Source organism: Aegilops tauschii, chromosome 6, assembly GCF_002575655.3.
Source record: "Aegilops tauschii subsp. strangulata cultivar AL8/78 chromosome 6, Aet v6.0, whole genome shotgun sequence".
In the NCBI taxonomy this organism is placed as follows: domain Eukaryota; kingdom Viridiplantae; phylum Streptophyta; class Magnoliopsida; order Poales; family Poaceae; genus Aegilops; species Aegilops tauschii.
The window spans coordinates 407026261-407306478 of NC_053040.3; the positions used below are offsets into that span (position 1 = coordinate 407026261).

A 280218-nucleotide genomic window follows, 5' to 3' on the forward strand; every position below is an offset into this window, starting at 1 on the left:
GTAGTAGTCCATTTGAAATGTGTAAAAAGACTTATATCGAGTGCAGTGCTTTGATGTGTCGTGTCAACTCGTACAAGACGGAGAAGTTTGATTACTACAATGCCCCCTCCCTCGCGCATGAGCGTGGTGGCTGGCAGGACTAGTAGGAGCTTTCGCTACACGCTTCTTGACGACGGCGAACTTGCGGATGGAGTTGACCATCATGGCGTCCATGCGAGAGGCGAAGCCGGCATTGGCGAGGGCTATGACGCCGGCGGTCGCCAGCATCGTCTGGAAACGCTGCGTGGTGCAGGGCCGCAGGCCGGCGCCTTGGATGATTTGGCACAGCCGACTGCCGCTCGGGACCATCGCCTCCATAGGTGCTTCTGGCTTCTGGTCACTTGGTCTTGGATTGGAGTGAGCAGTGTGGCGCAGTGATTGAGAAAGAACATTTATTGTCAATCTAACCCTGCCATCCATACACCTCTTTGGTTTAGAGTTAGTTCAGGGTTAGAATCTAACTCTAACCTCTAACCGAGTTAGTAGAGTTCTACTCGTCTCGGTTCATCGCCATCATACTTTCCCCATTTCTGTGTTTTCAGTATCCTACGAATCAAAGAGGCCCTTAGACTGGTTTAGGTCCGGTAGTTTTTTATAAACGTGTTATGTCCAAAATTTAATGAACGTGCTTCGGTTTCTACGAAAATAATATGGTTTCATGTAGTAATTTATTTATTTATTTATTCTTCTGCGGGGGGTTTGCATGTAATTCGTGAGGTCTGAAATGTAAAGTACCCCGGCATATGCTCCGAGTCGTGCATGCACTACGACCCAGATGCTCTATGTCCCACATGTCGGCGAAAGGGTGCACGTGGAAATAGCCTAGGAGTACATATAGGAGGATAAATGCGTGAAAAAATATGTACGGTGCAGCGTAGCTGCGGTTCGAAAAGGAGACCTAAAGTGATGACAGGTATAGGTCGCACGCACCCAACTAGTGGTAGTACTAGACATACGACTGCTTTTTCCCTAAAAAAAGAGGTACGAGTGCTCAGTATTCCTATTCTATCAACGCGAGTCCCATCTGACAACAGCGTCTGTGCTACAGCTAGCTCTTCTCCCTCGTTTCTCTCTTCTAATTCTAAACTCAGCCGACGCCCGGTGGGCGGGGTGGGGATTTGCCGATGGTCGGTTTGCTCAACTGCGGCCCCACCTCACAGTGAAAACGTTACTACTGGAATAAAAATGCCATATACTCCTATACTAATAAAACATTAAGGCCACGAGGCGATGCAGTGCTGGTTACAGGAGGCAAGAAGAAGAGATGCATCCATCGACGATGTCCACCTCCTCGACTCAGGGCGCCGGCCCACCAAACGGCGGCTAAGTAGTAGCGGCTTTCGTGGCCAGGTCGACGTGCTTCTGAACAATGGCGTCCAAAGATTCCAGCCGCTGGAAGAAGGCCAACGTCTTTCTGTCCTCGCTGGCCTTGTAGTGGCCTATGTAGACGATTTCCTCGTAAACGGGGATGTGCATGTCGACGGTTTCTTGCATGGCGAGGCGTTGCGCGACGAGCGCGGCCTCGAGGTGCACATTCTTCATCACGACCTCCGGCAACTGCAGGGCCACCAGGGCTTGAAAGAGTTCGTCACCATGGAGGCCGATGAGGGTGGCAGGCAATGAGGAGCCTGGGCGCGCAGGCTGGAGCAGTACGGCAAGGTCGTCCGCGCGCTTCTTGACGGCGGCGAACTTGCGGATGGAGTTGACCATCATGTCGTCCATGCGAGAGGCGAAGCCGGCATCAGCAAGGGCTACGACGCCGGCGGTCGCTACCACCGTCTGGAAATGCTGCGCGGTGCGGGGCCGCAGGCCAGCGCCTTGGATGATTTGGCACAGCCGACTGCCGCTCGCGTCCATCGCCTCCATGGGTGCTTCTGGCTTCTAGTCACTTGGTCTTTGATTGGAGTGAGAAGTGTTGCGCATATACTAAGGAGTAGATGGATTGGAGTGGTGGGGCGCCTTTATATGAGAATCCCAACTCTGTTGCATTCACATCGTGCTGGCTCTATTCTGCTTCTCCAATTAATTCCCTCTGCATGCAGAGTAATTTGAGGATGCATCATTGACCATTCAACGTCTCGAGAACCGCTACCCTCTCCCTCATTGGCATTCAAGCACCTATGGAGGCGACTGCCGCTTGCGTCTATCGCGTGTCAGGAGACGTTCCCGTCGATGACGAGGTGCCTATGGTGACTTCATAAATTTCAAGATGATAGTACTAGTATACTCAATATTGTGCACCGCGACCAAGGCCGAGAGGAAAACGAGAGAACTACGTATTTATTTACGGTGTAGATTCACTCATTTTTCTCCATATGTACTCCGTCTCGGTGTAGTCTAGTCACTTGTTGAAATCTCTAGAAAGGCAAATACTCCTTTCTGGTTTACAGGCTATACTAGCAAGTACTTACTACAATAGTGGGCTCACATAGCAATTTTGTCTCATGCAAGAGCCTGGCTATATGCGTGCTCCAAGGTTCGCAACTGCCACATTCGGGTTGCACTTGGCTCTTCGCCTCTTCAAGAAGACGAACAATGATGTTACTACTACTGCTTCTACAGTATCGAATCCACTGTTGCATGTCCGTCCACCGCGAGCAGGAGGGATAGCTTGTTGTAGCACTATATAAGCAAAAGCCTATCCTCGTCTGCGAGCCACCGCGCGCATGGGCGAGGGAGAAGGCGTGTAGTAGTAAAATCAAGCTTCTCCTTGTTGTACGAGTTGACGCGACACATCATAGCACTGGCCCCACATGGTTGCCTCTAAACTTGGCTGAAAGACCCGCAGTGTACAATACTCCATTTGCTGCAACCTCTAACATTTACCCCACCACAAATTAAAATATATATTCCTGTCTTGACCAGATGAGCGTGCAAACTAGAATCACCAGGATGACAGGTAGGGCCAGAAGATAACTTTAATAAAATAATATAGCATGGAGCCGACCCCAGCGATTTTAAGCTTACAGGCACAGTACACGCTATCCTAGACTACTCTACACATGAAACTGTCACACGAGCGTCCGGGCTGCGCTTGGCTCTTCGCCTCTTCGGGAAGTCGAACAAAATGATGGAGTACTACTGCAGTGGAGGAGTACTACAGTATGCTTCTGGCCATCTGACACCGATTGAACTGCTGCATGTCCACCGCGTACGGGAGGGAGAGCGTGTAGCGAACGAAAGTTTCTCCTAGTCCTGCAAGCCACCACGCTCATGGGCGAGGAAGGGACGCAACTTCATTGACTTACTGCTCCTGCCTTTGCGTCCATGACAGGTGGGCCCAACAGGTCGGTGGCCCACCTGTCATGCAGCTAAAGGCAGGTGCGGTTAAGGCGAGAGGGCGTTGTAGTAATCAAACTTCTCGGTCTTGTACGAGTTGACGCGGCACATCAAAGCACTGCACTCGATATATTTCAATAATTTGCGTTTACCGATGATTTAATTACAATGCATGCATGCATGCCGTGACTCTCCTTTTGATACTTGCATGTGTTGATTTAATGCACCTTGAAGTAGTATGAATATGTGACGGTAAAGCTCTATAATGCCCCGGCCCTAATAAAGCGAGAGATGGTTGTGCACGAGGAGGGCGAGATCACGCAGACGGAACAGGACCCGACGATGGAGCTCTCTATGGTCTCGATGGACCTCACCTTGCTCCACTGCCCCTTGTGCCTCCGCCCCTTGAAGCCTCCAGTGTATGAGGTTCGAATACACCTCGTCCGTTCGGCTGATCGAGCAAGGTGCAGGTTTCTTGATTGATGTGTTGTTCGATTGATTTGTGCACTGCAAGGGAGGGCACCTGGCTTGTGCGGACTGCCGCGTCGAGCGCCCCGGGAACCAGCGGCAGTGCCAGAAGTGCGAGCGCGGCGGTGGCTTCGACGTGCGGAACACGGCGGTGGACGCCGTCCTCTCCTCGGTGAGGGTGGAGTGCCCGCACGAAGGCTGTGGGCTCTACGTCACTTACCACAAGCTCGCCGATCACCAGAGCGTGTGTCCGCTCGCGCCCTGCAAATGCCCCGTGCCCATCTGTGGCTATGAAGGCCCGCCGCCATGGCTCTCCCACCACATCAGCACCATGCATCCCATGCCCGTGCACAGGATCCAGTACGGCAAGGCGCTCCAGCTGCAAGTGCCACTGTCGGAGCCACGGCTCTTGCTGTTCGTGGAGGAGGACGGCCGCGCGTTTTTCTTGGTCGGCGGCGTGCTCGACATCGGCGCGCCTATCGCCGTGTCGGTCGTCTGCATCAGAGCGGGGGCGTCCCCACTGCCGCACTATGTGGCCAAGCTGTGGGCAAACGGACGCCGGGGGAGCCCAAAGGCAGGACCGACGCCGTCAAGGTGGAAATGGAGGTGACAAGCAGCAGGGATCCCGGCGACGTCGCCATGCAGGAGCTGACCTTCTTCATAGTTCCACCCAAGCTGCTGGCCGGGGCTAAGCTGGTGTCCCTCCACATTCAGATTGACAAGCTCACGTCCTAAATGATTCTACAGTGCCTTCTGTTTATCTTAGTAATATGCTAATATAGGGGTTAGCTCGGTCTACTTTAGCTTAAGAGATGGTGGGTTTTGGTGGCGATGCAGCAATTACCTCGACATCAGATCAGAAGTGAAAGTAATTTCGAACAGTCGAATGGATATTTTGTGTCTGTTGGATATAAAGATCCTTTGGGTAAGAAGTAACAGCTTATATGCTTTTTTCGAAACGGAACAGCGATACTAGTATAATTTTTGTTGACATGCACTAATATTTTTGAAACGGCGGTCGGGTAGCTAGAAGGGCGGTTGGGATGCAGCATTGGCCCATACCGCGGTGACCCACGATTGGGACGCACCGATTGTGGATTTTCTCCTTCGCCGATGTCGACCGCGTCTACGCAGAACATTGTTCCCTACCCCCAGCTGCGGGATCAGGCCGGATATGTGACCAGCAGTGTGGCTACCGTCATTCTATGCTTGTGAAGAGAGCAACCCAAGCAAGCAGGCTTGTAGCTTAGGCTCCTGCTAGTGTATATATAGTGGTTTTCTTTTTCTCTCCATATCAACCATTTTATATTGCGTACGTGTCATTGAAGAGTGCAATGATGGTTGCTTCTTCCGACTAACTTACTGTGTGATTTGACTGCTCCTTTAGTGGCCCCTACACGTACTCCCCCTACGTGTATGCAACAGTCACACGTACACATGGACGCAAAAACGCGCGCGACGCCCTAATGCATGCATGTCCGAGCACACGACGGAACACACACTGTCACACTCAAGTGCTCAACCTACACGTGCATGCACACACATACTCAGCCAGGGTGAGCTAGTGACCGTATAAACACCGGAAAATGTATATATTGAGCGCAATGAGCGTATTATGAAGTCCACTGACCGTATTTTTACAAATATACAGTGACAGACAGTGTATTTATCTCGTTTGAAATTAAGCCATATTAACCGGAGAGGAGGCAGTATGGACTAGCATTACTTTGCTGTGTCCCGTCAACTTGCCGAACGAGGAGAAGCTTGCAGGACAGGAGAAGCTTGCACGCGGTGGCTCGCAGGACAAGGAGAAACTTTTGACTAATGCAAGTTGTCCTTCGCTCAGGCGGTGGACGTGCAATAGTTAATTCGGTGTCAGATTGCCAGAAGCATACACTATACTAGTACTATTATTGTGGCACTTCCCAAAGAGGCGAACAGCCAAGCGCAAAGTTTACTAGTACTACTACTATAGTCTATAGAGGTACTATACTAGTACTAGGAACCGGATGGAGGAGCGTCTGCACTCTTATTATATTTTAAAATGTGATAAAGCAATCTTCAACATAGTTGGTTCTCTTCGAGGGTTCTCGCATGTGATAATGGAAGTTGATTGCATGGAACACTTGCCACAATTCCCGCTTAATTCTGGCTCATATCCTGTTACAAATAGGAGCGCTCGGTAATATTTCCTCTTTTTTTTGTTATTCAGCATGTAAACATGTTAGCAAACCTTGCGGCGCATCTTTGTGTGAACCGTGCTTGCTGCACTTTGAATGTTAGTGATATGCCAAGAGGAGGTGCGTTGACCGACTGGCCATACGCGTACTTGGTTTTGCACCTTCATACTACTCCTCCCTCCGTCATAGTTTACAGGGCGCGCTTCATTATGATACATTTCTCTCAATCCATTTCCACCACCAGAGAGACTTTAGACGTGTTTGGTTTAATGCTCAATTAATTAGGGCGTGGTAACTGCAATTTTCTCTCGATGTAGTACTACGGAGTGGAGTAAGTGCATGCATGTGTCTACCCGGGGTGGAAGCACTACATGCATGTGTGTACGCATTATTTCCTCTAGTAATAGACGTCGTGCTATAACTACCAATGCTATTTTTCAGGCCGATCGCTAGTCGCCTTGGTCCCAGAGATTTTCTTTTTTTCTGAAGCGCGCTCTATAAATAGTGACGGATGGAGTAGTATGAGCGGATTCAAAGAAGAGCGTATTGATGGTTGCTTCTTCCGAGCAACTTACAGTGGGAAAGGTGGGGCTTATGATTTGACTGCTGATTACTCACTATTAATGCGGCGCAACGACCGGTCTGAGTCTCCCATGCGGCTGTGCACTACCCCCTCGGTTCTTAAATATACTCCGGAGTATTTGTCTTTCTAGAGATTTCAACGAGTGACTACTCAAATATTTGTCTTTTTAGAGATTCAAATGGACTACTACATACGAATGTATATAGACATATTTTAGAGTGTAGATTCACTCATTTTGCTCCGTATGTAGTCACTTGTTGAAATCTCTAGAAAGACAAATATTTAGGAACGGAGGGAGTACACATACGAAGCAAAATGAGTGAATCTACACTCTAAAATATGCCCATTTGAAATTTGTAAAAAGATAAATATTGTTGATGACAGTTGCGACGACAAAAAAGAAGCATATTCCTTGTCCTAAGGGAAGATAACAACACGGTTGTGTTTGTCTAAAACGGTGTGAGGACAAGATTGCAATATGGAAAGTACGCCGGACGAGCTACGTTTTGTGCAAAGAACTATGGAAGATCCACATGCAGCGACGTGGGAAGACGGGCAGTGGAGCAAGGCCGGAGGGGATACCTGGAGGTCGTCGGGATGTAACTAGGTGAGCGGCGGCGGGCGGAATTTGCCCATACTGCGGCAGCGAGCGGGTGACGTAGGCCCTACGTGCCGGAGCTTGGTCAGAGAGAACGGCGTGTACCGCAGATCGGGACGTGCTGCCTCGGCGCCGTCGAACGGGGAAACGATGCACGTCCTCCCTTTCTGCCGGCGGACGGGATGTGGCCGGATCAGTGACCAACGGTGAGAGAGAGAGAGAGAGGCCACCGCAACCTTGTGTGAGATACTCTGAAGAGAGACAAACCAGGCAGGGAGGCTCCATTGTATATAGTGGAGCGGACTACCTTTTTCTCCATAACAATCGGTTTATATTCTGTGTACGTGCCATTGAGCGATATAACTTTATTTAAAAATAACGCGCCAACGCCTCAAGTCGAACTTTGTTTCGTGCACGCGTGGTACACGACCTCCGTAGGTAACCAACCGCTACACGCGTTCAAATAAGCACGTGGGATGCCATTTCGTACAGAAATGAGCTCCACCGTGTACCCGCGCGGGTCTGGCTGGGCACGAAGCGTGAGTACGTGCACGGTGCACCTATTCTCTTCTTGTATACGTACACCACCTACGTGGGGTTGTGTGAGAGAGATACAAACGTAGATATATATAGTGTGTGGGTTCATGAGAGTTTTTTAGGGGGGGGTCAATCAAAAAATGTAACATATGCAATGTGTGTGAAATGGAGTCCTGGATATATCATATATATAGAGGGGGCCATCCACGAGAAGAGAGTGGAGGTATCATCGACTTGAGGTGTCCATAGAATCGAAGAGAGGGATGATGTGTGTGTGTGTGCGCACGCGCGGTCGATAAAGAGTGCCATCGAATTTGTGTGTGCCCACGTCAAAGATATAGAGTGGCTGGCCTACTAGAACGAGAGAGGGGACAGGTACGGTTTGTCTCTGTGGCATGGATACCTACCTACATCGCTCGACTATCGGTGTGTGGTGGGGGGAGGAAGGCCTAATTAACTATAGAGGTACAATGGCTGGTATATGTGTGGAGGAGGAGAGAGGCCTACCTCATGTATTAAGGGAGATCAATCTACCTCATGTATTAAGGGAGATCGATCGGCAACCATGCATATGTGTAGGAGAGGAATAAGGTTGGGAGAGAGACAGAGCTAGAGTGTTGGAGGGGGCGGTAGTGGAGTTGCTTCTAACAAATGGTGGGATAGGCTTGCTAGACAACCGGAGGGCACGCCTGCAATATCAATAAGAGAGGGGATGGCTGCCTGTCTGTGCACGTGCGTGTGAGAGACGGGTCAGGAGGCATGCACGAATGATGAGGGGGGCGATATGGCTGTGGTAAGCAGACATAACTACATAGGAAGATCAATCGTCCTTTGTCAGAGAAAGGAGAGACATAACTTGTGAGGTACGTCGATCGATGGGGGGGGAATAGTTAAAATCGACCTAGGTATATGTTGGGAGATCGATTGGTATACATGCATGTGTGTGTTAGAAGCAAATGAGGTACGGGGAGAAGGATAGAGAGAGAGGGATGCATCTAGGAGGTGGTGCGAGAGTCATACTATATCGAGGGGGAAGGAGTGTGCGAGTACGAGATCGATGAAAAGAGTGGTGGGAGTGAGGCATGGACGGTGATAAGAGAAGAGGGGAAGCTTGTGTTTGTGCTAGGCACACCTGGCTAGAGAGGCATATCGATCAATGTGTGCTGTAAAGAAGGAGCTGGGGGGCCTACACACACCGTGGGTGAACGACCTAAAGTGAAAACATGAATTTGCGCGATGGAGCTAGAGAATGCTGAGGGAGGGTTAGAGGGATGTGGGCGTCTGCATGCACGAGAGAAAGTTAGCGCTAGCTAGCTACAAAGATAAGAGGATTGTGTGGGCGTAAAAGACGAATAGAGATCATACTTGATTATAAAAAGTGAATTCGGATATTTGAAGAATTTATCATAGTGTTTTAAACCGACGCATGTGTGAATATATATAACAGTGATACACATGGTGTGGTTATGAACATGTTATACTACATATAATATATTTTATCTCTATTCTTATAAAAAACGAAGTTGTTGATGATGGTGCCATCCTGCAATATAGGCCGTCCGATTTATATCTGACGGATAGGAAGGAAACTATGGCAATTTTGAAAAAAGATACCCACACCCCTCTCCATATTTGCAAATTAGGCCTCCCTTGATCATGTTGATGTTCTGTGGAACGCATGGGCATCTTGCTAGTACTACGTATAACATATAGAACATTGATCATAACTTGGGCTAATGTGTGGCTTTTGCAGCTCAGGTCTAAATACTTGTCATAATGTAGGGGGCGGGGCACTATACTATGTGTGATAAACACGGTGTACACGTATGGAACATGGTTTAGATTATGAATATATAGTTAGTACATCAAATGTACTATTATTTGGAATCAACATCAAGTGTATTCAAAAAATAGAATTCGAGTTCATGTAGTACACATACTTCATATCTATCTCTATAGTAATCATGTGGTGTGTTATTAAGGTAATACACGAATGATGGTTGAAGTTGGCAACAATCATGATTGTAGATTTGTTATTGAAATAGAGAAACCAATTCAAATTCAGTTCGAATTGCAGCGGTAGTATAGACATTTGGAATGCACTAAAATGTTGGTATGAGTAGGTTACATGCATTATACAGCAAGCGAAAAAATTTAATTGGACATAACATGGATTCATACTACTGAATAGCATTTAATTGCACTAAATTGTTGGTATGAGTAGATTTAAATAGCATTTTTATAGTAAAACGGGGCAAGACTCTCTCTTTGTGTGGTGTGAATAGTTTTATTTTTTCGTTTTCCTTTTGGTTGAGGGAAGTGCGAATTGATTTGGTATGTACAAGTACAATATTACACGTTAGGCTTGCCCCTAAAATTCAACCCGCGCCTTGTTATATCCCGAAAATTCAGATATCGTGCTCCCAAAACTGGCGCCTTCACAACCCGCGCCTTGTTATCCCGAAATTACAACACGCACGAAAACTCCCTCAAGCTGCCAAATCCCGACACGGGAAATCCCCGTTCTAACCCTGAGCCAAAAGGGCCGCTAGTTCAAATCGGTGTGGGGTACTTTTGTAACACACCCTACATTTTGGACAAGCACGTCCCTAAGTCATGGTTCACCCCCTCCCATCGCCTCCTTTTTGCCATTCGAAATCCCAGGCCGCCATAACCTCTCCGCTCCAGCCGCGAAACCCCACCCTCCTCCGTCCGCCACCTCACCGCTGCCCAGCCGGAGCCTCTTCCCCGACGACGTCGTCCACCGCAACAGCTCGACGTCCCTTGTCCACCTCCCCGGATGAGGATATGTCGTCCATCTCGTCGTCCCGCCGGTTCAGCCGCCCGGTCCTCCACCTCCAAGGAGCTGCTCCGACGATCGCCTCGTCTATCGCGGCTGCTCCATCCCCACAGCGCCGCCTGAACCTGCTCCACCGGAACCGCAGCATCCTCACCGACTCCTCGGACGAAGCCGAGGCCTACTTAGCGCCACCAAAGAGGTTGTACACTCATCGCATCGCACCTTCTCCTTAACTCGACCTCCCGGCACCGATGGTGCTCCATCCCGCACCCCCATGGAGCGGCTACCTTGAAGTCGGCGCCGCGGGCGACATCTCCACGGCGGCTCTCCCCCAGTGTGAGGCCCCTTCGACGGCGGCGGCCATACCAGCTGGATCTGCTGCTGCTGCTCCGGCTCTCGCTCGCTCGCGCTGCTGCTGCTCCGGCTCTTGCTCGATCGCTCGCTCGCCCAGCTGCTGCTGCTCTGGCTCTCGCTCGCACGCTCGCGCTGCTGCTGCTCCAGCTCTCGCTCGATTGCTCGCGCTGCGGCTGCTGCTCTCCCCCTCGCTCATGCTACTACTCTGCTCCGATTTAGCTACACTTCAGTCGACTGAATCGACTTTTGGGTCAGTCGATTTTTAGGGGGTGGGGGGCTCGCCGGAGTTAAGGAAGAACCATCCGCAGCGGGGACGGGGGCTCGCCGGAGAGGTACCCCACTATCTATCTTAGGGTTCAGGGTGGGGGCGGGGGGCCTATAGGGCTGGCCGGGGCGGCGGCCGACCGGCGTTGGGGAGTTGTTTTGGGGCGGTGAGGCGGCGCTGGGGCCGGCGGTGAGGCCGGTGGTGGCTAGCGGCTCAGGGAGTGCAGGTTGAAGATGAACTGCAGGCCCTCCCTAAACTACATGTCAAGTGCCTCTCTGCTACCATTGCGTTCAGTTTCGATAGTAACATTCAGATTCCACAGTAAATTTCAGTTTCGACAGTTAAGTTCAGAGTCAACAGTTTTTACCTCATCTGTTGTAGTCAGGTGGTTTTTGGTGATGTAAATTTTACATCTATTTTACATCACCTATTGGAGATGCTATTAGAATCCCACTTGAGATTGACGATGTCTGTCTTGTGCTGCTTCAGCCTTGACGTCTTACGGCTCACCGGGGCTGCTCCAACGACAGAACGATCCATCACAAGAGAGCAGTGCCCTAGACGCCGTCTACAGATTCCTCAGATCTTCCTCCACACCTCCGACAGCCACCTCTGCCTCAACTGCTTCAGCGACCAACCCAATGATGTTGAGGTCGACACGGCTACGGCAAAGAGGTTGTACACTTGTTGCATCACTTATTACTATACATTCATGTCGATCCATTAGGGCTATTTTGGTTCGACCGAAAAACATAGCAATAGGGAATTTTCCAATGGCACTCTACTATTCAATTATTCATGCATTTTGTTGAAAGGAATGAAGCAAAACATCCACCTGTACCTACTTTTCAAAATCCTATGCATGAAAACAAGACCAAGTGCATTAGTGGCAGAATAACATTCTAACTGTACACGCTTTCATATGGTTTCACTTTATTTTGGCCATGTTTCTTTGCATTCCTCTGCTCTTCCAATTCCTGTAAACCAAACACCCAAGTGGACAGAAATCCTGTGTTTACAAATGCTCTATTTACCATGTGCATTCCTAGCCTATTCCGGTATTTTTCCTATCCCTGCGTTTTTAGAATCATGCAAGCCAAATGAGCCCTTATAGAATTACTTCGGTTACAGGTAGGTGTCGAAGGGAACTTTGTATGGTTTCTCCTGCTCCTGCCGCGACGTCGTCCACCTCACCTGAGGTGCTCCATCGACAGAAACATCCACCAAACCAGACATCACGACTCCTGACCGTCTTTCGCTGCCTCAGATCTCCTTCCCTGCCGCCGGCACCCACCGCAACGACATCACCATCATCGACTCAGCAGATGAACCTGAGGAGTACACGGGTGCACAAGAGAGGTCGCACTCTTTTGATTCTGCTTATGTTATGCATTGCTTAAAATTACCTGCTACTTTATCGTCCTGTTCACCTCTTGGACTCCAAGTCAGGTCCAAATTAATGTTCAAACTTGAGTTCTAAATTAGTTATGGGGCACATATCGAGGAAGCAATGAATAGTATCTCTGTCTAATATCTGGTTCACCTAGGGTATGCCTATGTTGTTCATCTTGGGTGGGAAACAAATAGTAAAGCAATCATCATCTGTCTTTTTATTAAATTAAAGCAATCATCAGCCTGGGATCATTATTTTTGGATCCATCCACTGGTTGTTACCATCACTCTAAATTTCTACATGCTCTCCTTACATAATCTCACCATATATTTTTCGTATGCATGTCAGATATTGTACACAGTCATGCTGAACATGTAGAGAAAAAGAGAAGAGTTTTGCGCGGCAATACAATGTCATGCAGACATCGCTCCATGGTGGGTTCAATGGCAAACCCTCCCCACCCCTCTCCAGATTGTAATCCAGAGGAAGATATCTATTCTGAGGCGGATTCAGACGCCGCTGACCACTCCTATTTACCCCCCAAGGTGTTTGCTCTACCTTGGCATGATGATGTTAGTCATATCATGCATATGTTGCCTTGCAGCGCCTACTTTTGAAATCATATATTTCATCTGCTTAGTTTAGACATGTTCTGTAATGCCACCTGTTTAGTTTCTATACCATATATGGGAATTGTGCAGTCTCATGTCTTTTAGCCAGCCATAATATACGTGAAATGTGCAATGCCATCCTGTTTAACCAGGCATCATATATTTGAATGATATCTTGCCCATCCTTTTCTTCATTACATTTCCATTTGTCGACAATGTTTGTACATTAAACTACTCTTCCTGTGAATCAGCCATTTGGGTGGGAGATTGAAAAATCTGGAGTGAAAACAAGGCCTTCTGAGCAGACAGTGCTACCTGTCGAAGCAGATCTCTTGTTGGGTCCCGATAGCTCCTCAGAGATGGATTCAGAGACAGATGACCAGTCCTATTCCCCCCACCGAGGTGTATGCTCTAACTTGGCACGGTTATACTGCTCATATCATGCATATGGTGTCTGCATTGCATAGATTAGACATCATATACACAATATTCAACACCATATTCTTAGTTCAGACATCATATCTAATGCCCTCTGTTTAGCATATAAATCACATATGTGAATTAAATGATGCGATCCTGATTACTTAGATAACATGTAGGTGAATTATGTCATGCGATCTTGTTTAGTTATTCATCATATCTTTGAATTATGTTATGCTATGCTATCCAGTTTAGATAGACATCATATATGTGAAATTATGTCATGCTATCCGTTTTAGTTAAACAATATACATGTCAACTATTTCATGCCCTCTTTTTTCCACACTATCTATTGCATCTGTCTCTCATACAATGTCTGTACATTCAACTATGTTTCCTGTTTATCAGCCATTTGAATTGGAGCGGGTGATGCCAGCATCTAGCGGACTAAAAACACGGTCTTCAAATAAAACAGTGCTACCTCTTGGTGGAGATAGCACCCCGGTTGTACATGCACGAGAACCAGCCCTACCACACATAACCCAAACTCTCGCAGATTGTACCCCTACTGCGATGGACAGAGAACCACCTTCACCCAATCTAACCCCAACCCCAGCAGATAGTAACCCAGTTCCTATTGACACAACACCATCTCCACCATAGAGCTCCCAAACAAGAGCAGTTAGTAAGGCAGCTCCAGTGCCCAAAGGGCCAGTGCTACCACGGCGAACCCCAACTCCACCAGTTAGTACGCCTATTCCTGTGGAGGAAGCACAACCAGCTAGTCGTAGTTTAGCATCTATCGCATTCAATGTTGTTAAATCATATGTGTGTATCTTCCCATCTTAAAAATATTATACTGAAGATGAAGGAAAATGTCAGTTGCAGGTGTTTGTCCAGGAGTTATGTGTAAGTAATGTTATTCATGGCAATTACTTTGCTTTGTCCCATACATCCTACCTCGATGATGGTTATAATACAGCAAAATTTCCCATTTTTCTCTATAAAGAAGGACCGATTTGGAAACTCAGGATGAGGTAACCTTTGCTAATACCTCTGCTATCTTCAAGAATGCTTGGTGGCAGTATCGGAATTACCTGAAGAAAACGTACTTCACCGGCAAAGAAACTCATCAAATTCCCTTACGTTCTCCTGAGACACATTTACTGGACGATGACTGGGAACGCCTTGTTCTGTACTGGTCCCGAACCAAGAATGTGGTAAGGTCTATGAGCTCATTTTCTATTTTTAAGTATTATATTCTTGCGTCTTACTGTACTCTGTTCATGTAGAACAAGTGCCTAAACCTGAAGAACAACTGTTCTAATTTAAGATTCCATTGCTATCATAGTTCAAAAAAGCGCTAGGCGTTAATTGTGCGTTTTGCCACCGCCTTGCGCTTTACTGACCAAAGCGCATGCTTATGCGCAGTTATGCACAGATTAAGCGTAGTTATGCGCAATGTGTTTCGCCAACGCCTAGAGCCTAGGCGCGCTTACGCGCTCGCTTAGGCGCGCCTTTTTTAACTATGATTGCTATCGTGCATACTTCTTAGCTCTTGTATCACTGTATTTACTCATACAAACTTATTTTTAAATTGAAGGATCCCTTCGAAACTGCAATGGCAGAACAGGTATGTTCACGCATGTTTCTTTAACAGGCTTGCTCTTATCAATAGCTCTGTTGATTTCAATTTCAATTGTGTATACAGTTGACTTCTCATATCATGCACATTACTAGCATCACAACAGAGCCAATAGTGTTGTTGTACATGTAGACCCGTGGTACCCATCTGAAATCTTGTTGTGCCATGTAGTTTCCCACGCTTTGTATTCTTTCACTGCTGCTTTGTCTTGAACTGATATGATTTGAACCGTGTCCCTATTTTGATTTGGCAAGACAATGTAGTGACCATAGGACATAGATATATGTTTGTTTGATGCTTTTATTATGTACTAGTACTTGGCAATAGAAGACTTGGTTGTTTAATCCTGTCCACCTTACTAATGAACTGGTTCACCGAAATGAGTTTCATATACTAGTACATGCTAAACTGTTATGTGTCTGCTTGTTTCTTCTTTTAGAATGATGACCGAATATTGGGGAAGAGTGCCTTATTAAGCAATGGTAAAGGAAGTAATGCAGATAAGGTTCAGGAAAGTGACACATCCTTGTTGGTCTCCAACAAAGCTGATAAAACAGCTAAGGAAGACTATCTCGAAGATAGTGAGACAACCCCAAAGTCCTGTCTTGGTTTAGTGTTGGAGTTACTGGCCACTACCACTTGCACAAGCTATTCAAACTCACTGTCTGAATCAGTTTGGCTTCTTGAGTCTCAACTACAAGCTGAAAGACATCGATCAGTTGTGCTGCGACAAGAAGCGGAAGGACTGCGGAAGTCCCTGGAGCATTCAGATGCATACTTTCTGGTGCAACAGCAAGCGTTGGAGGATTTTAGCGCCAAACAGGACAAAGTGGTCACTGCAGTGTTAATTGCTTGCTAATTTATTTCCTTATTGTCTTGTTTAGTTGTTTGCTTGTAGTCACTGCAGTTCTTTTCTGTGTTTTTCTAGTGGCCACAGTAACCTATTTTTGGAAACTAGGCCAAAATAATCATGGCAACACACGGACTGTTGTAACCATGGGCCTCCTGCGGGCCATATGATCCATGGGCCTTCTACGGGCCGTAGGATCCATTGGCCTTCTATACGGGCAGTAGGGTCCATGGGCCTTCTACGGGCCATACGATCCATGGGCCTTTTACGGGCCGTAGGATCCATGGGCCTTCTACGGGGCGTATCATCATTTCGCCAATCATGGGTCGTACTATTCGTGGAGAATAACGGGCCGTTTATTGGCCGTATTTGATAACTCTATGAAAACAACCCAACGGGTTTTTTTCGACATGAAAACGGCCCAACGTATTAACGGGTCGCAAACGGGCCGACTGTAACCACGGGCTGAATTTGGCCCACAAGCAGAAAATGATAGTAACGGGCCATAAGTAACCGAATGCTGGAAATGAGCCCAAGAATAAATGGGCCCTGAGAAGGCCGAAAGATATCATGGGCTGGAAACGGCCCAACGGAATAATGGGCCATTAATGGGTATAAAGTGATACACTGTTCATTACGGGCCATATTTACCACGGGCCTTTAAGGGGCCGAGGGTTACTAAGGGCCTCATATGGGCCGAAAGACGTCATGGGCCATACATGGGCCGGAAGTTAAAACGGGCTGGAATTATATTGGACGGCCCAGATGACGCTACTGGGCCTAATTCGGATAGGCCGTAAACGGGCCCTGGGATAGCGGGCTGTAGATGGGCTATATGCGAACAGGCCGTTAACAGGCTTGTCGTGGGCCGGCCCGCCACCTTTTGACCAAGTCAAACGGGCCGGCCTTTTCACAGGAATGGGCCTCTGTTGGGCCATGCCATGTGTCGGCATATCATAGGCACTTTGGGTCCAATGAGTGGATGACATCTGTCCCAACGATGAGCCGACACGTGTTTCCTCCAGCCAATAATGATTTTACACGTGGAAAATCCCCATTGGTCGGGGCTGTTAACGGATTATCGGATCAAAAGCGGACCCGGTAGCTTAACGGCGTTCCATTGTGGTGGTGCCACATGTCGGTCACCCTTGACAAAAGCACTTCTGTGATGCGCGATTTATCGTCATGGAAGTGGACACTTCCGTGATGATAATTTTGGTAATGTCATGGAACACTTCTACGACAGCACAGGTATGACTATCTTGATTCTATCATAAATTTGTCATGGATGTACATGCATGACAGAAAACGTGACCTACTATGACAAACACGTATCATCACGGAAGTGTATTTTTTTGTAGTGCACTCACTTTCTTGTAAATACAGGCTTCACCGTAAGTTTGTATAAAACCATATGCTTTGATCACCTCATCAAAGCGTATATTCCAACTCCGAGATGCTTGCACCAGTCCATAGATGGGTCACTAGAGCTTGTACACTTTGTTAACACCTTTAGGATCGACAAAACCTTCTGGTTGCATCATATACAACTCTTCTGTCGGGTGGTTGGTGCGACATATGCCAAGGGATGGCTTATCATTGTGGGAGCCAATAAAACGTCGTCGGTGCCTGGAAACGGGATGAGGCGAAGACATGCACGCCGGCGAATCTTACCCAGGTTCGGGGCTCTCCGTGGAGATAACACCCCTAGTCCTGCTCTGCGGGGTCTCCGCATGATCACTAGATCGGTAAAAGGTAGCTACAATCGCTCCTAGAGCTGTTGAGATCAAGGGAGAAGAAGAACAAGGCTAGCTCTTGCTTCTCTCTATCTATGGTGGGTGTGCTATGCTTAGAAGGCAGCTCTATGCTCAGAGGCCAACTATGCTTGGGTGCCAACCCTTTGCATGGGTGCTCCGGGGGGTTTATATAAGCCTACCCCCCGGGGGTACAATGGTAATCCGGCTGGGCTCTGGCCCCAGCCGTCAGTGCCTACGCTCGCCGGCTTCTTCGCCGGCTGCTGGGTCCCGCTGGCTGGTGGGTCCCGCCGGCTGCCGGCTACTCGGTCGACAGGCCGGCCCCACTGCATAGGGTCTTGTCGGCGGCTGCTTACTGTAGCCTCGCTTGTGATGACGAGGGCTTTGTCGAGGCAAGCGTGGCTACAGTGGGCCGCCTCGGGGGCTATCACTATAGCCTTACCTCGTCTTGTCTCCTTAATGGGACTCCTGCTTCGAGGAAGGGAGTAGCCGGCTTCTGGAGGCCGGCTACGCTCTTGGCCGACTGGGAAAGGCCGGGCCGCCTTCACGCCTCTCTCTGGCCGAAGGGGCCCGCCGCCCACGGGCCGTATGGGAGTCGGTCGTGGGTGACGTCGAGGCCAACATGGCTACAGTGCCGAGCCGCATGGGAGACGTCCGTCCCGTACGGCCTCCTGTAGCCATGCCCGCCTCGGGCTTCGGGGGTAGTAGGCCGCACTGTGGCCACACCCCGTCACGTCGCCATTATGTGGGAGTGGTTTGGAGTGGTTGTGGTCTTGGCCGGCTGCTAGGAGTCGGCGTCCTTCTTGGCCGGCTTCTTGGAGTCGGCCACCCCATAGTCGTCCTGGGGAGGAGTTGGTGAGGCTGGGTCGCCTTCCAGGAGTCGGCTTTAGTGGTAGCCGGCCAGGGAAGGCGACCCATTGCTCGGAGTGCTTGGAGGCCCGAAGGCCTGATAATTTTTTCATAAGAACCAGGGGCAGTCGGTTAGGCTACCCGTGGCCATTTACTCCGACAGTAGTCCCCGAAGCTGATTGGGCTTCGAGGTGGAGTGGGATTTGAGAAGCTCGATCAGCTTCCTATCGTGACAAGCCGGCAGCTGGGAGCCGGCCTTGGTCGGGCGCGCCGCCTGAGTCGAAGTCTTCTGGAGTCGGAGGGCGGGAACTCGCTGGCACGTGCACCGGGCCGCGGGCCGGCCACGGGCCGTTGGCGAGCCACGTGGCCGGAAAGCCTGCCAGCCCACGCGCGTGACGGGACGTCGCCGCAGGGAGGGGGCTCGCCACGTCCGCGCCTCAGCCCAGGCGCGGATCCTTTGTATCCCGAAACCGCCCGCACGTTCCGTGCGGCAGTTTCGGCTCGCATTTACGCGCAATAATCGCGAGATGTGGGGGGAGTGGGCGCGGTTAATCCCACGTCCCCCCCCCACGTCCGGCCTCTTCGGCCTCGTGAGGCTATAAGTAGGGGGAGGTGGAGGGCGGCAGGCCCTCGCACGCTCCTCCTACTTCCACCGTCTTCTTCCCTCGCTCGTTCCCGCGACAGCGCCTTGCCGCCGCGCTCTTCCACCGCACGCTCCTCCGCCGCCGTGCTAGCTCTCGCCATGCCTCCCCACGTAGAGCAGCTTGGCGGGGATTGGGACGGCTCCATCGTCCATGACGACCACGTCGACTTCCTCCGCGACACGCGGCGGCTGCCCGGCGCGGACAAAGTGGCGGTCCGTCTTGCGCCGGCGAAGGAAATCAGGCCGGAGCCGCGGGATGGCGAGCGGGTGGTCTTCCGCTCGCACTTCCTTCGCGGCTTCGGCTTGCCAGTGAGCGCCTTCTTCCGCTCCTGGCTGGAATTCTATCAGCTCCAGCCGCACCATCTCACCCCCAACGCGGTGGTGCTGCTGTCTGCCTTCGTCACCCTGTGTGAGGGCTATCTCGGCGTCCTCCCCACCCTTGAGCTCTGGGGGGAGCTCTTGCAGACGAAGCTGGGCACGCGCAGCAAGGGCGTGCCGGCTCATACTGGCGCCTTCATCGCGTCACGGAGATCGGACGCCGACAACCCCTTCCCCGTCATCACGCTAATCCAATCGGTGAAGAAGTGGCAGAAGTCATACTTCTACGTGCGGAACATCGCGCCGCGGGGCGACTACATCAACCTGCCGGCTTACGTAGCCGGCCCGCCGGCGGGCAGGCTGCCCCAGTGGTCCTTCCGGGCCGTGACGCTGTCGCAGGCAGGAAACGCCGCCATCGCCCGACTGCGGGTGATGGTCCAGTCGGAGGGCCTAACGGGACCCGACCTTCTGGCTGCGTTCGTCACGCGCCGGGTTCTTCCGCTCCAGAGCCGGCCTCATCTGATCTGTCAGATGAGCGGCCAGCTCGATCCGAGCCGCATGTGCACCCAGGAGATGCCGCACCACCAGGTCGCCTACATGGTGAACTATCTCGCAAACTGCCAACTCTCTGAAGAGTGGCAATTCTGCAAGGAGCCGTATAGCCGCGCCAATCCTCCGCCTACGGTACGCTCCCCTTGTCTCTTTTTCTCTCTCTCTCTCAGCCTCTCAGCCTTGTTGCCGAGTATCTCTTGGCCAACTCTGACTTAGTCGGCTTTTTTCTTCGACAGAGCCCTCTGCTTCGGCCGGCCGGCGGGTCAGTCGTGGAGCGTCGCTTTGTTCCCGACCGGACCGAACACGACCTGGAGGACCCCGACCTGGGGGCAGCCCACATGGACGACGCCGTCGAGCCGGCCGGTGGCCAAGCCGGCGACGAAGCGGGCGGCTCCGGGTTCACTGCTACCTTCGACGACTGGCCGGACGAGGATGAAGCCGAAGCCGTCCCGCGCCGCCAGCCGGCATCCGGATGCGGCGCGGGCTCCTCCGGCGCGCAGCCTGCTCGGGGTGAGGCCAGAAGCGCCGTGCCGCCCAGGGCTTGTTCGGCAGCCGAACGAAGAAGTCCAGGGGCGGGGCGGCAGCCACCAGGCGGGAAGAGGCGGCCGCGAAGGTGGCTCGCTTCCGCAAAGTGGTGAAGCAGCCGCAGACCATGTCGGCGTAAGTTCTCTTTTCTCTGTCTACTCTCTCTCTTTTCTTGGGTGGTTCTTGAACTCTCGTCTTCTTCTTCGACGATCAGAGCTCCGTTGTCACTTGAGCGGGCGGCTGCCGGCTCCGTCGTCGAGTCGCCAAGGGGCTCTGGGAGCACCACCCGCCGCGTAGATCCCCGCGCCGCCCTCCAGGAGGCGACGGAAAGGAATGCGCGGGAGGTGCGGGAGGAGCAGGAGGCATGGGAAGCGGAGGCACGGAAGGCAGCCGCCGCCCAGGCGGCTCGGGAGGAAGAAGCGGCGAAGGCGCTCGCCGAGGCCGCAGCCAAGGCCCGGGCAGAGGCTGAGGCCGCGGCGGCGGCAGGGGAGGTTCTGATGGTCACCCTCCTGCGCACCATGGCGCCTGGGGACACGGAGCCCTCGCCAGGGGGAGCCAGCAGCGGCCAGCCAGGGCTGGGGGGAAGCGGCGACGACGTCATCATCTTAGAAAAGGCACCGGAGCCGACCCCTCCGACTAGGGCGGCCCAGGGCGGCCAGCCTGAGCCTGCGCCCGCACAGTCGGCGGAGGGCTAGCCGGCCGCGGGGGCTGAGGTGGCGGTCCGGGTTCCGCCAAGCTGGCGTGCAGGGAAGGCCGCGTCGAAGCCACAGCCGGCCGTGGGCTCCAGCTCGTCGGCCTGAGACGCGGAGGCGGCCAGTGCTACCTCGGGGTGGACGCCAGGCGGAGGGACAACCGTGGTGAACGTCGCTGCACAAGACGTCCGGACCCGGCTCCAAAGCCAAGCCGCGGCGCTGAGGCAGTTCACCGACGAATTCCTCGCAACGCGGGCGGCCATCCGGGTTAGTATTCCCATCTGGTTCTTCCTTGATCTTGGTTTCTCTCGTGGGGGCGCGTCAGCGCACCCACTGGGTGTAGTCCCCGAGTTCCGAGTCGGCTGCTGAGCAGGCGGCTTGGAACTTCTTGGAGATTTTGTCTTTGCTGTTTTTGTTCTCACTTCGGTCTTCTGTCCGTTCTTGCAGGACTACCACAACCTCCGGGCGGCCGCCTTCAACTCCCAGGCTCGGGAGCTGACTCAGAAGACCGCCGACCTTACTGAGAGCCGAGGTATGTGACTTGATCTTTATCTCATGTGGGGGCGCGTCAGCGCACCCACTGGGTGTAGTCCCCGAGATTCGGGCCGACTGCTGAGCAGTCGGCTCGGATCTTCTTTGACGATTTCTTATTGTTCTTCTTCTTCTTCCATCTCTGCAGCGGCCAATGCCAGTCTGAGGGCACAGCTGGGGGAGTCCCAGACTGCTCTTCATGCCAAGGACGCGGAGCTCGCCGCCTTGGTGCAGGAGCGCGACCGCCTGGTCAAGAAGCTAGCCGGCCGGGAGGAAAGCCACAAGGTGGTACTGAAGGCGGCGCAGGACCGCGAGGCCACTCTCCAAGCTGAGTTCGAGACGGAGGCTGCCGGCTGGGCAGAGGCCAGGCAGACTCTGGTCTTCGGCTATGGCCAGATCGAGGATCTGGTTGACGGTAAGCCGTCTATCTCTTCGTCCTTTCTTGCTATCTGCCACTTTGGCTTGTTTTCTGATTTTGGTGTTCTTCTCTTCCTTTCTTCTTCACGCAGAGTACTTCCCTGGCTATTCAACTGCCGCCAACCAGGCCATCGAAGCCCGTCGCCAGGCGAAGAGGCAAGCCGGCTTCGAGATCTCGCCAACCGCCGGCCGCTCGCTGGAGGAACAGCTCCTGGCTATCCAGGCTCGCATCCAGCCGGCTCACAGGCTGCTCCGCCGGCTTCAGCGTGCGGGGTCGCAGGTCTTGGCCGCCCTCTGGCCCGGCCAAGTGGTCCCTCGCACCCCCACTCGGACCGCCGACTGGCTGGAGGTGGCAGTCGGCCGCTTCGAGGCTTGGAAGGCGTCAGCGGCTCGCTCCGGTGCCAGGCGGGCGCTGGAGTTCGTCAAGGCCTGGTATCCCGGCCTGAACCTGGATCAGCTGGCTACCTGGCGGCAGCAAGCCGACACGGAGCTGGAGCCGGCGCGGCCGGCCATCATTCGGCGGGCTTCAGCGATCGCCGACTACACTGACACCAACGCCTTCGCCCCCGAGGTGGACGACAATGGAATCGCCCAGCCGGAAGATTGGTTCGGGCTGGACCCGGTGTACGGCGAGGACTCGGCGGAGGAGATCGACTCCAGCGACGAGGGCGAAGAGGAGGAGGAGGAGGGTGAAGACGCCGAGCCGGCTGGTGGAGTGGCCGGCCAGCCTGACCACGCCTCCAGTACTACGTCGCGCGTGAGTGCGTCTCCTGCCGCAGGAGGTGGTCAAGCCGGGACCAGCTAGGCGGCCACTCCTTCAGCCAGCGAGGTCGCCTTCACCGACCAGCTCGGCCTTCATGTCGCGCCCTAGTCTTCTTTCTTTTGTTTTCCTGCCTTGTTACTTTTGAACAATGTTTGGTTAAGTCTGCACAATTCCACCCACTGGGTGTATTCAAACTTAAGTCTGTTGCCGGCCTGTTGGCGGTTTTTATGTATATATAGTTTATGCAATTTGGCCTTTCCTTGTACTTTTTGCTTTTTGTCCTTCTGCTTTTTCCTTTGCCGCCCTCCCTTGGTTGCCGCCTCCCCAATCAAACAGTTGCTCTGCAATCTGTAGCCGGGGAGTGCCTGGCCGATTGGGGAGGGGGAAGTACTTTAGCTCTGCTGACTAAAGCTAAGTTTTTTAGGAAGCCGGCCAGCCGGCTGCTTTGACAGCCGGCATGCATATTTAGGGGCCGTCTCTTGGCTATATAGGTTAGTTGTTCCTTAGCCGTTTTTCGTGTGGGCGTCCTTTCTGTCTTGCCTCTTGCTAGTCGGGCAGTCAGTTCTTTGAGCTGCGACTTGCAACAAGAGGGGACTCGAGAGCCGGCGCACTACTTTGCTGACTTTTAGGAAGAACTTTCGATATAGCTCAAGGCGGCCAGTCCCCGGGCCGACTTAGTCGAACCCGGTGCCGGACAAAAATTCGAAATGTAATAATACATTCAAGGATATGACACTCGTCATTCATAGGTAAATAAAAGGCAGTCCCCGAGTACTGTTCGGGGGGCCTGTTGGTTTGTACTTAATACAAAAAAGGGTAGCGTGATACATACTGCTTTTCAGCTGTAAAATCGTCTTAGGAGGTTTGCGTTCCATGGTCGCTCCGACTCCTTGCCGGAGTCGTCTCTCTTGCGTGCTCTTGGTTTTTGCGCGTCGATCAAGTAGTAGGAGTCGTTGCCGAGTGCCTTGCTGACGATGAAAGGGCCTTCCCAAGGGGCCGAGAGCTTGTGTTGGCCGGCTGTTCGCTGGATCAGCCGGAGCACAAGGTCGCCCTCTTGGAAGGATCTTGGCTTGACCTTGCGGTTGTAGTAGCGGCGCAGCCCTTGCTGGTAGATGGCGGACCGGCTGAGGGCTAACAGCCGGCCTTCTTCCAGTAGGTCGACGCCGTCTTCTCTTGCTTCTTTGGCTTCCTCCTCCGTGTACATGGTGATCCGAGGCGAGTCGAACTCGATGTCTGTGGGGATGACAGCCTCGGCACCGTACACGAGGAAGAATGGAGTGAAGCCGGTTGACTTGTTGGGTGTGGTGCGCAAACTCCAGAGGACAGCCGGCAGCTCTTCGAGCCAGCAGCCGGCCGATCGCTCTAGTGGTACAACCAGTCGGGGCTTGATGCTGGAGAGGATGAGTCCATTTGCTCGCTCGACCTGGCCGTTTGACTGCGGGTGGGCAACGGACGCTAAGTCCAGTCGGATGCCCTGCGTCGCGCAGAAACGTGCCAGTGCTCCTTTGGCGAAGTTCGTGCCGTTGTCGGTGATGATGCTGTGCGGCACGCCGTACCGAGTAGTGATGTCGGTGATGAATGTGACGGCAGTCGGCCCATTCAGCTTCTTAATCGGCTTGACTTCGATCCACTTTGTGAACTTGTCCACAGCAACGAGTAGATGTGTCAGGCCGCCGCGGGCTGTCTTGAAAGGGCCCACCATGTCCATTCCCCAGACGGCAAAAGGCCAGGTGAGGGGAATGGTCTTGAGTGCAGAAGCCGGCAGGTGTTGCTTGGAGCTAAAAACTTGGCATCCTCTGCAGCTCTTGACTATTTCTTTAGCATCCTCCAAGGCAGTCGGCCAGAAGAAACCGTGGCGGAAAGCTTTGGGCACGAGGGATCTTGAGGCTGCGTGATGGCCGCATTCGCCTTGGTGGATGTCTTTGAGGATTGCCACTCCTTTTTCTGGCTCGACGCAACGCTGGAAGACTCCAGTGACGCTGCGCTTCACAAGCTCCCTGTTGATTATTGTGTATGCTGCGGCTCGTCGTTGCACTAGTCTTGCTGAGATCTCATCAGCCGGCAGCTCTCTGCTGACTAGGAACTTGAGGATGGGCTGGGCCCATGAGGGAGCTGTGACTTCTTCTTCTGTTAATGTGGCCACCATGACTCGGGCGGGTGGGTTGGGTGTTGCATTGGAGTCGGCCACCGCTTCTTGTGTCGTTGCAGTCCCCGGGCTGACTGCTGCAGTCCCCGGGCCGGGTTCTGAAGTCCCTGGGCCGGGTGCGACTACGTCAGTCCCCGGGCCAGTCGTCGAAGTCCCCGTGCCGCCTGCGGGGTTTCTCAAGCCGGATCCGGCTGTTTCTGGCGTAGGCGGTACGAAGATGGAATCCGACTCTGGAGACGGCTTGATGGACGGCTTGAGGAGGCGCTGGAGGGAGACGCCAGTCGGTATGGCTTGTCGGGTAGAGCCGATCCGTGCTAGGGCATCTGCTTGGTCCTTGTCGGCCCTTGGCACGTGAAGGAACTCGCACCCTTCGAAGTATCCGCTCATCTGCTGGATGAGGAAACGGTAGCTCGCCATGTTCGCGTCCTTGGCGTCCCAGTCGCCAGATGATTGCTGGACCACAAAGTCTGAGTCGCCGTAGCACAGGATCCGGCGTATGCCGAGTTCTTTGGCTAGCCGGAGCCCATGTACGAGCGCCTCGTACTCGGCCACGTTGTTGGAGGCGGCGAAGTGGATCTGCAGCGTGTACTTGAGCTTGTCGCCTTTGGGAGAGGTGAGGACGATGCCGGCTCCCAAGCCGGTGCGCATCTTGGACCCGTCAAAGTGCATCCGCCAATGGGTAGAGTCGGGAGCCGGCGGTAAGTACTGGGTCTCGGCCCAGTCGACGAGGAAGTCGACCAATGCTTGCGCCTTGATGGCGGTGCGGGGTTGATAAAAAATCGTGTAGGGCGCCAAGGCAATGGCCCATTTGGCCACCCGACCGGATGCATCCCAGCTGCCTATGATCTCGGCGAGCGGGGCAGTGCACACGACCGTGATGGGGTGCTCTTGGAAGTAGGGCTTCAATTTCTTGGCAGTGAAGTACACTCCATAGCACATCTTCTGGTAGTGCGGGTAGTTTTGCTTTGAGCTGGACAGTACTTCGCTGAGATAGTAGACCGGCCTCTGGACTAGCTGGGCTCGGCCTTCCTCCGGGCGCTGGTCCACAACAACAGTGCTGACGACTCGGCTTGTCGCGGCGATGTAGAGGAGCATGGGCTCCTTCTCAGTCGGCGCGGCCAGGACAGGCGGAGTGGTCAACATTTTCTTCAACTCATGGAAGGCTTGGTCGGCTTGATCATTCCACTCAAAGTGAGTGGACTTCTTCATGAGTCGGTACAGAGGGAGAGCCTTCTCTCCTAGTCGGCTGATAAAACGGTTCAGGGAGGCTAAGCAGCCAGTGAACTTCTGCACATCTCGCAGCTTGGTGGGAATCTCCATCCTCTCGATGGCCTTGATCTTCACGGGGTTGCACTCAATGCCGCGTTCGGAGACCAGGAAGCCTAGCAGCTGGCCGGCTGGCACTCCGAACACGCACTTCTCGGGGTTGAGCTTGATCTGGAATCGGTGCTAGTTGGCGAATGTTTCTTTCAGGTCTTCCAGCAAGGTACCGCGCTTCTCTGTCTTCACCACAATGTCGTCTACGTAGACGTGGGCATTTCTGCCGAGTTGTTTCAAGAGACATTTCTGCATGCAACGCTGAAAAGTGGCACCGGCGTTTCTCAAGCCGAATGTCATTGTCAGGTAGCAGAAAGCTCCAAACGGTGTGATGAAGGCAGTCTTTAGGCGGTCAGCCGGGTCCAACTTGATCTGGTGGTACCCGGAGTATGCATCCAAAAAACTTAACAGCTCTCATCCGGCTGTAGAGTCTATCACTTGGTCAATCCGTGGCAGAGCAAACGGATCTTTTGGGCAGGCCTTGTTCAAACTCGTGTAGTCTATACACATACGCCACTTGTTATTCTTCTTCAGAACCAGAACTGGGTTGGCGAGCCATTCTGGAAAGAAAACCTCCATGATGAAGCCGGCGGCAAGGAGCCGGGCTATCTCTTCTCCCACGATTCTTCGCTTCTCTTCTGATAGTCGGCGGAGGGGTTGCTTGACCGGCTTCGCATCAGCTCGGACATGTAATTTGTGCTTGGCGAAATCCTTCGGGACACCCGGCATATCCTTTGGCGACCATGCGAAGATGTCTCGATTCTCACGGAGGAAGTCGACGAGCTCGCCTTCCTATTTGCTGTCCAAGTTCGCCCCAATCACAGCGAACCTCTCCGGGTTCTCTGGGTCCAGAGGTATCTTCTTCGTCTCTTTGGCAGGCTGGAAGGAGCCCTGCGCGTCACAATCCTTGGGGTTGGGGGACAAGGCCGGCTGCTTGCCGGCCATGGCCACAACCCGTTCCAACATCTTCTTCTCTTCTGCCACCACGAGGGACTCGGCCAGCCGGCTGCTGGCCATGGCACACTCGATGGACTTCTTGTAGTCGCCGGCTACCGTGATGATCCCCTTCAAGCTCGGCATCTTCATCTTCAGGTAGGCGTAGTGGGGCACAACCATGAACTTGGCCAAAGCAGGTCGGCCAAGCAGTGCATGATAGGGGCTCTCCAAATCCACTACCTCGAACTATATTGCTTCCCGGCGAAAATGATCTTTGTCTCCAAAGAGAACATCCATTTTGATCTTGCCGATTGGAGAGCAAGATAGGCCGGGTACGATACCATGGAAGACGGTGCGGCTCGGCATGAGCTACTTCGCTTTGATGTTCAGCTTGTCCATGGTGTCGCGGTACAGTATGTTGATACTGCTTCCGCCGTCTATCAGGACGCGGGAAAATCTGGCAGCTCGCCTCTCCATCGCAAGGGTGACGTCCAAGACCATAGCATAGGAGCCGGGCGAAGGCATCACCTCCGGGTGGTCGGCCTGGCTCCAGCTGATTGGCTTTTCCGACCAGTGCATGAACTCGGCGGTGCTAGAGGCGACTGCGTTTACTTCTTGGTGCTGCCGGCGTCGGCTGCGCTTATCGTCGGCTTGACTCGTGAAGACGACGTAGGCGGCGTGCTCTTCGGGGAATTCGTCTTGGATGGCGCCGACTGCCGGCCGGGCCGCCGGCTGCTGGGGAGCTGGAGGCGGCGGGCCGGGAGGCGGAGGCGGCACCATCCCTTCGCCCTTGGTGATGCGGGTGAGCCAGTGGCACTTCCGCGTTGTATGGTTGGATGGCTTCGCGCCGCTGTGGAACTTGCAGGGAGCATCGAGTGCTTGCTCGTAGGAGAAAGACGGCTGCCAAGGTGGCCGGCCACCCTTCTTCTTGGGAGTGGGCCGCTCTTCGGGCTGCTCGTCTTCAATTGTGGCCACCTGCCGACTGGAGGAGGTCGGCATGGGGCCTTTGCGCTTGTGGTCGTTCTGGTAGGGGCGCCGGTTAGGGTCGCCAGCCGGCGTCTTGGGAGCCGGAGCAACTACTTTTCCCGAGGCGTCCACTCGGAGCTCGGTCTTCATTGAGGAGTCGGCGGTGGCATACTTGTCAGCGATGACTAGTAGCTCGTCGAGGGTAGCCGGCTCGTCGCAGAGGAGTCAGTGCTTGAGGAGGGTGCCCTTTCGGCACCCGGCAGTGAAGTACTCGATGGCCTGGACCTCGTGCACTCCCTCGCAGGAGTTACGGAGCTCGGCCCATCGCGTGAGGTAATCGCGGGTTGACTCGTTGGGCCCCTGGACGCAGAGGGAGAGCTGGCGAGGCTTGGGAGGCCGCTTGTAGGTGCTAGTGAAGTTACGGACGAATACTTCGGTGAAGTCCAGCCAACTGTTGATGCTGTAGGGCTTGAGGCTGTTGAGCCACGTGCGCGCCGTGCCCTGCAGCATCAGGGGGACGTACTTCACGGCGACGCGCCGATTGCCGTTGGCGATGCTGACGGCCGTGGAGTAGTCGATGAGCCAATGTTCCGGCTTCACCGAGCCGTTGTACTTGGGCGTATCTCTGGGGAGCGAGAACCCTTTAGGGAAGGGTTCATCGCGGATGCAGGGGCCAAAGCATGGCGGGCCGACATCGTCTTCTTCTTCTAACGCCAAGGACCGAGCAAGGCGGTCGATCCTGTGGCGGGCGTCGTTCTCGCCGACTCCTTCTCGGCGACCGAGTCGGTCGCCAAGAGTCAGATGCGTGACAGGCGACGGAGTAAGGCGTCTTTCTCTTCGAGGCGGGGGAGGAGGCAGGTTTCCTTGGTGCTCTACAGCTCGAGGGCGGCCATCCGCGTCGCGCTCGATGGTGATGCGAGTCCGGCTGCGGCTGGCAGCCGGCTCCTTGTCTTTCTTCTGGCGTGCGCCGCTCGTAGTCGGCGAGCGGGACGTCGCGGCGTGTTCCCTGCGCGGGGGATGACTATCAGCACGGGCGCCGGCTTCGTGCCGTTCTGCAGCCGCGTCGATCAGCTGCTGGATCCGTCTTGCCATGTAGGGGAGCTCGTCGGCTCCCAGCCCATTGAGCTCTTCTGCGGCCGCCTGAGCGGCTCGCAGATTCTCGAGCGGGGTGGCGTAGACGGGGCGATCTGCGCCCAGCATGCTGGCAACGGCTGCGCCGCGCTTCTGGACGAAGCCGGCTTGGCTTGGGCCGCTAGGCGGCGGCGTGCCGAAGGCGGCGCGGTCGACTTCGCGCTGGTGGGCCTCGGTGAGGCGCCTCATCGAGGCTATCTTCTTGCCCTCCGCGATGAGGGCAAGGCGGCGTGCCTCTAGGGTCTCGGCGTCGGCGTCGGCCGGGATGGGGACGGAGAGGTCGTGCATCGCCGCTTGCTGAGCGTCGCGGGCGTTCTCGCCCGAGTTGGAGACGTGGCTGATGACCAGCACTTTAGTGACAGCGCTGCTGCCGCTGTCAGCCCGAGGGAGGGGGTCGTCGAAGACCACCACGTCGGAGGGGTAGGCGTCGAGCGACGCGGTGTCGAAGTCGATGAGCATCGGGTCGGTGGAGCCGACGGACTCCACATCCGCAGCAGGCTCGCTGGAGACGTGAAGTTGGTCGAGGAGGCTGACGAGACAACTCTCGGGGTAGTCGGTGCCTGCGTCGGACGCAGGCTCATCGGAGATGCGAGTCTCGCCGAGCAGATCGGCGAGGCGGCTCGCTGCGCAGGCGTCGTCGACGCCTTGCAGCGCGTCGAGGCAAACGCCATCGGGCGCAGCAGGCTGGCTGCGCTCGCGGGGGAGGAAGAGGGTTCCCGTCCAGAACAGGTCTCCGGACGACGGTGCACCTGGCCCCACGGTGGGCGCCAAATGTCGGGTGGTTGGTGCGACATATGCCAAGGGATGGCTTATCATTGTGGGAGCCAATAAAACGTCGCCGGTGCCTGGAAACGGGATGAGGCGAAGACATGCACGCCGGCGAATCTTACCCAGGTTCGGGGCTCTCCGTGGAGATAACACCCCTAGTCCTGCTCTGCGGGGTCTCCGCATGATCACTAGATCGGTAAAAGGTAGCTACAATCGCTCCTAGAGCTGTTGAGATCAAGGGAGAAGAAGAACAAGGCTAGCTCTTGCTTCTCTCTATCTATGGTGGGTGTGCTATGCTTAGAAGGCAGCTCTATGCTCGGAGGCCAACTATGCTTGGGTGCCAACCCTTTGCATGGGTGCTCCGGGGGGTTTATATAGGCCTACCCCCCGGGGGTACAATGGTAATCCGGCTGGGCTCTGGCCCCAGCCGTCAGTGCCTACGCTCGCCGGCTTCTCCGCCGGCTGCTGGGTCCCGCTGGCTGGTGGGTCCCGCCGGCTGCCGGCTACTCGGTCGACAGGCCGGCCCCACTGCATAGGGTCTTGTCGGCGGCTGCTTACTGTAGCCTCGCCTGTGATGACGAGGGCTTTGCCGAGGCAAGCGTGGCTACAGTGGGCCGCCTCGGGGGCTATCACTGTAGCCTTACCTCGTCTTGTCTCCTTAATGGGACTCCTGCTTCGAGGAAGGGAGTAGCCGGCTTCTGGAGGCCGGCTACACTCTTGGCCGACTAGGAAAGGCCGGGCCGCCTTCACGCCTCTCTCTGGCCGAAGGGGCCCGCCGCCCACGGGCCGTACGGGAGTCGGTCGTGGGTGACGTCGAGGCCAACATGGCTACAGTGCCGAGCTGCACGGGAGACGTCCGTCCCGTACGGCCTCCTGTAGCCATGCCCGCCTCGGGCTTCAGGGGTAGTAGGCCGCACTGTGGCCACACCCCGTCACGTCGCCGTTATGTGGGAGTGGTTTGGAGTGGTTGTGGTCTTGGCCGGCTGCTAGGAGTCGGCGTCCTTCTTGGCCGGCTTCTTGGAGTCGGACACCCCATAGTCGTCCTGGGGAGGAGTTGGTGAGGCTGGGTCGCCTTCCAGGAGTCGGCTTTAGTGGTAGCCGGCCAGGGAAGGCGGCCCATTGCTCGGAGTGCTTGGAGGCCCGAAGGCCTGATAATTTTTTCATAAGAACCAGGGGCAGTCGGTTAGGCTACCCGTGGCCATTTACTCCGACATCTTCTTTAAGATATCCATTAAGGAATGCAGTTTTGACATCCATTTGCCAGACTTCATAATCGTAAAATGCGGCAATTGCTAACATGATTTGGACGGACTTAAGCATCGCTATGCGTGAAAAAGTCTCATCGTAGTCAATCCCTTGAACTTGTCAAAAACCTTTTGCGACAAGTTGAGCTTTGTAGACAGTAACATTACCATCAGCGTCAGTCTTCTTCTTGAAGATCCATTTATTTTCTATGGTTTGCCGATCATCGGGCAAGTCCACCAAAGTCCATACTTTGTTCTCATACATGGATCCTATCTCAGATTTCATGGCCTCAAGCCATCTATCGGAATCTGGGCTCATCATAGCTTCTTCATAGTTCGTAGGTTCGCCTTGGCCTAGTAACATGACTTCCAAGACAGGATTACCGTACCACTATGGTGTGGATCGTGCTCTGGTTGACCTACGAAGTTCACTAGTAACTTGATCTGAAGTTTCATGATCATCATTAGCTTCCTCTCTAGTTGGTGTAGACATCACGGGAACGGTTTTCTCTGATGTGCTACCTTCCAATTCGAGAGAAGGTACAACTACCTTATCAAGTCCTACTTTCCTCCCACTCGCTTCTTTCGAGAGAAACTCCTTCTCTAGAAAGGACCCATTCTAAGCAACAAAGATCTTGCCTTCGGATATGTGGTAGAAAGTGTACCCAATAGTTTCTTTAGGGTATCCTATGAAGACGCACTTCTCTGATTTAGGTTCGAGCTTATCAGGCTGAAGCCTTTTGAAATAAGCATCGCATCCCCACATTTTAAGAAACGATAGCTTGGGTTTCTTGCCAAACCATAGTTCATATGGTATCGTCTCAACGGATTTAGACGGTGCCCTATTTAACGTGAATGCAGCTATCTCTAATGCATAACCCCAAAACGATTGTGGTAAATTGGTAAGAGACATCATAGAATGCACCATATCTAATAAAGTAAGGTTACGACGTTCGGACACACCATTACACTGTGGTGTTCCAGGTGACGTGAGTTGTGAAACAATTCCACATTGTTTTAAATGAAGGCCAAACTCGTAACTCAAATATTCGCCTCCGCGATTAGATCGTAGAAACTTTATTTTCTTGTTACGATGATTCTCCACTTCACTCTGAAATTCTTTGAACTTTTCAAATGTTTCAGACTTGTGTTTCATTAAGTAGATATACCCATATCTGCTTAAATCATGTATGGAGGTCAGAAAATAACGATACCCGCAGCATGCTTCAACACTCATCGGATCGCATACATCGGTATGTATTATTTCCAATAAGTCATTAGGTCACTCCATTGTTCCGGAGAACGGAGTTTTAGTCATCTTGCCCATGAGGCATGGTTCGCAAGTATCAAATGATTCGTAATCAAGTGACTCCAAAAGTCCATCTGCATGGAGTTTCTTCTTGCGCTTTACACCAATATGACCTAAACGGTAGTGCCACAAGTATGTTGCACTATCATCATCAACTTTGCATCTTTTGGTTCAATATTATGAATATGTGTATCACTACAATCGAGATTCAATAAGAATTGACCACACTTCAAGGATGCATGACCATAAAAGATATTATTCATATAAATAGAACAACTATTATTCTCTGACTTAAATGAATAACCGTCTGGCAATAAACAAGATCCAGATATAACGTTCATGCTCAACGCGGGCACCAAATAACAATTATTGAGGTCCAAAACTAATCCCGAAGGTAAATGTAGAGATAGGGTGCCGACGGCGATCACATCGACCTGGGAACCATTTCCGACGCGCATCGTCACCTCGTCCTTAACCAATCTTCGTTTATTCCGCAGCTCCTATTTCGAGTTACAAACATGGACAACCGAACTAGTATCAAATACCCAGGCGCTACTACAAGCATTAGTAAGGAACACATCAATTACATGTATATCAAATATACCTTTGTTCACTTTGCCATCCTTCTTACCCACCAAATACTTGGGGCAGTAACGCTTCCAGGGACCACTTCCTTTGCAGTAGAAGCACTCAGTTTCAGGCTAGGTCCAGCTTTGGGTTTCTTCCCGGGAGTGGCAACTTGCTTGCCATTCTTCTTGAAGTTCCCTTTCTTTCCTTGGCCTTTTTTCTTGAAACTAGTGGTCTTGTTAACCATCAACACTTGATGCTCCTTCTTAATGTCTACCTCCGTTGCCTTAAGCATTGCAAAGAGCTCAGGAATTGTTTTATTCATCCCTTGCATATTATAGTTCACCACGAAGCCTTTGTAGCTTCGTGGCAGTGATTGAAGAACTCTGTCAATAACACTATCAACTGGAAGTTCAACTCCCAGCTGAGTCAAGTGGTTATGATACCCCAGACATTTTGAGTATGTGTTCACTGACAGAATTGTTCTCCTCCATCTTGCAGCTATAGAACTTGTTGGATACTTCATATCTCTCAACCTGGGCATTTGCTTGAAATATTAACTTCAACTCTTGGAACATATCATATGCTCCATGACATTCAAAACGTCCTTGAAATCCCGGTTCTAAGCCGTAAAGTATGGCACACTGAACTATTGAGTAGTCATCAGATCGAGCTTGCCAGACGTTCATAACATCTGCATCAGCTCCTGCAGCAGGTCTGTCACCTATCGGTGCATCAAGGACATAATTCTTCTATTTAGCAATGAAGATAATCCTCAAGTTATGGACCCAGTCCATGTAGTTGCTACCATCATATTTCAACTTAGCTTTCTCTAGGAACGCATTAAAATTCAGGGGAACGGTAGCTCGGGCCATTGATCTACAACATAGATATGCAAAACTATAAGACTAAGTTCATGATAAATTGAGTTCAATTAATAAAATTACTAATGAACTCCCACTTAAATAAGCATCCCTCAATTTATATAAGTGATGCATGATCCAAATCAACTAACCCATGACCGATCATCACATGAGATGGGGTAGTCTTCAATGGTGAACATCTCTATGTTGATCATATCTACTATATGACTCATGTTCGACCTTTCGGTCTCCAGTGTTCCGAGACCATGTCTGTACATGCTAGGCTCGTCAAGTTTAACCCAAGTGTTCTGCTTGTGTAAAACTGGCTTACACCCATTGTATGTGAATGTAGAGTCTATCACACCCGATCATCACGAGGTGCTTCGAAACGACAAACTTTAGCAACGGTGCATACTCGAGGAGAACACTTTTATCTTGAAATTGTGTGAAGGGATCATCTTATATTGCTACCATCGTTCTAAGCAAAATAAGATGCATAAAAGATAAATATCACATGCAATCAAAATATGTGACATGATATGGCCATCATCATCTTGTGCTTTTGATCTCCATCTCCAAAGCATTGTCATGGTCTCCATCATCACCGGCTTGACACCTTGATCTCCATCGTTGCATTGTTGTCGTCTCGCCAACTATTGCTTCTACAACTATTGCTAACACATAGCGATAAAGTAAAGTAATTACATGGCGTTTGCATTTCATACAATAAAGAGACAACCATAGGGTTCCTGCCGGTTGCCGATAATTTACAAAACATGATCATCTCATACAACAACGTATATCACATCATGTCTTGACCATATCACATCACAACATGCCCTGCAAAGACAAGTTAGACGTCCTCTACTTTGTTGTTGCAAGTTTTACGTGGCTGCTACGGGCTTCTAGAAAGAACTGTTCTTACCTACGGCAAAAACCACAATGGTGATTTATCAAGTTTTCTGTTTTAACCTTCTTCAAGGATCGGCCGTAGTCAAATTTGATTCAACTAAAGTAGGAGAAACAGACACCCGCCAGCCACCTTTATGCAAAACTAGTTGCATGTCTGTTGGTGGAACCGGTCTCATGTACGTGGACATGTAAGGTTGGTCCGGGCCGCTTCATCTTACAATACCGCCGAATCAAAATAAGACGTTGGTGGTAAGCAGTATGACTATCACCGCCCACAACTCTTTGTGTTCTACTCGTGCATATCATCTACGCATAGACCTGGCTCGGATGCCACTGTTGGGAAACGTTGCATGGAAAACAAAAAAATTCTACACACACGCAGGATCTATCCATGGAGATGCATAGCAACGAGAGGGGAAGATTTTGTCTATGTACCCTCGTAGACCGTCAGCGAAAGCGTTTAATAACGCGGTTGATGTAGTCGAACTTCTTCGCGCTCCAACCGATCAAGTACCGAACGTACGACACCTCCGCGTTCAGCACACGTTCAGCTCGGCGACATCCTCCGCCTTCTTGATCCATCAAGACGGCGAGGTAGTGGATGAGTTCCGACAGCACGACGGCGTGGTGACGGTGACGATGATGCTATCTCCGCAGGGCTTCGCCTAAGCACTACAAAAATATGACTGTGGGTGTAAACGGTGGAGGGGGCGCCGCACATGGCTAAGACAATGTTGTGTTGTGCTAGCCGCCCCCCTCCGACATATATATAGGTGGGGGAGGGAGTAGCAGCCAAGGGGGCACCCCAAGTAGGAGGAATCCTACTTGGGGTCTCTCCCAAGCCGCCCCTTCCTTTTTAGGTGAGCGGGTAAAGGCAGGAGAGGGAGGCGCCCCCCCCCCTTTCCTTTCTCCCATGAGAAGGGGAAGGCAGGAGGGGCTAGCCCTCCCCCATTTCCTTCCTTAGGACCGGTCGGCCAGGGAGAGGGGCGCACCAGCCCCCTATGGGCTGGTATGTCCCTCCCTTGGCCCATTAGGCCCATACACCTACCGGGGGTGCCCGGAACTGCTACTTCTTAAGCTTGCGTTGGTTTTTCCCTTGAAGAGGAAAGGGTGGTGCAGCACAGTAGAGATAAGTATTTCCCTCAGTTAAGAACCAAGGTATCAATCTAGTAGGTGAAACGCACAAGTCCCCAATAGATGCACCTACACAAACAATCAAACACTTGCACCCCAACGCGATAAAGGGGTTGTCAATCCCTTCACGGTCACTTGCAAAGGTGAGATCTGATAGAGATAGATGTAAAAGATTACTATAACGTAAAATAAAGTAAATATAAATAAAGTGCAGAAAGGTATTTTTGGTATTTTTAATATATAGATCTGAAAATATAATGAGGAAAATAGACCCGGGTGCCATAGGTTTCACTAGAGGCTTCTCTCTTGAAGGCAAATAATACGGTGGGTAAAAAAATTACTGTCGAGCAATTGATAGAAAAATGCAAAGTTATGACAATACCCAAGGCAATGATTATGAAATATAGGCATCACATTCGTATCAAGTAGACCGAAACGATTCTGCATCTACTACTATTACTCTACACATCGACCGACTCCTGCCTGCATCTAGAGTATTAAGTTCATAAGAACAGAGTAACGCATTAAGTAAGATGACATGATGTAGCGGGATAAACTCAAGCAATATGATGAAAACCCCATCTTGTTATCCCCAATGGAAACAAAGCAATACATGTCTCGCTACCACTACTATGTCATTGGGTGAAATCACTGATAACCCACAAGTATAGGGGATCGCAACAGTTTTCAAGGGTAGAGTATTCAACCCAAATTTATTGATTTGACACAAGGGGAGCCAAAGAATACTCTCAAGTATTAGCAGTTGAGTTGTCAATTCAACCGCACCTGGATAACTTAGTATCTGCAGCAAAGTGTTTAGCAGCAAAGTAATATGGAAGTAATGGTAACGGTGGCAAAAGTAACAATAGCAGTTTTGTAGTGATTGTAACAATGGCAACGGTAAAGTAAATAAGCGAAGTACAATATGTGAAAAGCTCGTAGGCATTGGATCGGTGATGGAGAATTATGCCGGATGCGATTATTCATGCAACAGTTATAACATAGGGTGACACAGAACTAGCTCCAATTCATCAATGTAATGTATGCATGTATTCCGACTATAGTCATACGTGCTTATGGAAAAGAACTTGCATGACATCTTTTGTCCTACCCTCCCGTGGCAGCGGGGTCCTAATGGAAACTAAGGGATATTAAGGCCTCCTTTTAATAGAGTACCGGACCAAAGCATTAACACATAGTGAATACATGAACTCCTCAAACTACGGTCATCACCGGGAGTGGTCCCGATTATTGTCACTTCGGGGTTGTCGGATCATAACACATAGTAGGTGACTATAGACTTGCAAGATAGGATCAAGAACTCACATATATTCATGAAAACATAATAGGTTCAGATCTGAAATCATGGCACTCGGGCCCTAGTGACAAGCATTAAGCATAGCAAAGTCATAGCAACATCAATCTCAGAACATAGTGGATACTAGGGATCAAACCCTAACAAAACTAACTCGATTACATGATAAATCTCATCCAACCCATCACCGTCCAGCAAGCCTACGATGGAATTACTCACGCACGGCGGTGAGCATCATGAAATTGGTGATGGAGGATGGTTGATGATGATGATGGCGACGGATTCCCCTCTCCGGAGCCCCGAACGGACTCTAGATCAGCCCCCCGAGAGAGATTAGGGCTTGGCAGCGGCTCCGTATTGTAAAACGCGATGAATCCTTCTCTCTGATTTTTTTCTCCCCGAACGTGAATATATAGAGTTGGAGTTGAGGTCGGTGGAGCTCCAGGGGGCCCACGAGGCAGGGGGCGCGCCCCCCACCCTTGTGGACAGGGCGTGGGCCCCCTGGCCTTGATTCTTTTGCCAGTATTTTTTATTAATTCCAAAATAATTATCCGTTGATTTTCAGGTCATTCCGAGAACTTTTATTTCTGCACAAAAATAACACCATGGCAATTCCGCTGAAAACAGCGTCAGTCCAGGTTAGTTCCATTCAAATCATGCAAGTTAGAGTCCAGAACAAGGGCAAAAGTGTTTGGAAAAGTAGATACGACGGAGACGTATCAACTCCCCCAAGCTTAAACCTTTGCTTGTCCTCAAGCAATTCAGTTGATAAACTAAAAGTGACAAAGAAAAACTTTTACAAACTCGGTTTGCTCTTGTTGTTGTAAATATGTAAAGCCAGCATTCAAGTTTTCAGCAAAGATTATGAACTAACCATATTCATAATAACACTTAGGTATCATGTTTACTCATGTCAATGGCATAATCAACTAGCGAGCAATAATAATAAATCTCGGATGAAAAAACTTTCTCAAAACAATCATGATATGATATAACAAAATGGTATCTCTCTAGCCCTTTCTGAGACCGCAAAACATAAATACAGAGCACCTTTAAAGATCAAGGACTGACTAAACATTGTAATTCATGGTAAAAGAGATCTAGTCATAGTCATACTCAATATAAATTAATAGTAATGGATGCAAATGACAGCGGTGCTCTCCAGCCGGTGCTTTTTAATAAGAGGGTGATGACTCAACATAAAAGTAAATAGAAGGGCCCTTCGCAGAGGGAGGAAGGGATTTGTAGAGGTGCCAGAGCTCGGTTTTGAAATAGAGACAAATAATATTTTGAGCGGCATACTTTCATTGTCAACATAACAACCGAGAGATCTCGATATCTTCCATGCTACTCACATTATAGGCGGTTCCCAAACAGAATGGTAAAGTTTATACTCCCCCTCCACCAACAAGCATCAATCCATGGCTTGCTCGAAACAACGAGTGCCTCCAACTAACAAGAGTCCCAGGGGAGTTTTGTTTGCAATTATTTTGATTTGATTTGCATAAAGCATGGGACTGGGCATCCCGGTGACCAGCCATTTTCTCGTGAGTGAGGAGCGGAGTCCACTCCTCTTGAGAATAACCCGCCTAGCATGGAAGATACAGACAGCCCTAGTTGATACATGAGCTATTCGAGCATACAAAACAGAATTTCATTTGAAGGTTTGGAGTTTGGCACATACAAATTTACTTGGAACGGCAGGTAGATACCGCATATAGGAAGGTATGGTGGACTCATATGGAATAACTTTGGGGTTTATGGAAGTGGATGCACAAGCAGTATTCCCGATTAGTACAAGTGAAGGCTAGAAAAAGACTGGGAAGCGACCAACTAGAGAGCGACAACAGTCATGAACATGCATTAAAATTAATAAACATTGAGTGCAAGCATGAGTAGGATATAATCCACCATGTACATAAATATCGTGGAGGCTATGTTGATTTTGTTTCAACTACATGTGTGAACATGTGCCAAGTCAAGTCACTCGAATCATTCAAAGGAGGATACCACCCTATCATACCACATCACAACCATTCTAATAGCATGTTGGCGCGTGAGGTAAACCATTATAAACTCCTAGCAAATTAAGCATGGCATGAGCAACTATAATCTCTAATTGTCATTGCAAACATGTTTATTCATAATAGGCTGAATCAGGAACGATGAACTAATCATATTTCCAAAAACAAGAGAGGTCGAGTTCATACCAGCTTCTCTCATCTCAATCAGTCCATCATATATCGTCATTATTGCCTTTCACTTGCACGACCGAATGATGTGAATAATAATAATAGTGCACGTGCATTGGACTAAGCTGGAATCTGCGAGCATTCAATAAACAGGAGAAGACAAGGCAAAACGGGCTCTTGGTTAAATCAACAATAATGCATATAAGAGCCACTTTAACAATTTCATTATGGTCTTCTCCTCTCGACCCCCAAAGAAAAGAAAAGAAATAAAACTATTTACACGGGAAAGCTCCCAACAAGCAAAAGAAGAACAGGAAATCTTTTTGGGTTTTCTTTTTAATTACTACTACAAGCATGGAAAGTAAACTAGCTAAAAGCTACAACTAATTTTTTTTTCTTAAGGTTTTTCAAACACACAAGAAGAAAAAATAAAAAAGGAAAAATAAACTAGCATGGATATTACAGTGAAAAAGTATGAGCACCGACAACTAGCATGAGTGTGTGAACATAAATGTAATGTCGGTGAGAAATACGTACTCCCCCAAGCTTAGGCTTTTGGCCTAAGTTGGTCTATTGCCACGGCTGGCCTGGCGGATATCCAAAGTTGTAGTTGGGGTCATACTGAGATGCAGCGGCTATCGCATCATGGGGTTGGTGCTTGGAGGCAAGCTGTCTCAGTTCTCCACTCGTACTCGTTCGCCTCCTCCCTAGTTATAACATGTCTCCCTTTTGCCTGAAAGTCAAAGAAAGTAGGAGCAGGGAGAGCGACGTGATAGGTGCGTCGTCTGTCAATAGTCGGTACTGGAGGAACTGATCGTTCCTCTCAACAAACTGATGACGAACCATAGCCTCATAATCTAAATAAACAGGAGGCAACTCAATATCATACTCATGTATGGGTATGTCAAGAAAATTAGCTAAACGGGTTGCATAAATTCCACCAAAGAAATCTCAATTAATTCTATTATTATGCAACCTACATGCAACAATGGCTCCCAAATTATAATGTTTATCTCCTAATACAGCACTCCTGAGAACACTGAGGTCAGGGACACACATATGACATGCTTCATCCTTGCCATTTATGCACCTACCTATGAAGAGAGCAAAATAATGTATAGCAGGAAAATGAATGCTCCCTATGGTAGCTTGTGTTATATCTCTAGACTCCCCCACAGTTATACTAGCAAGAAAATCTCTAAACTCAGATTTGCGAGGCTCACTAGTGCTACCCCATTGTGCAAGTTTGCAAGCAGTATTAAAATCCTCTAAGTCCATAGTATAAGAATTTTCATAAAGATCAAACAGGACAGTTTGAGAATTGCGTGATGATGAAAATTCAAACCTTCTCACAAAGGAATCAGTGAGATAGTGGTACTGGCCGCACTTATCTGCCTCGAAGCTCCCAAGATCGGCGTTACGCACATATGTGTCAAATTCCTCCTTGATTCCTGCTCGAACCATAAAGTCCTCTGATGGCCATTCACAAGCCCGCACTTGAGCTTCCCTCGGTGGTTCATCGTCCGCATCACGTATTGCGAGCCTGGGACATTGCTTCCTTGAAGGACCACCTTGGTACATTTTCCTAAACATAATTCTTCCTCTGAAAAATTTCTGAAAATTTTAGTAACTTCAAATAGAAGTGAACCAAACTCAACAAAATTGATAGCAACTACTCCCACATGTGCTTAGAGACTATATCATGCATTATAACTACTTGGGACCAAATAGATTTGACATGCAAGCTCAAGAACAGGGTCACCTAAGCAACAAAAATTTGCAATGAATAAAGCACTAGAACAAAAACTAATTGGACCATTGGAGGAGTCACATACCGAAGATCAATCCCCCAAAGCAGTTTTGTGAGTTGAGCTTTGAGCAAGGAGATCAAAAATCGTAGCAAAATGAGCCAGAACTCGTGCTTGAGCTGGTTGGTGATTTTTTGGGAGGAAGGAGTGTGTGGTGGCTGGAATTAGTGGAGGGGAGCCACCATGGGCCCACGAGGCAGGGGGCGCGCCCAGGGGGTGGGCGTGCCCAGGACCCTCGTGGCCAGGTGCTTGCTCCCCCTGCTGTGTTCTCAGTGCCAGATATTCTCAAATATTCCGTAAAAATCATATTTCAATTTCGGGGCATTTGGAGAACTTTTATTTTTGGGGTATTTTTTTATTGCACGGATAAATCGGAAAACAGACAGAAAATACTATGTTTGCTTTATTTAATCTAAATTACAAAAAGTAAAAGGAGGGTACAGAAGGTTGTGCTTTCTAACTTCATCCATCTCATTCTCATCAAAAGGAATCCACTAACAAGGTTGATCAAGTCTTGTTAACAAACTCATTCCGAATAACATGGAACCGGAGAACTTTTGAATAGCACTAGGTTACCTCAACGGGGATATGCACGTCCCCAATAATAATAATATCATATCTCTTTTTGACAGTAGGAAGAGGAAATTCAAAACCTCCAATAATAATCGATGGAATTATTCCAATAGAATTGATACTGTCGACTTGAGGTTGTTTCCTCGGAAAGTGTATCGTATGCTCATTACCATTAACATGAAAAGTGACATTGCCCTTGTTGCAATCAATAACAGCCCCTGCAGTATTCAAAAAGGGTCTTCCAAGAATAATAGACATACTATCGTCCTCGGGAATATCAAGAATAACAAAGTTCGTTAAAATAGTAACATTTGCAACCACAACAGGCACATTCTCACAAATACCGACAGGTATAGTAGTTGATTTATCAGCCATTTGCAAAGATATTTCAGTAGGTGTCAACTTATTCAAATCAAGTCTACGATATAAAGAGAGAGGCATAACACTAACACTGGCTCCAAGATCACATAAAGCAGTTCTAACATAGTTTCTTTTAATGGAGCATGGTATAGTTGGTACTCCTGGATCTCCAAGTTTCTTAGGTATTCCACCCTAAAAAGTATAATTAGCAAGCATGGTGGAAATTTCAGCTTCCGGTATCTTTCTTTTATTTGTAACAATTTCTTTCATATACTTAGCATAAGGATTCATTTTAAGCATATCAGTCAAACGCATACGCAAGAAGATAGGTCTAATCATTTCAGCAAAGCGCTCAAAATCCTCATCATCCTTTTTCTTGGATGGTTTGGGAGGAAAAGGCATGGGTTTCTGAACCCATGGTTCTCTTTCTTTACCGTGCTTCCTAGCAACAAATTCTCTCTTATCATAATGTTGATTCTTTGATTGTGGGTTATCAAGATCAACAGCAGGTTCAATTTCTACATCATTGTCATTACTAGGTTGAGCATCAACATGAATATCATCATTAACATTATCACTAGGTTCATGTTCATTTCCAGATTTTGTTTCAGCATCAGAGATAGAAATATCATTGGGATTCTCAGGTGTGTCTACAACAGGTTCACTAGAAGCATGCAAAGTCCTTTCATTTTTCTTTTTCTTCCTCTTAGAAGGACTAGGTGTATCAACATTATTTCTTTGAGAATCCTGCTCAATTCTCTTAGGGTGACCTTCAGGATACAAAGGTTCCTGAGTCACTTTACCCCCACTAGTTGCAACTCTAACAGCAAAGTCATTATTCTTACTATTCAATTCATTGAGCAAATCATTCTGAGCTTTAAGTACTTGTTCTACTTGAGTGGTAACCATAGAAGCATGTTTACTAATGAGTTTAAGTTCACCCTTAACTCTAGACATATAATCACCCAAGTGTTCAATCATATAAGCATTGCGTTTTAATTCTCTTCCAAAATGAGCATTGAAGTTTTCTTGCTTAACCATAAAGTTATCAAAATCATCCAGACATTGGCTAACAAATTTAGTAGGAGGGATTTCAGCTTTATCATATCTATAGAGAGAATTTACCTTTACTACCTGTGTCGGGTTATCAAGACCATGTGTTTCTTCAACAGGTGATGAATTAAGACCATGTATTGCTTCAACAGGAGGTAAATTCTTAACATCTTAAGCTTTAATACCTTTTTCCTTCATAGATTTCTTTGCCTCTTGCATATCTTCAGGACTGAGAAATAGAATACCCCTTTTCTTCGAAGTTGGCTTAGGAGTTGGTTCAGGATGTGTCCAATTATTTTCATTAGTCAACATATTATTCAATATAATTTCAGCTTGATCAACTGTTCTTTCCCTGAAAACACAACCAGCACAACTATCCAGGTGGTCTCTGGAAGCATCGGTTAGTCCATTATAAAAGATATCAAGTATTTCATTTTTCTTGAGAGGATGATCAGGCAAAGCATTTAGTAATTGGAGAAGCCTCCCCCAAGCTTGTGGGAGACTCTCTTCTTCAATTTGCACAAAATTATATATTTCCCTCAAAGCAGCTTGTTTCTTATGAGCGGGGAAATATTTAGCAGAGAAGTAATAAATCATATCCTGGGGACTACGCACACAACCAGGATCAAGAGAATGAAACCATATCTTAGCATCACCCTTTAATGAGAACAGAAATAATTTAAGGATATAATAGTAGCGAGTTTTCTCATCATTAGTGAACAGGGTGGCTATATCATTTAATTTAGTAAGATGTGCCACAACAGTTTCAGATTCATAGCCATAAAAAGGATCAGATTCAACCAAAGTAATTATCTCAGTATCAACAGAGAAATCATAATCCTTATCGGTAATAAAGATAGGTGAAGTAGCATAAGCAGGATCATATTTCATTCCAGCATTCAGAGATTTTTCTTTCAGCTTAACTAATAATTTCTTAAGATCACTTCTATCATTGCAAGCAAGAAAGTCTCTAGCAGTTTCTTCATCCATAACATAACCCTCAGGCACAACAGGCAATTCATATCTAGGGGGAGAATTGTAACATCCCAAAATTCTAAATTTTGGAATGTTATATTAAATAAATATTTATGCTTGTTTGTTTGATTGTTGTGTGACTGATTGTGTGAAATTGAGTGAAATTTGAAAATTTTGAAAGTTGAATGAGAGGGAATGAAATGACTTTCCCAAACTTTCACCCTTGCATTTATGATCTCCATGAATTCAAATTATTTCATCACAAAACCCTAGAGTGAAGATGATATGACTTCTTCCATTTAAATAAATAAATAAAAAGTTTTGAAAAGATTTGAAGTCCATTTGGAAATATTTCAAATTCGGAAACTTTATGCAACTCAATGATTTTCAGGAGAGAAGATAAAATGACTTCTTCAATTATATGAAATATGAGTTGGAAGTTAAAAAGAATCAAATTGAAAGTCATTTGAAAGTATTTTGAAACTCCCTTTCAAATTTGGAATTATTTGGATTTTATTCAAATTATTTTTCTCCTAAAAATAAATAAATGGAAATAAGGGTAAAATGATTCCCTTAAATGGAAAATTAGGAGAAAATAATTTTGAAATAATTTTGGTATTTTAAAAATGATTTTTGTTGGATTTTAATGCAACAGTAGCACTGTTTGCTTTATTTGATTTTTTTGGATTTTATTTGAACTATATAAATAGTTCATGTTTTAGGAATTGTTTTTCTGAACATTTTTATATATATTATGCCTATATATAGTTTTTATTATTTTGGTTCTTTTTACTTTTGTTTGTCTGTTAAAAACAAAAAAAACTCCTTGCGCCAGCCAGGCCGACCAGGCCCAGCTAGCAGCCAGGCGGCCTGCCCCGCGGCCCACCAGCAAGCCGAACCGGCCTGCTCCACCCGCGCCGCGCCCGAATCCCCTCTCCCTCGGTCGCCCGATCCTTTCCCCTCTCTCTTCTCTCGCTGACGCGTGGGACCCGCCGTCGTCTTCTTCCTCCGCAAGCCCCGCCCGAGCCAGATCGCACCGGCCGCGCCGCTGAATCCCGTGATCCTCGGGATCCTCTCCCCGACTCACCCCCTCCTCCAAGAATCGCCCCCCCCACCCATATATACTCTCCCCCTCGACCCGTTCCACTCCTTTCCCTGCACCAAGGACCACCGCTGCCTCCCCGATTCCTCGCCGGATCCGAGCGCCACCGCCGCACCATTGTTGCCTTACCTCACCACCCCGACCACCTAGCCGCCACTTGAGATCACCACCGTAACCCCCTCGCTCGTCTGCACCTCCCCGTGCGCTCGTGCGAGCCCGAAACCCACCGAAGCGCCGCCACCGCCGACGCCCGAACGCCACCGCCACCTCGACCTCGCCGCCGACCTCCTCCGTCAACCTACGACGCCACCTCGACCACCGCTGGACTCGCCGTCGAACGCCTCGTCCGCCTGTTCCCTCGCCGGAGCTCTCCGACGACCGGAGCGCCGCCGCCGACGACGTCCGAGCCGCATCGCCGGCGACCACCACCGCTGTAAGCTCCGACGACCCTCCCCGCCGTTAGATCTTCATTATACGGCCTAGATTAGATGCAAACGAATAGGTAGGTTTTATGTATTAGATCGGTTTTTATGCGGTTTTATTTACGGTTTAGATTGGTTCAGATCGAACCGGGCCTCCTCCGGTTTTCTGCTTTAGCCGCACAGTCACGGTTTCGTTAAGTTACGACCGAGCGTTGTTTAGTTCAGATCGCCCATTGCTTAGGCCCAATAGCAGCCCGACGCGTAGTACCTGCCCGTTTGTTTGTTTTAGTTTTTTTTCGTTTCTGTTTTAAAAACAAAAATAGTTTCAATTTTAGATTGCTTATAACTTTTATGTTTTAGATTAAATTTGAGTGATTCTTTTTGCATTGTGTCAAAAATTTGTTGAAGTTTTTGTTTACGTACTTAGTTTGCAAATTTGAGTAGTTTAAATTTGAATTATTTCAAATATGTTTCAAACACTGTTTTGGCTCTAGTTTGAGTTTTATAAAATATTTTTGATTGATTCTTTTTGCTACTGTTTTATTATGGTTTTGTCTATCCAGTAGGATATAGTTATTTATTTTTAGTTTATTTTAAGTTAGGTTTGTTGCAAAAACAGTACTGTTTTGCTTATGTAGTTGTTTTAGTCATATAATTAGTGTTTTTAATTATTTTTAGTTAATTCTTTTTGTAGATTTTTACATGTTGTCATATGTTTCTGTTAGACTACAGTAGATAAATTTTTGTAGTTATTTATTAGTGTTTAGCTACTGTTTTAGTATTTGTTTGTTTAGTTCATAGTGATAGTTGATAAAAATAGTTTTACTAGTTTTAATGTATCTCTTTTTGCCGCTTCAATATATGTTGTTATTGGTTCTGTTATTAGGAGTAAATAAGTTTTCATAAATTATTTTGGTATTGTTTACTATTGTCTTAGTGTTTTCTAGTTGTTATAGTTGTTCTAGTGTTAACTAGATAGTTATAATAGTTTTTATTATACTAGTTCTTTTTGCTAGTAAATGCTTTAGTAAATTGTTTTCTGTTGTTTCATTAGAATTATATTTTCTTTGTTGTAGAAAAAATTATTAGAGTAATTTGGTGTTGCTACGAGAGTATTGTCTGTTATTGTGTGAGTTGGTTTCTCCCTTGTTTTCGTGAAGTCTTCTTTGTAATTCTATTTGGTTTTCTTTGACTTCATTATTGTTTTATTTATGACTTTTTGATTCTTATTTTGATTGCTAGTATTGTTTGCTAGAATTATTCCTTACGTGAGTATAATGTTTGACTATATAGATTTTCTCGGAGTGACGAATAGTTTATCAAAGATTCTGAGAGCGTTATTATCTTCATCAAGTAATACCAGGCAAGTTCACTTTGACCATGCTTTCATACCTATGTTTTTACTGCATTTAGTGGCATCTTTGCAACAACCCTCCAGTAGTGATATTGAATTCTTGTAGTTGAGTAGTATGCATGAGGTAGGAACCCATCACCCTATTACCAAGCCCGGGACATTATTTATTTTAATGCTACGCTATAGTAGACGGGGTTTGGTATGAGTGCACGAGAGTGGTGTGAAGAAGGAGGACTCTACGTCAATGACAACAACTCCATGATGGCATATGCGAGGACTGCATCTTCAAGGCCTCAAGACTTCAAGACTCGAGACAAGAATTCAATACACACTACTGGGTGAAGGACGGTTGACGGGCACCCTGGAGAAACCAGTGGATGGCCGGGATGCATGGAGAAGCGCCATGACATCTTGCGGAAAGCTTCACCCAGACTCAAAGAGACGGAAGAATACTTCATGCCCGGAAGCTTACCTGTGCAACCGCAAGTCACTATGGGCTCTGGCTTGGTTGACCTTAGTTGTGACTCTGGCTGGGACGGTGCTAGCAGATGTAGAACTACGGTAGGATTGGATGAGCACCGGACAGTGGTCAGAGGAACTCTTTGGAAGACCATGTTTCGGTCATCTTGTTCTCAAACACCCTGAAGTGTGAGAACGTAAAAAGAGGGATCGAATCTTGCAGGTAAAGTGTACAAACCTCTCCAGAGGGTTTAAACCTAATCGATTAGCCGTGTCCCCGGTTACGGACAATTTGAGCCTCTGGACTTGGATTTATCTCGGAACTCTCAACACCGGACTGATAACATAATTGTGGGCAACTTATGATGATTTGGGCCATGAGACATCGGTTGGCGGAACCATGTCATGATAGGAAACTCCGTAGTATAGACTCCTGAATTTCTTTGATGTAGGGAAAATAAAACCAGCTTTTATGCAAAACAAAACTTAGATACAGAGCCACAAAGCCATATTGCATATAGTATAGTTTTATCATCTGTTTTCTCATGTTGTGATCTTGCCGGTACATTCAATGTACTGACCTACACGGCTGCAACGTATCATGTTGCAGATACTTTCTTCCAACGAGTAAGAGTACGGTACAGGGTTATGGTCTACACTCAACCTGCCGATGGCGTTGATGGGACTCCACACCCGACTATTTGTTTCCGCTGTGACTTATGAGGTATATATTAGTTTTACGTTATTTATACATGTGATTGCACTTTGATATATACATTGATGTACTGTGTGTGCCAGCATACTGATCCAGGGATGGCACAGAAACACAGAGACTTGACCGTCTGAGGTCGGGTCGCTACAAGAATCTTCATCATCACTTTCATCAATATTATCAGTTTCAATAATTTCATTCTCTTTAGCCCTAGCAAGTTGTTCATCAAGAAATTCACCAAGTGGCGCAGTAGTATCAAGCATAGAAGTAGTTTCATCATAAGTATCATGCATAGCAGAAGTGGCATCATCAATAACATGCAACATATCAGAATTAATAGCAGAAGCAGGTTTAGGTGTCGCAAGCTTACTCAAAACAGAAGGTGAATCAAGTGCATAGCTAGATGGCAGTTCCTTACCTCCCCTCATAGTTGAGGGATAAATCTTGGTTTTTTCGTCTTTCAAGTTCTTCATAGTGACCAGCAGATATAAATCCCAAGTGACTCAAAGAATAGAGCTATGCTCCCCGGCAACAGCGCCAGAAAATAGTCTTGATAACCCACAAGTATAGGGGATCGCAACAGTTTTCGAGGGTAGAGTATTCAACCCAAATTTATTGATTCGACACAAGGGGAGCCAAAGAATATTCTCAAGTATTAGCAGTTGAGTTGTCAATTCAACCACACCTGGATAACTTAGTATCTGCAGCAAAGTGTTTAGCAGCAAAGTAATATGGAAGTAACGGTAACGGTGGCAAAAGTAACAGTAGCAGTTTTGTAGTGATTGTAACAGTGGAAACGGTAAAGTAAATAAGCGAAGTACAATATGTGAAAATCTCGTATGCATTGGATCAGTGATGGAGAATTATGCCGGATGCGATTATTCATGCAACAGTTATAACATAGGGTGACACAGAACTAGCTCCAATTCATCAATGTAATGTAGGCATGTATTTCGAATATAGTCATATGTGCTTATGGAAAAGAACTTGCATGACATCTTTTGTCCTACCCTCCCGTGGCAGCGGAGTCCTAATGGAAACTAAGGGATATTAAGGCCTCCTTTTAATAGAGTACCGGACCAAAGCATTAACACATAGTGAATACATGAACTCCTCAAACTACGGTCATCATCGGGAGTGGTCCCGATTATTGTCACTTCGGGGTTGCCGGATCATAACACATAGTAGGTGACTATAGACTTGCAAGATAGGATCAAGAACTCACATATACTCATGAAAACATAATAGGTTCAGATCTGAAATCATGGCACTCGGGCCCTAGTGACAAGCATTAAGCATAGCAAAGTCATAGCAACATCAATCTCAGAACATAATGGATACTAGGGATCAAACCCTAACAAAACTAACTTGATTACATGATAAATCTCATCCAACCCATCACCGTCCAGCAAGCCTACGATGGAATTACTCATGCACGGCGGTGAGCATCATGAAATTGGTGATGGAGGATGGTTGATGATGACGATGGCGACGGATTCCCCTCTCCGGAGCCCCGAACGGACTCCAGATCAGCCCTCCCAAGAGAGATTAGGGCTTGGCAGCGGCTCCGTATCGTAAAACGCGATGAATCCTTCTCTCTGATTTTTTTCTCCCCGAACGTGAATATATAGAGTTGGAGTTGAGGTCGGTGGGGCTCCAGGGGGGCCACGAGGCAGGGGGCGCGCCCAGGGGGGTAGGCGCGCCCCCCACCCTCGTGGACAGGGTGTCGGCCCCTTGGCCTTGATTCTTTCGCCAGTATTTTTTATTAATTCCAAAATAATTCTCCATTGATTTTCAGGTCATTCCGAGAACTTTTATTTCTGCACAAAAATAACACCATGGTAATTCTGCTGAAAACAGCGTCAGTCCGGGTTAGTTCCATTCAAATCATGCAAGTTAGAGTCCAAAACAAGGGCAAAAGTGTTTGGAAAAGTAGACACGACGGAGACGTATCAATCACGCAAGTCTGAACCCAAAGCTAAGCATCTCTCCCATTGCAAGAAAAACCAATCTAGTTGGCCAAACCAAACCGATAATTCGAAGAGAAATACAAAGATACCAAATAATGTATATAAGAATTCAGAGAAGATTCAAATAATATTCATAGATAAGCTGATCATAAATCCACAATTCATCGGATCTAGAGAAACACACCGCAAAAGAAGATTACATCGGATAGATCTCCAAGAACATCGAGGAGAACATGGTATTGAGAATCAAAGAGAGAGAATAAGCCATCTAGCTACTAGCTACGGACCCGTAGGTCTGTGGTAACTACTCACGCTTCATCGGAAGGGCAATAGAGTTGATGTAGAAGCCCTCCGTGATTGAATCCCCCTCCGGCAGGGTGCCGGAAAAGGTCCCAAGATGGGATCTCACGGGTATAGAAGGTTGCTGCGGCGGAAAAGTGTTTTCGTGGATGCTTCTGGCGGTTCTGGAATATTTGAGAATATATAGGAGGAAGAGCTAGGTCAGGAGGCCATCGAGGGGCCCACAAGGTAGGGGGCGCCCCCAGGGCGCGCCCTCCACCCTTGCCGCCGCCTCTTGGCTCTTCTGACTTGCACTCCAAGTCCCCTGGGTGTCTTTTGGTCCAAGAAAAATCATCATGAAGTTTCATTCCGTTTGGACTCCGTTTGGTATTCCTTTTCTGCGAAGCTCAAAAACAAGGAAAAAACAGAAACTGGCGTTGGGCTCTAGGTTAATAAGTTAGTCCCAAAATTAATATAAAATAGGATATTAATGCATATAAAACATCCAAAACAGATAATATAATAACATGGAACAATCAAAAATTATAGATACGTTGAAGACGTATCAAGCATCCCCAAGCTTAATTGCTGCTCGTCCTCGAGTAGGTAAATGATAAAAACAGAATTTTTGATGTGGAATGCTACCTAACATATTTATCCTTGTAATTTTCTTTATTGTGGCATGAATGTTCAGATCCATAAGATTCAAAACAAAAGTTTAATATTGACATAAAAACAATAATACTTCAAGCATTAAAGCAATTATGTCTTCTCAAAATAACATGACCAAAGAAAGCTATCCCTACAAAATCATATAGTCTGGCTATGCTCCATCTTCATCATACAAAGTATTAAATCATGCACAACCCCGATGACAATCCAAGCAATTGTTTTATACTTTTGATGTTCTCAAACCTTTTCAACTTTCACGCAATACATGAGCGTGAGCCATGGATATAGCACTATAGGTGCAATAGAATATGGTGGTTGTGGAGCAGACAAAAAGAAGGAGATAGTCTCACATCAACTAGGCGTATCAACCGGATATGGAGATCAATAGATATCAATGTGAGTGAGTAGGGATTGCCATGCAACAGATGCACTAGAGCTATAAGTTTATGAAAGCTCAGAAAGAAACTAAGTGGATGATACGTCTCCAACGTGTCTATAATTTTTTATTGTTCCATGCTATTATATTATCCATCTTGGATGTTTTATATGCATTTATATGTTGTTTTATATGATTTTTGGGACTAACCTATTAACCTAGAGCCCAGTGCCAGTTTCTGTTTTTTCCTTGTTTTTGAGTTTTACAGAAAAGGAATACCAAACGAAGTCCAATTGACGTGCCAATTTTTGATGATTTTTTATGCACCAAAAGAAGCCCCGGGAGTAAAAGAGTTGGGCCAGAAGAGTCCCGAGCCGTCCACGAGGGTGGAGGGCGCGCCCTACCCCCTGGGCGCACCCCCCTATCTCGTGGACGACCCCTGACGTGAGACCGACGCCAAAAAATTCCTATAAATACAGAAACCCCAGAAAGAAACCTAGATCGGGAGTTCCGCCGCCGCAAGCCTCTGTAGCCACCAAAAACCAATCGGGACCCTGTTCGGGCACCCTGCCGGAGGGGGAATCCCTCACCGGTGGCCATCTTCATCATCCTGGCGCTCTCCATGACGAGGAGGGAGTAGTTCACCCTCGGGGCTGGGGGTATGTACCAGTATCTATGTGTTTGATCTTTCTCTCTCTCGTGTTCTTGATTCGGCACGATCTTGATGTATCGCGAGCTTCGCTATTATAGTTGGATCTTATGATGTTTCTCCCCCTCTACTCTCTTGTAATGGATTGAGTTTTCCCTTTGAAGTTATCTTATCGGATTGAGTCTTTAAGGATTTGAGAACACTTGATGTATGTCTTGCATGTGCTTATCTGTGGTGACAATGGGATATTCACGTGATCTACTTGATGTATGTTTTGGTGATCAACTTGTGGTTCAGTGACCTTATGAACTTATGCATAGGGGTTGGCACACGTTTTTGTCTTGACTCTCACTTAGAAACTTTGGGGCACTCTTTGAAGTTCTTTGTGTTGGTTGAATAGATGAATCTGAGATTGTGTGATGCATATCGTATAATCATACCCACGGATACTTGAGGTGACATTGGAGTATCTAGGTGACATTAGGGTTTTGGTGTATTTGTGTCCTAAGGTGTTATTCTAGTACGAACTCTAGGATAGATCGAACGGAAAGAATAGCTTAGTGTTATTTTACTACGGACTCTTGAATAGATCGATCAGAAAGGATAAATTTGAGGTGGTTTCGTACCCTACAATAATCTCTTCGTTTGTTCTCCGCTATTAGTGGCTTTGGAGTGACTCTTTGTTGCATGTTGAGGGATTGTTATGTGATCTAATTATGTTATCATTGTTGAGAGAACTTGCACTAGTGAAAGTATGAACCCTAGGCCTTGTTTCCTAAGATTGCAATACCGTTTACGCTCACTTTTACCACTTGCTACCTTGCTGTTTTTATATTTTCATATTACAAAAACCTATATCTACCATCCATATTGCACTTGTATCACCATCTCTTCGTCGAACTAGTGCACCTATACAATTTACCATTGTATTGCGTGTGTTGGGGACACAAGAGACTCTTTGTTATTTGGTTGCAGGGTTGCTTGAGAGAGACCATCTTCATCCTACGCCTCCCATGGATTGATAAACCTTAGGTCATCCACTTGAGGGAAATTTACTACTGTCCTACAAACCTCTGCACTTGGAGGCCCAACAACGTCTACAAGAAGAAGGTTGTGTAGTAGACATCAAGCTCTTTTCTGGCGCCGTTGTCGGGGAGGCAAGGAAAGCGGCACTAACACCCCATCAACTAAGCTCTTTTCTGGCGCCATTGCCGGGGAGGTTAGTGCTTGAAGGTATATCTTTAGATCTTGCAATCGAATCTTTTAGTTCCTTGTTTTATCACTAGTTTAGTCTATAAAAGAAAACTACAAAAAAATGGAATTGAGGTTGCCTCATATGCTTCATCTTTTAAATATCTTTCGTGAAAATGATGGAAAGGAAAATTGTGCTCAAGTGCTAGAAGAAGAATGCATTAGAATGTTTGGCACTAAAATATTTGAATGATGAGCATGATTGAAATGTTGTTAGTATGAATTCCTTGAATATCCATCATGCTAATGATATGCAAAGCCACAAGCTTGGGGAAGCTATATTTGATGAAGATGATATGTTTTGTCCCCCAAGTTTTGATGAGAAAATTTATTATGATGAAAGCATGCCTCTTATTTATGATGATTATATTCATGAAAGTGGATTTGGAGAGTTCATGACTTTATTTAGTGATGAATCCACTATTTCGGAAGATGTTCCAATTGATTATGAGAACAAAGTTGCTATCTATGATGATTATTGTGATGACATGTATGCTATAAAGATTAGTGATAACCATGAAACTTGTCATCTTGATTTTAATTTTCAATTGGATTATGCCTCACATGATAGTTATTTTGTTGAGTTTGCTCCCACTTCTATTCACGAGAAGAAATTTGCTTATGTGGAGATTAATAAAAATTCTATGCTTGTGGCTCATGGGAAGAATGCTTTATGTGATATTTATATCGTTGAATTCATTCATGATGCTACTGAAAATTATTATGAGGGAGGGATATATTCTTGTAGGAATTGCAATAATATCAAGTTTCCTCTCTATGTGCTTAAAGTTTTAAAGTTATGCTTGTTTTGCCTTCCTATGCTAGTTGATTATTGTTCCCATAAGTTGTTTGCTCACAAAATCCCTATGCATAGGAAGTGGGTTAGACTTAAATGTGTTAGTAATATGCTTCATGATGCTCTCTTTATGTTTCAATTCTTATCTTTTATGTGAGCATCATTGAAATCATCATGCCTAGCTAAAAGGCATTAAAGAAAAGCTCTTGTTGGGAGACAACCCAATACTTACCCCTACTGTTTGTGTGTTCACATGATTAAGCTACTGTAGTAATCATGTTTTATAGCTTTTGTTTCAATAAAGTGCCAAGTAGAACCTTTGGGAAGACTTGGGTGAAAGTTAATGTGATCTTGCTGTAAAACAGAAACTTTGCGCTCACGAGATTAGCTGTAATTTTTTACAGAAGAGTGATTTCAAGTTGATTCTTTTTGCAGAAGATTAATAGACAAATTCCTCACGTCCACCAATTTATCTCAGAATTGTTGGAGTTACGGACGTATTCGAATGATACAGATTGCTACAGATTCTGTTTTCATTGTGTTGTTTGCTTATTTTGATGAACCTATGAGTAGTATCGGAGGGTATGAACCATGGAGAAGTTGGAATACAGTAGATATTACACCAATATGAATTTATAATGAGTTCACAACAGTACCTAAGTGGTGATTTATTTTCTTATACTAACGGAGTTTTCTGTTGAGTTTTGTGTTGTGAAGTTTTCAAGTTTTGGGTAAAGATTCGATGGACTATGGAATAAGGAGTGGCAAGAGCCTAAGCTTGGGAATGCCCAAGGCACACCAAGGTAATATTCAAGGACAACCAAGAGCCTAAGCTTGGGGATGCCCCGGATGGCATCCCCTCTTTCGTCTTTGTTCATCGGTAACTTTACTTGGAGCTATATTTTTATTCACCACATGATATGTGTTTTGCTTGGAGCGTCATTTATTTTATTTTATTTTGTTTTGCTTGCTGTTTGAATAATATTCCAAGATCTGAAATTAGTTTATGTTAGAGAGTCTTCACATAGTTGCACAATTATTCGACTACTCATTGATCTTCACCTATATATTTTGGAGTAGTTTGTCATTTGCTCTAGTGCTTCACTTATATCTTTCTAGAGCATGGCGGTGGTTTTATTTTGAAGAAATAGATGAACTCTCATGCTTCACTTATATTATTTTGAGAGTAGCTACCCATTTACTTAACTACTCGCATGATCTTCACTTATATCTTTTTGGAGTAGTTTGTCATTTACTCTTGTGCTTCACTTATATCTTATGAGTAAATTGTTGAATGAATTGAATATCATGAAGTTGAAATTATATGATCATATCATGCCTAGTGGTAGCTTCACATTGGGTTTAGAAAGTGAAATCTTTTGAAGCTTGACAATCACAATATTGGTCATACAAGCAATTCCTGAATGATTACTATAAGGAAGAGAACTTTCACATGCAAATACACTATCTTGGAAATATTTTGTGATTGTGAGCCCCCATCAAAATATTATATGCCAAAATTGTTGAGGTTGACAAGGAAGACAACGTAATGATTTATGTTTGTTCATATTCACATGGAAGTTATATTGTCATAGATCCTTCAACATGTGGTGCTTACCCCCCATCTTTGCTAGCCAAAAATTCCGCACCAAGTAGAGATACTACTTGTGCATCCAAAAACCCTTAAACCCAAATCTTATTTTCAAGAGTCCACCATACCTACCTCGGGATTGAGTAAGATCCTTCAAGTAAGTTGTCATCGATGCAATAAGGCAATAAAAATTGCTTCTAAAAGTGTTAGATCATTTAGTGTAAGAGAAAATTGAGCGTTGTACGAACTTGTGATGGCAAAGAATAAAAGCGACAGACTGCATAATAAAGGTTGATGTCATAAGGGGCAATATAACGTGACGTTCTTTTGCACTAAGGGATTGAGCATACAAACAAAAAGCATATGGCAACCTCTGCTTCCCTCTGTGAAGGTCCTATCTTTTACTTTTATGTATTTACTTTCATGCAAGAGCCAAAGTTTTTCTCCCTATTCCTTTTTATTTTTCTCTTTTGGCAAGCATCATGTGGTGAGGAAAGATCTAGGCATATATATCCAGTTGGATATGGGTAGCATGAGTTATTATTGTTGACATCACCCTTGAGGTGAATACGCTGGGAGGCGAAATTATAAGCCCCTATCTTTCTATGTGTATGGTTGAAACATTTTGCTCATGTGTACGCGGTGAGTGTTAGCAATCATAGAAGACTATATGATGGTTGAGTATGTGGAGCTCTTACTTAGACTCTGTTGAATAAGTTGAATTGCAATTGTTTGGTGACTAAGAATATAGGTTGTTGAGTTTCAAGAGAATTCATTGTTTGAACCTTAACATGTGAATTGGTTGCTACTTTAACATGAGGAGTTTTATGAGAAAGAATTGCTATTATGATGCTAGGAAAAGTGATTGAAATTATCATTGATCAAACTTATGCAATTTGCTAGCATTCACACTTCATAAATTATTTCTTTTATCATTTACCTACTAGAGGACGAGTAGGAATTAAGCTTGGGGATGCTGATACGTCTCCAACGTATCTATAATTTATGAAGTGTTCATACTGCTATATTATCATTCTTGGATGTTTTACAATCATTTTATGGCAACTTTATATCTTTTTTTGGGACTAACCTATTGACCCAGTGCCCAATGCCAGTTGATGTTTTTTTGCTTGTTTTTTACATCGCAGGAAATCAATATCAAACGGAGTCCAAACACCGCGAAACTTTTTGTGGATTTTTTATGGACCAGAAGACATCTAGTGGGCCAGAGAAGCACTCGGGGGTTGCCCCGAGGGGGGCACAACCCACCAGGGCGCGCCTGGGGGCCCAGGCGCGCCCAGGTGGGTTGTGCCCACCTCGGTGGCCTCTCGCACCCCCTCTTCGCCCTATAAATCATCAAATATTCCAAAAACCCTGGGGGTAACCCTAGATCAGAAGTTCCACCGCCACAAGCCTCTGTAGCCACGAAAAACCAATCTAGACCCTGTTCTGGCACCCTGCCGGAGGGGAACATCACCGGTGGCCATCTTCATCCTCCCGGCGGCCACCATGATGAGGAGGGAGTAGGCCACCCTCGGGGCTGAGGGTTTGTACCAGTAGCTATGTGTGTAATCTCTCTCTCTCTCTCTCTCTCTCTCTCTCTCTCTCGTGTTCTTGGTGGCACGATCTTGATGTATCGGGGGCTTTGTTAATATAGTTGGATCATATGGTGTTTCTCCCTCTCTATATTGTTGTGATGAATTGAGTTTTCACTTTGAGATTTCGTTTTATCGGATTGAATACTTTTATGGATTTGAGAACACTTGATATATGTCTTGCATACGAATACTCATGGTGACAATGGGGTATTATATTGATTCACTTGATATATGTTTTGGCATTCAACTCGCGGATTCCCGAGGTGACATTGGGGTAATCTATGCATAGGGGTTGATGCATGTTCTTGTCTTTGTTTCTCCGGTAGAAATCTTGGGGCACTCTTTGAGGTTCTTTGTGTTGGATTGAGTATTACGAATCTGAATATGCTTTGGTGTTATTTTAGTACGGACTCTTGGATAGATCGATCGGAAAGAACAGCTTTGAGGTGATTTCGTACCCTACAAACAATTTCTTCTTATGTTCTCCGCTAGATAAGAACTTTGGAGTGATTCTTCATTGCACGTTGAGGGATTGTTATATGATCCAATTATATTAGCATTGTTGAGAGATTGCACTAGCGAAAGTACGGACCCTAGGCCTCATTTTCAAGCATTGCAATACCGTTTGTGCTCACTTTTATCGTTTGCTACCTTGTTATTTTTTATTGTTACTATTACAAAAAGCAATATCTACTATCCATATTACACTTGTATCACCATCTCTTCGCCGAACTATTGCACCTATACAAATTACCATTGTATTTGGTGTATTGGGGACACAAGAGACTTTTTATTATTTGGTTGCAGGGTTGTTTGAGAGAGACCATCTTCATCCTACACCTCCCACGGATTGATAAACCTTAGGTCATCCACTTGAGGGAAATTTTCTACTGTCCTACAAAACTCTGCGCTTGGAGGCCCAACACGAGTCTACAAGAACAAGTTGTGTAGTAGACATAAGTATTGTAGCTGTTTTGAGCAAGGTATATGGTGGGTGTATGATACCGGCGAAAGTTGCGCGGTATAGAGAGGCTAGCAATGGTGGAAGGGTGAGAGTGCGTACAATCCATGGACTCAACATTAGTCATAAAGAACTCACATACTTATTGCAGAATCTATTAGTCATCGAAACAAATTACTACGTGCATGCTCCTAGGGGGATAGATTGGTAGGAGAAGACCATCGCTCGTCCCCGACCGCTGCTCATAAGGAAGACAATCAATAAATAAATCATGCTTCGACTTCGTTACATAACGGTTCACCATACGTGCATGCTACGGGAATCACAAACTTTAACACAAGTATTTCTACAATCCACAATTACTCACTAGCATGACTCTAATATCACCATCTTCATATCTCAAAACAATCATAAGGAGTCAAACTTCTCATAGTATTCAATGCACTTTATATGAAAGTTTTTATTATATCCCTCTCGGATGCCTATCATATTAGGACTAAATTCATAACTAAAGCAAATTACCATGCTGTTTAAAGAGACTCTCAAAATAATATAAGCGAAGCAAGAGAGTTCAGTAATTTCTATAAAATAAAACCACCGCTTGCTCTAAAAAGATATAAGTGAAGCACTAGAGCAAAATTGTCTAGCTCAAAAGATATAAGTGAAGCACATAGAGTATTCTAATAAATCATGATTCATGCGTGTCCCCCCCAAAATGTGTGTACATCAAGGATGATTGTGGCAAACTAAGAAGCAAAGACTCATATCATACAAGACGCTCCAAGCAAAACACATATCATGTGGTGAATAAAAATATAGCCTCAAGTAAATTAACGATAGACGAAGACGAAAGAGGGGATGCCATCCGGGGCATCCCCAAGCTTAGGCTCTTGCCACTCCTTATTCCATAGTCCATCAAATCTTTACCCAAAACTTGAAAACTTCACAATACAAAACTCAACAGAAAACTCGTGAGATCCGTTAGTATAAGAAAATCAATCACCACTTTTGGTATTGTTGTGAACTCATTATTTATTTATATTGGTGTAATATCTACCGTATTCCAACTTTTCCATGGTTCATACCCCCCGATACTAGCCATAGATTCATCAAAATAAGCAAACAACACTTAGAAAACAGAATCTGTCAAAAACAGAATAGTCTGTAGCAATCAGTAAACTTTGAATACTTCTGTAACTCAAAAAATTATGAAAAATTAGGACAACATAGGCAATTTGTATATCAATCTTGTGTAAAACATTCAGAGCAAAATCACTCTTCTGTGAATAATGAAAATTATTTTACTGGGCACAAAAGTTTCTGTTTTTCAGCAAGATCAAATCAACTATCACCGTAAGCCATCCCAAAGGTCTTACACTACTAGAATCAGCTAATTTTCCATCTGCCAGCTCTTTGCCGTCTGCTAGCTGACGGCAAAGAAGCTCTTTGCCATCAGCTACCCAAAAGCAGACGGCAAAGAAATGGCAGACGGCAAAGAAGCTCTTTGCCATCTGCGTGCTCTTTGCCGTCCGCTGGCAGACGGCAAAGAGGTGGGTGGGTCCAGTTATTGTTTAACCAACTCAAGCCCACCGGCCCCACCTCTTTGCCGACCGCAAGCGGACGGCAAAGAAACTTTGCCGACCGTTGGCTGACGGCAAAGAGGCGGGTACGTTAACGGCCGTCCCGCCCCGTCTCTTCTCCCCACTCTCTCATTCGTCCCCACCCACACCCGCGCCGCCGCCGCCGACCCCGTCTGCCGTAGCTGGCTGCCCCGCCGCCCCACACCCCTCCCCTGCGACCCCCGACCTCCACCGCACCCCCGCTGCCCCTTCCACGTCACCCCGCCCCCACCGCCCCTCCCCTCCGTCACCATCCCCCACCCACACCAGCCCGCGCCGCCGCCGTCGACCCCGTCCGGCGTAGCCGGCCGCCCCGCCGCCCTGCATCCCTCCACGACCTCCACCGCGGCCCCGCCGCCTCTTTCACGTCGGGAAGCCGCGCCGCGACTGTCCCCGCCTCGTCCCGCCGTGGCCGTCCGGCCTCCCCCTCCACCGGGTCGCCGCCTCCTCCAGCGGCCGCCGCAGCCGTCCGGCCTCCCCCTCCACCAGGTCGCCGCCTCCTCCAGCGGCCGCCGCAGCCGTCCGGCCTCCCCCTCCACCAAGTGAGCTCCTCTCCCCCTTTTTTTGTTTAATTAGTTTCTTTTTGTTTATTTTAGTTTAGTTTCTGTTTTAGTTATAGTTTTAGTTTAGTGTAGTTTTAGTTTAGTTTATTTTAGATTAGTTTTAGTTTAAGTTTATTTTAGATTAGTTTTAGTTTATTTTAGATTAGTTTTAGTTTTAGTTTAGAAGAAGAAGTAGAAGGAGGAGGGAGGAACAGGAGGAGGTAGAAGAAGAAAGAAGAAAAGAAGAAGAAGAGGAAAAAGGAGAAGAAGAAGAAGAAGAAGAAGAAGAAGAGGAGGAGGAGGAGGAGGAGAAAGAAGAAGAAGAAGAAGAAGAAGAAGAAGAAGAAGAAGAAGAAGAAGAAGAAGAAGAAGAAGAAGAAGAAAAGAAGTAGAAGACGGGGGATGAGAAGAATGAGAAGAAGTAGAAGTAGTAGAAGAATGAGAAGACCCCCTCACCCCCTGACCCCCCAACCCCGACACCACACCCCGACACCCGACCCCGACTCCACCCCGACACCCGACCCCCTAACCCCCTGACCCCGACACGACACCCCGACCCCCCGACCCCGAAACAGCACCCCGACCCCGACACGGCACCCCGACACCGACACGACACCCCGACCCCCGACACCTCCCGAAAAGGTGTTCTTTGGCCTTACAGAGGCCGATGGGGTCATATATTTGTGAATTATTAGTTAGGTCATATATTTTTCGATTTTGTTATGAAAACATCATATATGATTGTGTTGATCGGGTAGATTTAAATGTGCAGTTGTTTCATCGCTGCGAGGTTTGGTGGTCGACGACCTCGCCGTGCGTTTGACGAGCTCTGCCCCTTCGTTCGTGGGTGAGCACAAATGACATGTCCTCCTCCCCCGTTAATTATTTGCTCTGTTCCGGTGTTCGTGCCGATGAAACTTGATAGCTAGCTATATATGTGTCTTGAATCATCAGTATGCGTAACCAATATGTGTCTCCCGTTCGAAAGCGTCATAGTTATAAATATGCATGCATTTGCATATTTATAACCTTGATTCTTTTGAATTGTCCAACGCTATCCATGGACAGCCCGAGTATGTTTAGATTGGGTTCGTTTTCCCATATGCTTTGCTCCGGATCCGACGCATAAATTTCGTCAGTGCCTCCCCTGTTGTTCTCCGGGTACACATCCTCTCTGTTTATTGCAGAGACGTGTATCAGGAGAACAGCGGGGAGGTGCTGCCGAAATTTTGCGTAGGATCCGGAGCATAGCATGGGAAAATGAACCCAATCTAAACATACTCGGGTGGGATTAGGACCTATCATTACCTATTAGAGTGTAGGTTGCATGGACGTAATAAAATTGACAAAGTAGATCAACTGATGAATATATACATGGTGAATTATATATATATTTGTTGTGTGTCTAGTAGCTCTGAAAGTCAAGATGAGTGATCGTGCGTGGATGTACACCGGTCACACTGGTCAGAACAAATGGAGCACTGAATGGTTCACAAAAACCAAGGGGTTTGTGTGAGCCGCATTTGCAAATGGCCAGAGGAAAACCTGGTGCCCCTGTTTACGGTGCGGCAATTGGGAAAAGAGGACAGAGGCTGAAATGGGAAAACACCTGCAGAAGAGTGGTTTTACGCCCGATTATACGGTGTGGACATTTCATGGTGAGTCTGCCCAACGTGACCGAGCTGAGGTGGATCGTCGTCGCACCGACGAGCATGGTACCGGGATGGAAAACATGGTGCAAGACTTCGATGATGCTCGGGATTCGGATGAGGAGATGGAGGAATCTGCAAAGGCCTTCAATGAAATGTTGGAGTCTTCAAAACGTCCGCTCCATGAGCACACTGAGCTTTGTCAGTCGGATGCCATCTCACAAGTAATGGCTCTGAAGGCTCAGTTCAACTTGGGCACAGAATGCTACGATGCAATGATGACAGTATTTGGACGCTTTCTACCCAAAGGCCATGTAATGCCTGCAAACCTGTACCAGTCGGACAAAATCCTCCGTGCACTGAAGATGCCCTATGATAAGATACATGCCTGTGAGAAAGGATGTGTCTTGTTTAGGCTTGACTATGCGGACTTGAACTATTGTCCCATTTGCAAGTCTTCCAGGTATGTTGTGGTAGACAACGGTATGGGTGAGAAGACACAGACCAAAATCCCCGTTAGTGTTCTTCGGTATATGCCAATCGTACCAAGACTTCAACGTCTTTTCATGGTCGAAGAGACGGCCAGACAGATGACATGGCACAAAACGGGCAAAAGAACCGAACTAGATGCAGATGGGAATCTGATGATTGTACACACATCGGATGGTGTTGCGTGGAAAGAGTTTGATGAATTACATGGTGACAAAGCGGCAGATCCGAGGCATCCTCGAGTCGGCATCAGCATGGATGGGTTCAGTGTGTTTGGTATGACGGCAGCCCAATACAGTTGTTTGCCCGTATTTGTCTTTCCACTCAATCTCCCCCCGGACAGATTATGCAAAGAAAGAACATTTTCCTGACGTTGATAATTCCAGGGCCCAACTATCCGGGGAAAAATATGAATGTGTACATGCAACCGCTTAAGGACGAATTGCAAGAAGCCTGGGATAATGGGTTCAAGACATACGACGCCTATAGCAAACGGAACTTCATAATGTGTGTCTGGTACATGTACTCGACGCATGACTTGCCGGCGTATGCGCTATTCGTTGGCTGGTGTGTGCATGGAAGGTTCCCGTGCCCCACATGCAAGGGAGCTCTTGAGTTTCGTTGGCTTCAGGCCGGTCGCAAGTTTTCTTGCTTCGACATGCATAGATAGTTCCTGAATCCTCGCCATAAGTTCAGGAAAGACAAGAAGAACTTCATCAGAGGTAGAGTTGTCAAAAACTCTGCACCACCTGCATTGATAGGCCAACAGACCCTGGATCAGTTAAACGCTCTCGAGCCAGATCCAGAGCGTCCAGGGTACTTCAAGGGGTATAATTCTAAGCACGCCTGGACTCACAAAACATGCTTATGGGATCTGCCTTACTTCAAAGACCTCCTTTGCCCACACAACATCGACGTGATGCACACTGAGAAGAATATCGCCGAGCCACTTTTTGGTACATTGTTCGGCATAGATGGGAAGTCAAAGGATAATACTAAGGCTAGAGTCGATCTGGAGGCGCTATGTGATAGGCCGTTACAAAACATGAAAGAACCGAAAGGAAAGCAGAACTGGACGAAGCCAAAGGCATTGTTCAATCTTGGAAGGCCAGCTATGAGGGAAATTATCTTGTGGGTGAAAATGCAGTTGATGTTCCCCGATGGGTATGCAGCGAATCTACAGAGGGGAGCCAGTCTTGATAAATTGAAGATATTTGGTCTCAAGAGTCATGATTGGCACATATGGATTGAGCGGGTAATGCCGGTGATGTTGCATGGCTTCATCCCTGAGGATGAATGGCTAGTACTGGCAGAACTCAGTTATTTCTTCCGTGTTCTTTGTGCGAAAGAACTATCGCCTGGCGTGCTAGAAGAAATGGAAGAGTTGGCGCCGGAGTTGATCTGCAAGTTAGAGAAGATCTTTCCACCGGGCTTCTTTAATCCAATGCAACATTTGATTTTGCATCTCCCGACCGAGGCAAGATTGGGGGGGCCCGTGCAAAATCGTTGGTGCTACCCAACTGAGAGGATGCAGAAGACGCTTCGACAAAAATGTAAAAATAAACGTAGAATTGAAGCATCGATGGCTGAGGCATTCATCACTGAGGAGGCGGCAAACTTCGTGACAGCACACTACGAAGCCAAAAATCGTCATTTGCATAATCCGAAGCCTCGGTACAATGCTGACGACCCTAAAAAGGGTGGATCCAACCTCAGCCTATTCAAAGGGAATCTCGCACCAGCCAGTGTTTCAAATCCAGTATCTTTGGATCACGAACAATGGCGGACCATTTCGTTGTATATCTTCAACAACCTGATAGAAGTGCGGCCGTACATCGAGTAAGTTCTCGGTACATAGTTTCGCAACTTCTATTTCCTTTGAACTGCTCTTATTCCTGGATATTTCATACAGTCGATACGTCGCCTTATTCTCGTATGGAGCGGTGATCCAAAAGGATTCTGTCGAAGAGTATGAGCTTCTCGCAAAGCAAGGAGGCGGCTATCCCGGTTTCATCTCTTGGTTCAAACAAACGGTAATTTCTATTAGACTTGTAGGCTAATTTGTAGGCGGCTATCCCGGTTTCATTCACTAATTTGTGCGTAATGCAACAATCCTTTCATATTAAACTTGTAGGCTAATTCAGAGTCTATGGACGCCGAATTGAGACAAGTCGCTAATGGTTTTGACTATAAGGTCCGTTCATTTGACAAATACGACATCAACGGGTATCGCTTTCGTACCTATGGCAAAGAGCTATCTATGGCCGACCGAAAGTCTACAAATTGTTGTGTATCTGCTATCGGCGAAGGAGGTACCGAGTATTATGGGAGAGTTGAAGCAATTTATGAACTTCTATTCTATGGTGAAAACCCACCGAATGTCGTAGTCTTCAAATGTTATTGGTTTCAGCCGAAGGAGACTAGAAGGACTCATGAACATATAGGGATAGTTGAAATCAACCAAAGCACCCATTTAGATGTTCCTGATGTCTATATTACGGCTCAACAGGCGGCCCAAGTATTCTATCTACCGTGGGCCTGCCAAACTAATCCAAATTTGAAAGGTTGGGATGTCGTTTATGAAGTGCCGCCACGTGCTAGACTATCTCCCCCAAAGGAAGAGGATTATGAACCTCACATTAACCCAGACACATATGAAGGAGAATTCTTCCAAGAGACACGTCTTTCCAAAAAGCGTTTCAAGAACCGCTATACTTGACCCCAAAACATTGAAGTAGACAGCGACAGTGAATCCGACATCACCCCAGAGGAGGAACAAGAAGAGCCGGAACAAGAAGAGGTTACTACTGCGGATGACCTGTCATTGCTTGACCGATTACGTCAAGGTGGCCTTCCACATGTTGATGCCACTGAACCCTATGAGCCCGTCATTGATTATAGTGATGATGATGATTATGCATTTATTGATGATACTGATCAAGATTATTAGTAGTGTCAGGTATTAAATTTTTTTATGTTGTACTTGATGATGATACACTTAAGTGATACACATATTATTATTCATGTCGGTCTTTTTTTATGTTGTACTAATTTCGTTTACTGTTTGTCATGGCAGGTGTTGAAAGATGGTGGGCGCTGGTCGGGAGCGCGCCAAGGCCCCTTCTTCGTCGGCGCGTGGTCTGAGGTCTTCCATTCCAGACGCACCTCTCCGCCGAGCGTTGCTGGACAGTATGGCCACACCGCCGGGCCCTTCTTCGTCGACCGCGGTGCCCAGCAGGGGATGAGGTAGGAAGAGAGGAGGTGGGGCACGTGGTCGCGGGAGAGGAGGTAGGGTGACTGCTACGGCGCCTTCCTCGCCGCCACCCCCAGTTGTTTCACCCGAGCACGTGACTGCTAGGGTGGACTCGTCCGAGGAGGAGGCTACACGGACTCCGGTCCACGAGCCTCCGGTCCACGGGTCTTGGGCCCACGAGCCTCGGGTCAACTGGCCTTCGGCCCACGAGACCCCGGAGGAGCACACGTCCGGATGGGGTACCTGGCCGGATCAGCCCGAGGAGCCGAGTGGCCATGCTGATGATGGCGGGGAGCCGACTGATCTTGAGGAGGGGGGCACCGTCTACCAGCGTGGTGCTACACGGCTCCCGTCCGTGCCGGCGACCCGGGAGCAGAGGTGGTTGATTTTCCCTGATGGGGAGAGGTACGTAAGTGCATTTAATATTTTTGTACCTTCTGCATTCACGTTTCTTCAAATAACTAATGCGTTGGCCTTGTCATGCTGCAGGGGTTGGGACCACCATCATAGTGTCCGCCGGCCCAACTCCGTCCTTGGAGTTCTTTGCCGGCAAAACTTCCCGGGGTTTGTCACGTTGCCTGGTGAGGTCGGCTTCTAGAGCTTGGATTGAGCTGGGAGCACTACGTGGCTGCCCCGGCCCCGCCGGATGAGATTATCGACGGTGTCGTGTGCAACACGAGGGCAGACATGGTGATCAGAAAGTTCTGGGTAATTTCTCCTTTACACATTTAAAAATCTTCAACTAGCTAGTTATTAATTGTACTAATCAATATTGTCTCATTTGATTGCAGACATTCTACAGGTGTGAGGAGGGATACGAGGAGGACGCGGCACATGTTATCGAGAACGTCTGCAAGCGCCTACTCCAGAACTTACGGCACGAGGCTCGGGTGCAGGCTGTTCGAGACTACTACGCCTTGCGTGGTATCAAGAAGACCAAGCCGGCGTGCCACGATAAGTTCCTGAGTAAGGAGCAGTACATGAAGGTAATTCTTAAGGCCTTCTACTTAAGTTCCTTCATTTAGTAATTCTTAGCCGTAGCGCTCAAGTTTCTATTTGCTGACTTAGGCGCCTCTGAGATGGTGTGCGGATCGGATGGATTGTTGGGAGGTGTTGGTCGATGAGTGGTGCTCAAAAGAATGGCTAGCCCTCCACAACGAGGCCAAGGACAAACGTGCCCAAATGGAAGGTGTGCCACACCATCAAGGCAGCTCCAACTTATATCAGTTCGGGCGCAACTGGGTATGTGGTTTGCTTCATGATTCATGCAATTCATTCATCATGCTAGCTTGAGCCCTTTAATTACTAATTTACATTGTTTCTCTCTTTCAGGCACGCCACAATAAGGTGGATAAGGTGCCAGAGGTGTACGACCTGTATGCCATGGCCCACACTGCCTCTTTCAAGAAAGTCAAGGCTTTCTCTCAGTCTGACCTCGATGATGCAAACAACTTCACCAACATCTCCTCCCACAACAAGCTCGTGAGATATAGAGATGAGGGGAAGGCGAGGAAAGGGGAGGACTTTAACCCGAGCCAGGGTCCCATTGATCCAGAGCTGGTGATGATATCTGGTGGCGGGAGGTCCCATGGCTCCATAGCCATTGGAGATGGACTTATCCGTTGTCCTAGCACTCTCCCGGAGATCAAGGCGCGCCAGTCGAGCTCCGCTCCTGAGATAAGGCCTCGTGAACGGCCAGTGCAACTCGCCATCAAGGTTAGTGATACGTACTCGGTTATCTTTCTCCATTACATTGTGTGCGCTTCCATCAATGATTACAAATGGTCATGTGAGTGGTGTTGCAGGCTGCTATACAGAGTGAGAGAGATAGAACGGAGAAACTTCTGGCGGAGGCGGCGGAGAGGCAGCGGGAGTTGGAGGAGAGGACGACAAAGATGATGGAGGAGGAGAGGGCACGGAATGACATGCAGGCAAGGGCCATGTACGAGCTCCTTGTGGTAAGTTTCTTCTGCAGATTAGCCAAAACATTCATGTAGTGTTTGTCTCATTACTAACTAGTATGACTGAGTCGTCAAAACCAAATGTGCAGTCTGTGTGCGAGAAGACCGGTCAGACCGCTTCGCCGATGCCAGTGATTGCTCCTAGGACCACGGTGAGTTTAATTTGAATGGACATTACTTGCTAGTCTTAACATTTGAGTGTCATCATGCTAACAAGACATTGGAAATGATCTTTGGTGCAGCGTAACTCCGACAAGCATCGCACGATCCTTCTCCAGCTACCGACACGAGCCAGCCCGCTCCTACACCTCCTGGATCTTGGTAAGTTTATCTAGTGTTTTGCTTAACACATGCATAAAGACCTAGACTTAGCTTTATTTCCTCCAATGCTTACCATAATGACCTAGACTTAGCTTCTTCTCCTCCAAAATGACTTAATAAGCTTACTGACCTCCAAAACCATCCATTTTACCTAAGTTAGCTCTAAAACGATCTGTACTTAGCTTACTTATGTCAAAAATTGCATAATTAGCTTAGTTAGCTCAAAAAGATCCATTTTACCTAGATTAGCTTATACATGATCCAGTTCATCCAAGTTAGCTAAAAAATGACCCATTTTACCTAGATTAGCTCCTAAATGATCCATTTTACCTACGTTAGCTTTAAAATGACCCATTTCACCTAGGTTAACTCCAAAATGACACATCTTACCTAGGTTATCTCATAAACGATCCATTTCAACTAATTTAGCTCATAAACGATCCATTTCACCAAGTTAGCTAAAAACCGATCCATTTTACCTAAATTAGCTCTTAAATGATCCATTTCACCTAAGTTAGCTCAAAAAGATCCATTTCAACTAAATTAGCTCATAAATGATCCATTTCACCTAAGTTAGCTCAAAAACGATCCATTTCAACTAAGTTAGCTCATAAATGATCCATTTCACCTAAGTGAGCTAAAAACGATCCATTTCACCTTAGTTACCTCAAAAACGATCCATTTGACCTTAGTTAGCTCATAAACGACCCATTTCAACTAAGTTAGCTCATAAATGATCCATTTCACCTTAGCTAGCTCATAAACGACCCATTTCAACTTAGTTAGCTCATATATGATCCATTTCACATAAGTTAGCTCATAAATGACATACTCTTCTTGTTCTAGTCTTCTTCTTGTTCTAGTCTTCTTATTCTAGTCACCTATTTCTAACTTTCTTAATTTTCATTTTGCAGATTTCATTCACTTGACGAAAGCTTGCATAGATGGAGTGCTCCTTATCCCTTTCTCTGTTTCTTTTGTATCATTGAACTATGCATGTATCGTTGGATGAAACTATTGTAATATATATGGTTGGATGCCTCTATGTTGAACTTGCTATGTATGATGGAACTATGCATGGAACTTGGTAGTTGGATGGAACTATGCATGTATCGTTGAACTATGAAGTTATGTGTTGGATATCTTATATGTTTGCTCTGTAATTGCCTTGTGAAATATATCTATATATGTCATATATATTTGCTGTGAAATTGTTGGATTTAATAAAAAACAGAAAAAAGAGCCAATATGCAGGCTCTTTGCCGTCTGCCTCCGACGGCAACGGGCTCTTTGCCGTCTGTCGCGGACGGCAAAGAAGGCACGTGGCATCCAGCTGTGCTTCCTGGGAGCTGACCCATTTGGTCAGTTTGCCTACAGTGGCAGACGGCAAAGGCTTGAGGCTCTTTGCCGTCAGCGGCGGACGGCAAAGGCCTGCCATGTAGTGACGTGTAGATGACATCATACGGCGGACGGCAAAGACATTAGATAGTTTGCCGTCAGCGGCGGACGGCAAAGGAACTAGAAAGTTTGCCGTCAGCGGCGGACGGCAAAGGCCTGCCGTTAGCCACTTAACGAACTGACAACGCAATTATTGCCGTCCGCTCTCTTTGCCGTCCGCGGCAGACGGCAAAGGGCCTTTGCCGTCAGCCGCCAGGAAGCAGACGGCAAAGTAGCTCTTTACTGTAGCCTACTTTGCCGGAGCCTTTTGCCGTCCGCGGCTGACGGCAAAGGTCTTTGCCGTCCGCCGTTCATGCCTTTGCCGTCCGCCGTGGCAGACGGGAAAATAGCTGATTCCTGTAGTGTTACTTGGCTCAAACACTAATTAAAACACCAAAACACAATTAATACAGTAGAAAAAACAAAAAACATAAAAACGAAAATAAAATTGGGTTGCCTCCCAACAAGCGCTATTATTTAACGCCCCTAGCTAGACATAAGGCAATAGATCTAGGTATTGTCATCTTTGGTATGCAATTATTTTCTCATCAAGTCCTCCAAAACACGTCTTAACAAATATATTCTTTCCTTTATTTCCTTTCTTGTAGATGAACTCAAATCATGAAAAGGGCTTTGATTAGTGATTTTGACATTCATAAACCCGTAATGGAGGTCATCACCATAAATATCATCATAAAGAATATGTATCTCGGTTTTGAAATAGAGATAAATAATATTTTGAGCGGCATGGGACTGGGCATCCCGGTGACCAGCCATTTTCTCGTGAGTGAGGAGCGGAGTCCACTCCTCTTGAGAATAACCCGCCTAGCATGGAAGATACAGACAGTCCTAGTTGATACATGAGCTATTCGAGCATACAAAACAGAATTTCATTTGAAGGTTTGGAGTTTGGCACATACAAATTTACTTGGAACGGCAGGTAGATACCGCATATAGGAAGCTATGGTGGACTCATATGGAATAACTTTGGGGTTTATGGAAGTGGATGCACAAGCAATATTCCTGCTTAGTACAAGTGAAGGCTAGAAAAGGCTGGGAAGCGACCAACTAGAGAGCGACAACAGTCATGAACATGCATTAAAATTAATAAACATTGAGTGCAAGCATGAGTAGGATATAATCCACCATGAACATAAATATCATGAAGGCTATGTTGTTTTTGTTACAACTACATGTGTGAACATGTGCCAAGTCAAGTCACTCGAATTATTCAAAGGAGGATACCACCCTATCATACCATATCACAACCATTCTAATAGCATGTTGGCACACAAGGTAAACCATTATAAACTCCTAGCAAATTAAGCATGGCATGAGCAACTATAATCTCTAATTGTCATTGCAAACATGTTTATTCATAATAGGCTGAATCAGGAACGATGAACTAATCATATTTCCAAAAGCAAGAGAGATCGAGTTCATACCAGCTTCTCTCATCTCAATCAGTCCATCATATATCGTCATTATTGCCTTTCACTTGCACGACCAAACGATGTGAATAATAATAATAGTGCACGTGCATTGGACTAAGCTGGAATCTGCGAGCATTCAATAAACAGGAGAAGACAAGGCAAAACGGGCTCTTGGTTAAATCAACAATAATGCATATAAGAGCCACTTTAACAATTTCATTATGGTCTTCTCCTATCGACCCCCAAAGAAAAGAAAAGAAATAAAACTATTTACACGGGAAAGCTCCCAACAAGCAAAAGAAGAACAGGAAATCTTTTTGGGTTTTCTTTTTAATTACTACTACAAGCATGGAAAGTAAACTAGCTAAAAGCTACAACTATTTTTTTTGTTTTTCTTAAGGTTTTTCAAACACACAAGAAGAAAGCATAAAATAGGAAAAATAAACTAGCATGGATATTACAGTGAAAAAGTATGAGCACCGACAACTAGCATGAGTGTGTGAACATAAATGTAATGTCGGTGAGAAATACGTACTCCCCCAAGCTTAGGCTTTTGGCCTAAGTTGGTCTATTGCCACGGCTGGCCTGGCGGATATCCAAAGTTGTAGTTGGGGTCGTACTAAGATGCAGCGGCTATCGCATCGTGGGCTAGAGCTTGGAGGCGAGCTGTCTCGGTCCTCCACTCGTACTCGTTTGCCTCCTCCCTAGTTATAACATGTCTCCCTTTTGCCTGAAAGTCAAAGAAAGTAGGAGCAGGGAGAGCGACGTGATAGGTGCGTCGTCTGTCAAAGATTAGTCGGTACTGGAGGAACTGATCGTTCCTCTCAACAAACTGATGACAAACCATAGCCTCATAATCTAAATAAACAGGAGGCAACTCAATATCATACTCACGTATGGGTATATCAAGAAAATTAGCTAAACGGGTTGCATAAATTCCACCAAAGAAATCTCCATTAATTCTATTATTATGCAACCTACGTGCAACAATGGCTCCAAAATTATAATGTTTATCTCCTAATACAGCACTCCTGAGAACACTGAGGTAAGGGACACACATATGACATGCTTCATCCTTGCCATTTATGCACCTACCTATGAAGAGAGCAAAATAATGTATAGCAGGAAAATGAATGCTCCCTATGGTAGCTTGTGTTATATCTCTAGACTCCCCCACAGTTATACTAGCAAGAAAATCTCTAAACTCAGATTTGCGAGGCTCACTAGTGCTACCCCATTGTGGAAGTTTGCAAGCAGTATTAAAATCCTCTAAGTCCATAGTATAAGAATTTTCATAAAGATCAAACAGGACAGTTTGAGAATTGCGTGATGATGAAAATTCAAACCTTCTCACAAAGGAATCAGTGAGATAGTGGTACTGGCGGCACTTATCTGCCTTGAAGCTCCCAAGATCAGCGTTACGCACATATGTGTCAAATTCCTCCTTGATTCCTGCTCGAACCATAAAGTCCTCTGACGGCCATTCACAAGCCCGCACTTGAGATTCCCTCGGTGGTTCATCGTCCGCATCGCGTATTGCGAGCCTGGGTCCTTGCTTCCTTGAAGGACCACCTTGGTACATTTTCCTAAACATAATTCTTCCTCTGAAAAATTTCTGAAAATTTTAATAACTTCAAATAGAAGTGAACCAAACTCAACAAAATTGATAGCAACTACTCCCACATGTGCTTAGAGACTATATCATGCATTAGAACTACTTGGGACCAAATAAATTTGACATGCAAGCTCAAGAACAGGGTCACCTAAGCAACAAAAATTTGCAATGAATAAAGCACTAGAACAAAAACTAATTGGACCATTGGAGGAGTCACATACCGAAGATCAATCCCCCAAAGCAGTTTTGTGAGTTGAGCTTTGAGCAAGTAGATCGAAAATCTCAGCAAAATGAGCTAGAACTCGTGCTTGAGCTGGTTGGTCATTTTTTGGGGAGGAAGGAGTGTGTGGTGGCTTGAATTAGTGGAGGGGAGCCACCATGGGCCCACGAGGCAGGGGGTGGGCGTGCCCTAGACCCTCGTGTCCAGGTGCTTGCTCCCCCTGCTGTGTTCTCAGTGCCAGATATTCTCAAATATTCCATAAAAATCATATCTCAATTTTGGGGTATTTGGAGAACTTTTATTTTTGGGGTATTTTTTTATCGCACGGATAAATCGGAAAACAGACAGAAAATACTATTTTTGCTTTATTTAATCTAAATTACAAAAAGTAAAAGGAGGGTACAGAAGGTTGTGCTTTCTAACTTCATCCATCTCATTCTCATCAAAAGGAATCCACTAACAAGGTTGATCAAGTCTTGTTAACAAACTCATTCCGAATAACATGGAACCGGAGAATTTTCGAATAGCACTAGGTTACCTCAACGGGGATATGCACGTCTCCAATAATAAGAATATCATATCTCTTTTTGACAGTAGGAAGAGGAAATTCAAAACCTGTAGCGACCAGACCTCAAATGGTCTGTGCTGCTGTGCACCAGTGTCATCCCTGGATCAGTAATGCTGACACGCACAGTACAAATGGAGTATTTATAACAAAGTAGCAATCACACACTTATTACATCGAATATCTCCAAAGAGATTAAGTATGATAAATATGGCTTAAGGCCATCTAAAACGATAACAGCGGAAGACTTGGAAGATAAGTGAGTCCATCAGCTCCAGCGGCATCACTGAGTATAAGACCACGACCTAAGGCACCTTACTCGTCGTCTGAAAAGTCTGCAACATGAAACGTTGCAGCCCGAAAACGGGTCAGCACATAGAATATGCTGGCAAAGTAACACATAGAGAATAATGAACAATAATAATGCTATACTACATGCATATAGGGCTGGTGGAAAGCTCTATGGTTAAGTTTTTGCGAAAAGCCAATTTTTCCCTACTTCAAAGGAATAACATTTATTTAACTATCATGGTGGTTGTGAAACATTGAGATGGTTGACAGCATCTCAATCCCAATTAAAAATCATCATTAACCCAACAAAATTAATTAAAAGTAACATGGTGATGAGATTCAAATGATAATCCAGGTACTAGATACTCAAATTGTCCATAACCGGGGACACGGCTAACCATGATTAGTTTATACACTCTGCAGAGGTTTGCGCACTTTTCCCCACAAGACTCGATCGCCTCCGCTTGATTCTCGCACTGCGTGATGTTTGAGAAACGGATGACCGAGACACAGTCTTTCAGGAACAATCACTCTTTACTCCGGGTGGACCGGTACACCTACTTTCCCCCACATCTGCTAGCCCACCTCTTCAAGAGATCATGTAACCTACTCAACTATGCTAGAGCCCATAATAGCTTGTGGCTGCACACGGAAGTTTCTAGCATGAATAATCTTATGATCCCTTTGAGCCTGGGTGGCGGTCCTTATACAAACAGACAACACTGGATTCTCCAGGTGCCTCAATCCACCCAGATGTGAGTTTTAGTTGCCACCTTAGGTAAACCATTATTAACAATCTCACATCTGTCATGAATATCTCTCAAACCCAATCCACATCTACGAGCATAGCATGGCAATATAACAGCAACGTAGAAGTAACTCCCAAGGGTTTGATAAGAAAACAGGTAATAGGTACTACCTCAACTACTTCCCAATACCCACAATTTAAATAGATCCTAATCATGCAATTGTTGGAGGGTTGATCTAATGCAATAAAAACTGGGTATGGAAAGGTATGATCAAAGTGTTACTTGCCTTGATGATGATCCGCGAAACCTAGCGATTCGAAGTAACAAGCGGCACACTCCGGGTACTCTATCGCAATCAAACAAGCAAACAATCAGTACTCATCTAATGCACCGGTAAAACTCGAATGAAAGATCCAACCAGAAAGTTCAACTTAAGAACTCCGGTTTGCAAAAAGAATCAACTCGAACGAAGCAACGAAAGTCAAACTACGAAAGAAACAAGCTTCGTTTACTAATCTGGATCTAGGTCAAATTTTACTGTATCAAAAACTTGTTTGAGTAGGTTAAACAGAAAGAGAATTTCGAGACGAAACTCTAGGCGCTTGAATCGCCTGATTCCGATAAACGAGCGAAAAGTTAAACAGAAACGAAGATCCGATTAGAAATCGAGATCTGAGATAATCAGGAAAAATCCGACGAAAAGGAAAACGGACGAACGGTTAAAGAACGGACGTTCGTTAACAGAGAAAATCCAACGAACGCGTTCGTTAAAACGAACGAGTCGGTGAACGTTCACAAAATAACAAAACCGAAAAAAAAAACGATCTAGGGTTTTTTTTAAACGAACGGTTTTTTTAAACAAAACTGGCAAACGACGGCGAGGTAATACCTCGTCGGGGCGGGCTCCGGCGGGGCTTGGCTAGCTCCGGCGAGGGGCGGCGGGGTGCGGCGGGGCTCGGGGCGGCGGCGAGCGGCGAGCGGGGCGGCGGCGGCGCGGGCTCCCAGCGGCGGCGGCTCGGGCGGGCTCGGGGCGCGGGTACGGGGTGAGGGGGGCGGCGGCGGCTTATAAGAGGGGGGTGGCGGCGGCTTGGAGGAGGGGGCAAGGCAGCGGCTCCGGCGGAGTCCGAGCCGGACACGGCGGCGGCGGCGGCGTACGTGGGGAGGAGACGCGGGGTGGGCCGGCGGCTCGGCTGGGCCTCGGCCCGGTCAGGCGCGGCGCGGTGCGGTTTATTTTATTTTTTTAAAACGTTCCGCCGAAAAATTTGTAGAAAAATAAAGAAAAATCCAAAAAAGATAAAACAAATTTTCCCCGTCTAGTTAGAATATTTAGAACAGGGTGAACATTTTTTGACACAAAATAATTTTTTTGAAAACATGCTATATTTTTTTAATGCAATTAAAATTGCAAACAAAACTCCGAATAAAATCCAATAAATGGTTTTAACACTTTTCCTCCAATATTTCAATTGTTTTGGAGAAGTCATATTTTCTCCTCTCGTTTATTTTTAAATGAAATATTTTTCCGGAGAGAAAATAATTAAAACCAAAAATCCTCGTTTTATTAGTTGATGAAAATCAAATATGAAAATTCGAGAAAATCCCCAACTCTCTCCGAGGGTCCTTGAGTTGCTTAGGATTTATCGAGGATTTGTCAAAATGCAATAAAATATGATATGCAATGATGATCTATGTATAACATACCAAATTGAAAATTTGGGATGTTACAAACCTACCCCCCTTAAGATGAATCTCGCCCTCGAGATTCGGGTTGGCTAGAAAACAGGTGGGAGTGGTCCTTCCGTAGATCTTCCTCTCGCTCCCAGGTGGCTTCATCTTCCGTGTGGTGACTCCACTGGACTTTGCAAAACTTGATAACCTTACTGCGGGTAACTCGGCTGGCATACTCAAGAATCTTAACTGGTTTCTCCTCATAGGTCAAATCACTTTCCAGCTGAATCGCTTCCAGCGGCACAGTATCTCTCAGTGGTATCTCAGCCATCTCTGCGTGGCACTTCTTCAGCTGGGAAACGTGAAATACGTCATGAACTCCAGACAATCCTTCGGGCAATTCCAGCTTGTAGGCAACTTCTCCCATACGTTCCAAAACTCTGTATGGTCCGATAAAACAGGGCGCTAACTTTCCCTTAACTCCAAAGCGCTTCACTCCTCGAAGTGGTGATACTCGAAGATAAACTCGGTCCCCGACTTCGTGAACTGTCTCCTTTCATTTAGAATCAGCATAACTCTTCTGCCTGGACTGGGCTACCTTGAGCCTATCGCGAATCAACCTCACTTTCTGTTCAGACTCCTTAATCAAATCTGGTCCAAACAACTGACGGTCTCCAACTTCGTCCCATAACAACGGTGTTCTACACCTCCTTCCGTACAAGGCTTCAAAAGGGGCCATCTTCAAACTGGTCTGATAACTGTTGTTATACGAAAACTCCGCATATGGCAAATTGTCGTCCCAACTAGATCCATAATCTAGTGCACAAGCTCTCAACATGTCCTCCAAAATCTGGTTGACTCTCTCGGTCTGTCCATCTGTCTGTGGGTGAAAAGCTGTACTAAATTCTAGCCTGGTTCCCAATGTTTCATGTAGCTGCTTCCAAAACTTCGAGGTAAATTGGGTTCCTCTGTCTGATACAATGGTCCTTGGAACTCCATGCAAACATACGATCCTGGTCATGTATATCTTTGCCAACTTAGCACTGGTGTAAGTGGTCTTCACTGGAATGAAATGAGCCACTTTCGTCAAACGGTCGACTACAACCCATATTGAGTCATAGCCCGAATGAGTCCTGGGTAATCCCGTGATAAAATCCATGCCTATTTTATCCCACTTCCATTCGGGTATCGGCAATGGTTGTAGCAATCCTGCTGGCTTCTGATGCTCTGCCTTCACTCTCTGACATACATCACAAACTGCTACATATTCTGCAATATCCTTCTTCATTCCGGTCCACCAGAAAGTATTTTTCAGATCCAAATACATCTTGGTATTTCCTGGGTGAATCGAGTACGGTGAATCATGGGCTTCTTGCAAAATCAACTTCCTGATCTCCGGATCATTTGGCACATATACGCGGTCCTCAAACCATAAGGTATCGTGCTCATCCTCACGAAATCCCTTGGCTTTTCCTTTGCTCATCTTCTCCTTTATCTCTTCAATCTCCCTGTCTGTCTTCTGAGCTTCTCTGATCCTTTCCATCAAGGTAGACTGAATCTCCAATGTCGCTAAATAGCCTCTGGGGACTATTTCCAAACATAGTTCGCGAAGGTCCTCGGCTAACTCCTGAGGTAACTCTCCTGTCATGAGGGTGTTGACATGACTCTTGCGGCTCAACGCGTCTGCTACTACGTTAGCCTTTCCTGGGTGATAATGCAATCTCATATCATAATCCTTAATAAGCTCCAACCATCTCCTCTGTCTGAGATTTAACTCCTTCTGCGTGAAAATATACTTCAAACTCTTGTGATCCGTATACACCTCACAATGGTTTCCGATGAGAAAATGTCTCCATGTCTTCAATGCATGCACCACGGCTGCTAACTCCAAATCATGCGTAGCATAATTCTTCTCATGGGGTTTAAGTTGTCGTGAAGCATATGACACAACTCTTCCTTCCTGCATAAGCACTGCTCCAAGTCCTCGACGTGAAGCGTCGCAATAAACTTCATAATCCTTGCGTTGATCTGGCAGAATCAACACTGGTGATGTAACCAATCGTTTCTTCAACTCTTGGAAACTAGCTTCACATTCCTCAGTCCAATTGAATTTGGTGTCCTTCTTCAATAGCTCAGTCATGGGCTTAGCAATCTTTGAGAAATTCTCGATGAATCTCCGGTAGTATCCTGCAAGTCCAAGAAAACTCCGGATTTCTCCAACTGTCGTGGGTGATTCCCAACTTGTCACTGTATCAACCTTGGCAGGGTCTACTGCTATTCCTTCTCCCGAAATAACATGTCCAAGGAATCCAACTTCCTTCAGCCAAAATTCACACTTGCTGAACTTGGCATATAACTGATGTTCTCTGAGCTTCTCAAGTACCAATCGCAAATGCTCCTCATGCTCTTCCTCATTCTTGGAAAAGACTAAAATATCATCAATGAACACCACGACGAATTTATCCAAAAACTCCATAAACACTTTGTTCATCAGATTCATGAAATAGGCAGGTGCGTTAGTCAGACCAAATGACATAACGGTATACTCATACAATCCATATCTGGTGGTAAAAGCCGTCTTAGGTATATCCTGCTCTCGAATCTTTAACTGATGGTATCCTGATCGTAGATCGATCTTGGAAAATACTTTAGCTCCTTGTAGGCGGTCAAACAAATCATTGATCATCGGCAGCGAGTACTTGTTTTTGATGGTCACTTCATTCAATCCACGGTAATCAACAACCATCCTGAGCGATCCATCTTTCTTTTCCACTAGAAGTACTGGTGATCCCCAAGGTGACGAACTTGGGTGAATATAGCCTTTATCCAGTAACTCCTTGATCTGCTTCTTAATTTCCTCCAAATCTTTTGCGGGCATCCTGTACGGTCTCTTAGATATTGGCCCTGTGCCTGGCAAAAGTTCAATCAAGAACTCAATGTCTCTATCTGGCGGCATGCCTGGCAACTCTTCTGGAAATACATCCGGATAATCCTTCACCACTGGTACTTCCTCCTGTACAACTCCTGATAAGGAATTCACTTGAGTCCTCTTCGGCATATGCCGGGATACATACTTGATCCTTTTTCCTTCTGGGGTGGTAAGCAAAATCGTCTTGCTGGCACAATCGATGTTTCCTCCATACAACGATAGCCAATCCATTCCCAAAATCACATCCAAACCTTGCGACTCCAAAACTATGAGGTCTGAGGGGAAAACATGTCTACCAATGGCCAATGGTATCTGAAAACATCCTTGGCTTGCCATATACTCTGCTCCTGGCGAGGTTACTAACATAGGGGTTTTGAGAACTTGGGTGGACAGCTTAAACTTATTCACAAATCCCCTTGATATGTATGAATGCGATGCACCAGTATCGAAAAGAACGGTTGCAGTAAATGACTTAACCAAAAACTTACCTATTACTGCATCAGGCTGAGCTTCAACCTCCTCCACGCTCATGTGGTTCACATGTCCTTTGTTGAACGGGTTCGGCTTCTTCCCAGAGCTTCCATTGCCATTTCCATTTTGGGCTTCAGGACAATCAGTTGCATAATGTCCAGTCTTCTGGCACTTGAAACAGGTAACGTGACTTAGATCCCTCTTGGCTGGGGTAGATGGGTTGGTACGGTTCTGTCCGTTGCTTCCTCCATTCCCATTACCATTCTTGGAGCCATTATGGTTGTGCGAACTACCTCCTCCATGGGTATGCTGAAACTGTCCTCCCGGTTTTGGGGCAAATCGTGGCTTCTGCTGAGCTCCAGAATTGTACTTCCCTTGTCCATACTTCCTCTTACGATTTTCAATCTGCTGTTGCTTCCCTTCAATCACGAGAGCTCTATCTACCAGCTCCTGGTAGTTGTTGAAGGTTGCTACCATCAACTGCATACTCAGTTCATCATTCAGTCCTTCCAAAAATTTCTCCTGCTTGGCAGCATCTGTAGCAACGTCATCTGGTGCATAACGTGCTAACTTACTAAATTCCTCCACATACTGGCCTACGGTGTGTCCTCCTTGGCGTAGGTTGCGAAACTCACGCTTCTTCATAGCCATAGCTCCTGCTAAAACATGAGCTGTACGGAAAGCTTGCTGAAACTGGTCCCATGTGACAGTGTCAATAGGGTGCGTGGCTGTATAATTCTCCCACCATGATGTTGCGGGTCCATCAAGCTGATGTGCGGCAAAACGCACTCTTTCCGCATCTGTGCATCCCGCAGTGGTCAACTCCCTTCCAACTTTGCGGAGCCAATCATCCGCAACAATCGGCTCGGTGCTACTGGAAAACACCGGCGGGTTTAGCCTTAAGAAACGGGCTAAGTGGTCAACAGGTGGTGGTGGCGGTGGGTTGTTGTTGTTGTTGCCTTGGTTCTGCACTAACACTTGCATCAGGGCATTCTGTTGTTGAATCAACTGGGTGATCTCCGGTGGGAAAACAAATCCGGTGTCGCGTCTCGGAGGCATCTGATAGGTTAGAAAAGATGAGAGTTAAGAATAGAATGAGGTCTAGAGAGAAAACACTACCCATATGCTCATGAGACAAATACAATCAATATCACTCAATCAATTCAAACAAGGCATAACAATCGATCTAACTAGCGTTACAAAGTGCTTGAACTACACTATTAAATGGGGGAAAACTACTACTGATATGGTAGTCTACTAGAAATTCTGATCCGTTGAAGACTCCATGATGTCTGCTCCAGCTTCATCAACAAAGTCATCTTCACTTGGTTCCGAGTCAGTGTCGTCGATGATGATGTAGTTATCCGGACAAGTGCATTCGTCATCCTTTGCTTTTGGCACTGGATTTCCCATGAATACTCCAATCTTCTTCTCCAGGTCGTCATTCTTCCCTACTAGTGCGATGATTTCCTCCATATAATCCTCGCGTGTAGCCTTGAGTTCTTCCTCCAGCTCCTTGATCTTGGTTAATGCCTTCTTCAGTTCTTCCTTGTCCGTGCACATCTGGTTCTCCTGGCGACGAATATGTTGGTTTTGCTCCTGGATGAAAGCTGCGATTGATCCATCCTTCTTGGTTCTGATCATCTCCCATTGCGCGTCTCGGCGTCCACAAATCTGATAAATTGTATCCTTAAGCTCCTGGTGGTAGACTTCTCCAATGCGTCCCATGGCGATGTGTGCGGCCATGCTCTTCCCTAAACTCCAGGTTGGTGCGTCGAAAACCAATCTTATGGGTTCAGTAACTGGCACAAACGTCCTTCCTGGAATGTGAACTTGAATCTTCCAGCTCTCCTCTTCGGGTAATGTGGCGTTGTAGGTTCCGGTGATGCTTGGTATTCCTATGTTCAAATACTTGGTGACTTCCTTCAAGTGTCGACCAAAAGGCGTGTCTTCATCTGGTTGCATGAACTTGCTCCTTGCATCCGCCATTCCTAAAAGAGTAGAAAGAGGAGAGGGGTCAGAAATGAGAAGAGAGAAGTGTTCTAGGGCTTAAGCTTAGTGGTCGTGTCCTACAGTCAGCGTGTGCTCTGATACCACCTTTGTAGCAACCAGACCTCAAATGGTCTGTGCTGCTGTGCACCAGTGTCATCCCTAGATCAGTAATGCTGACACGCACAATACAAATGGAGGATTTATAACAGAGTAGCAATCACACACTTATTACATCGAATATCTCCAAAGAGATTAAGTATGATAAATATGGCTTAAGGCCATCTAAAACGATAACAGCGGAAGACTTGGAAGATAAGTGAGTCCATCAGCTCCAGCGGCATCACTGAGTATAAGACCACGACCTAAGGCACCTTACTCGTCGTCTGAAAAGTCTGCAACATGAAACGTTGCAGCCCGAAAACGGGTCAGCACATAGAATATGCTGGCAAAGTAACACATAGAGAATAATGAACAATAATAATGCTATACTACATGCATATAGGGCTGGTGGAAAGCTCTCTGGTTAAGTTTTTGCGAAAAGCCAATTTTTCCCTACTTCAAAGAAATAACATTTATTTAACTATCATGGTGGTTGTGAAACATTGAGATGGTTGACAGCATCTCAATCCCAATTAAAAATCATCATTAACCCAACAAAATTAATTAAAAGTAACATGGTGATGAGATTCAAATGATAATCCAGGTACTAGATACTCAAATTATCCATAACCGGGGACACGGCTAACCATGATTAGTTTATACACTCTGCAGAGGTTTGCGCACTTTTCCCCACAAGACTCGATCGCCTCCGCTTGATTCTCGCACTGCGTGATGTTTGAGAAACGGATGACCGAGACACAGTCTTTCAGGAACAATCACTCTTTACTCCGGGTGGACCGGTACACCTACTTTCCCCTACATCTGCTAGCCCACCTCTTCAAGAGATCATGTAACCTAATCAACTATGTAGAGCCCATAATAGCTTGTGGCTGCACACGGAAGTTTCTAGCATGAATAATCTTATGATCCCTTTGAGCCTGGGTGGCGGTCCTTATACAAACAGACAACACTGGATTCTCCAGGCGCCTCAATCCACCCAGATGTGAGTTTTAGTTGCCACCTTAGGTAAACCATTATTAACAATCTCACATCTGTCATGAATATCTCTCAAACCCAATCCACGTCTACGAGCATAGCATGGCAATATAACAGCAACGTAGAAGTAACTCCCAAGGGTTTGATAAGAAAACAGGTAATAGGTACTACCTCAACTACTTCCCAATACCCACAATTTAAATAGATCCTAATCATGCAATTGTTGGAGGGTTGATCTAATGCAATAAAAACTGGGTATGGAAAGGTATGATCAAAGTGTTACTTGCCTTGATGATGATCCGCGAAACCTAGCGATTCGAAGTAACAAGCGGCACACTCCGGGTACTCTATCGCAATCAAACAAGCAAACAATTAGTACTCATCTAATGCACAGGTAAAACTCAAATGAAAGATCCAACCAGAAAGTTCAACTTAAGAACTCCGGTTTGCAAAAAGAATCAACTCGAACGAAGCAACGAAAGTCAAACTGCGAAAGAAACAAGCTTCGTTTACTAATCTGGATCTAGGTCAAATTTTACAGTAGCAAAAACTTGTTTGAGTAGGTTAAACGGAAAGAGAATTTCGAGACGAAACTCTAGGCGCTTGAATCGCCTGATTCCGATAAACGAGCGAAAAGTTAAACAGAAACGAAGATCCGATCAGAAATCGAGATCTGAGATAATCAGGAAAAATCCGACGAAAAGGAAAACGGACGAACGGTTAAAGAACGGACGTTCGTTAACAGAGAAAATCGAACGAACGCGTTCGTTAAAACGAACGAGTCGGTGAACGTTCACAAAATAACAAAACCGAAAAAAAAACCGATCTAGGGTTTTTTTTAAAACAAACGGTTTTTTTAAACAAAACCGGCAAACGACGGCAAGGTAATACCTCGTCGGGGCGGGCTCCGGCGGGGCTCGGCTGGCTCCGGCGAGGGGCGGCGGGGTGCGGCGGGGTGCGGCGGGGCTCGGGGCGGCGGGGGCGGCGGCGCGGGCTCCCAGCGGCGGCGGCTCGGGCGGGCTCGGGGCGCGGGTACGGGGTGAGGGGGGGCGGCGGCGGCTTATAAGAGGGGGGTGGCGGCGGCTTGGAGGAGGGGGCAAGGCAGCGGCTCCGGCGGAGTCTGAGCGGGACACGGCGGCGGCGGCGGCGTACGCGGGGAGGAGACGCGGGGTGGGCCGGCGGCTCGGCTGGGCCTCGGCCCGGTCGGGCGCGGCGCGGTGCGGTTTATGTTTTTTTTTAAACGTTCCGCCGAAAAATTCGTAGAAAAATAAATAAAAATCCAAAAAAGATAAAACAAATTTTCCCCGTCTAGATAGAATATTTAGAACAGGGTGAACATTTTTTTGACACAAAATAAATATTTTGAAAACATGCTATATTTTTTTAATGCAATTAAAATTGCAAACAAAACTCCGAATAAAATCCAATAAATGGTTTTAACACTTTTCCTCCAATATTTCAATTGTTTTGGAGAAGTCATATTTTCTCCGCTCGTTTATTTTTAAATGAAATATTTTTCCGGAGAGAAAATAATTAAAACCAAAAATCCTCGTTTTATTATTTGATGAAAATCAAATATGAAAATTCGAGAAAATCCCCAACTCTCTCCGAGGGTCCTTGAGTTGCTTAGGATTTATCGAGGATTTGTCAAAATGCAATAAAATATGATATGCAATGATGATCTATGTATAACATACCAAATTGAAAATTTGGGATGTTACAAAACCTCCTATAATAATAGATGGAATTATTCCAATAGAATTGATACTGTGGACTTGAGGTTGTTTGCTCGGAAAGTGTATCGTATGCTCATTACCATTAACATGAAAAGTGACATTGCCCTTGTTGCAATCAATAACAGCCCGTTAAAATAGTAACATTTGCAACCACAACAGGCACATCCTCACAAATACCGACAGGTATAGCAGTTGATTTATCAGCCATTTGCAAAGATATTTCAGTAGGTGTCAACTTATTCAAATCAAGTCTACGATATAAAGAGAGAGGCATAACACTAACACTGGCTCCAAGATCACATAAAGCAGTTCTAACATAGTTTATTTTAATGGAGCATGGTATAGTTGGTACTCCTGGATCTCCAAGTTTCTTAGGTCTTCCACCCTTAAAAGTATAATTAGCAAGCATGGTGGAAATTTCAGCTTCCGGTATCTTTCTATTATTTGTAACAATTTCTTTCATATACTTAGCATAAGGATTCATTTTAAGCATATCAGTCAAACGCATACGCAAGAAGATAGGTCTAATCATTTCAGCAAAGCGCTCAAAATCCTCATCATCCTTTTTCTTGGATGGTTTGGGAGGAAAAGGCATGGGTTTCTGAACCCATGGTTCTCTTTCTTTACCGTGCTTCCTAGCAACAAATTCTCTCTTATCATAATGTTGATTCTTTGATTGTGGGTTATCAAGATCAACAGCAAGTTCAATTTCTACATCATTGTCATTACTAGGTTGAGCATCAACATGAACATCATCATTAACATTATCACTAGGTTCATGTTCATTTCCAGATTGTGTTTCAGCATCAGAGATAGAAATATGATTCTCAGGTGTGTCTATAACAGGTTCACTAGAAGCATGCAAAGTCCTTTCATTTTTCTTTTTCTTCCTCTTAGAAGGACTAGGTGTATCAACATTATTTCTTTGAGAATCCTGCTCAATTCTCTTAGGGTGACCTTCAGGATACAAAGGTTCCTGAGTCACTTTACCCCTGCTAGTTGCAACTCTAACAGCAAAGTCATTATTCTTACTATTCAATTCATTGAGCAAATCATTCTGAGCTTTAAGTACTTGTTCTACTTGAGTGGTAACCATAGAAGCATGTTTACTAATGAGTTTAAGTTCACCCTTAACTCTAGACATATAATCACCCAAGTGTTCAATCATATAAGCATTGTGTTTTAATTCTCTGCCAAAATAAGCATTGAAGTTTTCGTGCTTAACCATAAAGTTATCAAAATCATCCAGACATTGGCTAACAAATTTAGTAGGAGGGATTTCAGCTTTATCATATCTATAGAGAGAATTTACCTTTACTACCTGTGTCGGGTTATCAAGACCATGTGTTTCTTCAACAGGTGATGAATTAAGACCATGTATTGCTTCAACAGGAGGTAAATTCTTAACATCTTAAGCTTTAATACCTTTTTCCTTCATAGATTTCTTTGCCTCTTGCATATCTTCAGGACTGAGAAATAGAATACCCCTTTTCTTTGGAGTTGGCTTAGGAGTTGGTTCAGGAAGTGTCCAATTATTTTCATTAGTCAACATATTATTCAATATAATTTCAGCTTGATCAACTGTTCTTTCCCTGAAAACACAACCAACACAACTATCCAGGTGGTCTCTGGAAGCATCGGTTGGTCCATTATAAAAGATATCAAGTATTTCATTTTTCTTGAGAGGATGATCAGGCAAAGCATTAAGTAATTGGAGAAGCCTCCCCCAAGCTTGTGGGAGACTCTCTTCTTCAATTTGCACAAAATTATATATTTCCCTCAAAGCAGCTTGTTTCTTATGAGCGGGGAAATATTTAGCAGAGAAGTAATAAATCATATCCTGGGGACTACGCACACAACCAGGATCAAGAGAATTAAACCATATCTTAGCATCACCCTTTAATGAGAAACGAAATAATTTAAGGACATAACAGTAGCGAGTTTTCTCATCATTAGTGAACAGGGTGGCTATATCATTTAATTTAGTAAGATGTGCCACAACAGTTTCAGATTCATAGCCATAAAAAGGATCAGATTCAACCAAAGTAATTATCTCAGTATCAACAGAGAAATCATAATCCTTATCAGTAATAAAGATAGGTGAAGTAGCATAAGCAGGATGATATTTCATTCTAGCACTCAGAGATTTTTCTTTCAGCTTAACTAATAATTTCTTAAGATCACTTCTATCATTGCAAGCAAGAAAGTCTCTAGCAGTTTCTTCATCCATAACAACCCTCAGGCACAACAGGCAATTCATATCTAGGGGGAGAATCTTCGTCATCACTTTCATCAATATTATCAGTTTCAATAATTTCATTCTCTTTAACCCTAGCAAGTTGTTCATCAAGAAATTCACCAAGTGGCACAGTAGTATCAAGCATAGAAGTAGTTTCATCATAAGTATCATGCATAGGAGAAGTGGGATCATCAATAACATGCGACATATCAGAATTAATAACACAAGCAGGTTTAGGTGTCGCAAGCTTACTCAAAACAGAAGGTGAATCAAGTGTAGAGCTAGATGGCAGTTCCTTACCTCCCCTCGTAGTTGAGGGATAAATCTTGGTTTTTTCGTCTTTCAAGTTCTTCATAGTGACCAGCAGATATAAATCCCAAGTGACTCAAAGAATAGAGCTATGCTCCCCGGCAACGGCGCCAGAAAATAGTCTTGATAACCCACAAGTATAGGGGATCGCAACAGTTTTCGAGGGTAGAGTATTCAACCCAAATTTATTGATTCGACACAAGGGGAGCCAAAGAATATTCTCAAGTATTAGCAGTTGAGTTGTCAATTCAACCACACCTGGATAACTTAGTATCTGCAACAAAGTGTTTAGCAGCAAAGTAATATGGAAGTAACGGTAACGGTGGCAAAAGTAACAGTAGCAGTTTTGTAGTGATTATAACAGTGGCAACGGTAAAGTAAATAAGCGAAGTACAATATGTGAAAAGCTCGTAGGCATTGGATCGGTGATGGAGAATTATGTCGGATGCGATTATTCATGCAACAGTTATAACATAGGGTGACACAGAACTAGCTCCAATTCATCAATGTAATGTAGGCATGTATTCCGAATATAGTCATACGTGCTTATGGAAAAGAACTTGCATGACATCTTTTGTCCTTACCCTCCCGTGGCGGCGGGGTCCTAATGGAAACTAAGGGATATTAAGGCCTCCTTTTAATAGAGTACCGGACCAAAGCATTAACACATAGTGAATACATGAACTCCTCGAACTACGGTCATCACCGGGAGTGGTCCCGATTATTGTCACTTCGGGGTTGCCGGATCATAACACATAGTAGGTGACTATAGACTTGCAAGATAGGATCAAGAACTCACATATATTCATGAAAACATAATAGGTTCAAATCTGAAATCATGGCACTCGGGCCCTAGTGACAAGCATTAAGCATAGCAAAGTCATAGCAACATCAATCTCAGAACATAGTGGATACTAGGGATCAAACCCTAACAAAACTAACTCGATTACATGATAAATCCCATACAACCCATCACCGTCCAGCAAGCCTACGATGGAACTACTCATGCACAACGGTGAGCATCATGAAATTGGTGATGGAGGATGGTTGATGATGACGATGGCGACGGATTCCCCTCTACGGAGCCCCGAACGAACTCCAGATCAGCCCTCCCGACAGAGATTAGGGCTTGGCGGCGGCTCCGTATCGTAAAACGCGATGAATCCTTCTCTCTGATTTTTTTTCTCCCCGAACGTGAATATATAGAGTTGGAGTTGAGGTCGGTGGAGCTCCAGGGGGCCCACGAGGTAGGGGCGCGCCCCCCACCCTCGTGGACAGGGTGTGGGCCCCTTGGCCTTGATTCTTTCGCCAGTATTTTTTATTAATTCCAAAATAATTCTCCGTTGATTTTTAGGTCATTCCGAGAACTTTTATTTCTGCACAAAAATAACACCATGGCAATTCTGCTGAAAACAGCGTCAGTCCGGGTTAGTTCCATTCAAATCATGCAAGTTATAGTCCAAAACAAGGGCAAAAGTGTTTGGAAAAGTAGACACGATGGAGACGTATCAATCACGCAAGTCTGAAACCCAAAGCTAAGCATCTCTCCCATTGCAAGAGAAACCAATCTAGTTGGCCAAACCAAACCGATAATTCGAAGAGAAATACAAAGATACCAAATAATGTATATAAGAATTCGGAGAAGATTCAAATAATATTCATAGATAAGCTGATCATAAATCCACAATTCATCGGATCTCGAGAAACACACCGCAAAAGAAGATTACATCGGATAGATCTCTAAGAACATCGAGGAGAACATGGTATTGAGAATCAAAGAGAGAGAATAAGCCATCTAGCTACTAGCTACGGACCCGTAGGTCTGTGGTAACTACTCACGCTTCATCGGAAGGGCAATAGAGTTGATGTAGAAGCCCTCCGTGATTGAATCCCCCTCCGGCAGGGTGCCGGAAAAGGTCCCAAGATGGGATCTCACGGGTATAGAAGGTTGCTGCGGCGGAAAAGTGTTTTCGTGGATGCTTCTGGCGGTTCTGGAATATTTGAGAATATATAGGAGGAAGAGCTAGGTCAGGAGGCCACCGAGGGGCCCACAAGGTAGGGGGCGCCCCCCAGGGTGCGCCCTCCACCCTTGCCGCCGCCTCTTGGCTCTTCTGACTTGCACTCCAAGTCCCCTGGGTGTCTTTTGGTCCAAGAAAAATCATCATGAAGTTTCATTCCGTTTGGACTCCGTTTGGTATTCCTTTTCTGCGAAGCTCAAAAACAAGGAAAAAACAGAAACTGGCGTTGGGCTCTAGGTTAATAAGTTAGTCCCAAAATAATATAAAATAGCATATTAATGCATATAAAACATCCAAAACAGATAATATAATAACATGGAACAATCAAAAATTATAGATACGTTGGAGACGTATCAAGCATCCCCAAGCTTAATTCCTGCTCGTCCTCGAGTAGGTAAATGATAAAAACAGAATTTTTGATGTGGAATGCTACCTAACATATTTATCCTTGTAATTTTCTTTATTGTGGCATGAATGTTCAGATCCATAAGATTCAAAACAAAAGTTTAATATTGACATAGAAACAATAATACTTCAAGCATTAAAGCAATTATGTCTTCTCAAAATAACATGGCCAAAGAAAGCTATCCCTACAAAATCATATAGTCTGGCTATGCTCCATCTTCATCATACAAAGTATTAAATCATGCACAACCCCGATGGCAATCCAAGCAATTGTTTTATACTTTTGATGTTCTCAAACCTTTTCAACTTTCACGCAATACATGAGCATGAGCCATGGATATAGCACTATAGGTGCAATAGAATATGGTGGTTGTGGAGCAGACAAAAAGAAGGAGATAGTCTCACATCAACTAGGCGTATCAACGGGATATGGAGATTAATAGATATCAATGTGAGTGAGTAGGGATTGCCATGCAACAGATGCACTAGAGCTATAAGTTTATGAAAGCTCAAAAGAAACTAAGTGGATGATACGTCTCCAACGTATCTATAATTTTTTATTGTTCCATGCTATTATATTATCCATCTTGGATGTTTTATATGCATTTATATGTTGTTTATATGATTTTTGGGACTAACCTATTAACCTAGAGCCTAGTGCCACTTTCTGTTTTTTCCTTTTTTTGAGTTTTACAGAAAAGGAATACCAAACGGAGTCCAATTGACGTGCCAATTTTTGATGATTTTATATGGACCAAAAGAAGCCCCCGGAGTAAAAGAGTTGGGCCAGAAGAGTCCCGAGCTGTCCACGAGGGTGGAGGGCGCGCCCCCTATCTCGTGGACGACCCCTGACGTGAGACCGACGCCAAAAATTCCTATAAATACAGAAACCCCCAGAAAGAAACCTAGATCGGGAGTTCCGCCGCCGCAAGCCTCTGTAGCCACCAAAAACCAATCGGGACCCTGTTCCGGCACCCTGCCGGAGGGGGAATCCCTCGCCGGTGGCCATCTTCATCATCCTGGCGCTCTCCATGACGAGGAGGGAGTAGTTCACCCTCGGGGCTGAGGGTATGTACCAGTAGCTATGTGTTTGATCTCTCTCTCTCTCTCTCTCGTGTTCTTGATTCGGCACGATCTTGATGTATCGCGAGCTTTGCTATTATAGTTGGATCTTATGATGTTTCTCCCCCTCTACTCTCTTGTAATGGATTGAGTTTTCCCTTTGAAGTTATCTTATCGGATTGAGTCTTTAAGGATTTGAGAACACTTGATGTATGTCTTGCATGTGCTTATCTGTGGTGACAATGGGATATTCACGTGATCTACTTGATGTATGTTTTGGTGATCAACTTGTGGGTTCGGTGACTTGTGAACTTATGCATAGGGGTTGGCACACGTTTTCGTCTTGACTCTCAGGTAGAAACTTTGGGGCACTCTTTGAAGTTCTTTGTGTTGGTTGAATAGATGAATCTGAGATTGTGTGATGCATATCATATAATCATACCCACGGATACTTGAGGTGACATTGGAGTATCTAGGTGACATTAGGGTTTTGGTTGATTTGTGTCTTAAGGTGTTATTCTAGTACGAACTCTAGGATAGATCGAACGGAAAGAATAGCATTGTGTTATTTTACTACGGACTCTTGAATAGATCGATCAGAAAGGATAACTTTGAGGTGGTTTCGTACCCTACAATAATCTCTTCGTTTGTTCTCCGCTATTAGTGGCTTTGGAGTGACTCTTTGTTGCATGTTGAGGGATTGTTATATGATCTAATTATGTTATCATTGTTGAGAGAACTTGCACTAGTGAAAGTATGAACCCTAGGCCTTGTTTCCTAGCATTGCAATACCGTTTACGCTCACTTTTGCCACTTGCTACCTTGCTGTTTTTATATTTTCAGATTACAAAAACCTATATCTACCATCCATATTGCACTTGTATCACCATCTCTTCGTCGCACTAGTGCACCTATACAATTTACCATTGTATTGGGTGTGTTGGGGACACAAGAGACTCTTTGTTATTTGGTTGCAGGGTTGCTTCAGAGAGACCATCTTCATCCTACGCCTCCCATGGATTGATAAACCTTAGGTCATCCACTTGAGGGAAATTTACTACTATCCTACAAACCTCTGCACTTGGAGGCCCAACAACGTCTACAAGAAGAAGGTTGTGTAGTAGACATCAAGCTCTTTTCTGGCACCGTTGCTGGGGAGGCAAGGAAAGCGGCACTAACACCCCGTCAACTAAGCTCTTTTCTGGCGTCGTTGCCGGGGAGGTTAGTGCTTGAAGGTATATCTTTAGATCTTGCAATCGAATCTTTTAGTTCCTTGTTTTATCACTAGTTTAGTCTATAAAAGAAAACTACAAAAAAATGGAATTGAGGTTGCCTCATATGCTTCATCTTTTTAATATCTTTTGTGAAAATGATGGAAATGAAAATTGTGCTCAAGTGCTAGAAGAAGAATGCATTAGAATGTTTGGCACTAAAATATTTGGATGATGAGCATGATTGTAATGTTGTTAGTATGAATTCCTTGAATATCCATGATGCTAATGATATGCAAAGCCACAAGCTTGGGGAAGCTATATTTGATGAAGATGATATGTTTTGTCCCCCAAGTTTTGATGAGAAAATTTATTATGATGAAAGCATGCCTCTTATTTATGATGATTATATTCATGAAAGTGGATTTGGAGAGGTCATGACTTTATTTAGTGATGAATCCACTATTTCGGAAGATGTTCCAATTGATTATGAGAACAAAGTTGCTATCTATGATGATTATTGTGATGACATGTATGCTATAAAGATTAGTGATAACCATGAAACTTGTCATCTTGATTTTAATTTTCAATTTGATAATGCCTCACATGATAGTTATTTTGTTGAGTTTGCTCCCACTTCTATTCACGAGAAGAAATTTGCTTATGTGGAGATTAATAAAAATTCTATGCTTGTGGCTCATGGAAAGAATGCTTTATGTGATAGTTATATTGTTGAATTCATTCATGATGCTACTGAAAATTATTATGAGGGAGGAATATATGCTTGTAGGAATTGCAATAATATCAAGTTTCCTCTCTATGTGCTTAAAGTTTTAAAGTTATGCCTGTTTTGCCTTCCTATGCTAGTTGATTATTGTTCCCATAAGTTGTTTGCTCACAAAATACCTATGCATAGGTAGTGGGTTAGACTTAAATGTGTTAGTAATATGCTTCATGATGCTCTCTTTATGTTTCAATTCTTATCTTTTATGTGAGCATCATTGAAATCATCATGCCTAGCTAAAAGGCATTAAAGAAAAGCGCTTGTTGGGAGACAACCCAATATTTACCCCTACTATTTTTGTGTGTTCACATGATTAAGCTACTGTATTAATCATGTTTTATAGCTTTTGTTTCAATAAAGTGCCAAGTAGAACCTTTGGGAAGACTTGGGTGAAAGTTAATGTGATCTTGCTGTAAAACAGAAACTTTGCGCTCACGAGATTAGCTGTAAGTTTTTAAAGAAGAGTGCTTTCAAGTTGATTCTTTTTGCAGAAGATTAATAGACAAATTCCTCACGTCCACCAATTTATTTCAGAATTTTTGGAGTTACAGAAGTATTTGAATGATACAGATTGCTACAGACTATTCTGTTTTTGACAGATTCTGTTTTCATTGTGTTGTTTGCTTATTTTGATGAACCTATGAGTAGTATCGGAGGGTATGAACCATGGAGAAGTTGGAATACAGTAGATATTACACCAATATGAATTTAGAATGAGTTCACAACAGTAGCTAAGTGGTGATTTATTTTCTTATACTAACGGAGCTTACGAGTTTTCTGTTGAGTTTTGTGTTGTGAAGTTTTCAAGTTTTGGGTAAAGATTCGATGGACTATGGAATAAGGAGTGGCAAGAGCCTAAGCTTGGGAATGCTTTGGTGTTATTTTAGTACGGACTCTTGGATAGATCGATCGGAAAGAATAGCTTTGAGGTGGTTTCGTACCCTACAAACAATTTCTTCTTATGTTCTCCGCTAGATAAGAACTTTGGAGTGATTCTTCGTTGCACGTTGAGGGATTGTTACATGATCCAATTATATTAGCATTGTTGAGAGATTGCACTAGCGAAAGTACGGACCCTAGGCTTCATTTTCAAGCATTGCAAAACCGTTTGTGCTCACTTTTATCGTTTATTACCTTGTTGTTTTTTATTGTTACTAATACAAAAAGCAATATCTACTATCCATATTACACTTGTATCACCATCTCTTCGCCGAACTATTGCACCTATACAAATTACCATTGTATTTGGTGTATTGGGGACACAAGAGACTTTTTATTATTTGGTTGCAGGGTTGTTTGAGAGAGACCATCTTCATCCTACACCTCCCACGGATTGATAAACCTTAGGTCATCCACTTGAGGGAAATTTTCTACTGTCCTACAAAACTCTGCGCTTGGAGGCCCAACACGAGTCTACAAGAACAAGTTGTGTAGTAGACATAAGTATTGTAGCTGTTTTGAGGAAGGTATATGGTGGGTGTATGATACCGGCGAAAGTTGCGCTGTATAGAGAGGCTAGCAATGGTGGAAGGGTGAGAGTGCGTACAATCCATGGACTCAACATTAGTCATAAAGAACTCACATACTTATTGCAGAAATCTATTAGTCATCGAAACAAAGTACTACGTGCATGCTCCTAGGGCGATAGATTGGTAGGAGAAGACCATCGCTCATCCTCGACCGCTGCTCATAAGGAAGACAATCAATAAATAAATCATGCTTCGACTTCGTTACATAACGGTTCACCATACGTGCATGCTACGGGAATCACAAACTTTAACACAAGTATTTCTACAATCCACAATTACTCACTAGCATGACTCTAATATCACCATCTTCATATCTCAAAACAATCATAAGGAATCAAACTTCTCATAGTATTCAATGCACTTTATATGAAAGTTTTTATTATATCCCTCTCGGATGCCTATCATATTAGGACTAAATTCATAATCAAAGCAAATTACCATGATATTTAAAGAGACTCTCAAAATAATATAAGCGAAGCAAGAGAGTTCAATAATTTCTATAAAATAAAACCACCGCTGTGCTCTAAAAAGATATAAGTGAAGCACTAGAGCAAAATTGTCTAGCTCAAAAGATATAAGTGAAGCACATAGAGTATTCTAATAAATCATGATTCATACGTGTCCCCCCCAAAATGTGTGTACATCAAGGATGATTGTGGCAAACTAAGAAGCAAAGACTCATATCATACAAGACGCTCCAAGCAAAACACATATCATGTGGTGAATAAAAATATAGCCTCAAGTAAATTAACGATAGACGAAGACGAAAGAGGGGATGCCATTCGGGGCATCCCCAAGCTTAGGCTCTTGCCACTCCTTATTCCATAGTCCATCAAATCTTTACCCAAAACTTGAAAACTTCACAATACAAAACTCAACAGAAAACTCGTGAGATCCGTTAGTATAAGAAAATCAATCACCACTTTTGGTATTGTTGTGAACTCATTATTTATTTATATTGGTGTAATATCTACCGTATTCCAACTTTTCCATGGTTCATAACCCCCGATACTAGCCATAGATTCATCAAAATAAGCAAACAACACTTAGAAAACAGAATCTGTCAAAAACAGAATAGTCTGTAGCAATCAGTAAACTTCGAATACTTATGTAACTCAAAAAATTATGAAAAATTAGGACAACATAGGCAATTTGTATATCAATCTTGTGTAAAAAATTCAGAGCAAAATCACTCTTCTGTGAATAATGAAAATTATTTTACTGGGCACAAAAGTTTTTGTTTTTCAGCAAGATCAAATCAAATATCACCGTAAGCCATCCCAAAGGTCTTACTTGGCTCAAACACTAATTAAAACACCAAAACACAATTAATACAGTAGCATAATTGTGGCATTATTGAAAAACAATAGAAAAAACATAAAACATAAAAACGAAAATAAAATTGGGTTGCCTCCCAACAAGCGCTATTATTTAACGCCCCTAGCTAGGCATAAGGTAATAGATCTAGGTATTGTCATCTTTGGTATGCAATTATTTTCTCATCAAGTCCTCCAAAACACGTCTTAACAAATATATTCTTTCCTTTATTTCCTTTCTTGTAGATGAACTCAAATCATGAAAAGGGCTTTGATTAGTGATTTTGACATTCATAAACCTGTAATGGAGGTCATCACCATAAATATCATCATAAAGAATATGTATCTCGGTTTTGAAATAGAGATAAATAATATTTTGAGCGGCATACTTTCATTGTGAGCATAACAACCGAGAGATCTCGATATCTTCCATGCTACTCACATTATAGGCGGTTCCCAAACAGAATGGTAAAGTTTATACTCCCCCTCCACCAACAAGCATCAATCCATGGCTTGCTCGAAACAACGAGTGCCTCCAACTACCAAGAGTCCCAGGGGAGTTTTGTTTGCAATTATTTTGATTTGATTTGCATAAAGCATGGGACTGGGCATCCCGGTGACCAGCCATTTTCTCGTGAGTGAGGAGCGGAGTCCACTCCTCTTGAGAATAACCCGCCTAGCATGGAAGATACAGACAGCCCTAGTTGATACATGAGCTATTCGAGCATACAAAACAGAATTTCATTTGAAGGTTTGGAGTTTGGCACATACAAATTTACTTGGAACGACAGGTAGATACCGCATATAGGAAGGTATGGTGGACTCATATGGAATAACTTTGGGGTTTATGGAAGTGGATGCACAAGCAATATTCTCGCTTAGTACAAGTGAAGGCTAGAAAAGACTGGGAAGCGACCAACTAGAGAGCGACAACAGTCATGAACATGCATTAAAATTAATAAACATTGAGTGCAAGCATGAGTAGGATATAATCCACCATGAACATAAATATCATGGAGGCTATGTTGATTTTGTTTCAACTACATGTGTGAACATGTGCCAAGTCAAGTCACTCGAATCATTCAAAGGAGGATACCACCCTATCATACCACATCACAACCATTCTAATAGCATGTTGGCACACAAGGTAAACCATTATAAACTCCTAGCAAATTAAGCATGGCATGAGCAACTATAATCTCTAATTGTAATTGCAAACATGTTTATTCATAATAGGCTGAATCAGGAACGATGAACTAATCATATTTTCAAAAACAAGAGAGGTCGAGTTCATACCAGCTTCTCTCATCTCACTCAGTCCATCATATATCGTCATTATTGCCTTTCACTTGCACGACCGAACGATCTGAATACTAATCATGTTTCTGAATAGGGAACTCTCCTCCTAAAATTTTCGCTATAAGATTGACAATCCCTAGATTCCAAACTACGCATAGTTTCTTTATCATGGAGGATATCTTCAATTGGAGGGTGTTTGGCATCTTTATTATAGAAAGCAAAAATATCCCTAGCCTCTTGTATTATAAAATCAAATTCTCGCATAAGGATGATGGTGGCAATCTTCTTAGTTATAGGATGATTAATATTGGGAAGTTCGTAAAACACTTTTTGCAAAGCGGGATGGATGTGAACAAATTTTCTTTCTAGTTTTTCAACAAGCAGAACAATGGCATCCGCTAACAATTTGTATCGAGAAGAATAGATCTTTTACTAATGGGCATAGATCCCGTACAATCAAAGAATTCTTGAATAACACTTTTCTCAATAATATTACCATATCCCACATGAAAAGTTTTTGCTTTGTAATTGGAAGGAGTTTCAGTTTCATGATTCAAAGAACAAGATTCAAGTTTTTCCTCAAGATTTTCAATGATAACCTCCCCAGATTCAGACATGATGGCAACAAACCAATCCAGCAAACGAGCAAAAGGCGAACGAAAGAAGGGCGAAAAAAGGCAAATCTTTTTGTATTTTTCTGAAGACGTTTTAGAAGTGGGGGAGAGGAAAACGAGAGGCGAATGGTGAATAATGTAATGCAAGAGATGAGAGTTTTATGATGGGTACTTGGTAGGCTTGACGCAGATCTCCCCGGAAATGGCGCCAGAAATTCTTCCTGCTACTTCTTGAGCTTGCGTTGGTTTTTCCCTTGAATAGGAAAGGGTGATGCAGCACAGTAGAGATAAGTACTTCCCTTAGTTAAGAACCAAGGTATCAATCCAATAGGAGAAATGCACAAGTCCCCAATAGATGCACCTACACAAACAATCAAACACTTGCACCCAATGCGATAAAGGGGTTGTCAATCCCTTCATGATCACTTGCAAAGGTGAGATCTGATAGAGATAGATGTAAAAGATTACTATAACGTAAAATAAAGTAAATATAAATAAAGTGCAGCAAGGTATTTTTGGTATTTTTAATATATAGATCTAAAAATATAATGAGGAAAATAGACTCGGGGGCCATAGGTTTCACTAGAGGCTTCTCTCTTGAAGGCAAATAATATGGTGGGTAAACAAATTACTATCTAGCAATTGATAGAAAAGCGCAAAGTTATGATGATATCCAAGGCAATGATTATGAAATATAGGCATCACGTCCATATCAAGTAGACGAAAATGATTCTGCATCTACTATTATTACTCCACACATCGACCGACTCCTGCCTGCATCTAGAGTATTAAGTTCATAAGAACAGAGTAACGCCTTAAGTAGGATGACATGATGTAGCGGGATAAACTCAAGCAATATGATGAAAACCCCATCTTGTTATCCCTGATGGAAACAAAGCAATACGTGTCTCGCTACCCCTACTATGTCACTGGGTGAAATCACGCAAGTCTGAACCCAAAGCTAAGCACCTCTCCCATTGCAAGAAAAACCAATCTAGTTGGCCAAACCAAACCGATAATTCGAAGAGAAATACAAAGATACCAAATCATGCATATAAGAATTCGGAGAAGATTCAAATAATATTCATAGATAAGCTGATCATAAATCCACAATTCATCGGATCTCGACAAACACACCGCAAAAGAAGATTACATCAGATAGATCTCCAAGAACATCGAGGAGAACATGGTATTGAGAATCAAAGAGAGAGAAGAAGCCATCTAGCTACTAGCCATGGACCCGTAGTTCTGTCATAAACTACTCATGCTTCATCCGAAGGGCAATAGAGTTGATGTAGAAGCCCTCCGTGATCGAATCCCCCTCCGGCAGGGTGCCGGAAAAGGTCCCAAGATGGGATCTCACGGGTACAGAAGGTTGCGGCAGCGGAAAAGTGTTTCCGTGGATGCTTCTGGTGGTTCTGGAATATTTGAAATATATAGGAGGAAGAGCTAGGTCAGGAGGCCACCGATGGGCCCACAAGGTAGGGGCGCCCCCCTAGGGTGCGCCCTCCACCCTTGTCGCCGCCTCGTGGCTCTTCTGACTTGCACTCCAAGTCCCCTGGGTGTCTTTTGGTCAAAGAAAAAATCATCATGAAGTTTCATTCCGTTTGGACTCCGTTTGGTATTCCTTTTCTGCGAAGCTCAAAAACAAGGAAAAAACAGAAACTGACGCTGGGCTCTAGGTTAATAAGTTAGTCCAAAAAATAATATAAAATAGCATATTAATGCATATAAAACATCCAAAACAGATAATATAATAGCATGGAACAATCAAAAATTATAGATACGTTGGACACGTATCAGGAACCCCTTCCGGTGACCCGATGAGTACCCGGTGCACTTCGAAACTATTCTGGTGTCCGAATACCACCGTCCTATATATCAATCTTTACCTCTCGAACATTTCGAGACTCCTCGTCATGTCCATGACCTCATTCGGGACTCCGAACAACATTCTGTCATCAAATCATATAACCCATATAACACTATATTGTTAACGAACGCTAAGCGTGCGGACCCTACGAGTTCGAGAACTATGTAGACATGACCGAGACACCTCTCCGGTCAATAACCAATAGCGGAACCTGGATGCCCATATTGGTTCCTACATATTTGATAACCCACAAGTATAGGGGATCGCAACAGTTTTCGAGGGTAGAGTATTCAACCCAAATTTATAGATTCGACACAAGGGGAGCCAAAGAATATTTGAAGGTATTAGCAGCTGAGTTGTCAATTCAACCACACCTGGAGATTAATTACTACAGCAAAGTGATCAGTAGCAAAGTAGTTTGATAGTTTTGATAATAGTGGCAGCAGCAACGGTAACAGTAACAGTGATAGCAGTAATTTTGTAGCAAGTGTAACAGTGATGAGCAATAGTAACGCAGCAAGATCAATATAAATAAATTCATAGGCATTGGATCGGTGACTTGTTGGATGATATTCATCATGTACCAGTTATAACCTAGGGCGATACGGCACTAGCTCCAATTCATCGATATAATGTAGGCATGTATTCCGTAAATAGTCATACGTGCTTTATTAAAAGAACTTGCATGACATCTTTTGTCCTACCCTCCCATGGCAGCAGGGTCCATATTGGAAACTAAGGGATATTAAGGCCTCCTTTTAATAGAGAACCGGAACAAAGCATTAACACATAGTGAATACATGAACTCCTCAAACTACGGTCATCACCGGGAGTGGGCCCGGTTGTTGTCACTACGGGGTTGCCGGATCATAACACGTAGTAAGTGACTATAACTTTCAAGATCGGATCTAAAACATGGATATAATGATGAATTCATAAACGGTTCAGATCTGAGTTCATGGCACCCGGGCCCAAAGTGACAAGCATTAAGCATAGCAGAGTCATAACAACATCAATCTAAGAACATAGTGGATACTAGGGATCAGACCCTAACAAAACTAACTCGATTACATGATGAACCTCATCCAACTCCTCACCGACCAGCAAGCCTACAAAGGAATTACTCACTCCCGATGGGGAGCATCATGGAATTGGCGATGGAGAAGGGTTGGTGATGACGAAGAACGAACATCCCCCTCTCCGGAGCCCCAAACGGACTCCAGATCTGCCCTCCCGAGGAAGAACAGGGCTTGGCGGCGGTTCCGTCTCGTGGAACGTGATAATTCTTTCTCCTTGATTTTTTCTGGAAATATGTGAATTTATAGTATCAGGGGGGTCGTCAGCGGGGCCACTAGGTGGGTACAACCCACATGGGCGCGCCAGGAGAGGGGGGCGTGCCCTGGTGGGTTGTGCCCAACCAGGGGCCCCTCTCCGGTGGGTCTTGGCTCCAGAAATTCTTATTATTGATATAAAAAAATCCTCGCAAAGTTTTGTTCCATTCCGAGAACTTTTATTTTTGCACAAAAATAACACCATGGTAGTTCTGCTGAAAATAGCGTCCGTCCGGGGTTAGTTTCATTCAAATCATGCAAATTAGAGTCCAAAACAAGAGGAAAAGCGTGAGAAAAAGTAGATACATTGGAGACGTATCAATATTCTACGAAGATCTTTATCGGTCGAACTGTTATGACAACATACGTAATTCCCTTTGTCCATCGGTATGTTACTTGCCCGAGATTTGATCATCGATATCTTCATACCTAGTTCAATCTCGTTACCGGCAAGTCTCTTTACTCGTTCTGTAATACATCATCTGGTAACTAACTCCTTAGTCATTTGCTTGCAAGCTTATGATGTGTATTACCGAGAGGGCCCAGAGATACCTCTCCGATACTCGGAGTGACAAATCCTAATCTCGATATATGCCAACTCAACAAACACCCTCGGAGATACCTGTAGAGCATCTTTATGATCACCCAGTTATGCTGTGACGTTTGATAGCACACAAGGTATTCCTCCGGTATTCGGAAGTTGCATAATCTCATAGTCGAAGGAATATGTATTTGACATGAAGAAAGCGATAACAATAAACTGAACGATCAATATGCTAAGCTAACAGATGGGTCTTGTCCATCACATCATTCTCCTAATGATGTGATCCCGTTATCAAATGACAACACATGTCTATGGTTAGGAAACCTTAACCATCTTTGATCACCGAGCTAGTCTAGTAGAGGCTTACTAGGGACACGGTATTTGTTTATGTATTCACACATGTATTTAAGTTTCCTATCAATGCAATTCTAGCATGAATAATAAACCTTTGTCATGAATAAGGAAATATAAAATAACAACTTTATTATTGCCTCTAGGGCATATTTCCTTCAGCACATGCATCTTCTTCTACCGCACTCTACATATTCTTCTCTCTTCTGTTAGGGCTTGCGTCCATCCTGCTCCTTTTATCTACCGATGTGGATATGATTTTCGTTTATTATGTACCCAATTGCATGACTACTCACATCACTTTGCTAATTGATTTGATTATCATTTCTATTATGATTATCACATGTTATCTATATTTTTGGGATTAAACTTAATGGAAAATTGCTCAAGTATTCAACAAATACACCACCCACTCTTTTGACAGAAAGACTATAAGGGATGCCCCAAAAGTATAATTGGTGCAACAAAGCCAAATTGCAAGTATAATGCCTTGAACCTAAGTGGGTGGGAAGGCATCAACCCCTTTCCACCACTAGGCTATGCCTTAGTCTACTACACCACCCACTTCCTCAGCAATGGTGCACCCGGAAGAGCACCCCTCGGCTTTAATCTTGGGGGTAAGGATGAGGAGCAACTCGAGGATTTGCCCCACTTGTGGGTGGAGATGGACTTGGCCATGGAGGACGTGCGCAGATGGATTTGGGTCCATAGACGCATAACTCGTAAAAACAAATGATTCAATGGTTTAGATATCTTTTTTTGATTGCCAATAGTACTCGTGCTAGGATAACCTTTGTTTGATTTTGCCTGGTTCAACGGATCTTCGATGGTAGGTATCTTCTATCCCAGTAGTGTATTTGTATTATTCATATATTTGTATAAGCCAAGGTAAGGTGGCAATAAATTTAATTCAATGTCACTTACCTTATATGTCGCTCGAGGCGGGGCTACATCCAAGTTGTCTTCTGGTATATCAGTGTTGGGAAACGTAGCATGCAATTTCAAAAAAATTCCTACGCTCACGCAAGATCTATCTAGGACATGAATAGCAACGAGAGGGGGAGAGCGTGTCCATGTACCCTCGTAGACTGAAAGCGGAAGCGTTTGACAACGCGGTTGATGTAGTCGAACTTCTTCTCGTTCTGACCGATCAAGCACAGAACGTACGACACCTCCGAGTTCTGCACACGTTCAGCTCGATGATGTCCCTCGAACTCTTGATCCAGCAAAGTGTCAAGGGAGAGTTCCCTCAACACGACGGCGTGGTGACGGTGATGGTGAAGTGATCCACGCAGGGCTTCGCCTAAGCACTACGTGAATATGACCGAAGGCATAAACTGCAGAGGGGGGGCGCCGCACACGGCTAACAATTGTTGGTGCGTGTTCTAGCGGTGTCCCCCACATATATATAGGTTGGAGGGGAGGTGAGGCAGCCAAGGGGGCGCCCCAAGTAGGAGGAATCCTACTTGGGGTCCTCCCAATTCGGCCTCCCCCCTTTCCTATTCCTATTCGGAGTAGGAAGGGAAGAGGGGGAAGAGGGGATCCTATTCCCTTTTTCCTTTCCTCCTTCCCCTTTCCTTCTCCAATTTGGCCAGACCATATGGGGGGCGCGCCAACCCCTTTTATGGCTGATGTGTTTCCCCTCTTGGCCCATAAAGCCCATATCTTTTGCCGGGGGTGCCCGGAACCCCTTCCGGTGACCCGATAAGTACCCGGTGCATCCCGAAATACTTCCAGTGTCCGAATACCATCGTCCTATATATCAATCTTTACCTCTATACCATTTCGAGACTCCTCGTCATGTCTGTGATCTCATCCGGGACTCCGAACAACATTCGGTCACCAAATCACATAACTCATATAATACAAAATCGTCATCGAACGTTAAGCGTGCGGACCCTACGGGTTCGAGAACTATGTAGACATGACCGACACCTCTCCGGTCAACAACCAATTGCGGAACCTGGATGCTCATATTGGTTCCTACATATTCTACGAAGATCTTTATCGGTCGAACCGTTATGACAACATACGTTATTCCCTTTGTCATCGGTATGTTACTTGCCCGAGATTCGTCTGTATCTCCATACCTAGTTCAATCTCGTTACTGGCAAGTCTCTTTACTCATTTCGTAATACATCATCCCGCAACTAACTCATTAGTCACATTGCTTGCAAGGCTTCTTATGATGTATATTACCGAGAGGGCCCAGAGATACCTCTCCGATACTCGGAGTGACAAATCCTAATCTCGATCTATGCCAACCCAACAAACACCTTCGGAGATACCTGTAGAGCATCTTTATAATCACCTAGTTACATTGTGACGTTTGATAGCACATAAGGCATTCCTCCGGTATCCGGGAGTTGTATAATCTCATAGTCGAAGGAATATGTATTTGACATGAAGAAAGCAACAACAATAAAACTGAACAATCAATATGCTAAGCTAACGGATGGGTCTTGTCCATCACATCATTCTCCTAAAGATGTGATCCCGTTCATCAAATGACAACACATGTCCATGGTTAGGAAACTTAACCATCTTGATAAATGAGCTAGTCTAGTAGAGGCTTACTAGGGACATTGTGTTTTGTCTATGTATCCACACATGTATCAAGTTTCCGGTTAATACAATTCTAGCATGAATAATAAACATTTATCATGATATAAGGAAATATAAATAACAACTTTATTATTGCCTCTAGGGCATATTTCCTTCAATCAGTTGGTGCCGCTTCAGAGGAAGAACACTACCATCCTTTTGTGTTGTTGAAGAAGTACCCGGGGGGAAAGGTTGGAGGCGGTCATCCCTTTGTAACGGCTCAGTGGCATGCACTTGAATATATTTGTGATCGCCATCAAGTGAATTTCTATCTGTGGTGGCCGTGACAACAAATCTCTTTCCCATCAGAGCATACAATTCAATGCATGTGCCAAGTCGGGCCCCTTGTTTGAGCCACAACCCGTGGCCCAAAGAGCGAAGTCTACATATTTTGGCTCTACTATACCACCATTCTACACATCTACGATGCAAAGACGATTTTTTTATCTGCAAGTAACCACATGATCTGTAGTACATCGATAATTGAAATTATGCGCTTATTTCTAGGTTGTTATGAGAAAAATACCGGGAAGTGGCACATGGTTCGAACAAGTCGTCCATTTGTATACATCACTCTCCTTAACTCCTTTGATCATTCTCTATAGCTCATGTACCACCAATCATCGACTAGAACCATTTAAGTAACCCGGAGTCTTAACTTGTAGCCCTTTTCTGGTGCAACATTATAGAATATTAACATATAATCTAAATGGCTACACAATGCAAAATATATTATATACCCAAAGAAACCGAGACATTGTTCAACGCATAATGATGCGTCATCATATCTGTTGGATGTAGTTCATCTAACGCTACAATGGATGTCTCAGTTGGTTCATGCCAGTTTTGGGCCATTCTTTGTAACTCAATTTGATGAAGCATGAACCTCCTGCTGCATGATTCCAATAGTTACCAACAAATCAATTTGATATGATCTTGTTTCTTAAAAATACAAAAATAAGCATAGGAAGAGCAATTTGTTATTATTACATTTCAGATGGCCGACTCCTCAAGAGCTACCATATTATTGTACCATCTAGTGGCCCAGGTTTATTTGAATGCTAGCATACTTGAATGTCGTAATAGTTTTCATATCGTTGCCATTTTTCTCAAATTAATTTAAGACGGTGACCAAAAATAATCTCTTCAACGACATTGTTTACATACTTGAATTTTGATCAACCAAGATGGCGACAAACATATCCACAATAGGCTCATCCTTCGACCACTCAGATAGTCTATCATCGTCAAATGTATCTACCAGATCTTCCCATAATGTCACAACAACACACTAATTGTATGAAGATTCATAGTAAATTAATAAGCCATAAGAATGGATTATCCATAATACAATAAATAGTTACATAGAGCACTACCGGATGGTGGTACACATCAGTGATGGAAGTCACCAAACCGAGAGCGTATGAAAGCAATGTAAAATCATAAGACAATTAATTATTTATATGCATAAAAATGAGAAGAAAAAGTATCATTTAACCCGGCATTAAAATATTCTGCCCAACACGCTTCTCAAGTTGTTAAAAGGGAACACATTATAGGCCAACATGGGAAACTTTTCTAGTTGTGGAGTAGGTGGTTCAGCTATTGTTCACTCACCGAAACAAAGTCTCAATGGGTGATTCACTGCTTTGTATGTTTCTCTAGCATTCCGTATATCACAACGTTCAATTGTGTAGAATATCATTTGTTTAACTTCTTTATAAATCCGGGCACTCTATTGAATATCACTGATCCCTCTAGAGTACCAACGTGTAAAACTAGACATGTGGTGACTGAGTATAATCTAAACTTGCATATTATCACCTATACTGATAATCTGTGCACTGTAAATAAGACTGCAATGAAAACAAAATTTATAGTAAGCTTACCCGGCATCAAGATATTTAATCCAATCCATTTTTTCAAGCTGTGTATCTAAACTCTGAAAAGTTTTAGGTTGAGGAACGATTGAACCCAGGGTTGTTCTCTAGGCGAAAATCATTATGTATGAATGATCTATTGCATTGTATTTCCCTATGACATTGTAGATTTTGAAAGAACCAATCCTATAAACCACTCCTTCATGAACCCTGTTATCAAAGGTGTGCATTCTTATTTTGGGTATTGTTCTCTCCACCATGTCACCCTAGAAAAACACATATTCTATAACTGTTGGCTTGACCTTTTTCCTATTGCGTCTCTTATGTTTGCTAGCGGTTTCTCTTATTTTTGTTGTGTATTTTTTTCAAATTCATTTCGAGTTCCTCAAGATCGGACTTCCCACTGTTCAGCCCATATCACTCCTACTACTAGCAATTAGCTAGATTGATATAGATGCAGAAACACATGATCATGTACGCACGCATCACTGGGGCTCAATTTGATGGCTACAATGGCTAAGCGACCACATACATTGATGTCGACGCACAATGCGACAACTGTGCGATGGTTCACTCTCATCATGTCCGTGAGAACCACCGACAACTCCGCTTCCAGGATGCCATGACTTGCCTCTGCGACGAGCGGCAACGGCTACTTCGTCTCCACAACGCCCGATTTCGACGCGGTGCGACACGGTCATGCCCTGGTCTAGAGCAGCGCATCCAACATGGCGGCGAGCAGGCCCACCGCCATGTTGTTTTTAGCGCTGGCACCCCGCATGACATTGCCAAAACTTTGCTTTCGCGCTAGACCATTTCGCGACCATCGGAGTGGCCACACCCACTCACTCCTTGGTCTCCGACGCGCTCCTCATCTGCCCCAGTCGATGCATATGCGCCAAGCCCCGTCGTAGTAATCAATCAAAAGGGTCAGTGAAGCGGCGAGAGAGATAGAGAGATTGAGGTAAGAACGAGAAAAATAGAGTATGTTTTCCATGAACTCCATCACAAATCCGACGTCAGCTTTTTGACCATAGCAAATCAAACTTTTTAATGACAATTTGTGTTTGCCGAGAATAGCTAAGTTTAGTTGGCAAGCATGACAAATCCGTCTCAGTTCATTTTTTTCCAGCCGTGCTCGTAAACTATATCTGTCATCCTAACGCCAACTAAATGTGCCTAAAAAACATTTGATTTGCCATGTTTAAAACTATTATGCCAATTTTTTAATTATATTAGGCTGACACATGGGCCCCATGTTGAGTTGGCCGTATAAGTTTTTTTTTAATCGTATGGCGGTATAAGCCCTCGGTGTAAACCGCCTCTCCACAACATTGCGAGGGGGAGTTGTAGCCGAATTGTGAGACTCGAGGGGTATATACACCTCCCCGTCCGCGGCCCAGCCTAGAAGTTCCGGCAAAATCCCCAATCCCGCAGAGCACGTTCCCTCCGCCCCTCGTTTCCCCACCCACCAGCCTAGGGTTCCGGCGAGATGAAGCAGCAGGATGGAGCTAGCCCCGCGTGAGCCCTCTCTCTCCCCCCCTCGTACCTTCCGTCCGTCGGCTTGTTTTCTGCATCTCGACTGCCGAGACGTGCTTTCGCTGATTATGATTTTTTCTGTTTCTTCTCCGGGGGGATTCGTGCAGCAAGATGTTCATTGGCGGGCTCTCCAGGCAGACAAGCATGGGTACGTGCAGATCCGTTCTAGACTTGACCTTGTATCTTGTTTACTTATTATCCTGCCGCAAGCTTCTCGATTTCGTTAGGTTCCGTTCGTATTCTTCCAGATCTAGTCGTTGTTTGCCCTCGATGTCGATTGACCTTGTTGTGGAGGCTTGTAGCCTCGAAGATCCAGTGGATGCCAGTCTGTTTGTTCGCAAAAAACTTGTGATTTGGTTGGATCGTCATTAGGGCATGCGAATTGTTATGATACACGGCGTTGCGGTTAGATATGAAGGGAGGTGGACTTGGGAGTCCTGTTATGGAGTCTATTTGGGTAGACAGAAGTGAATTGTTTGTTGGAAAATCATTAAACGATACTGGGTGCATATGTTAACTGATTAAAAAGGAAGCACTTCTGTGTTATTAAAGAAACGAAATTGCTTCATATACGGCGTTCTATATCCGATTTCCGTTGGCCGTCATTCATCGTCGGATTTGCTTGTGACGTTGGATCGAAGGGTCACGACTCAGTGTCGTACATGCATCGGATGAGAAACATCGTATGTACATTGTGGGATTTGTGAACACATGTCGTACTGTAGGATTTTTTATGCAGTTATTAAGTCGAGCAGTAGTTAAAGCGTTCCACAATTAATATTCACTTTGTTCTGATGTCTTATTATCTTGGGAGGACCTAAAACGCTAACCTTTACGATATTTTTGAACCTGTTAAGCAGGTTACTTCGGTGCTTGATGATTTAGCATACCAATGTAGATGTTTTAATGCTGTTTTGTTCTCCTGTTGAACACCAACCTGCTACTAATTGATTTGCTTGGTTCTCGACATGCAGGTACGTTCAAAGAGTACTTCGGGAAGTACGGTGAGATAATCGATGCGGTAATAATGAAGGACCGCCATACCCAAAAGCCCAGAGGCTTTGGATTTATTACCTATTCAGATCCTGCTATTGTTGACAGAGTGATTGAAGATAACCATGTCATCGATGGCAAGCAGGTACACTGCATGGTTCCTATTACTGCTGGAATTATATCAGTCCACATGGGAGCTCATCGCTTTTCCTTGCATTTTATAGTACACAAGTCATATGTTATGAAGTTTAAGATCCTTGACCATGCCACAGCAAAAAAAAAGCACTTGTATCTTTAATGCGGTTTCTTTTTCAGAATCAAAAGGCTTAAAGCCCCCAGTTTCACTTCAAACTAACTAGACATAATATGAAAATTCCAGGTCGAAATTAAAAGGACTATCCCGAAGGGTGCTGCCCCCCTGAAAGATTTCAAGACAAAGAAGATTTTTGTTGGCGGATTGCCTACTGCTCTAACAGATGGTATTATTTGTTTTTTTTTACTGCCAGTTAGCTGCGCTGCTCTAGATAATTAGGTTGAAGTCCTCAACTTGTTGATTTAACAGGTGAATTCAAGGACTTCTTTTCAAAGTTTGGAAAGGTGGTGGAACATGAGATCATCTGTGATCATTCGACCAACCGGTCACGAGGATTTGGATTTATAGTGTTTGATGCAGAAAAAACTGTAGATGAATTGTTAGCTAAGAAAGGCAATAAGATTGATCTAAATGGTACTCAGGTGAGCCTTCGTTGGTGCTTTCTAAACTTTTGTGAGCCTAGTTTCGTACAACACACACTAGTAATTAGTACGGGCCTCCAGTTACTTGGAGCAATCACACCATATTCGCCTGATTTGCTCTTTCGTTTGAGTTGCCAGTTGTGTTCTTACATAGGTGGCAGATTATTAGCACTCCATTCTTGGAAGTATATAGAATTGAAAGAGACATAGGTTGACTTTCTTGCTTTGCTGTAGGTGGAGATCAAGAAGGCAGAACCAAAGAAACCCTCTAACCCACCTCATTCACTTGATAGCAAACCTAGGAGATCTCCTTATGCAGATGGTTATGATGGATTTGCCAGCCGTTACAACAATGGTGGTCGCTTTGCCCCCTATAAATCACCTGGTTTTGGCGCTAGGCCTGGCAGCTACAGTAGTGCTTATGTTCCTGGCAGCTACAGTAGTGCTTATGTTCCTGGTGACTATAGTAGCAGCTATGGTGGTTATGATGGAGCATTTGGAGGTTATCATGGAGAATCGTCGCTCTACACCAGTCGTTTTGGTGGCAGTTATGGTGGTGGTTTAGGTGGTGCATATGGGCGTGATGCTGTGCCTTATGGTGGTGGTTTAGGTGGTGCATATGGGCGTGATGCTGTGCCTTATGGCACTTCTAGCTATGGTCCTAGTTATGACTCTTCAGGTGCCAGTGCCGATCCTAGTGTTAGGTCTGGCGTGGGTGGACTCTATGGTGCTAGGGGAGGCTATGGTAGCAGCAGTGGTGGTGGTGCTACTGGTCGCTACCATCCATATGCAGGGTAAGCCTGTGGATGGTCAATGCTAGATGAGAACTTAAGAGATATCACCTGCAGCTAGAAGAACCTTGTGATCTGCTTAGTTTGCTACTCCATGGTTGTAGAACTTAAAGACGTTGTTTAGTGTTTGAAATTTAAACATACTGAAGACTTGTGCATGTTTCTTTCGGTTAGATGCCAAGTTCCATGTGAAATTGTTTGCTATATAGGTTTTGCTTGTTTTTGGTTGTTGATTTCGAAGTTGCTTTACATACAGCATTGCCAACCTATCCAGCATCGCAGTTTTCAATTGTTGATCCTATAGTGCTCTAGGTTGGTGAACATTTAATTTCCCTTCTTTGGGATGATATTATGGTCCTTTCATGTAATAAGCTAGTTTAGGCCTTTGTCAGTTAATCCTCTCCCCAAGGGGATTGGAGAGGGTTTAGACCTCCTCTGGTTTGGAGGAATTTCATAGGAATTCTGTAGGATATGATTTCTATAGGAAATTTCCCTTTGGATCCCTTTGGTTTATAGGAATGGGATTCCTATTCCTATGTAGGATTGGTTCCTTTTTCAAAGGAAAATAAACATTACGCAAGACTCAACGGAAAAAAAAATCCAATCTTGCGAACCAAGATTTAACACCCCTCAGCCCTCTTTCATCCCCACCAAACTGAACGTGCCCTTTTTGCTTTGCGAACTTGTTTAAATCTGAAGATTTTGGTTTGTCGAGTTTACATGTTGAATTATACCGTTATTATATTTCTTATGTTCTGATGTGTGTAACATTTTAATAAGCACTTTTTCACGTCTTTCAATTATCACTGCTGTTAACAAAATGTTTCCGCATCTGAGATATGGAACTAAATTGACGTTATTCATGCGTTCAATGGTTGATAGAAGCCCTGGCAAAAAAAAGTTAATAGAAGCACGATCATCCATGACCCAAAGTATATCACACCTAATTATCGTAGAAGCCAGTCACCAAAGAAGCCTGGGAGAAAACCACTAAGTCGCTAGTGGATCTTTGGTCATGGTAGCAGCCTACCAGTGTTGCCAAATATGTAGGCCGTCCACCTTCACGGTGAATGGGAGATCTGCCTGAGTCGGTGGTTAGAATATATTAGCTTCGCCAATATCATGGGACAACTTTCCTCAAAAAATAAAAGAAAAAAAATCATGGGAGAACTTCTCATGAACACGCATGGGTGTACTTGCAATTTGCGCTCAAGTAGATCAACGCCGTACCTTTCTTTTGGCAGAATTGTGAGCCACTTCACTGTCCAAGACGTTAATTATATAGCGGTGTGGTTATTTTGTTAGGCAAAAATGCTTAAGGAAAAGGTTCTACAGCCGTCTTGTTGCATGCCACAGAAAGGGCCAGAGGATTGGATCACTCACTCTTCTTAAGAGGAAGGCACAAAATGGGCCGGGCTTAAAATTAATAAAGCCCTCGACTGACTATAGGGGCACAAGGCAAAGTTGGATCACTTACTTGCATAATTTCCCTATAACATTTTGTTTGCTAAAGCTTTCTATCAAGATGCGCCGGGCTAGGCGGGTGGTTGTCGATGCATAGGCCAAGGCCGTGTGGGCACTCGTGCCCCCTTGTCGCTGAGGGCGGTGTGGTTGAGGTGGTCAAAACGCCGCTGGTGATTGGCGAGGTCGTGCGAAGATTACTATAGCCACAGTCGGGTTCGATAGCGCGTCGAGTGTGAGGTGATGTGACCGACATCGGTGAACGAGCAGAGCCGTCGTCGTTGCCTAGGGGAGGGTTGTCTCGTTGGTGATGGTCAGAGGCATATTCGACATTCCTATGTGCGGATCAGATGTGGTGGCACATGTGTTGTGTAGCTAGGTGGTGGCGAGGTTTGCCATATCATATGGATTCGGCGCGATGCATCGGGCATTGGGTGGTTGTACGAGGCGCAACCCTCTCTCCCACTGCTACCGATGATAGTTGTCGAGATGGCGCATCTCATGATGACGGCTACCATACAACAACCATCAACTGAGACGATGGTGTGGCAATGATGGTAAGCGACGTGACAACGCCTTTACTTTTGGTAATTTTCATTTTTTTTCTCCTTTGTTCGGCTAGTTTCGTGTGAACAGGTAGAGTGGTGGGTGGTGACTATGGCGACAAACATCGCGGATGTATTTTCTTCGGGTGAAAACTCAGGATCTTGCCTTGTGGCTTGATCAGGCAATGTTAATGTTGTTACCTTATTGAAGGTGTTTCGACCCCTTCAAGGGTGATATCCCATTGGTCCGACACATCTGTTTGGACCAACCAACAGCCGCGATTCCTTCTCGAAGTCGTTGTCTTGGAGCTTTGCGTCCTTTTTCTTCTACTCCCTCCGTTCCTAAATAGTTGTCTTTCTAGAGGTTTCAAATTGTGACTACATACGGAGCAAAATGAGTGAATCTACACTCTAAAATATGTTTATATATATCTGTATGTGGTGACCATTTGAAATCTCTAGAAAGACAAATATTTAGGAACGGAGGGAGTAATATATATATTGTGGTAGGTTTGGTGGTATGACATGGTCACATGGAGATGTTGTGAGGCATGTCCCATGTCCTATGTGGGTGAACTCAATTTTTATGATGTTCCTCTTTGTAAGCTGATTTGTTTGATATTATCAATCATTGATAATATACGCTTGTGTGCATCTCTATATCCCTCTTTCTAAAAAAAGAACTCGAGATCATCGTAATTGAGGCAGGCATGCTGCCATCAACATCTTCACCCAAATTCTAGCTCTGCATTTCTCTTGCTGAAATATGCCAAGTCACATATGCGAGTAACCAACAAATTATCATCATAGCACGTATATGCTTCGCAGAAACAAAAATTTTCACTGTCCGATAGCTCGTCGAGATCGGCCAAGAAGAATCAATAAGGCAAGCCTGAAAACTGTCACCAGTTGGCTCTTTAGGAGTCACTTTGTCACTAGCTCACGTGGTAAAAAATGAATAGAACTAACTAGCTCCCACCGTGCCAGGGTGACCGGGGAAAGTACGCAAGAATGTTGTCTGACCGTCGCAGCCTTGGAATCTCTACAGCAAAAGAAGGTTACGAGGCTACACTTATTTCCACGTGCATATCGGTTAGAGGGACGGGTTCTATCGACGGCCGATAACAAACCAACCCGTGGTTAGATGGTTAGAGGGACGGGTTCAATGGCAATTTCATGTGCGACTCCATCGGCTCCCCGAAGACAATAAGTAAGCTAGCAATAAGCTGGGCATTGCCTATCTCCACGATCAAATCAACGCAGTCTGCAAATACTGTAGCTCCTTCATGCCATCATGCACTTCCTCCACCACAAGCATCAATTACTTCTAAACAGTCCGATTCCGTCACAGCATGTTGGAAGCCTAAAGAAGATGCCAAAGGTAATCCTTCTTTCATCGCCAAGGACTCCCATCATCAGGGCGACTAAGCATAGGGGACAAATGAACATGATGTGGCAATAAAATTCCTATACCTGTCCTCCGTAAGATTGCGCCTGTTGCTCCATCTCCTTGATCACTATGGTACATAGGAAGCATCTACGGCCGATACATCTAACTATGAGAATTATGAATAATTTACCAATAAATTCCAAAACTATACCCCGTCAACACTCGTCGCGGTAGCATCAACAGGCGCATGCCACAGCCCACCAACCTCCGGTCCGCCAAGCTCCCCGCTATCGGAACCTCACTGCTCGCCGGCTTTGCCCGGCAACGCACTCTGGCGGTGGTGAGAGGGGCGGTAGACGGGTTGGTGGTTAGGGTTTCTATTCGCCTCGTGAGACCTCCTCCTAACGCTTCGTGTGTATCGTTTTGAACAAAAAAACTAAAGTATTAAAATGCACAAAGAAGAGGTCAGATTGGAGGGGCTACAATTCAAGGTCTTCCTATTCCTGGAATACGTCTTGCGATGCACATTACCAACACTCGAACATGGCCCATGTTACATCTACACATCCACGTCCTCATTTTTATAATTATGAACTTTCCTAGTTCAACATTGCAACGTAGGCTGGCTCTGTTTTCCTCCTTGGCACTAAGCAGTATTTGCAGCACATGGTTTTGGTTTCATCGCTATACTTTCGGCAACTTATATAACGCACATGTCACCAGCGATTATATATAATTCAGAAGCAATGTTCACTCCCGTGCGTAAGCCAATGCGCGTCGCCAACGTAAACAAAAATCATGGCAGCTCCAGGAATTATCTGCCGAGAAATTCCAATCATGCCCTTTTGCGCAGAAAGTCAAGTCAGCGGACCAATCACAGTCCGCCGAGCTCACCAAAGCCATCCCCCCCTTTCCCCAGCCAGTTTCCTCATCACTTGCCCCCGATGGCCTCCCCTCCCCGCCGCCTCTGACCCCGCCCCGCCGGAGCGCCGCCGGGATCTCTACCGGAGATGCCGATACCACCGCCCCCGCCCCCTCCTCCGCCGCCGGAGCCACCGCAGCTCCACGGCGTGGTCATCATCACCCTCCCGCCCCCCGACCAGCCCTCCAAGGGCAAGACCATCACCGCCTTCACCTACACCGACGAGCCGGGCGCTGGCGCTCCGGCCCTGCCGCCGCATCGGGGGCCTCCGATGGCTACCGCGGGGAGGGAGGCCAGGCGATCGAGGCGGGCGGTCTCGCGGCGGGCGGGGGCGATGGTCCTCGTGCTGGGCGCGCTCGCGCTCGCGGCCTACTACAGCTTCTACTCGGACGTGGCCGTGCAGTTCCTCGGGATGGAGGAGGAGGAGGCGCAGAAGGAGCGGAACGAGACCAAGTCGTTCCTGTTCCAGCTCTACCCCAAGGCGCACCAGGGCCGCGCGCTGCGGGAATTCGGCGACATCAAGCTCGCCGCCAAGAGGGTCGATGACGGCGGCGGCAGGAAGGTCACGAAGAAGCTGGATGTCAAGGGGGCGACATCGGCTGGGACGAACTCCACAGTTCTGCTCCCGATCAAGGGCAATGTGTTCCCCGATGGGTGCGTACCAATTCTTCAGAAGTTTGATTTGACTCTAAGAGTAAATTTTACTCCGTTGCCTTATGATTCAATTTCAAGAAAAGGGGCGGGGGGTGCTTTTGATGATCAGATGTACTAAAACAGGTTAGATCCCTCTTTGGGACTGGATGGACAAAGCGAACTTTTAGAATTTAGATCCCTCTTAATGCTTTTATATCACAAAATTGGGTTCAATCTGATCCCAAAAAAATGTTTGGGTGATGTGATGAGATTTGGATTTAGTAAGTACTAAAACAGGTTAGAAGTTTGGCGTTCATCAAATTGCACATGTCTGTTCCATATACTAGTAAATTACATGTCCATTGCCATGTGAGAGTTAAGATAATCAAATTACAACCAAAGGTCGGTATATTGTTACTTTATTACGATAGACAGACGAAATTATTTTAGGCATATACATGAAGTATAAGATGCAAAACTCGGGTAAAATATATCCAGTGTGTTTTGTCTAGGTGTATTTTTGGGTATATCATATTAAAATAATAAGAATAGCTACTTCTGTATCTGGAAAGATAAGTATGACTTATGAAGGTACATCCATAGCCACAAGTAAAAATGGATGATAGTTAGATAGAAAAGAAGTTAAGAGAGTCTAGATATGGAAGAGTCTAGAACAAAGTAGAAGTGTGTTTAAGTTTTGTGCAAAATGTCCATAGGGCTTAAGCCCAGCCATAGAATCTTCTAGGTAGTACACATGGCAGAATCTGCTGTAGTAAAGAGAATATCCAATGGTCAACAACACTCGGATTGGCCACCTCTACCGTCTGATCGACTTCATCCAACGGTTGTTTTTCAAAGTTATTTGTACATATATGAAGAACTTAAGGTGTAGTTAGTTTAGTTGTACTGGTGTAGGCTGTAATGAGTATATACATCAAAGCTAGAAAGTCCTTTTATGTTCCAGAAATGCAATTCTGCTCCCAAGGTCATAAGCAGACAGTTCTTAAGGTCTGAGGATCTATCATTTTTAGTTAAGGCTACTATTTATGCTAATATGTCTGATATATTTATAGCCTATTTACCAGAATAATTTCTATATTCGATGGACTGTTCTCTATCCATAAAAGGCTACTATTTATGCCAATGTGTCTGATAGTAAGCCATGCTCTGCTTATTTTAGATTTCTATAAAGCTTGGTCTGCAGCTGTTGAGGCTAATATTATCTTATCCCAATTGCAGGCAGTATTACACATCTATCTTTGTTGGCAATCCACCAAGACCTTATTTCCTTGATGTTGATACTGGAAGCGATTTAACATGGATTCAGTGTGACGCACCATGCACAAACTGTGCCCAAGTAAGAAATTTAACAAATCCGGATGTTTGAGTATATCAGTTTGTGATTAGCCACGCTATTTTATCCAAGTTTATTCAACTGCTCTAAAAAAATATGTACCGCAATTGCAGGGACCTCATCCTTTATATAAGCCAGCAAAAGAAAAGATAGTCCCTCCCAGGGATTTGCTATGTCAAGAGTTGCAAGGCGATCAGAACTACTGCGAAACTTGCAAGCAATGTGACTATGAGATTGAATATGCCGATAGAAGCTCGTCTATGGGTGTTCTTGCGAAGGATGATATGCATCTAATCGCTACAAATGGTGGAAAGGAAAAGCTAGACTTTGTATTTGGGTACGGTCAAACCTTTTAGGAGATGACCCTTTTGCACATTCGTGATACATTAGAGCAAATGATTTTAAATCATTGAAGTATCTTACTTGTTTTTATCTACCAAATAGGTGTGCATATGATCAGCAAGGCCAGCTTTTGTCCTCACCAGCAAAGACCGATGGGATTCTTGGTCTTAGCAGTGCAGCAATAAGCCTTCCTAGTCAGCTGGCCAGCAAAGGAATTATTTCCAACATTTTCGGTCATTGTATCACTAGAGAAACAAATGGTGGGGGGTACATGTTTCTGGGTGATGATTATGTACCAAGATGGGGAATGACATGGGCTCCTATTCGAGGTGGTCCAGAGTAAGTTGCATCCTCCTTTTTAAAAGTTTAATTGCATGCACCGCTGTTATTAGCATTTTTATTTGGCTCCTAAATCACAGACATAATGAACTTGTATTTTTGTTGCAACAATCCTTGAAACCTTTGACCAATTCCTTGCGCTCTCCGTTGATGATTTTGGTTTTCAATATTGTCAGTAACTTATACCACACAGAGGCCCAGAAAGTAAATTATGGAGATCAGGAGCTCAGTATGCACGGGCACGCAGGAAATTCTGTTCAAGTGATTTTTGATAGTGGGAGCTCGTATACATACCTTCCAGAGGAGATGTATAAAAACCTTATTGATGCTGTAAGTCTCATTAATTGTTCGTTTGGGTGAAGCCATCCAATTTCATTAACTAACTTTTTCTTGTAACATCTCAGATTAAAGATGACTCTCCCAATTTTGTCCAAGATAGCTCAGATACGACATTACCTTTATGCTGGAAAGCTGATTTTTCTGTTAGGTAATATAAGATATCTCTCTTAGGGGGGAAGTTCGATAGGCAAACCCCTGTAAAATAAACTAACTTCTCTTTTTCTAATCATCTCGGGATTTTCAGGTCCTTCTTCAAGCCCTTGAACCTTCATTTTGGGAGAAGATGGTTTGTCGTGCCGAAAACATTCACCATTGTTCCCGATGATTACTTGATCATCAGTGTAAGTCTTCCATGTATTTTCCATAAAATTCTGTTTGGTCTTGTAACATCAATCTGCACCTCTAACATGAGTTCCATGCTGAGAACTCATGCTTATGTTTATTGGTCTTGCTCGACTTATTCCAGGAAAAGGGCAATGTTTGTCTGGGGCTGCTAAATGGAACAGAGATCAATCATGGGTCAACCATAATAGTCGGAGGTATAGATTCCTGTCTTACCCCCCAATCTGTAATCTTGCTGTGCAGTGACACGATTAATTACGTCAAACTTGCAATGATCATTTCTTGGTTCTCCATTCAGATGTTTCTCTGCGCGGCAAACTAGTTGTGCATGACAATGAGCGGAGGCAGATCGGATGGGCAAATTCAGAGTGCACCAAGGCACAATCACAGAAGGGCTTTCCCTTCTTCCTCTGACGGGCATTGTTGCAAACATGCATATGTAAGTGGCACATAGAGAATACCATTGGAGCTGCATGCTGGATAGCAGCTGCCATCGCGTGCCCTATTTCATCTACAGTCACTAGCCACGGTCCCGCTGTCTGTTGTAATACTTGTTTGTAATGCACCGCATTGTTTGTATATACACAATAATCAACGTATGTACGTATTATTGAGCTGTAGATAGAATTTCAGCCTATATTGAAGTCAATAGCGCGTCCTGAAATTATGCAAGCTGTGGAGCTTCCTATATGACCTGATAACTAATTTTGGTGCAACCAAAGGCTGTATGTACTCCCTCCGTCTCAAAATATAAGAACGTTTTTTATACTATGCTAGTGTAAAAAACGTTCTTATATTTTGGGATAGAGGGAGTAGTTTCCAGGCCTAGTGAAAAGCTCCTTCCGTGCACGGCGTCCACTGCTATGTTTATCCACGAGCTAATAAGTACATGAACTTGCACAGCGATAACAGATTCATACAAAAACTTGAAAAAGTATGAAAACTGATCACTTAAGTCTTGATGCGGTAACAATTTGATACAAAACGTTGATCAGCTGCCAGATCGGACGCCATGTCATCAAAGTGGCGTGTGCTTGTGCTCGTTCTTTTTTGAGAAAACCCCCTTGATTGAATCACATATATTTCTGAGGAGTCCTTAGCGATGAGATGAAATGAAAACTTGTAAAAGTGACCCCGTTTTGCCATGAAATAACACCTAGGTTAGCTAACTTTCCCCAAACCCCTTCGTGTGTTGGTCTGTTGGGGTTCGCCTGTTCATCGGCGATCGGCAGCGGCGCATTGGAGTTCCCCGGCGGCGTTCGAGGCGGCATGGAGCCGATCCTCAAGGAGCCTGGTGCCTACTCTCCGGAGTATGGTATGTATTCAATTTGGCTGCTCCCTCAAGAGCTTGGTGCCTCAGTTTTGTTAGGTTTTTACCCGCATATGATCAATTCATGTTCTCCATGATCCTTGCGCATAGATCGAGTTTTTTGGTTGGAAATGATCTGTTTGTACCCGAAGCTGATCCTCTGAGATTTTGACATGGATAATCCAGTGTTTAGGGTTGGATTAGTTTTCAGCGATATGAAAGTGGTGAGAAGGGCGTTGGATGCATAGTGTCAAAGAGCTAGAAATGAGGCGACTAGGATGAATGCACTTTGTTCAGAAGGTTGTCCTTGGATTTTTAAAGCATCTAAAGACAACAGGACAGGGAGCATTGTCATTAAGAAGTCCAATGGCAACCACACCTATCAGAAGAGCCGGGATTCTTAGTGCTTCATTGTGAACCTGCTTGCAATTTAGGGATGACCAGAAGATGGATTTGAGCACTTTTGGGAAGAAAGTTCAGAGAGAGTACAAACTACTCCCAAATAAGATGAAGTTGAGCAGGGCGAGGAAGGCATAACTGAAAATGACAGTTAATATCACCATAAGTATATGAACTTGCATAGCGATAACAAATCCATACAAAAACTTCAAAACGCATGGAAACTGGTCACTTAAGTCTTGATGCGGTAGCAGTTTTATACAAAATGTTGACCAGTTGCCAAATTGGACGCCGTGTCATCAAAGTGGCACGTGCCTGTGTTATGTTTTGTTGCACAAAGCCCCCTGGTGTTATTATGTGATGCATTATAAGGTCCTACTCAGTTGCTTGCATAGAAGTTCATCAGGATAATATTCTCTATGCAAGGTTTTGAGAGCTAAATATTATCCTGATGGAAATCTCTTGAAGGCAGGACCAAAGAAGGGATCTTCATTTACATGGCAAATTATTGTTGCCGGTCTCCGGACTTTCAAAAGAGGGCATATTTGGAGAGTGGGATTGGGAAGTAATATCGATATTTGGGATGATCACCGGATACCGAGTAGACCATCCAGGAAAGTTATATCTGGAACGGTTTTTGCCTTATGAATACCGTTGATGAGTTGATTAATCCATGGACAAGGAGATGGGATGAAGATTTAATCTTGGAAAATTTTGTTTCGGTCGATGTTGAAAGAATTTTGAGGATCCCTTTGAGCACACAATTAATTGAGAATTTTGTTGCCTGGCACAAGACTTGGACGTACTCCTTTTCAGTCAGGTCCGTGTATTATACTGAGTGGGAACACCAATTTGGTGCGAGAATCAGAAGAGATGAGGCTGGACTATCAAAGTCTAACCTAGTTAGGGAGATTCTCTGGAAGCTTCAAGTTCCTAGTAAAATAAAGATCTTTGGTTGGAAGGCTTTACATGGGATGATACCGGGTATGTTAGTCCTTGCGAATCGTCATATACCGGTATCTGGACAATGCCATGTTTGTAAGGGGGGAGCTGAAGACTTGCGACATCTCATGTTTACATGTGTTCGAGCTAACGAAGTGTGGAAAGCTTTGAGTCTTTAGGAAACGATCGTCCAAGCCCTTGTTTTGGACCGATTTGGTAGTGTCGTGCTTGAGAATATCCTCAAATCAAAGGCGTAATTCAACCACACTGCAACATCTCGGCTTGCAAGAGTCTATCTTGGTTGGAGCTTGGTACATCTGATGGCAGAGAAGGGAAATTGTGAAGGCCGAAGGTGTGGCCATTCCTTCCAAAACAGCACTCGCCATACATGCGACAACGTCCAATTATGCTAGCTCGAGGAGTGCGACTAGTGTACCTGATGTCAAATGGTCTAAACCTTCTCCAAATCTTTATAAAGTGAACGTGGATGCATGCTTCACAGAAGATGGAAGCGGAGCCACAGCGGCGGTTCTTCGAAACCACTGGGTGAGGCTCTTACTGGGTCAACAACTCTCTTTATGCATGTGTTTGATGCCACTGCATCGGAAGCTTTGGCGTTGAAGAATGGTATGGAGCTAGCGGACCAGTGGGGATGCTCAAATGTGATCTTTGAATCTGATTGTCTTGAGATTATCCAACCATGCAAGAGGGAAGTTGATATCCCAAGTCCTTATTCTGCTACTCTGAATGAGTGTTTTCATTTAGCTCAAAGTATTGGTTTAGTCTTGTACTCTCACTGTCCAAGGGAAGAGAACAAGGTGGCACACGAGCTTGCTAGGAGTTCCTATGATTCTAATTCTGTAATTTTTTGGGAGGGTGATCCTCCGCAGATTATCCTAGCTGAACTTGTTAGTGATGTAACCGTTATTTGATTTGAATAAAGTATGCCACAAGTTAAAAAAAACTCTCATTTTGATAAATAAAAACAATAAATTGCTTTAAAAAAAAGGAAAATCCGGTCGATTATCTGCGTAAGGTCTAACTTCCTACGGTTGGACCAAAAAGTTGAAAAGGTATTAGCACATGCTTAGAGAAATAAACTGAGTCCATACGAGAATGTATCTGGTGCACCGGTGCTTGTGATGCTACCGGTGCACCGGACGCATTAGTGCATTTTAAAATGTTTCAAAAAATAAATAAAAAAATCTAACACATTGGCATAACATCAAATATATATTTTCACAAAATTTTGTATGAAAATTCAAAACATTGCTCAAGATACAAAAATGATAAATTTGACATCAGTGTGATAGTAGGCCAAATCTAAAGCCCAACTTGTGTTATATACTATTCAATGTCGAATTTTTTATTTTTATATCTCAAGCTATGCTTCGAAATTTGATACGAAATTTTATGACAACATACATTAATGTTATGGTGGTGTGCTAGATTTTTTTCAATTTTTTTGAAATATTTAAAAATGTTCTAAAAAAGTTTGATGCACCGGTAGCATCAAATGGCCCGGTGCACTTCTCCTCCGTGGTCTACGTACACACTAGCCCAACTGATTCAACAACCAACGGTGCCCATCTCAGCCTCTAAACCAGAGGAAAAAAGGAGTAAAGCCAAGAGAGAGTGGGCTATCCCGCCGCTCTCGATATAAGATGTTTGCTCTTTCTGCGTCGTGTTCAATCCGCGCGCACTCCATATCCATCCCAATCACCAGTGATGGATGCCTCCATCGTATTCTCCGGCGAGACCGCCGAGAAGCGCTCCGGCCCGGCGGACGACTCCGTCGGCGAGGCCGCCCACAGGCTTTCCAGCCCGCCGGAGCATCCGCGCGTGACGCGGCTTCGTCACCGGCGCCTCATCGCCTTCCTCTGGGACCAAGGCTTCTACGACTCCTACAGCGAGTACGCACGCTTCTGTTCAAACTTGAAAATTTCCTTCTAATCTAAGCGCTATGAAAAGCAGTTCAAAATTCAAATCAAGAACAGATCAATGGCTCCCTAGCAAGCTTCTTTCCTGACGCTCGCTCGGCTCGGCTTGATCAAATTCAAAACAGGTTGACGAACAAGACGCGCGCGCACATGAGCTTGCGGCACCTGGGAGGCCTCGTCGTGCGGGGCCAGTGGCTGGACGCCGTGGAATACCTAGACAGGTACCTGCCGCCGCCCGCCAGTCCCAAGAGCTTCCGCGCCCAGGTCCTCCGTCAATTCCTCCTGATGCACCACCGCTTCGCCAGCGCCGTCGACGGCATCGTGGACAAGGCCGTGCCCAGGAACTACCTCCAACTTGACAACGGCAGGGCCATCAGCCACGCCGATCTGAGGCTCCGCTCCATCTCCTTGTCCATACTCGCCGTCGACGAAGTCAGGCACGTACCATGCAATTTCTTTCTGCATCCGGGGCGCGGCCAAGATAGATTAGATTAATTCCTCTGCCTTTCCACTCCATTACAAAAGAAGATAGATTAATTCGTGCGGACTCACTCATAAACGTACGTATGTACGAACGGAACGCAGGGCCAACATGGACTGGGAGACAGTGCGGCGCAAGGCATCGCTTGCCGTCTCCAGGTTGGCTGGTTCTACTCCAGAGCTGCGAGGCTGCATCGCGCTGCTGGCCACCAGCAACAAGCTGCACCACGTACTCCCAATTGCTTCCGGGTACGTAATCCAAACTCGATCCTACTCAGGCAGGTTCCACGATCCTGCTACTAAGTTTTTTTTTCTTTTAAAAAGAAAAAATAACGAGTCACACACTAAGCATAGAAATTATATTATTAAATGATTTTATCAATTTTCATTAAATCTTATAGAAAGAGGTAGAATGTCTGTTTGCTAAAGAAAATATTCTTTCCTTCTAGCTGTGCTGTGCATCGATCTAAAGGCAGAAAGGCGTACAATAATCAGTTCAGTGATTCCCTGTTAATTTCAGTAGAAGTGATTCCCTGTTAATTTCAGTAGTAGTACTTCTCAGTTTAATTTTGCCGTCCTGTATTTGATCTACGCTAGTTTACGGAGCCGGAGGCGCTACCTGAAGAAGAAGCAAACAGGACGACCAGAAGCTATCGCCAGGGCCTTGAAGAGGTAATTGTACATGGATCTTCACTACTAGCCCTCTCCTCAATTCGCTCTTACGGAGTACTTGTTTTTGCTGACATTTGAACATATCCACATTCTTTGCTTTTTTTTTTCGAAAAGGGGGATCACCCCGGCCTCTGCATCCTTGCTTTTTGCAGACAGCAACTTATGGTTCCAAGCATTGGTACTTACAAAAACCTTATACATGATTAAGCAGCTAGCATAGGTCTTAAATTTCTACACATCTGCAACAGTTATTAACCATGTGCTCCAATAATGGGCAGGGTCGCTTGAGGAAGCAAAGGAATTGCTGGCGGATCTCCTTGGTAAAAACTAGTGTCTCTTCATCTTCTTCTATGCATTAGGACCTGGTAGCTCAAAAGCATCCAGAATAGAATACATCTGATCTACTTATATTGTTCTACTGTCTCAAGACACCAGCTACGAATTTTTTGTATCTATGGGAACTGATGAATTTGTGTGACCTTCAGATGAAACTGTAAGACCTGGCGTACAATTGAACACCTATGGTTTCAGCTGTCCACTTCAGCTGGGTAGGAATGAAGGTAAAGCCTCACATATTAATGGATCTTGTCAGGGCTGAAATATTCACTGTTATGACGCCATAATACTTGATTAATATTCATTCCCGCGCAGGCACAGATCAGCACGTGGACGTGGTTGAAGCATGTTGGGATTTGGCTGGGAGAAGAAGGAATTCAAGGCCGGATCCGGCAGCTGTTGAGCAATTGCTGCATCAATTCAAACTGCACCAGTTAGCTGGGACATCTCTTGCAAGACCGGTAAGATAACACGGGTTTAGTACGCACTGGTGTCCTTGATGTGGTGTAGATCGAGTGGAATTGCCAGTGGTTTCTAATTTTCTTTAATAATAGCAATAGTAGTAGCTAGCTGAATTCTTTCTGCCTTGGTGGTTTTTTAATAAATAATAGCAATAATATGAGGGTATCTGGCTTAATTTTCTCTGGTGATAGTTATGCTGTTGTACCCTGAACTGAAGCATGAAGGTACTGTCCCGGATAATGTTACTGATTAACATACTTGTCGTGGCGCAGGTTGTGTCGGGGCCTGGTGCTGTGGTGAACTTGGGCGCCAAGCCGAGTGAAGCCGAGTGGCGTGTCTAAAAAAAAGCCGAGTGGCGCGTCTTCCGGGTGAAGTGATAGCCGGTCCGGTCCATCTGCTGTAGCGTTGGCTTGTCTCCTTTCTGCTGCTGTTGATCTTGATCATGTTACCTGCTGCTGTTTGAGCTTGAGGCTTGCAAGTCTGCTGGAACTCATCATAATGTTTCTTTTATCATGCAACTCTGTTACCAAAGTACTACTAGTACCCTCTATGCCGGCCACTATAAATTGGTCAGACTTATGCTATGTACTCGTGTTGTTAAGTGAATGTGTTTGTTTGTTAGTACTCCCTCCGTCCCAAAATAAGTGACTCAAGTTTGTACTAAAGTTAGTACAAAGTTGAGTCACTTATTTTGGGACGGAGGGAGTATTTTGCTAGCCACAACGTCATTTTGTATGACAGAAGTCCTATTCCAACATACATTTTGTTCTTGAGCCTAGAAACAGTAAGCTCATCAGTGACCCACAAAAATCCTGCGGTTGTGTGGGTTTGCTTGCATGCAGTAAAGGAACTGGCGTGCGTTGAATGAAGCTTAGTCGCCGCCTTGTAATGGAGCGGTTACCTGAGTGTTGAAGGCATTGCACATCCTGGCTCAAGAGACGCGGATACTGCTGCTGCTGCTATTTATGTTGCCTGCATAACAAATACAAATAGGCTCTTGAGTCATTCGGGGGCACTCTGTTTCTTCAGCTTCATACCCAAAACCTAAAAGCTACTTGCTGATTAGAGTAAAAAGAAACTCATATCTTATTCTATTTATGTTGCCTGCTTAAGAAATACACCTTCTAGTGGACCAATTTTTGATGTTCTAAGAAACTCATATCTTATTCTAAAAAAATACTCGATTTCCCCTGCGTTTCTTTATACTTTGGTTGGTCACAAAAACTATGAGAGGTGCTAGTAGGGTGGTGTTTCGATGGAAGGTGTCGAGAGGAAGCTGAAATCCCTGAATCTCTCTGAAGAAGAGAAGAAAGGAATGCAAGCCAGCAAGGAGCTGGGAAGATGTAGGCAATGTGTTAGCTGTTGTCTCCCCTGATAAACATTTTTTTTAGCGAATAGGCTAATGCCCGGCCTTAAAGATGAGGCCCTTAAGAGGTTTTACAAAACAGCCAAGGTACGGAAGGTAAGCATGTGAGAGTAGTAAGCACTTTAGGCAGGATGGATCAGGTGTCCATTCAAGGGGATTGAGTGTAAGGAGGCACTAGACTATGGTCTGTGGATGTTCATCAAAAGTTTGCCTTTTCTTTTAGACAATACATAAGTTTGCTGGTGCTGGACAAGTTCAACCCTACCAAGACCCTACATGAATATGAATTCAAGAAGACGCAACCTGTTGATGGGGTCAATGAACAAGGAATCAGGTGAAGAAAGAGGGGGGGGGGGGGGGGGATTGAAATTGGTGACTTCTTAGACGTGGATGTTGATGATTGTGGAATGGCCATGGCAGAATACATGAGGGTGAAGGTCAGATTCGACATCACCAAGCCACTTGTTAGCGGTATTCCGGTGTTTGTGGAGAAAGAGGAGGATGAGGATGAATATGCCCTTGTGGAGGATGAGGAGAAAGACAAGGATAATAAGGAGAATCGACAAGTGGAGTTAAAATACCAACACCTTACCAAATTTTGTTACTTATCTATACTATCGTCGACTGTGGCCCGACCTTCTTTTTATCCTAGTTGCAAGTTCACCTTCAACTCACAACTAGGGCCCGCCCCATTTTTGTCGCAATTGCAAGTCTACCATCGACTTGAAACTGGGGTCTGACCTTTTTGTCCCAGATGCAATCCCACCCTCGACTCGCAACTGAGGTCTGACCTTTTCTTTGTCCCAGTGTAAGTCCATCCTCAACTCGCAACCGGGGGGCGATCTTTTTTAGTCCCGGTTGCAATCCCACCCTGACTCCCAACTGTGGCCCGACCTTTTTTTGTCCCAGTTGCAAGTCCACCTCAACTCGCAACCGGGGACCGACCTTTTTTGTCCCAATTGCAAGTCCATCCTTGACTCACAACTGGAGGCCGGCCTTTTTTGTCCTAGTTGTAACTTTACCCCGACATGCAATTGGTGGGGGTGGGGTGGGGGGGGGGGCTTTTTCCTATCCCAGTCGCAAGTCCACATTTGACATGCAATTGGAGGCTAACCCATTTTTGTCTTACTTGCAATTCCAACTACACCCCTGACATGCAATTGGGGTCCTGCCTTTTTGTCATAGTTGCAAGCCCCCCCTCGATACGCAACCGAGAGATCGATCATTTTTTATTCCAGCTACAAGTCCACTCTCGATACTCAACCGGGGGAGGAGAGTGACCCACTTTTGCTCCAGCTGCAACTCCACTCTCGATACGCAACTGAGGGCCCGACTCACTATTGTCCATGTTGCAAGTCCATCCTCGACAAGAAACTCGGTCCGACTTCTTTTTGGCTCAGTTGCAAGTCCACCCTCGGCACGCTACTGCATGTGTTCAATGAGACTGCATTTAGGGACGGGAGAAGGGTTGTTAGCCAGTTGTATGTCCACATTTGAAAAAGTATTCATATTTTTTCTTTTTCATTTTCTAAAAAAAATCATGAACATTTTCTTAAAATTATGATTTTTTTAAAATAATGAATTTGCCAAATTCATGTTTTATTGTTTTAAAAAAATTAATGAACTTTTTCCAAATTTGTCGACATTTTTTTCATGAACATATTTTTGTATTCGATGACTTTTTTAATTCTTGAAAACTTTCAAATTTCCCATTCCTTTCTAATCCGCGGACTTTTAAAATTTGCAAATAATTTTTTATTTCACCAAATAGTTTATAGAAAAATCAGAAAAAAAAGTTACAACATTTCTCACGAGCTCTACATCGAGATGCCTCATACTTTCGCCAAGGAGATCCATTATTCGTGCGTTCATTCATGAGGCCACATGCAATGGTTCAAACATGTCAAACTCTAATGTAGCCTAGTCACGGCACCAGACAAGCTGTAGCCAGAAGCCCAGATCCACCCGTGAACAACTTGTTTTTCTGTCTATCCTTTCTATTTTCTATTTTGTGCAACAACAATAAAGCCCAATCAATAACAAAAAACAACCAAGACTAAAAAGCCCAGACCCAACTTAGACAGATTCTTGTTTATCTGCTGATGTGTGATGATGTCATAATTAGATGTAAGGTATTATCTCACATCTAGATGTGACATAGTGTTATAACAGCGGTCAATAGTCTAAGTACAAAGACGTTGTTTAGTGAGACCCTGCTAAATGCAGTAGAGACCGCTATTTAAAAACTTTGGTTATTACAGAGTATTCCTCTCACCCTGTTTCACTTTACTGCATCAGAAAGCATTTCATATTCTCCAATTTTCACATTTGTATTTACATGTATACCTTGTATATATCAGACCTTCTACATGCTTCTTTGGTACACCCAAGTCTGGCTAATTGAACAACATCGGGCTACCCATTAACCATCAATTAGTGTTTTATATAGTCTCTTCTCTTGCCGTCCACATCATCTCTTCTGCCTGAAAAACTTGGTCATTCTACCCAAAACCCCAGTCTCCTCCCTGCTTATTGTTGTTTTGTGCAACAACAATAAAGCCCAATCAATAACAAAAAACAACCAAGACTAAAAAGCCCAGACCCAACTTAGACAGATTCTTGTTTATCTGCTGATGTGTGATGATGTCATAATTAGATGTAAGGTATTATCTCACATCTAGATGTGACATAGTGTTATAACAGCGGTCAATAGTCTAAGTACAAAGACGTTGTTTAGTGAGACCCTGCTAAATGCAGTAGAGACCGCTATTTAAATTTTTTGGTTATTACAGAGTATTCCTCTCACCCTGTTTCACTTTACTGCATCAGAAAGCATTTCATATTCTCCAATTTTCACATTTGTATTTACATGTATACCTTGTATATATCAGACCTTCTACATGCTTCTTTGGTACACCCAAGTCTGGCTAATTGAACAACATCGGGCTACCCATTAACCATCAATTAGTGTTTTATATAGTCTCTTCTCTTGCCGTCCACATCATCTCTTCTGCCTGAAAAACTTGGTCATTCTGCCAAAAACACCAGTCTCCTCCCTGCTTATTGTTGTTTTGTGCAACAACAATAAAGCCCAATCAATAACAAAAAACAACCAAGACTAAAAAGCCTAGACCCAACTTAGACAGATTCTTGTTTATCTGCTGATGTGTGATGATGTCATAATTAGATGTAAGGTATTATCTCACATCTAGATGTGACATAGTGTTATAACAGCGGTCAATAGTCTAAGTACAAAGACGTTGTTTAGTGAGACCCTGCTAAATGCAGTAGAGACCGTTATTTAAAAACTTTGGTTATTACAGAGTATTCCTCTCACCCTGTTTCACTTTATGCATCAGAAAGCATTTCATATTCTCCAATTTTCACATTTGTATTTACATGTATACCTTGTATATATCAGACCTTCTACATGCTTCTTTGATACACCCAAGTCTGGCTAATTGAACAACATCGGGCTACCCTTTAACCATCACTTAGTGTTTTATATAGTCTCTTCTCTTGCCGTCCACATCATCTCTTCTGCCTGAAAAACTTGGTCATTCTGCCAAAAACACCAGTCTCCTCCCTGCTTAACACGGATGGCTGCTCCACGGGATCCTTGAAGCCGGCCTTGTCGCTGAGCTCCTCGACGGCGTTGACGAGGTTCCCGAGCCGCGCCACGAACTCGATGAGGAGCGACGCGAAGGTGCCCAGCGACAGCGCGCTCGCGCTCTCGTACGTCCTCGACTCCGCGGCCTCGAGCGGCTGGCCCGGGTGGAACGGCGGCATCCGGTGGTGCCAGGACCCCTGGGGCTTGAGCGCCAGGCCGTCCGCCAACGACATGGCCGCCCACGACGCCGCCGAGTCGAACCGGGCGAGCGACGTGTTCGACTCCGACTTGTGCATGCTGCCGAGGGCCGCGGCCCGGGCGAGGGTCGTGGTCGACTCCGACTCCTGCAGTGGAGGGATGCTGACGCTGGTGGTCCGGGCGAGGGTCGTGTTCAACTCCGACTTGTGCGATGGAGGAATGCTGACGCCGGCGGCCCGGGCGAGGGTCGTGTTCGACTCCGACTTGTGCAGTGGAGGGACGCTGACGCTGGCGGTCCGGGCGAGGGTCGTGTTCGACTCCGACTTGTGCAGCGGAGGGATGTTGACGCCGGCGGCCCGGGCGAGGGTTGTGGTCGACTCTGACTTGTGCAGTGGAGGGAGGCTGACGCCGGCGGCCCGGGCGAGGGTCGTGTTCGACTCCGACTTGTGCAGTGGAGGGACGTTGACGCTGGCGATCCGGGCGAGGGACGTGTTCGACTCCGAATCGTGCATTGGAGGGATGTTGATGATGACGGCGTGCTCCGACGGCGGCGGCGGCGCCTCATTGTCCCTGGAGGCTCCGGCTCCTGCCTCGTGCCGGCTGCAGGTGGTGGTGGAGGCGGCGGTGTCCTCCCCCCAACGATCCGTGTTGACGAGGAGGTAGGACCGCTGGTCGATCTTCTTCTGCAACTCCTCGGCGGCGTGGAGGACCTCGGAGAGGATGTTGGGCGAGCTCAGCCTGGTCATGGTCTTCACCCGGTGCCCGAGCTCCCGCAGCACCTTGGCCGCCTCATCGCCCACCCTGTGGAGCTCGGCGCTGAACACCTGCCTGTTCTCCGGCGCCGACTGGATCTCCGACAGTATGCACCCGTGCAGCGCCATGACGGCGAAGGAGCAGTGCCTCAGCGCGCCGCCAACCTTGGTGTAGCTCTGCCAGGGGTACTTCATCATCTTGTACGGCCCGTGCGGTGGCTCCCATATGGCAAATCCCAGCTGCCAACACACAACCATGTTAGAAACACGCGAGAAAATCCTACGTAGACAGAAGCACGAGCAAGAAGAAGACAGACCAGTGTTTCCTCTTGCGTCTGTGCCTCGACAGCCGCCCTGTACCCACTGTACAGGGGATCGTCCGAAGCTTGGTACGTGAGAATCTTGGAAGGAACCCTTTGGTACTCCATGCATGTCAGGTATCCATCGACGCATCCTGCAACAACCAGCAACCAGAGCGGTTTTCCAGATCTTAGAAGCAAACCAGGTGGCGCAGAAGCAGTTGGCCACCAGCACCAGGTGGTCAATGCTCGTACCTTCCAAGGATTCAGCGACTCTGGCGAAGTTCCTGGCCACCAGGTGGTGCAGGTCCTCTCCCGCCCAGATCGGGTATATGCCTATGTTCACCGCCAGGCTGACGGCGCCGCCGATGACGATGAGCAGGAACCTGCTCACGGCCGTGCCGCCGACGAACTCCCCCGTGTTGTACCCGGACACCGTGACGTAGCAGAAGGTGAGCAGGAAGACGCGGAGCCCGTACTCGTACAGCTTCATCTGGGGGTGCACCTTTATCAAGGTTGTAGCGAATCCTGGCAATCAAATAATCATTAGTTATGAGAGATACGTTGGAACTTCACTAGTGGTAGGAGTACCAGTGTGCATGATGATTTGATACCCAAGCTTGTTTTGGTAGGGGGAAATATCAGGTGGTACTACCACACACATGCATGCTCCCAGTTTGAAGATGTCAAATTTTGATGTCCCATGTGTCTACAACCCTTAAAAATTCAGAACCAAATTCGAAAAACACATGGAGTGATAAAAAAGACAAATCCAGATGTGAATAGTGTGGTTTTGACACTATTCATCCTTTTGTCTGTATTTTATTGACACTATTCATGTTGGATTTCTGTTTCGAAAAAAATATTCATGTCGGATTTTTTGTCCTTTTGTTTTTCTTTGTGTATTTCAGTTTTGATCTGAAATTTCTAGGAGTTGTAGAGACATGTGTTGTGAACATTCGCAAAATAAAAAACCCAAACATCTTGGAACAAGTGAATTTGAAAATTTCAAACTGGGAGTATAGGAGCATTTGAGTGGTGGTATCAGCTGATATTCACCTGGGAGTACTCACCAACGGCGAAGGTGGTGATGATGAGAAACACTATGTCCTGGTCGCCCATGTGCCTTGCCGATTCAGCAACTGCTAGAGCAAGCCCGCCTGCCGTCAGAGTCCCCAATCCCCTATTAAGGCCTTTGCTCAAGGTTGCACCTGTATGGAGAAGACAAAAAATAAATCAACCACTGGTACATTGTAACGATAAGCACCAGTAAATGATTATAGCACAAATGATTATAGCACATTTCTTTCTTGCTGTTTCATACTACCCCTAAAAAAGAAGTTTCTTATTAGCACTGGATGGCGAGTACCAGGTGGGTACGCGACGGCGTGATGCCATCGAAGATGCAGAAGCTACGATGGTTCCAAACTTCACCATTACCCGTTTAACATTGCTGGCATTGAAAAATATAATGGGATTGGCTAGGGGTAAGTTGACTGAAAATTCTATTTGGATCAGTCGATTTGTTTCAGCTGTCTGATGCAAAACAAGTGGTTCGGATTGCTTCTTCAACCTCCAGTTCCCACCTCCTTCTTCTTCTTCTTCTTCTTCTTCTTCTTCCCCAACGTCCCAACTATTGAACGTACCACTAGCCGGACCGCTAGCCACCACCGCCTGCGGCCGGCGGTGCTCCTGCGCCAGCCTTGCCGCCTCACCTTTCCCTAAACCTCCTCCCACGGCCATGCTACCGCCACCCCCCAACCATCCCTGTAACCCCGGCGATGACCAGTTTTTTCAGGCGAACCTGCACCATCCCCAACACCCTTAAGATAGATAATGGGATAACCTGCCATCCTAAGATAGATAGTAGGGTTGCCTATCACCTTAAGATAGACCCAGGGGCTTCTCCAGAGCCAATGGCTGCTTCTTCCGTCCGAAATCGACTGACCTAAAATGTGTTTTCAGGCGACTGACGTGCAGCTAAAGTGGAAAATAATACCCAAACTTCACCATTGTAGCGATCGCACTGCATTACCCTAGTACTATTTGCTTGCTGGTGCATTGCTGATTTCTGTTGTGTAAAAGTAAAGCTTTCCTAGGTTATTCAGAAATTAATTTGCTCCAGGAGAAAATATTTGATCACAAATAGACGAGGAGGCGGTGCATTAGGGCATATAGCTAGACAATCGGACGTGTTTAGCTCAAGGATCGCAGAAAACAACCTTGATAGATTCATCGCGATCGGAAAGAAAATAATGTAGAAAGACACTGACCGATGCTGAACTCGAAGACAACGACGACGGTGAGGATGGCCCAGACGGAGTGGCTGACAATGTCGCTTGGCTCGCGGAGGAAGACGAGCAGCGTGATGAGAGCGAGCGCCGTGGCCACCTTGGCCGCGTACACGGGCTTCCTGGGGTCATTGCGCGAGAACGTCCACAGCTCCCTGCCGGCCGCGCACACCGCCCCCGCCGCCCGCCGAAGGGGCCCATCGCCCCGCGCCTCGTGGTGGCCGTCGCTCCGGTAGGACGACAGCAGCGGCTCCGCGAGCCCCCGCTGGTCCAGCGCCGCGCGCAGCGTGCGCTGCTCCGGCGGCAGCGTCGCCATCGTCGGCGAGGAGGCGGCGATCCGTCCGGGCCGTGAGGAAGCCCCTTGCGACAGCGGCGCGCGCGTACGTAGGACGCCGCGGGAGCCTGGGGCTCCGCCATGCTAGGAGCTATTTATTGCTTTTGTTGTACCGGGTTTCCTTCGTGACTTGTGTGGCTCGGAGTCCTGGACTCGTGGTTGGGTTGGTTTTGCTCCCGCGTGCCCGCAACCGTATGGGTCTCGCGTCTCCCGCTGACTCGCTCGCCTCCCGTCCCGTAACTAGCAAAAGGACCCGTGCGTTGCAACGGTTTTAATTTTTTTTCAACATCAAGATATCGAGTATAAACGGCTCATCATGGCTCATAAACTTGGTGCAAATCTCTAACATCCTAAATGTTAGCAGAACATTCTCATCTGGATGTATTTTGTACCTTACACTATTACACAATGTATAATACATCCTAGATTATGTGACCGAATCATGTAATTTTCTTTTATGACCGGTTGTGGTCCATTCTCTTTAATGCACTATTCTAGTTGCGATTTTGATGTATTTTCTTTTATTACAGCTTTCAATTATTTTGATTTAATTTGCAACCGTACAACTCCGACGAAATAAAAATGTCATATTTTGTCAATCTGATCATATAGTAATTGATTATGCATTTTAGTGGAATTACAAATCAGTTTTTACTTAAAACACTATTTAATTTAAGTAGGGTATATTACTTTGTATTAATTTTCTTTTATTCTTAAAACGCTTCTGCATGCAAGTTGGGTCGATTATGATGTGTTTTTATCAGTATAATATTTTTTTTATTTTGTAACTATATGTGTTGAATTGTTGATTATGGCACATATCTTCTACTCTTTACCAATTATCGAGGGATTTTATGACTTAATATGCAGAAATAGATGGAGAAGTAAAAAAACATAGCTGTCATGTGGCAGTACAGGTTTGAGCTGTGAGCCAAGAATGGTTGATCTTGTAGCTATCCTTGTAGCATGTCTCCATACTCCCAAATGTGCCAAGCATGCGGCTACTGTCGATTGACGGAGACGACGATCTTGATGCCGTCTGTGCGTGTGGTTGAGCCCTTGCCTCGTCGAGTCCTACCATAATTTTTTTGGCCCCTCCCTTTTTATTTTTAATAACCGACCGTCTCTTTGCGGCAATGCATGTGTGTGTTTTCCGTAACATGTGCATGTCCTACTCCATCAATGTCTCAGGATATGCCTTCATCACAGCAACGTGATCCCTCCCTCTTCCCACCTTCCTTTTTCCTAATTAATTAGCCACTATATTAGGTCTCTCTTCCTTGGCTTCATCGTTGTCCCTCGTTATCTCTCTCTGAGATCTAATCTGTTAGATCGTTTGAAATAATTTTGATTCCCCAGTCGCTCCTTGAGACCCTGAAGCCTAAAAGGAACATATAAATTAAAATAATTTAATTTAAGATAGCAAGGTGGGACTATTTATAAATAGGAAAATTAACGGATTGATGGGCTGATTTTGTGCGCGTGCATAGGCCCACCAGGGGCGCCAGATAGGCCCAGCCGGGGACAGACGATGTCGGACTATTTCCTTATGTACTTAATCCTCAATCTTTACGCAATTGTGGAGTAGACCAGCTGGATGCAGCCTTTGTTGGAGATCGTTGCAAAAATTAAAAAATTTCTACGCATCACCAAGAACAATCTATGGAGTCTTCTAGCAACGAGAGGGAAAAGAGTGCATCTACATACCCTTGTAGATCACGAGCGGAAGCGTTCAAGTGAACGGGGTTGATGGAGTCGTACTCGTCGTGATCCAAATCACCGATGACCGAGCGCCGAACGGACGACACCTCCGCGTTCAACACACGTACGGTGGGGAAGACGTCTCCTCCTTCTTGATCTAGCAAGGGGGAGGGAGAGGTTGATGGAGATCCAGCAGCACGACGGCGTGGTGGTGAAAGCAGCGGGGATCTCGGCAGGGCTTCGCCAAGCTCAGCGAGAGGGAGAGGTGTCACGGGAGGGAGAGGGAGGCGCCAGGGGCAGGGTTACGTCTCCCATGCGCCTCCCCACTATATATAGGGGTGGAGGGGGCTGGTTTCTTGCCCTTCAAGTCCATTGGGGCGTTGGCAAAGGTGAGGGAAAGAAATCCCATCATTTCCCTTCCCCACCGATTGTTATCCCCCTTTTTTAGGGATCTTGATCTTATCCCTTCGGGATATGATCTTATTCCTTCTAAGGTGGGATCTTGGTGCGCCTTGACCAGGGGTGTGGGGCCTTGCCCCCACTACCCACGTTTATGTGGGTCCCCCCATGCAGGTGGGCCCCACTTCGGAACCTTCTAGAACCTTCCCGATACAATACCGAAAAATCCCGAACATTTTCCGGTGGCCAAAATAGGACTTCCCATATATAAATCTTTACCTCCGGACCATTCCGGAACTCCTCGTGACGTCCGGGATCTCATCCGGGACTCCGAGCAACTTTCGGTTAACCGCATACTAATATCTCTACAACTCTAGCGTCACCGAACCTTAAGTGTGTAGACCCTGCGGGTTCGGGAGACATGCAGACATGACCGAGACGACTCTCCAGTCAATAACCAACAGCGGGATCTGGATACCCATGTTGGCTCCCACATGTTCCACGACGATCTCATCGGATGAACCACGATGTCGATGATTCAATCAATCCCGTATACAATTCCCTTTGTCAATCAGTACGTTACTTGCCCGAGATTCGATCGTCGGTATCCCAATACCTTGTTCAATCTCGTTACCGGCAAGTCACTTTACTCGTACCGTAATGCATGATCCCGTGACCAAACACTTGGTCACATTGAGCTCATTATGATGATGCATTACCGAGTGGGCCCAGAGATACCTCTCCGTCATACGGAGTGACAAATCCCAGTCTCGATTCGTGCCAACCCAACAGACACTTTCGGAGATACCCGTAGTGCACCTTTATAGCCACCCAGTTACGTTGTGACGTTTGGCACACCCAAAGCACTCCTATGGTATCCAGGAGTTGCACAATCTCATGGTCTAAGGAAATGATACTTGACATTTGGAAAAGTTCTAGCAAACGAACTACACGATCTTGTGCTATGCTTAGGATTGGGTCTTGTCCATCACATCATTCTCCTAATGATGTGATCCCGTTATCAATGACATCCAATGTCCATAGTCAGGAAACCATGACTATTTGTTGATCAACGAGCTAGTCAACTAGAGGCTCACTAGGGACATGTTGTGGTCTATGTATTCACACATGTATTACGATTTCCAGATAACACAATTATAGCATGAACAATAGACAATTATCATGAACAAGGAAATATAATAATAACCATTTTATTATTGCCTCTAGGGCATATTTCCAACAGTCTCCCACTTGCACTAGAGTCAATAATCTAGTTACATTGTGATGAATCAAACACCCATAGAGTTCTGGTGTTGATCATGTTTTGCTCTAGGGAGAGGTTTAGTCAACGGATCTGCTACATTCAGGTCCGTATGTACTTTACAAATATCTATGTCTCCATTTTGAACATTTTCACGAATGGAGTTGAAGCGACGCTTGATATGCCTGGTCTTCCTGTGAAACCTGGGCTCCTTGGCAAGGGCAATAGCTCCAGTGTTGTCACAGAAGAGAGTCATCGGGCCCGACGCATTGGGAATAACTCCTAGGTCGGTAATGAACTCCTTCACCCAGATTGCTTCTTGTGCTGCCTCTGAGGCCGCCATGTATTCCGCTTCACATGTAGATCCCGCCACAACGCTTTGCTTGCAACTGCACCAGCTTACTGCCCCACCATTCAAAATATACACGTATCCGGTTTGTGACTTAGAGTCATCCAGATCTGCGTCGAAGCTAGCATCGACGTAACCCTTTACGACGAGCTCTTCGTCACCTCCATAAACGAGAAACATATCCTTAGTCCTCTTCAGGTACTTCAGGATATTCTTGACCGCTGTCCAGTGTTCCATGCCGGGATTACTTTGGTACCTTCCTACCAAAGTTACGGCAAGGTTTACATCAGGTCTGGTACACAGCATGGCATACATAATAGACCCTATGGCCGAGGCATAGGGGACGACACTCATCTTTTCTCTATCTTCTGCCGTGGTCGGGCATTGAGCCGTGCTCAATTGCACACCTTGCAATACAGGCAAGAACCCCTTCTTGGACTGATCCATATTGAACTTCTTCAATATCTTGTCAAGGTACGTACTTTGTGAAAGACCAATGAGGCGTCTTGATCTATCTCTATAGATCTTGATGCCTAATATATAAGCAGCTTCTCCAAGGTCCTTCATTGAAAAACACTTGTTCAAGTAGGCCTTTATGCTTCCCAAGAATTCTATATCATTTCCCATCAACAATATGTCATCCACATATAATATGAGAAATGCTACAGAGCTCCCACTCACTTTCTTGTAAACACAGGCTTCTCCATAAGTCTGTGTAAACCTAAACACTTTGATCATCTCATCAAATCGAATGTTCCAACTCCGAGATGCTTGCATCAGCCCATAGATGGAGCGCTGGAGCTTGCATACCTTGTTAGTATTCTTAGGATCGACAAAACCTTCCGGCTGCATCATATACAATTCTTCCTTAAGAAAGCCGTTAAGGAATGCCGTTTTGACGTCCATTTGCCATATCTCATAATCATAGTATGCGACAATTGCTAACATGATTCAGACGGACTTCAGCTTCGCTACGGGTGAGAAAGTCTCATCGTAGTCAACCCCTTGAACTTGTCGATAACCCTTAGCGACAAGTTGAGCTTTATAGATGGTAACATTACCATCCGCGTCCGTCTTCTTCTTAAAGATCCATTTGTTTTCTATCGCTCGCCGATCATCGGGCAAGTCTGTCAAAGTCCACACTTTGTTTTCATACATGGATCCTATCTCGGATTGCATGGCTTCAAGCCATTTGTTGGAATCTGGGCCCGCCATTGCTTCTTCATAGTTCGAAGGTTCACCGTTGTCTAACAACATGATTTCCAGGACAGGGTTGCCATACCACTCTGGTGTGGAATGTGTCCTCGTGGACCTACGAAGTTCAGTAGTAACTTGATCCGAAGTACCTTGATCATCATCATTAGCTTCCTCTCTAGTCAGTGCAGGCACCACAGGAACATCTTCCTGAGCTGCGCTACTTTCCGGTTCAAGAGGTAGTACTTCATCAAGTTCCACTTTCCTCCCACTTACTTCTTTCGAGAGAAACTCTTTCTCCAGAAAGGACCCGTTCTTGGCAACAAAGATCTTGCCTTCGGATCTGAGGTAGAAGGTATACCCAATGGTTTCCTTAGGGTATCCTATGAAGACGCATTTTTCCGACTTGGGTTCGAGCTTTTCAGGTTGAAGTTTCTTGACATAAGCATCGCATCCCCAAACTTTTAGAAACGACAGCTTAGGTTTCTTCCCAAACCATAATTCATACGGTGTCGTCTCAACGGATTTCGACGGAGCCCTATTTAAAGTGAATGCGGCAGTCTCTAAAGCATAGCCCCAAAATGAGAGCGGTAGATCGGTAAGAGACATCATAGATCGCACCATATCCAATAGAGTGCGATTACGACGTTCGGACACACCATTTCACTGAGGTGTTCCAGGCGGCGTGAGTTGTGAAACTATTCCACATTTCCTTAAGTGTGTGCCAAATTCGTGACTCAAAGATTCCCCTCCACGATCTGATCGTAAGAACTTTATTTTCCTGTCACGTTGATTCTCAGCCTCACTCTGAAATTCCTTGAACTTTTCAAAGGTCTCAGACTTGTGTTTCATTAGGTAGACATACCCATATCTACTCAAGTCATCAGTGAGAGTGAGAACATAACGATAGCCACCGCGAGCCTCAACACTCATTGGACCGCACACATCAGTATGTATGATTTCCAATAAGTTGGTTGCTCGCTCCATTGTTCCGGAGAACGGAGTCTTGGTCATCTTACCCATGAGGCATGGTTCGCACGTGTCAAATGATTCGTAATCAAGAGACTCCAAAAGTCCATCTGCATGGAGCTTCTTCATGCGTTTGACACCAATGTGACCAACACGGCAGTGCCACAAGTATGTGGGACTATCATTATCAACCTTACATCTTTTGGTATTCACACTATGAATATGTGTAACACTACGTTCGAGATTCATTAAGAATAAACCATTAACCAGCGGGGCATGACCATAAAACATATCTCTCATATAAATAGAACAACCATTATTCTCGGATTTAAATGAGTAGCCATCTCGAATTAAACGAGATCCTGATACAATGTTCATGCTCAAAGCTGGCACTAAATAACAATTATTGAGGTTTAAAACTAATCCCGTAGGTAAATGTAGAGGTAGCGTGCCGACGGCGATCACATCGACCTTGGAACCATTCCCGACGTGCATCGTCACCTCGTCCTTTGCCAGTCTCCGTTTATTCCGCAGCTCCTGCTTTGAGTTACAAATATGAGCAACCGCACCGGTATCAAATACCCAGGAGCTACTACGAGTGCTGGTAAGGTACACATCAATAACATGTATATCACATATACCTTTGGTGTTGCCGGCCTTCTTGTCCGCTAAGTACTTGGGGCAGTTCCGCTTCCAGTGACCACTTCCCTTGCAATAAAAGCACTCAGTCTCAGGCTTGGGTCCATTCTTTGGCTTCTTCCCAGCAACTGGCTTACCGGGCACGGCAACTCCCTTGCCGTCCTTCTTGAAGTTCTTCTTACCCTTGCCTTTCTTGAACTTAGTGGTTTTATTCACCATCAACACTTGATGTTCCTTTTTGATCTCCACCTCCGCTGATTTCAGCATTGAATATACCTCAGGAATGGTCTTTTCCATCCCCTGCATATTGAAGTTCATCACAAAGCTCTTGTAGCTCGGTGGAAGCGACTGAAGGATTCTGTCAATGACCGCGTCATCCGGGAGATTAACTCTCAGCTGAGTCAAGCGGTTGTGTAACCCAGACATTTTGAGTATGTGTTCACTGACAGAACTATTTTCCTCCATCTTACAACTGAAGAACTTGTCGGAGACTTCATATCTCTCGACCCGGGCATGAGCTTGGAAAACCATTTTCAGCTCTTCAAACATCTCATATGCTCCGTGTTGCTCAAAACGCTTTTGGAGCCCCGGTTCTAAGCTGTAAAGCATGCCGCACTGAACGAGGGAGTAATCATCAACACGCTGCTGCCAAGCGTTCATAACGTCTTGGTTCTCTGGGATGGGTGCGTCACCTAGTGGTGCTTCTAGGACATAATCTTTCTTGGCAGCTATGAGGATGATCCTCAGGTTCCGGACCCAGTCCATATAGTTGCTGCCATCATCTTTCAGCTTGGTTTTCTCTAGGAACGCGTTGAAGTTGAGGGCAACATTAGCGTGGGCCATTTGATCTACAAGACATATTGTAAAGATTTTAGACTAAGTTCATGATAATTAAGTTCATCTAATCAAATTATTCAATAAACTCCCACTCAGATAGACATCCCTCTAGTCATCTAAGTGAAACATGATCCGAGTCAACTAGGCCGTGTCCGATCATCACGTGAGACGGACTAGTCAACATCGGTGAACATCTTCATGTTGATCGTATCTTCTATACGACTCATGCTCGACCTTTCGGTCTTCCGTGTTCCGAGGCCATGTCTGTACATGCTAGGCTTGTCAAGTCAACCTAAGTGTATTGCATGTGTAAATCTGGCTTACACCCGTTGTATTCGAACGTTAGAATCTATCACACCCGATCATCACGTGGTGCTTCGAAACAACGAACCTTCGCAACGATGCACATTTAGGGGGAACACTTTCTTGAAATTATTGCGAGAGATCATCTTATTTAAGCTACCGTCGTTCTAAGCAAATAAGATGTAAAACATGATAAACATCACATGCAATCAAATAGTGACATGATATGGCCAGTATCATATTGCTCCTTTGATCTCCATCTTCGGGGCGCCATGATCATCTTCGTCACCGGCATGACACCATGATCTCCATCATCATGATCTCCATCATCATGATCTCCATCATCGTGTCTTCATGAAGTTGTCACGCCAACGATTACTTCTACTTCTATGGCTAACGTGTTTAGCAATAAAGTAAAGTAATTTACATGGCGTTATTCAATGACACGCATGTCATACAAAAAATAAAGACAACTCCTATGGCTCCTGCCGGTTGTCATACTCATCGACATGCAAGTCGTGATTCCTATTACAAGAACATGATCAATCTCATACATCACATATATTTCATTCATCACATCCTTTTGGCCATATCACATCACAAGGCATATGCTGCAAAAACAAGTTAGACGTCCTCTAATTGTTGTTGCATGTTTTTACGTGGCTTCTATAGGTTTCTAGCAAGAACGTTTCTTACCTACGTAAAACCACAACGTGATATGCCAACTTCTATTTACCCTTCATAAGGACCCTTTTCATCGAATCCGATTCGACTAAAGTGGGAGAGACAGACACCCGCTAGCCACCTTATGCAACTAGTGCATGTCAGTCGGTGGAACCTGTCTCACGTAAGCGTACGTGTAAGGTCGGTCCGGGCCGCTTCATCCCACGATGCCGCCGAAACAAGATAAGACTAGTAGTGGCAAGAAAATTGACAACATCTACGCCCACAACAAGTTTGTGTTCTACTCGTGCATAGAAACTACGCATAGACCTAGCTCATGATGCCACTGTTGGAGATCGTTGCAGAAATTAAAAAATTTCTATGCATCACCAAGAACAATCTATGGAGTCTTCTAGCAACGAGAGGGAAAAGAGTGCATCTACATACCCTTGTAGATCGCGAGCGGAAGCGTTCAAGTGAACGGGGTTGATGGAGTCGTACTCGTCGTGATCCAAATCACCGATGACCGAGCGCCGAACGGACGGCACCTCCGCGTTCAACACACGTATGGTTGGGGAAGACGTCTCCTCCTTCTTGATCTAGCAAGGGGGAGGGAGAGGTTGATGGAGATCCAGCAGCACGACGGCGTGGTGGTGGAAGCAGCGGGGATCTCGGCAGGGCTTCGCCAAGCTCAGCGAGAGGGAGAGGTGTCACGGGAGGGAGAGGGAGGCGCCAGGGGCAGGGCTACGTCTCCCATGCGCCTCCCCACTATATATAGGGGTGGAGGGGGCTGGTATCTTGCCCTCCAAGTCCATTGGGGCGTTGGCAAAGGTGGGGGAAAGAAATCCCATCATTTCCCTTCCCCACCGATTGTTATCCCCCTTTTTTAGGGATCTTGATCTTATCCCTTCGGGATATGATCTTATTCCTTCTAAGGTGGGATCTTGGTGCGCCTTGACCAGGGGTGTGGGGCCTTGCCCCCACTACCCACGTTCATGTGGGTCCCCCCATGCAGGTGGGCCCCACTTCGGAACCTTCTAGAACCTTCCCGATACAATACCGAAAAATCCCGAACATTTTTCGGTGGCCAAAATAGGACTTCCCATATATAAATCTTTACCTCCGGACCATTCCGGAACTCCTCGTGACGTCCGGGATCTCATCCGGGACTCCGAACAACTTTCGGTTAACCGCATACTAATATCTCTACAACTCTAGCGTCACCGAACCTTAAGAGTGTAGACCCTACGGGTTCAGGAGACATGCAGACATGACCGAGACGACTCTCCGGTCAATAACCAACAGCGGGATCTGGATACCCATGTTGGCTCCCACATGTTCCACGATGATCTCATCGGATGAACCACGATGTCGAGGATTCAATCAATCCCGTATACAATTCCCTTTGTCAATCGGTACGTTACTTGCCCGAGATTCGATCGTCGGTATCCCAATACCTTGTTCAATCTCGTTACCGGCAAGTCACTTTACTCGTACCGTAATGCATGATCCCGTGACCAAACACTTGGTCACATTGAGCTCATTATGATGATGCATTACCGAGTGGGCCCAGAGATACCTCTCCGTCATACGGAGTGACAAATCCCAGTCTCGATTCGTGCCAACCCAACAGACACTTTCGGAGATACCCGTAGTGCACCTTTATAGCCACCCAGTTACGTTGTGACGTTTGGCACACCCAAAGCACTCCTATGGTATCCGGGAGTTGCACAATCTCATGGTCTAAGGAAATGATACTTGACATTTGGAAAAGTTCTAGCAAACGAACTACACGATCTTGTGCTATGCTTAGGATTGGGTCTTGTCCATCACATCATTCTCCTAATGATGTGATCCCGTTATCAATGACATCCAATGTCCATAGTCAGGAAACCATGACTATCTGTTGATCAACGAGCTAGTCAACTAGAGGCTCACTAAGGACATGTTGTGGTCTATGTATTCACACATGTATTACGATTTCCGGATAACACAATTATAGCATGAACAATAGACAATTATCATGAACAAGGAAATATAATAATAACCATTTTATTATTGCCTCTAGGGCATATTTCCAACAGCCTTTGCGATGGAGAGGAATGTACTGGGTTCCACCCCCCACGCCGCCGGGGGAGCGCCTATATGGCGACCTACGCGCTGCGGAAGAAGCGAGCGCGCACCCCCAGGCTCCCCCTTCGCGCACTGTTGGGCCGGCCCATGTGCGGGCCGGGACACCGCCTTGTTTTTTTCCTTTTTTTTCCAGTAATTTGGGATATCAAAAAGTTATAAAATTTCAGAAAAAGTTGCTAATTTTAGTAAAACAATCACAATTTCGAAACATATTCATGATTAGAGAAAATGCTCAGGAATTCAAAAACTGTTAATGAATTTGTAAAAGATGTCCACAAACTCAAAAAAATGTTCATGATTTTGAAAAAAATCATGATTCAAAAAAGGTTTGTGAATTTGAAAAAATGTTCATGATTCAAAAAATTGCTCGCTAATTTGAAAAATGTTCACAAATTTGAAAAAAATATTCACTAATTCAAAAAATGTTCGTGAATTTGAAAAAAATGTTCACGATTCAAAAAAAGTTTGCTAATTCGAAAAATATTCATGAATTTGATAAAATTGTTCACGATTCAAAAAAATGTTCGCCAATTCAAAATTTTTTTCATCAATTTGAAAAAAATGTTCGCGATTCAAGAAAATGTTCACTAATTCGAAAAACGTTCACGAATTTGAAAAGAAATGTTCATGATTCAAATAAATGTTCGCTAATTTGAAAACTGTTCACGAATTTGAAAAAAAATTAAGTTTAAAAAAATCACTAATTCAGAAAATGTGCACAAATTTTGAAAAAATGTACAAGATTTTGAAATTTTAGTATATAATTTTAAAATATTCATTATTTAGAAAAAATGTTCATGAATTGAAAAACATGTTCACGACTTAAGAGAATGTTCACAAATTTCTAAAAAATGTTCAAAATTTTAAGAAAATCTTCGCAATTTCGAAAAAATGTTTGTGAGTTATAAAAAGTGTTCACGATTAGAAAAGAATGTTCATGATTTTGGAGAATGTACACGAATTAGTAAAAATAAAACTACGGTTTTGAAAAAATGTTCATCTTTCGAAAAAAAGTTAATGACTTAAAAATAAATCAGAAATTAATAGATTTTTGGAAAAAAAAGAGTAAAAATGAAAACATATAAGAAAAGAAAAAAGAAAAGAAAATGAAAAAAAAGAAAAACTCGGTTCAGGGAAGGTTTTAGAACCTTCCCAAAACCGGTTGGGGGTGAAACCCCGAAATGGGCCGGCCCATGTTAATAGCAGCGAGCGAGGGGGGGAACGCGCTACGTCGCTCCCCGGCGCGGTACGCGCCGTATAGGAACCCCGCGCCGCCGGCACTAATTTTTTGCCCCAGAGTTGAAGGAAAATATAAGTGGACCAGGCCCAGCACGACGGGCGTGCGGCCCAACAGTTGTCGGACTTAAGGTGGCAAATTAAAGCGGAATATGTCCTCGAATTAGTACCACATCGTGTGTGTGTATATATATATATATATATATATATATATATATATAGGTAAAATGTTTGGGGCACCTAGCTGGTTTTTCATTAATGCCTCGCGGATTCAAACTCATTAAATTTTGCATGCAAGATTTTCCATATGTGATACTAGCACGCATGCATTTGTTTCCAAACAATACATCCATCCATAACTTCCCTTGCATGCATGATCGTCCTTTGATTCTCTCCAAAATAAAAATATATACCTTAATAGAGACGACATGCTTGATATAACCAAGGTACGGTAGATGGAAATGATATACCAAAGAAATATACAAAATCAAAGGGCATACATATGGAGAACTGATGGAGATACATGGTACGTTGGGCTCAAAGGATATACATAGGTGTGACATACTCTCCACTATCTATGAAGAACTGAAGGAGATATACATGATGTTGGGCTCGATGAAAAAAAATACCTACATACGTCTGGTCTCATACTGTGGGTATATAATACCTGTAATTTTCTTAAATGTCTTAAACATCTGTGGGTATATGATACCTTCAATTCCTAAAATATTTACATTGAGTCGCAAGTTTTTGTATGGACGTTATATTCTATCCCCGCAAAAAATGGACGTTATATCCTAATTACTAGATAGCCATTTTTGTATGATATATTCATCGTACGTATCACATACTCTCTACTGTGTATAAAGAACAGATGGTCATATCATTTGTTATTTATTGTGTTGTTTAATAATTTCTAGGCATGTCGATAGTTTTGCTAGTTTTCTTGTTATATCATTTTTTATATATTTTAAATATGGCAACTGTTCTTTATATATTTTAAATATGTCACACTTATTTACTTTTATAATGTAAAATGCATTGGATATGACATACCCACAATATTTTAAAATATTTGTGGGTATTCGATTCCTTGGAATGCTTTTCTAAAGTGACAAAAAAACGCATTGCTACGATAGTTTTCTAATAGGTATCTGATAATAAAAGCGGAAATGTTTCAGCCACGAGACAACTGTGGGTATGTGAAATTTATGGATATGCATGAGATATTTGGTCTAATATGTGAACTATGAATTATTCTCCTTAAACACATCACTACCATTTTGTTTAAATTAAATAGTATTGAAAAAATACGTCCCACATAACGGTACCATATACCTCCTATTAATACACGCATGAAAAAAAAATCCATATACCTAAGAACATGAATGTATACAAATCATGAGGCATTTATTTCTGATTTCTCTCTCATATTTCTATTAATGACTCCAAATATGCAACGTCGCCATGCATGTTATTCTCTTTCCTTTTTCAATTGTTCCCATGCATGGTGTGCATGAGCCTTATTTATGGTATCCAATTAGCGTTTAATGCATTAATACACATACCCGTTGCAATATCACACATCTAAATGCAATTGAACTGTGGAAAGGCAAGGAGCCTGGGCACCTAGGTGTCCCAAACTGCCGTCCTGAGCCTGGGCATACAATCCACGACATATGACTTTCCAAAACTTTGTTTGCATGCACTATCAGCTCTAATAGGCAATTATTGCTTTCCAAAAACAATATCCTACTACTTTCCTTTGCATTGATTCCTTTCCAAACAAAAAGGGTATGTATATTCCTTTCCAAACAAAAAGGGTATGTATATACGCTCTGAGTTTTTAACGTATCAGATATGACCAAATAATACGAAATTTTGTCGCAAATGTCTATATGTGTAATTACGACATATATTATGCATTCTTCTGATGTTTTACTTTTCAAGGTTTGTAGTGTTAAAAAAATTAGGGCCGGGTCACACTTTTTGGCAACTAATATTTCTATTCAAAATAAGGCCATCAAATAATATAAAATGTAATCCTAATTATTTTTTACTTTTAGAAATATATATGATGCATGCTGAATATCCACACACATTTTTTTTCCTACGTACATATACCCACACACAATTTTTTTTAGTTTTAGGAATGTACGTTGCATGCCAATACCCATACATGATTTTTCGTACATACATGGACCTAACATATCATACCCGCATACCCTTTTTCAATACATGCATGCTTTGAAGATATACATAAAACTGATACACTTTGAACGATACATAACCCAAAAAAATGATACACCATTTTTAGTACACGTAAATTATTTTGAGACATACCCGTAAATGATATTGGAGATATTGACCAGGTATATGAAAAGTTAGTACGTGACTAGGTATACAATTTTTATAGGTATATGAATTAGTACGTGACTAGATATACGATTTTTATAGGTATATAAATTAGTACGTGACGAGGTATATGAATTAGTACGTGAATTTTTATAGGTATATGAATTAGTACGTGACAAAGTATGTAAAAAAATAACACATCAATAAAATACACGCACCATGCATGGACCGTTAATTGCTCTTTCTTGATTAATGAGGGCATTAAGTGTCCAGATCAAGCAATAATTCTTTCCTAATTAAAGTGTCAACGTTTAATCCATTAGTTCTAGTACTAATACACGTGCACGCATCTTAGTGTAATCCGACGGTTTGTAGGCAAGGTGCCCAGGCACCTAGGTGCCCCAAATGGCCGTGTATATATATATATCTTCTTATTAAAAGAATAAAATCATCGCTCGAACTGAAAGCGTAAATTCACGGGAAGAAGCGTATTGTGATGGCGAACATACGGAGTCAATCCGTGTTTTATTATTAGGGAAAGATACGTGTCTCATTAATAAAATAAAGATTCACTTACAAGGCACGTAAATATCGATATTACAAGACTGAAAAGATAGGATAATCCTATGCAAAAATCCAGCACATGTCCCCCTCCATTAAGAAAAAAAAGACAAAACACCTCTTCACCCGAGCTCGACGCGGCTCCATCGCTGATCAACAGCTTTACGGACCTCCAAAGTGTTTGCCTGAAGCAAAACCATTACCGTTGGACAACATGTCCCCGGACACGTCATCGGACTTCAGAACTGACACCCCCGCATGACTACGACGTCGAAGGAGGAAACCAGAGTTGTCAGCATCCAACCACAAACCCAATACAAGATGCACCATCTTCCAGCTGTCACTTGCCTAGACAACTGTCTGTGTGTACTCCTGGATGACAAAACCTCCCTACTCCACCATGATGTCAGAGACAACTCCGCAGCAACAGGGACAGAGCAGAAGGAGAGACACACCTGATGGAGTTGCCGCCGCCGCCTTGCTGACACCATCCATAAACCCTAATGCCGCCGATCTGAAGGATCGTCTAACACACGATGCCATTAACTCTGAGACGCTGCCATGAGGGGCAATGCGGTGTGGGAGTGAAGTTGAGGTAGATTTATTTGCCCGGGCGCTGCTCCCACCACCCCAACGACGCACCACGACCTACAAATCCAAATCCTAACTACAGAGCAGAGGAACAGGGTCCCCCTCCCTCCTGCCGTCGGTGCAGCAGCCGGAGGGAGAGAGGGCCAACGCCCTCGCCAGTGTAGATCGAAGGACGAAGATCGCCTTCCTAGTCGCTTGGCTCCTGGCGGCGGCTAGGGTGCGCGTGGTGGCATGCAACTACGCTGTCTACGCTCGCGTACATAGTGCTTCTCTTTACGTGATGCGGCGCCCGGTGGCGGCGTCTCGCCACGCCGGGACAGGCTGGAGGCGTCGTGCCAAGTTCAAGTATGTTTTCTTCCTTGTCCTATGTTATACTCAAATGATAAGTGTCGCACATGTGGCACGTAGCAATTCGACCATAACGTCTTTTACAACTAAAATTATCATTCGAAAAGAGAAAACAACCCCCCCCCCCTCCCCAAAAAAAACAGGAACTTGCAATTCTGAAAAACGTATAAAACTAAAAAAGAGCGCGTGCCATGCAACGAATGACAAACAACGTCTTCAAATCAAAGCGCTCATAATGTAATACCTATCATGATTATTGTGTCTCAAAAAATACCTGCCATGATTATTAATAATGTACTCCCTCCGTCCTACAATGTAAGACGTTTTTGGCACTACACTAGTGTCAAAAAATGTTCTATATTATGGGACGGGGGAGTACAAGTTATGCTAATATAAAATATCCATATTGTTCAACTAATAAATTTCAGATTTTATTGTTCTATCTCAACGTGTGTGCTTTGCTGTAGAGCAAATATCTGGAAACTTGAGGCTGCGACAAGGGCGGAGCTCCCATGTAAGCATTGGGGTCAATTGACCCCAATGAAATTAGGTAATCCTTCATTATTTTAGTACTAATTACTATCAATTTATAGAAGATGACCACTATCACACACATGACTTCACCAAACATTTTTTCTGGACCTTGTATATTTTGTGATACATGCTAAACTTATGGTATGCAACCTCACCCCAGTCTGATGTTTTATGGTGAGCACAACTATTCCAATTGACATTATAAGAAAGGCGGCTACTACAAATCATCCAGATGATTTTAGCCAAGAATAAACCGCCTCGAGAGCCATCCAATCAGGCGCTCTGCAGTGGTAGAATCGGGCAACTCCCATGGCAGCACCACCCGTCCACGCAGCACCTTCCATGGCAGCAACTCCATGGCAACATCTCTCATCGCAGCAACTTCATGGTAGCACCGCTCACCGGAGCTTCAACGACCCCAGTGACGCTTCAATGCAGCTCTGGCGACGCTTCACTGCAACCCTCGCTGGAGCTTCAACGACCCCAGCGAAACGCTTCAGTGCAACCCTCGCCGGAGCTTCAACGACTCGGGTGACGCTTCACTGCAACCCTTGCCGGAGCTTCGACGACCCCGGCAGCCCTTCACCGCAGCTCCGATGACGCTTCACTGCAACCCTCGCCGGAGCTTCAACGACCCCAGCGGCACTTCATTGCAACCTCAGCAGCACCCCGACGGCCACTGGCGAAGCTTCAATGTAGTGCCACCTCCACGCAACCGTGCTCCAGCCCAGCACCGGCTGCCGCGTCGAAGGCTACCACAGCATCCGATGGCTGCCAGTGCTTCAGTGCAGCACAACACGATGGCGACAGGGGTGCTGCAACGAAGCATGCGGTGGCGACACGTGGATCCTGCGACTCGGCATGGCGGCGACGGAGATGCTGCAATGCAGCTCGCGATGGCGACGTGTGGATCTTGCAGCAGCAAGATGAGCCCCGAGCTCGTACTCAAGTGGTTAGGATTTGTGGTTTGCGCCTTGTCTTGCTGCAACGACGAGGTCGGGCTTGCAGCCTCGTCCTATAGCGGCGGCGGCCCGTCGGTGGTGATGGATGGAAAATTAGAAAGGGGAATCAATTGAAGAAGATGACCCAGAGAGAAAGGATAATGGAGAGGAAGGTGGATGGGGCAGGGGTGGGTCCCATGTTTGATGCGTGTCACACGAGGGGCACGCCTGGGAGAGACGAGTGCCGCATGATCCAAGTGGACGGGACACCTCGCGGGGGCGGTTAATGCCAGGCAGAAATCACCCGATTTAAAACAAACCTTTTCCTATAAGAAACTAGCAAAAGAGCCCGTGCATGGCAATAGGAGAAAAAAAATACCCCTCACTCCTAACCCATTTACCGTGACTCAAGACCCCCATAGGTCCATGTGCATCCCATATGAGTTGCCGCTTATCCTCATTCTCACCCTCGCCGACGGTAGTCTTAGTGCTCACAGAATCACAACGCATTTGAATGTGGTCAATCCTAAGGTGTGTGTCTTTTCCTCTACATAATGTGGGCAATTAAATAAGTTTTCTTTTTCCCCATGTGAGTTTTGCCAAGATGTGCATGCGTCATGCGCTATTGATTGAAGTTACACCCTAAATAACATTTAAAAAATGTTTAACAGGTAAAACAAACATCATATTCAAATCTACACATTTTTCTAATCAACTTCCATACATAACATGTCAAAATTGGAGTTAGGGTTTAAAAGATATGAATATTTTTTAAATTTTTTGATTAAGTCCAAAAAATAATGTTATTTTTTAGATGGACTGCGGGTTTATAAACGAAAATATCAGGTTTTTTTTTGGAAAAGCAAAAGGTTTTCTTGATTAACTTAATACAAACCGCGGGTTGATTAACCAAAAGATCAGGGGATTTTATGCAAAAAAAACATTTATCTAGGCTCACTTAAAATAGGGCCACCTTTCCTTCACAACAATTCCCTCTCTCCCCATGAATTATAGAGCATCCACGTTGATCGGGAAGCCGTGGCCCCTGATGAGTCCATCATGGTTATATTATGCCTACACCATAGGCTGTGGGGAATTTTACCACGCTCGGGCACTAGTTTTTGTTGGTTTTTCCAGAAAATGTCTTTTGGAGCAAATAAAATACTATTGAAGGGATACTAGAAAATTATGGTGGAATCACGTCATTTATTGCGATTATCATCTACCATAAAAGAAATAAAGTAGCGGAAGAAAGCTCGGGGCCGTGCGGCGCCTCTAGAGCGCAAGACGGCCAGCCATACGAGCAGTCGTATGGCATGGCGACTGCCTCTCCTGGTCGACTACTTCTTCCCTGTGCATTTGGATCATAGAACAGACGTCCAAAACCACCAAAAATGCATCCAGAAGGAGAAGCCTAGCCTCTGGAATCCACCCGGAGGGGGAATTGGCAAGAAGGAGACTGCCATATTCATCATCACGTGCGAGGGGACGTCGACATGATCACCATTATCATCTCGTTGTAACATCGGAACCCTAGTGGATAATATCATGTATTACTTGTTTGATCCTTCCATGTTTATCATTACCATCTTCATGATATTTGTCGCCCCTATGTACGAGTAGACCCCCTAGTTCTTGGGGATATGGGTGAACCCTTGGTATATATAGGAGCTAAAAGATTAATAGGGATATGAGATTCTCTGTTGAATGATTTAGCTTAGTAAACTTCGTGAACGTTGTGAAGGGGCCCCACTCAACATTTTCACTGAAAGGCTACAAAGTGTATCACCGCCTTTGCAAGAGTTAGGGAGTGAAGGTAATTGAAGGTGATAGTAAAAGTCTTCATCCCTAGGTTTAACAATTGATAGGGGAATTACGGAGAACCATCAGTGATGTCGTATCCACAGGAAAACCCTTAATTACCGTAATTGTAACCTGCAGGGGGAACTACGACAGTGGCGTGTGTGGCACGAAATCTATCTAGAGTAGAGCGTGTTCTGTACCCGCCTCTGCCTAGAGTACACTTCAAGAGTGGCTTAAGTATCCAAATAATACTATGTCATTGCATAGGTTGTGTTAGACACATATCAATGGAAATTCTAGACTTCCCAAGAATGCCTTATTCCTCTATCAGTTCGCTTGCTACTTTTTCTACTATTTTTTATTTCAGTTTATGTTGTTTATTTTAAGTTCACACTTCCCCAAAACCAACATTCAACCCCCGTCCCCACTTTTCTTTCAGCCTACGATCACTTGCAGGTACAATTCCATAAGTCACTACGAGAGACAAAAACCCAATTCCTGTGCTCCCTGTGCGATTGATACTCTTACTTCACAAAAGCTACAACTAAACATTGTGCCCTTATTCAACGTCTTTCCAACGGTATATCATTTTCTCAATACTAATAAAAGTTTTAGGAATTACAAATAAAATACCATAGTGTAGTTTTGAGGTTAAACACCCATAGTTCAAAAGCTACATAGAGCACGCTCATATGAGAAAATAATAATAATAATAAGTAAAGCCTAAAATAAGTTCAGGTGCTCGTCCTAGGACAATTCCAAAATTCTTGTGGGAGAGGTTCACTATTCATTTGAAAATGCTCTACATGAAATGTTTCTCCCATTTAAGAGCTTTCCAACTGTATATCATATTCTTTATTTTGATGAGTTAATGGTTCAAATGTTTGGTGCATATAGTTTAAACAAGTTTAACTGCATTCAAATTCACTCTTAGACCGTGGCGAATTTGAAAAATGTTCAACACAAAAAATTGCTCCTTTTCAACATCTTTTCCAACCGTGTATCATTTGCTCAATTCCGATGAACGGTTTAGGAGTTATGACCGAAATACAACACATAAATACTGAATGAATTTAAACCAGAAGTGCCCCTGAAGTTCAAAGTCTGCATAGAGTGTGTTTTGAACACTCTGTTTTTCACGTCGAGGGCAGCATGCACTCTCTCACTATTTTCGAAATTACATTAAAACTATTAGGAATGAGAGAAAACTTTCTACATGAAAAAGTTCCACATTTTTATGGCTTTTCAACGTCATATCAGTTGCCCCATTCCAAACAAGATTTTAAAAATTATGCTTGAAAACCAATTCTATCATTTTTGGAGAGAAAAAATCTATACCGATACTTTTTGCATTTGCACTAGCTTTCCAACACCCAGGCCCGACCCTGAGGGGGGGCGAACCGGGCGGCCGCCCCGGGCCCTCTATATCGAGCTAATTTTTTTTTAAATAATACATTTTTTTAAATTACAGAAATATTACGCTGAAAAAAGAATTTTCAAAAATAATACACCGTCGGCCCGCTGCAGGCCGACTGAGCCCAGTCAGCCCACAGCAGGCCGACTGGTGGCCCATCAGCTTGCTGCTGGCCGATTGGGTTGTCGGCGACCAGATCAGGCCCAGTCGGCCTGCAGTTGGCCGACAGGGTCCAGTCGGCCTGCAGTTGGCCGATAGGCCTGCAGTGGGCCGACTAGGCTTGCTGTGGGCCGACTGGTGCATGCCAGCATTTTTTTTCGAACGATCGGTTGTTTATTTTGTAAAACTTTGACGTATTCCGCACAACCCTTTCCCGCCACCCATTTCCCGCCACCCGTTTCCTGCCACCCCTTTCCCGCCACCCATTTCCCGCCAACCCTTTCCCGCCACTCGTTTCCAGCCACCCGTTTCCCGCCACCCATTTCCCGCCATACTGGAGCTCGCTTTCCCGCCATTTTCTCCTGTCTAACTATAAAACCCCCTTCAGACGGAGGTGGATAAGCATTGCAGTGTAGTGTAGTTGAGATGTCCCATTATCCTTTCGATCGTAGTTTTCACCCTGGGATGAGCATGACTCTTCTGAGGCTAGCTACCGATTTCAGGATGGATAATAGGATAGTTCCATGGGACGAACTCACCGGTAGTGACACCATAATGAATGAGTTGGCTCACCAATTACGTAGGTCTGGGTGGCCTGAAAGGACCTATGAGGAGGTACGTAAAGAACTTCTTAGGTTGCATGACAGGTGGAAGAAGGTAGTGGTGCCGAAGAGTGAAACTTTCAGAAGGATTGCAGCAAATAATCCATGTTTATGTACTGAGGAGAGCGAGGACGAAGATGATATCTTCATGCCGCCGCTTCCGGGTTCTGCATCGTCGAAGGGCAAGAGTTCTTCATCATCGAAGGGCAAGGTTTCTGCATCGTCGAAGGGCAAGAGTTCTTCATCGTCGAAGGGCAAGAGTTCTGCATCGATCGAGGATGACGATGATGACTTCATGTAGTTTTTATGCTGTATGTTGTGAGTTCAGTTACGTGCCATTTAATTTAGATGTAGTTCTATCTAGTTGTTTGTAATGTCTCGTTGTATGAATATTATGTTCTATCTAAATATGATCTTGTAGTTCCGATAACAGAGTACTAAAATAGAGTAGGCATATGTCTCGTACATAAGTACATAGTCATTTGTCTCATACATAGAATAGACATAATTCTCACACAGAAATAGATGGTAATGTCTCTACTGATAGATAGGAGCGTCAGTGACGACGTCTGGCCTGGCGGGGAGGCGGATCTCGAATGACAAATTCATCACATATAACTCGGTTTCCTGTAGCAATGCAACTCAACAACCCTTTTCCATTCCCATTCGCTCAACATTTCTTGAATCTTGCCATCATCAGTTATGTCAATCAATTTTCTTTCCCCAGGGCCATCTGACTGCTTCCTGCTGACGTAGTACACAAAATCGTCTTCCTTCAACCCTTGCTTCAACATGAATTTAGTCTTCAACCAATCAAAAGTGAGGTCCACTTCACTAACTTGCACAACAGTTGGAGAAAAGCCTTGGACATGAACAATAGGGCTAAGCACCCACTGAGTACCCTTAGCCATCTGCAACACACAAATCGCATTGAGTACCTAACCTACCCCTTAATATCCCCACTAACAAATATTAGACATGTCTATATATTACCAAGCTATATATTACAGAATATTAACGAAGCAACTAATACAATTCACCCACCTACAAGTATATTACGAATATTTGCCGTAGCAACTACAAATATTGACAGATTAATATATTTGACTGGACTGCCTATATTACGGACCTTTTTTCTGGACTACTACATATACTGACACTCCTAAATACTTGATATCGACATATAGGACGGATTATTACCGGAGCAACTACACATTTTTACACAACTAATTAGTTGACATCTAAATATATTAACAAATACTACCAGAGCACCTACGAAAAATAAAATGTGGGCTGAAATATACCCTTGAAGCGTGCGTGCGAACGAAGAACAACGAACGGCGGCCACCAAACTGCCGGTGCTCCGGCTCCAGCGAAGAACGACGAACAACAGCTTCACCTCGACCACACTGCCCCAACTTCACCACCACCACACTGCAATGCTTATCCAGCTCCGTCTGAAGGGGGTTTTATAGGTGGAGAGGAGAAAATGGCGGGAAAGAACGACTGCGGTAAGGCGGCAAAGGGTTGGCGGGAAACGGGTGGCGGGAAAAAGTTGGCGCGAACATATGGCGGGAAAGGGTTCTTCATCATCGAAGGGCAAGGTTTCTTCATCGATCGAGGATGACGATGATGACTTCATGTAGTTTTTATGCTGTATGTTGTGAGTTCAGTTACGTACCATTTAATTTATTTGTAGTTCTATCTAATTGTTTGTAATGTCTCGTTGTATGAATATTATGTTCTATCTAAATTTGATCTTGCAGTTCTGATAACAGAGTACTAAAATAGAGTAGGCATATGTCTCGTACATAAGTACATAGTCATTTGTCTCATACATAGAATAGACATAAGTCTCACACAGAAATAGATGGTAATGTCTCTACTGATAGATAGAAGCGTCAGTGACGACGTCTGGCCTGGCGGGGAGGCGGATCTGGAATCGGGGACCATCCCAACCTGTCGGGTGCCCTAACGTGACGAGGAGGAATCTCAGACTCTCCCTGGTCATGCTGTGTATCCTGTGTGGGGCCTGGTGGAGGAGTCGAAAACATGTTCATCCACTGGGTGTGCTGCGACATCTGAGCCTGTATGTTGTCCTCGGGATGTTGATCACTCCCCCACGTATCATGTGATGCCGACATAGACGCCTGATATCCATAGGCTCCTACGCGATGGAACGTATCATCATGAAGAATGAGGTCACGTCAATTAATATTGAAAACAGTAAATATGAAGACACATACCTGCTGGGTGTGACGTCTGCTCTGGCTCAAACACGAAACTGGACGAGGGACCGTGCTGCTGTGGCTGTGGAGAAAACACGAAGCTCGACGAGGGACCGTGTTGCTGTGGCTGTGGAGAAAACACGAAGCTCGACATGGGACCATAGTGCTGCGGGTGCCACGTAGAACTGCCAGGTTGGTCAGGACGGGGTGGCCTGGCTGTCGGCTGATGTGCTAGACGTGGACGTGGTTGATGTCGGTGCATGGAGTGACGCGGCTGCTCCTGCTGGTGCTGAACAACATCGGTTCTCCGGGTGCACGTGATAGCCTCATACACAGTCCGTATCTTATTCTGAATTCTTTCCAAGAAGGGCTGTACCACTGGACGATGATGAAGAAGAGGTCCAGACGATAGTGATCGTCCAAAGGTGGTCACGTCGTCGTAGAGTTCGCGTGTCAAGGTAGCCTGCAAATTTTCATGACGATTAATAATGTCTGTCTCTTGCACGTCAAAGTATGTGACAACATTACATAAAGAAAATATATCTTACCGCGTACTGCCTAGAGCCGGAAGTATCATAGCTCGGGTACATATCCGACGGAGTAGGATCCGGTATCTCCTCTGGGTGGGAGTACTCAACAATGCGTAACCGTGTTCCAGTCATGTAGCACCGCAAATAGAGATTGAATTCATCGAGATCGAAATTGTGATTCTCGTGCCATAGATTTGTGTTTGCTGTCTCCCATTCTATAACATACGGCTCTAGTCTAACTAGCCAGTCAGCAGTTGTCCTGTTCATGCCCTTCCTTGTCGTCCTAAAATTGTGGTGTGTGTTCAACAATTACCTAAAGCTTCGAATGGAGTACTATGAAAGATAATGCAACATTGAAAAACTGGTTAATACCTGTGGATGTGTGCTGGCAGCGGGTTCTCTATAGGGGGAGGTAGCTCCAACTGCAGAAGACCAAATTGCCTCATAACCCTCTGTTGTGCCATCTCCTCGACGAAGACATCGAAGATGATCTTAGATTTTGTCATCCAGTAATCTCGGTCCCTTGTGCATAGCACAGACATACCAGCAGGGTATCTCGCTTGTATGGCTGCTTCCGTGTAGGGCTGCCAGATGACCCCGGTGTACGCATCGAACTGCTCGTTCAATGCTGTGTATGCCTTCCTGGTCTGATCACTAGCAAAGCGTCTCTGCAGAGAAGAAAAGTTAGTAGCCGCTAGCATCGAACTATCTCTTCTGCAGAAAAAGTTGCATTAAACTACAACACGGTGCATACCTCGCGACGAGTCCAACACAGACCGAGTAGGCATGTCGATGCCGTCAACATCAAACATGGCGTCTATAGGCTCATGAACACGTACATCTGGTCGCCCTATAGAGAACCTCACCCACGACCACAGCTGTAGGAATAGAGGGCATCCAAGAAGGGCTGGCTTTCTCGATGTAAGCTGGCAACCGTTGCACATACCTCGGTATGTAGCCGCTAAGACCGCCGAACCCCAACTCCTCTGTCTGATCTGATCTGCCGTCTGAGCGCTCGCTATCTCGAGTGCCATAGGGATGTAGAGGGCGCTAATAGTGGTGACATGGTTCTCCGTGAACATCACCTTGCCGAAAAGCCACAGTAAGTAGGCCTCCAGGCTCCGAGTGATCTGTTCGGCAGTCAACGGCGCCCGGAAGTTCTGGATCTGCATTAAGCGAAGAGAAAGTTTTAGTAAGCCGCAATTATTTTCTGTAAAACTTTATGCACGATAACTTGAAGATAATAGGTAGGGGAAATTACCCGGAAATTTAGCAACCACTCATACTTAGGTCCGTGATGCTCCCATACCGGATCCGGAGCATCCGGAAAAACACCATGAAAACGTTCTGTAAGAGCTCGCTCCCAACCAGCCGGTGCGTCCAACGGTCCTAAGGCATGACCTGCCAACGGTAGTCCGAGCAAAAGTGACACATCCTCCAGAGTAGGAGCCATCTCTCCCCATCTGAAGTGAAACGTGTGGGTCTCTGGCCTCCAACGGTCCACTAAGCAGCTCAGCAAAGACCCATCGATGGCGAGGCGTTTCTCACCCGGGATAGACTCAACCAGACGCGCGAAAGGTAAAAGGCCGGCCCATTTCAACCTTCATGAGAGAACTTTTCAGTTAGTGTCTCCCATTTCAACCATTAATATGCATGTCAGTGTGCAAATTAATAAATCACGTACCGCTGAAGCCATCCTGAGTGTATCTTCCAGTTTTCCTTAGGAGTGCGAGTGACCAGAGGCTCAAGCTTGCGCTCATACCATATCGCAGCACGATGACCCCTATCAATGTCCCCATTCAGCAACCACAATCCCGACATTCCTGCACATACAAAATTCAGAACATAGTGTCACACTTAATAAAAATTCAGAACATAGTGCCACACTTAATAAAAATTCAGAACATAGTGCCACACTTAATAAAAATTCAGAACATAGTGTCACACTTATTACAAATTCAGAACATAGTGCCACACTTAATAAAAATTCAGAACATAGTGCCACACTTAATACAAATTCAGAACATAGTGCCACACCACACTTAATACAAATTCAGAACAAACTAGTGCTAGCTTAGCTTCTTCCTCTCGCCCTTACTCCTCTACTGCCTCTACCTCCTCTTCTTCCCCGGTTGCCTCGTCCACGCCCAGTGACGAAAGTGGGACAATTAGTGTCCCTATGGCCAAATTCATTGCATAGAATGCATTGCCTAGTCGGACCTCCTGCTTCAGATTCATCCATATCATTTCGGATGCGCTGACACTGCCGTCTGCCTCTACTTGTACGCATATGCTCTGGGTTTGGAATGTAACGCCTTTCGGCGGGGTTGACGCTGCTGAAATTACCCATTGATCGAAAACCCATCAGCTCACCTGTCCAGGTATTGAGGACAGCCTCTTTCAGAAAATATGGAGACACAAACGATATTGCGTCCATTCCAAGCTGCCCGCAAGCAGCAAGTACATGTGAGCAAGGTAGGTGAAGCAATTTTGGTTTATTGCATGTGCACTCACACGTTGGCCAGGCTTCATTGCCAATTTTCACCTCATGCGTCCTCAACTCATTTGCACATCCGAATTTGTTGTTGGCTAAGCGGACCTCAAACCTTCTTTCTTGATTACCGATGGCGACTACAGTGTGTGACCTAGCTTTTTGCATCTTGTTGTCCATGTACTTCGTGACTCTTTCACAGTACCGTGTATTTGGGTTGTTCAAGATATGCTGCTCTGCTATTTGACGTCTGTCTCTGAAATACTTGACGGTGCCATAGAAAATACCCTCAACGATGGCTGTAAGTGGCAATGCCCGGTTTTCTCTGAGGACAAAGTTGTATGTTTCCGCGAGGTTCGTTGTCATGACACCGTACCTTGCTCCATGTGTGTCATGTAGCAAAGACCACCTCTCCAGAGGCTCATGCTCTATCCACTGCTCGAAGGTTTTAATGGACCTCCCGAGCCTTCTCCTAGTACCAGGTGGGTCAAAGCCTGCAGGTCACATAGCCCAACAGCCTCCTCCTCCACGGCCGCTGTTCCTGTTGCCAACTGTGCAGCTACTGCTTCAACATGTGCCCTCACCGCTGCATCTCTTGCAGCTTTCCTGTCCCTCACGTGTCTCTGCGTGCACACATTAAGTCTGTCGCGTATCAAATTGTACTTCCATAACTGGTTCTGCTTGCAGAGTTTTTTGAACAGATTCATCAGGTTCTTATTTCTAAACTGCGAGAAGAAATTAGCCTCGAGATGGCGCATGCACCAACGACTCTGCAAGTCCTGCCATGGAACTTGTTCCTCAAGGCCTGGGTTTGTTAGTGTCCTTATCGCACTGAGTATACCTGCATGCCTGTCATGAAGGATGCACACATTGGGATTCTCCTTCACAACTGATATTTTCAACTGCCTGAAGAACCATGTCCAACTTTCAATGTTCTCACTCTCCACAAAAGCAAATGCCAGTGGGACGACTTGATTTTGGCCGTCTTGACCTATGGCTGTCAGGATCTGACCCTTGTACTTGCCTGTGAGAAAAGTACCGTCAACACATATCACCGGTCGGCAATGCCTGAAAGCTTCGATGCATACACCGAAAAAGAAGAAGAGACGATGCAACACCCTCACAGTTGGGAACTCTGGCATGAACATGTCTTGGATATCGATATAGGTGCCTGGATTCCGCTGCTGCAGGGTGTGGAGGAGGTGGACAACAGAGTCATATGCATCAAAATAAGAACCAAATCTCCTCTCAAGCGCTGCATGCTTAGCCCTCCAAGCCTTGCCATAAGAAATTCTGTACTTCAACCTGGCGAAGACTTTTGTCTGGACTGCCTTCACTTCCATAGCTTTGCCTTGCACTATCTCATCATAAAACAATCGAGCAATAAGCGTGGATGAAAGGTTGGCATGATCTTGAGGGATGCTGGGAATAAGACAAGTGTGATTAACTAAGTCACTTATCACCCAACTTGTGCCATACTTAGGGAGAAAGCCGTGCACCCTTGCGGGACAATCTGCGTTCTTGCATACCATTGTCAGGAATTTCTGACTGGACACCTCAGCTTTGAAAACCCTTTGCGTGGACATTGCCCAATTAATTATTGCATCCTTCAGGGCTTGCTTGTTAGGATGCATAGCACCCGTCGCAATATTGTTCTGGTGATATTGCCAGGCTGAATCATGTCCATCATTCACGGTCATTGCAGATGAGAAGTCATGATTCCACCATGCAGGATTCGGGACCTCCTCTGCATTTTCTTCTTCATCTGACTCGTCAGAATCATCGGCATGACCCCTTTCAACATCGGTGTCTTCTTCTTCCATCTGGTTCTGCATGTGCCCATCTACCTCGTCAGCGTCCACCTCGCCATTGTAATCACCATCGGCATTTCCTCCTTCTACCTGACTACTCTGCCCTGGTTCATAACCATAAGCATTTCCTCCTTCTACCTGCCTGCTCTGTCCTTGTTCGTAACCATAAGCATTTCCTCCTTCTACCTGACTGCTCTGTCCTTCGTAGCCACCCTCGCCTTCATGTGCAGTGACCTCCTTCACGACGGGAAGCACTAAAGCAACAGGATTGCATCCCCTTCGTTCACAACCTTGTAACCACCGCACCCAATCGGAGTCTCCCTCTATTGGTCTCAAATAAAAGTAAATTTTTGAACTTGACCGTGTCCACAATGCATGAACACCGACGGTGTGTGTTTCAGTATCAAGACCTAAACTTGCCGCAATCCATTCTTTCAACTGACTAACAGACCATGTTTGTGGTGCGCTGATTGCCACCTCTATGTGAGTAAATTCACTCAGATCTGCTCCCAACTCATTTGTTTGGACAGTACCAGGACCATAGTAAAATCTCAACTTCACTACATCGGACATCTCGACTCACCTATTTTTTTTCAACAACGAAATACAAGTATTAGACATGTCTATATATTACCAGGACCATAGTAAATTTCACGATCAATATAATTTAATCTATGTGGACGATTATGATGAGTTGCTTGACTCTTGTTTTAATAATAATATAATAAATAGGCCCATGTTTACTAATAATAAATAGGCCTCAAATAATAATAATAATATAACCGACAAATATGATAATTCAGTTTATTTGAATTATATGGCCCATGTTGATGTATTTTTAATTTTAATCAATTTTAAAAAAAAATGTCTCTTCTTTCGAACTTTTTATTCATGTTTCCAACTTCTTATCACGCACCTGTGTACGTGTCAACTATTAAGCAACAACTTATTATCCCCACTAACAACTAATACAATTCACACACCTAAAACTATATTACGAAAATTTGCCGTAGCAACTACAAATATTTACGTATACTACCGGGGCAAATAACAATAATCGCACACAAATTTAATTTCACATCGAACGAAGCGTGCGTGCGAACGAATAATATTTACGTATACTACCGGGGCAAATAACAATATTTACGTATACTACCGGGCCAAATAAAAATATTTACGTATACTACCGGGCCAAATAACAATAATCGCACACAAATATTTACTTATACTACCGGGGCAAATAACAATATTTACGTATACTACCGGAGCACCTACAAAAAATAAAATGTGGGCTGAAATATACCCTTGAAGCGTGCGTGCGAACGAAGAACGACGAACGACGAACGACGAACGACGAACTGCCGGTGCTCCGGCTCCATAGAAGAACGACGAACAACAGCTTCACCTCCACCACACTGCCCCAACTTCACCACCACCACACTGCCCCAACTTCACCACCACCACCTCCACCAAAATGCTCACCACGACCACCACGAGCTACCCCGTCAGTAGATCGACACCTCTTTTGGCTGCCCTAAATGAGTTGAACCCATTCACGGTGCCAAAATCGCGAAAATGTTGCTCATTTAGGTGCACAAATGGGTGCCATTTTTCTGTAGAGAGAGGAGAAGGAAGAACACAGAAGAAAGGAGCAACGGGAGAAGAAGAATGGAGGAAGGAGAGGAAGGAAGGAGAGGATAAGGCCGGGCCGGCCAGCGTGTCAGGTGGCAGCCCCCTGTCGGCCAGCAGCTGGCCGATCGGCGGGCGGTAGGCCGACAGGGGCGCACAAGCCGACATCCCACTGCCTCCCCCTCGCGCGACGTGGCCCGACCAACCACAGGCCGCCGCGTGCCAGCCGGGCCTGCAGTCGGCCTGCTGCTAGCCGATCAGCCTGCTGTGGGCCGATTAGGCCTGCTGCTAGCCGATCGGCCTGCAGCGGGCCCACGGTGTATTATTTTTGAAATTTCTTTTTTCCGCGTAATATTTCTGTAATTTAAAAAAATGTATTATTTAAAAAAAATTAGCCGATATCGACGGGCACCGGATGTGCTCTGTCTTATCCATTAGGCTTGGCCTGTTGTCTCAAAAAAATATTAGACCTGGCCTGAAGCACACATCATGGACGACAGTTTTTGATCCCATGATCTCCACTGAGGCCTAACTCATATCCTAAATCACACTGTGATCTCTGCCTGTGACCGTGGGGATTGATTTCAGGATCCCCCAAATTTTCCATCTATTGCTGCTGCGTTCTCGGAGTTGTGCCAGATGCGTGCTGGATGTAGTCAGGTATTGTGTTGTTGCTGCGGCGACTCCAACGCTCCCTTCCGCGGCCTGGAACAATACACCGCGCTGGAGGTCTCCGGCGATCTCGTCCCACTCATCAACTACCTCGGCCAGAAGGTGGTTCCTGTTTGCACATGGCTGGGGCGTGATGATAGCTTGGACCTCAGACGGACATGGTGAAAGCATTGGTCGCCTTGTGCGGCCTTCAATCCTCCGAGCCTGACACAAAAGTTCATGCATCAATGGATGGCTTGAGAGTTCAGTATGCTCGTACGGGGCAAGTACTACATGTGCTGCATCCAGGTATATAAAACTATTAAGCAAATTTTCGTAGTATAATTTGCTTTCCGCCACTTGGTTGGATTAAATTGCCAAATGAAAGGTAGTGGTTGCGTGTTCATGCAATGTGAAATTGCTTTGAATTTATTTTTGAGAAGTCATCAACGAGATGTGAAGACACTAGTGCAGAACCGGGCTTTAGCACCGGTTCATTAGGCCCTTTAGTGCCGGTTACAGAACCGGCACTAAAGGGCCACCACGTGGGGACTAAAGCCCCCCCTCAGTACCAGTTCAACACGAACCGCAACTAAAGGGCCACCACGTGGCACGAGCCAGCGCCGGAGGCTGGGAGACTTTTAGTACCGGTTGGTAACACCAACCGGTACTAAAAAGTTTGGGGGTTTTGGTTTTATGATTTATTTTTCTTTTAATTTTGTGTTTTTCATTTAATTTTTTTATTTGCTGATATTTTACGATACTACATATTGTACACGTCATGCATATATATAAGTAGAATTTCTCGTAGAACCGATCATATATATATATATATGTGTGTGTGTGTGTGTGTGTGTGTGTAGAGATACTAAAAGGTTTGGGGGTTTTGGTTTTATGATTTATTTTTCGTTTAATTTTGTGTTTTCCATTTAATTTTTTCATTTGCTGGTATTTTACAATACTACATATTGTACACGTTATGCATATATATATAAATAGAATTTCTCGTAGAACCAATCATATACACACACACACACACCACCATTCACACATAGACATGTATATATATAATTTCGTATATACAATTTATCCTACAATTTGCAGATCATTACATGGAGGCATTACTGCAGTAGCGGGTAATGGAATTCTCCTTTGGGATTTATAAAGAAGAGATCAAAATATACATGTATTATTAGTTGTGTGTGTGTGTCTATATATATATATATATAGGACGCCCATATGGGACACCTAGGTGCCTGGGCACCTTGCCTAGAAACCGTTGGATTGCATTAAGATGTGTGCATGTGTGACTAGTATTAACAATAATTGAAAATTGTTAACTCTTTTATTAGGAAAGAATTATTGCTAATTATTGCTTTATATGGACACTTAATGCCCAGACTAGGAAAGATAGAGAAATCACCAATTAATGGTCCATTAAGGCCATGCATGCTCCATGACACGTGCCCTTCTTTCTCTCTTATTCATGCATTACTTTCTTTTTTACATAATAAAATACGAAGTCATATATACAGTTATATGCTTAGGTATATCATCGTCTTGGGTATATAAGGTATGGTTGTCTTTTGTCTCCATGGAAAAATACCCATGTATGTACGGGTATAAAACGTACGTGTCCTTGAGCACGTCTCCTTTCAAAGTATATCATTTTGGGGTATGTGTCCAATACCATTAATGGGTATGTCTTCAAGCATATACTTTATATTCAAAAAAGAGTATATTATTATTTTTGGGTATGTCACCACTAAAACTACAAAAATTTCGGGGTATGTCTTGAAGGCAATACGTGTATTAAAAACCCAGATGTTGGTACGTTATATTAGGTATATGTACGTAAACATATCCGGTCTGGATGTCTACATGGTATGTATATGTCCAAAAAAGTAAAAAATAATTAGGATATCGTTTTAGATTATCTTGTCACCTTACATAGAATAGGAAAACTAGTCTTCAAAAAGTGCGTCCCATCAATAAAATAAATAATGCCCAGACTAGTATATGTACCTTGAAAGTACATCATTAGAAAATACAAGTGTTAATTCAAAAAAATATGAGTGTTGGACACATGAATTACGTTAGTAGGTATATACATCAGTAGGTATATATCAGCAGATATATACATAACCCAAAATATCTTAGGTATATACATCAGTAGGTATATACATAACCCAAAATATTTGAGGTATATACATCAGTAGGTCTATATCACTAGATATATACACAACCGGAAATAAATGTCTAATACCTTGAATAAATCAATAGGTATATACATACATAACCTAAAATATCTTAGGTGTGTATACGTACTCGAGATATTTTGGAACAGAATGTTGCTTAGGAAAAAAATATAATATTACTTTTTTGGAAACCAATCAGAGTGCATGCAAACAAAAATTGGAAACATCTATTTCAAGGAAGGAACATCATGCACGGATAGGTATGTCATGCACCATGGGCCTAGGTGCCCAGGCACCTAGGTGCCCAAACATTTTACCTATATATATATATATATATAGTTGTAAATAGTGTTCTCACAAACGTACACTGAGGTCTCTATCGGTTCTGGTCCTTTTGGTAGTCATCATGCGAATGTTCTCGCAAACGTAGAATGCACATAAATCAGTCCCCCGCGCCTGCTTCAGGGCCTTTACGAGAATAGAATTCAATCAGATAATAATTAGTCAAGCATGATAATTAATAGTATTGAAACTAGAATTAAAGAGATGATAGCTAGCTGGTACTAGCTACTTAATTAATTACCTTGGGTCGGATCCATTTCAGCTCTTTTTTTCATGGGCCATCAACCTGTTTGATGAACTTTTGCCAAGCCCTGCCCACCGGCAAAGAAAATAAATAAAGGAGTTATTAATTAGTTGATATCAGGAAATGACGAACTAAAGAGGTCGACATATAGTTCGATAATGATTGAAATTACCTGTTGACCATCCCCTTCACGATTTCGTAGTCAGTATCTTTTTTAAGTAGTGAGTCCAGTACTTGAACTTTTCCCTCGTCAACTTCAATGATTAACAAGATCTAGTGGTAACTGCATGCGCACACGTTTGCATGTATAATTAAGCGGGCATGTGCATGTGCATGAGCGCACACGTTTGCATGTATAACAAGATCCAGTGGTAACTGCATGCGCAGAAGATCCATGGGCTCGATCTCTAGGAGTTGATAAACAGTGACACCGGCCTCTTCAGCCATCCTTCTATGAGCGTCGGTTATTACCAGCTGATCGGCGCCAGTACTCGCATGTGTTGGTACAATGAGCGCGGGATCGATTGCACCGCCTGTTCTCCCAGTCGGGGAACAATTTTCCCGCTTTTTTGGTAGATGGTTGGCTGGAGCTCGAGCTCGACTCATTATTTCGTGCTTGATATCCCTTCCTGATTTGGTGCTCATAGTCTGAGTCCCTAGGCTTGGGAGCTGGTGCTCGAGCCATACGAATGAAGTGGTCAACGACATGCTCAGGCACTTCCTCCTTTGGCGGAGGTGTCGGTTTTGGTCCAAAATGGGGCCTCACTTGGGCTTGGCATTCGGCTTCGTTTTCCTCCACAGTCATGTCGTAAGTGTAGGATCGAAAGTATGTCTAGAGGGGGGGGGGGATTAGACTACTTGACCAAATAAAAATCTAGCCTTTTCCCAATTTTAGTTCTTGGCAGATTTTAGCAACTTAGAACAAGTCAAGCAATCAACCTACACATGCAATTCTAAGAGTATAGCAGCGGAATGTAAAACAATTGCATATGAAGGTAAAGGGAGGAGTTTGAGGGAGCAAACGCAATGTTCACACGGAGATCTTTTATCCGTGGTTCCGATAGGTGGTGCTATCATACATCCACGTTGATGGAGACTTCAACCCACAAAGGCTAATGGTTGCGCGAGTCCACGGAGGGCTCCACCCACGAAGGGTCCACGAAAAAGCAACCTTGTCTATCCCACCATGGTCGTCGCCCACGAAGGACTTGCCTCACTAGGGTAGATCTTCACGAAGTAGGCGATCTCCTTGCCCTTACAAACTCCTTGGTTCAACTCCACAATCTTGACAGAGGCTCCCAAGTGACACCTAGCCAATCTAGGAGACACCACTCTCCAAGAAGTAACAAATGGTGTGTTGATGATGAACTCCTTGCTCTTGTGCTTCAAATGATAGTCTCCCCAACACTCAACTCTCTCTCTCATAGGATTGGATTTGGTGGAAAGAAGATTTGAGTGGAAAGCAACTTGGGGAAGGCTAGAGATCAAGATTTATGTGGTTGGAATGGAATATCTTGACCTCAATAGAAGTGTAGGTGGTTCTCTCTCAGAAAATATGTATTGGAAGTGTAGGCATGTTTTGATGGCTCTCTCCATGAATGAATAGTGGGTGGAGGGGTATATATAGCCTCCACACAAAATCTAACCGTTACACACAAATTACCAAACTCGGTGGGACCGATTCAGAGAACTCGGTCAGACCGACTTGGTTCATAATGTGACCGTTAGGTGTTTCGGTGGGACCGACATGTCAACTCGGTGGAACCGATATCATTAGGGTTAGGGCATAACGTAATCTCGGTGTGACCGATTACACAAACTTGGTGCGACCGATTTTGGTAATAGTCAAACAGAGAGTTGGTCAGGCAAACTCGGTGGGACCGATTCGCTCATCTCGGTGGGACCGAAACATTACGAAGGGGAAACAGAGTGTTTGCATTGCAATCTCGGTGGGACCGATCGCTCATCTCGGTTGGACCGAAATGTTACGAAGGAAAACAGAGAGATTACAATCCCATCTCGGTGAGACCGAGATCCCTATCGGTGAAACCGAAAAGACTAGGGTTTTTGGCAATGGCTATGTCAACTGAACTCGGTGGCTCCGGATAGAAAGAAATGGTGGGGCCGAATTGGATATTTGGTTTGGGACAGATGTGGATATGAGAAAGTAGTGGAGGGTTTTGGAGCATATCACTAAGCATTTTGAGCAAGAACCTCATTAAGCAACACCTCATCCCTTCTTAATAGTATTGGCTTTTCCTATAGACTCAATGTGATCTTGGATCACTAAAATAGAAAATGTGGAGTCCTGTGCTTTGAGTTTGAGCCAATCTTTTGTCCTTAGCAATTTGAAGGGTCCACTTCCTAATCCATGCCATGCCAATCATTGAGCTTTCCTGAAATATTCATCTTGAAATAGCATTAGCTCAATGAGCTATATGTTGTTAGGAATTACCAAAACCACCCAGGGATAGTTGCACTTTCAATCTCCCCCTTTTTGGTAATTGATGACAACATATAGATCAAAGCTTCGACAAATGATAAGATTGAAAAACATCGTCGCTTTGAGAAGTATGTGATAAGCAAGAGCTCCCCCTAAATTTGTGCATTATCTAAATTTTGCTTTTGAATGCAAATGCACAATCGATTAGGATCATGGGTTACTCTTCCATGTCACATACATCTTGGTGGAGCGCTCAAAATGATAGAAATTAAAACACATGCACTCATCACCAAGCAAAGTGAATGATCATAAGAGGATATAAAGATAATATCATCCAACAAGCATTAAGGGTAGCATATGATCAAACACATGATCAAACAAGTATCTCACAAGGACATAAAGTTTCAAACCAAACCAAATAAGTGCAAAGAGAGAATAAAAAAGGCAACACACTCTCTCAAAGCCTATGATCTATACATTTTTCTCCCCCTTTGGCAACAAGTTACCAAAAAGTTCAAAAATGCATAGTGCTAAACGACTCTCAGGCTTGATCTTCGGGAGGTGGTGTTGAGAGAACTCCAAGGACGAAGGCTTCAGATGAAGTAGCTGGAGCTGGTGGAGTAGCTGCTGGAGGTGGAACTGGAGCTGTAGCTGCTGGTGCTGATGCTGTAGCTCTATTGTCTGTCACTGGCACTGCAGCAGATCTCTGTCCTTTGGGCACTCTGGCAAAAGCATCTGTGGTAGACTTGCCCTTCTTCTCCTCTGCTTCCTCCTGAAGTTGCTCAACTGCAGTTTGGATTTCTGTTACCTTGACATCAACGTCATATAATTTCTGCTCAATGATCCTCTCCAGACTCTCCTGGTTCTTGGCAGGGTGGCCAAGCCCTTCTCAATCCTCAGGGTGGATTGGATCAGATATCCAAGCTGGTCTTGCTTGCTTTTCAAGAATACCTGAGATGCCTCCTCTACTGTTGGCATCTTTGCAGCCTTCTCTGCCTTAGCCTCCTCTCTCTTCTCATGTGCTTGAGCTGAAGATGGTTCATTCTCATTCATCACTACTGTGTTATCTTCAAATTCAGGATAGATGGGCAGGTGCTCTTTGTCCAAAAGATATGTGCCTGTGCCCATCTTTGAGTTGATGAGCTCCTGAATGTGTGGGGCATACCCACAACTTCTCTTCTGGTCAGCAACAGTCCTCTTGATTGTCTCAATAATCAGGCTCATAACTTTGAACTTCTGTGGGACATCAAATATGTGCAGCAAGTTGATGGCATGTCCTATGATCATCTTGTGATCACCTGACTTGGGTAGCAGTGTGTGCCTTAAGATCCAGTTTATGGTTGGCAGACCAGACAACAAGTAGTGTACAGATCCAAACTTATGTGTGTCCAAAGCAGCATGTGGGATCTCTTTGTACATGTTGGCCATAGTGTTGTGGTCTTTCTTCTTCTCTGCATAAATGTCCAAGTCATCCTCATGTTCCTCAGGAGCATTTATAAGCTTGGCCCATTCCTCAACTGTAGACTGGTACCTAGTACCCTCAGACATCCATACTATCCTTCCATCTGGATAGAAGTGTGCAGTGGAGTAGAATTGCATGATGAGCTCATCATTCCACTTGGTGAGCTTCTAGGCAACAAAAGTGTCCACTCCACATGCCTTGAAGCTATCAAGCACACCAGGGAAGTGATCCTCATTCTCCTTGATGAACTCCCAATCAACCCATCTCATGTCAGACACAATGGGCTTCTTGTCAAGCAGAATAGTCTCATAGAAGTCCTGTTGTTCCTTAGTGTGAAATCTGTAGTCCACAGCAGCCCTTCTCCTGATAGCATATGGATCAGACTATCTCCATATTCTTAATCCTGCATCCTTCCTGATTTTCATGTTCTCTGCAACTGGGTGTGCATCAGTGTGGTCAGGGATCTTGGGCTTCAGCTTTCTCAAAACAACAGAATCATCATCATCTTCTTCTTCAGTAGCTTGAGGCACTAGGGCCTTGTTCTTCTCTTCAGCAGGTATGTTCCTAGTGCTTCTCTTGGGTTTTGGTTTTGGAGCTGGAGCAGCAGCCTTGGGAGCAGCTTTGGGCTTTGATGGAGCAGCCCCTGATTTAATTGCATCTCCCATAAGCTTTTGTGCTTTGGGTGCTGGTGCAGCATCCTCTTCCTCTTCTTCTTCTTCAGACTCTCTCATCATTGATGGCTTCCCAATAACTCTGGCAATGGTCTTCTTGACCCTTTCTTTTCTCTTCTTGCCATCTCTAGTTTCCTTGGGTTCAAGAGTGAACTCCATTGTTTCTTGAGTGGAGGCTCTGGCTTTTGACATTGGAACTCTTCTTGCTGGAGCCTTTGTTTTCAGTCCAAGCTTTGTTGCAGCAGTTGTGCCATACTACTTTTTCAGCACCTTTTTCCTCGAAGTGGCTTCATCCTCAACAGCCACATAATCTTCATCCTCTGAATCAGAAGTTTTCTTCTTCCTAGTCCTGGTGGCAGCCTTTGGCAGATTGCTTGGAGTGCTCCTGCTGCCTTCATCATAGCTGCCTGAGGGACTAGTGCCCTCACTCAACTGAACCTGCTCTTCTGACTTGTTCTGGCTGTCACTTTGGTCAGACATCTCTGCAAATACTCTGACAGCAGACCCTGTGAATAGGTTATAGACGAGGTAGAGTTGATGAGCGTCACAAAGTATAGGAGTTTTGCAAAAAGGATGACTTAAAAACTTAGTTTTAGTTCTTCACAGAAAGCATTTCGGATCTACCGATTTGTAAACTCGGTGATACCGAAGCAGCTTTCGGAACCTCAACATAGTGAACTCGGTCAGACCGAGTCACAGTTCGGTGGTACCGAGACTGCTAGGGTTTCACAGAGAATCGAACTCGGTCACACCGATTTGCCATTTTCAGTTAGACCGAAAACGCATGTGCACTGGCCTAAGCCAAAATCGGTGAGACCGATTTCTACAACTCGGTCGGTCCGAGATGAATTCGGCGGACACCTAACCCTAAATTTTCAAATCAAAACTAATCTACGGGATGTTTTCGCCGGACAGGATGATTTCAATCGTGGCAAGAATCATGGCAAAGCAATGTGCTAAGAATCGGAGTTAAGGATTAGCACAAAGTTCAAGTTCGTACCCTAGTTCGGCGACAAACTTGCTACGACGGCAACGGCAGTGGAGATTTCCGTTGACGGCGGCGAAGACCAGCGGCGGGAGGTCGCTGGCGACGAGAGGACGATCCGGAGACCCGAGGAGGCAGAGTAGGTTACGCACGAGCGAGGAGGTTCGGAAATTTTTCCAAAATTTGGCCCGTCGGTATATATAACCTGACCCTGTCGGTGTGACCGAGTGGAACGATTCGGTGGCACCGAGATGTAAAACTGCAAGCAGTTACTGCAACTCGGTGTGACCGAAAAGTTCTAATCGGTTGCACCGAGATTGAAAACCCTAGATCAAGTTAGTGACTCGGTAGGACCGAAAAGGATGAATCGATCAAACCGAGATGCACAAAGAGGTTTTGGAGGTTTAAGTCTATGACAAATCGTTAACTCCGAGTGCTCCTCACACAGAGTGATTCGAATCTGACATGATCAAACTTTGTGATGTAGCATGAATAGAGTTTGAGACGAGAGAAGCATAGATAGCTAGAGGGAGTTCGTAGGCATTCTTGTCCATCCATTTGGCAAAAGGGAAAGAGCCAAACAATCAAAACAACAAATGGATGTCCTCGAATGAGTAAAATATGCAACCAACATGCTCACACAGTAAAATGGCAAATGAAATATGTGACAAAGCATGCACAAACACTCTAGCATCTATCAAGTAGTTTGGCGATGACTAAGTCATCTATATATGAGTATATCGACGTAGGAGTCAAATGAGAACATTTGATCATAGGTCAACTCATCGTTTAAGCACAAGTGGGGTTACCACTTTTACATAAAGCATTGTTGTGTTCACACCATTAGAGTTGCTTTAGCTTAATTGATTAGAGTAAAGCTCCCCCTAGATGTGATATCCCCCCTAAGAGGGATGAACTAACCTTGGGTTTTGTCGATGATGACTTCATGTAGGTGTTGAAGATGTAGATGCTCAATGTTGATGTAGATCATTTGGAGCAATCCTTTGGAGTGAGTTACACTTTCAATACCTACACGGGTTAGTCCCACAAGGAACAAACAAGGATATCCATAGACATAGAGTGATGCATACACAAGATGATGTCCATGAAAGCATTAGGTTACCTTGTCCCTTGTCTTACCAACAAGAGGGTTTGTGACTCCTTGAACTAGTGCAAGATATGGAAGTTGTTTGCACTTGTCCTTGCCAAATGATAAGAGTGAAGTATGTTGGCGGAGTCACCCTCAAGAACTCTCTAGTTCTTCTTCTTCTGGATCCACACCATCTTGATGGGAATCCTTGGAGTTGTAGTTGTACTTGATGAGGTAGAACTTGATGTAGTCTTGGGAACCCACATGACCAAGGCCTTAGGTGCTTCTTCATATGCATCAATTTCCTCTTGAAGCTTGTCCTTGCCTTTTTGCTTGTGGTCTTGTGGTGGAAGACCATCTTGAGCTTGTGTCCCTTTGAAAGAAGTAGGATCATACTTCTCTTGTTGAGGAACAAACTTTGTCTTGGGGTATTGATCTTCTTCCCACTCAAATCCATTGGCATTGAACTTTCGTTCAAAACCAACACCTTGATTCTTCCGGTGTCTTCCTTGCTTGCGCACAATTTCCTCAAATTGCTTACTTCCGGCAAGGCTCTTGTAAACACCTTTCTCTATAATTCCCTTCAATAAGCTATTTTCTTGCTCAAGTGTAACTTGGCTAAGAGAATCATTAGAGGAATCAAGAGAATTACTAGAAGCAACAACATTGGATTTAGCATGATTGTTGTTACAACTAGATGATGCATCTTTCTTGTTCTTGTTACTAGATTTAACTTGAGGCATGTAAGTAGACAAGAGTAAACGCTTGGCAATGTAAGAAGAACTTTTCTTGCGAAGATCATCATTGATTTCCTTTAAAAACATGCTCTTGCTCAAGGTTGAGCTTTTCAAAGCGTAGCTTATCATGAGTCTTTAAAAGTTCTCGATGATTTTCCAAGGTAGTTTCACGAGCTAACTTAAGAGTGTTTAGTTCTTGAGTTAGACGCTCAATCTCCTTCTTATCGTCATCATTCATTTTATCTTGATTAGCATGATTAATTGACGTTTCATCATAGTCTTCATCACTAGAGTTGTCAACAAGTAAATCATCATCACCTAGCAAATCATCTTCATCACTATTGAAATCAACATACTCGGGATGTGTTACCTTTGGACCTTTGGCCATGAAGCATCTTCCAATTCCTTCATTTGGTGAGGCAAATATGTCGTAGGAGTTGGTTGACACAAGTGCTAGACCGGCAACACCTTCATCTTGAGTATATTCGGAGTCGGAGTGATAACTTCTTTCGGAGTGATTGTCGGAGTCGGAGCCGGATACCCATTCACCAACATGAGCTTGATGTCTTCTTTTTGTGTAGCTCCTTGATGACTTTTCTTTCCTTTCCGAATCCTTGCTTCTCCGAGAGGGTTTTCATTCATAACGATCATCTCTACTCCTCCTTTCTCTTGGTGGTGATTCTTCTCTTCTACTTCTTCTTTTGGGAGAATCTTCTCTTCTTTTGTAGGGGGCCGTACACTCATTGGAGTAGTGTCCGGTTCTTCCACAATTGTAGCAATTTCGCTCACGACTAGAAGATCTTTTGTCATTGTAGGACCTTGACTTGGAACTTCTTTCTTTGCTTCTACTCTTGTAGAACTTGTTGAAGTTCTTTACCATTAGGCTCAATTCTTCATTGAAGGTTTCCTTCTCACTTGATCATGTGGGAGCATCACACGAGGCTTTGTAAGCACCACTTGACTTGTTGTGAAGCTCTTCCTTATCCTTGAGTGACATCTCATGAGCAACAATTCTTCCAATGAGTTCCATTGGCTTGAGCTCTTTGTAATTGGGCATCATTTGGATCAATGTGCACACGGTATCATATTTCCCATCCAAGGCTCTTAGGATCTTCTTGATGATGAATTTGTCGGTCATCTCTTCACTTCCTAAGCCGGCAATCTCATTTGTGATGAGAGCAAGCCTAGAGTACATTTCAGCGACACCTTCACCATCCTTCATTTTGAACTTGTCAAGTTGACTTTGAAGCACATCCAATTTGGATTCCTTGACGGAGTCGGTACCATCGTGCATATCAATCAAGGTATCCCAAATTTCCTTTGCATTCTCAAGACAACTGATTTTGTTGAATTCTTCGGGGCACAATCCATTGAAGAGAATATCACAAGCTTGAGCATTGTATTGTAGCATCTTCAACTCCTCCGCGGTAGCTTCACGGTTAGGTTCTTTCCCATTGAAGAATTCACCTTGCAAGCCAATACACACAATAGCCCAAACGGCGGGGTTATGTCCAAGAATATGCATTTTCATCTTATGCTTCCAACTAGCAAAATTTGTACCATCAAAGCAAGGACCTCTATGGTAGTAATTTCCCTCGCTAGACGCCATACTCTCCTAGGTTGCGAAACCAAGGCTATGACCACCAAAAGCTATGGAAATTAAAGCAATTAGATACCAAACCTCTGATACCACTTGTAGGATCGAAAGTATGTCTAGAGGGGGGGTGATTAGACTACTTGACCAAATAAAATCTAGCCTTTTCCCAATTTTAGTTATTGGCAGATTTTAGCAACTTAGAACAAGCAAAGCAATCAACCTACACATGCAATTCTAAGAGTATAGCAGCGGAATGTAAAACAATTGCATATGAATGTAAAGGGAGGAGTTTGAGGGAGCAAACGCAATGTTGACACGGAGATTTTTTATCCGTGGTTCCGATAGGTGGTGCTATCGTACATCCATATTGATGGAGACTTCAACCCACGAAGGGTAACGGTTGCGCGAGTCCACGGAGGGCGCCACCCACGAAAGGTCCACGAAGAAGCAACCTTGTCTATCCCACCATGCCCGTCGCCCACGAAGGACTTGTCTCACTAGGGTAGATCTTCACGAAGTAGGCAATCTCCTTGCCCTTACAAACTCCTTGGTTCAACTCCACAATCTTGACGGAGTCTCCCAAGTGACACCTAGCCAATCTAGGAGACACCACTCTCCAAGAAGTAACAAATGGTGTGTTGATGATGAACTCCTTGCTCTTGTGCTTCAAATGATAGTCTCCCCAACACTCAACTCTCTCTCATAGGATTGGATTTGGTGGAAAGAAGATTTGAGTGGAAATCAACTTGGGGGAAGGCTAGAGATCAAGATTTATGTGGTTGGAATGGAATATCTTGACCTCCACACAAGTGTAGGTGGTTCTCTCTCAGAAAATATGTATCGGAAGTGTAGGCATGTTCTGATGGCTCTCTCCACGAATGAAGAGTGGGTGGAGGGGTATATATAGCCTCCACACAAAATCTAACCGTTACACACAAATTACCAAACTCGGTGGGACCGATTCAGAGAACTCGGTCAGACCGACTTGGTTCATAATGTGACCGTTAGGTGTTTCGGTGGGACCGACATGTCAACTCGGTGGAACCGATATCATTAGGGTTAGGGCATAACGTAATCTCGGTGTGACCGATTACACATACTCGGTGCGACCGATTTTGGTAATAGTCAAACAGAGAGTTGGTCAGGCAAACTCGGTGGGACCGATTCGCTCATCTCGGTGGGACCGAAACGTTACGAAGGGGAAACAGAGTGTTTGCATTGCAATCTCGGTGGGACCGATCGCTCATCTCGGTTGGACCGAAATGTTACGAAGGGAAACAGAGAGATTACAATCCCATCTCGGTGAGACCGAGATCCCTATCGGTGAGACCGAAAAGACTTGGGTTTTTGGCAATGGCTATGTCAACTGTGTAGGGGAACGCGACAGAAAACAAAAAAATTCCGACCTATGCACCAGCCCAGGACCACTATGGAGACTGCATACATGGTTTGATCTTTTTCGTTACCGACTCGTAGCGCAGCGGGAAGTAGAGTCGATGATGATCGGCGGTGCAGATCCCCGCAGCTAGGATTTACAACCTCCCAACCGCGAGGATGTATACCCTCATCTGCTCCTTAGACAGCCCTCCGGGAGGCGGTCGAACAGTCCCCCGGACGGTGTCGCGGACAGCCCTTCGGGAGGACCATCGAAACTCGAACGGTCACTCGGACAACCCTTTGGGAGGACCTTCGAAACTCGGACGGTCACACGGACAGCCCTTCGGGAGGCACTCACGAACTAAGACCGAAACTACGATCTCTCTACAGAGTTGCACACATACGGTGTCATCTATCCGGCATGGCTTCGCCGTCCAGAACTAGTTCCTGCCGGAACCCAGACAGCCTTACGGCTCTATGAAACTCTTTTCGTGGGAGGGAGAGAAGAAGCCAGATAATGCATGGCATGTGTATGAGAGCAAGGGATGAGAGTGGAGGGCTGCCCCTCCACCTCTATTTATAGGAAATCCCAAGGGGTAGGGTGGTTTTACAAGAAAACCCAAACCCACATGAAATGGAGTCCTTCCCAAGGACCTAAAGAGTGAAAACAAGGGACAAGTGGGGCCCCATGGATGAGCTGCACCCATGAACGTCCCACCCCTTGTGGGGCCACCCAAAAAGGAGGTTCCCACCCTTCCAAATATTCCAAAAAACACTTTCACTATTCACGACGACATTTTTCAGCGTCCGTTCGAACTGAAAATATTTATGTGGGCTTAGAACATTTCCAGTACCCACCATAATAATTTTCAACGCGTTCTGGAACAATTCCATTTTAGTGATTTTCATCTGCGAAAAGCATCTGAACCGGTTCTTGCAGCTCCGGAACATTTCCGGTTTTTATTTCTGAAAATTCCGAAAAGTTTCTAGAATGATTCTGGCACCCTCCAAGAATTATCAGGCATGTGCTGAAACCATTTTGACTTAATGGCATACCCCGAAACAACTATTTCGGTTTCACCAAAACTCATCCGGTGACCTCTCCCTGCGGAACTTTTCCGCTGTCCGAAACTTTTCGGTGTCTGAAACTTTTTCGATGATTTTCTCTCAGACTCCCTGTCTAGTATTCAGCAGATAGATGACCCGGAACCCCTTTCGATCAATGATCAACATCGGAGCCGTGGACACCCATATTAACACCTATACCCAGACGAATAAATATTCGAGTGAACCTCCAGTTGCAGTGAGCTATTCCTGTTGCTTCGCGATATGTCACAAACACCCGAGGTGAGATTTATTGCATCCCCATGGACGAACAATTTGTCCACCATGCAAGTTACCTCGTTACCGGTTTTGTTCTCTTTTCTCGTTTCCGTGTTTCGGCATCCCAGTGATCAAATCACAAGGTGTCTGGCCAGACGATTATGGATACCGTAACACCGAGAGGGCCCGAGAATATCTCTCCATCGTCGGAGGAGCAAATCCCAATCTTGAGCTATCAAGTTACTTGACATACTTTTCCATGAACCCGTAAGCCGCCGTAATAGCCACCCATTTATGGATGATGTTTAACAAACCCCAAAGTTCATGAAGCAAGCATGAAGAAACTCGATACTCTCACGGTCTAAGGAATCATGCAAACGTTAACCATCTCTGTGTTATGTACCATTAAACTTGTGACGAATGAATCTCATAGCATAACATCAATCCGGGTCGATTCAACACAAATGTTCTCTTAACATTGTGCCCTCAAAGTTGCTGGCATAGACATGCCCATGACCAGGAAAACAGAATCATCATGCAACACTTGAGGTAGTCTTAGAGGCCAGACTAGGAATACTTCTTACCGTTTATTATTCCACACGTGCATATGAGTCTTCCTCCGAGCCTCGTGTTATTGCAGACTCGAGAACCATAGCAGTTATAGCATGGAACATAAACATAATTATGAACATGGAGATAAGTAATAGCATTTATTATTGCCTCTAGGGCATATCTCCTACAAACTGAACTCAGTGGCTCCGGATAGAAAGAATCGGTGGGGCCGAGTTGGATATTTGGTTTGGGACAGATGTGGATATGAGAAAGTAGTGGAGGGTTTTGGAGCATATCACTAAGCATTTTGAGCAAGAACCTCATTAAGCAACACCTCATCCCTTCTTAATAGTATTGGCTTTTCCTATAGACTCAATGTGATCTTGGATCACTAAAATAGAAAATGTAGAGTCTTGTGCTTTGAGTTTGAGCCAATCTTTTGTCCTTAGCAATTTGAAGGGTCCACTTCCTAATCCATGCCATGCCAATCATTGAGCTTTCCTGAAATATTCATCTTGAAATAGCATTAGCTCAATGAGCTATATGTTGATAGGAATTACCAAAACCACCCAGGGATAGTTGCACTTTCAGTAAGGCCTCTTCGGAAGAGGCGCGAGGCTTGGACCAAATTGAAATCGCTTGCCTCCTGTACCTTTACTTGTACCGCTAGCCACCATAGCTGCGGCGGCTCTCTTCCGCTGTTGCTTAGGCGGCGGAGACGGCTGACATGCCTGACTTGGAGGAGGAGGAGTGGGTTGACGTGGTGCCGGACTTGGAGGAGGAGGAGTGGCCTGACGCGGTGCCGAACTTGGAGGAGGAGTGGCCTGACGTGTTGGCGGACTTGAAGGAGCAGGACTCTGCTGAGGCGGTGGCTGATGACTTGGAGGAGCGGGAGTCTGGTGATGCGGTGGCAGACTTCGAGGAGTAGTCGGCTGACGCGGTGTCGGTGGCCTTGGAAAGATGATGCAATCCTTTCTCCATAGAATGATACGATGTATGGCCTCTCCCAGTGTGTGCTCGTCCTCACCTCCAGGAATGTCAAGCTATAGCCCCGATTATTGTGCCACCACTTCATCAACCACGACACGAGCATAGCCAGCTGGAATCGGGTTGCAATGGATGGTTGCTTCAGGTGGATTTCTATAAGCAACGCCGTCCGCCACCTTCATGGATATGTTCTTCATTTTGAAGTGTAGCTCACAATTAGTGTTATCTATGATGTCATCCACAGGGTATCTATCCAGCAGTGCCTCGCCCGGGGTGGAACCCATGCTGCTTCTCGGCATGGATGGGACGGTGCTATCCAATGCTTGATCCGCTAGCCGCTGCCACTGCTGAGACCCCCTTTCTTGGCTAAGTGAGTCGATCTGCTGCTGCCACTGGAATTGGAGTGCCAACTCCGCGTGCGCTGATTCTAGGCCTTTAAGGCGTTATGCTTCCTGCTTCCTCTGCTCCTCCTCCGGCTTCCTCTTCTTCTCCTCCTCCATCTTCTTTCTCGCACGACTTCTGTAGTCGGCGTTCCAGTCCGCAAACCCCTCATACCACGGAACAACGCCTTTGCCTCGTGTTCTTCCCGGGTGTTCAGGATTTCCCAGGGCACGCGTATGCTCGTCGTTCTCTCTGTTGGGCGTGAACACCCCCGTTCGAGCCTCTTCTATTGCAACAAGTATTTTGACGTCGACTCCTTTAAGACTTGCCTTCTCCAAAACCTGGCCTGTCTTTGGGTCCAACGTCCCCCCGTGCGCATAGAACCAAGTCCTGCACCTGGGGCGCCAGCTCAATGTAACTGGAATGGCCCCTGCATCCACCATCTGTTGCTCAGCCTTATCCCACTTAGGTCGGGCCACCGCATAGCCACCTCGCCCCGGCCTATGGTAATGCCCCTTTTTCGCGGCATTGAGGTTGTTTACTCTCGACCATTCCTTAGCTAATTCCGATTCCTTGAATTTCACGAAAGTGGGCCAGTGATCTCTTTGCTTCTCCAGTGTTCCCGTGAATTCTGGAGTCTTCTTTCCTCCTTTGACATACTTGGCCCATATACTTTTCTTGTGGTTGTTGAATGCAACCGCCATCTTCATAAAAGCAACGTCCTTGACTTTCTGCACATCTGCATCTGTGAAATGATCTGGTAGGGTGAAATGTGACATGAGAGATTCCCAAAGCATATCTTTTGCTCTTTGGTCAACAAAAGTAAGATCTGGACGTTCCTTTGCTGGCTTTTGCCATTCTTGAATGGAGATCGGGATTTGGTCCTTCACAAGAACTCCGCACTGACGAATGACCTTGCCCGCGTTCTTCTTAGGCTCGCCTGGTTCGCCATTAGGTTTGATGGCATCGATGTTGTACTTTACGCCATGCTTCAACTTTTTGGCCGGGCCTCGCACTGTCCTACTGCCTGTAGAAGATTTGCTCGATCCGGAGGGCTGAAAGAAGAAAGATCGATTCGTTAATATATATACAAATCATTTAAAACATGTGATGGTCACCAGATGCCTGCTTATATAAATATACCTCGCCGGTCTTTGTTATTTCAAAATCAACATTTTCTTTGTCATCATAATGATAGTTCTGGACTTCATCTATTCGTTCGTCTTCATCAAATATCATACCCTCACCGATAGGGTTCAGATATTGTGAGCCGTCATCTTCTTCAAACTCATCTGAGCAAGGGGATGAGCGTATGATGTTGAACAGGGCCTCCTCTCCTTCTCTGTCGGTATTGTCCATAGCTTTTATTTAACTAATCCAGAAGAAATATAAAATAATTTAGTATTCAAATTACAATGCATGCATGCAATCAATAAAGAAAACTGAATCATAGTACATAATGTGCATCATCGAATATAATCTCGAATACATTGTCTCGAATATTATCGAATAATATATATAATCTCGAATACATCGTCTCGAATATTATCAAATAATATATATAATCTTGAATACATCGTCTCGAATATTATCGAATAATATATATAATCTCGAATACATCGTCTCGAATATTATCGAATAATATATATAATCTCAAATACATCGTCTCGAATATTATTGAATAATATATATAATCTCGAATACATCGTCTAGAATATTGTCGAATACATCACTAGCTAGCTAATATAGATCGAACACTATCGAATAATCTAGTTCACTCGCGGTTCCTGAGGCACGGGCGGTGTACACCCAAAGAGAAGGAACCATCACAGGATCATAGCTTGGGTGAGATCCCCGAAGAACCTGCCAGGTATTGGAGAACTTGACGTCCATATCAGCCATGTAGCGAAGGACGTGCTCGTCCTCCTCCCTGACACGGCAACTTACCACCTCCGGCAGGGCCGACTCCCTCCACACCAAAAGTGGCCCACGCGAACGCCACCAAAGGAGCTCCGGGTTGACGACGGGACTCGGGGCCGGGTTCCTCACCAAGCGGCGCGCCCCTGAAGTAGAACCTCCCAGTGCCAGCCCGGCGGAGCCCAATCCCAGACAAGGCTCCTCTGAAGCAGGACGTCATCGCAAACGGGTCGACGGCAAGGATGCAGGCCGGACATCGTTGACGTCGAGAACAAATTCTATATGCAAATGTAACATTTTTTAAATGATTGGATTGTGATTTCTTATATACAAATTCTATATGCAAATGTAACATAACGGATTCTCTTAACCTCTAAGGGATTTAACAAAATGGCGTCATTCTGGATGTGCAGAAAATGGTCCATATTTTTCCTGATCTCATCTACCCTTCTATATGTCACGTTGTCTAGTGTCAAATGGTTCAAGAAAACCATGGCTTCATCATTAGCCGGAAGTAACAGCCGCATAATGGTACAAAGCTCTCCAAAATTGTTTTGGAACGGAGTCCCGGATAGGATAATTCGCTTTTTGGTACAAAGTTCAGCAAAGCCTTCCGAATATCGCTATTTGGAAGGCCTTTGCTGAAATTCGTACAAAAAAGCGAATTATACTATCCAGAACTCCGTTCCAAAACAACTTCGAAGAGCTTCGTAGCATCATACGCCTCTTACTCCCGGCTAATGATGAAGCCACGGATTTCTTCGATACTTCGACAGACAACGTGACATATAGAAGAATATATACATAGATGAGATAAAAAAAATTTGGATCAACTTGTGCACATCCATAATGGGGGCATTCTTGATAAATCTATGTCAAAGTCAAACTTTGACATATGATCAAATATTGTTGCATATGTCAAAATTCAAACTTTGACATATGATCAAATGTTGCATATGTCAAAATTCAAACTTTGACATATGATCAATTAATATATATGATCAAATGTTGCATATGTCAAAAACTTTGACATATGATATCTAGCTAGCTAATTCATCTAACATTTGAAAAAAGTATAAAAAACTAATTCATCTAACATTAATATATCTAATTCATTGATAACTAAAAGTATAAAAAAACTAATTCATCTAACATTTCTATCTAGCTAATTCATCTAACATTTGACATTAATCTAACATTTCTATCTAATTCATCTAACATTTGACATTAATATATCTAATTCGATCATCTAAATAACAATTTGGCATTAATCTAATTCATCCAGCTAGCTAAAACTTTGACATTGATCTAACATTTTTATATATCCAATTCATATAACATTTCTATAAGTAAAAGTATAAAAAACTAAAAAACAGAAGACAGAAAATAAGTAAGAAAAATATGCGTGTGTGTGTGTGCGTGTACGTATGTGTGTGTACGGGCAGGCTCGATCGGATGATCGAGGGCGCGGCCATGACGCAGGGGGCTCACAGCGGGGCGACCCGGGCGGCGACGGGGCGGCGACGGGGCGGCGGCGTACGGGGCGGCGGCGAGACGGCGACAACGGGGACAGGGGCGGCGACGGCGACGGCGCGGGACGGGACGGGGGCGGCGTATGGGGCGGCGGCGATGTCGAAGCAGAGGAGAGGAAGTGGAAGATGAAACTGCAAAATTTTGAAGTGTTGTTTATATAGGATGGACCTTTTGTACCGGTTGGAGCCACCAACCGGTACTAAAGGTCTATTTTGGCCAGGCCAAGCGGCGGGAAGCGCATTCCTTTAGTACCGGGTCGTGGCAGCAACCGGTACTAAAGACCCCCCTTAGTACCGGTTGGAGCCACGACCCGGTACTAAAGGGGGTGCGCTGCCACCCGCGGTGCACAAAGTTTAGTTCCACCTCGCCGAGCGAAGGGCAGCCGCAGTGGTTTATAAACCCAGCCGCGGCTGCTCCTTCAAGCTCCTCTTCAAAGCAGGCTTCTGGGCATAAACTGTTGCGCTGCCCTGTGGGCCCACCGGGCCTTGCGGGCTGCATCCTGGCCCAACTATAGGTTGGGTTTCTAGTCGTATGCAGGCCGTTGTGGCCCAGTAGGCGGGCTTTTTTATTTTCTTTATTTTTTCTATTTATTTGTGAGTTGTTTTTTGCTGTATTTGGAGTTTCTTTGTGAATATTTTTACTTTAGGTACAAAAAATTACAAACTTTCTCTTAGTGCCAGCAGTTTCAAATTTGAATAGTTTAAATTTGAATTATTTGAAATTTGTGTGAATCACTAGTTTGTGATTAACTTTACTTTAAAAATAGATTTTTCAGTGATTCTATTTTTTTATGTTTAATACTAGTGTGTTTTATCATTATATTCAATTTGGTAATACTTAGGTTATTTTAAAAAAATGAAATGCGTTTGTAACAGATGAGTTTTCGTCTGAAACCTTGATACTTCGAAAGAGATTGTCCATTTTGTACATGAAGTGCATCCAGTTTTTTCCGTAACCATCTCTACTTTTTTGCAAATGCTATGTGGGTGAAATGATGATACCAGGCCAACTTTCAACCTTTTCAGAGTTCATTTGTAGTGCTTTTCAATTTCAGGGTCATTTAGCTCAAAAAAATCAGTAAATGCATGGAAAATAGCAAATGATGTCAGAAAGGGTTGAAAGTTGATGACGTGGCTTTGAATGGTGCATACTGAACGCACAAAAAGTCTAGAGTTGAAATAAGTTTAAAAAATGAAATGCCTTTGTAACAGATGAGTTTTCGTTCGAAACCCTGATACTTCGAAAGAGATTGTCCATTTTGTACACGAAGTGCATCAAGTTATTGCCGTAACCCTCTCAACTTTTTTGCACATGCTATGTGGGTGAAATGATGATACCATGCCAACTTTCAACCTTTTCAGAGTTCATTTGTAGTGCTTTTCAATTTCAGGGTCGTTTAGCTCAAAAAATGAGTAAATGCATGAAAAATAACAAATGATGTCAGAAAGGGTTGAAAGTTGATGATGTGGCTTTGAATGGTGCATACTAAACACACAAAACGTCTGGAGTTGAAATAAGTTAAAAAAAGAATTGCCTTTGTAACAGATGAGTTTTCGTCTCAAACCCTAATACTTCGAAAGAGATTGTCCATTTTGTACATGAAGTGCATCAAGTTTTTGCCGTAACCCTCTCAACTTTTTTGCACATGCTATGTGGGTGAAATGATGATACCATGCCAACTTTCAACCTTTTCAGAGTTCATTTGTAGTGCTTTTCAATTTTAGGGTCATTTAGCTCAAAAAAAATCAGTAAATGCATGAAAAATAGCAAATGATGTCAAAAAGGGTTGAAAGTTGATGACGTGGCTTTGAATGGTGCATACTGAATGCAGAAAAAGTCTGGAGTTGTAATAAGTTTAAAAAAATGAAATGCCTTTCTAACAGATGAGTTTTTGTTCGGAACCTTGATACTTCGAAAGAGATTGTCCATTTATACACGAAGTGCATCCAGTTTTTGTCGTAACCCTCTCAACTTTTTTGCACATGCTATGTGGGTGAAATGGTGATATCATGCTAACTTTCAACCTTTTCAGAGTTCATTTTGTAGTGCTTTTCAATTTCAGGGTCATTTAGCTCAAAAAAAAATCAGTAAATGAGCTAAAAAATAGCAAATGAAGTCAGAAAGGGTTGAAAGTTGATGATGTGGCTTTGAATGGTGCATACTGAATGCACAAAAAGTCTGGAGTTGTAATAAGTTTAAAAAATGAAATGCCTTTCTAACAGATGAGTTTTTGTTCGGAACCCTGATACTTTGAAAGAGATTGTCCATTTTGTACACGAAGTGCATCCAGTTTTTGCTGTAACCCTCTCAACTTTTTTGCACATGATATGTGGGTGAAATGGTGATATCATGCCAACTTTCAACCTTTTTAGAGTTCATTTTGTAGTGATTTTCAATTTCAGGGTCATTTAGCTCACAAAAATCAGTAAATGAGCTAAAAATAGCAAATGAAGTCATAAAGGGTTGAAAGTTGATGATGTGGCTTTGAATGGTGCATACTGAACGCACAAAAAGTCTGGAGTTGTAATAAGTTTAGAAAAATGAAATGCCTTTGTAACATATGAGTGTTCGTCCGAAACCCTGATACTTCGGAAGAGATTGTCCATTTTGTACACGAAGTGCATCCAGTTTTTGCCGTAACCCTCTCAACTTTTTTGCACATTCTATGTGGGTGAAATGGTGATACCATGCCAACTTTCAACCTTTTCAGAGTTCGTTTTATAGTGCTTTTCAATTTAAGGGTCATTTAGCTCAAAAAATCAGTAAATGAGGTGAAAAGTAGCAAATGAAGTCAGAAAGGTACACGTTTTTCCGAAGCACAAAAGTATATGTTCCAAATGCCAAAACACATAAGCACCCTAACTATTACAAAGATTCCCTATGGTTTGTCCAAAGTGGGACTTTTCAGATATATAAGTCCGGAAACTCACTAAAGAAGAAAGGGATAACGGTGAAGCCGGTCACATCCCAAACTGGGATCTTTGGGTGTGAAACTTTTTCTTCGCGTGTGTCCCTTTGTGCCGTAACCATGGACAATATTCATCATTTAACTGGATGCTCGGGTCAATATTCACTGTGAAGGGAGCAATTTCATGAAACTTTTCATAATCTTCTAACATGTCTGTCTTGTCATCCACTCCCACGATGTTTCTTTTCCCTGAAAGAACTATGTGGCGCTTTGGCTCATCGTATGATGTATTCGCTTCCTTATCTTTTCTTTTTCTCAGCTTGGTAGACATGTCCTTCACATAGAAAACCTGCACCACATCATTGGCTAGGACAAATGGTTCGTCTGTGTACGCAAGATTGTTGAGATCCACTGTTGTCATTCCGTATTGCGGGTCTTCCGTTACCCCGCCTCGTGTCTGATGTCGCTTGAAGCTACATTGGTATCTCCCCAAAGAGGAAGGGATGATGCAGCACAGCGGCGGTAGAAGGTTCGGGCGCGACATACCAACGCATGATTCAAACATGCCTGGAGAAACAGATCGGCAAAATGGTAGAAGCTTACGTCGATGACGTCGTCATCAAAACTAGGCATGTCGAAACACTAATAGATGACTTACGTCTTACGTTTAACAACCTCCGGGCATATGACATTAAGCTCAACCCGGAAAAGTGTGTCTTCGGCGTCCCCGCTGGAAAGCTACTGGGCTTCATTGTTTCCAATAGAGGAATCAAAGCAAATCCGGCTAAAATCCGAGCTCTGTCACAGTTGGCTATACCAACAGACCTCAAACAGGTCCAAAAACTGGCGGGATGCATGGCATCACTAAGCCGCTTTATCTCCAGACTAGGAGAAAAGGCACTACCACTCTATCGCCTCCTACGGCGCACTGATAACTTCGAATGGACAGACGCGGCGACTGCCGGACTGGAGGAAATAAAAACCCTCCTAGCAAGAAATCCAATCTTGGCCGCACCAAACGCGGGTGAACCCATGTTGCTATACATATCGGCAACACATCAGGTGGTGAGCGCCGTGCCCGTCGTCGAACGAGAACAGGATGGACACAAATTCCCACTTCAAAAACCAGTATACTACGTATCTACTGTTCTCACACCATGCAAATCTCGGTACCCCCACTACCAAAAGATAACATACGCGGTCTTCATGGCATCCCGCAAGCTACGACACTACTTCCAGGAGTGTTCAATCACAGTGGCTTTTGAGGTCCCACTCAATGACATAATAAACAACCGCGATGCCACGGGACGTATCGCCAAATGGGCCATAGAGCTACTTCCATTTGACATAACATACAAGCCACGTCGAGCCATCAAATCTCAAGTACCGGCCGACTTCGTCGCCGAATGGACAGAGGCCGAACTCCCTAAAGAGTATGGCTCATACTCCAACTAGGTCATGTACTTTGACGGCTCCAAAATGTTGGCAGGACTAGGAGCGGGAGTCGTATTAACATCCCCCACCAGAGACGTCGTCTAGTATGTACTCCAGATATTATACACAGACTCCAACAACGCTGCCGAATATGAGGCCCTACAGCATGGTCTTCGGATGGCCACATCCATGGGCATACAACGCCTGGAGGTGCGCAGGGACTCGAACCTCGTGATATCTCAGATAAACGGTGACTTTGACGCCAAAGATCCAAAGATGGCAGCTTATCGCAATGCCGTATTAAAAATGTCAGCTCGGTTCAAGGGACTTGAATTTCATCATGTTGCCCGAGAAAGCAATCAAGCAGCGGACGTCCTGGCCCGCATCGGCGCTAAGCGTGACTCCGTCCCACCTAACATCTTCCTGGAAAGGCTCTTCAAGCCATCCGTGGTGTGGCAAGGGGAGGGCGGCGACCATAGTTCTGATCCGAACACAACCTCAAATCTCGAACATACAGACAGTGCCGAGGGCTTAGCCGCCGAAATAACACCGTCGGCCCATCTCATCATGGCAGTCATTGCCTCATGGACCAAACCCTTCTTGGCCTACATTAATAGGAAGGAGCTTCCCGATGACCAGAATGAGGCTCGCCGCATTGTCAGGCGTTCGAAGGCCTACAAGGTTCACGATGGAGAGCTCTACAAGAAAAGCACTACCGGAGTACTTCAAAGATGTATCTCCGAAGAAGAGGGGCGGCAGCTTTTAGTGGAAATTCACGCTGGCCTCGGCGGACACCACGCCGCAGCTCGGGCCCTCGTTAGCAAAGCCTTCCGCACTGGGTTTTATTGGCCGACAGCCGGAGCGGATGCGCAGGACCTTGTCCAACGCTGCGTCGGATGCCAGCTCTTCGCCAACCAAAGCCACATGCCCCCAACTGCCTTGCAAACTATCCCCATTACTTGGCCTTTTGCGGTCTGGGGCCTGGATATGGTTGGACCCCTTAAAGGGGGAAGCCATAAGAAAAAATATCTGCTGGTTATGGTGGACAAGTTCACTAAGTGGATAGAGGCTAAACCGGTCAAAACGGCTGAGTCCGGCCCGGTGATTGACTTCATATCCGGTGTTGTGCACCGTAATGGTGTCCCACACAGCATCATCACCGACAACGGCTCTAATTTCACAACCGACGAGGTAAAAACCCGGTGTACTAATCTGGGTATTAAACTCGATTACGCCTCCATCTACCACCCACAAACCAACGGTCAAGTCGAACGAGCCAATGGTCTTATTATGAACAGCATCAAGCCCAGACTAGTGCGGTCTTTGAAAGAATCATACAAGCACTGGGTTGAGGAGCTCGACTCCGTACTCTGGGGGATGCGGACCACGCCCAACCGTACTACCGGATACACACCTTTCTTCATGGTGTATGGCACAGAGGCCGTATTGTCCTGCGATATTATTCGCGACTCACCTCGAGTGCGTATGTATGAAGAGAGAGAAGCCGAGCTCGATCGGCAGGATAGCCTAGACGCCCTGGAGGAGGAATGCGATGTCGCAAAAGCCTGTTCTGCATTCTACCAACAGCAGGCTCGAAGATACCAAAGCAGAGAAGTACGGGCCAAGACTTACAATGTTGGCGAACTCGTTCTACGCCTGCCGGAGAAGAAAAAGGACAAACTCAAGCCCAAATGGGAGGGTCCCTTCATAATTGACGAAGTTCTCACCGGAGGAGCGTACCGTCTTCGTGATGCATCAGACAATCGCCTCGAACCGAACCCCTGAAACGCGACCAGACTCCGAAGATTCTATGCCTAGCGCCGAACTCCCTGTTCATCTCCTTCTACCCTGTAGTTTCCATTATTTTTCTCTCTTTTCCGATTACTTTTTCATTCTTCACTTTAAAGTTTTGGTATGGCTAGACTGCACACCACCAACACATACATATTTAAAATATGTATGTCCATTATACCCGGGGGCTTCTTGGACAGAAGCTTTTTATCGTTATTCCTCGAGCATCAAGCTCTTCACATATGAGTTCTTCCATATGTACCTTTTCTTTGCCACTATATGCATCGATATGACTTAAGTTTTGGCCAAGCTGGGTTGCCTGGCTCCTGTGCTTATGCCCTACGTTCCCGTTAGTTCGGCTAGGGCATAAAGGGAGCACCTCTGCGATTGTTACTGCCGGGTCATCCGGATGTGTACCTCAGACTGGGTGAAGCCGAAAGCTAGCATTCTTAAGGGAATATTCGGTCGGTGAATTAAAGACGTCTTTGCAATTGGTCCACTTGTAACACCCAGAAGTTACATACACTGTGATTTTTCCATCACAATTCGGACATGTACATTAATACATGCACACCCAGGGAAAGGAACCCTTAACAGAACTATTCTCTCTGGAAGATGTTTCTTACGATCTCAATGTAATATAACATAACTAGCAGAATACAACTTGTCTATTCAAGCAACTATGACCCCTACGCCTAGTTTTCCAGGCATACCCCGGCCTATTCGGCTGTGAGGGTATTCGGAAACACTCCGCACCCTTGGGTCCGGAGGTTGAAGCGAAAAGGTCTGCCATGACAAATGCTATACAATTCAGCTAGAATTACATAGGGTAAGGAAAGTACATAGTCACTTGGACTCAAACACTTCACCCTCTATACCGTCCAACAGGCGGTCCAACTTACAATCCTGTTGGGAATATTTGGCGGCCACCTCTACTTGGTCATATACCAAACTAACGGGAATTTCTTCCCCATTTGACCCTAGTGGTCCAACTCGGGCCATGTGATTCGGATCCAGCTTGGTATATCGCATTTTCACCATGGCCCAGGCCTCCCGTGCACCCTCTCGGCAGGTTGATATCTTCCATAGTCGGATACGCCGCGCGCTCCCTTGAACAGCTCTACAAGCTCCTCCATACTTCCTGGAGGGGAGTCGGACGGCCATAAGGCCTTGGCCATGCTCCGCATGGTTAGCTGAGCATGCTCGTGCACTTGTGACAGCCTCTGCAGCAGATCACTTGATGATCCGGACACCTCCTCTTCAGGACGGCCCGTTAGTACACCTGCAAACATGAATATATCAGTCCCATTTATCTCTGAGCTACTTCACAAATAGTTCGGACACATACTGAAGATACCGCCCCGCAGCTTTTTGTTCTCCTTCATGGAATCGGCTAGCTGGGCTCGAACATCTTTCAACTCTTCACCCAATGCAGTGTTGGAATCCTGTAGCTTGTTTTTCTCATCTCTGACGCGGGTCAGCACACGCTCGCCTGCGGCGTGTTGCCTTTTCGCCTCTTTTTCTCCCTCTTGGGTGACCTTCAACTTCTCTTCAAGTTGATCAGACGGCCCTATAATGCGAAATCAGTAGCAACATTAGTGAAGTGGGTATACAATTATTGTTCCTTGGTGGAGGGGAACAATACCAGAGGACGACTTCTTCAAGTTTCCCAGCTCGGCGGTAGCAGCTTTTAGCTGCGCCCGACACTGCTCCAGCTCTTGGGCTAGTAGACTATTCTTCTCTATGGGGACCTGGTTGTTCAATGATCCTTAAATCAGTTGTGCCAGCTGCTTTCAGTCTCGGGGGCTACGGGCATATGGCTATCCTTTTTTGACAAAGAAAACTTACCTGCACATCTGTCAGATATTGCCCTGTGGCTTTTCTAAGCCCGTCTCGAGCAGCCCAGATATATGCGTCGCCCGAGCTAAAGGCATTGAATGCCTCGTCCGAGAACTTCGGGTCTCGTAAAACAGCCCTGCAGCGCCGATGATTCATGGCGCTCTCTACCTCCGAGCTGGTAACAGACATATTGTCCGAACCCTCGGCCGAAGGGCAGTCCGGCTTTGTTCCTACATCGGCCCCCGTCTCCCCGACTGGACCTAAATCCTGGTTGTTGGGAGCGCGGCCGGCCGGGCCCCCGGATATAGTTCGGCGAACCTTTTTCCTGTATCCAAACAAACGCACAAGTCACAGACAGGTGTGGTCGCTGAAAAACATATTTTTGGTACCTCCTCAATGAAGACCCGACTGCGTTTTCACGGGCCTTCCTCTTCGAAGGCTTGCCCGGCGCAGGAACCGATCTCTTCGGAATCGCCGAACGCCTCCCCTGTGGAACATGATACAGTGCGGTGGGTAAGGCAGGATAAAAGCACCATTGTAGAGAAGGCGTTTCTGGATCACTTACATGTGAAGCAGGGAGAAGGCCAGGGTAGTCGGCGGTGATGGCCACTTCTGTGCCGTCATAGCTCGCCTGGTAAAATACCCCCTTTGCGAGTATCACGAATATGTCCGGATCCTCTTCAAACCCGGGATCAAGCTCCCGGTTGTGGTTCTCCGGCTGTGGGGCAGGGCTATAAAGTCCTTCGGTGACCTTCCGCTAGTGCTGTCATAACAGACGGATTTGAAATTTGCCAAAAATAACCCGGAAGCGAAATGAGTGAAACAGAGGGGTTGAGGCTTACCCAACTGGGAGGATTATACATAGAATACCCATCGCTGCACTTAATGCAAAGGAATTCCTCTTCTTGTCCTTTAAACAGCTCGGCCAATATCTTGGCCAGAGCGGCGGAGGTGTCCGGCCCTTTCCGGCCACAGCGGGGGGGGGGGGGGGGGGTCATCCTCTCTGTTATAGTCCCACATTGACAGCCCTCTCTATTGAAGTGGATGAACCCCTCGCACTATGGAAATCGCCATAACTTCGACTATTGTAAGTCTGGACTGAGCGAGAGTCTTTATCTTGTTCAGAAGCTGACAAACTTCCGCGCTGTCATCCTCTTCAAGACTCCGGGGACGCCAACTGTGGCGTTTGTTCAGCGAAACACTCGCGAATTCAGGAAGACCCTTGCGAACCAGGTCGGGAAGTGCGACGTCCTCAATATAGAACCATTCGGAAGGCCATTCTTCAGATGCCTTCCTTGGTGTGCTGGACGGATATCCGGTATCGGCGATACGCCACACTTCGGCTCCGCCCACCTCAAATATCGACCCCTCATGATTGCGTGGGACAAGACAGAACAATTTCGTCCACAGCTCAAAATGGGCTTCAATGCCCAGGAATAATTTGCATAAAGCGACATAACCCGCAATGTGCAGAATGGAGGCAGGGGTGAAGTTGTGCAGCTGGAGGCCATAGTATTCCAGAAGCCCTCGGAGGAACGGATGGATGGGAAATCCGACGCCTCTTAACAGGTAGGGGACGAAACATACTCGCTCTCCCCTAGATGGATTGGGAGATTCCTCTGCCTGTGTCTCGCCGTTGAAGAAGTCTAGCCCCACTCGGACACGGACTAGGTCTGCAGGAGGAAGAAATCCCTGCGTTTGCAGCTTCGTCAATTAGATGTGGGACACTGAACACCTCTCCCACTCGCCCCTCTCTGGGCCGGAACGGGTGGAGGAGCTGGGGACGCTAGCCATCTGGAATGGTTTCTCTTGAATAGTCTCCGGGGATTTTCTCTGCGTGGTGCCCGATGGATCTGGGATCCAATCTCTTTAATAGGCGACCTTCCTTGCATGGACAGGGTGTTATCTGCAAAAGTACCCTGACCTTCCACCTTCGCTCGACGCGTGGAAGAGAAAGTTATTCAATGCTCAGAAGCCGAGGGGAGCGACATTGGATCAATGGCTGTCGGGTGGTAGGTGCGACATATGCCAACGGGTGGCTTATCATTGTGGGAGCCAGTAAGACATCGCCGGTGCCTGGAAACGGGATAAGGCGAAGACATGCACGCTGGCGGATCTTACCCAGGTTCGGGGCTCTCCGTGGAGATAACACCCCTAGTCCTGCTCTGCGGAGTCTCCGCATGATCACTAGATCAATACAAGTAGCTACAATTGCTCCTTGAGCTGTTTGGCTAGAGGAAAAAGAAGGGCAAGGCTAGCTCTCCTTTTCTCTCTATGTGGTGTGTGGAACTCTAGGAGATCAACCCTTTGCATGGATGTCCCGGGGGGCTTATATAGGCCTACCCCCCAGGGGTACAATGGTAATCCGGCTGGGCATGGGTCCCAACCGTCAGTGTCTGTGCTCGCCGGCTTCTCCTCCGGCCATTGGGGCCCGCCGACTGGAGGGTCTCGCCGGCTGCCGGCCTCTTGGCCGACAGGCCGGCCCCACCGCTTGGGGGCTTTGTCGGCGGCTGGTTACTGTTGCCTCGCCTCTGATGACGAGGGCTTTGTCGAGGTAAGCGTGGCTACAGTGCCGCCGCCTTGCGGGCTCTCACTGTAGCCTCACCTCGTCTTGTCTCCTTAATGAGGCACGTGTTTCGAGGGAAGGAGGTAGCCGGCTATTGGGAGCCGGCTACGCCCCTGGCCGACTAGGGGAGGCTAGGCCGCCTTCGAGCGTCTCTCTGGCTAAAGGGGCTCGCTGCCCGCGGGCCGTACTGGCGCCTGTCGTGGGTGACATCGAGGTCGACATGGCTACAGTGCCGCGCCGGACGGGAGATGGCTGGCCCGTACGGTGCCCTATGGCCATGCCTATTCCGGGATTCGGGGGTAGTGGGCTGTACTGCGGCCACCCCCCGTCTTATCACCGTTATGTGGATGCAGTCTTGGTGGGTGCAGTCTTGGCTGGCTTCTGGGAGTCGGCTTTCTTCATGGCCGGCCTCTGGGAGTCGGTCCTCTTGGGGCCGGCTTCCTGGAGTCGGCCATCTCGTAGCTTCCTTGGGGAGGGTTTCTGAGGCCGGGTCGCCTTATGGTAGTCGGCCCTGGGAATAGCCAGCCAGGGGAAGGCGGCCTTGTGCTCTGTATGCTTGAAGGCTCGAATGGCCTGATATTTTTTCGAAGAGCCAGGGGGAGTCCGTTAGGCTACCCGTGGCCATTTACTCCGACAGTAGTCCCCGAAGCTGGTTGGGCTTCGAGGCTGAGAGGAGGTCGAGAAGCTCGGTCAGCTTCTTATCTTGATGAGCCAGCAGCTGGGAGCCGGCTTCGGTTGGGCGCGCCGTCTTGGCGAAATTTCTAAAGTCGAAAGGCGGGAGTCTATTGGCGCGTGCGCCGGGCCGCGGGCCGGCTGCTCACCGCCTGCGAACCACGTGGCATCCTCTGGCTGAAAAAAGCCTGCCAACCCACGCGCGCGACAGGACGTCGCCGCAGGCCGGGGGCCCACCACTCCTAAGCCTAGGCCCAGGTGCGGATCCTTTGTGGCCCAGAGCTGTCCGCACGTCTTCCGGCGACGGTTTCCGCACGCCGTTAGGGCACAATAATCGCGGGACGTGGGGGAGTGGGCGCAGTTAATCCTACATTCCTCCCCACGCCTCGCCTCCTCGGCTTTGCCGCACGAGGCTATAAGTAGGGGGAGGAGGGGAAGCGGCAGACGCTCGCACGCTCCTCTCCTCTCCGCCATCTTCTTCCTCCTGATTTCCCTCGCAGCAGCGCCTCACCGCCACGCCGTCCCACTAATCTGTACTCCGCCCCGCAGCTTCGCCTCCGCAGGGCTGTGCTTTCTCCGCCGCCGCACCCTTCCTCGTTAGCTTCTCGCCACCATGCAGTACGGCGGGGACTGGGACGGCTCCAACGTCCATATGGACCACATCGACTTCCTCCGCAAGACGCGGCAGTTGCCCGGCAAGGACCAGGTGCGGGTCCATCTCGCGCCGAAGAAGGAGATCACGCCGGTGCCGGAGGAAGGCGAGTGGGTGATCTTCCGCTCGCACTTCCTGCGCGGCCTCGGCCTGCCGGCGAGCGCTTTCTTCCGCTCCTTTCTCGACTTCTATCAACTCCAGCCACACCACCTCACTCCGAACACGGTGGTACTGTTGTCCGCCTTCGTCACCCTGTGCGAAGGCTTTCTTGGCATTCTCCCCACCCTCGAGCTCTGGGGGGGGGGGGGGTTCTTCCAAACCAAGCTCAGCACCCGCATGCAGGGCGTGCCGGCTCAGAGCGGCGCCTTCATCGCGATGCGGAGGCTGGCGGCCGACAACCCCTTCCCCGTCATCACGCCGATCCAGTCGGTGAAGCGTTGGCAGAAGTCGTATTTCTACGTGAGGAACGTCGCCCCGCAAGGCGACTACGTCAACTTGCCGGCTTACGTAGCTGGCCCGCCGGCTGGGAGGCGGCCCCAGTGGTCCTATCGGGCCGTGATGCTGTCGCAGACTGGAGCCGCGGCCGTCGCCCAACTCCGGGTAATGATCCAGTCAGAGGGCCTGACTGGGTCCGACTTGCTGGCCCCCTTCGTCGCGCACCGGGTGCTTGCGCTTCAAAGCCGCCCTCACCTGATCTGTCAGATGAGCGGCCAACTCGATCCGAGTCGGATGTGCACCAAGGATATGCCGCACGACGAGGTGGCTCATATGGTGAATTATCTTGCGAACTGCAAGCTCTCCGCAGAGTGGCGGTTTGGCAAGGAGCCATACTCCCGTGCACATCCTCCACCTACGGTATGCCCTCTTTATCCTTCCTTCTCTTAGTTTTGTCGCCGAGTTTTTCTTGGCCGACTCTGACCAGTCGGCACGTCTTGGCAGAGCCCTCTCCTTCGACATGCTTCCGGGTTGGAGGCGGATCGCCGATTTCTCCCCGACCGGGCGGAGCATGACCTGGAGGACCACGACTTGGGGCGGCCGCCATGGACGAGAACACCGAGGCGGGAGGCGGCGAAGTAGGCGGCTCCGGGCTTGGAGTCAGCTTCGACGATTGGCCGGATGACGACGAGGCGGAAATCGTCCCACGCCGCCAGCCGACATCCGGCCATGGCGCGGGTTCCTCCGCCGCGCCGCCTGCTCGGGGCGGCGGGCAGAAGCGCCGGGCCACGTTGGGCTTGTTCGGTAGTCGGCCGAAGAAGTCCAACGACGAGGCGGCGGCGACCAGGTGGGATGAGGCGGCCGCGAAGGCGGCCCGCTTCCGCAAGGTGGTGAAGCAGCCGCAGACGGTGTCAGCGTAAGTGTATATTCCTTTGCATACTCTTTCTTCTTTTCTTGTTGATTTCTGAATCCTTGTCCTTTCTCAAAAATCAGGGCTCCGCTTTCTCTTGAGCGGGTTGCTGCCGCCTCCGTGGTTGGATCGCCGGGAGGATCCGGGAGCACCCGTCGTGTGGACCCCCGCGCCGAGCTTCAGGCGGCGACGGAGCGAAATGCACGGGAGGCGCGGGGGCGGAGGAGTTGAGGGCGACCAAGGCCCAGGCGGAGGCTGCGGCCGCGGCGACAGCGGAGGGGGCCTTGCTTGTCACCCCTCTGCGTGTCGCAGCGCCCGAGGTCCCGGAGCCCCCATCGGAGGAAGCCGGCGGTGACCTGCCGGGGTTGGAGAGGGAGGACGACGTCGTCGTCCCGGAGAGGGAGGCGGCACCATCCCCGCCGACTGGGGCGGCCCAAGGCAGCCGGCCTAATGTGCCGCCGGCGCAATCGGCTGGGGGTGAGCCGGCTGCGAGGACGGACCTGGTGGTCCAGTCGCCGTCGCGCCAGCGCGTGGGGAAGGCCACTTCGGCTCCGGACCCGCAGAAGGCCGTGAGCTCCAGCTCGTCGGCCCAGGACGTGGAGGCAGCCAGCGCCAGCTCGGGGTGGAAGCCGGGTGGAGGGTCGGCCGTGGTGAATGTGGCGCGCAAGAAGTCCGGAACCGGCTTCAGTCCCAGGCCGCGGCGCTGAGGCAATACAATCACGAGTTCCTCGCGACGCGAGCGGCCATTCGGGTAAGTCTTCCCGTTTTTGCTTTTTGATCTTGGTTTCTTCTGTGGGGGCGCGTCAGCGCACCCACTGGGTGTAGTCCCCGAGTTCCGAGTCGGCTGCTGAGCAGGCGGCTTGGAACTTCTTAGCGGGCTTTGTTTGCTATCTTGTTTTCATTCGCTTCTCTGCCTGACTTGCAGGACTACCACAACCTCCGTGCAGCTGCCTTCAACTCCCAGGCTCGAGAGCTGACCCAGAAGAATGCTGATTTATCTGAGAGCCGGGGTAAGTGCTTCATCTTTTATCTCAGGTGGGGGCGCGTCAGCGCACCCACTGGGTGTAGTCCCCGAGATTCGGGCCGACTGCTGAGCAGTCGGGTCGGATCTTTCTTGACGACTTCTTGCTTATTGCTTCTTTCTTCTCTGCCACGTCTGCAGCGGCCAACGCCAAACTGAGGGAGCAGCTGGGTAGGACTCAGGCCGCCCTTCGCGTTAAGGAGGCCGAGTTTGACGCCTTGGCCCAGGAGCGTGACCGCCTGGCCAAGAAGCTGGCCGACCAGGAGGAGAGCCACAAGGCGGCCCTGAAGGCGGTCCAGGACAGCGAGGCCGCCCTTCAAACCGAATATGAGATGGAGGCAGCGAGCTGGGCGAGGCGAGGCAGTCGTTGATCAACGGCTACGGCCAGATCGAAGACTTGGTTGACGGTAGGCCGCCCTCTTCTCGTCCCTTGCTTGCCGCTTGCCGTTTGGTTCATTTTCTGACTTGGTATTTTTCTCTTCTTTCTCTTTCTTTGTTGCGTAGAGTACTTCCCTGGCTACTCTACTGCCGCCAACCAGGTCGTCGAGGCCCACCGCAAGGCGCAAAGGCAGGCTGGCGCCAAGATCGCGCCGAACGCTCGCCGGTCGCTGGAGGAACAGCTCTTGGCGATTCAAGCCCGTCTCCAGCCGGCTCACCGCATGCTCCGCCGGATTCAGCGTGCTGGGGCGCAGGTGCTGGCCGCTCTCTGGCCTGGTGAAGTGATTCCCCGCACTCCCAGTCGGACTGCCGACTGGCTGGAGGTGGCGGCCGGCCGCTTCGAGGCCTGGAAGGCTTCTGCACTCGGTCAGGCGCCAGGCGGGCGCTGGAGTTTGTCAAGGCCTGGTATCCCGAGCTGAGTTTGGACCAGCTGGCCACCTGGCGGTAGGAGGCCGACACGGAGCTGGAGCCGGTGCGGCCGGCTATCATTCAGCAAGCCTCGGCGATCGCCGACTACACTGACACCAACGCCTTTGCTCCTGAGGTGGACGACAACGGCGTTGCCCAGCCGGAGGAGTGGTTCGGGCTGAACCCGGCAGATGGCGAGGACTCGACGGAGGAGATCGACTCCAGCGACGAGGGCGAGGAGGAGGAGGAGGAGGGTGAAGACGCCGCGCCAGATGGTGGAGCGGCCGGTCAGGCTCAGCTTGACCGTGCCTCCAGCAACAAGGCACGTGCGAGTGCACCGCCTGCAGCCGGCGATGATCAAGCCGAGACTCGCCGGCCGCCCACTCCTCCAGCCGGTGCCACCATCTCCACCGACCAGCCTGGCTCCCCTGCTGCGCCCTTAGTCTAATTTGCTGCCTCTACTTTCCTGTTTTATTACTCTTGGAACAGTATTTTGTTAAGTTTGCACAGTTCCACCCACTAGGGGTGTATTCGAACTATATTGACTGCCGGCCTGTTGAAGGCCTTATGTGTAAATATAATTATGCATGCGTTTGGCTTTCCCTTGTTCTTTGCTTGTCGTCCTTCGGCTGTTTCCTTTGTCGCCCTCCCTTGGTTGCCACCTTCCCAGCCGGACAGCTGCTCTGCAGTCTGTGGCTGGAGAAGTGCTTGGCCAGTTGGGAGGGCAAGTACTCTAGCTTTGTTGGATTGTAGCGAAGTGACTTAGAGGCCGGCCAGCCGGCTGTTTTGACAGCCGGTAGGCGTGGTTGCAGGCCGGCTTGTGTTATATAAGTTCGTTAGTCCTTAGCCGTTTTTCATGTGGGCATCCTTTCTGCCTTTGGCTCTTGCCAGTCGGACAATCGGTTCTTCGAGCTGCGACTTACAACAAGAGAGGGCTCGGGTGCTGGCACACTACTTGTCTGACTTCAGGTAGAACTTTTAATATAACTTAAGGCGGCCAGTCCCCGGGCCGACTAGTCGAACCCGGTGCCAGATAGAAAATCAAATGTACTAATACATTCGTGAGTATGACACTTGTCATTCATAGATAAAGGAGGGCAGTCCCCGAGTGCGCCTCGGGGGGCCCGTTGTCTCGTACTTAATACAAAAAGGTAGCATGATACATACTGCTTTTAACTGTAAAATCTTCTCAGGAGGTTGGCGTTCCATGGTCGTTCCGACTCCTTGCCGGAATCATCCCACTTGCGTGCTCTTGGCTTCTGTGCGTCGATCAGGTAGTAGGAGTCGTTGCCTAGTGCCTTGCTGACGATGAAAGGGCCTTCCCAAGGGGCCGAGAGCTTGTGCTGGCCGGTTGTTCGCTGGATCAGCCAGAGCACAAGATCGCCCTCTTGGAAGGATCTTGGCTTGACCTTCCGGTTGTGGTAACCGCGCAAACCCTGCTGGTAGATGGCGGACCGGTTGAGTGCTAACAGCCGACCTTCTTCCAGCAGGTCGACGCCGTCTTCTCGTGCTTCCTTAGCCTCCGCCTCCGTGTACATGGTGACCCGAGGCGAGTCGAACTCGATGTCAGTTGGGATGACAGCCTCGGCACCATATACAAGGAAGAACGGAGTGAAGCCGGTTGACTTGTTTGGGGTAGTACGCAGACTCCAGAGGACAGCCGGCAGCTCATCGAGCCAGCAGCCGGCCGAACGCTCCAGTGGTACGACCAGTCGGGGCTTGATGCCGGAGAGGATGAGGCCGTTTGCTCGCTCGACCTGGCCGTTTGACTGCAGGTGGGCAACGGACGCTAAGTCCAGTCGGATGCCTTGTGTCGCGCAGAAACGTGCCAGTGCTCCCTTGGCAAAATTTGTGTCGTTGTCGGTGATGATGCTGTGTGGCACACCATACCGAGTAGTGATGTCTGTGATGAATGCCATGGCAGTCGGCCCGTTCAGCTTCTTGATCGGCTTCGCTTCAATCCACTTGGTAAATTTGTCCACGGCGACAAGCAGATGTGTCATGCCGCCGCGGGCTGTCTTGAATGGGCCCACCATGTCCAGCCCCCAAATGGCAAAGGGCGAGGTGAGGGGGATGGTCTTGAGTGCAGAAGCTGGCAGGTGTTGCTTGGAACTGAAGACTTGGCATCCTTTGCAGCATTTGACTAACTCCTTGGCATCTTCCAAAGCAGTCGGCCAGAAGAAACCATGGCGGAAAGCTTTGGCGACAAGTGATCTTGAGGCTGCGTGGTGGCCGCATTCGCCTTGGTGGATATCCTTGAGGATTGCTATGCCCTTCTCTGGATCGACGCAGCGCTGGAAGACTCCAGTGACGCTACACTTGACAAGTTCTCTGTTTATTATTGCGTATGCTCCGGCTCGGCGTTGCACTAGTCTTGCTGAGATCTCATCAGTCGGTAGCTCTCTGTTGACTAGGAAGTTGAGGATGGGCTGGGCCCATGATGGAGCTGTGACTTCTTCTATTGTTAGTACGGCCATTGTGGCCCAGGTGGGTGGGTTGGGTGGTGGAGAGTTGGAGTCGGCCACCGCTTCTTGTGCCGCTGCAGTCCCCGAGCCGACTGCTGTAGTCCCCGGGCCGGGTTCTGAAGTCCCCGAGCCGGGTGCGACTGCGGCAGTCCTCGGGCCGCTTGTCGGAGTCCCCGAGCTACCTGCTGGGTTCCTCTAGTCGGATCTAGCTGCATCAGGGGCGGGCGGTACGAAGATAGAGTCCGATTCTGGAGACGGCTTGATAGACGGTTTGAGGAGGCGCTGGAGAGAGACACCGGTTGGTATAGCCTGTCGGGTGGAGCCGATCCGTGCCAGGGCATCTGCTTGGTCCTTGTCGGCCCGTGGCACGTGAAGGAACTCGCACCCTTCAAAGCATCCACTAATCTGCTGGATGAGGAATCGATAGTTCGCCATGTTTGCATCCTTGGCGTCCCAGTCGCCAGACGACTGCTGGACCACCAAGTCCGAGTCACCATAACACAGGATCCGGCGTATGCCGAGCTCTTTGGCTAGCCGGAGCCCGTGTATGAGCACCTTGTACTCAGCCACATTGTTGGAGGCGGCAAAATGGATTTGCAGCGTGTATCTGAGCTTGTCGCCTTTGGGAGAGGTGAGGACGATGCCGGCTCCCAAGCCGGTGCGCATCTTGGACCCATAGAAGTGCATCCGCCAATGAGTGGAGTCGGGAGCCAGTGGTAGGTACTCGGTCTCGGCCCAGTCGACAAGGAAGTCGGCTAATGCTTGGGACTTGATGGTGGTGTGGGGCTGGTAGAAAATTGTGTAAGGAGCCAGCGCAATGGCCCACTTAGCCACCCGGCCGGATGCATCCCGGTGCCTATGATCTCGGCAAGCGGGGCGGTGCATACGACTGTGATGGGATGCTCTTGAAAGTAGGGCTTCAGCTTCTTGGCGGCGAAGTACACTCCATAGCACATCTTCTAGTAGTGCGGGTAGTTTTGCTTTGAGGTGGACAGTACTTCGCTTAAATAATATACCGGCCTCTGGACTAACTGGGCTCGGCCTTCTTCTGGGCGCTGGACCACGATGACTGTACTGTCCACTCGGCTAGTCGCGGCTATGTAGAGGAACATGGGCTCCTTCTCAGTCGGCGCCGCCAGGACAGCTGGAGTGGTCAGCATCTTCTTCAACTCATGGAAAGCTTGGTCTGCTTGGTCGTTCCACTCGAAGTGAGTGGATTTCTTCATGAGTCGATACAGGGGGAGAGCCTTCTCTCCTAGCCGGCTGATGAAGCGGTTTAGGGAGGCCAGGCACCCGGTGAACTTCTGAACGTCTCGCAACTTGGTGGGAATCTCCATTCTCTCAATGCTCTTGATCTTCACAGGGTTGCACTCAATGCCCTGTTCGGAGACCAGAAAACCTAGAAGCTGGCCGGCTGGTACTCCGAACACACATTTCTCGGGGTTGAGCTTGATCTGGAATCGGCGCAAGTTGGCAAATGTTTCTTTGAGGTCATGCAGCAGGGTGCCGTGCTTCTCCGTCTTCACCACAATATCGTCTACGTAGACGTGGGCATTTCTGCCGAGTTGCTTGAGGAGGCATTTCTGCATGCAACGCTGAAAAGTGGCACCGGCATTCCTCAGGCCGAATGTCATAGTCAGGTAACAGAAAGCTCCGAATGGTGTGATGAAGGCGGTCTTCAGGCGGTCAGCTGGGTCCAACTTGATCTGGTGGTATCCTGAGTAGGCATCCAAGAAACTCAATAGCTCGCATCCGGTTGTGAAGCCTATCACTTGATCAATCCGTGGTAGGGCAAACAGATCTTTGGGGCAAGCTTTGTTGAGGCTAGTGTATTCTATACACATATGCCATTTGTTGTTCTTCTTCAACACCAAGACCGGGTTGGCAAGCCACTCTGGGAAAAACACTTCCATAATGAAGCCGGAAGCCAAGAGCCGGGCTATCTCTTCTCCTACGATTCTTCTCTTCTCCTCCGACAGTCGGCGGAGAGGCTGCTTGACTGGTTTCGCGTCCACTTGGACGTGTAACTTGTGCTCGGCGAAATCCTTCGGAACACCCGGCATGTCCTTTGGGGACCATGCAAAGATGTCTCGATTCTCACGGTGGAAGTCGACGAGCTCGCCTTCCTATTTACTGTCCAGGTTTGCGCCAATGACAGCAAACCTCTCCGGGTTCTCCGGGTCCAAAGGTATCTTCTTCGTCTCCTTGGCCGGCTGGAAGGAGCCTTGCGCATCATATTCCTTGGGGTTGGGGGACAGGGCCGGCTGCTTGCCGGCCATGGCCACAACTCGCTCCAGCATCTTCTTCTCTTCTGCAACCACGAGGGACTCGGCAAGTCGGCTGCTGGCTGCAGCGCACTCGATGGAATTCTTGTAGTCGCCGGCTACAGTGATGATCCCCTTCGAGCTCGGCATCTTCATCTTGAGGTAGGCGTAGTGGGGCACAGCCATGAACTTGGCCAGGGCAGGTCGGCCAAGCAAGGCGTGGTAAGGGCTCTCTAGGTCCACTACCTCAAACCAGATCGCTTCTCAGTGAAAGTAATCCTTGTCTCCGAAGAGAACATCCATCTTGATCTTGCCGATTGGGGAACGGGACAGGCCGGGTACGATGCCATGGAACACGGTCCGGCTTGGCATGAGCTGCTTTGCCTTGAGGTTCAACTTCTCCATGGTGTCGCGGTACAGTATGTTGATACTGCTTCCGCCATCAATCAGCACGCGGGAGAATCGGGCAGCTCGCCTCTCCGTCGCGAGGGTGACGTCCAACACCAATGCTTAGGAGCCAGGAGACGGCATCACCTCTGGGTGATCGGCCCGGCTCCAGCTGATAGGCCTTTCAGACCAATGCATGAACTCGGGGTTGCTGGAGGCGACCGCGTTGACCTCTTGGTGCTGTCGGCGCCGGCTGCGCTTGTCTTCAACCTGGCTCGTGAAGACGACGTAGGTGGCGTGCTCATCTGGGAACTCATCCTGAATGGCTCCGACTGCTGGTCGAACAGCCGGCTGCTGGGGGGCTGGTGGCGGCGGGCCGGGAGGCGGAGGCGGCACCAGCCCCTCACCCTTGGAGATCCGTGTGAGCCAGTGGCACTTCCGGGTCATGTGGTTGGACGGCTTCGCGCCGCTGTGAAACTTGCAGGGGCGTCGAGAGTCTGCTCATAGGAGAAGGCCGGCTGCCAAGCCGGCCTGCGGCCCTTCTTCTTGGGAGAGGGCCGCTCTTCGGGCTGCTCGTCTTCGACAGTGGCCACCTGCCGACTGGTGGAAGGCGGCATAGGGGCCTTGCGCTTGTGGTCATTCTGGTAGGGGCGTCGGTTGGAGTCACCAGCCGGCGTCTTGGGAGCCGGAGCGAGCACCTTCCCAGAGGCGTCCACTCGGAGCTCGGTCTTCATCGAGGAGTCGGCTGTGGCGTACTTGTCGGCTATGACCAGCAGCTCGTCGAGGTTAGCCGGCTCATCACAGAGGAGTCGGTGCTTGAGGAGGGTGCCCTCTCGGCACCCGGTGGTGAAGTATTCGATGGCTTGAACCTCGTGCACCCCCTGGCAGGAGTTGCGGAGCTCGGCCCATCGCGTGAGGTAGTCGCGAGTCGATTCGCTCGGCCCTTGGACGCACAAGGAGAGCTGGCGGGGCTTTGGAGGCCGCTTGTACGTGCTGGTGAAGTTGCGGACGAAGATTTCCGTGAAGTCCAGCCAGCTGTTGATGCTGTAGGGCTTGAGGCTGTTCAGCCAGGTGCGTGTCGTGCCTTGAAGCATAAGAGGGACGTACTTCACGGCTACGCGCCTGTTGCCGTTCGCTATGTTGACAGCGGTAGAGTAGTCGATGAGGCAATCTTCCGGCTTCACAGAGCCGTTGTACTTGGGCGTATCTCGGGGGAGCGAGAACCCTTTGGGGAAGGGCTCGTCGCGGATGCGGGGGCCAAAGCAAGGCGGGCCGACATCTAATTCTTCTTCTAGCGCTAGGGATCGTGCTAGGCGGTCGATCCGGTGGCAGGCATCGTTCTCGCCGACTCCTTCGCGGTGGCCTAGTCGGCCATCGAGAGTCGGATGCGTGATAGGCGGCGGGGTGGGATATCTCTCCCCACGAGTCGGGGGAGGAGGCGGATTGCCTTGGCGCTCCACCGCTCGAGGGCGGCCTTCTGCGTCGCGCTCGATGGTGATTCGAGTCCGGCTGCGGCTAGCAGCCGGCTCCTTGTCTTTCCTTGCGCGGGCGCCGCTCGCAGTCGGCGACCGGGATGTGGCGGCGTGTTCTCGGCGTGGGGGAGGACTCTCAGCGCGGGCACCGGCTTCATGTCGTTCTGCGGCCGCGTCGATCAGCTGCTGGATGCGCCTTGTCATGTAGGGGAGCTCATCAGCCCCCAGCCCGTTCAGCTCTTCTGCGGCCGCCTGAGCGGCTCACAGATTCTCGAGCGGCATGGCGTAGACTGGGCGGTTTACCCCCAGCATGCTGGCGATGGCCACGCCGCGCTTCTTGACGAGGCCGGCTCGGCCCGCCTTGAGGCGGCGTACCGAAGGCGGCGCGGTCGACTTCGCGCTGGTGAGCCTCGGTGACGCGTCTCATCGAGGCTATCTTCTGGCCCTCCGCGATGAGGGCGAGGCGTCGTGCCTCCAGAGTCTCGGCGTCGGCGTCGGCCGGGATGGGGACAGACAAGTCATGCATCGCCGCTTGTAGGGCGTCGTGGGCGTTCTCGCTCGAGTCGGCGCCGTGGCTGATGACCAGCACCTCAGTGACAGCGCTGCTGCCACTGTCGGCTCGAGGGAGAGGGTCGTCGATGACTACCACGTCGGAGGGGTAGGCGTCGAGCGATGCCGTGTCAGAGTCGACAAGCATCGGGTTGGTGGAGCCGACCGACTCCAAGTCCATAGCAAGCTCGCTGGAGACGTGAAGCTGGTCGAGGAGGCTGACGAGGCGGCTCTCGGGGTAGTCTGTGCCCACGTCGGATCCGGGCTCGTCAGAGATGCGAGTCTGGCCAAGAAGGTTGGCGAGGCAGCTCGCTGCGTAGGCGTCGTCGAAGCCTTGCAGCGCGTCGGGGCAAGCGCCATCGGGCGTAGCAGGCTGGCTACGGTCGCGGTGGAGGAAAAGGGTTCCCGTCTAGAACAGGTCTCCGGACGACGGTGCACCTGGCCCCACGGTGGGCGCCAAATGTCGGGTGGTAGGTGCGACATATGCCAACGGGTGGCTTATCATTGTGGGAGCTAGTAAGACATCGCCGGTGCCTGGAAACGGGATAAGGTGAAGACATGCACGCCGGCGGATCTTACCCAGGTTCAGGGCTCTCCGTGGAGATAACACCCCTAGTCCTGCTCTGCGGGGTCTCCGCATGATCACTAGATCAATACAAGTAGCTACAATTGCTCCTTGAGCTGTTTAGCTAGAGGAAGAAGAAGGGCAAGGCTAGCTCTCCTTTTCTCTCTATGTGGTGTGTGAAACTCTAGGAGATCAACCCTTTGCATGGGTGTCCCCGGGGGCTTATATAGGCCTACCCCCCAGGGGTACAATGGTAATCCGGCTGGGCGCGGGTCCCAGTCGTCAGTGTCTGTGCTCGCTGGCTTCTCCGCTGGCCATTGGGGCCCGCCGACTAGTGGGTCCCGCCGGCTGCCGACCTCTTGGCCGACAGGCCGGCCCCACCGCTTGGGGGCTTTGTCGGCGGCTGGTTACTGTTGCCTCGCCTCTGATGATGAGGGCTTTGTCGAGGTAAGCGTGGCTACAGTGCCGCCCCCTTGCGGGCTCTCACTGTAGCCTCACCTCGTCTTGTCTCCTTAATGAGGCACATGTTTCGAGGGAAGGAGGTAGCCGGCTATTGGGAGCCGGCTACGCCCCTGGCCGACTAGGGGAGGCTAGGCCGCCTTCGAGCGTCTCTCTGGCTAAAGGGGCCCGCCGCCCGCGGGCCGTACTGGCGCCTGTCGTGGGTGACATCGAGGTCGACATGGCTACAGTGCCGCGCCGGACGGGAGATGGCTGGCCCGTACGGCGCCCTGTGGCCATGCCTGTTCCGGGATTCGGGGGTAGTGGGCTGTACTGCGGCCACGCCCCATCTTATCACCGTTATGTGGATGCAGTCTTGGTGGGTGCAGTCTTGGCTGGCTTTTGGGAGTCGGCTTTCTTCATGGCCGGCTTCTGGGAGTCGGTCCTCTTGGGGCCGGCTTCCTGGAGTCGGCCATCTCGTAGCTTTCTTGGGGAGGGTTTCTGAGGCCGGGTCGCCTTATGGTAGTCGGCCCTAGGAATAGCCGACCGAGGGAAGGCGGCCTTGTGCTCTGTATGCTTGAAGGCTCGAATGGCCTGGTAATTTTTCAAAGAGCCAGGGGGGTCGATAAGGCTACCCGTGGCCATTTACTTCGACAATGGCCGAATACTTTACTTGGAGATCATTAAATGAGGAACCCGCCTTGCAATGCCGAAGACAATTTATGTGCCGAACACCTCGCTATTGAAGACTGGTTCGGGGGCTACTGAGGGAGTCCTGGACTAAGGGGTCCTTGGGCGTCCGGCCTGTTATCCGTGGGCCGGACTGATGGGTTGTGAGGACATGAAGGCCGAAGACTGTACCCGTGTCCGGATTGGACTCTACTTGGCGTGGAAGGCAAGCTTGGCGACCGATCATGAAGATTCCTTCTTATGTAACCGACTCTATGTAAACCCTAGATCCCCCCGGTGTCTATATAAACCGGAGGGGTTAGTCCGGAAAGGACACATTACCATAGTCATATAGGCTAGACTTCTAGGGTTTAGCCATTACGATCTCGTGGTAGATCAACTCTTGTAATACTCATATTCATCAAGATCAATCAAGCAGGAAGTAGGGTATTACCTCCATAGAGAGGGCCCGAACCTGGGTAAACATCGTGTCCCCCGTCTCCTGTTACCATCGATCCTAGACGCACAGTTCGGGACCCCCTACCCGAGATCCGCCGGTTTTGACACCGACAGTAGGTATTTCCCTCAGATATGAAACCAAGGTTCACTACAAAAAAAATACACTTCCGTGATGATACGTGTTTGTCACAGTAGGTCGCATTTTCTGTCATGCATGTACATCCATGACAATTTTATGACAGAATCAAGATAGTCATACCTGTGCTGTCGTAGAAGTGTTCCATGACATTACCAAAATTATCATCACGGAAGTGTCCACTTCCATGACGATAAATCCCGCGTCACAGAAGTGCTTTCGTCAAGGGTGACCGACACGTGGCATCCACCGTAACGGAACGCCGTTAAGCTATCGGGTCGGGTTTTGGATCCGATAACCCGTTAACAGCCCCGACCAATGGGGATTTTCCACGTGTAAAATCATCATTGGCTGGAGGAAACACGTGTCGGCTCATCGTTGGGACAAATGTCATCCACTCATTGGATAGAAGGCGCCTATGATACGTCGACACGTGGCACGGCCCAACAGAGGCCCATTCCTATGAAAAGGCTGGCCCGTTTGACTTGGTCAAAAGGTGGCGGGCCGGCCCATGTAAAGCCTGTTAACGGCATGTTCGCATATAGCCCATTTACAGCCCGCTAACCCAAGGCCCGTTACGCCCTATCCGAATTAGGCCCAGTAGCGTCATCTGGGCCACCCAATATTATTCCAGCCTGTTTTCACTTCTCGCCCATGTATGGCCCATGACGTCTTTCGGCCCATATGAGGCCCTATGTAACTCTTGGCCTATTAACGGCCCATGGTGAAACTGGCCCGTAATGAACAGTGTATCACTTTACACCCATTAACGGCCCGTGGTGAAACTGGCCCGTAATGAACAGTGTATCACTTTACACCCATTAACGGCCCGTGGTGAAACTGGCCCGTCATGAACAGTGTATCACTTTATACCCATTAACGGCCCGTTATTCCGTTGGGCCGTTTCCAGCCCATGTTATCTTTCGGCCTTCTCAGAGCCCATTTATTCTTGGGCTCATTTCTAGCATTCGTTTACTTACGGCCCGTTACTATCATTTTCTGCTTGTGGGCCAAATTCAGCCCGTGGTTACAGTCGGCCCGTTTGTGGTCCATTAATACGTTGGGCCGTTTTCATAGCGTCATCAAATACGGCCTATTAACGATGGCCCGTTATGGTCGGGCCATGAATGGACGATTCCAACTCTAGCCCGTTTACGGCCATAATGCGGCCTGTTATTGGCCCATGTTTGGCCAATCGATCATACTGCCCGTATAAGGCCCATTGATGATACGGCCCGTAGAAGGCCCATTGTTTCTACGGCCCGTAGAAGGCCCATTGTTTCTATGGCCCGTAGAAGGCCCACTGTTTCTACGGCCCGTAGAAGGCCCACAGTTTCTACGGCCCGTAGGAGGCCCAGTGTCACTACAGTAAATATTAGCCCATGGTTATTGTGGCCTAGTTTTAAAAAATAGGTTATTGCATCCACTAGCAAACCGCGGAAAAAGAACTGCAATGACTACAAGCAAACAAATAAACAAGACAACAAGGAGATAAATAAGCAAGCAACTTACGCTAGGCTATCACGGCTATCACACATATTACATCCACAGGGCATCAAAGTTCGCCACCAGTGCAAATAAACGCGCCGACAAAAGAATATACAAAACTGAGAGCACTTCAGAAGGCACTAGGCCTGGCCACGTCGGGCCCCCCAAACAGCTGAAGAAGCTGAGTAGACCTCAGTTGTGTCAACGATAGATGCATCAACACTAGATTTAAGGCATGATGGTGCGCACGGCAGTCCTCTGACATCTTCATTGCATCTTTGACTTCAAGTCAGAGCTGAGCTGAAGCAAGCCTTTCCGCTTTAAGTTGAGATTAAATAAGTCGAACTGATTGAGGCAGCGACTGCACAGAGGTTGTCTCACACCTGCTGGTGAGTAGCTTCAACTCAGTGTCTTCATCAAGACAGGACCTTGGGGTCATCTCGCTGTCCTCAAGATGGTTTGTCTCACTATCTTCCCTAAAGTTCTACCTAGCGTAAGAGATACGAGTCTGAAAGAGAAACAAGGAGACACGTAACAGGTTTCACAATTATATAAGCAAATAAATGGATCTGTTCTGCATAAGGAACATGTTTTACAACTACAATTTGAAACTGGTAGTTGTTGCAAACATCCAATCAGATGTAAACAGTAAAGCAAACAGCAGTGGAGGAAATGATGCCTATCCAAATCTATTCTAGAACAAAGTTTGAAGGCTTGAGAAGGATGAACTTACATTACATGTTAACACGGGCTGGACAAAGCCCTTCTCCATGTTGATGGAAGGATAATTCAATAAATTCCCCAAAGAAAATTCTTTATAAGCATTGCCAATATTCTACATTTTGCAAAGAGTAAATATAGATCAAATAATATTGGAAGAAACAGAGGATAATGAAGCTCAGGTGCAGACTGATGATACATAATCAAATAGCAATTAATTAAGTACAGCGTTACAAGGCAAAACGGAGAGAGGTACTGACAAGAGCAATGAGAGCCCATTATTGTTCTGAGGTTCTGAGATCGTATGATCCTTTGAGCAAGGAGATTCATCTGAAATTAGTTTTCATACAAGAGAGAAGGTAAGGCACAAGCAGAAATTTAGGAGTTCAAATTTTGAATTGATATCATAGACAGTACCTGACGCTGGGCTCCCAGCAGTTCTAATAGGGGTTTGGCCACTGGAGTAGGGGTAAAGTGTGGTACAGTTGGGCCTGTGTTTTCTGTGGCTGCTGATCTATCTGATTTAACAGGTATCACTACCTTTTCCAAATACCTAGTTTGTACTCCTTGAGGATCTGCACTCACCCTCTTCCTTTTGGACATCTATTACGAAAGAACAACATTTGACTGGAAAAACATAGTGTGACGACACATAGAATAGGTACAGAAAATGGATAGGTATGGCATATACTCATATATGATGCTTAAACTAAGCAGATGGTGTAACAAAGTAGAAGTAATGCAAGAGGTCAGATGCAAAATATGTGCGACCAATACAACTTTGCAAAGTTAGAGCAAGCACCTTGATGGGTGAATAAGATAGGCCATCCTCCACCATGCCAAGTTTGTTAGTCAGTGGATCGTTCCGCAATATTCCTCTTGTGCGCCCATTCTCATATTCATTTTGATAATGTTCAATATCTGACATGCATGAAAACATAAAAACAAGTGAGATTTTCCTTGTAATGCAGAAGTGATTCTAATCCAATACTGCCTCCCTGTAAACCCCTTTGTGCTATCTCTGCAATTCTTTTAAAAGATGCCATGCATGCTGTAATTTGTTGTGTGCATTAATATAATGTGGCCAACTACTCAAAATATGAGAGCTCCAGAAGTGATTACACTTCGCAGATGATAGCTTCAACATATAGTAAAGAAGAACAAGTCGACCTGACCTGACAGATTGAAAATATACTAAGGGAGAACAACTCGACCTAACCAGTCGACCGCAAGAGAAGAGTATCATCTTAAAGAAGAGCAGAAGAGCAAGCAGATTGAAGATATTACAAGTCTTTCAATACAATGTCGGTTGGCCACCCATGATGAACCAGAGCGCACAGAGAAATACTATTCTTTCCGGTCTCTCCATATGTGGCTCACATGCATTTCGAAACTAAAGTAGGAACATTTAGCTAACCAATTAAACATCTCTGAGTTTTACTAATATCAGCAATAATATCAGATATGAATTGGTACAACTAAGCTTGTTTAGCTCGATTGGTGGAGCAGTGCTATTACGACACGAACCACGTAGGCTGATTGTGGTCATCATAAAATGGGGAAAACATAAGCATGATGAGTACAGTGTTGACCGTGGCAGTGGGATGGCAGATCTGAAGCTGCAAACCGCACAAAGGGTAGTTAGCAACCGATGTTTGCTTTGAAATAACAACTAAGATTTGGTATGGACAAGAAAGTACGGTCAACAAGTGACAAAGAATTGCAATTATGCTGCCTCTCTATATGTCGCGACATGCATTTGGAAACTCAAGTGGGACCTTTAGCTAACCAATTAAATGTGCCGGTTAACTAATATCAGTATCATATCACAATCATATTTGAACAACTAAGCTTTCGAATTCTGAGTGTTGTGTTGTTTAGCTTGAAGGGTGGTGTCGGGTGGTAGGTGCGACATATGCCAACGGGTGGCTTATCATTGTGGGAGCCAGTAAGACGTCGCTGGTGCATGGAAACGGTATGAGGCGAAGACATGCACGCCGGCGAATCTTACCCAGGTTCGGGGCTCTCCGTGGAGATAACACCCCTAGTCCTACTCTGCGGGGTCTCCGCATGATCACTAGATCAAGACAAGTAGCTACAAGTGCTCCTTGAGCTGTCGGGTTAGAGGGAGAAGAAGGGCAAGGCTAGCTCTCCTTTTCTCTCTATGTGGTGCGTGTAATTCTATGAGACCAACCCTTTGCATGGGTGTCCCGGGAGGTTTGTATAGGCCTACCCCCCAGGGGTACAATGGTAATCCGGCTAGGCGCGGGTCCCAGCCATCAGTGTCTATGCTTGCCGGCTTCTCCGCCGGTCATTGGGGCCCGCCGAATGGTGGGTCCCGCCGGCTGCCGGCTTCTTGGCCGGCACGCCGGCCCCACCGCATGGGGGCATTGTCGGCGGTTGGTTACTGTTGCCTCGCCTCTGATGACGAGGGCTTTGTCGAGGTAAGCATGGCTACAGTGTCGCCGCCTTGGCGAGCTCTCACTGTAGCCTTACCTCGTCTTGTCTCCTTAATAGGGCGCCTGCTTCGAGGGAGGGAGGTAGCCGACTGTTGGGAGCCAGCCACATCCCTGGCCGACTAGAGGATGCCGGGCCGTCTCCAGATGTCTCCCTGGCAAAGGGGCCCGCCGCCCGCGGGCCGTCCTGGCACATGTCGTGGGTGACGTCGGGGCCAACATGGCTACAGTGCCGCGCCGGACGGGGGGATGGCTGGCCCGTACGGCGCCCTGTGGCTGTGCCTAATCCGGGATTCGGGGGTAGTGGGCTGTACTGCGGCCACGCCCCATCCTATCACCGTTATGTGGGTACAGTCTTAGTGGGTGCAGTCTTGGCCGGCTTCTGGGAGTCGGCCTTCTTCATGGCCGGCTTCTGGGAGTCGGGTATCTGGTATTTTTCATGGGGGAGGTTTTCTGGGACTGGGTCGCCTTCTCGGAGTCGGCCCTGGGGATAGCCGGCCGGAGGAAGGCGGCCCTATGCTTTGTGTGCTTGAAGGCTTGAATGGCCTGATAATTTTTCAAAGAGCCAGGGGGAGTCGGTTAGGCTACCCGTGGCCATTTACTCTGACAGTAGTCCCCGAAGCTGATTGGGCTTCGAGGTTGAGTGGAGGTCGAGAAGCTCGGGCAGCTTCTTATCTTGACGAGCCGGCAGCTCGGAGCCAGCTTCGGTTGGGCACGCCGTCTTGGCGAAAAAAATTTAAAGTCGTAGGGTGGGAGTCTGTTGGCGCGTGCGCTGGGCTGCGGACCGGCCGCTCGCTGCCTGTGAACCACGTGGCATCCCTTGGCTAAAAAGGGCCTGCCAGCCCACGCGCGCGACAAGACGTCACCGCAGGTCGGGGGCCCACCACTCCTGCGCCCAGGCCCAGGCGCGGATTTTCTGCGGCCCAAAGCCGTCTGCACGTCTTCCTGCGGCGGTTTCGGCACGTCTTTAGGGCGCAGTAATCGCGGGACGTGGGGGAGTGGGTGCAGTTAATCCCACGTCCCACCCCACTCCTCGCCTCCTCGGCTTCGCCGCACGAGGCTATAAGTAGGGGGAGGAGGGGAAGCGGCAGACGCTCGCACGCTCATCTCCTCTCCGCCATCTTCTTCCTCCTGCTTTCCCTCATTGCAGCGTCTCGCCGCCGCACCGTCCCACCTTTCTTTTCCCCGCCGCCGCGCTCATTCTTGCCGGCCTCACGCCGCCATGCAGTACGGCGGGGACTGGGACGGCTCCAACGTCCACGAGGACCACGTCGAGTTCCTCCGCAAGACGCGGCGGCTGCCCGGCGCGGATAAGGTGTGGGTCCGTCTCGCGCCTGTGAAGGAGATCACGCCGGAGCCGGAGGAAGGCGAGCGGGTGGTCTTCCGCTCGCATTTCTTGCGCGGCATCGGCTTGCTAGCAAGCGCTTTCTTCTGTTCCTTTCTTGAATTCTATCAACTCCAGCCGCACCACCTCACCCCGAACACGGTGGTGCTGCTGTCCGCCATCGTCACCTTATGCGAAGGCTATCTTGGCGTTCTCCCCACCCTCGAGCTTTGGGGGGAGTTCTTCCAGTCCAAGCTGGGCACGCGTATGCAGGGCGTGCCGGCTCAGAGTGGCGCCTTCATCGCGATGCGGAGGGTGGCAGCCGACAACCCCTTCCCCGTCATCACGCTAATCCAGTCGATGAAGCTCTGGCAGAAGTCATACTTCTACGTGAAGAACGTCGCCCCACAAGGCGACTACGTCAATTTGCCGGCTTATGTAGCCGGCCCGCCGGTAGGTAGGCGGCCCCAGTGGTCCTATCGGGTCGTGATGCTGACGCCGGCTGGAGCCGCGGCCGTCGCCCAACTGCGGGTGATGATCCAGTCGGAGGGCCTGACCGGGCCCAACTTGCTGGCCGCCATCGTCACGCGCCGGGTGCTTCCGCTTCAGAGCCGCCCTCACCTGATCTGTCAGATGAGCGGCCAGCTCGATCCGAGTCGGATGTGCACCAAGGACATGCCGCACGACGAGGTGGCCCACATGGTGAATTACCTTGCGAACTGCAAGCTCTCCGCAGAATGGCAGTTTGGCAAGGAGCCATATTCGCGAGCACATCCGCCGCCCATGGTGTGTTCTCCTTTTCCCTCTCTTCTCGTAATTTTGTCGCCGAGTCCCTTTTGGCCGACTCTGACTAGTCGGCATGTCCTTGGCAGAGCCCTCTCCTTCGGCCTGCAGGTGGGTCGGGGGCGGAGCGCCGATTCCTCCCCAACCGGACGGAGCACGACCTGGAGGACCCCGACTTGGGGGCGGCCGCCATGGATGACAACACCGAGGTGGGTGGCGGCCAAGCTGGCGGCGAGGCAGGCGGCTCCGGGCTTGTAGTCAGCTTCGACGACTGGCCGGATGACGACGAGGCGGAAGTCGTCCCACGCCGCCAGCCGGCGTCTGGCCACGGCGCGGGTTCCTCCACCGCGCCGCCTGCTCGGGGCGGCGGGCAGAAGCGTCGTGCCGTGTCGGGCTTGTTCGGCAGTCGGCCGAAGAAGCCCAAGGGCGGGGCAGCGGCGACCAGGCGGGAAGAGGCAGCCGCAGACGGTGTCGGCGTAAGTGTATTCTCCTTCGTGTATTCTTTCTTCTTTTCTCTGGTAGTTCCTGAATCCTTGTCCTTTCTCAAAAAATCAGGGCTCCACTGTCGCTCGAGCAGGTTGCTGCCGCCTCCGTCATTGGATCGCTGGGAGGATCCGGGAGCACGACTCGCCGCGTAGACCCCCATGCCGAGCTTCAGGCGGCGACGGAGGAGGAGGCGGCGAAGGCGTGCGCCGATGCAGCGGCCAAGGCCCAAGCGGAGGCTGCGGCCGCGGCGATGGCGGAGGGGGCCTTGCTAGTCACCCCTCTGCGCGTGGCGGCGCCTGAGGCCCCAGAGCCCCAGCCAGAAGAAGCCGGCAGTGACCAGCCGGGTCTGGAGAGGGAGGACGACGTCGTCGTCCCGGAGAGGGAGGCAGCACCGGCCCCGCCGACTGGGGCGACCCAAGGCGGCCGGCCTAACTTGCCGCCTGCGCAATCGGCCGGGGGCGAGCCGGCCGCGAGGACTGATCTGGTGGTCCCGACGCCGTCGCGCCAGCACGCGGGGAAGGCTGCATCGGAGCCGCAGACGGCCGCGGGCTCCAGCTCGTCGGCCCAGGACATGGAGGCGGCCAGCGCCAGCTCGGGGTGGACGTCGGGTGGAGGGACGGCTGTGGTGAACGTGGCCGCGCAGGATGTCCGGAATCGGCTTCAAGCCCAGGCTGCGGCGCTGAGGAAATATAATGACGAGTTCCTTGCGACGCGGGCGGCCATTCGGGTTAGTCTTCTTCTCTTTGCTTTTTTGATCTTGGTTTCTTCCGTGGGGGCGCGTCAGCGCACCCACTGGGTGTAGTCCCCGAGTTCCATGTCGGCTGCTGAGTAGGCGGCTTGGAACTTCCTAGCGGGCCTTGTTTTGCTATTCTTGTTCTCATTCGCTCCTCTGCCTGACTTGCAGGACTACCACAACCTCCGCGCGGCTACCTTCAACTCCCAGGCTCGGGAGCTGACCCAGAAGACTGCTGACCTATCTAAGAGCCGGGGTGAGTGCTTCGTCTTTTATCTCACGTGGGGGCGCGTCAGCGTACCCACTGGGTGTAGTCCCCGAGATTCGGGCCGACTGCTGAGCAGTCGGGTCGGATCTTCCTTGACGACTTCTTCCTTATTGCTTCTTTCTTTTCTGCCATCCCTGTAGCAGCCAACGCCGGTCTAAGGGAGCAGCCGGGCGGGACTTAGGCCACCCTCCGCGCTAAGGAGGCCGAGTTTGCCGCCTTGGCACAAGAGCGCGACCGCTTGGCCAAGAGGTTGGCCGACCAGGAGGAGAGCCACAAGGCGGCCCTGAAGGCGGTGCGGGACAGCGAGGCCGCCCTCCAAGCCGAGTATGAGACAGAGGCTGCCCGCTGGGCCGAAGCGAAGCAGACGCTGATCAACGGTTATGGCCAGATCGAAGACTTGGTTGACGGTAGGCCGCCTTCCTCTTCGTCGTTGCCTGCCGCTTGCCGTTTTAGCTCGTTTTCTGACTTGGTGTTTTTCTCTTCTTTCTCTTTCTTCCTTGCGCAGAGTACTTCCCTGGCTACTCTACCGCCGCCAACCAGGTCGTCGAGGCCCACTGTGAGGCACAAAGGCAGGCTGGCGCCGAAATCGCACCAAACGCTTGCCGATCGCTGGAGGAGCAGCTCTTGGCGATCCAGGCCCGCCTCCAGCCGGCTCATCGCCTGCTCCGCCGGTTTCAGCGTGTTGGGGCGCAGGTGTTGGCCGCTCTCTGGCCTGGTGAAGTGATTCCCCGCACCCCCAGTCGGACTGCCGACTGGCTGGAGGTGGCGGTCGGCCGCTTCGAGGCCTGGAAGGCTTCGGCGGCTCAGTCCGGTGCCAGGCGGGCGCTGGAGTTCGCCAAGGCCTGGTATCCCGAGCTGAGTCTGGACCAGCTGGCCGCCTGGCGGCAGGAGGCCGACACGGAGCTGGAGCCGGCGCGGCCGGCTATCATCCAGCGGGCTTCGGCGATCGCCGACTACACCGACACCAGCGCCTTTGCTCCTGAGGTGGACAACAACGGTGTTGCCCAGCCGGAGCAGTGGTTCGGGCTGAACCCGGCAGACGGCGAGGACTCGGCGGAGGAGATCGACTCCAGCGATGAGGGCGAGGAGGAGGAGGAGGGTGAAGACGCCGGGCCAGATGGTGGAGCGGTCGGTCAGCCACAGCTTGACCGTGCCTCCAGCAACAAGGCACGCGCGGGTGCACCGCCTGCAGCCGGCGATGATCAAGCTGAGACCCGCCAGCCGACCACTCCTCCAGCCGGTGGCGCCATCTCCACCGACCAACCCGGCTCCCACACTGCGCCCTTAGTCTAGTCTGCTGCCTCTATTTTCCTGTTTTACCACTCTTGGAACAGTATTTTGTTAGGTTTGCACAATTCCACCCACTGGGGGTGTATTCGAACTACATGATTACCGGTCTATTGGGGGCCTTAATTGTAAATATGATTATGCGTGCATTTAGCTTTCCCTTGTTCTTTGATTTTCATCCTTCTGCTGTTTCCTTTGCCGCCCTCCCTTGGTTGCCGCCTCCCTAGTCGGACAGTTGCTCTGCAATCTGTGGCTGGAGGAGTGCTTGGCCAGTTGGGAGGGCAAGTACTCTAGCTTTGTTGGATTATAGCGAAGTGATTGGGAGGCCAGCCAGCCGACTGTTTTGACAGCCGACAAACGTGGTTGGAGGCCGTCTTTTCGTTATACAAGTTCGTTAGTCCTTAGCCGTTTTTCATGTGGGCATCCTTTCTGCCTTTGGCTCTTGCTAGTCGGATAGTCGGTTCTTCGAGCTGCGACTTTCAACAAGAGAGGGCTCGGGTGCCGGCACACTACTTGTCTGACTTCAGGTAGAACTTTACTATAACTTAAGGCGGCCAGTCCACGGGCCGACTAGTCGAACCCGGTGCCAGACAGAAAATCAGATGTAATAATACATTCATGAATATGACACTCGTCATTCATAGATAAAGGAGGGCAGTCCCCGAGTGCTCCTCGGGGGGCCCGTTGTTTCGTACTTAATACAAAAAGGTAGCATGATACATACTACTTTCAACTATAAAATCTTCTCAGGAGGTTCGCGTTCCATGGTCGCTCTGACTCCTTGCCGGAATCATCCCTCTTGCGTGCTCTTGGTTTTTGTGCGTCGATCAGGTAGTAGGAGTTGTTGCCTAGCGCCTTGCTGATGACGCAAGGGCTTTCCCAAGGGGCCGAGAGCTTGTGATGGTCGGCTGTTCGCTGGATCAGCCGAAGCACAAGGTCGCCCTCTTGGAAAGATCTTGGCTTGACCTTGCGGTTGTGGTAACGGCGCAAACCCAGCTGGTAGATGGCGGACCGGCTGAGTGCTAACAGCTGGCCTTCTTCCAGCAGGTCGACGCTGTCTTCTCGCGCTTCCTTGGCCTCCGCCTCCGTGTACATGGTGACCCGAGGCGAGTCGAACTCGATGTCGGTTGGGATGACGGCCTCGGCACCATATACAAGGAAGAACGGAGTGAAGCCGGTTGACTTGTTAGGGGTAGTACGCAGACTCCAGAGGACAGCCGGTAGCTCATCGAGCCAGCAGCCGGCCGATCGCTCCAGTGGTACGACCAGTCGGGGCTTGATGCCGGAGAGGATGAGTCCATTTGCTCGCTCGACCTGGCCGTTTGACTGCGGGTGGGCAACGGACGCTAAGTCCAGTCGGATACCCTGCGTCGCGCAGAAACGTGCCAGTGCTCCTTTGGCAAAGTTTGTGCCGTTGTCGGTGATGATGCTGTGCGGCACGCCGTACCGAGTAGTGATGTCGGCAATGAACGTCACGGCAGTCGGCCCGTTCAGCTTCTTGATCGGCTTTGCTTCGATCCACTTGGTAAATTTGTCCACGGCGACAAGCAGATGTGTCAGGCCGCCGCGGGCTGTCTTGAATGGGCCCACCATGTCTAGCCCCCAGACGGCAAGGGCCAGGTGAGGGGATGGTCTTGAGTGCAGAAGCCGGCAGGTGTTGCTTGGAACTGAAGACTTGGCATCCTTTGCAGCTTTTGACTATCTCTTTGGCATCTTCCAAAGCAGTCGGCCAAAAGAAACCGTGGCGGAAAGCTTTGGCCACAAGTGATCTTGAGGCTCCGTTGTGGCCGCATTCGCCTTGTTGGATATCCTTGAGGATTGCCACACCTTTCTCTGGCTCGACGCAGCGCTGGAAGACTCCAGTGACGCTGCGCTTGACAAGTTCTCTGTTTATTATTGCATATGCTCCGGCTCGACGTTGCACTAGTCTTGCCGAGATCTCATCAGCCGGCAGCTCTCTATTGACTAGGAAGTTGAGGATGGGCTGGGCCCATGATGGAGCTGTGACTTCTTCTACTGCCAGTACGGCCACTGTGACTCGGGTGGGCGGGTTGGGTGGTGGGGAGTTGGAGCCGGCCACCGCTTCTTGTGTCGCTGCTGTCCCCGGGCCGACTGCTGCAGTCCCCGGGTCGGGTTCTGAAGTCCCCGGGCCGGGTGCGACTACGGCAGTCCCCGGGCCGGTTGTCGAAGTCCCCGAGCCGCCTGCTGGGTTCCTCCAGTCGGATCCGGCTGCATCGGTGGCAGGCGGTACGAAGATAGAGTCCGACTCTGGAGACGGCTTGATGGACGGTTTGAGGAGGCGCTGGAGAGAGACACCGGTCGGTATAGCCTGTCGGGTAGAGCCGATCCGCGCCAGGGCATCTGCTTGGTCGTTGTCGACCCGTGGCACGTGAAGGAACTCGCACCCTTCGAAGTACCCACTGATCTGCTGGACGAGGAATCGATAGCTCGCCATGTTTGCATCCTTGGCGTCCCAGTCGCCAGATGACTGCTGGACCACCAAGTCTGAGTCGCCATAACACAGGATCCGGCGTATGCCTAGCTCTTTGGCTAGCCGGAGCCCGTGTATGAGTGCCTCGTACTCAGCCACGTTGTTGGAGGCGGCGAAGTGGATTTGCAGCGTGTATCTGAGTTTGTCGCCTTTGGGAGAGGTGAGGACGATGCCGGCTCCCAAGCCGGTGCGCATCTTGGACCCGTCGAAGTGCATCCGCCAATGGGTAGAGTCGGGAGCCAGCGGTAGGTACTGGGTCTCGGCCCAGTCGACAAGGAAGTCGGCCAATGCTTGGGACTTGATGGCGGTGCGGGGCTGGTAGAAGATTTTGTAAGGTGCCAGCGCAATGGCCCATTTAGCCACCCGGCCGGATGCATCCCGGCTGCCTATGATCTCGGCAAGCGGGGCGGTGCACACGACCGTGATGGGATGCTCTTGAAAGTAGGGCTTCAGCTTCTTGGCGGCGAAGTACACTCCAGAGCACATCTTCTGGTAGTGCGGGTAGTTTTGCTTTGAGCTGGATAGTACTTCGCTTAGATAATACACCGGCCTCTGGACTAGCTGGGCTCGGCCTTCTTCCGGGCGCTGGACCACGACAACTGTACTGACCACTCGGCTAGTCGCGGCAATGTAAAGGAGCATGGGCTCCTTCTCAGTCGGCGCCGCCAGTACAGGTGGAGTAGTCAGCATCTTCTTCAACTCATGGAAGGCTTGGTCTGCTTGGTCATTCCACTCAAAATGAGTGGATTTCTTCATGAGTCGGTACAGGGGGAGAGCCTTCTCTCCAAGCCGGCTGATAAAGCGGTTTAAGGAGGCCAGGCAACCAGTGAACTTCTGCACGTCCCGCAACTTGGTGGGAATCTCCATTCTCTCAATGGCCTTGATCTTCACAGGGTTGCACTCAATGCCGCGTTCGGAGACCAGAAAACCTAGAAGTTGGCCGGCTGGTACTCCGAACACGCATTTCACGGGGTTGAGCTTGATCTGGAATCGGCACAAGTTGGCAAATGTTTCTTTGAGGTCCTCCAGCAGGGTGCCGTGCTTCTCTGTCTTCACCACAATATCGTCTACGTAGACGTGGGCATTTCTGCCGAGTTGCTTGAGGATGCATTTCTGCATGCAACGCTGAAAAGTGGCACCGGCATTCCTCAAGCCGAATGTCATAGTCAGGTAACAGAAAGCTCCGAATGGTGTGATGAAGGCAGTCTTCAGGCGGTCCGCTGGGTCCAACTTGATCTGGTGGTATCCTGAGTAGGCATCCAAAAAGCTCAACGGCTCGCATCCGGCCGTGGAGTCTATCACTTGATCAATCCGTGGCAAAGCAAACGGATCTTTGGGGCAGGCCTTGTTGAGGCTGGTGTAGTCTATACACATACGCCATTTGTTGTTCTTCTTCAACACCAAGACTGGGTTGGCAAGCCACTCGGGGAAAAATACTTCCATAATAAAGCCGGCGGCGAGGAGCCGGGCTATCTCTTCTCCTACGATTCTTCGCTTCTCTTCTGACAGTCTGCGGAGGGGCTGCTTGACCGGCTTCGCGTCGGCTCGGACGTGCAATTTGTGCTCGGCGAAATCCTTCGGAACACCCAGCATGTCCTTTGGGGACCATGCAAAGATGTCTCGATTCTCACGGAGGAAGTCGACGAGCTCGCCTTCCTATTTACTGTCCAGGTTTGCAGCAATGACTGCAAACCTTTCCGGGTTCTCCGGGTCCAGAGGTATCTTCTTCGTCTCCTTGGCCGGCTGGAAGGAGCCCTGCGCATCATAATCCTTGGGGTTGGGAGACAAGGCCGACTGCTTGCCGGCCATGGCCACAACTCGCTCCAGCATCTTCTTCTCTTCTGCCACTACGAGGGACTCGGCCAGCCGACTGCTGGCTGCGGCGCACTCGATGGACTTCTTGTAGTTGCCGGCTATAGTGATGATCCCCTTCGAGCTCGGCATCTTCATCTTCAGGTAGGCGTAGTGGGGCACATCCATGAACTTGGCCAGAGCAGGTCGGCCAAGCAAGGCGTGGTAAGGGCTCTCCAGATCTACTACCTCGAACCAGATTGCTTCTCGGCGAAAGTGATCCTTGTCTCCGAAGAGAACATCCATCTTGATCTTGCCGATCGGGGAACAGGACAGGCCGGGTACGATGCCATGGAACACGGTCCGGGTTGGCATGAGCTGCTTTGCCTTGAGGTTCAGCTTCTCCATGGTATCGCGATACAGTATATTGATACTGCTTCCGCCATCAATCAGAACGCGGGAGAACCGGGCAGCTCGCCTCTCTGTTGCGAGGGTGACATCCAATACTAATGCGTAGGAGCCAGGGGACGGCCTCACCTCTAGGTGGTCGGCCCGGCTCCAGTTGATAGGCTTCTCGGACCAATGCATAAACTCGGGATTGCTGGAGGCGACTGCGTTGACCTCTTGGCGCTGTCGGCGCCGGCTGCATTTGTCTTCAACCTGGCTCGTGAAGACGACATAGGCGGCATGCTCTTTAGGGAACTCATCCTGAATGGCTCCGACTGCTGGGCGAGCAGCCGGCTGCTGGGGGGCTGGAGGCGGCGGGCCGGGAGGCAGAGGCGGCACCAGCCCCTCGCCCTTGGAGATCCATGTGAGCCAGTGGCACTTTCGAGTCGTGTGGTTGGACGGCTTCGCGCTGCTGTGGAACTTGCAGGGGGCATCGAGAGTCTGCTCGTAGGAGAAGGCCGGCTGCCAAGCCGGCCTGCCGCCCTTCTTCTTGGGAGCGGGCCATTCTTCGGGCTGCTCATCTTCGACTGTGGCCACCTGCCGACTGGTGGAAGGCGGCATAGGGGCCTTGCGCTTGTGGTCGTTCTGGTAGGGGCGCCGATTGGGGTCGCCAGCCGGCGTCTTGGGAGCCGGAGCGAGCACCTTCCCAGAGGCGTCCACTCGGAGCTCGGTCTTCATCGAGAAGTCAGCCGTGGCGTACTTGTCCACGATGATCAGCAGCTCGTCGAGGGTAGCCGGTTCGTCGCAGAGGAGTCGGTGCTTGAGGAAGGTGCCCTCTCGGCACCCGGCGGTGAAGTATTCGATGGCCTGAACCTCGTGCACCCCTTCGCAGGAGTTGCGGAGCTCGGCCCACCGCGTGAGGTAGTCGCGGGTCGACTCGTTGGGCCCTTGGACGCACAGGGAGAGCTGGCGGGGCTTGGGAGGCCGCTTGTACGTGCTGGTGAAGTTGCGGACGAAGACTTCCGTGAAGTCCAGCCAGCTGTTGACGCTGTAGGGCTTGAGGCTGTTGAGCCAGGTGCGTGCCGTGCCTTGCAGCATGAGGGGGACGTATTTCACGGCTACGCGTCGGTTGCCGTTCGCTATGCGGACAGCAGTAGAGTAGTCGATGAGCCAATCTTCCGGCTTCATAGAGCCGTTGTACTTGGGCGTGTCCCTGGGGAGCGAGAACCCTTTGGGGAAGGGCTCGTCGCGGATGCGGGGGCCAAAGCATGGCGGGCCGACATCGTCTTCTTCTTCTAGCGCCAGGGATCGAGCTAGGCGGTCGATCCGGTGGCGGGCGTCGTTCTCGCCGACTCCTTCGCGGTGGCCTAGTCGGCCACCGAGAATCGGATGCGTGACAGGCGGCGGGGTGGGATATCTCTCCCCTCGAGGCGGGGGAGGAGGCGGATTTCCTTGGCGCTCCACTGCTCGAGGGCGGCCTTCCGCGTCGCGCTCGATGGTGATCCGAGTCCGGCTACGGCTAGCAGCCTGCTCCTTGTCTTTCCTTGCACGGGCGCCGCTCGCAGTCGGCGACCGGGATGTCGCGGTGTGCTCTCGGCGCGGGGGAGGACTCTCAGCGCAGGCGCCGGCTTCGTGTCGTTCTGCGGCCGCGTCGATCAGCTGCTGGATTCGCCTTGTCATGTAGGGGAGCTCATCGGCTCCCAGCCCATTTAGCTCTTCAGCGGCCGCCTGAGCGGCTCGCAGATTCTTGAGCGGGGTGGCGTAGATGGGGCGGTCTGCCCCCAGCATGCTGGCGATGGCCGCGCCGCGCTTCTTGACGAGGCCGGCTCGGCTCGGCCCGCCATGAGGCGGCGTGCCAAAGGCGGCGCGGTCGACTTCGCGCTGGTGAGCCTAGGTGAGGCGTCTCATGGAGGCTATCTTCTGGCCTTCCGCGATGAGGGCGAGGCGGCATGCTTCCAGGGTCTCGGCGTCGGCGTCGACCGGGATGGGGACGGATAAGTCATGCATCGCCGCTTGCAGGGCGTCGTGGGCGTCCTCGCCCGAGTTGGCGACGTGGCTGATGACCAGCACCTCAGTGACAGCGCAGCTGCCGCTGTCAGCTCGAGGGAGAGGGTCGTCGAAGACTACTACGTCGGAGGGGTAGGCGTCGAGCGATGCCGTGTCGGAGTTGACAAGCATCAGGTCGGTGGAGCCGACCGACTCCAAGTCTGCAGCAGGCTCGCTGGAGACGTGAAGTTGGTCGAGGAGGCTGATAAGGCGGCTCTCGGGGTAGTCCGTGCCTGCGTCGGACGCGGGCTCGTCGGAGATGCGAGCCTCGCCAAGAAGATCGGCGAGGCAGCTCGTTGCGCAGACGTCGTCAACGCCTTGCAGCGCGTCGGGGCAAGCGCCATCGGGTGCAGCGGGCTGGCTGCGCTCGCGGGGGAGGAAAAGGGTTCCCGTCTAGAATTGGTCTCCGGACGACGGTGCACCTGGCCTCACGGTGGGCGCCAAATGTCGGGTGGTAGGTGCGACATATGCCAACGGGTGGCTTATCATTGTGGGAGCCAGTAAGACGTCGCCGGTGCCTGGAAACGGTATGAGGCGAAGACATGCACGCCGGCGAATCTTACCCAGGTTCGGGGCTCTCCGTGGAGATAACACCCCTAGTCCTGCTCTGCGGGGTCTCCGCATGATCACTAGATCAAGACAAGTAGCTACAAGTGCTCCTTGAGCTGTCGGGTTAGAGGGAGAAGAAGGGCAAGGCTAGCTCTCCTTTTCTCTCTATGTGGTGTGTGTAATTCTATGAGACCAACCCTTTGCATGGGTGTCCCGGGGGGTTTATATAGGCCTACCCCCCAGGGGTACAATGCTAATCCGGCTAGGCGCGGGTCCCAGCCATCAGTGTCTATGCTTGCCGGCTTCTCCGCCGGTCATTGGGGCCCGCCGACTGGTGGGTCCCGCCGGCTGCCGGCTTCTTGGCCGGCACGCTGGCCCCACCGCATGGGGGCTTTGTCAGCGGCTGGTTACTGTTGCCTCGCCTCTGATGATGAGGGCTTTGTCGAGGTAAGCATGGCTACAGTGTCGCCGCCTTGGCGAGCTCTCACTGTAGCCTTACCTCGTCTTGTCTCCTTAATAGGGCGCATGCTTCGAGGGAGGGAGGTAGCCGACTGTTGGGAGCCGGCCACATCCCTGGCCGACTAGAGGAGGCCGGGTCGTCTCCAGATGTCTCCCTGGCAAAGGGGCCCGCCGCCCGCGGGCCGTCCTGGCACGTGTCGTGGGTGACGTCGGGGCCAACATGGCTACAGTGCCGCGCCGGACGGGGGGATGGCTGGCCCGAACGGCGCCCTGTGGCCATGCCTGTTCCGGGATTCGGGGGTAGTGGGTTGTACTGCGGCCACGCCCCATCCTATCACCGTTATGTGGGTACAGTCTTAGTGGGTGCAGTCTTGGCCGGCTTCTGGGAATCGGCCTTCTTCACGGCCGGCTTCTGGGACTCGGCTATCTCGTATTTTTCATGGGGGAGGTTTTCTGGGACTGGGTCGCCTTCTGGGAGTCGACCCTGGGGATAGCCGGCCGGAGGAAGGCGGCCCTATGCTTTGTGTGCTTGAAGGCTTGAATGGCCTGATAATTTTTCAAAGAGCCATGGGGAGTCGGTTAGGCTACCCGTGGCCATTTATTCCGACAGGTGGAGTAATGCTAGTATGACAGAAAGCACCTACGCAGATCATAGTAGAGTAGATAAAAGGGGAAAACCCTAAGCATCAAGAGAAAAATCAGGAAAGTGGAACTAGCTGGACCAGTGGGTGGCGCACATGCTTTTCGAAACGAATATAGGAACATTAGGTGACCAATTAAACGTTTTCTGTTTTAGTGATATGAGCATCATATCAGATTCATATTTCAACACGTAAGCTTTGGGTTGAGGTCTTGAGGAGCAGTCCTAGCACGACACGAAGCACCTATGATGATGGTAGTGAATATAAAGGGGGGAAACCATAAGCTTTACGAGTATGGTGCCCGTGCCATGGCGGATCTGAAGGTGCAAACCAGACAAAGCTACTTCGCAACCAATGTTTTCTTTCAACTAGCCACTACGATTTGGTACGGACAAGAAAAGTACAGTAAACAAATTACGATCTATTTTCCGGGTGAGATCAATAACTTAAGCAAATATGGAAGAGTACCACCTCTCTTGCGACGCCGTGTAGGCCTATGTTGATACGTTGAGGGTGTTGCGGGTGCGATGGCTGTCGGCGGTGGGGAAGAAGACTTCAGACGGCAGACGGCCGAGTTGGGGGATATATCCTGTTGCCGTGGACGAGGCGGTCGTAGGAGCAGCAACGGCAAGGTGGACGATGGCGCCGATGAAGCGAGAGGAGGCGATGAAAGGATCCTGGTCCAGCGTCGTGGATGAGAGACGTCCATCTCTTCCAGTGGACGACGGGGTAGGGGTAGCGGCTCCGACAAGGTGGAGGATGGGGTGGCGGACGGAGGAGGCTGGCCGCAGTGCGGAGGTTGTCGTGCCGCCCATGGTGTATGAATGGGGAAATGGAGGGGAGGGGGATCTCAAACTTTGGGATGCGCTTCTCTGAAATGGGGGAAAGTTACAAACTTATCCCCCGTTTAAAATTTCGGACATCGCATCGGTTGGGGATAGGACGGTAATCTCGCATCTCCCAAATATTTGCCGGTAACTATTTCGGGCGAGGAGAGGGTGTTTTGCCGCCCACGGTTGGCACCCACGGTGTATGAACGGGGCTGACAGGTAGGGCGGTTGTGTCACGTCTGATGGAAGTTACACTTCTACCCCTATTTAAAATATTATCCTACATCGATTTCGGACGAGGAGAGTTTGTTTTGCCGCCCACCGCGTATGAATGGGGAAATGGAGGAAGAGACACATGTCTTTCGGACGAGCTTGAATCAAATGTGTTTTGCCGCCCACGTTTGGCGCCCATCGTGTCTGAATGGGCTCAGAGGCCGTCGTGTCACGTCTGATTGAAGTTACTAGTCTACCCCTATCGACAACAGTGTAAATCCGGTCGATAAGGATGTCAAGTGTCAGGGGTAGACAGTAATTTCCATCTCGCAAACACTTGCTTCGGGCAGCCCACAAATTATAGTGGGTGTTTAGCCGCTTCGTTCAAAACTTGGGAGAATTAGCATTCACGTTTGCCCTGGGACCTGGCAAACTAAATTCAAATCCAATTTGTATTCGATTACGAATATCCACAGATAATTATACGTTTTGTTATTTATTTCTTCAAAACCACAACAAAGATTTATTCCACCTTTATATGTGATTATGATTTAGAAATGTCGTGATCTTTGAATTCAGTAGGTTGGATACACTCTGAGTCAAACAGTTATTTCATCCAATACAATATGCTCACACGAAAAATAGTTCACCTTATGTCAATCATACAAGTACTGAGGATTACCTCGCCTAAAAAATTCGGATCATTACAACACATGGACAACATAGGGGGTCTTGCAACATAATCCATTCAGAGACATGACACAACATGCAAGTACAATAATCTAATGACAATTTCAACTGGTATCTAAAGAAGAACCGGGATTACCTTGGGCTTCAGATAGCAGAAACAGCAGGACCTCCTCCGTCTTCAAATGCAACATTCTTACTTCCTCCCATTCTTGAGTTGCTTGCATAATGCGTGCCGCTAATTCCGTAATTTCCAGCCTCAAGATAAAGATTACCTCATTCATGGTAGCCACACCATCTCTTTCTGCCTCTAGTAGAGCCTCAAGCACTATTATATCTGTGCTTAGACTGCTCTCCGGCGGTGTTGCCTCTGAACTGCTACCATCTGGTAACATGGATGGCGCACTGCTTCCACAAATAGATTCTGGGGTTGTACATTGTGTCCTAGTGTGAACGGCATCCTGAAAGGTTTCCGCTGGACATCAGTAAGAGATAGTTATCGTATGATCCAGGCAGTAAGCTTACATGGTAAACGACGGACGAATTATTGCCGAGCATGGCAAACTATATTTAAATGGTTCGAAGCAGCATCAGCCGAAAATAAATTAAAATGGTAAGATGAAACTAGGGATGTAAGTGGCAAATAAACGACATCCGCCAGTCCCATCTAGTTAGTTTTTGCTACCTCCCTAGTTTATTTTCCTCAAAAAACAAAAACTCTTTTGAACTATCATACCACTAGTGGACTTTAATCGGGATTAAACGGGACCCAGTTGACATCCCTAGTTGAAAGGGAGTGTACAACCGCTATATTTAAGTTGCCAAGGCATCTAAGCAGTTGAAATAATCTGAGAAAGCACTTAACAGTGTGGCCTCATATAAACTACGAAGACAGTCTTGTGATGAAGTTTAGAGGAAAAGTTAAGGACTCAAATGAAATAGGCATGCATTTCTTTACGATAGTACAGCAGGCACTGCTGACATATTGGCCAACTCAGGTATAGCGTAACAACAAATAAGCATTCGAATCAAGCAATACAGCAAAGCAGACAACTGAACTATTTGTAATTCGGTAGGATTACATGTTGAGGGCACAAGCCAAGAAAGCAGCCCACTCGCATTACATTTCACATGTACTAAAACACACTGGCTTACCATATGTTGATGTGAAGCCTAGCTGCTGTTGCAATGTTCTTTGAAGATATCGTCAGCATCCCGTGGTTGCAAATCTAGTTGTTGTAGTTTATTCTGCACCATCTATTTAGGTAAAATTAATTTTAATCGCATGCACTGGTCTGAATTGATCATCAATGGTTCATCTAAACTAATGAAAGAAGGGTGTGTGCATACACGACAATATATCTGCTTCCCTCTATTTTTATGCTTGTTCGAGATGCCAGCCCCAAAAGAACAAATATTTTGCTTGATGGGGTTGGCAGCTCCATAATTAATAGAAGCATCAAATTAGTCATGCAACTTGGGAAGATCAAGAACACACAAACAAGTAATGAACAGAGGCTTGGAGCAGTGATGTAATAGCTAGCATAAGAAAATGTAGGGTAAAACGAACAAAAAGCAGCGGAACCACATGCTAGTTTGCTGATGTGTAATTAAGCATAGAGAACATTAAGCAGTCTGATGGAACCAACAGGTGGCATCAGAACAAAACTAAAGCATATTAACTATATGTGCACTGGTATGTAATTTAGCACATGTAACATGTTCACTGCCAGAAGTATGGCCCTACAGGTGCAAGCAGAATAACGCGTCTCATGAAAAACTGAATGATGCCCTGAAGGAATTCAAAGGTGCGGTGCTTATGCTAGGAAAGTGAACGTAGGCGCCGGCCGTTGGATAATAGTACCTGATTCTCGGCGGCGTATGGGTATCGTTGTCATACTTGATAGCTAAGGATCGTCGATGGTGCTCATGTTGCGGTTGAGTTTGGGTCGGCTGTCGCCGTCGCTGAAGCTGCTCTGGTGCTACGGTTGCGACGCCTGTCGACATACAAGAAAGCTCATCTGTGGTAAGTGAACAGTTGCACGATAAAGAGAAAAACCGAAGGAGTACAAATTGAAATAACCTGATGAGGCTGCGGCGTCGGTAAAGCAGGGCCGGTGGAGTTGAATATGGCGTCCGTGGAGCGGGTCCGGTGCAGTGGACGAAGGCTTCGGCGGGCGAGTTGTACAGTGCTTTCGGTGAGGCGGATCTGTTGCGGCGGACGAGGGCTTGTATGAAGGGCCAGCGAAGGGGCGGACGAGGGAGTCAGTGAAGGGCCTACGCTGTGGTGGACGAGGGCGTAGGTTAAGCAGATCCAGTGCGGTGGACCATGATGGCGGTCAAGGAGATCTGGAGCGGTGGACAAGCCAGTCGCTGAAGCGGCTCCGGTGAAGTGGTGAGTTGGCAGTTGGGGGTTCCAAGGTGCGGAAGGTAGATCCGGCGGGGTGTGTGGTCCACCGTTGCGGCGGAGGACTAGATTCGGCGACTTGCCGTGGTTGGGGGGTCGGGGAGGGGAAGGGGAGGGGCTCTGGGGAAGAATGTTGGGGGCAAAGAGGGGAAAACAATGGAGTTACCAAAGCAGCCCTTTTCCGTTCATGTGGCAGGGGTAAAACAGGAATATCGCAGGGCTAAACTTTCGGCCGCGTGATATTTCGATGTGAGCGGGAAGTTTGAAAGCTTTTGGCGCCTAAAATTATAAGTATTCTGCTCTCGTACGGCCGACTATGATATCATGGCCGACAATTTGTTTGTTTTGCACGCAAAAAAAATGTGCAAGTTTTGAAAATCAATGTCTCCAACTCGAAACTTAGATTATCCATTCAATTCAAATATGGATCATTGAGCTACTACAAGCAAATACCATCATACGGTCCAATTCAAATGAAATTCCAAATGTGTTTATCCTAAATATGATGACAAAAGCAAAAATGTGTATGAATAAAGTGGATGATTATAAAGTTTGAACATGCCCGTATGTGTATATCTCTAGGTTTGATATATGAATTTGAAATCACGAAATCCCGGCTTAAAAAATGTACCTTCGTTTAAATGAATTACAAAAGCTAATGATGGAGTCGAATTCCAAAATTCCAATCTTAGGTTTGTAATTCTAGTACATCAAGGTATATCACGCATGTTCAAAAGTATCGTTATCTCATAGTACAAACTGTGAAACAAATTGATCAACCATGAGTGCACAATATCTCAATTACGCTAAAGTCCCTCAAATATAGACACCTCACTCTTTATCTGAAGTCAACCCCCCCCCCCACCACCACCACACACACACACACACATAGAGAAGTCGTTCTCTCCCCCAAACACCAACACACGAGCACATTAACACCCCTCTCTCTTGTAAAGTCCGGACCCCAACATAGGTCTCTATCACTTTGTCTCTCGGAGTCTCGGGCATGCACACATCTCTTCCCTCACTCTCTAGGTCTCCCGCTATCTCTCTTACCCAAGCACACGCACTATGTAGAGTGTATATTTCCCATACACACAAAACGTCGCCCCAAACGTCTATCTCCCTAGTTATGTGGTTCTCGCGCACTCACCTCACACACCACCCCCACTGCAAACAAGCACACTTTGTCTCCTTGTACACCACTCTCCTCTTTCTATCTCTCCCACATGCGGACTCGCCCCAGCTCCTTACCTGTATACATATATGTCGTGACTCTTTGCATAGCTCCCTAATGTATAATCGTTCTCGATTTCGCACATTGTTCTCTACACCATCTATTCTAGATCTCTCATGAAGTCCCTATCACACACACGATGACTCGCTTCCCTTGCGTCTCCGTTCATAGGCCAATTTCGGACAAGATCAACATTGTCTCCCTATCTATACGCCATTTATGGACACAAACGACCCCTCTCGCCCCCTCTCTTCCTCTCTCTCTCTCTCTCTCTCTCTCTCTCTCTCTCCGTCACTAGCTCTCTCTTTATCTCGCTCTCACACCCCTCTCCCACACACACACTCGATGTCTCTTCCAAATAGTCTGCTCCCCCCGCCCGCACCCGTGATATCTCGCTACTACACATGTCACACCATTCCCCCTTCCCTTATACTAGGTTTACATCATCAGTGGTCTCTCTACTCCACATACACTCTCTCCCTCTCACACACAAACGCGTGCACAAACACACACAGACACGCACAAACACCCATTTATGTGGTTCCTCATCTCTCCTCATGTCCACATGTGTATCTCACACACTCACTCTCTAATTATGTATATGTGTCTGCACGTTACACAACACAAAGCCCCATGTACATGTCTCTCTCTATCCTCCACACACATAGACACAAAGAATCTGTTATCATTGCCTCAGTCTCTAACATATCACACACGCACACTGTCTCTCTCTCTCTCTCTCGCAAACACGCTCAACAAGGGTTTCCCCGTGAATAACTTACCGTCTATTCATCAACAGTCGTGGCAGTACGGCGAACACGAGACGTGAAAAAGAATAAATCTACACGTGCTTAGACCACCTAGTATGACTACTAGGACTAGAGCAAGCCAAAAAGCGTGCCGCCGTCACCCCCTCCTTGTCGGCGACGGGAAAATCTTTGTTTTACACAGTCGAGAAGTCATTGTGCTAAGGCCCCACATGCCGAGGCATTGAATAGAATGTAGATGCTAGTTTACGGAAGCAAGTATCGATAATACGTTTGTATCTCCATACTTATATTTCTTCTCTTATAAAAAACCGAGTTGGTGATGATGGTACATGTGCCATCTTGCAATATAGACCGTCCGATCTATATCTGACGGATGGAAATTAAACTAAAAGATACCCGCACCCCTCTCCACATTTGCAGACAAGGCCTTCCCTCGTTCATCCTTATCTCCAACAAACCTCATTGTTGAGCAATTAAGAAAGGAAGCCTCTGTCGTCAATCCCCATGCCTCCGCTCAGTCCGACCACTAACCACCACCACACCCCACTCCTCTTCACCTTATCTCATATTTCTCGAGATATCATTAGTTTTTACAAATGGGATTACTCCCGCAAGGGTCAATCACAACAAGTGTTTTATAAAAAAATGCATCTTGATGTTCCGTGCAATGCACGGATCTTGCTAGTACTCCTACACAAGACTAAGTTGGTGATGCTAGTGTCTCTGCCATCCGTCGTTTCTGACCATTAGATCTACATCTAACGATTGTGAGGTAAGTTGTTGCCTTTTCTCACCAACATCCCACTTGTCTACCAATTTGCAGAAAAACCCATAATTAGTATCTTAAAGCCAACCACATCTCTCCCTGACCTCACCAAAACAGCCCAAGGAATATATTCTAATTGAAACATAATATATCTCTAGTGACATATGTATATCAAAATTAGAGTGTTTTGTACCAAGTTTGTGAATAAGTATTATTCTCATTATGATTCGTTGCAACGGACATGAACATTGCTAGTATTTCCAACCATGCATTTTTTTCCTATTATTCCATAGTTTCGAGTTTTCCATCAAGATATTAGTCACTCATGGTTGATATTTACTTTCAATCATGTACACATATGCACTATGTAACTAGCCTTGCTTATTGGCTTCCAAAGCTTAACTTTCACTCCTACTTACAATATGTAGAGTATTTAACAAAAAACTACCACTTTCAACCAGCCCTAGGAAGAATCTATTGTACAAAAAATAGCAAAAACATACCCAAAATTTCTTAATCCATGACAAAAACTACCTAGTACTCCTACCGATTAGGTTCGTTTAAACCCATTTATGACAGGGTTGGCCCACACGTCCGTGCTGACGAGGCAGCTTAAACCAACGCATTTTGTTTGACCGTTGACACGAGGGACCCACATCTGACCTTCTATCCTGTTATTCCCCCTCAAATCATTATTTTTCCTGAACATTACTTCAAACAGTACTGATGCTTGTTCGTCGGTGGCGCCGGTGATGAGCGAGTTGGCCGCCGCTCCGTCGAACGGGCCGGACGCCGCGCTGGCCTCCGCACGGGTTGGCAGGCTGGCCCGAGTGTGACTCACGAGCGAGCAAGCCGCCGCGCTGGCCGTCGCTCGAACCAGATGGCTGGCCTTAGCGCGGCGCGCGCGAGCAAGCCGCCGCGCTGCCGTGCCAATCTAGCTAGCAAACCTTGCAGACAAGCAGCTAGACGGAGCTATCTTGGCTAGCTAGCGGCCGCGAGCGCCGGACGGAGCTGGCATCCGGGCTGCCGCAACATGGGCTCCGCACCGCCGGCGGTTTTGACCTCGCCTTCTGCCGGCGGCGGTAGCTGCGTCCCATGGCCGAGGATGACTAGGTGGACGGGCCGGAGGTAGGAGGTCACTCGAGGATTTTTGTTGGTAAGAGCATGTACAATGGTTGATAAGGTAGTCTTATCTTAAGTCTGCCACGTATGCAAGTGGTAGTAGTTTCTTGGCATTTTAGTGGTTTCTTGCATTATTAGAGCAAGTACAATAGAGCTGAGTCAGCGGGCTATAAGAAATAAACTACTATATTTCTGCTTAGTTGGAGGAAAGAGAAGAGGAGAGAGAAGGTAAGCGGGCTCTTCGTGAAGAGCTAGCTCTAGCACGTGCTCCTAGGCACTTTGTGAGAATGAGATGTGGGCCACATAATAAAAAAGTAGTACACTCTTTTGATCTATTATTGTACATGTTGGCTATAAGATGGGCTGTAGATGACATGGCACTGGCTTATAGCCAGCAGCTGGCTATACTATTAACCATGCTCTTAGGGGTTTCTTGTAAGGAACAATGTACGTACTACTAGCGACAAAAGGCGATTCTAGGTTGCATTGTACTCCAACGAGTACTGCTAGTGGTCGCGGGAGTGTATACCTCATTTTGTGGGTTCGATCCCGGCCGAACGCACAGCGGCCTTTTTTTAAAAATAGTACTACTACACTTTGCTGCGAGCCAATATTTTACACGGGTAGTTTGAGTTTTTAAGTCAAACGAACGTGCGGCCCCATTATCTGGGTGCACTGGACAGCCTAGCCACGTGAACGGGTTTTCCTTCCCAGCATCCCGTGGCTCGCGTGCTCGCCCTAGCCGCACCTCGCTTGCAGCTTCCAGCTAGTAGCATATTTAAACTAGTGCCTCCCAATTAAGCCCGAGGAGCCGAGAAAGCCTAGCGGGGCATTGGGAACTGTGCAATATTGCTCTGTACGTAAAGTGCTCTACTACTACTACTCTGTAGCTTGTGGCGTTGCACGCATGGACTTCACTCCATTATCGGCTCTACTATAAAAGAAATTCCTCTTGACGTGTTTGTTTTTGAAACGGAGGCAAAAGCTTTGCTTCATCTCATTCATAAAGAAGGAACTACTAACAAAGTTCGACAAGATCCATTACACCTCCACAAATGGAAGCAAAAAGCCTAGTCTCGCAGTATCAAATAACTCAAATGTTCTGCCCCCGCAGTAACCGTCGCTGATAAACAGGCTGCTAGTGTGTGCGTGAGAGGAGCGGCTGAATAGAGCACCGAGAGTACCCACTAGGCCACTACGCAGGTGTACTTCCCCTGCATTGATAGTACAGCGATGGTTCTAGAGAACAGTAGTACCCTCCACTTCCAACTGTAGCTCCTTGGCCCTGAGATTCAAGAGTTCAAAACTGGTGCACTATACTAGACTAGACTAGAAGTACAGTACATCGCACTACTAGTTGAGAAAAGTAGTACTAGTACTGCTACAGTACGAGTACGTACTCCTCCGTCACATAATGTAATACATTTTTTGACACTAGTTGGCGTGTACAGAAAATGGCAAAAACATACCCAAAATTTCTTAATCCACGCCAAAAACTACTACCTAGTGCCAAAAATTTCTTACTAGTGTTATTATTTACAGTATAATGCAATCCCATAATGTTCCATAATGCTAGTACTAGTAGTAAATAATAGCCTCACCCCTTCGCTGAGGAACGATATACAGTTGGAAGGGACGAGGCCCTGCGGTTACTACGCTCTTATCTCCTCCTCGCCAGTTCCCCTCCTCCCCCGAAGAGAAGGCAGTTCGTCGCTGCTCCCATGGATTCGCCAGGCGGTTCTCCTCCTCGTCGGGGCTGGGAGACCTTGGACGATGATCCTCTGGGAGAAATCGCACGCCGCTCTGACGTCCTCACCGCCGCAAGACTCGGTGCTTCCTGCACCAACTTTTTCAAGATGCTGCTTAAACAGGCTTGGGAAAAGGCCATGCTTGTTGGTCTTCCATGCGTCCTCGAGGAGAAGGTTCTTCTATGGGACAATCCTTCGAACAGTCCACCGCTCCCTGGCCATGGTTGCACGTTGACTCCGCTAGAGTTGCCGACGTTGAGAGGTAGTCGGATTTTGTCTGATGAGTAGGTCAGTAATGGAGTTTGATCATGTAGTACTTAGTTATTCCATCTCCATCCCGTAATTTCTCCGCTGCCCACCGTCTTATATATAGGTCTGGTCGGTGCCAACGAAGATTGGCTTGCATATCTCCGGCTGGATACCACCATCATTTTGCACAACATCCACAGCAGTGCGGCCGTTCCGGTAGACCCCTTCTCCACCATTGGGATCGGCCTTCCGGACTGGCTGGGCTTGAATACGTATGATGATGCCTACATGAGATTGAAGAAGATAGCAATTGCGGGCCCGCCGACAAAGCGACGCGGCTACGACGATTACTATCTCATCGCGGTGTTCGACATAAGGATTGCCATCAATGCAAGAGGCAGTAACGGCAGAGGCTGGCGCATGTTGGCGGCGGCAGATTTGTACCCCTACACGTTCGAAGACGCCGTGCGCCATCTAGGCTGCATCTTCGCGGTGACAAGCCAGGGGACTTGTTTCATCTGGTTGCCATCCTACGGTATGGGAGATTACAAACGGAATGCACAAACCATCATTTGCATCCCTAACGGTACTCCATTATTTTGCAGGGACCAGTCATCGCCCGATCAAAATAAGATCGCCGATCCTGGATGTTCATTTGCATCCGCGATTCGGTCTAACCTGGAACCTTGTAGCTGACTTTGGCATATTGGGATCAACTATCTTAGCAGTCGTTACCCATGGTACCACTGATGTGCAACATGGTCACACAATCTACCACGATCGGACCGTCACCATCTACCCAGGTATTCCATTTTTTAACCCTCTCGCCTTCTCTTTCATTGTTGTACTAGTAGTATACTTTGTAGTACTAGTAGGAGTACTTTTTACCTTGGAGGACGCGTATAGCTAGCTAGGCCCTTGAAGACTTGAACCCACTAGCTGCCACCATTTTTGTTTTTCCATGTCTTACTATCTCATCCATGTAGCCAAGAGTGGCTATATATAATAAGCCGGTTATTTTACTTCCTCTATACCGGAGTAGTACTATTTGCTGCACAGTATTACTGACCGCCATATTTGAGCACAACATTATTGTGCATGGACCTTGACTATGTACGTCACCATGTGTCCAGATCTGGGATGCCGCGTGTACCAGATGAACGGCGCCGAGTTCGACCCCCGTGATGCTACGTGGGTGCCGAGGAACACTCTTGGAGAGTACTCGCTTTTCATCAGGGACAGCTACCCCATTGTGAAGCGGATGCCACCTTCCGTGCACGACACGGAAGGCCTGCCATTCATGAAGCATGGTTATGTCTTCGGTGCGCACCGCCGGATGAACAACATGCTGGGACACGCTATCCCTGATTTATGCCGCTTCAGCTTGGATGAGTCTCCATCGTGTGGAACCGGACTAGAAAGCTACGACAATGATTCCCGTTGCCCACCGCTATGGATTGTGCCATCCATGAAGAACACCTGGGACTGGAACCTGGAGGAGGACATGTAGCCCATCTATAACGTGTAAGTGGAGTACGGTAATTGTGAACGGTAGCGCTGTGAATATATGTAGACTAGTCGTGCACAAATTTATCACATGAATTGGAGATGAACTTGTGTGGCATACTGGCATTTGTCCTTTAGAATTTATTACTAGTCAATGTGTTATGTGTACGTGCAATTTGTGTGGTTGTTGCACGGGCTCCAACACGCTCTTTGAGAAAAAAAAAGGTGGCACAGCTTTGGATATACGTGATGTGGCGGCATCATACAGTAGCATCGTTCACTATAGTTGTAGTACACTCCTACTAGGACGACAACTCCTATAAAACCTTGCACTTGGCTCTTTGCCTCTTCGGGAGGTTCAACAGTTCGTACTCGTGTGAACCTTGCACTTGGCTCTTCGCCTCTTCGGAAGGTCCAACAATGATGATACTACATTACAATATGTTTCTGGCAATCTGACACCGATTGAACTGCTGCACGTCCACCGCGAGGGCGAGGGCGGGGGAGAGGGAGAGGGAGAGGGTGCTGTAGTCAAAACCCTCTCCTCGTCCTGCGAACCACCGCGCGCGTGGGCGAGGGAGAGGCGTAGTAAGCAAGCTTCTCCTCGTTCGGCGAGTTGACGGGACACATCAAAGCAGTACTAGTACTAGTAGTAGTAGTCCATACTGCGTCCTTTCTGATTAATATAGCTTAATTTGAAACGAGAAAAATACACTGGCGGTCAACGTATGTAACAATACGCTCTTTACGGTCGCTATATATAGTTTTTGCGGCGATTATACGATCACTAGCTCATCGTAGAGCACCGTATTGCACCCTACTGACCGGCCACATACGTTGCACTTTGTTGACTGGTTAAATTGTCACCTGGTTTCTGGATCCCACCTGTCAGTTGGCAGAGCAAAGAAATCAGTTAAACAAAACTTTACACAGGCACGACATGAGTCCAACCCTTGCGCGCGAACCGCCCTGGCTGTGTATGTGAGTGCATGCACGTGTCCTCCCTCGGTCTTCCAACAAAGAGTGTACATCGGCTATAAAACAAAGAGTGTAGTACATGATGTACATCTACACTTACAATGCATTTAGCCTTTAATCTAAATCGATATTGATTGACTAATGCACCAACTTGTGCTGTAGGTATAGGCTACATGTCTATCCTTAATTACAGCATGCAACGGCCTTCATTTAATCTTCTTATCTCAATGGTCGCATGCACACATAAGTCTGCTACTTTTGGGCGTTAATTATGCCCTGGTCAATGTGTAAATCTCTAAATTTACAGTCTTTCACGGACATAGGGAGTAGGTTGAGCACTTGAGCGTGAGCGTGTATGTTGCGTCGTGTGCTGTGTGCCGCATGGGTGCGTGAGTGTTGCGTGTGTCCATGTGTACGTGTGAGTGTTGCATGTTGCATGCATGGGGCTTACTCCCTCCCATTGACATGTTCATATTTCAAGCTTCCTCTGTTCCCTCCATATGGTGATACTCCCTATGTTCCCAAATAGTACGGAGTAAAAGCCTCCCTCTGTTACCAAATACGGAGTATTTGTCTTTCTACAGATTTCAACAAGTGACTAGGTACGGAGCAAAATGAGTGAAGTGAGCGTAGAGGCATAGGGATACTGTGGAAAGGAAGTCCTCGCGATCCATTATTCCCCATCTCGGTCAGAGAGAACTATTCAACTAGTCTTCGCAGTGAAGTGACAATACACGCTGCAGCAGATGGGACACATAATTAATAAGTTGAACCAACGTGTTGGTGTTACTAAATCAGCCTTACCCAGTACTGCCATCATGTTTGCCAGTAGAGCATGCTTCCGCAAATACGCCTACGCACCTCTGTCCTCCATTAACTGACATATGGGCCCTGTTGTGGTAGACCCACATGTCATCGGTGTAACTATTTACACTCCGAAGGACGGTATATCCTGGTAGTAGTACTAGTAGAATTGAGATTGAATGCACTTTTTTCCCCGTCTTCCACTCTTCTTCCTCCTCTCTTCTTCTTCCTCCTCTCTTCCCCATCGTCGGCCGCACACCATTTACCCCCACTCACTGCTCGCCCGCCAGCACCATCTTCCTTGGTAGCTCGCACGTACCATATCCTCCCGCTCACTGCTCGGCCACACGAGGAGAAGCTTCTTCGCTCGCCCGCCCGAATCCACTTCCCCGCTGGCTCACAGGCACCGAAAACCCCAATGGCAGAACCGACTGACACGCAGAGCCGCGATTGGAATTCCCTCCCCGATGTTCTCTTGGAGCAGATCTGTAGTCATATGGACCTACTCAGCACTGTCCGTCTGGCCGCATGCTCGGTGTCTTTGTACCGTCTACTCGTCTGCAACCGGCCGGCTCTTTTCAAGACACCCTGCTTGCTGATGCCCGATCCTCGTAGGTGGCCCAGACACCGACTTGACGATCCTACGGAGGTTGCCGTGGTGCCCCTCGACATGCTACCACTACCCGTCACCTGTCCTTCATGCGCGGCCACTACTGGGCGGGCATGAAGGCCAACTGGATCGTCCTCATCCACCACACCGGTAGTCCATGGCGTCTCGTGGATATCTACACCGAGCGAGAGATCACCCTTCCATCATTGGATACCGCCGCCATCGAGCCTCGCGGCCCGCCGGACACTCCTGCCTACTACGCACGAGACGCGTCAAGCTTTTGGCTTGACCTCTGTTTGCAGAAAGTTGTAATCTGCGAAGTGCCCACACCATCAGAAGACTACATGGATTACAAGCTCATTGCCTTGTTCAACATGGGATTAGTCTATCTGGAATCCGGTCGCCATACATGGTTATGGCTCATCATCAATCCTGTTGAGGCAACATTTCTGTCTGATGCTATAGTGCACGATGGCATCATTTACGCGGTCGACGCACAGATTGGCTACCTATACTGGTGGAATCTATCGTCGTGTAATTGTTCTATCTCATCTCATCTTTACCTTATGAATACGACTGCCTGTTCATTTGCTACAAATTTAGAATGCATAGCATGTCTATAACCACATCATTGCTATATGTTCCTCTCATTTCCTAGATTTTTATGACCACACATGTTATTGTCAGTGTTGATATGAGAACAATTGGCATCTAATGATTGTTAGAATACATATTATGAGCATAACATCATGATTTCTATATGTTACTCTTGTTTACAAGATTTTTATAACAACGCATGTTATTGCTTAGAGTTGATATGAGAACAGTAGTAGTAAGTGCTATGGTAGAATATGAGTAGGCGCTGTCATAGCTGTTTTCCTCTCATTGTTACATGATGTTTGAACCATGACATATTGCTAGAATATGAAAGCCATTGGCTTATTTTTTTAACTTGGGGTATCATTATGACCACGGCATTGCAATTCTCTGTCTATGATATGTGTCACTGTTATAATAATCTTAATTCCACACATACTCTGAACATGATTGTTTATTTTTGTCCTTTTGGTCTCCAATTTGAATTGTTGCAGCAGACGCAAATGCGCTGGCCTTCATGATTCCAGGACCTGGAATCATACCACCCGATGGGTGGTGGTTTATCGCTCGTTCATTTGACGGCGGTCATTTGATGCTCATTCGCACGTACCAAATTGACCAAACCATTACATCAAACCACATGCAGTACAATGCATGGGGCGTTCGTGACATTGATGGCTATGGCTGCTCCGTGTTCGAGAAAGATCCCAGCTCCGTTGGGCCAGGCGTATTCAACTGGAGGCGGGTTTACAGCCTCGGCAACCACTCCTTGTTCCTCGGGCTCAATTATCCGATCATCCAACCAATCATCGATCATATCACCGGCGATGATTACTGTGCTATGCAACTTCCATTCGCGAGGGGGGCTGTGTTTACACATCATACCATGGGTTTCATGAATCACCATATCCAGAGATTCGTCGACACAGCTTGTTGCCAGATAATCTTCAGTGTGTGAAAGGCATCAAGCTTCCATGCGATGGATGGCTTTTGCAAACCCGACATGCGGCGATGTGGTTCATGCCAACAGCAAATATGCACAACTTGATTCGTGCTGATATCTAGACTGAGCTATGTATTCTGCTGCTGTACACGACCCTCTTTTGTTGGATATTATGTACTGTTGTTAGTTTGAAGCACTCCTCTGGTTTGAAGGATAAATACCTTCCTGGGATCAAGTACATCCTAACTCACCTGCATAGGATGTACTGATAATGATGATGGAGATGATGTATATATATATATCAGTTAGGCTTCAAGTGCGTACTTGTTAGTTAAACCTATGTATAAATTGTGACACTAAATACGACTAGTAAGTAGTACAGTAGCAGTACTAGTATACGTCGGTCAAATTATTCATCATGTCCACACATTGAATTGACGTGACAACACGCTGCGCGTGAGGTGACACAAGAATCCCGGCGGCGTGTTCGGGTATTCTGGACTTCAGATTTGGAGTACCACTTATCTATCGAAATCTTTCATCATTCACTTAAAATAGTCGATTGATCATACATTGAGTACCATATAACTGGAATTACCGATGCAAGTCGAAGAAGGATTGGCCGGTGCTGCCAGCTGGCGTCAAGTTCGATCCCACGGATCAGGAGCTGATCAAGCACCTTGAGGCCAAAGTGAGTGCTGACAGCGCAAGATTTCAGTCTCTCATCGATTTGTTCATACCAACCATCAACAGCGAGCACGGCATATGCTACACCCAACCTGAGAAACTTCCAGGTAAGACACCGATCGGCCGTCTACTTGCACAAACATATTCCTTTGTTTATAGCTCTATTTTTCTTTTTAGACGCAGACCTGGTGAAGCAATTACAGTTTGACAGTTAATAAAAAGTGAAACAAGTGACTGCAACATGCCAAAGATGTTATGAAAATGCCAACTAGGTACACTAAATCCTGTATTCCACAATACTGCAGGTATCACACTGAGTGGCCTAAGGAAGCATTTCTTCCAGCGCAATTCCAGGGCGTTCAAAAGGGGCACGTGGACGCGTCGCAAGATACAGTCGGAATGCGGCATGCATGCGATGTGGCACAAGACCGGCAATACCTTGCCAGTGATGGTCAACGGCCGGCAGACGGGCAGCAAAAAAGGTTCTGGTGCTGCACACCAACAAGAACTTCGACCAGCAGAGGACCAACTGGGTGATGCACTAGTACCACCTCGGGGACCTGGAGCAAGAGAAGGAGTGGGAGCTGGTCCTCTACAAGATTTTCTACCAGACGAACACTAGGGCCAGGAGTAAAAAGATTATAAGTTAGTTTGGTATTGGTAGTTGTACTACCCTGTCGTCCGCAAGTTGGTATTGTTGTTAACGATCTTTTTGGTATGAACTTGCATTTGCTTCCAACCATCATGCCGAGGGTCGACGTGGATATAAGGCTGAATCATTTGTTTCGAAACGAATTTTCAGGCACCTGATTTTTATTTGATGGGTAGCATAAGCACCCGCCGTTCGAATTCCCAGTTCTCCAATTTTTTCGAAACAAGTGCATGCACTTATTATCACGATAAAAAACAATATCCGTGCTGCATCCCGGTTATCAGTCTGTACTTGCAGAATTCTCTCGTTTATTGAGCACGTATATTGTTTTTTCAGGTCGAGCAAGTTTCAACTGGGCTGTAGACTGCCCAGGATTGGTTTTGTTTTTAACAGGCCCAGCCCATGACGACAACGGGGCACAAAGATCCAGCAGGTATCTACTGGCCTCTGGCCCGCCAGCATTAGTTATATTTTGTCTTACAACATCCGCTGGCAGTTTTTTTTACTGAATCAAACACACAGCCCAGTTCTATTTTCCTCTTGAAACGCATGTCCTACATTCGTTTTCTAATCTCTACCTATAGTTTTACTAGTTCATATACACGTATCATTATATTGAAAACACATAAAATTCCCTTTTAATATTTACATCCTTATTTTTGTTGTTTTTTCCCACCCAGCGCTGATTTTTTTTACCACTGGTTTCCCCTTAAACCAACTCAATTGTCCCACGTCTTATTTGCTTACAAAAACAAAACGATTTTTTTGGCAAATCAATAAGTTCTCAAAAAAATGTTTATCATTTCGGGATTACAACAGTTCGGACTCCACCAAAACATGCAAAATAAGGTTGAACTTTTTGACCGTGGTCCTGGGCAGAAAATGGGCTGTAATAAATTACTTAAGAATTAGCAAATGGGCTGCAAATTATAAAAAAATAGCAAATGGGCTTTATGTTGTCTGCCACAGATTTGGAGGCTGACTTGTGGGCCTACTAAGTTCATGCGTACACAAGGTTTCTCAAAAAAGAAACTTAGTCAACAATCGACTCTACCAGCGTCAGACCGTTAGATGTCAATCTAACGGCAATCGTGCTTCTTCAGTCTCTGATCTTCCTGCCCCAACCGCCCAAACCAGCGCCGTCGGAACCGCCTGCTCCCACCTCCCGTGGCCGGCAGTGCTGCCGGGCAGGCCTCACGGCCCCATCATACTGGCATCCCTGGCCTGTCTATCCCTCTACTCACCCACACCTCCTGTTATTTTCCGGCGACGGCAGCCGAACCAGTCAACCCTTGTACTCTCCACCGCGTGGGCAGCCACTGTCGTGTCTTCCCTGGCTCCGTGTCGTTCCCTTCGTAGGCCTCGCCGTCGTCCACCGCCCTGGAGCTCTCAGCGCGGCGTGGTCAACAATGTCCATCCAATGGCCGTAGTGCTTCTTCAACCGCTGGTCTTCTTGCCCCAACCGCCCAAAGCAGCGCCGGTCGTGCTGCATGCTCCTGTCTCCCGTGGCCGGCTGTGCTGCCGCGGAGGCCTCACCGTCCCCATACTACTCCTACCGCTGGCCAGGCCATCCCTCCACTTACCCACTCCCCCTGTTATTCTGCGGCGACGGCAGCCTCACACCGCAGCCGAACTAGTGAACCCTCGTACTCCTCTCCGCGTGGGCATCCACTGCCGCGTCTTCCCCGGCTCCGCATCGTCCCCTTCCTAGGCCTCGCCGTCGTCCACCGCCGTGGTGCTCTCGGCGCGGCGTGGTCAATGACTGACTTATATCAGAAGAGTACTGTACGTGGAGAGGCTGACAGCTGGGTCCACGGCAGCCGCAAGGAAGTGCCTCCTTATTACGCGCAAAATAATTATTCCTCCACCTGACAGCAGGGACCCATCGGACGGGCCACCAGTATTTCGCGGAAAAAACGTTCCCCCCTGACTGCTGGGACCCACCGGACGGGCCACCGTATTTCGTGAAAAAAAACGTTTGCCCCTGACTGCTGGGACCCATCGGACGGACCACCGTATTTCGCAAAAAAAACGTTCCCCCCGCTGTCAGCTCGGACCCATCGGAAGTGCCTCCTTATTACACACAGAAAAATGAATACTCCCCCTGCTAGCTGGGACCCACCATGGTGGGAGGCTAACTTGTGGGCCTACTAAGTTGACGGGGACGGAGGGCTTTGTCAACTTAGTCAATATGAACGATTCTAGCTCCAGTGACCGTGCGATGTCCATCCAACGGCCGTCGTGCTTCTTCAATCTCTGCTCTTCCTGCTCCAGCCGCTCAAACAAGCGCCGGCGGGACTTCCTGCTCCCTCCTCCCCGCGGCCGGCTCTGCTGCCGCGCAGGCCTCACCGCCCCACCGTACTCCCATCGCTGGCCTAGCCATCCCTCTACTCACCCACACATGCTGTTATTCTCCTCGTACAGTCGTACTCCCCTCTGCGTGGGAAACAACTGCCGAGTCTTCCCTGCCTCCGTGTCGTTCCCTTCCTAGGCCTCGCCGTCGTCCACCGCCCTGGTGCTCACGGCACGGCCTAGTCAACGTGGTCAACGACCGACATGCATCTGAAGTGGACTGTACGTGGAGAGGCCGACAGCTGGGTCCATGACCGCACGCAAGGAAATGCCTCCTTATTACACGCAAAATAATGATTCCTCCACCTGACATCAGGGACCCACCGAAAGGGCCTCTGTATTTCATGAAAAAAATGTTACCGCCGCTGACAGCTCGGACCCACCAGCTGTATCTTCGCATGCAAGGAAGTGCCTCCTTATTACGCACAAAAAATGAATACTCCCCCTGTTAGCTGGGACCCAGTATAGTGGCAGGCTGACTTGTGGGCCTACTAAGTTGATGGGGACGGAGGGCTTTGTCAACTTAGTCAATATGCACGATTCTAGCTCCAGTGACCGTACGATGTCCATCCAACGGCCGTAGTGCTTCTTCAACCTCTGGTCTTCTTGCTCCAGCCGCCCAAACCAGTGCTGGTCGTGCCTCGTGCTCCTGCCTCCCGTGGCCGGCTGCGATGCGGCGGAGGCCTCACCGCCCCCTACTACTCCCACCGCTGTCCAGGCCATCCCTCTACTCACCCACACCCCCTGTTATTCTGCGGCGACGGCAGCCTCACACCGCAGCGAACCAGTGAACCCTCGTACTCCTCTACGCGTGGGCATCCATTGCCGCATCTTCCCCGGCTCCACGTCGTCCCCTTCCTAGGCCTCACCGTCGTCCACCGCCCTGGTGCTCTCGGCGCGGCGTGGTCAACGTGGTCAAGGAACGGCTTCCATCGGACGTGGACTGTACGTGGGGAGGCTGACAGCTGGGTCCACGGCCGCAGCAAGGAAGTGCCTCCTTATTACGGGCAAAATAATTATTCCTCCACCTGACAGCGGGGACCCACCGGACGGGCCACCGTATTTCGCGAAAAAAAAAACGTTTCCCCCCTGACTGCTGGGACCCACCAGCTACACCTTCGCACGCAAGGAAGTGCGTCCGAGCAAAAAAAAACGATTCGCCCCCTTGACTGCTGGGACCCACCAGCTACATCTTCGCACGCAAGGAAGTGCCTAACAGTCGGGACCCATCTGGTCGAAGCGTACGTAGCGTTGTCATTCTGGTCGCGAACGTGTACATACATATATACTGGTGGATGTAGAGGCGCACACGTGTCGTAGTAGAGGCGCCTACGTGTCGTAGTAGAGGCGCGCACGTAGCATGTACACGTACGTACAGCGGCCAGGGTGCAAGAAAGAAAATACGGCCATGTATGTGTACATACGGGCGGGGTCTCGAACGCCTACTCGCGCATACGTACGGCCAGGGCTCGTGTACATGGCTGGGTCGGAACGGAGAAACAGCGTCGTCGTCGTGTTCATGGGGAGGCAACGAAACGCGTCGTGTTCATGGGGAGGCAACGGAATGCGTCGTGTTCATGGGGAGGCAACGGAATGCGTCGTGTTCATCGAGAGGCAACGGAACGCGTGGGAGCCAACCGGCTGGGTCGGAATGGAATGTGTGGTCGTGTTCATCGGGAGGGCTTGGACGGAACAGGCGATGGAAACGAGGCATGGCGTACCGTAGAACGGAGGAAACGGACCTCCTACGGTCGAAACGGGGGTCCTGTTGATCGGGAGGGGTGTGGCGTACCGCAAAACGGAGTAAACGGACCTCCTACGGTCGAAACGGGGGTCCTGTTGATCAGGAGGGGTGTGGCATACCGCAAAACGGACGAAACGGACCTCCTACAGTCGAAACGGGGGTCCTGTTCATCGAGAGGGGTGTGGCGTACCGCAAAACGGATGAAACGGACCTCCTACGGTCGAAACGGGGGTCCTGTTCATCGGGAGGGGTGTGGCGTACCGCAAAACGGGACTCCACGGGATACTGTTCATCTCCACCGTCGACCTCCTGCAGCCTCCACGGGCTCCTGTTCATCCAGCCTCCACCGCGCGCTACTCCACCGGCTACTGTTCAACCACCCCTCCACCGTCTACTGTTCATCCAGCCCTCCACACCATGGGGTCCTGTTCATCCAGAGGCAACGCCACCGCTCACTATTCATCCAACCCCCCCCCCCCCGCAACGCTCACTGTTCATCCAATCGATCGGCTTCAGTTAGCAGCAGTAGCGAAGGAATCGCTCGATCGGGTTCAGTTAACAGCCATCGATCGATCGCTCGGGTTCAGTAACGCGTAGCCTGCAGTGCAATCGCTCGGGTTCAGTTAGAGCCCAACGCCTCGCTCGGGTTCAGTTAGAGCCAACGCCTTGCACACACGCGCGTATGTGTACGAGAGAAACGCGCATCGCTCGGCCCCCGACCTCCCACCGTAACCAGGAACTCCCCGAAATTTTCCTCGCCCTCGCTTCTACCACGGTTTTTTCCATCATGGACGGCCCAAAGAATGTCATGCATCTGCGTCTCCAGCCCGCCCAGGACGAAAAGCCCATTTTCTGTCATGATTTTTTGTCATAGAAGTAGGAGCCCACCACATCTATGATGATACCGGGTTTTGTCACAATTATCGTCATAGAAGTGTCATATGTATGACAGAAAAAAATTTCGTTCGGCCCAAAATGTCACGGGTGTGTCTTTTTTTGTAGTGGTTATTGAACTAGTAGGAGAACCAAGCAACACAACGTAAACAGCCCCTGCACATAGATAACAAATCCTCGCAACCCAACGTGTTAAAGGGGTTGTCAATCCCTTCCGGGGTACGGCGCCTCAAGTAGGCAAACGGACGTGAGATAAATTTGTAGTAAATTGATAGATCGAACGCCAAATAAAATAAATAAGGATAAATTGCAGCAAGGTATTTTTGTATTTTTGGTTTAATAGATCTGAAAATAAAAGCAAAGGAAAAGTAGATCGCAAAGGCAAATATATGAGAAAGAGACCCGGGGGCCGTAGGTTTCACTAGTGGCTTCTCTCGAGGAAAATAGCAAACGGTGGGTGAACAAATTACTGTTGGGCAATTGATAGAACCTCAAATACTCATGACAATATCCAGGCAATGATCATTATATAGGCATCACGTCCAAGATTAGTAGACCGACTCCTGCCTGCATCTACTACTATTACTCCACACATCGACCACTATCCAGCATGCATCTAGTGTATTAAGTTCATGGAAAAACGGAGTAATGCAATAAGAACGATGACATGATGTAGACAAGATCTATCTATGTAGAGATAGACCCCATCGTTTTATCCTTAGTAGCAATGATACATACGTGCCGGTTCCCTTTCTGTCACTGGGATCAAGCACCGTAAGATCGAACCCACTACAAGGCACCTCTTCCCACTGCAAGATAAATAGATCAAGTTGGCCAAACAAAACCCAAATATCAGAGAAGAAATACGAGGCTATAGAGATCATGCATAAAAGAGATCTAAGAAACTCAAATACTTTCATGGATATAAAAAGATAGATCTGATCATAAACTCAAAGTTTATCGTTCCCAACAAACACACCGCAAAAGAGTTACATCATATGGATCTCCAAGAGACCATTGTATTGAAAATTCAGAGAGAGAGATGAAGCCATCTAGCTACTAAATACGGACCCGAAGGTCTACAAAGAACTACTCACGCATCATCGGAGAGGCACCAATGGAGGTGGTGAACCCCATCCGAGATGGTGTATAGACTAGATCTGGTGGTTCTGGACTCTGCGGCGGCTGGATGAATATTTCTTCGACGTGCCTAGGGTTTCTAGAATATTGGGGTATTTATAGAGCAAAGAGGCAGTCCGAGGGGGCACCCGAGGTGGGCACTAAAGGAAATATGCCCTAGAGGCAATAATAAAGTTGTTATTTATATTTCCTTATATCATGATAAATGTTTATTATTCATGCTAGAATTGTATTAACCAGAAACTTAGTACATGTGTGAATACATAGACAAACAGAGTGTCACTAGTATGCCTCTACTTGACTAGCTCGTTAATCAAAGATGGTTAAGTTTCCTAGCCATAGACATGAGTTGTCATTTGATGAACGGGATCACATCATTAGAGACTGATGTGATTGACTTGACCCATCCGTTAGCTTAGCAGTATGATCATTTAGTTTATTGCTATTGCTTTCTTCACGACTTATACATGTTCCTATGACTATGAGATTATGCAACTCCCGAATACCGGAGGAACACTTGGTGTGCTATCAAACGTCACAACGTAACTGGGTGATTATAAAGATGCTCTATAGGTGTCTCCGATGGTGTTTGTTGAGTTGGCATAGATCGAGATTAGGATTTGTCACTCCGATTGTCGGAGAGGTATCTCTGGGCCCTCTCGGTAATGCACATCACTATAAGCCTTGCAAGCAATGTGACTAATGAGTTAGTTATGGGATGATGCATTACGGAACGAGTAAAGAGACTTGCCGGTAACGAGATTGAACTAGGTATGATGATACCGACGATCGAATCTCGGGCAAGTAACATACCGATGACAAAGGGAACAACGTATGTTGTTGTGCGGTTTGACCGATAAAGATCTTCATAGAATGTGTAGGAACCAATATGAGCATCTAGGTTCCGCTATTGGTTATTGATCGGAGATGAGTCTCGATCATGTCTACATAGTTCTCGAACCCGTAGGGTCCGCACGCTTAACGTTCGATGACGATCGGTATTATGAGTTTATGTGTTTTGATGTACCGAAGGTAGTTCGGAATCCCGGATGAGATCACGGACATGACGAGGAGTCTCAAAATGGTTGAGACATAAATATTGATATATTGGATGACTATATTCGGACACCGGAATGGTTCCGAGGTGTATCGGGTATTTACCGGAGTACCGGGGGGTTACCGGAACCCCCGGGGGGGTTAATGGGCCTTCATGGGCCCTAGTGGAAGAGAGGAGGCAGCAGCCAGGGAGGCGCCCCCCCCCAAGCCCAAACCGAATTGGACTAGGGGTTGGGGCGCGCCCCCTTTCCTTTCTCTCCTCCTCCTCTTTCCCCCTTCTCCTTGTGGAAGCAGGAAAGGGGGGCGAATCCTACTTGGAGTAGGACCCCCCCCCCTTGGGCGCGCCTCCTCTTGGCCGGCCTCCTCCTCCCTCCCCCCTTTATATACGTGGGAGGGGGACACCCCAAAGGCACACCAAAGTTTCTCTTAGTCGTGTGCGGTGCCCCCCTCCACAGAAACACACCTCGGTCATATCGTTGCAGCGCTTAGGCGAAGCCCTGTGCCGGTAACTTCGTCATCACCGTCACCACGTCGTTGTGCTGACGAAACTCTCCCTCGGCCTCAGCTGGATCAAGAGTTTGAGGGATGTCATCCAGTTGTACGTGTGCAGATCGCGGAGGTGCTATGCGTTCGGTGCTTGATCGGTTGGATCGCGAAGATGTTCGACTACATCAACCGTGTTACTTAACGCTTCCGCTTTCGGTCTACGAGGGTGCATGGACTCACTCTCCCCGCTCGTTGCTATGCTTATCCTAGATAGATCTTGCGTGATCGTAGGAAAATTTTTGAAATACTACGTTCCCCAACAGTGGCATCCGAGCCAGGTCTATGCGTAGATGTTATATGCACGAGTAGAACACAAAGAGTTAGGGCGATAATAGTCATACTGCTTACCAGCATGTCATACTTTGATTTGGCGGTATTCTTGGATGAAGCGGCCCAGACCGACATTACATGACCGCGTTCATGAGACTGGTTCTACCGCCGTGCTTTGCACACAGGTGGCTAGTGGGTGTGTGTTTCTCCAACTTTAGTTGAATCGAGTTTGACTACGCCCGGTCCTTGTTGAAGGTTAAAACTGCACACTTGACGAAAAATCGTTGTGGTTTTGGTGCGTAGGTAAGAACGGTTCTTGCTAAAGCCCGTAGCAGCCATGTAAATTTTGCAACAACAAAGTAGAGGACGTCTAACTTGTTTTTGCAGGGCTTGCTGTGACGTGATATGGTCAAGACGTGATGATATATAAATTGTTGTATGAGATGATCATGTTTTGTAACAGTTATCGGCAACTGGCGGGAGCCATATGGTTGTCACTTTATTGTATGAAATGCAATCGCCATCTAATTGCTTTACTTTATCACTAAGCGGTAGCGATAGTTGTAGAAGCAATAGTTGGCGAGACGACAATAATGCTTCGATGGAGATCAAAGTGTCAAGCCGGTGACGATGGTGATCATGACGGTGCTTTGGAGATGGAGATCAAAGGCACAAGATGATGATGTCCATATCATATCACTTATATTGATTACATGTGATGTTTATTCTTTATGCATCTTATTTTGCTTAGTGCAGCGGTAGCATTATAAGATGATCTCTCACTAAATTTCAAGGTACAAGTGTTCTCCCTGAGTATGCACCGTTGCAACAGTTCGTCATGCCGAGACACCACGTGATGATCGGGTGTGATAAGCTCTATGTTCACATACAACGGGTGCAAGCCAGTTTTGCACACGCAGAATACTCGGGTTAAACTTGACGATCCTAGCATATACATATATGGCCTCGGAACACTGAGACCGTAAGGTCGAGCGTGAATCATATAGTAGATATGATCAACATAGTGATGTTCACCATTTAAAACTACTCCATCTCACGTGATGATCGGACATTATATCTGGATCTTAGATGATTAAAGGGATGTCTATCTAAGTGGGAGTTCTTAAGTAATATGATTAATTGAACTTTAATTTATGATGAACTTAGTACCTGATAGTATTTTTCATGTCTATGTTGTCGTAGATAAATGGCCCGTGCTACTGTTCCGTTGAATTTTAATGCGTTCCTAGAGAAAGCTAAGTTGAAAGATGATGGTAGCAACTACACGGACTGGGTCTGTAACTTAAGGATTGTCCTCATTGCTGCACAGAGGAATTACGTCCTGGAAGCACCGCTAGGTGCCAGACCCGCTGCAGGAGCAACACCAGATGTTATGAATGTCTCGCAGAGCAAAGCTGACGACTACTCGATAGTTCAGTGTGCCATGCTTTACGGCTTAGAACCGGGACTTCAACGACGTTTTGAACGTCATGGAGCATATGAGAAGTTCCAGGAGTTGAAGTTAATATTTCTAGCAAATGCCCGGATTGAGAGATATGAAGTCGCGAATAAGTTCTACAGCTGCAAAATGGAGGAGAATAGTTCTGTCAGTGAGCATATACTCAGAATGTCTGGGTACCACAATCACTTGACTCAGCTGGGAGTTAATCTTCCGGTTGATAGTGTCACTGACAGAGTTCTTCAATCACTACCACCAAGCTACAAAAGCTTCGTGATGAACTATAATATGCGAGGGATGGATAAGACGATTCCCGAGCTCTTCGCAATGCTAAAGGTTGCGGAGGTAGAAATCAAGGAGCATCAAGTGTTGATGGTCAACAAGACCACTAGTTTCAAGAAGAAGGGCAAAGGGAAGAAGGGGAACTTCAAGAAGAACGGCAAGCAAGTTGCTGCTCAAGTGAAGAATCCCAAGTCTGGACCTAAGCTTGAGACTGAGTGCTTCTACTGCAAAGGGACTGGTCACTGGAAGTGGAACTGCCCCAAGTATTTGGCGGATAAGAAGGATGGCAAAGTGAAAGGTATATTTGATGTACATGTTATTGATGTGTACCTTACTAATGCTCGTAGTAGCGCCTAGGTATTTGATACTGGTTTTGTTGCTCATATTTGCAACTCGAAACAGGGGCTACGGATTAAGCAAAGATTGGCTAAGGACGAGGTGACGATGCACGTGGGAAATGGTTCCAAAGTCGATGTGATCGCCGTCAGCACGCTACCTCTACATCTACTTTGCCGTCTGCCACGGCGGACGGCAAAGGCTCGAAAGGCGGACGGCAAAGACCTTTGCCGTCAGCCGCGGACGGCAAAAGGCTCCGGCAAAGAAGGCTACGGTAAACAGCTGCTTTGCCGTCTGCTTCCTGGCGGCGGACGGCAAAGGCTCTTTGCCGTCTGCGGCGGACGGCAAAGGCTCTTTGCCGTCTGCGGCGGACGGCAAAGAGGGCGGACGGCAATAATTGCGCTGTCAGTCCGTTAAGTGGCTAACGGCAGACCTTTGCCGTCCGCCGCTGACGGCAAAATTTCTCTGGTCTTTGCCGTCTGCCGTATGATGTCATCTACACGTCACTAGATGGCAGGTTCTTTGCCGTCTGCCACAGATGGCAAAGTGCAGGTTCTTTGCCGTCTGCCACAGATGGCAAAGTCTTTGCCGTCTGCCACTGTAGGCAAACTGACCAAATGGGTCAGCTCCCAGGAAGCACAGTTGGCTGCCACGTGGCTTCTTTGCCGTCCGCGGCAGACGGCAAAGAGCTCTTTGCCGTCGGTGGCAGACGGCAAAGAGCCTGCATATTGGCTGTTTTTTCTGTTTTTTATTAAATCCCACAATTTGCACAGAAAATATATATGACATATATAGATATATTTCCATATCACATATCCAGCACATAAGTTTCATATCACATATCACATATCACATCAGTTTCATCCATACACATTGTTCATACATAAGCAAGTTCCATCCATACACATTGTTCCATCCATATATATATTACAATGCAAAGTATGATCAAGATAGCAAGTTCCATCATAGCAAGCTAGATACAATGCAAAGTTTCATCAAAGGAAAAGCAAGCAGTCCATCATAGCAAGCTAGCTTCCATGAAGTGAATGAAATCTGCAAAATGGTAAATAAGAAAGTTAGAAATAGGTGACTAGAACAAGAAGAAGACTAGAACAAGAAGTATAAACTGGATCATTTATAAGCTAACCTAGGAGCTACTCAGGTAAATTGGGTCATTTTAGAGCTAACTTGGATAAACTGGATCATTTATAAGCTAACCTAGGTAAGATGGGTCATTTTGGAGCTAACCTAGGTGAAATGGGTCATTTTGGAGCTAACCTAGGTGAAATGGGTCATTTTAAAGCTAACGTAGGTAAAATGGATCATTTAGGAGCTAATCTACGTAAAATGGGTCATTTTAGAGCTAATTTAGTTGAAATGGATCTTTTTGAGCTAACTTAGGTGAAATGGATCATTTAAGAGCTAATTTAGGTGAAATGGATCGTTTTTTAGCTCACTTAGGTCAAATGGATCGTTTATGAGCTAAATTAGTTGAAATGGATCGTTTATGAGATAACCTAGGTAAGATGGGTCATTTTGGAGTTAACGAAGGTGAAATGGGCCATTTTAAAGCTAACGTAGGTAAAATGGATCATTTAGGAGCTAATCTAGGTAAAATGGGTCATTTTTTAGCTAACTTGGATGAATTGCATCATTTATAAGCTAACCTAGGTAAAATGGGTCATTTTGGAGGAAAATAAGCTAACTCTAGGTCATTATGGTAAGCATATTGGAGGAAATAAAGCTAAGTCTAGGTATTTATGCATTTGTTAAGCAAAACACTAGAGAAACTTACCGTGATCAGGGAGGTGTAGGAGCGGGGTGGCTAGTGCCGCTACCTGGAGAAGGATCGTGCGATGCGTTTCTGGAGTTAAGCTGCACCAAAGATCATTTCCAATGTCTCGTTAGCATTACGACACTCAAATGTTAAGACTACCAAGTAATGTCCATTCAAACTAAACTCACCGTGCTCCCAGGAGCAATCACTGGCATCGGCGGAGCGGGCTGACCGGACTTCTCGCACACAGACTGCACATTTGGTTTTCAGAACAGTCATACTAGTTAGTAATGAGACTCAAATGTTAAGACTAGCAAGTAATCTGCAGAAGAAACTTACCACAAGGAGCTCGTACATGGCCCTTGCCTGCATGTCATTCCGTGCCCTCTCCTCCTCCATCATCTTTCTCGTCCTCTCCTCCATCTCCCGCTGCCTCTCCGCCGCCTCCGCCAGAAGTTTCTCCGTTCTATCTCTCTCAGTCTGTATAGCAGCCTGCAACACCACTCACATGACCATTTGTAATCATTGATGGAAGCGCACACAATGTAATGGAGAAAGATAACTGAGTACGTATCACTAACCTTGATGGCGAGTTGCACTGGCCATTCACGAGGCCTTATCTCAGGAGCGGAGCTCGACTGGCGCGCCTTGATCTCCGGGAGAGTGCTAGGACAACGGATAAGTCCATCTCCAATGGCTATGGAGCCATGGGACCTCCCGCCACCAGATATCATCACCAGCTCTGGATCAATGGGACCCTGGCTCGGGTTAAAGTCCTCCCCTTTCCTCGCCTTCCCCTCATCTCTATATCTCACGAGCTTGTTGTGGGAGGAGATGTTGGTGAAGTTGTTTGCATCATTGAGGTCAGACTGAGAGAAAGCCTTGACTTTCTTGAAAGAGCCAGTGTGGGCCATGGCATACAGGTCGTACACCTCTGGCACCTTATCCGCCTTATTGTGGCGTGCCTGAAAGAGAGAAACAATGAAAATTAGTAATTAAAGGGCTCAAGCTAGCATGATGAATGAATTGCATGAATCATGAAGCAAACCACATACCCAGTTGCGCCCGAACTGATATAAGTTGGAGCTGCCTTGATGGTGTGGCACACCTTCCATTTGGGCACGTTTGTCCTTGGCCTGGTTGTGGAGGGCTAGCCATTCTTGTGAGCACCACTCATCGACCAACACCTCCCAACAATCCATCCGATCCGCACACCATCTCGGAGGCGCCTAAGTTAGCAAATAGAAACTTGAGCGCTACGGCTAAGAATTACTAAATGAAGGAACTTAAGTAGAAGGCCTTAAGAATTACCTTCATGTACTGCTCCTTATTCAGGAACTTATCGCGGCACGCCGGCTTGGTCTTCTTGATACCACGCAAGGTGTAGTAGTCTCGAACAGCCTGCACCCGAGCCTCGTGCCGTAAGTTCTGGAGTAGGCGCTTGCAGATGTTCTGGATAACATTTGCGCTGTCCTCCTCATATCCCTCCTCACACCTGTAGAATGTCTGCAATCAAATGAGACAATATTGATTAGTACAATTAATAACTAGCTAGTTGAAGATTTTGAAATGTGTAAAGGAGAAATTACCCAGAACATCCTGATCACCATGTCTGCCCTCGTGTCGCACACAACACCGTCGATAATGACATCCGGCGGGGCCGGGGCAGCCACGTAGTGCTCCCAGCTCAACCCAAGCTCTGGAAGCCGACCCTCACCAGGCAACGTGACAAACCCCGGGAAGTTTTGCTGGCAAAGAACTCCAAGGACGGAGTTGGGCCGGCGGACACTATGATGGTGGTCCCAACCCCTACAGCATGACAAGGCCAAGGCATTAGTTATTTGAAGAAATGTGAATGCAGAAGGTACAAAAATATTAAATGCACTTACGTACCTCTCCCCATCAGGGAAGATCAACCACCTCTGCTCGCGGGTCGCCGGCACGGACGGGAGCCGTGTAGCACCACGCTGGTAGACGGTGCCACCCTCCTCCTCAAGATCAGTCGGCTCCCCGCCATCATCAGCATGGCCACTCGGCTCCTCGGGCTGATCCGGCCAGGTACCCCATCCGAACGTGTGCTCCTCCGGGGTCTCGTGGGCCGAAGGCCAGTCGACCCGAGGCTCGTGGGCCCAAGACCCGTGGACCGGAGGCTCGTGGACCGGAGTCCGTGTAGCCTCCTCCTCGGACGAGTCCACCCTAGCAGTCATGTGCTCGGGTGAAACAGCTGGGGGTGGCGGCGAGGAAGGCGCCGTAGCAGTCACCCTACCTCCTCTCCCGCGACCACGTGCCCCACCTCCTCTCTTCCTACCTCGTCCCCTGCTGGGCACCGCGGTCGACGAAGAAGGGCCCGGCGGTGTGGACATACTGTCCAGCAACGCTCGGCGGAGAGGTACGTCTGGAATCGAAGACCTCAGACCACGCGCCGACGAAGAAGGGGCCTTGGCGCGCTCCCGACCAGCGCCCACCATCTTTCAACACCTGCCATGACAAACAGTAAAAGAAATTAGTACAACATAAAAAAAGACCGACATGAATAATAATATGTGTATCACTTAAGTGTATCATCATCAAGTACAACATTAAAAAATTTAATACCTGACACTACTAATAATCTCGATCAGTATCATCAATAAATGCATAATCATCATCATCACTATAATCAATGACGGGCTCATAGGGTTCAGTGGCATCAACATGTGCAAGGCCACCTTGACGTAATCGGTCAAGCAATGACAGGTCATCCGCAGCAGTAACCTCTTCTTGTTCCGGCTCTTCTTGTTCCTCCTCTGGGGTGATGTCGGATTCACTGTCGTTGTCTACTTCAATGTTTTGGGGTGAAGTATAGCGGTTCTTGAAACGCTTTTTCGAAAGACGTGTCTCTTGGAAGAATTCTCCTTCATATGTGTCTGGGTTAATGTGAGGTTCATAATCCTCTTCCTTTGGGGGAGATAGTCTAGCACGTGGCGGCACTTCATAAACGACATCCCAACCTTTCAGATTTGGATTAGTTTGGCAGGCCCACGGTAGATAGAATACTTGGGTCGCCTGTTGAGCCGTAATATAGACATCAGGAACATCTAAATGGGTGCTTTGGTTGATTTCAACTAGCCCTATATGTTCATGAGTCCTTCTAGTCTCCTTCGGCTGAAACCAATAACATTTGAAGACTACGACATTCGGTGGGTTTTCACCATAGAATAGAAGTTCATAAATTGCTTCAACTCTCCCATAATACTCGGTACCTCCTTCACCGATAGCAGATACACAACAATTTGTAGACTTTCGGTCGGCCATAGATAGCTCTTTGCCATAGGTACGAAAGCGATACCCGTTGATGTCATATTTGTCAAATGAACGGACCTTATAGTCAAAACCATTAGCGACTTGTCTCAATTCGGCGTCCATAGACTCTGAATTAGCCTACAAGTTTAATATGAAAGGATTGTTGCATTACGCACAAATTAGCGAATGAAACCGGGATAGCCTACAAGTTAGCCTACAAGTCTAATAGAAATTACCGTTTGTTTGAACCAAGAGATGAAACCGGGATAGCCGCCTCCTTGCTTTGCGAGAAGCTCATACTCTTCGACAGAATCCTTTTGGATCACCGCTCCATACGAGAATAAGGCGACGTATCGACTGTATGAAATATCCAGGAATAAGAGCAGTTCAAAGGAAATAGAAGTTGCGAAACTATGTACCGAGAACTTACTCGATGTACGGCCGCACTTCTATCAGGTTGTTGAAGATATACAACGAAATGGTCCGCCATTGTTCGTTATCCAAAGATACTGGATTTGAAACACTGGCTGGTGCGAGAGTCCCTTTGAATAGGCTGAGGTTGGATCCACCCTTTTTAGGGTCGTCAGCATTGTACCGAGGCTTCGGATTATGCAAATGACGATTTTTGGCTTCGTAGTGTGCTGTCACGAAGTTTGCCGCCTCCTCAGTGATGAATGCCTCAGCCATCGATGCTTCAATTCTACGTTTATTTTTACATTTTTGTCGAAGCGTCTTCTGCATCCTCTCAGTTGGGTAGCACCAACGATTTTGCACGGGCCCCCCCAATCTTGCCTCGGTCGGGAGATGCAAAATCAAATGTTGCATTGGATTAAAGAAGCCCGGTGGAAAGATCTTCTCTAACTTGCAGATCAACTCCGGCGCCAACTCTTCCATTTCTTCTAGCACGACATGCGATAGTTCTTTCGCACAAAGAACACGGAAGAAATAGCTGAGTTCTGCCAGTACTAGCCATTCATCCTCAGGGATGAAGCCACGCAACATCACCGGCATTACCCGCTCAATCCATATGTGCCAATCATGACTCTTGAGACCAAATATCTTCATTTTATCAAGACTGGCTCCCCTCTGTAGATTCGCTGCATACCCATCGGGGAACATCAACTGCATTTTCACCCACAAGATAATTTCCCTCATAGCTGGCCTTCCAAGATTGAACCATGCCTTTGGCTTCGTCCAGTTCTGCTTTCCTTTCGGTTCTTTCATGTTTTGTAACGGCCTATCACATAGCGCCTCCAGATCGACTCTAGCCTTAGTATTATCCTTTGACTTCCCATCTATGCCGAACAATGTACCAAAAAGTGCCTCGGCGATATTCTTCTCAGTGTGCATCACGTCGATGTTGTGTGGGCAAAGGAGGTCTTTGAAGTAAGGCAGATCCCATAAGCATGTTTTGTGAGTCCAGGCGTGCTTAGAATTATACCCCTTGAAGTACCCTGGACGCTCTGGATCTGGCTCGAGAGCGTTTAACTGATCCAGGGTCTGTTGGCCTGTCAATGCATGTGGTGCAGAGTTTTTGACAACTCTACCTCTGATGAAGTTCTTCTTGTCTTTCCTGAACTTATGGGGAGGATTCAGGAACTGTCTATGCATGTCGAAGCAAGAAAACTTGCGACCGGCCTGAAGCCAACGAAACTCAAGAGCTCCCTTGCATGTGGGGCACGGGAACCTTCCATGCACACACCAGCCAACGAATAGCGCATACGCCAGCAAGTCATGCGTCGAGTACATGTACCAGACACGCATTATGAAGTTCCGTTTGCTATAGGCATCGTATGTCTTGAACCCATTATCCCAGGCTTCTTGCAATTCGTCCTTAAGCGGTTGCATGTACACATTCATATTTTTCCCCGGATAGTTGGGCCCTGGAATTATCAACGTCAGGAAAATGTTCTTTCTTTGCATAATCTGTCCGGGGGGGAGATTGAGTGGAAAGACAAATACGGGCCAACAACTGTATTGGGCTGCCGTCATACCAAACACACTGAACCCATCCGTGCTGATGCCGACTCGAGGATGCCTCGGATCTGCCGCTTTGTCACCATGTAATTCATCAAACTTTTTCCACGCAACACCATCCGATGTGTGTACAATCATCAGATTCCCATCTGCATCTAGTTCGGTTCTTTTGCCCGTTTTGTGCCATGTCATCTGTCTGGCCGTCTCTTCGACCATGAAAAGACGTTGAAGTCTTGGTACGATTGGCATATACCGAAGAACACTAACGGGGATTTTGGTCTGTGTCTTCTCACCCATACCGTTGTCTACCACAACATACCCGGAAGACTTGCAAATGGGACAATAGTTCAAGTCCGCATAGTCAAGCCTAAACAAGACACATCCTTTCTCACAGGCATGTATCTTATCATAGGGCATCTTCAGTGCACGGAGGATTTTGTCCGACTGGTACAGGTTTGCAGGCATTACATGGCCTTTGGGTAGAAAGCGTCCAAATACTGTCATCATTGCATCGTAGCATTCTCTGCCCAAGTTGAACTGAGCCTTCAGAGCCATTACTTGTGAGATGGCATCCAACTGAGAAAGCTCAGTGTGCTCATGGAGCGGACGTTTTGAAGACTCCAACATTTCATTGAAGGCCTTTGCAGATTCCTCCATCTCCTCGTCCGAATCCCCAGCATCATCAAAGTCTTGCACCATGTTTTCCATCCCGGTACCATGCTCGTCGGTGCGACGACGATCCACCTCAGCTCGATCACGTTGGGCAGACTCACCATGAAATGTCCACACCGTATAATCGGGCGTAAAACCACTCTTCTGCAGGTGTTTGCCCATTTCAGCCTCTGTCCTCTTTTCCCAATTGCCGCACCGTAAACAGGGGCACCAGGTTTTCCTCTGGCCATTTGCAAATGCGGCTCGCACAAACCCCTTGGTTTTTGTGAACCATTCAGTGCTCCATTTGTTCTGACCAGTGTGACCGGTGTACATCCACGCACGATCACTCATCTTGACTTTCAGAGCTACTAGACACACAACAAATATATATATATATATATATATATATATAATTCACCATGTATGTATTCATCAGTTGATCTACTTTGTCAATTTTATTACGTCCATGCAACCTACACTCTAATAGGTAATGATAGGTCCTAATCCCACCCGAGTATGTTTAGATTGGGTTCATTTTCCCATGCTATGCCCCGGATCCTACGCAAAATTTCGGCAGCACCTCCCCGCTGTTCTCCTGATACACGTCTCTGCAATAAACAGAGAGGATGTGTACCCGGAGAACAACAGGGGAGGCACTGACGAAATTTATGCATCGGATCCGGAGCAAAGCATATGGGAAAACGAACCCAATCTAAACATACTCGGGCTGTCCATGGATAGCATTGGACAATTCGAAAGAATCAAGGTTATAAATATGCAAATGCATGCATATTTATAACTATGACGCTTTCGAACGGGAGACACATATTGGTTACGCATACTGATGATTCAAGACACATATATATCTAGCTATCAAGTTTCATCGGAATAGATCAAATAATTAATGGGGGAGGAGGACATGTCATTTGTGCTCACCCACGAACGAAGGGGCAGAGCTCGTCAAACGCACGGCGAGGTCGTCGAACACCAAACCTCGCAGCGATGAAACAACTGCACATTTAAAAGTACCCGATCAACACAATTATATATGATGTTTTTCATAACAAAATCGAAAGATATATGACCTAACTAATAATTCACAAATATATGACCCCGTCGGCTTCTGGAAGGCCAAAGAACACCTTTTCGGGAGGTGTCGGGGGTCGGGGTGTCGTGTCGGTCTCGGGGTGCCGTGTCGGGGTCGGGGTCTCGGGGTCGGGGTGTCGGGTCGGGGTGCCGGGTCGGGCTCGGGGTGCCGTGTCGGTGTCGGGGTCGGGGTGTCGGGTCAGGCTCGGGGTCGGGGTGTCGGGGTCGGGGTCGGGGTCGGGGTCGGGGTCTCGGGGTCGGGGTGTCGGGGTGTCGGGGGTGTCGTGTCGGGGGTCGGGGGTGTCGTGTTGGTGTCGGGGTGCCGTGTCGGTGTCGGGGTGCCGTGTCGGGGTCGGGGTGCTGTTTCGGGGTCGGGGGTCGGGGTGTCGTGTCGAGGTCAGGGGGTTAGGGGGTCGGGGGGTCGGGATGTCGTGTCGGGGTCAAGGGGTTAGGGGGTCGGGTGTCGGGGTGGAGTCGGGGTCGGGTGTCGGGGTGTGGTGTCGGGGTTGGGGGGTCAGGGGGTCTTCTCATTCTTCTACTACTTCTACTTCTTCTCATTCTTCTACTTCTTCTCATCCCCCGTCTTCTTCTTCTTCTTCTTTCTCCTCCTCCTCCTCCTCCTCCTCCTCCTCCTCTTCTTCTTCTTCTACTTCTTCTTCTTCTTCTTTCTCCTCCTCCTCCTCCTCCTCCTCTTCTTCTTCTTCTTCTTCTTCTTCTTTCTCCTCCTCCTCCTCCTCCTCCTCCTCTTCTTCTTCTTCTTCTTCCCCCTTCTACTTAACCTTAACCTAAACTAAAAACCTAAACTAATTAAAACTAAACTATTTAAACTAATTAAACCTAAACTAAATAACCTAAACTAATTAATTCTAAACTGAAAAAACTTAAACTAAAAAACCTTATCTAAACAGTAAAGAAAAACAAAAAAACAGAAAAAAAAATGGGAGGGGCTCACTGTGGGGGGCGGCGACGGGTCAGGGAGGGGCCGCGACGGGGGGCCGGGGTGGGGCGGTGGAGGAGGCGGGGCGGCGGGGGCCCGGCCGGCGGGTGGCCGGGGCAGCGGGGGGCCCGGGCGGCGGGGGGCCGGGGCGGGGCGGTGGAGGAGGCGGGGCGGCGGGGGGCCGGGGCGGCGGGGGGGCCGGGGCGGCGGTGGGGCGGCGGGGGGTCGGGGCGGCGGTGGGCCGGGGCGGCGGGGGGCCGGGGGGGCGGCGGGGCGGTGGGGCGGCGGGGAGCCGGGGCGACGGGGCGGCGGGGGCGACGGGGCGGCGGCGCGCGGCGGGCGGCGGCGGCGGCGGCGGGGTGGGAGGAGAAGGGCGAGGAGGAAGTGAGTAACGGGCGGGGGGGTACCTGCCGTTAGTCAAGTGCCCTCTTTGCCTACCGCCAGCCTTTGCCGTCCGCCTTTTTGCCTCTTTGCCGTCTGCTAGCGGACGGCAAAGAGGTGGGCCGTTAAGATTTTTTCAAACGAGCGGGGGGTGGGGGCCACCACACTCTTTGCCGTCTGCCAGCGGACGGCAAAGATTCTTTGCCGTCTGCTGGCAGACGGCAAAGAGCTGGCAGAAGGCAAAGAGCTTCTTTGCCGTCTGCCTGTTCTTTGCTGTCTGCTTTCGGGTAGCTGATGGCAAAGAGCTTCTTTGCCGTCAGCTAGCAGACGGCAAAGAGCTGGCAGATGGCAAATTAGCTGATTCCAGTAGTGTTTCGGGATTAGTTTTAGACCTGAATAATTGTTATTTGGTGCCAGCGTTAAGCATGAACATTATATCTGGATCTTGTCTGATGCGAGACGGTTATTCCTTTAAATCAGAGAATAATGGTTGTTCTATTTATATGAGTAATATCTTTTATGGTCATGCACCCTTGATGAGTGGTCTATTTTTACTGAATCTCGATAGTAGTGATACACATATTCATAGTATTGAAGCCAAAAGATATAAGTTTAATAATGATAGTGCAACTTATTTATGGCACTGCCGTTTAGGTCATATTGGTGTAAAGCGCATGAAGAAAATCCATGTTGATGGACTTTTAGAATCACTTGATTATGAATCACTTGATGCTTGCGAACCATGCCTCATGGGCAAGATGACTAAAACTCTGTTCTCCGGAACAATGGAGCGGGCAACAGACTTGTTGGAAATAATACATACTGATGTATGCGGCCCGATGAGTGTTAATGCTCACGGCGGGTATCGTTATTTTCTAACCTTCACAAATGATTTGAGCAGATATGGGTATGTCTACTTGATGAAACATAAGTCTGAAACATTTGAAAAGTTCAAAGAATTTCAGAGTGAAGTGGAAAATCATCGTAACAAGATAATAAAGTTTCTACGATCTGATCGTGGAGGAGAATATTTGAGTTACGAGTTTGGTCTTCATTTGAAACAATGCGGAATAGTTCCACAACTCACACCTCCTAGAACACCACAGCGTAATCAGTTCCAGTGATTCCTACACCAATTAGTGAGGAAGCTAATGATGATGATCATGAAACTTCTAATCAAGTTACTACCGAACGTCGTAGGTCAACCAGAGTAAGATCCGCACCAGAGTGGTACGGAAATCCTGTTCTGGAAGTCATGTTACTTGACCATGACGAACCTACGAACTATGAGGAAGCGATGATGATCCCAGATTCCGCGAAATGGCTTGAGGCCATGAAATCTGAGATGGGATCCATGTATGAGAACAAAGTGTGGACTTTGGTTGACTTACCCGATGATTGGCAAGACATAGAGAATAAATGGATCTTTAAGAAGAAGACTGACACTGACGGTCATGTTACTGTCTACAAAGCTCGACTTGTTGTGAAAGGTTTTCAAAAAGTTCATGGAGTTGACTACGATGAGACCTTCTCACCCGTAGACATAGAGAACAAAGGTTTTCGGACTTAAGCATCGCTACGGGTGAGAAGGTCTCATCGTAGTCAACTCCTTGAACTTTTTGAAAACCTTTCACAACAAGTCGAGCTTTGTAGACAGTAACATTACCGTCAGCGTCAGTCTTCTTCTTAAAGATCCATTTATTCTATATGTCTTGCCGATCATCGGGCAAGTCAACCAAAGTTCACACTTTGTTCTCATACATGGATCCCATCTCAGATTACATGGCCTCAAGCCATTTCGCGGAATCTGGGCTCATCATCGCTTCCTCATAGTTTGTAGGTTCGTCATGGTCTAGTAACATGACTTCCAGAACATGATTACCGTACCACTCTGGTGTGGATCCTACTCTGGTTGACATACGAGGTTCGGTAGTAACTTGATCTGAAGTTATATGACCATCATCATTAGCTTCCTCACTAATTGGTGTAGGATTCACAGGAACTGATTTCTGTGATGAACTACTTTCCAATAAGGGAGAAGGTACAGTTACCTCATCAAGTTCTACCTTCCTCCCACTCACTTCTTTTGAGAGAAACTCCTTATCTAGAAAGGATCCATTCTTAGCAACGAATATCTTGCCTTTGGATCTGTGATAGAAGGTGTACCCAACGGTCTCCTTTGGGTATCCTATGAAGACACATTTCTCTGATTTGGGTTCGAGCTTATCGGGTTGAAGCTTTTTCACATAAGCATCACAGCCCCAAACTTTAAGAAACGACAACTTGGGTTTCTTGCCAAACCACAGTTCATATGGTGTCGTCTCAATGGATTTACATGGTGCCCTATTTAAAGTGAATGCAGCCGTCTCTAAAGCATAACCCCAAAACGATAGCGGTAAATCAGTAAGAGACATCATAGATCGCACCATATCTAATAAACTATGATTACGACGTTCAGACACACCATTACGCTGTGGTGTTCCGGGTGGGGTGAGTTGCGAAACTATTCCACATTGTTACAAATGAAGACCAAACTCGTAACTCAAATATTCTCCTCCACGATCAGATCGTAGAAACTTTATTTTCTTGTTACGATGATTTTCCACTTCACTCTGAAATTCTTTGAACTTTTCAAATGTTTCAGACTTATGTTTCATCAAGTAGATATACCCATATCTGCTCAAATCATCTGTGAAGGTCAGAAAATAACGATACCCGCCGCGAGCATCAACTCTTCATCGGACCGCATACATCAGTATGTATTATTTCCAACAAGTCTGGTGCTCGCTCCATTGTTCCGGAGAACGGAGTCTTAGTCATCTTGCCCATGAGGCATGGTTCACAAGCATCAAGTGATTCATAATCAAGTGATTCCAAAAGTCCATCAGCATGGAGTTTCTTCATGCGCTTTACACCAATATGACCTAAACAGCAGTGCCATATATAAGTTGCACTATCATTATTAACTTTGCATCTTTTGGCTTCAATATTATGAATATGTGTATCACTATAATCAAGATTCAATAAACCATTGAGTGTATGACCATAGAAGGTTTTATTCATGTAAATAGAACAACAATTATTCTATGACTTAAATGAATAACCGTATTGCAATAAACATGATCCAATCATATTCATGCTCAACGCAAACACCAAATAACATTTATTTTAGGTTCAACACTAATCCCGAAGGTAAAGGGAGTGTGCGATGGTGATCTTATCAACCTTGGAATCACTTCCAACTCACATCATCACCTCGCCCTTAACTAGTCTCTGTTTATTTTGCAACTCCCGTTTCGAGTTACTACTCTTAGTAACTGAACCAGTATCAAGTACTGAGGGGTTGCTATAAACACTAGTAAAGTACACATCAATAACATGTATATCAAATATACCTTTGTTCACTTTGCCATCCTTCTTATCCGCCAAGTGTCTAGGGCAGTTCCACTTCCAGTGAGCATTTCCTATGAAGTAGAAGCACTCAGTTTCTGGCTTGGGTCTATCTTTGGGCTTCTTCATGGGAGTGGCAACTGGCTTGCCATTCTTCTTGAAGTTCCCTTTCTCTCCCTTGCCCTTTCACTTGAAACTAGTGGTCTTGTCAACCATCAACATTTCATGCTTTTCTTGATTTCTACCTTCGTCGATTTTAGCATCACGAAGAGCTCGGGAATCATTTTCGTCATCCCTTGCATATTATAGTTCATCACGAAGTTCCAATAACTTGGTGATAGTGACTAGAGAACTCTGTCAATCACTATTTTATCTGGAAGATTAACTCCCACTTGATTCAAGCAATTGTAGTACTCAGACAATCTGAGCACATGCTCACTGGTTGAGCTATTCTCCTCCATCTTGTAGGCAAAGTACTTGTCAGAGGTCTCATAGCTCTCGACTCGGGCATGAGTCTGAAATACCAATTTCAGCTCTTGGAACATCTTATATGCTCTGTGGCGTTCAAAACGTTTTTGAAGTTTCGGTTCTAAGCCGTAAAGCATGGCGCACTAAACTATCAAGTAGTTATCATACTGAGCTTGCCAAACGTTCATAACGTCTGCATCTGCTCCTGCAATAGGTCCGTCACCTAGCGGTGCATTAAGGACATAATTCTTCTATGCAGCAATGAGGATAATCTTCAGATCACGGACCTAGTCCGCATTATTTCTACTATCATCTTTCAACATAGTTTTTCTCTAGGAACATATCAAAAATAAACAGGGAGCTACATCGCAAGCTATTGATCTGTAACATAGTTATGCAAATACTACCAGGAGTAAGTTCATGATAAATTAAAGTTCAATTAATCATATTACTTAAGAACTCCCACTTAGATAGACATCCCTCTAATCATCTAAGTGATCATGTGATCCATATCAACTAAACCATGTCCGATCATCACGTGAGGTGGAGTAGTTTTCAATGGTGAACATCACTATGTTGATCATATCTACTATATGATTCACGCTCGACCTTTCGGTCTCAGTGTTCCGAGGCCATATCTGCATATGCTAGGCTCGTCAAGTTTAACCCGAGTATTCTGCGTGTGCAAAACTGGCTTGCACCCATTGTATGTGAACGTAGAGCTTATCACACCCGATTATCACATGGTGTCTCGGCACGACGAACTGTAGCAACGATGCATACTCAGGGAGAACACTTATACCTTGAAATTTAGTGAGAGATCATCTTACACTACTGGAATCAGCTTCTGATCACGGACGGCAAACTGTCCGGATGAACGCATGCCAGCAAAGGCCTTCTTTGCCATCCGCTTCTTAGAAACAGATGGCAAAGGATTACGCCGTTCGCCATCCGAGGCTAGCAGACGGCAAAGATAGCGGACGGCAGTGCGGTGGCGTGAGAGCCGTTAGGGGGTTAACGGCGCTCTTTGCCGTCTGCCAGCGGACGGCAAAGAGTCAAAGATCTTTGCCGTCCGCTGACAGATGGCAAAGAGCCCAGCTAGGCAGCATTGGGAAGCTGCCACGTGTCCAGATATGCCGTCCGCCAGCAGACGGCAAAGAGGTTTGAATCTTTGCCGTCTGCTGGCAGATGACATAGCTGGTCACTTTGCCGTCTGCTAGCAGATGGCAAAATGACCAAATAGGCAGCCAGTGTTCCCAGTTTGAACAGGTGACTGCCACGTGTCCTCTGTTTTTATTTAAATCCCATTAATTAGACATGGTTTCAAACACAGATATACATGCATACATATCCAACATATCCAACAGCATGTCCAACAACATATTTCATCCAATCCAACAACATAGTTCAACAAAGTCCAATATATCCATATATACATAACCAGAAACAAGTTTCCAACAACATATCCATATAGACATACATATCCAAACAAGTTTTCATAAACAATAAGGAAGCACCAGAAGAATAGTACACTCCATGAATCCAAGCTTCCTCATGTAAAGCAAATCTGCACATTGGGAAAGATGAAAGTTAGAAGAAGAAGAAGAATAATAATAAGAAGAAGACTAGTTAGAAGAAGAAGAAGAAGACTAGTTAGAAGAAGAAGAAGAAGAAGATTTTTTTTTCTTCTCTTTCTTTTTCTCCTCTCCTCTTCTTTATCTTCTTATTCTTCTAACTAAGGTAGGTAAAAATGTCATTTTATTGCTAAGTTAGGTAAAAATGCTAAGTGTAGGTCATTTTAGAGCTAAGGTAGGTAAATAGGTCATTTGGAGCTTAGTAAGGTTATTATGTCATTTTCGAAGCTAAGTCTATATCATTTTGGAGCTAACAAAGATTATCATGCCATTTTTTACCTAAGTATGCTAAGTATGTCATAAATGAACTGAATAAGCTAAGTATAGCTTATTTTTGATCCAACTTAGGTAATTATGCCATTTAGGAGGAAAATAAGCTAAGTATCCATTTGTAAAGCAAAACACTAGAGAAAACTTACCCTCATCACAACAAATGTGATGAAGATCGCAACTAAGGTAATAATTGATCCAACGGCATAATGATACCAAGCCTCATTATCAATGGCATATTTTCTAATCTTCTTAAGCTTCAGGCGCATTGCATCCATCTTCAAGCGCATTGCATTCATCTTCATCTTGCGATCATCGATGGCATCGGCAACATACAACTCTAATATCATCTTCTCTTCTTCAATTCTTTTAATTTTTTCTTTCAAATACTCATTTTCTTTTTCAACTAAATTTAACTTCTCGACAAGAGGGTCCGTTTCAAATTCCGGTGCACATACCTCCTAGATTAAAATATCTCTATGTCAACTTGATAGCCATAATTGTCATAAATGCGAAATGCAACAAATAGTTATGAAAGAGAATTTACCACATCCGAACCATAAAGCGGGCGAGGGCCGACCGGGACGGAAATCAAGACCATGGCACTATGTATAAGAAAGAATCATACAAAGTAAGAAAATTATAAATACCAACTATATAAATCATACAATCATACAAATAACTATATAAATCAAGTACAACATAAAAATTTGAATACCTAATAATCATTATCGGTAATGACGTGCTCGTCATCATCATTAATAAAAGCATCATCATCATCACTATCGGTAATGACGTGCTCAGCATCATCATTAATAAATGCATCATCATGTGGAAGGCCACCTTTACGTAATCGTTCAAGCATTGACAGGTCATCTGCAGCAGTAACTTCTTCTTCCGGCTCTTCTTGTTCCGGCTCAGGGGTGAAGTCGGATTCACTATTGTTGTCTACTTCAATGTTCTGGGGTGGACTAGAGCGGTTCTTGAAATCTTTTTTGGAAAGACGTGTTTCTTGGAAGAATTCTCCTTCGTCATATGTGTCTTGGTTAATGTGAGGTTCATAATCCTTTTCATTGGGGGAGGTGGTCTAACACGTGGCGGCACTTCATAAACTACGTCCCAACCACTGAGATTTGGATCACTTTGACAGGCCCACGGTAGATAGAAAACTTGGGTTGCCTGTTGAGCCGTAATATAGACATCGGGAACATCCAAATGGGTGCTTTGTTTGATTTCGACTAGCCCTATATGTTCATGAGTCCTTCTAGTCTCCCTCGGCTGGAACCAATAACATCTGAAGACTACGGCGTTTGGTGGGTTTTCACCATAGAATTCAAGTTCATAAATTGCTTCAACTCTTCCATAATACTCGATACCTCCCTCGCCGATAGCAGAGACACAACAATTTGTAGACTTTCGGTCGGCCATAGATAGCTCTTTGCCATAGGTATGAAAGTGATACCCGTTGATGTCGTATTTGTCAAATGAACGGACCTTATAGTCAAAACCATTAGCTACTTGTCTCAATTCAGCATCCATAATCTTTGAATTAGCCTACAAGTTTAATACGAAAGGATTGTTGCATTAGCCGCAAATTAGCCAAAGAAAAGAAAGGGTCTAATGTAAATTACCTTTTTTTGAACCAAGAGATGAAACCGGGATGTTCGGCTCCTTGTTTTGCCAGAAGCTCATACTCTTCGGCGGAATCCTTTTGGATCACCGCTCCATATGAGAATATGGCGATGTATCGACTGCATCAAATATCCAGGAATAAGAGAAGTTCAAAGGAATTAGAAGTTGTGAAACAATGTACCGAGATCTTACTCGATGTACGGCCGCACTTCTGTTAGGTTGTTGAAGAGATACAGCAAAATGGTCCGCCATTCTTCAACATCCAACCTTAGTGGTTTCCAACCACTGGCTGGTGCAAGATTCCCTTTGAATAGGCTGAGGTTGGATTGACCCTTTTGAGGTTCATCAGCATTGTACCGAGGCTTCGGATTATGCAAATGACGATTTTTGGCTTCGTGTGTGCTGTCACGAAGTTTGCCGCCTCCTCAATGGTGAATGCCTCCTCCATCGATGCTTCTATTCTACGTTTATTTTACATTTTGCTCGAAGCGTCTTCTGCATCCTCTCAGTTGAGTAGCACCAACGATTTTGCACGCCCCCCCCCCAATCGTGCCTCGGTCGGGAGATGCAAAATCAAGTGTTGCATTGGATTAAAGAAGCTTGGCGGAAAGATCTTCTCTAACTTGCAGATCAACTCCGGTGCCAACTGTTCCATTTCTTCTAGGAGGCCAGGCGATAGTTCTTTCGCACAAAGAACACGGAAGAAATAGCTCAGCTCTGCTAGTACTAGCCATTCATCCTCAGGGATGAAGCCACGCAACATCACTGGCATTATCCGCTCAATCCATATGTGCCAATCATGACTTTTTAGACCAAATATTTTCAATTTTTGAAGATTCGCTCCCCTCTTTAGATTTGCCGCATACCCATCGGGGAACATCAACTGCATTTTCACCCACAAAATAATTCCCTTCATAGCTGGCCTTCCAAGATTGAACCATGCCTTTCGCTTCGTCCAGTTCCCCTTTCCTTTCGGTTCTTTCATGTTTTGTAACGGTCTATCACATAGCTCCTCTTGATCGACTCTAGCCTTAGTATTATCCTTTGATTTCCCCTCTATGCCAAACAATGTACCAAAAATGGCTTCGGCGATATTCTTTTCAGTGTGCATCACGTCGATGTTGTGTCGGCAAAGGAGGTCTTTGAAGTAAGGCAGATCCCAGAAGCATGTCTTGTGAGTCCAGGCGTGTTCCTTATTATACCCGTTGAAATACCCTGGATGCTCTGGATCTGGCTCGAGAGCGTTTAACTGATCTAGGGTCTGTTGGCCTGTCAACGCAGGTGGTGCAGAGTGTTTGACAACTCTACCTTTGATGAAGTTCTTCCTGTCTTTCCTGAACTTATGGCCAGGATGTAGAAACGGTCTATGCAAGTCGAAGCAACTATACTTGTGCCCTGCCGTCAGCCAACGAAACTCAAGAGCTCCCTTGCATGTGGGGCACGGGAACCTTCCATGCACACACCAGCCAACGAATAGCGCATACGCCGGCAAGTCATGCGTCGAGTACATGTACCAGGCACGCATTATGAAGTTCTGTTTGCTAAAGGCGTCGTATGTCTTGAACCCATTATCCCAATCTTCTTGCAATTCGTCCTTAAGCGGCTGCATGTACACATTCATATTCTTCCCCGGATAGTTGGGCCCTGGAATTATCAACGTCAGGAAAATGTTCTTTCTTTGCATAATCTGCCCGGGGGGAGATTGAGTGGAATGACAAACACGGGCCAACAGCTGTATGGGGTTGCCATCTGACCAAACACACTGAACCCATCTATGCTGACGGCGACTCGAGGATGCCTTGGATCTGCCTTTTTTCCTTATGTAATGCATCGAAGCGCTTCCACGCTTCACCATCCGATGTGTGCACCATCATCACATTCCCATCTGCATCTAGTTTGGTTCTTTTGCCCGTTTTGTGCCATGTCATCTGTCTGGCCGTCTCTTCAACCATGAAAAGACGTTGAAGTCTTGGTACGATTGTCATATACTGAAGAACATTAACGGGTATTTTGGTCTGCGTCTTCTCACCCATACCATTGTCTACCACAACATACCTGGAAGAGTTGCAAATGGGACAATAGTTCAAGTCCTCATACTGAAGCCTAAATAAGACACATCCTTTCTCACACGCATGTATCTTCTCATAGGGCATCTTAAGAGCACGGAGGATTTTGTCTGACTGGTACAGGTTTGGAGGTAGCACATGGCCTTTGGGTAGAAATCGTCCGAATACTATCATCATCGCGTCGTAGCATTCTCTGCCCAAGTTGAATTGAGCCTTCAAAGCCATTATTTTTGAGATGGCATCCAGCTGACAAAGCTCAGTGTGCTCGTGGAGAGGACGTTTTGAGGACTCCAACATTTCAGTGAAGGCCTTTGCAGATTCCTCCATCTCCTCGTCCGAGTCCCGAGCATCGTCAAAGTCTTGCACCATGTCTGCGGTCCCGGTACCATGCTCGTCGGTGCGACGATGAACCTCGGCTCTGGGACGTTGGGTAGACTCACCATGTAATGTCCAGACCGTGTAACCAGGCGTAAAACCAAACTTCTGCAGGTCTTTACTCATTTCAAGCTCGTCCCTCTTTTTATAGTTGTCGCAACGGGCACAGGGGCACCAGCTAAATTCCTGGCCATTTGCAAATGCGGCTCTAACAAACCCCTTGGTTTTTATTAACCATTCCTCGGTCCAAACTTTCTGACTAGTGTAACCGGTGTACATCCATGCACGATCACTCATATTGACTTCCTACTGGACACACAAGAAATATATACATAATTAAGCAAACCATATCCATCAGTTAATGGAGTTTGTCAGTTTTATTATGTCCGTGCAACCTACACGCTAATAGGTAAAGATAGGTCCTAATCCCACCCGAGTATGTGTAGATTGGGTTCGTTTTCCCATGCTCTGCTCCGGATCCGACGCAAAATTTCGGTAGCACCTCCCTGCTGTTCTCCTGATACACGTCTCGGCAATAAGCAGAGAGGATGTGTACCCGGAAAACAACAAGGAGTCACTGACGAAATTCTGCATCGGATCCGGAGCAGAGCATATGGGAAAACGAACCCAATCTACATACTCGGGCTGTCCATGGATAACGTTGGACAATTCGAAAGAATCACGATTATGAATATGCAAATGCATGCATATTTATAGATGTAACCCTTTCGAACGGGAGATGCATAGTGGTTACGCATACTGATGATTGACACCTATAGCTAGCAAGTTTCATCGGCACGAAGACCGGAACAGAGCAAATGAAGGGGGGGAGGAGATGTCATTTGTGCTCACCAACAAACGCAGGGGCAGAGCTCGTCGAACACCAGACCCTCGCAGCGACAAAATAACTGCACATTTAAATCGAAAGATGAATAACATAGCAATTTTGTTTCTTCTGTTGACCTAACTAAATTTTTACAACAGGATGAGCGGGTTAGGGGGTCCTTCTACTCCTCTTCTTCTCCCTCCTCCTCTTCCTCCCTCCTCCTCCTCCTTCTACTCCTCCTCTTCTTCTAAACTAAAACTAAAACTAATCTAAAATAAACTAAAATAAAATAAACTAAAACTAAAACTAAAACTAAACTGAAAATAAAACTAAACTAAAACTAAAACTAAAACAGAAACTAAACTAAAAAAAGGAGGGAAGAACAAACCTGCAGGGGATCGCCGGTGGAGGGCGAGGTCGACCGGTGGGGCGGGGTGGCGCAGGGGCCGCGGGAAGGAGGGCGGCAGCGGGGCGGGGCGGCGCAGGGCCGCGGGGAGGGGTCCGACACCGGGGCGGCCCGACGCAGGCCTCTCCGGCGACGGGGCGCGGCAGGGCAACGGGGCGGCGGGCCGACGGGGCGCGGCGGGGCGGCGGGCCGATGGGGCGCGGCGGGGCGACGGGGCGCGGGGGCGGGGGGAGGGCTGGACGGCGGCGGGGGCTGGGTCCGGGGGCGGGGCTGGCGGGCGGCGGCGGTAGAGCGGCGGGGGAGGAGAGAGGCGGGCGCGCGGGATTGAGGGAGATAGAGAAAGAGATAGAGGGGAGACGGCTCGACCCGTTAAGTGGGCCTTCTTTGCCGTCCGCTAGCAGACGGCAAAGAGGGCGGCCATTTAGGGCTGGCCCACGTCTCCTCTTTGTCGTCCGTTGGCGGACGGCAAAGAACCTGACCTAGCCATGCCGTGCCCTGTGGGGCCCACCTGGCCCTTTGTCGTCTACCTTCTAGCTCTTTGCCGTCAGCTAGCTGACGGCAAATAGACTTTTTGCCATCTTCACATTCTTTGTCGTCCGCTTTGTGGAAGCGGACGGAAAAGAGGTTGTTTGCCGTCAGCTGGCGGACGGCAAAGAGGTGGCAGACGGCAAATTACCAGATTCCAATAGTGTTATAATGCTACCGCCGTACTAAGCAAAGTAAGATGCATAGAGGATAAACATCACATGCAATCAATATAAGTGATACGATATGGCCATCATCATCTTGTGCCTTTGATCTCCATCTCCAAAGCACCGTCATGATCACGATCGTCACCGGCTTGACACCTTGATCTCCATCGAAGCATCGTTGTCGTCTCGCCAACTATTGCTTCTACGACTATCGCTACCGCTTAGTGATAAAGTAAAGCAATTACATGGCGATTCCATTTCATACAATAAAGCGACAACCATAAGGCTCCTGCCAGTTGCCGATAACTTTTACAATACATGATCATCTCATACAATAATTTATATATCATCACTTCTTGACCATATCACATCACAGCAAGCCCTGCAAAAACAAGTTAGGCGTCCTCTACTTTGTTGTTGCAAGTTTTACGTGGCTGCTACGGGCTTCTAGCAAGAACCGTTCTTACCTAGGCATCAAAACCACAATGATTTTTTGTCAAGTGTGCTGTTTTAACCTTGAACAAGGACCGGGCATAGTCAAACTCGATTCAACTAAATTTTGAGAAATAGACACCCACTAGCCACCTGTCTGCGAAGCACGGCGGTAGAACTAGTCTTGCGTAAGCGTACGCGTAATGTCGGTCTGAGCCGCTTCATCCAACAATACCGCCGAATCAAAGTATGACATGCTGGTAAGCAGTATGACTATTATCGCCCACAACTCTTTGTGTTCTACTCGTGCATATAACATCTACGCATAGACCTGGCTCTGATACCACTGTTGGGGAATGCAGTATTTCAAAAAAATCCTACGATCACGCAAGATCTATCTAGGAGATGCATAGCAACGAGCAGGGAGAGTGTGTCCACGTACCCTCGTAGACCAAAAGAGGAAGCGTTAAGTAACGCGGTTGATGTAGTCGAACGTCTTCACGATCCAACCGATCAAGTACCGAACGCACGGCACTTCCGCGATCTGCACACGTTCAGCTCGGTGACGTCCCTCATACTCTTGATCCAGCTGAGGCCGAGGGAGATTTTCGTCAACACAACGGCGTGATGACGGTGATGATGAAGTTACTGACGCAGGGCTTCGCCTAAACACTACAACGATATGACCGAGGTGGAAATTTGTGGAGGGGGGCACTGCACATGGCTAAGAAATCAACTTGTGTCTTCTAGGGTGCCCCCTGCCCCCGTATATAAAGGAGCAAGGGGGAGGCTGGCCGGCCCTCATAGGGCGCGCCCCAAGTAGGATTCCTACTAGGAATCCTATTCCTAGTAGGTTTCCAACAAGGGAAGAGAGGGGGAAGGAAGGAGAGGGAGAGAGGGAGAGGGAAAGAGGGGGGCGCCGCCCCCTCCTAGTCCAATTCGGACTTCTCAAGGGGGGCGGCCAGCCCTAGGGGCCCCTCTCTCTCACACACAAGGCCCATGTTGGCCCATTAGCTTCCCCGGGGGTTCTGATAACCCCCCGGCACTCCGATATTTATCTGGTAACCCCCGGAACTCATCCGGTGTCCGAATAACATCGTCCAATATATCAATCTTTATGTCTCGACCATTTCGAGACTCCTCGTCGTGTCAGTGATCACATCTGGGACTCCGAACTACCTTCGGTACATCAAAACACATAAACTCCTAATACCGATCGTCATCGAACGTTAAGCGTGCGGACCCTACGGGTTCGAGAACTATGTAGACATGACCGAGACTCATCTCTGGTCAATAACCAATAGCGGAACCTGGATGCTCATATTGGTTCCTACATATTCTACGAAAGATCTTTATCGGTCAAACCGCACAACAACATACGTTGTTCCCTTTGTCATCGGTATGTTACTGAAGGAAATATGCCCTAGAGGCAATAATAAAGTTATTATTTATTTCCTTATATCATGATAAATGTTTATTATTCATGCTAGAATTGTATTAACCGGAAACATAATACTTGTGTGAATACATAGACAAACAGAGTGTCACTAGTATGCCTCTACTTGACTAGCTCGTTGATCAAAGATGGTTATGTTTCCTAGCCATAGACATGAGTTGTCATTTGATTAACGGGATCACATCATTAGGAGAATGATGTGATTGACTTGACCCATTCCGTTAGCTTAGCACTCGATCGTTTAGTATGTTGCTATTGCTTTCTTCATGACTTATACATGTTCCTATGACTATGAGATTATGCAACTCCCGCTTACCGGAGGAACACTTTGTGTGCTACCAAACGTCACAACGTAACTGGGTGATTATAAAGGTGCTCTACAGGTGTCTCCAAAGGTACTTGTTGGGTTGGCGTATTTCGAGATTAGGATTTGTCACTCCGATTGTCGGAGAGGTATCTCTGGGCCCACTCAGTAATACACATCACTATAAGCCTTGCAACCATTGTAACTAATGAGTTAGTTGCGGGATGATGTATTATGGAACGAGTAAAGAGACTTGCCGGTAACGAGATTGAACTAGGTATCGAGATACCGACGATCGAATCTCGGGCAAGTAACATACCGATGACAAAGGGAACAACGTATGTTGTTATGCGGTCTGACCGATAAAGATCTTCGTAGAATATGTGGGAGCCAATATGAGCATCCAGGTTCCGCTATTGGTTATTGACCGAAGAGGTGTCTCGGTCATGTCTACATAGTTCTCGAACCCGTAGGGTCCGCACGCTTAACGTTACGATGACAGTTATATTATGAGTTTATATGTTTTGATGTACCGAAGGTTGTTCGGAGTCCCAGATGTGATCACGGACATAACGAGGAGTCTCAAAATGGTCGAGACATAAAGATTGATATATTGGAAGCCTATGTTTGGATATCGGAAGTGTTCCGGGTGAAATCGGGATTTTTCCGGAGTACCGGGAGGTTACCGGAACCCCCCGGTAACTTAATGGGCCTTAGTGGGCCTAGGTGGAAGAGAGGAGAGGAGGCCAGGGCAGGGCCGCACGCCCCTCCCCCTCTAGTCCGAATAGGACAAGGAGAGGGGGGCGGCGCCCCCCCTTTCCTTCCTCCCCTCCACCTCTTCCCCCTCTCTCCTAGTCCAACATGGAAAAGGGGGGAGTCCTACTCCCGGTAGGAGTAGGACTCCTCCTGGAGCGCCTCTCCCCTTTGGCCGGCCGAACCCCCCCCCCCTTGCTCCTTTATATACGGGGCAGGGGGGCACCTCTAGACACACAATTGATCATTGATCTCTTAGCCGTGTGCGGTGCCCCCCTCCACCATATTACACCTCGATAATATCGTAGCGGTGCTTAGGTGAAGCCCTGCGTCGGTAGAACATCATCATTGTCACCACGCCGTCATGCTGACAAAACTCTCCCTCAACACTCGGCTGGATCGAAGTTCGAGGGACGTCATCGAGCTGAACGTGTGCTGAACTCGGAGGTGCCGTGCGTTCGGTACTTGATCGGTCGGATCGTGAAGACGTACGACTACATCAACCGCGTTGTGTTAACGCTTCCGCTTTCGGTCTACGAGGGTACGTGGACAACACTCTCCCCTCTCGTTGCTATGCATCACCATGATCTTGCGTGTGCGTAGGAAATTTTTTGAAATTACTACGTTCCCTAACAGTTACTTGCCCGAGATTCGATCGTCGGTATCTCAATACCTAGTTCAATCTCGTTACTGGCAAGTCTCTTTACTCGTTCCGTAATGCATCATCCCGTAACTAACTCATTAGTCACATTTCTTGCAAGGCTTATAGTGATGTGCATTACCGAGAGGGCCCAGAGATACCTCTCCGATACACGGAGTGACAAATCCTAATCTCGATATATGCCAACCCAATAAACACCTTCGGAGACACCTTTGAAGCATCTTTATAATCACCCAGTTACGTTGTGACGTTTGATAGCACACAAGGTGTTCCTCCTGTATTCGGGAGTTGCATATCTCATGGTCAGAGGAACATGTATAAGTCATGAAGAAAGTAATAGCAATAAAACTTAACGATCATAATGCTAAGCTAACGGATGGGTCTTGTCCATCACATCATTCTCTAATGATGTGATCCCGTTCACCAAATGACAACACATGTCTATGGTTAGGAAACTTAACCATCTTTGGTTAACGAGCTAGTCAAGTAGAGGCATACTGGGGACACTCTGTTTGCCTATGTATTCACACATGTACTAAGTTTCCGGTTAATACAATTCTAGCATGAATAATAAACATTTATCATGATATAAGGAAATATAAATAACAACTTTATTATTGCCTCTAGGGCATATTTCCTTCACCTGATGTATGCCGTCTTTTCCATGCATACGTTGCTGGTCCTCCCGTACCTCCGGTTTATCTTTCGTCTTCCCATACACGCCCAAGAAGCCAAGAAGGGTCACGCAAAGATTCTTCGTCACGTGCATCACGTCGATTGCAGAGCGGACCTCTAGGTCTTTCCAATAGGGTAGGTCCCAAAATATAGATTTCTTCTTCCACATGGGTGGGCGTCCGTCAGTGTCATTCGGAACAGATTGTGCGCCAGGACCCTTTCCAAAGAATACCTTCAAATCCTAGATCATATCATGTACATCATCACCAGTACGGTGGCGAGGCTTCGTCCGGTGATCCGCCTCACCTTTGAAATGCTTGCCTGAGAGCAGGCCAATCATTGATGGTCGCAAACAGCAATGCATGTAGGTCAAATTCTTCCTGATCGAGCTCATCCCACACACGTACACCTTTTCCATTCCACAGCTGTAATAGTTCTTCAACTAATGGCCTTAGGTGCACATCAATGTCGTTGTCGGGTTGCTTAGGGACTTGGATGAGCACTTGCATCATAATGAACTGCCGCTTCATGCACAACCAAGGAGGAAGGTTATACATACATAGAGTCACAGGCCAGGTGCTATGATTGCTGCTCTGGTCCCCAAAAGGATTAATGCCATCTACGCTTAGACCAAACCATACATTCCTTGCGTCACCTGCAAAGTCCCCCCACTTCCTCTCGATTTTTCTCCACTGCGACCCGTCAGCGGGTACTCTCAACTTCCCGTCTTTCTTACGGTCTTCTCTGTGCCATCGCATCAACTTGGCATGCTCTTTGTTTTGGAACAAATGTTTCAATCGTGGTACTGTAGGAGCATACCACATCACCTTGGCAGGAATCTTCTTCCTGGGGTGCTCGCCCTTGACATCACCAGGGTCATCGCGGCTGATCTTATAGCGCAATGTACCGCATATCGGGCACGCATTCAAATCCTTATACTCACTGCAGTGGAGGATGTAGTCATTAGGGCATGCATGTATCTTCTGCACCTCTAATCCTAGAGGGCAGACAACCTTCTTTGCTTCATACGTACTCTCGGGCAATTTGTTGTCCTTTGGAAGCATCTTCTTTAATATTATCAGCAACTTTCCAAATTCCTTGTCAGGTACACCATTCTCTGCCTTCCATTGCAGCAATTCCAGTGTGGTGCCCAGCTTTTTCTTGTGAGCTCCGCAATTCGGGTACAACAATTTCTTGTGATCCTCTAACATGCGCTACAACTTCTTCTTCTCCTTTTCACTTGCGTAGTTTCTCTTTGCATCGGCAATGGCCCGACCTAGATCATCAGCAGGCTC

The 280218-nt window shown here is 47.1% G+C and overlaps 3 protein-coding genes, 1 long non-coding RNA gene and 1 pseudogene across 4 annotated transcripts; 3 read left to right on the plus strand and 2 right to left on the minus strand.

Annotated features, from left to right (window-relative positions):
• Window positions 1-12170: 12170 nt before the first annotated feature.
• On the minus strand, window positions 12171-171382 carry LOC141026122 (uncharacterized; annotated as a pseudogene).
• Window positions 107545-110483, plus strand: LOC109740998 (heterogeneous nuclear ribonucleoprotein 1). The gene is made up of 6 exons (XM_020300077.4): window positions 107545-107752; window positions 107878-107918; window positions 108745-108908; window positions 109143-109242; window positions 109326-109498; window positions 109733-110483. The coding sequence occupies exons 1-6, from the start codon at window positions 107724-107726 to the stop codon at window positions 110294-110296; spliced, it is 1071 nt and encodes a 356-aa protein (XP_020155666.1). The 5' UTR covers window positions 107545-107723; the 3' UTR covers window positions 110297-110483.
• Window positions 112207-112589, plus strand: LOC141026270 (uncharacterized). Its single transcript, XR_012188006.1, has 2 exons — window positions 112207-112307; window positions 112387-112589. It is a non-coding gene; the product is annotated as an uncharacterized lncRNA (long non-coding RNA).
• LOC109741006 (aspartyl protease APCB1) lies at window positions 114563-118605 on the plus strand. Its single transcript, XM_020300089.4, has 9 exons — window positions 114563-115261; window positions 116480-116597; window positions 116708-116931; window positions 117039-117275; window positions 117452-117605; window positions 117680-117762; window positions 117859-117955; window positions 118081-118153; window positions 118255-118605. Exons 1-9 carry the CDS (start codon window positions 114696-114698, stop codon window positions 118368-118370), a joined length of 1668 nt encoding a protein of 555 aa, XP_020155678.1. The 5' UTR covers window positions 114563-114695; the 3' UTR covers window positions 118371-118605.
• LOC109745496 (aluminum-activated malate transporter 5-like) lies at window positions 127533-133328 on the minus strand. Its single transcript, XM_020304619.2, has 6 exons — window positions 132995-133328; window positions 131795-131932; window positions 130977-131249; window positions 130740-130876; window positions 130160-130662; window positions 127533-129769 (listed from the first exon to the last, which is right to left on the minus strand). Exons 1-6 carry the CDS (start codon window positions 133326-133328, stop codon window positions 129394-129396), a joined length of 1761 nt encoding a protein of 586 aa, XP_020160208.1. The 3' UTR covers window positions 127533-129393.
• Window positions 171383-280218: the final 108836 nt, after the last annotated feature.

Bases quoted from the DNA above. Each gene is read 5' to 3' on its own strand.
- LOC109741006 (XM_020300089.4), top strand. From the start codon at position 114,696: ATGCCGATACCACCGCCCCCGCCCCCTCCTCCGCCGCCGGAGCCACCG. The intron at 117,763-117,858 runs GTAATATAAGAT...CGGGATTTTCAG, and splicing joins AAAGCTGATTTTTCTGTTAG to GTCCTTCTTCAAGCCCTTGA. The intron at 117,956-118,080 runs GTAAGTCTTCCA...GACTTATTCCAG, and splicing joins ATGATTACTTGATCATCAGT to GAAAAGGGCAATGTTTGTCT.
- LOC109740998 (XM_020300077.4), top strand. From the start codon at position 107,724: ATGAAGCAGCAGGATGGAGCTAGCCCCGC. The intron at 109,243-109,325 runs GTATTATTTGTT...TTGATTTAACAG, and splicing joins GCCTACTGCTCTAACAGATG to GTGAATTCAAGGACTTCTTT. The intron at 109,499-109,732 runs GTGAGCCTTCGT...GCTTTGCTGTAG, and splicing joins TTGATCTAAATGGTACTCAG to GTGGAGATCAAGAAGGCAGA.
- LOC109745496 (XM_020304619.2), bottom strand. From the start codon at position 133,328: ATGGCGACGCTGCCGCCGGAGCAGCGCACGCTGCGCGCGGCGCTGGAC. The intron at 131,933-132,994 runs GTCAGTGTCTTT...TTCTCCATACAG, and splicing joins TGTCTTCGAGTTCAGCATCG to GTGCAACCTTGAGCAAAGGC. The intron at 129,770-130,159 runs GTCCCTCGCCCG...GGCCCTCGGCAG, and splicing joins CACGATTCGGAGTCGAACAC to CATGCACAAGTCGGAGTCGA.